Source organism: Myotis nattereri, assembly GCF_964212035.1.
Source record: "Myotis nattereri genome assembly, chromosome: 2".
Classification (NCBI taxonomy): Eukaryota; Metazoa; Chordata; class Mammalia; order Chiroptera; family Vespertilionidae; genus Myotis; species Myotis nattereri.
In genome coordinates this window covers 127,652,813-127,941,170 of record NC_138076.1, presented here as the reverse complement: position 1 = coordinate 127,941,170, position 288,358 = coordinate 127,652,813, and the positions used below count along the sequence as shown (strand labels likewise).

Below are 288,358 nucleotides of genomic sequence, written 5' to 3'. Positions count from 1 at the left end.
AGTGAGCCAAACCGGCTAGGGCCAACGCATTCATCTTTAGACTTTACCAGCAACAGAGTAGGTGGCCAGAGTTCTTTCACAAAATCCACATGGCTAGAATCCTCATGATGGGAATGGTATTTTTTGCTGTTGTTAATCCTCACCCGAGGATATTTTATTGATTTTTAGAGAGAGTGGAAGGGATGGGGAGAGACAGACAGAGAAACATCAATGTGAGAGAGACGTATCAATTAGTTGCCTCTCATACACGCCCCAACCAGGGCCAAGGATTGAGCCTGCAACTGAAGTACGTGCCCTTGAGCAGAATCAAACCTGGGCCCTTCAATCTGAGGGCCAAGGCTCTAACCACTGAGCAACCAGCTAGGGCAGAAGTGGTAGTTTAGAGAAGCGGTTCTCAACCTGTGGGTCGCGACACCTTTGGCGGTCGAACGACCCTTTCACAGGGGTCGCCTAAGACCATCCTGCATATCAGATATTTACATTACGATTCATAACAGTAGCAGCATTACAGTTATTAAGTAGCAACGAGAATAATTTTATGGTTGGGTCACAACATGAGGAACTGTATTTAAAGGGCCAGAAGTTTGAGAACCACTGGTTTAGAGTCTTAATAAGATTCCGTTTCCCTGGATTTTTGTGGCAATCTGGGGAAAACACAATGCCATTTGATTCTTATTTAAGTGAATTTTTTCTTAGAAAGTTACCTTAAAATTTTTAATTCACTCTACATGCTTTGCCCAAAGTGTTGCCAAATATTTATGATCAGAGTTTGTCCTCACAAAACCCTGAGAGACGGGTAGGGCAGCTATTATTATCTTTGTTTCAGAAACAAGAAAACAGATGGAGAGTTCAGGTGTTGCCACCAGCACGCAGACGTCTTGTCTTTAGGCCCTGTGTGCCTTCTCCTTTAGACTGTCACAGTGGCTTTGGCAGGTGACATTGTTAGAGAGTCTACAGAGACATGGCTGTACTTCAGACACCCCAAAGCAGTCTTATACTTGTTTTAAATCTCTCGTATAAATCCTGGGTGTTTTCCTGAAGTACACATAGATATATTGTCTTAAAGCATCTCCAGGTTTCTTCAAATATGAATTTTAAAAAATGTATTATCTAATTGACCCATATAAAAGTAGAACTCAAAGATAATTTTAGCATCAATTTTTCCAAATAGAAGGAATCAATATGAATGTTTACATACTGTAACATATTTGAAAAATTACAGTTGACATTTAAATGACAAAACTAAAAAATGCAAGTGTTTCTTTAATGCAGAAAAAATCTACACTCATGTGTAGTTTAAATTGAATAAGGGAATATTTATCTTAATATTACCAAGCTCTGTCAAGTAAAGTAGAAAAATACTTTTATTGATAACTATATATGTAAGGGCTCAGATGGAAAAAGTCAGTAGAAAATAGATTGGTATATGGACACTTGCCTTTTTAAATAATGTGACTTCTCTATAAAACTGTATGATCATTACTAGAGGCCCGATGCACGAAATTCGTGTAAGAGTAGGCCTTCCTTCCCCTGGTTGCTGGCACCAGCTTCCCTCAGGCTGCCGGCAGGCACCTGGGACCTGGGCTTCCCTCACAGCCCTGGCTTCATCCAGAAGGACATCCAGTCTAATTAGCATATTATGCTTTTATTATTATAGACTAGAGGCCTGGTGCACAAAACTCATGCACTGGTGGGGGAGGAGGGTGTCCCTCAGCCCAGCTTGCACTCTCTCCAATCTGGGATCCCTCTCACAATCCAGGAGTGCTGGCTCCCAACTGCTTGCCTGCCTGCCTGCCTGATTGCCCCTAACCACTTCTGCCTTCCAGCCTGATCACCCCCTAACCACTCCCCTGCAGCCTGATCAACGCCTAACTGCTCCCCTGCAGGCCTGATCGCCCCCAACTGCTCTCCCCTGCTGACCCGGTCGCCCGTAACTGCCCTCCCCTACTGGCCTGGTCTCCCCTAACTGCCCTCCCCTGCTGGCCTGGTCACCCCTAACTGCCCTCCCCTGCTGAAAGATGTGGGCACCACCATCTTTGAGGGCGTGGCAATTAACATATTCCCTCCTTATTGGCTGTGGGCGCTGCCATCTTTGAGGGTGGGGCAGTCAATTAGCATATTCCCTCCTTATTGGCTATGGGCGCCACCATCTTTGCGACAGCCTGAGGATCAATTAGCATATTACCTCTTTATTAGATAGGACTAGAGGCCCGATACACAAAATCTGTGCAAGAATAGGCTTCCCTTCCCTCAGCTGCTGGCACTGGCTTCCCTCTGGCACCCAGAACCTGGGCTTCCCTCTGACTGCCGGCAGGCACCCAGGACCCAGGCTTCCCTTGCAGCCCCAGCTTTGTCCAGAAGGTCATCTGGAAGGACATCCAGAAGGACATCCAGTCTAATTAGCATATTACGCTTTTATTATTATAGATTGTTGTGTAATATAGAAGATGTATAAGACTCTGGGAGAACATACAATTGAAAGAGAACACATCTTCTACTAGTATATATCATATTTTAATATATTCTTTTTAAAATTAAAGGAAATGTGACATTAACTACTACTTTCATTAGGAATGTGTGTATGTGCATACACATGCACAAGTACACACATGTGCACGTGTTACTGTCATTGAAGAGCAGTTTCCAAGAGTCCTCAACCAGCCTCTGAATGTGGTTACAATTTGGCACTTCACACACTAAAATTAACACTTTATACTGTTATACAGCCTGGCATTGTTTTGTTTCCTGAAAAGACCATAAATATTGAGGTTAAGAACTCTGTCTTGTATTTCTTTTGTATCCTCCACAGTGCTTGCCACAATGTTTATATTAAATTCAAAGAAATTAATTCATCCAATGTTCAAAAAACAGTTCTACTAACCATCCAATCTTTAAAATAAATTGTTCCCATTCTCTAAAGTGTAAAACTGAATATTAATATTATTTTGTGGTATATCTTGAACTTACAATAACCTGCCTTTATATGATACAGTTGCGAATATTATTGTGAAACATAATTGTGATGGGGTTTTTTCGTGCTTGCTTCCTGAATATTTTAAAGCCTCAGATATAATTTTATAAATGTAGTGAACAGGGGCAAGTAAGTAGTAGAAAGCAAGGAGTGCATCATCCCTGAATCTCCTGTAGATCAATTACAGGGTGTGGAGAAATCCCTTTGGAAGGAGAGTTGGAGTCATCATATAGTTAGTTATCGGGGACCTCAGGCACATTAACTCACACCAGAATACATAATTGTTACTAGAAAACTTCTTGTCTTACCCAACACCGAAATCAAGCTACTTTCATGAAAGATGGTTGTGCAATCGGTATTTATTAAGAATGCCTTTGTTGTGTTTTTTCTGTTCTTTCCCAGTTCCAGATAGTTCCTGTCCCTGCATCTGGATTCTTACGTACAAGCTTATGATCTGCTCCATAACTATAATATCTTATTCTTGAAACTTGCATCTGCATTGTTAACTGTGTCACCTGATTCCACCGTTGACCCTAATTTCCTAAAATCAGAGCAGACTCCTATTGGCCTTGTTGAGGATTTATAGGTCAATCCGTTTCAAGTAGTGGTTCTTAATCCTTTAGAAGGGTTCCTTGAAAATGTATGAAAGTTATTAACTCATTCACACAAACACAAAATATTGGCATACAATTTCAAGAAGCTAATGATACTTAGAGACTCCTTTTGAGAGTCTTCTGCTAGTAGTAATGTAGAGTGTAATTTAAAAAACTAAAAAAACAGTGCACATCTATAAGACTCTAGGATCAATTTTTTAAAATATATTTTTATTGAGTTCAAAGAGAAAGGGAGAGGGAGATAGAAACATCAACGATGAGAGAGAATCATTGATCAGCTGCCTCCTGCACGCCCTATACTGAGGATCGAGCCTACAACCCAGGCATGTGACCTGACCGGGTATCGAACAGTGACTTCCTGGTTTATAGGTTGACATTCAACCACTGAGCCACTCCAGCTGGGCTCCATGTTGCCTTTTAAAAATCCATGTACTCTGTGTGCTTCTAACTGGGTGCTTCCAACGTTGTCTAAACCTTAGCAGTGAGCACCTCTCTCTGACCTTTGGATAAAGGCCCTTTTCACTTCTGAATATAGAAGCAAAAATCCTCCTAAGCTACATCTGAAAAAAAAAAAAAAAGTCAGTGCAAGTTCTTTTTCTAATAAGTGGTGCGTTGAGTAATGTTTTATCGCTGGTACAGAAGATGTGATTCTTGTAATATTTTAATGGGAATTTAAGCACTTGGGAACAGTTAATACTCTCTCTATTTGAATGTATTGCTTTTTTCCTTCTACTTGTGAATCCTTCATTGAGGAAAGGGAAAGCTAATTTAACTAACTAGGAAACAAAATCTATAGGAAATAACTAAACTCATTTTACTCATTGGATGATAAAAAATAAGAAATGTAATTATCATTTGCATAGGTTAAAAATACATCCACATAGCCCTGGCCAGCATTGCTCAGTAGTTAGAGGGTTGGCCTATGCAACAAAGGGTCGCAGGTTCATTCCCTGTCAAGGGCACATACCGGTCGGATAGTGTGCATTTGGGAAACAGCCAGTGGATGTGTCTCTCTCCCCTTCTCTCCCTTCCACTCTCTCTGAAAGCAATGGAAAAAATATTCTCAGGTGAGGATTAAAAAAACAAACATAAAACGATATATAGATTGCAATAATATATAAGAAAAAATATATACATTTACCCTAAGAAATATAATCAACTCAATCCTTAGCACCTGAAGTCCACAAACTAAAAACAAAACAAGAAGCAAAAATCAAGGAGATTTAAAAATTGTATAAAAACTAAGAGAGGAGAGAGAGACTGTATTTTGCATTTGCTCTAGAGGAATAATTTGATACATTATATACTATAGTTACTATGTTAGAAGAAATCAGCAACAATTATCTATGGACTGCCTCACAGCCTAAAACTCAGTGGGAACACAATGGTGTCACCGGACCACACAGCTCTCTACCCTCCTGGGGCTTGTAGTCTATAATGAAATTTTATTTCACCAGGCAAGGGTGAATGCTGATAACCTAGTCAATCACCATTTAATTTTCACTTAGAAATGACTGTTACAAAATGTAATAACATTGGTTAAACTTTTAGGAAGGGGTGTCTTCTAATTTGTCGTATTTTTTTATATTGTATAAAATACATTGTATAATTGCAAACTACACTATTTATTATTCCAACCATTCTAGACTCTAATGCTTGTATCGTGAGTGTGCACAACTTATATTCTAACAGTGAGGAGATTCATTTCCAAGCCCCTATAAAATGTGGGACATTTCTCTCTTCCTTTCCCCCTTTTTTTCCTCTCCAATTCTCCTAATTGCTTACAACTTCAATAACAATCAACTTATTGCTATCTCGTTTCCTCCAAACTCCCACCCATCTTCACTGCTTCGACAATCCAGATTATTTTGAAGGAAATCTCAGATGCCATATCACTTCAGCTCTTAATATTTTAGTAGCTATCTCTAAGAGGTAAGGACTCCCCTTTATTATAAACATTATCTCAGCCCCCAAAGGAAGTAACAATTGTTTAATATAAAACAGTCAGTGTTCACATTCCATAATTGTCTTATAAATATCCTATTTGTTTGAATCTAGATCAAAACAAGGTCTACACATTGCAATTGATGAATGTGTCATATGGACAAACATTCTTTTTTTTTTTTTAGTCTTTATTCTCAAACAAAAAAAATGCAGAATTGTTATATAGCAAAAGCAGCGCTCTCTGATGAAGCGGGAGTGCCAAATGCTGTCTTGAAGAAGTGGGTGAAATGTCAAGTCATTGCCTTGACCAAAGAGATAACCACTTAGCACACACCTATCCCGAATGATAAGGGAGGGAAGGAGGCACTGTGCTTCCTGGTAAACATTTTTATGAGCCCCAGAGAACTGCATACAGACATGATGCTTGTGAAACAAAGTGCTCTGCAGTAAATAGAAATTGAGGAAATAGAAAATGAATTGTAAACCTGAAAATCACATATTCATTTCAATGAAAGAAAAGTTTATAAATGACCAAATCAAACAGTCTGCTTTTAAAGTTTTGCAAATGCTGCTTGGATTGATGAACTATGTGTAGGATTTTTAATCATAAGGCTTTAATGTAAGGCTTTTACATTTTTCAAAACTTTGCTTATTCCATTCTACTCTGTGCCTTTGGTAAAAGACAAGAAAAATCAAGCTAGGTGATAGGAAATCAGACTCTCACCAGAAGGATCATCTCTTAAGGATCAAAACATGTTTTTCACTTCAAAACTGAAAAACTAGTGTTAGAATACGACACAATGCAAACAATAATATGTACACATACATATTAAATTGCCATGTAGCAGAGGAAGCAGGAGGAGCTCACAGTAACAGGGTAGGAGTTAAGAAAGTGGGTTACACCTGGCCAGTGTGGCTCAGTGGCTGCAAGTCGACCCATGCACTCTGAGGTCACCAGTTGGATTCCCAGTCAGGGCACATGCCTGGGGTTTCAGGTTCGTCCCTGGGAGGGGAGAGGGGCTGTGAAGGAGGCAGCCCATCATTTTGATGTTTCTCACTGATGTTTCTATCTCTCTCTCCCAGATACTCTGCTACATTGTTAAAAGGAACCTGGGAAAAGCAGTACCTTGCCTGGGCAATGTTAAAGTTTCCCTTTCTGAGGTTCCAAATATTTGAAAAAAGTACAAGAAGTGACTGTGTATATTAAGTTCTAGGTAAGACAATACTGTGGTAAATGAACTAAGCAGAGATTAACCTGAAATTGGACTCTGATCCCCAAGGGAACCGACTGGTGTAACCCGGTCTTTACCAGCCCCGCAGAAAAAAACAAGCTTTCGTCTGTCTATCTCAACTGTGATCTGGCTGGATATGATCTAAGCTTTGGACGGTGCCTAAGTGCATTTTTTATGCATAATACGTGCTTGACAATACTAATCTGGGAACTTACGCAGGAAAATGAAGGCCTAGCATTTATAATTCGGCCTTTCTCTATTTTCTCATTTTGGTCACACAAGTTTCCTTTTCTGGTGGGTCCCTCTCAAATAATAGCAAAAATCTAATAAATTAGTTTATAAAGAAAAAAGTGGAAGGGGGGGGGAGTGGTTATTCATAGTTTAAACCATTTGTTGCAGAATTCCTTTTAAATCAAAACCTCCTCCCTCACAGTGTGAAAATTCATGGCTCTCCCCAAGCACCTGGTCCTCTCCATTACACCTCTCTCTACTCCTTGAGGAAAGGAAGAGGGAGAGGTCTCCAGTAAAATATTGTTAATAACATCTTATGTTGCCCGGGCCAGCATGGCTCAGTGGTTGAGCGTCAACCTATGAACCGGGAGGTCAAGGTTCGATTCCCAGTCAGGGCACATGTCCAGGTTGCTGGCTCCATCCCCAGTAGGGGGTGTGCAGGAGGCAGCCAATCAATGATTCTCTCTCATCATTGATGTTTCTATCTCTCTCCTTCTACCTTCCTCTCTGAAATCAATAAATATATATATATATATATATATATATATATATATATATATATAGTATTTTTTAAATCTTATGTTCCTTTAAATCAGGGGTGGGGAACCTTTTTCTGCCAAGGGCCATTTGGATATTTGTAACATCATTCGCTTAATATACTTCACTTAATAAAAATTTATGTTGCTATGAAAAAAGCTCCTAGATTTATTGAATTTCAAGTCCCATCTGCAGTTGCTTTGGCAGGGCCAAATGATCTCTCTGGCCTTATATGGGGCCGGACGTTCCCCACCCTTGCTTTAAATGCTTGATCCTTTTAAAGCACTTTCAGGCCCACTGTGTTCTTATACCAGATGGTATAAACCATACACCTATTTGAAAGGTGGGGAAAGCTACATGTAGCAATTGATCCATGTCTTTTGAACTACATCCAATGGTCTGGAACCTGAAGCAAGTGGCCCCATGCTCATGCTCACTGGGGTGCTGCTGCTCCCCCCCTAATGGAATTGGTTCCAAACATCTTCCTCTTTCCTCCTCAGTTAATTCTGATTCGTGCCTCACCTCATGAATTACTAAATAGGAAAGACTTGAGTGAACCAACATTTCATCAACTAGTATTTATTAAGTGTCCACTAGAAGCCAGACCCTTCAAAGAGTTTTGTTTGTTTTTATTGATTTCAGAGAGGGAGAGGGAGGGAAACATCAATGATGAGAGAATCATTGATTGGCTGCCTCCTGCAAGCCCCCACTGGGGATCCAGCCCACAACCCAGGCATGTGCCCTGACCAAGAATCCAACCGTGACCTCCTGGTTCATAGGTCGATGCTCAACCACTGAGCCATGTCGGCTGGGCTGAAGAGTTTTAAGGAGAAACTTAATCTTCTTTGTCACTTATGTCACTCTGTCACTATAGTGACATTAATTACTTTATCAGTTGGGGCCAATTATCTAAAAAGAATATTTGCATATTAGCCAAACTGGAGTCCACCACTAGACATATTCTGTTCCTGTTTGTAAATGTGGAAATAAACTTCAGTGGCTTCTATAAGAGAGCTAAGCCTTAGAAAACGCCTGCACAGAGTTGATAAGATTTCTAATTGTGTTGTGGTAAAACTTCATTTCTTAAATCACTTAATTCAACATTAACTCATTTTACAAAGTTGCATCTGCTAGGCTCTGGGGGTAGGAAATTGAGTTAGCGCAGAAGTCCTGACCTTAAAGGAGGCTGGAGTCTAGAACAGGAAGACAGACCAATGCACTGCTCCAAGCTCTCCAAGAGCCTCCGGGTTCTGAATGGCCAGGCCTCACACCCCTCTGGGACAGAGATGGACCCCAGCTCCCCCTATCCTGTCTGCTGACTTTTCCTTTCATTTCTACAGGCTCCCTGCACGACCTCCTCCACTGGACATTGCATCAGTCCCAGTTCCCTCAGCCGTGATGAAACTTCACCAGGCTCTGCTTGGTCTACTTAGCTCCTCTTCCTCCTTCAGCACTCGGCCACCACCGGGCTGCCTCAGAAGCCTTTTCGGACTTGCAGATCTGGTCATATATCCCTATGACACCCGCTCCCACCTTGACCCTTATGACACTTGTCGTTTTACAGGTGCTAGTATGATTGTTTTAATATCCGACTCTCTGCTCTCAGGTGCCTCCGATCCTGGAAGGGCGGGGGCTGGTTTTAGCCATCGGTGCTTGGCACACAGTAGGCCCCCCAGGAGTGAAAAAGGAACATTCAGATGCGCCTGGATCTAAGCAGCCCGGGCCTCCGGGAAAGGGCAGGATGGAGTGGATTAGCTCCATTAGCCACAGGCTTTGCGGCGCCGGCCTCAGCCCCCGTGAGGCACTCTGCAATCTAAACGTTGTCTGTCCCCAGGCCCTGGGAGGCTGGACGCTCTCAAATAGCAGGCACCCCCGTATATTTAGTGTTGTGGCCCCAGGACCGAGCTTACCTGTTACTTAGCATAAGACACACAAGAAAACCACTTAGTAAATATTGGCCATTGCCAGCACGAAGCAATGCATGCTTGGGGGGCGGGGGGGGGGTTATCTGGAGAAATGTTTAAGCTTGAGCTGACTTTTCACAGAATACAAACGACTCCTCAACCACCGGTTTCAAAAGGGGGGTAGGGTAGGGAGGGCTTTTCCTTCTCCCTTTCTTCTGGAAAACAAACAAAAACAGTAAGACCTCTGAGCCAACGCCTTCACCTCTGTAGGCCTTCATTCCCTTCTCTCCCCTCACTTCCCCGGCGAACTGTGGACGCGTCCACCCAGGCACGGCGGCCACGGCGGCGCCCCCGGCCGTGCTCCCAGGGCGCGCTGTGCCGCGGCTGTGCCAGGCAGGGTCCCTCTCACGGAGCCGGGGCTTACGGTCCTTCCGGGGAAAGCCGCAGGGCTCGCACACGGGGAGGAAGGGGTCTTTGCCGCTTTCCATTCGCGGGCTTTGTAGCGGGCCCTGCCGTCCCGCGCTCGGCGGTTGCACCTCGCCGAAGCCGATTCCCCAGCCGCGAGGCGGGCCCTCTCCCCTCCCCCGCCGCTCGGGGCGGCGCGCAGGCGCGTTGGCGCGCGGGGCGGGGCGGGGCGCGGGGCGGAGCATGCGCGGGTCGCTTAAACGGGGGCGGGGGCGGCGCTGCCATCATCCAGTCCGAGCGAGTCTCCGCAACTGTCTCCTCGTGGTGCGACCCTCGAGCCTCGCTCTTCCCGTGGCGGCGGCGGCGGCGACAGGAGGGAACAGAAGCGAGCGGGCGGCGGGCTCCATGGAGAGCGGCGGACGCCGGAGCAGAGGCGGCGCTTCCTCCCCGGCACCCGGGCTCCAGTGACCCGCGCTCGCGCCTTGCCCCGCGTCGGAGCGGCCGCCGGCTCCGGGACTGACCGGCCTCGCTGCCCACCCCGCGCCGCCGCCGCCTCGCCTCCGGACACCCCTGCGCCCGACCCGCCTCGGCCCCACTCCCCGGCGGGGTGGCGGCGGCCGGGCCCCCGCCGCGGCGTCTGGAGGAGCAGCGGCCGCCAGAGCCCGCCTCTATGATGAAGTTCAAGCCCAACCAGACGCGGACCTACGACCGCGAGGGCTTCAAGAAGCGGGCGGCGTGCCTGTGCTTCCGGAGCGAGCAGGAGGACGAGGTGAGGCGAGCGCGCACCGCCCGCGGGGCGCCGGGCCGGACGGGGTGCCCCCGCTCTCCCCTCGCCCCCCCCCCCGCCCCCCGGCCCTCCGTCTGGCTGCCGGGCTGGGAGGGATCAGCCCCCCTTCCGCCCCCCGGCCTCCCTCCCTCCTTCCTTCCTTTCTCTGGGTTGATAGACGAGACAAAGGCGCTCGCCCAGCCTGCCCTTCTCCCGCGGGGACGCGGTGCGCGCCGGCGGCCGAGCCGGCCCCCAACCCTGGGGAGCCCCGCCGTCCGGTCGCGCCTAGCCAGTCACCATCTTAACGTGCGAACCGAGCTGAAGCCCGATGAATCGCGAGTGCTCATGGAGGGAGTGGAAATGGCGTGAGTGCTGCCGCTCTCGCCTGCCTGCCCCTTCCATGTTCCTCCTGTATTACAGCCGTTTGCGGTTTCGTACGAAATCTGGGCTGGGCTGTGGAATAGCCACGCAGACCCCGAGCTTTCAAACACAAGCCCATTCGGTCTAGTTCTGTTCGTCCCACTTTTAAGTGGCTCGTTGAACTCACATGCACTTGTCGTAATTATACTTGAATTTTTTTTTTTAAAGCTTCCTTGTGAAGTTCTCTGGTTGCAGACAAATGGTCAGTGAAACATGTGGAGTAACGCCAGAAGGAGATGGACTGGAGGTGGGCAAAGTTGCCATTTTCCAGACAGTCTCTGGCTCTCGGCATATTGATCAACGCTTTTTTGCTTTGCTGTGTTTGGTTTGACATCTGGAGAGGAGCTGTTTTCTTTTTCTAAGAGTAAGCAGTCCATCTATAATTTGTCTTGGGTTGATAGTGAGGTCCTTGAGTTTTCCCTCTTGGGGCAGTTTTTACTTATTTCAGTTACATCTACTTAATTTAAAAACGGCTCACTGCTTTAAATTTGCTTAGGGCAAGAATTTTTTTAGCATTTCCACTCTAAAATGATTAGACAGGAGGGGACATAGCATTCTGAGTTCTGCACAATAAAATGCCAGGTGAAAGCTGGAGATGGGAATCTAATGGCTTCCTTATTGCTTGCTAGTCCCTGTAGTTAGGCTACTATGACATTGTGTACACACAGTTCTTAGCATGTTAACAAAAGTCTAAGTGCTTCACAGTGGTTCTCTTTCAGTTTTTGTTTTGTCTTTATTTTATTTTTTTTAAAGAAACCAAGCTTTTTAGTAATATCAGTGCTCAGTTGGGGTGGGGGGGGGGGGGGTGTCTTTAAGTGTTAAACCTGCATTTTCAGAAGAAATTGGTCTGTGTCTCTGAGCTGGGCCTACTTAGGAGAGCTCAAAAGTAAAAGGGGAAACATTTACAAAGTAATAAATTCAACAAGCATGAAGTGTATTCTATTTAAAAAGATAAAAGATTAGAAGGTCCTTGAGGGAAGGAGCACATGAGGATAAAACAATAGCCCCAAAGTGATCAAGATAGGTTAAGGATCTTGTCTGATATGCTCACTATTGTGTAGTCACATTCTTAGTTTGATTATAATGTGGAGGCATTGCCTAAACACTTTTAACTTTGTTACATTTAACCCGCTTAATGTTGGTTTATAGGTGAGAAGACAGTTGCAGAGCATAAGTACTGACTAATTAAGAAGTGGTAGAGTCAGATCACTGGTCCCCGCTCATAGCAATTGGGTGCACACTATCTGCTGAATGAGTGAGATTTTGTGAGGCTGAGCTTGGAGGTTTTCCTGAAAGTAGTGACTTTGAAGTCTTGTCATAACCTGAACTTGGAATCCAGGTTTTGTGAAACACAAGCTCTCAGGGGAAAATATGGGAAATGGGAGGAAGTTGAAATGGTCTGTATTGTGTGAATGGTAAAGCAAAGTCTGAGAACTTCAGAAATTGCCTTAGCAAATAAGGTCTTTTTGTGCTGGGGAATTATTTTTATTGTAATAAATGCAGTAATTTAGCATTTATTAGTTGAGTCAAGAGATTGGTGTCATTAGATAAAATAAAGTAAGGAGCAAGATTTGGAGAATTTATTACATAAATCCATTACATAAAACTGTGTAAATATGATCATTTCTGAGTTGAGAAAGCAGGTGAATCACTTTCTTAGAATATGCTCCGAGGGAAGGCTCTGAATTCTCTGAAATGCACAGCCACTTTTAATATTTGGTTTAGTACTTCAGGATCATCTTCATTTCTGTAGTTGTGTACAGTTGGGGGATCCTTCTATAATATGATAATTATAGAATGAACCCTATTAGTTAGCTTTCCTGGACATCTTGGTGCTTTGCTATGAATTTTTCCCATTCTGTTGAAATTACATTGCTAGCTTTTCAGGACTAGAATACAAGCCAGCCTGAACTCCCCTCTCTTTAGCTAATAGATGAGATTCCGTTTTCCCCTACTGGGTTAAGAACACCTAGATCCTGGATGGGAGATTTAAATGTATGCTGTATTTTATGATGAGATGTTTACAAAATGTAAATTAAAATAGTAATTGCTGTTTGATCCCAAAAAGCTGTGCAATGCAATGATATGGTTGTCCCTATACTGAAGGAGTTCTCAAGTAGCCCTTACTTTTGAACAGGTTGTTCTAACAAGTCTATATTCTTTTGGGGCGGCTTTATGTATTTGTTCATTTTATGTTTTTCTGCTCTGTGAACTAAGTAATAAACATTACATTTTTATAGGAAGAAATTGGGCAGCAGAAATAATTTATCAAGGTCACAGAAGCTGGCAGATCATTTTGACCCCAAGTTCTTCTAAATCTATATTCATTTAATCATCTTCTCTTCAGCTAGTTACTTCTGTGTGGAATCACCCTAAGTTTTAGCAGTTGGGGTTCTGGACAAGCCCACAAATACATGTCCCATAGTGTAGTTGGGATACTGTGCTTTTGTGAATATTCACAAAATGTTAAGGAAAAAAAAGGATTCCTTGGAACATACTGTATTTGCATGTTTGATAGTTTTAACAGGGATGCAGCGATCAAACGCCCGCTCCTAAGGAACATATTCTATAGCATAGCGGTTCTCAACCTGTGGGTCGCGACCCCTTTGGGGTCGAACAACCCTTTCACAGGGGTCGCCTAAGACCATCAGAAAACACATATATAATTACATATTGTTTTTGTGATTAATCACTGTGCTTTAATTATGTTCAGTTTGTAACAATGAAAATACATCCTGCATACCAGATATTTACATTACAGTTATGAAGTAGCAACGAAAATAATTTATGGTTGGGGGTCACGACAACATGAGGAACTGTATTAAAGGGTTGCAGCATTAGGAAGGTTGAGAACCACTGCTATAGCAGGTTAGATAAATGACTGATAAAAAGGGAGGGTGATCGATAGGGTGAAAGTGCCAACAGCTACTCCAGGGTTAAGTGTGAGTCATTTGGAGTTGTATTGCAGTTAGTGTGTAAGGAAGAACCAAGCACCTCAGAGCAAGACTTGGGTGTTGCTGTGGTTTGGTTGGACTACAGCTTAGGACAGCATAAGACAAATAGTTGAAAAACAGCACCTTAAATATAAGTCTGAAGAATATCTAGGCAAGAAAAGAACTTTTAGTTTCAAACAAGTAACGTTGAGCTCTTAGATGTATTCAAGGTTGAGAATGATCTGGCAGCAAAATAGGATAGAGTGCTAAAGGGAGAAATGACTTGATCCTGGGTGGGATCCAGGCAGAGTTGTGAGTGAAAAACATTGAGAAAACAGTCTTAAGAACTGACTTCTTTTAAAAGAGAGGACAATTTATTGTTGGGGGGGGAGGGGGAGCAGAGCTGAGGAAGGGGGAATGCACAGCTACTTCCCCCATGCCCCAGGGACACACACTTGTATACTCGCACGGGGAGGAGACTCACCCTGCCTCCTGGGCTGGCTTCCATTTTTATTTACTGCTCTCAATAGCTTTTAAGCTCCCTGAACCAGGGGCAACGTCTTCCAGAATCCTGAATGTATGTATCCCCAAAATGTCTGAGTTCTATGAAATCATACACTGAAACTAAGGCTTATGCGGAAAGTAGAGTCTCAAAACCTATACAACTCTAAAACCAGAGCTCTAATAAATAAAAACAATTATAATAAGAAATACCAATGCAGTTAAGTCTCTACTAGCATTTTTACGTGTAGAATCATCAGGTGGTCCACCTTTTTCAGAGGTATATTCTGGGACTTATACTTCCTCAGAGATTAAAGTCTTGGAAGATACCTGATTCAAGTGGAGACCACTTCATGAAATAAACATCTAAATTAGCATTTTCTAAACACAGGGAAATGTCACTAACCTCTGCATCTGCACCTGCAGATAGCAGGTGAAACATAAAGGGCAATTTGGAGCCACTGACTGGAGAGGACTAACTTATCCCATGTACCTCCAGCCTCTGGAGGCATAACTGAATTGCATAGAATTTGAACTGCATTTTTAGTTTATAAGCTCTTATTTTTAATCCAAACCTGAGGATATTTTTCCCATTGATTTTTAGGGAGCGTGGGAGGGAGGCAGGAGTGGGGGAAAGAGAAGAAAAACATCGATGTGAGACACATCGATTGATTGCCTCTCGCACATGCTCTGATGGGGGCTGGGGTTCTAATCTGTACTGAGGCATGTGCCCTTGACCGGGAATCTGAACCCTTGACCCTTTGGTTCTTGGGCCAACCCTCCAATCATTGAGCCAAACCGGCCAGGGCAGTTTACATGCTCTTCTTACATCTCCCCAGTGAGAAGGATTTGTTGGGCAGTGTAAAGCACAGAATCAATAATTCATAGACTCGGGGCTGTTTCCAACTTGACCACTATTACTACTTAAAATGAGAAATACTTCTATTCCAAATGTTTAAAACATTAGTATCTAAGAAAATAAACAAATGTGAGAAATGACTTTTCAACAATGCCAGGTAAGTGGTGTTTTATTCCGATAATTATACATGCAAAGAGGGGTAAGGTCTGTTAGTGTGGTAGGAGGAATGCTTATATGGAGGTGGTTAGGTTGGATCGAAGGGGAAGAATGTCTTCACTTTTCACCACTCTACCAGCATTGGCTTTCGAGTTTGAGTGCGATTCAAGTCTAATTCTGTAGTCTGGTGGGTTGACAAGCCTCTTTTTTATAAACTTTTCTCTGGTCTTGGCTCTGGCTCATCCAGGACATTGAATGCCTACTTTCATCTGTCATCTTGTCACTAAAGTGACAAACTGTCATCATTTTGGCTATACAAAGTGTAATATACCCAGAAAGGTAGTTTAAAAGAAATTTAAAACCTGTAAATGACCACGTATGGTTCTGTTAGTTGTTGATGTAGCCTTACCAAATAAGCTTTTATAGCCTTCGTTTCTTCACTAATACCATTTTCAGAGCATTAGTTAGCATGCTAATACTATATTATAGATCCTAGTAGATTGAGGATGTTCTAGAAAAGTTTAGATGGCTTTGGGGGAGAGACTATTGAGTAATAATACGTTGGGATGCAGTTCTATAGGTTTAGGTTCTCCCAGTGTGTTGGAGGGTTGTTGTGTCCCTGACCCAGGACGTTCAATCACTGAGCCACACTAGCCAGGTGTGTTGGAGGGGTTTTAATTGTCCTTGACTTTGCTTATGCTGCTTGGATTGATTTCTTCTGCTGCTGGCAAACCCATGCCATAGTTTTATCTACTCTTGTCTATGGAGTATATCCCTCAGTTCTTGCTCTTTCATTACCACCCTCCCTCTGCCCCCTCTGCTGTACAAAACATTTGTGGCCATGACCTCATTTGAACTCCCAGTACTGAAGATGTGTAGGCAAGTACTTAATGAAACATACTGGTTTTCCAGTCTGTACCATCACCAAAGACTCTTTAGCAAATCCCTTAAGCTAGTAGTTCAGACATTGATCATTTCTGTACACAGGTATTAATTACTAATTTAAATTGATCGTTTTTTTTGAAAAATGCATTTCAAGTTAATAGTTTGGTCCAATTTAATCATTTTTGGAATGTCAGTGCACAATAATTACTTGGTTTCTGCTAAATCATTTGTCCAAAATTTACATGGGCCTGTTTTCTTGTGGCTTTCTAAACAGTAATTTATGAAGGGAGATGTTGGACCATACAGGGCTTCCATGTCACTGACTTTGGAAGAGAAGTTTAGTCATGTTAATGATGTCCTATAGATAAAGGTGTATTAAATTGGAAGCTTAAGTGTTAGTTTCAGAAAAGCAGATGCAGACTAATGGGGTTTTCCTACATTATTAATCTTAATTTAGCTTTTATCTTGGACAAATCCTATATAATAAAAGCCTAATATGCTAAGTGTCCAACTGTTCATTCGACCTTTTGACCAGTCGCTCTGAAGGGCACTGACCACAAGGGGGTAGATACTCCGACCCGAAGGTTAGCTTGCTGCTTGGGTCCAGCTGATAGGGACTGGGCAAGATGGGGCCGGACACGCCCTGGAATCCTCCCACAATCCCTCCCTGGTTGATCGTGCACTGGTGGGGTCCCTCAGCCTGGCCTGCGCCCTCTGGCAATCTGGGACCCCTCAGGGGATGTCCGCAGGCCAGGCCAAGGGACTCCACTGGCCTGCACCAGACCTCTAGTGGGACTATAACAGTCATTGATCTAGATACATGACACTGAATGTTATGTTTTTAGGACTCAAATATGAATATCTATGGTTTTGAAACCATCTATTTACTAAATGAAAATGTACTTTTCTGATGGCTAGCCACCTGTACCATTATGAAGGTAATCAAGGAAGTTGCTTAGACAGCATAGAAGTGTGTAAGAATTCCATCCAGGCAATAGAAACCAGATTATCCTTAACCCAGACGAGAAAAAGAGGCCTCCAACTCTGCAGTCAGGACCAGTAGTTACCATTTACTTTTCCTTTGTTGCAAGATATAATGCTTGTGTGTACCTTAAACATATTTTTTTTAACTTAAAAAAACTTAAATTCATTTGCCAGTCTTGGTAACAGGGTGAAAGCCTTTTTTGTTGTTGTTGTTCATCCTCACCCAAGGATATTTTTCCATTGATTTTTAGAGAGAGTGGAAAGGAGGGGGAGAGAAACATCGACTGGTTGCCTCCCATGCCCGTAGGATGGAGCCTGCAACCAAAGTATGTGCCCTTGACCGAAATTGAACCTGGGACCCTTCAGTCTGCAGGCCGATGCTCTCTCTGCTGAACCAAACCGGCGAGGGCCAGGGCCAAAGCCTTTGAATATCATAGGTTCTTGCTCGATTTGCTTATGCTGGCTCTTTAATTCCAATTTTGATATCTAAGCCCTATTTGCTAATACTTAAGAAAGCTTAGCCTGGCCAGTGTTGCTCAGTGGTTGAGTGTTGACTTATGAACCAGGAGGTCACAGTTTGATTCCTGGTCTGGGTACATGCCTGATTTCAGTTCGATCCCCACTGGGAGAGTGTGCAGGAGGCAGCCAATCAATGATTTGCTCTCATCATTGATGTTTCTATCTCTCCCTTTCCCTTTCTCTATGAAATAATTTTTTTTTTTTTTAAAGAAAGCTTACATTTAAGACATTTCATTTTATCTCACCCAGATTGCTGTATTTGGACGTGGTGGTACCCTCAATGTCAGCCATTAGTATTTTCTATTTTAGCTAAGGCTTTGTCAACCATTTTGTCAATTTGCAGTGCTTTCTATGGGTTTGCCACTGTTCTGTCGGTTATTTACTTGAAGGAATGATGCTGGTGGGAGCAATAGAGTCCTACCAGATCAAGAATGAGAGAAACAATGTTCAGACCCCCTCAGCATTAATTGATCACTGCTCTGCAGTGATGGTATGTCCATAGGCAAAGGTGTCTGCTTTTTTCAAATTGAAGTTAATGTGCCTGAATCAGTATTACCATATCTTCTACTTAACATTTTAGAGGTTTTAGGGGAAAGCTGGGAGTTGCCGAACTATTGTCAGCCTGGAACTTTCCAGTTGGGGCAGATTGAGTTCCTGGCAACTTACTCAAGTAGGAGGTGAATATTGTGCTGTCTCTGAACTCTTCAGGCCATCAGTTCCTCTGGTAGGAGGGAGGGAGGGAGCTGGGCAGAGAAAACGACTGGCATGCATGTCAAAAAATCAGGACCCACACAGGGGATTAAACTTTGTTCTAAATTGATTTATCTGGTGAGCACTGTTTATATTTATTTGAAGGCAATATACTAAGGTAACATTTTCAGGTCAGTTAAGACATCTGTTATCTTAATAAACGTCATTTGGTTATTTATCATAGACTTCTCTTATTTTTTTTATTACTTGGGTGAATTTCAACCTAACCTAGCTCACAAATTTTTCATTTATAAGATGGATATGTAATACTTGTTTCAGGTACTACATACCTGAAAATTTAAAAAATAGTGAGCCTCTAGGATACTCTGTGATAATAGCTGTTGTGTATTTTTTTAAGTGTTTGCACATTTCAAGCTTAATGATGTTCTTGATTGGGGTCCGCAGACTTTTTCTGTAAAGGGCCAGATAATATTTTCGGCTTTGTGGGCCATATATAATCTCTGTCACTACTACTCAACTCAAGTTGTAGCACAAAAATATTCACAGACAATATGTAAAAAATGAATGACTGGATTCTCATAAGATTTTATTAATGAACATTGAAATTTGAATTTCATATAATTTAAAAATATAAAAATCATTTGTAGTTCACAGACTGTACAAAAACAGGCAGTAGGCCATACCTTGAAAACTCTTTGCTAGAATCATAAATTAAAGCTGCATGTTATCAAATGGAGCAACTTTTGCTAATTTATATAGATTGGGAATATGAAGGGAGCCTCTTTCTGTCTAATCTTAAGCATAAAGGTAATAAGAATTCTTTATGTACCCAGCGTTGGCTTTACATGAATTTCCCTATTCCTTTCTCACAGCATCTGTTATATTCTGAATATTCTTACATTTTGTAGATGAAAGAACAGGGTGACCTGCCTATGGTTACATATCCTTACATTTGGAAAAATAATAAGATAATGTAACTGAAGAATAATGGATCTGACCACAAACCTCAGGGTGTACAGCTCTGGAACTAAAAAACAAAGTCTCTTGCTTTTATCCTTTGTTAATATCTAAAAATTGGAGAGTTTTACTAACTGAATCTGGCAGCTTACATGATTTAATTAGGTAAGAATTATTTAGTGGTGAGATCATGTTATTGTTGAATTCTGAATTCACAGAGATGGTGTTTACAAAGGCTGTCAACTGCTTTTTTGTACTATAATGTGTTCTAATAATTTTAATGAAATTTAAAAGTAGGTTAGTCTAGAAGTACAGTCTTGTAAAAGATTTAGAATGTTGCTTATATATGGTTATGGTGGTTCTTTCAGGTGCTGTTGGTGAGCAGCAGTCGGTACCCAGACCAATGGATTGTCCCAGGAGGAGGAATGGAGCCCGAGGAGGAGCCTGGTGGTGCTGCCGTGAGGGAGGTTTATGAAGAGGTGAGGTGAACAGTAGTTTGCATTTTCTCTTTTCACACAGACTGTATTTTGGGGTTTTACAGACATCCTTCTGGTTCACAAACAGGGGACTTTGTTACATACACTGAGGAGAAGTCAAGAAGGCAGGTCACATAGGTGTGTTTTTCTTGTTGCCTAGTTTAACATTTTAAAGCATGTGACTATATCTAGCATTTTGCCAAGCAGATATTTTTTCTACCTGGTAAAATAGAGCTAACATCAATGTGGAACATGGAATTGCATAACAATAAGTCTGATCAGTGATCAATATATAACATGATGGTCTTGCCCAGAGCAAAGTTAGTATTACACTGAGCAAAAACATACAGAGATGTTAATCATGTGCTATGATTGTTTTTCAAGTAAATAAGAAACAAATTTGCTTTTATTTTACTTTTTTTGTCTGAAAGTTCAATAAAATGGCACACGCACGCACAAAAGCGTACATGGCCTGCTTGTCTTCTTACACATAATGATATACACCTTGCTTTTACTCACAAGCAAAACAGCATAGTAAGTGCCACAAAAAGTTATTGAACAGCAGTTAAGAGTATAAATGGGAAAATAATGCTAAAGCTCTCATTGGGCCTTGGTGTGTAGTTGGAGGTTTCATAAGAGATGGGTCTTGAAGGATGAGTGGCTTCTTAAGGGAAGAACACATTTGAGATAGAGAAGACAAGCATGTACCAGTCTATTAGTTCACAGGATGGATTTGAGTGGGGGCACACTGACATTCCAATCACTCTTTACTTGGTAACTGTAATGAGGACTCTGCCTATAGAAGGAATTATACCTCCTGAGGTGTGTGACTAAAGGAAGATTGGCCTAAATTTAAGTAAGAAGGGGGAGGAGTCTGTTTTCATTCAGGAAATTTGTCCCAAATTTGTAGGGAGTTAATTTTTGGTCAGTTCTTGCCATTTCTTATTGAATAAATGGCAATAAGTCTGATCAACAGGAAGCTGCATGTAGAGCAAATGAAGTCAATGTGTTACAGCAAACCATGGGTCGTGAATCTCAGCACATCAAAAAAATCACAGAAGCATGCTTAGTATGGAAGGGGCTAATGTGTTTAGATTTACAAGTTGAAATAGTAATTTTCATATCAAGGTAAAATTTGTACATTTCATCTTTTTCCAATAGGCTGGAGTCAAAGGGAAATTGGGCAGGCTCCTGGGCATATTTGAGGTGAGTTACAAAAGTAATCCTTGGGCCGTGGCTGGTGTGGCTCAGTTGGTTGGAATGTCCTCTCATGCACCAAAAGGTGGAGGGTTTGATTCCCAGTCAGGGGACATACCCAGATTGTGGATTTGATCCCTGTCTAGTTGGGGTACGTGTGGGAAGGAACCAATCAATGTTTCTCTCTCACATAGACCTCTCTCTCTCTCTCTCTCTCTCTCTCTCTCTCTCTCTCTCAAAAACAAACAAAATAATCCTTGGTTTGCTGATAAGAGAATTAATAATTTCTTCCTTTAAAACTATCAGAAGGGAAGTAAGTCATAAGAATTAGGAGGGAGGGAAGTAAAAACTACTTAACTTGCCTGTACCATTAGTTATATACAGCATATTATGACAATACAGTGGAGTTGGTGGAGAAACATTTATCACTTATGAAGAACTAGAGGTCCGGTGCATGAAAATTTATGCACTGGAGGGAGGTTCCCTCAGTCCAGGAGCCCTCAGGGGCGGGAGGCGACGCCCCCGTCACACCTCTGCTGCTGCCACTGCTGGCAGCGCAAGCCTCAGGTGGCCCTGGGCGGCTGGGCAGCCACCATCCGAGGCTTGCCTGTGCCTGGGGCTCGCCCTGGGGCGCTGAGAGGACTGGGGGACTCTGGAGGCAGGCTTGTGGAGCAGCCGGGCCCGCCTGCCGCCCCAGTGGGGCTGAGGGGAGATGAGGGCAGGGCAGTCAATTAGCATATTCTCTCCTTATTGGCTGTGGGCACCGCCATCCTTGAGGGCAAGGCGGCAATTAGCATATTTCCTCATTGGCTGTGGGCGCCACCATCTTTGAGGGTGGGGCAATTAGCATATTTCCTCTTTATTGACTTTGGGTGCTGCCATCTTTTGCGATGGCATGAGGGTCAGTTAGCATATTCCCTCTTTATTAGATAGGATGTCTGGAAATGTACCCTTACCATCAGCATATAACATTAGATGACATACAGAATGACTATCCTTAAAGGGCTATGTAAAAATACAAAGCTCAGATACATAGAATAGTTGTGCTAAAAGCATAGAATTCTCATCTGTATAATCCTTTATTACTGAATGCAGAATGGAATTTATGGGGAGGGAATTTGGAAGTGGTAGATAGTCTGTGGAAAGTAGGGGAAAATGTGGTCAAGTCATGAGGCCTAAGCTATTCTCAAATAGATACTCACCTAAGATTCAAGCCTAGATACATGGTATACTGCTGGGGTCCAACCCTAGCGGGTCCAGGGGTCCCCAAAGGTGTGGACGGAGTCGGCAAAGAAGGAATGACATGGAGACAGCGTTCAGTTGATCAGCAGCCTAGCCAGGATCTCCAGCCAAGTTCTGGTCTGGATCTCCAGCCAAGTTCTGTTTAGGATCTCCAGCCAGGTTCTGTGTCCATGGTCTCTTGCTAGGTTCTCCAGCCAGGTTCTCCAGGTTCTCCAGCCAGGTTCTGTAGCCATGTTCCCTCGCTAGGTTCTCCAGCCAGGTTCAGTCACCAGGTTCTAGTCAGGTTCTCTTGCCAATTTCTGTAGTCAGGTTCAGTCCAGGATCTTTTGCTATGTTCTCTCGCTAGGTTCTGTCTCTAGGTTCTGAGGCCAGTTTCTGTCCAGGATCTTTTGCCATGTTCTCTCCAGCGAAGTTCTTCTGTCTCTAGAGAACGTTCTGTGTAGGTTCTGTGCCAATTTCTGTCTCTCTTCTCTGTCTTCTTACATCTGTATTTATACCAGTTGATTCCAATCCTATCAATCTCTATTTCAAAGGTTAGGGCGTTTCTTATCTCCATTCCAGGGAGTAAAGATTATGTAGCTTAAGCATGATTGTTCGTAGTTAAAGTGATTAATTACCCACCTGGCACTTAGTTAAGAGGTTTTATTCCCTCCCTAACTTCAGGGGAAAATCCCTACCTGGGGAAACAACCTTTCTCAGAGACCTTGGTTAAAACACATAGTGCATAGAAGGTGAGCAAACATATTAAGAACAGTATGCCATATATGCCAGGTCCCTTGAAACAGCAAGCATGGACCAGCTCCCGGCAGTATACCAGATACAGGGTGACCTTTTCCCCCAAGATATTATTTAAGGGTAGCTTAGTCCTTCTGATAGAACCATAAAATTTTTATTTTTAAGCCTTTTTAAAGGAATTTAGAAAAAATTCTGATTGTACAGTACTTGGTAGAATTAATTCCCAGAATATAGTAATTGTTGAGTAAAGTTCCATCACGTTGACCAGGGTCACCCCAATCAATTTAATAACAGAAAAAGGAGCAAAGTTCTTAAGATAATGTTCAAACTTTCCCAGAATTCAGCACTTGCTTTGCCCAGTTAAATAGCACTATCTTCTAAACTAAAAAACATAGAGTTTTCTATAATTCTGAATAGCCATGATATAAAGAGCACATGTCAGTATGCTGACAAGATTTTTAAAGAAAACTTCTCACATTATGTTTCATTTTATTTTTTTGTTAATCCTCACCTGAGGATATTTTTCCATTGATTTTTAGAGAGAGTAGAAAGGAGAGGGAGAGATAGAGAGAAACATTGATGTGAGAGACACACGTGGATTTGGTTTCCTCCTGCACGTACCCCAACCAAGGCCAGGAACCCTGCAATCAAGGTACATGTCCCTGACCCAAATTGAACCCAGGACCCTTCAGCCTGCAGGCTGATATTCTGTCCACTGAACCAAACTGGCTAGGGTGAAAACTTCTCACATTATAAATAAATGTTTACATAACATGGGAAGGTAATGGTATTAAATGCTTTTACTGTTTTTATAGAGTACAATTTATATTTTATAGAATTTGAACAGAAAATGGTAATCAATATACTTTCCCCTTAGGAAATATAATAGAAGTAGAATGGCCCTACTCATTCATCCTGGTGATTTCAATGCATTTGTGATCATAGCATAATAAAGATATTGATTTGCCAGGCACAGAGATAACGAGTTCTTCAAAATAAGGAACAGTAATGTTTGTGAGAAATGCCTCTACTTTATTGCTGTTCTTATTCCTTTCCAAAGACAAAATACATTGTTTGAGTGGATTACTCAGGTTATTTGTGTTAGAAAAAATTAGGACAATTATCTATAGTCATAGACTATACCAAACAAGGCTAATTTTAGTTGAGATGAATGTGAGCCCCTTTGTCTTAAGGCCAACTTGTGTTTAATTTTGTCTAGAGACAAGACTAGGTGGCAGTTTTAATATGGGTAAAGTTGAGGTTGAATATAGGACTAAAAATAATGTTCCATGATTGGGTTGACCCAGATATTTTCAGCCTTGGCTGTGCATAGTTCATCTGGAAGCTTTTAAATATCAAAACCTAAGCCTTACCTCAAACTGAATTGGTGTCTCAAAAAACCATTTGCCCTGGGTGATGTAATGGGTGACCAAGATTGAGAAGCCCTAGTCTAGGTTAGTAGAGCTGTGCTCTTGTGTGTGTCTTGTAAACCTCTGAGGGGAATGCTCTGAACTAACTGGGGATACTGCTCTACAAGTTGTGAGGGAAGCAGTTTTCCATAGTATGGAAAGGCTATCAGTATTAGCCCCACGGAATAGGACCTTAAAAAAGGATAGGAATGTAGTTCTTTTAATTACTTACCTGATGGACAGAAATCAGAAAGCTAAAAGTTTAGTACTGGGAGCTAATTTTATCACTTTAGTATTTTCTCTTACATAAACTCATTTCTGTGCTGGATTATACAACTCAGTATACTTGCCGATGTTGGTAAATAGGCTATGCTAATCAGCAGTGTGCCGCAACTGATTTTTTCCCTTAAAGATATGTACATGACTAGTTCCTATAGATTAAAATGCTTTTCTTTTTACATTCAAGCAGAACCAAGACCGAAAGCACAGAACATATGTCTATGTTCTTATTGTCACTGAAATATTAGAAGATTGGGAAGATTCTGTTAATATAGGTAAGTTTCCTTTTCCTTTTGCTATCAGAATTCTCTTAATTCAAATACTGTATGCATGCCCTAGCTGTTTTGGCTCAGTGGATAGAGCGTGGGCCTGCGGACTGAAAGGTCCCAGGTTCGATTCCAGTCAAGTGCATATGCCTGGGTTGTGGGCTCTATCCCCAGTAGGGGCATGCAGAAGGCAGCCAATCAATGATTCTGTCTCATCATTGATTATCTATCTATCTATCTATCTCTCCCCCCTCTCCCTCTCCCTCCCCTTTCCTCTCTGAAATCAACAAAAATATATTTTTTAAAAAATACTGCATGCTTGTATCCAATTTTCATCTTAAATTATTTTTGGTTACTTTTCTTTTAGAGAAGGGAAGATGAATATACATCTCCATGTTTGAATTATTTGAAAATTCTTCAACATACTGTTGTCTAAGCCATTCCAAAAAAAATAGTCATTTGTGAAGAGTGAGGAATATTATTAACAGCGTATGGCTTACTTTTTAAACTTGACTTTATTGTATAGTAATCAATGTCATCACTGTTTTCTAGGAAGGAAGAGAGAGTGGTTCAAAGTAGAAGATGCCATCAAAGTTCTCCAATGTCATAAGCCTGTACATGCAGAGTATCTGGAAAAATTAAAGCTGGGTTGTTCTCCATCCAATGGAAATTCCACAGTCCCTTCTCTTCCAGATAATAACACCTTGTTTGTAACTGCTGCACAGACCTCTGGCTTGCCATCTACTATAAGATAGAATGGGAGGTCACTCCCACCATGTGCAATCTCATGGGGAGAGGCTTCTTTATTTTCCTTGGCAAACATCTGAATGACGCTTGCAAACTGTCTGAATTTGCCATACAAGGTTTTCTTCAAACAATTTGCATGTTTTTCAGATGCTTTTGAATCTTTTTTTTAATAGTGTAAAATATTTTAATAAGCCAAAGCCATGTGGAGGTTTTTTTTAGATGCCTTAACTGTGCCCCTGACCCTCCCACCCTCCATGTTATTTTGGTTGTCATTTTTTTTTTCTTCAGTTTTTCGTCCATTTGACGTCAGTCTGTGGTTTCTGTCAGATCAACTTACTCGTGGGTATGTTTTACCCCAATTTGTTTTCTCATTCACAGCATTAATGTATTCAACAAATCCTTCTGTTGTGGGAATTTACAAAAATAATTCTTGATATTAACGGAAAACTTTTTCACAGTATCACAATTTATTTCAAAAATTTCATATTTGGAATATTTCTGTATGGCCCAATATTTTGACAAAGGACCTAATTTGCTATTTTCAGGAATTTGCTAACTCATTTGTTTCAATTTTTACAACTGGTATTATGTCATTAACATAATTCCCCTATTGCTCAATAGCCCTTTAACACAAAATTTTAACTCTATAGAGTTGGCAATTTTTAGGGAGCTATTTAATGTAAGCAAAACACATGTAGTAAATACATCATCTTATCATGAAATCTGGATTCATGGCATTTGAGTTAGCACACCCAGTTGCCAATTCCCTTTATCCATGGTCTCTTTACACCAAATATCTGAGAACCAAATTTCCCTCAATGTAAATTGCTTTTTAAAAATATATTTTCAGTTTTTCAATTTAGTGACACCTCTTCAAACTTGTTGGTCACTGATAACCAACCATACCTGGGTTTGGAATCAATAACCTCAAATGCCAGTCAATGATGACGGCTTCACAATTAAAATGGCCTTCTTGCTGTTCAGCTGTTACAGACTTAGTTAGGGTACCTTTAGAATGTCTAATCTTTTATAGGTTGTCAATAGGTACTATTTATCACATGACTTACTTTTGGGGCACTGGAACATACCAGAACTAAGAATTATTTTGTCTTATATTTGTCTTTATATGTATTAAAATCAATCCTAGCTAAAATATATAGGTACCTTTTCTGAAACTCCTGTATTTCCCCCAAACAGGCCAGGAATAAGGTGGGAGGGAAAACCTTTCAGTAAGATGTGGGGTGGGAGATGAAGGCAAGATCATTCTGTATGTAGACATTAGCCTTTTGTAAATATTGTAACTGATGAGCATAAAGTAGAAAATAAGTAGTTATACATTTGTCCTACAAATTATTAACCTTAAAAATGTAATTGCTGCTAAAAATAGAGTGCTGTTACACTTGAGGAAAATTGGTGCCACTTTATAAAATGAGATCTTGTGCCATAAATGCAGATGAACTAGAAATAATATAAACATTAGTTCACAAATTAATGCTGTCAAAGGAATGAGTAATTAACCAATGACACTTCATTCTAAATTATGTGGTGTGGTCAAACACGATCATCCAGAATTTTTGTTTTTCTTCATACAGAGGTTATGTATTCTGGGTGTTTAAATTCCACAGATTGACGCTTTCTATCAATCTTCAATGGACTAAGATTTTTGTTCTCAGTAATCTCTGAAGTTTCTTTAAATTACATACTTAACACAGCAGAGAAACTGGATTGTTTTTGTATATAGGACTGTGTCCACCTGAAATGCTATCACAGTGCTTGCGGGGAGGGGAGGTGGGTATCTTGTACATGACATTCTGAGAGTTAACAATGCATGAAATTATTTTATAAACTCTTGGACTATGTATTTGACCTGTAAAATATGTACAGTATTAATGTCAGCCATCTCTTAAAAGTGAGCCTATAAATATTGTTGTGTAATTTTCTTTGGTCAGAAACATTTGGACGAAGTAGTGCCACTCGAGTCAGGATTTCTTCAGTGCCATTTAGCAAACTAACTGTCTTTAGTCTATGCAACTAGCAGAAATTTGAATGATGCAACAGAAGATTTACAGTTGTCACACTTTAAATTTCATATGAGGGGTTCTTCACTATTCTTCTAGAACCCAGTCTAGCAAAATTAGAGAAGGGCCTTAAGGATTTATTTCTGTTCAGAGAAAAAGCCTACATTTTCAGGCTCAACAGTTGAATCTACTATGGGTAACAAAAAGTATCTACTATCTCAACCCTCTAAAGATTATTACAGTGTTGGGATTGTCATTTATGCTTTCTGTGGGGTAGTTGGATAAAATTGGACAGCTAAATTTTTCAGTACCATGTGCCTCCTAATTAAAACAAGTTTGTAAAGTGACTTGCAGACACAAAGTAGCAACTAGCCTGCATGTTGTTGGGTTTTTGGTTTTTGTAAACAGGTGAAATTTTCCAACCAGACACATGCCATTCAGTTTTCCGGTGTTGATCACACAGTCGTATAAAGAAGCAAAACTGAAGGGGGGTGGTTGTTGTATACACTTGAATTGCTTTGCATGGTCTCATTGAGATAATTGGTGTAAGAATCTTGACTTTTTTTATATTTGGAAACATCAAATAAAAATGGAAATAAAGTAACTTTTTTTTATTATATTAAGACCAAGAAAAAACTTGTCTTGCATTCCACAGTAACATTACTCTTCTCCCACTGATGGTCATATATGTTATCTCAGTAAAAGTACATTTATACACTTCCCTTTATGATTAACTGGGTTATAAAAGGAACTGGTCACCAATAAGATGTTGCCATTACTCTCCCAATGGTTATTTCCCATCTTCTTAGACAGTAGCCTAATGGTGCATGGCGGCTATAGTTGTCTTATAGCACTGTTCCCCTGCCCTAATCGGGTTTTGCTATAATTATTACAATGATTTTCAAGAGCTCTTGATATATTCTGTGTTTTGCTGTAGGGTGTTTCATTTTAATCATTTTACTGTTTAAATGGGTAGCTGGCTACAGGTACCCTGCCAGCCATAAGACCAACTTTAGAGTCCTTACATAAATGTTCTACACAAATCTTATTTAAATTGTAGGAAAGAAGCCTGGCCAGTGTGGTTAAGTGGTTAAGCATCAACCCATGAGCCAGGTCAAGGTTACAGTTCGATTCCTGGTCAGGGCACATGCCCAGATTGTGGGCTTGATCCCCAGCCGATCAAGGATTCTCATCATTGATGTTTCTATGATTTTCTCCCTCTCAACGTTTTTTAAAAAATAGTAGGCAAAGAGAAAGTTTGGCATTTTCCAGTATTATTTTCACATTGAAATACAAGAATTCTCTACAGGTCTCTGTAAGCAGAATTCTGTAGACAAAAGTAACAGGGCTAAACAGTGGATTTACTAAAGTATAATTTTTAATGAGTTGGTTATAGCAGGAATATTTCTGTAGTTGGTTTTGTCTGTTTCCAACCAACACTTTCATAAATTCTTAACCCATACAGTAATCAGGATCTGCTTTTAAAAGACATGCACCATCTTCAAAAGTAATATTTTATTTAAAAATGATTCCCCCACCAAATACTTTGCTGTACAGTTCCATATAAAATGTTGCTATTTGGTGGAAAAGTGATTTTACCCTTGGTGCTGCTTTGCTTTCCTATTTTCAATACCTTCCTGACTAGTGCCATTGGTTAAGTTATAGGAGTAAGATGAGAAGGCCCTTTTGCCAGAAACTAGTCTCAAATTCCTCTATTTGATGTAATTTCAACTAAATGTGACCCCAAAAATTACTCTTCCCAATATGTGGATTACTACCCTCTGGACATCACATTTCCTTGTTATTAAACGCCAGTGCCAGGCACATATGTATATAAGTATTGTAAATCTTATTTACTCAACTTTTACTCAAATTAGTGAAATAAAAATAATATTTGGCTCTCAATGTGTATCAAGAAACTTAAACATACCTTTTGATGAATTAACTACACAAGATGGCCAAAAATGTTAAAGATTTATGTACTAAGATAGGCAACTAAAATGGTAAGGCGTGAAAATAAAATGCCCAGGCCTGCCTAACGGGGTAATGGTTAGCTAGTAACATGTCTATATAATGGACTATTTTAGACATAAAATGGAACCCTTTCACCCAACAATTCCATTTCTGGGAGCTACTTCAAGTTGCACAATCAAAATGTATCAAAGATGTATATTGCAGGATTTATTAAATTCATCAATTTGAATTGCAAATGGAGGTGTTAAGTTATGGTCATCTAGTCAATAGATATCACTTGAATTACACTGCCACAGGTGGAGGTCCTTTTAGTAACTGATTTTAAAAAACACTACACAGCATTACCTATTAAAGCTCACTTTTTAAAAAGGAGCCTGTACATATTTCAGATTTTATTTTTAAATGAAATATTGAAACTTTCTATGTGACAATGTTCAATAATCTTACATGAAAAAAATGGGTTTAATGACCTGATCTATACATGTATCAAAAAATATAATCAAGGGGAAAGAAGAAACTTATACAAATGTTTCATCTAATTGTTATTGAAGTAACAGTAATGTATCACTTTTTAAAAGGGGAAGTATTGACACATTTGCTTCTAGCACTATAGCAGTGGCTTATCAATCACTGCCAAGGAGGAAGGAAGCTGAACCTATAGGCCAAACCTAGCCCCAACTTTTAACAGCCCAGAAACGTAGAATGTTAACATAAAGTGATTTAAAAGAATACTTTGTGACATGTAAAAATTAAAGTTTTATCAGAGTGCAGAAGCCTCTGTTTAAAATTATCTATGGATATTTTCTCACTACAATAGCAGAGCTGAGTATGTTACTGTACCAGCGGTTCTCAACCTGTGGGTTGCGACCCCTTGGCGGCCGAACGACCCTTTCAGAGGGGTCGCCTATGACCATCCTGCATATCAGATATTTACATTACGATTCATAACAGCAACATTACAGTTATGAAGTAGCAACGAAAATAATTATATGGTTGGGTCACAACATGAGGAACTGTATTTAAAGGGCCAGAGGTTGAGAACCACTGCGTGTAGACAGATCCATGGCCTGCAAAGCCCAAAATACTTAGCTTTAGAAGGGAAAAGGAGGTTGCAAGAATTGGCCCTTGATTACCCAGTCCTGTTTCCTGCCAAAACTGAAAACGGCACAAGTTCAAATTTAGTGCAACCACTCTAACGTGCCTAAGCTGCTTCTGACTGGTCGAAGTCTTAAGTAGTCTGCTTTGTAAACTTGCTAAGTTAGGTTATAATGAAATTTAAGTTATTGGAATTTACTAAGCTAGATAATTGAACTATTTCAAAAGAATCGTGGTGGGTGAAAATGGTTCAGGAATATGTAAAAAGTAAATCTTATTCTTGGTAAGAACATGAGGTTATCAAATCTTCTAATTTCTAAAACATGTTTTGACACAATGATTAGAGGAGGTAAAATGTTAAAGCTCCTTAATGAGCACCATAAAATGTACTTTTACAGATAATAGAATTTCAGTCGCTCTGCCAACTGGAGACCATTAGCAAGGTCTAAATATTCAGGCAATTATTATATGCTTCTACAACCAGAAACTGAAAGAATTCTATCAAATCAGTAGAGACTCCGCTTGGGTAGCAAGTCTACATTCACACACTTGAAGTATCTCAGGCCCATATGAAATGAAAGCAACTGAAGGGTGGCAAAGGTGAAATTGGGGGCAAAGGGGAGGACCCAAACTCTTCATGTTGAACTCTACACTTAACAGTAAAAACTTTAGTCCAACTCCTAGTTTTGCAGCCAGTGGGAACTTGCCCAATTTGTAACAGCTGTAAGCAAAGCCAACTCTCAGAACCAATCCTCCCAAATTCCAATCTCAATGATAAAATGGAAATTAATGCAGGGGTATAATTAAGAAAACAAAGTATCACCAGTCTTTATATTCTTTCAAGTTATTACATTCAATATGTTTTGCTTTTGTGATCAAGTCTTTTAAAAAATAAACCCCTATTTAATTCCTTAAACTAAGCAGCATGCCAAATAGCTAAATGAAATACTGCCCGAGGCCCCAAAATACATTATTTCAAAAATAGACTGATGAATTAGCTGTTCTATAAATCATGCTATTTGGGAGGAGGGGGTAGCTTTTCTAGAAAAGACTATATTTAAACTGTTTGCTACTGCAACAAAAATGGATGTGGCTAGAATAACCAAAAGATTCCTGGGCTTTCAAATCCTATATAATGAAGAGTTAATATGCTATTTAGACTGAACAGCAGAACAACTGTCCGAAGCTGGGGCAGCGAAGGCCGGAAGCTGCAGCGGCTGTGAGGGCCAAGCCCCTTGCACAAATTTCGTGCATCAGGCCTCTAGTAGAAATATAAAGCCAATCCCTATCATTCCCATGACATCATTTAGTTCCATTTAGAAAGAATTGTGTTCATAATGTCTTATAGAATACCAGATTTCCTTCCCCCTACACTCTCCTTAAACAGTGCTAAACCATGGAACCACCTGTGCTTTTTGTATCTATTTGTATTTAATCTCGGTCTAGAGCAGGGTTTAAGTTCTGTATCAGACAAAGATCTTATTAGGCTGCCTCAAAGAACTATGGAAGCAAATCACAGCAAAGTAGACTACAACAAAATTTAAAAATCAAGTAACACAAAGCTATATCAACACCTCAGAGTTTGGGCAGAGTTGACTCTCAAGAAGCCACTTATCAATATACCAGAGGCCCGGTGCATGAAATTCGTGCATGGGGGGGGGGGGGGTCTCAGCCCGGCCTGCACCCTCTCCAATCCAGAACCCCTCGGGCCTAAACCAGCACTCCGACATCCCTCTCGCAATCCGGAACCACTGGCTCCTAACCGTTCACCTGCCTACCTACCTGATCGCCCCTAACCTCCTCTGCCTGCCTGCCTGATTGCCCCTAACCACCTCTGCCTGCTGACCTGATCGCCCCTAACTTCCTTTGCCTGCCTGCCTGCCTGCCTGCTCACCCCTAACCGCCCTCCCCTGCCGGCCTGATTGCCCCTAACCACCTCTGCCTCGGCCCCCGCCACCATGGCTTTGTCTGGAAGGAGGACCGGATGACCAGAAGATGTCTGGTCGACCTGGTCTAATTAGCATATTACCCTTTTATTAGTATAGATGCAGATTCTCTTCCTTGCTCCCAGGACTTTGCACATGCTATTCCCCCTGCCTGGAGGTGTTCATGTGGCTGGACTCCAGAAGAACAGCCTTCCCAAGTACTATTTCCCCACTCCAAGACAATTGCAACTATTTATCCATTGTCCTCCCTCATTAGATTAAAAAGGCCATGAGGGAAAGAAAGGCCCTAATCATCCCTAACAAGTAGTCTGGTCTTGAGCACACATTAAAGATTTTTATTTGTTAAGTAAATTCTTTCCTTAAGCTTAGGAGTTACAAAGTCAAAGGCTCATAAGAGAAAAGGACTGCATAAAGAAGCAGGTGTGCTGGGAGGCAGGTGAGACTTTAGCCAACTGCAGAGCCACTGGATAAGAGGGCAAGGCTGCCACTCAGTTCCTCCCAGCCAATGACATGCAACGGTGGGTCATGTCCTCTGTTGCCAGATAGTAAGAACAAGTTACCAAAATTCTGTATTTTCATGAAAATCTCCCAATTTTTATAAATGTTGGCACTCAATTTAAAATGTTTAACCAACCACACTGTGGGGGCCAAGAAAAACAGGCCAAAATTCCAGATAGCGGCAAACCCTGTGTTGGCCTCTCCCTGAAATCCTCTGAAAGTTCAGTGAACACACTGACTCTTATTTCAATCCAAAGGTTGAGAAAGCAGATTTTACCAAACAATCCTGACTCATCAAAATTACAAAGGAAAAAAACATGATGCCATGAAACTGGGAATTTATATATTTGAAATGAAAACTGAATTATTCCATTTCAGTACTTCTATTACAAACTTAGTAGACATCAGTCCTATTTTAGACAGATTTTTATAGTACAACAGATTTAAATGTATAATTTTAGAATTATAAATCACTATGTGAGACTAGCTATCATCATAAGCAGTGCCACCTTGAATGTTCATTCATTTTAGCCCCAGAATAAGATTATTTCCTTAGTTCTAAAACACTCTCTAAATAGCCTAAGAATAGTTTTTAAGTTTAAAATATTCAGGTTATCAACAATTTTTTTCTGAATTAAACTTAGATTTGTTTCCAAACAATGCATTTATTCAGTAGGATACCAGTTACCAGTCATAAAAAAACTTTTGTATGTTGAAAATGTAATTTTAATAGATAATTCTTCATCTTACATAGGAGCACAATAAAATACACCACATTCTGAAGAAACTCCAAAAGTTACGAGATTAAAAGTGGGGGAAATTCAGATAGGCTACAATATCCATTACCTTGAAACTGCAAGAGATAAGGGTTCCAACCCATAGGTTAACATATACATATTTAGGACTGGCTACATTGATGACTTTAAAATAACAACAATCAGAATTAGATATAGAGAGGTGTGGGAAAGAACAGTTTTGTGGGGCAAAGGACTCTGTCAATGATGAAAAAATTACTGAATTATCAAATTAAAGAATAAAAGGAGCTCCCATAGCAAATACTAGAGGGATAAATATAATAATAAGTAACTGAGAATTTGACACTCAAACGAAGAAGTCTTTCTGATGACACTTCTGCAAACTCGTAGCTTAAGATTTGCTCACTGGATCTATAAGGAAGACTCAAAATTCTCAGCAAATCCCAAATGCTTATCAGATTGTGTTTCCTAATAACACCCATCAGTGATTACATGAAGTTTTCAGACAAGAACTAAGGAAAGGGTCATAACCCAAATGCCTGTCACAAATGTGGCACAACATGGGAAAGTCCTACACAAAGTCAGTCACACCGCTGCTTTGCTGGGACTCTCATATACAGTTAATTTTCAAACATTGTGGCAAGACACCAATGCTCATCTAGCTAATCAGACAACACAAATACATTTATTTCAAATTTCAAGGAGGTAAAAAAATGTTAAGATACGGATGTTTTATGCATGCTCAGGGCCAACTTAAAAATACTCCATTCAGTGATATCATAACACAAATTTGCATCAGTGAAAAGAAACTGGCATAATCCACCTCTTATCATTCAACTTGTTGGATGGTGAAGACCAAAACAGAATATTTCACTAGTTTTAATTTTTAAATACGATTGTCACATTGGGAAAATGAAATAAACACAGTAAAATAAACTGTACAAAGGCAAAGTAGAATAACAAAAAATATTTTACTAAAACATAAGATTTACAGAAGTTTCCAGACAAGCCATACAAATGGTCACAAGCTTTTCTTGAAGGGGGAATTCTACATCTGACAGCAAAGTCACAATGTTATTTGTGAGGGCCATGGTGTTTGTTTAATGTTCCCATTTTGGTTCAAACAATCAAGCTTGTCCACCTACAGCGTCTAAATGAAGTTAGACTTGGCTAGAGAGCATATTCTAAAGAACTGGTTAGCTGCATTTAACCAATGCAATTAGATCACCATAAAAAGGGGGAAAGGAGCCCATAAAATTAAAATTAAACTACTTACCCCCTCAAAAAAAAGAAAACACCCACACCCCGGCAGCTAACCCTGACAACTACCTTCATTCACAGTGCTTTATACTTAAACCATGATGGGGAGAAATGAATAAAAGCAGAGAGGGGTCACTGCTTTTAAACGTTTCACAACAGTCCAGATGGTACTTCTAGCCTCTGCTCATGCTTTATAACAGTGAATCAGGACAAGACATAGATTTGCTAATGTGCATTTAATCACCAAAGGACTGAAGATGTCTGGGCTTTTATTCTGTAATGTTTCTAAGACTGTGTCCATTAAATGCAAACAAAAAAGGAAGAAGTCTTGGCAGAACAGGAGAAGTGATGCACACCTGATGATGAGATCGATTTAAATATTATTCATGGCATATAGCCTAGTCCATGCTCTAGCTGTAGACAAAAACAAACATGCAATTACTTTACTTAGTTCAATGTTACTCTCCAAGCTCTATAAAAAGTAAGCAAACACTATGATATTAGTTATGGAAATGTCATGTTATTATCTCTTAAATTCATGCAATTTTTCATAATCTGGACCAGGACAGAAAGATTGTCTATATGTTTAATTACCAAAAGTTCTACAAAATTCAACAGGATGAAAAGAATTATCTCCTTTTGTCACCCTCATTTCTAGATATATAATGCACCCCCCCCCCCCACTAATTCTGTTATAATCTGTAGAAAAAGCTTACTGATTTCAAACTCCCTGGCTACATAAACCGATGTAATAATCAAATGGCTTGCAAAAACGACTCATAGTTCAAAAGTTTTCCATTACCTTGGTGTATCTGCTAGATGAATAGTAGACACTCAGTATTTGTTAAATTAGGCGTGGTTACACAAGAGTCCAAGATCTCCCAATTATGTGCTGTCTTTAAACTTGGGGGTCACGTAGTAAGTAGGTCATAAGATGGAGCGTGAAGATCTTTTGTTAAGAGGTATTTATTTACATATTATAAGCAGGATCTGATTTACTCCCTTTAATATATATTTCCTTTTTCTTGTTAAGACTCTAAAAGAAGTTTTTTTAAAGGTAGCACAAATATGTTTAAAAAGTGGAGATGGTGTAAAAGAGAATGAATATTAAATACCTGTTTCTATGGCTTGGGCTTCGTTGGTCTTCCATTGCTCCGCTACATCATTTGCTAATGGGTCATCTGGATTAGGAGCACTTAACAAAGCCTGGATCGATAGCAGAACTGTGCGAATCTGCAGTGCTGGGGACCACTTATCTATATGAAGGCAACAGGCCCAGAATGATCAAACAGGGAAAACCAGCCCCAGAACTGCTGCACTGCCCTCCCACAGACCTCTGTGGTCTTTGGATAAGGCAAGATTATAATGTACAGATTCTCAATATGGAATGCCTAAGACAAAATGAAGAAATCTTAATAGCGCATACTGATAAAGGTAACACTTACCTTTCAAAATATCTAAACATATTCTTCCCAACTTGTCTACATTAGGATGATAAATTTTGGTCATGAAACGTACTTTAGGTGCTGCCATTGGGTATTCTTCTGGAAGGAATAGTTCAAGTTTAAAAGTCCCTCCCTCAAAGGGGGAATCCTGGGGGCCAGCAATGACCACATGAAAATAACGGGCGTTGCTCTCATCTGGTTCTGCTTTAATGCCAGGTACTGGTTCTGCCAGCAAACGCTGGGTTTCCTACAACAGAAAAACATAACACATTTGTGAAACAAATGTCATTTTGCTAAACACCTACATAAAAATTAGAAAGTTCATCTCTTAAAATTGAACACAACTGAACCTTTCCAATCTTCTGATGGGTTTTTATGTAGCTTATAAAACACAAAGTTCACAGAAAAGGCCATCCAAATAGTCAGCTAATGCAACTGTAAGTAAATGCTGGTGACATATACATTCCAGGTACAATGTCTACAAATATGCTGATGATAAATTAGACTAATGAAACTGATTTTATACTGGGGAGGGGAGGGGAGAAAAGGGGGGGAAGGGAAAAGGGTGAGGGAGGGGTGAGGAGGGAGGGGTGAGGAGGGAAGGGAAGGAGGGGAGGGGAGGGGAGGGGAGGGGCGGGGAAGGGAAGGGAATAACACTAGGATTACCATATAGCTAAGGCAACTTGCCCTTTAAAACTCTACCAAGCCCTAGCTGGTTTGGCTCAGTGGATAGAGCATCGGCCTGTGAACTGAAGGGTCCCAGGTTCGATTCCAGTCAAGAGCATATGCCTGGGTTGTGGACTCGATCCCCAATGAGGGACTTGCAGGAGGCAGCCGATCAATGATTCTCTCTCATCATGGATGTTTCTCTCTCTCCCTCTTCCTTCCTCTCAGAAATCAATAAAAATATATTTTTAAAAAGTTTAAATAGCCGAAACCGGTTTGGCTCAGTGCATAGAGCGTCGGCCTGCGGACTGAAGGGTCCCAGGTTCGATTCCGGTCAAGGGCATGTACCTGGGTTGCGGGCACATCCCCTGTGGGAGATGTGCAGGAGGCGGCTGATCGATGTCTCTCTCCCACCGATGTTTCTGGCTCTCTTTCTCCCTCCCTTCCTCTCTGTATAAAATCAATAAAATATATTTTAAAAAAAAATAAAAATAAAAAAATAAAAAGTTTAAATAAATAAATAAATAAATAAATAAATAAAATAAAACTCTACCAAAACTAAGTTGTTTAAAAAGTAAAATTAGGCCCTAACCAGTTTGGCTCAGTGGATAGAGCATCAGCCTGTGGACTCAAGGGTCCCAGGTTCGATTCCAGTCAAGGGCATGTACCTTGGTTGCAGGCACATCCCCAGTGGGGGAGTGTGCAGGAGGCAGCTGATCGATGTTTCTCTCTTATTGATGTTTCTAACTTTCTATCCCTCTCCCTTCCTCTCTGTAAAAAATCAATAAAATACATTAAAAATATATAAAAAAATAAAAAGTAAAATTAGTTTTAAAGCCACTGAAAATCTCCCCTCCTAATCAGGTCTAGAGAAATATAACATACAACCATGCCAATTAAGTCTCTAAGATTGATGAAATTTAAAGGGACCCTTACTGGTCCCCAACTATCATATTAGTTTTCTTTTCCATCTTTCTCCCTCTGAAAAAAACTGTAACATTCTTCCTCCTCCTCCAAACCTCTGACATCTCCATCTTCATCCTCACTTTTGGCTGATGACTCTGCTTTCAATATGTCATGAGAAAACCAAAACTTCCTGAAGTTTCCTCTGTAGCATTTGTACACCTCCCTAAATCTGTGCTCTGCCTTTTCTCCTGTCACTATGGCTGAAATGGCTATCACACTGGGCCAAGGCCAACCTTTCCTCTTAAGAACTAGATCTTAATTCCTCCTCACCTACTCAAAGACATTGCTCTATCATTTCTTTCCTCTCCTAAATCATGTTTTCCCCTTTTAGTGGGTCTTTCTCTAAACTGTACAAACTTGCTGTAATTTCTCCCAATAAGAGAAGAATCTGACTTTGACTCCCTACCAGCTACTGCCTCATAACTTTGCTCCTTTGTTAAGTTATCTATACCTGCTCGTTTCCAATCTCTTCCCTCCTATCTTGAACACAATTCTCTAATCAGGCTTAGCCACTACCTGCTTATTAAAGTCACCAATGATTCCCCAATCAAATGACCAATGTTAAATCAAATGACCAATGTTTTAATCTTCATTTTTCTTGACCTAAATATAACATCTTACCCAGCTGGCTAGGCCTTGTTCCAAGGCTTTATCTAGCTTCCTGTAGCCACACTCTTTGGGCTCTCTTTGCAGATTTGTCTGGCAGCAACCGCCTAGCTGATTCCTCCCTAATCGCCCCAACACCCTAAAGCTGAAGTGTGCCAGGGCTCTATCCCAGGGCTTCTTCCCTGCCTATACATTTCCGTAGTGATCTCGTCTAGCACAATCAATTTATACTAAACTAGAGGTCCGGTGCACAAAAATTTGTGCACTGGTGGGGGGGGGGGGGCCCTCAGCCCAGCCTGTGCCCTCTCGCAGTCTGGGACCCCTCGGGAGATAATGACCTGCTGGCTTAGGCCTGCTCCCGGGTGGCAGAGGGCAGGCCCAATCCCTAGGTGCAGCCTCTGGTCGGGCTCAGAGCAGGGCCGACTGGGGAGTTGGGGTGCCGCCCCCTGTCACACTCAAGGCAGGGTCGATAGGGAGGTTGCAACGCCACCCCGTCACACACAGAGCAGGGCCCATCAGGGGGTTGGGGAGCTCCCCCCGTCACACACAGAGCAGGGCCGATCAGGGGGTTGAGGAGCTCCTCCGTCACTCACAGAGTAGGGCAGATAGGGGAGGTGGGGCACCGCCCCCTGTCACACACAGAGCAGGGCGGATCAGGGGTTTGGGGCGCCACCACTCTCACACTCAGGGCAGGGCCGATGGGGAGGTTATGGCTCTACCCCGTCACACACAGAGCAGGGCCCATGGGGGGCGGTTGGGGCGCCGCACCCTGTCACACACAGAGCTGCAGCGCGATCAGGGGGTTGGGGAGCTCCCCCCTATCAGGCACAGAGCAGGGCTGATCAGGAGGTTGGGGTGCCTTCCCCTGTCATGAACAGAGCAGGGTGGATAGGGAGGTTGTGGCCCCACCCCCTGTCACACACAGAGCCGCATGGCGATCAGGGGGTTTGGTCGCTGCCCCCATCACGCTGATCCTGGTGCCGGGAGGCCTCAAAGCTCCACTGATTCCGGTGCTGGGAGGCATATTACCCTTTTACTATATAGGATAGAGGCCTGGTGCACGGGTGGGGGCCGGCTGGTTTACCCTGAAGGGTGTCCTGGATCAGGGTGGGGGTCCCCACTGGGGTGCCTGGCCAGCCTGGATGAGAGGATGATGGCTGTTTGCAGCTGGTCACACCCCCTTCAGGGTAGAGGTCCCCACTGGGGTGCCTGGCCAGCCTGGATGAGGGGCTGATGGCTGTTTGCAGCTGGTCACACCCCCTTTAGAGTGGGGGTCCCCTTGGGGTGCTTGGCCAGTCTGGGTGAGGGGCTAAGGGCCGTTTTCAGGCTGGCAGGTGACGGAAGCTCCCAACCTGTCCCTTTTTTCTTTTTTTCCCATTCTGGGCCAGCTTTAGCTCTGAGGCTTGGCTCTGAGGTCTCGGCTGCTGAAAGCAGGTATCTGGTTTGTTTGGGTTCTATAATTGTAACACTGTTGCGGTCCTGCTCACTCCAGCTCTGAGATCCCAGCTGGCTGAAAGCAGGGATCTGCATTTGTTCTATAATTGAAACAATGTTGCGGTCCTGCTGGCTGAAGCCCCGCTCGCTGAAAGCAGGTTTCTGGGGTTTTGTTTAGCTTCTATATTTGTAACAATGTTTCTTAAACTGCAAGCTCCGAGGCTGGCAAGGCAGGTGGGGAACGTTGGAGTCCTCCGTCACTGAAGCAAGCAAGCCTCCTGTTCACTTCAAGCTGCCTGGCTGCCGGCCGCCATCTTGGTTGGCAGTTAATTTGCATATCACCCTGATTAGCCAATGGGAAGGGTAGCAGAGGTACGGCTAATTACCATGTTTTTCTATTATTAGATAGGATACACTCTGTATTTGAAGTTTCTCCAAAATCATATCCAGCACAGATCTCTCCCCTGATCTTGCCTCTTCTATCCATAACCGCCTGCTTGACAGCTCCTTTTGAATGTCTAATAAGCATCCCAAACTTAGCATGACTGTCACCTTCAACCTGTTCTACTCGCAAAGCCTTCCTCATGTCAGTTAACCACAGACCCATCATTCCAACTGATCCACCTTTTCCTTCATACCCCACACACTTAACCTGATCAACAAATTTTGTTAGCTTGAATTTTGAAATCTACCCAGAGTCCTTATAATACACCCCCTCCCCCAAGAGGCTTTAAATGAACCTTTCACTCATCTTCAGCTATGCTTTCCACACCTTACCCGCAACCTCACCTGCTCTGTTCCAGCCAGACTAGCTCCTTTGTAGTTCTTCATCCTGCTAGGCACACTCCTCCCTCAGGGGCTTTGCATTTGGTCTTCTTTCCAAATTTCTACTAATATATGGCTTACTTCCTCAGCTCCTAAGGTCTTCATTCTAAAGTGTTTTCTCAGTAAAACCTCCATGATTGAAGCTACAAAATCCCCATATTACCCTATCCTAAATCCTCCCTATCCTTACTCCCCTACTATATCTCCTCAGCACTACTAACATTTTACATATATATCATTTAAATCAGAATGAAAGTGCCACAAAAGCAGAGATTTGCATGGTTTATTTACTGCTTTATTCCTCAGCATTTGAAAGAGTGCCTATAACCATAGATGTACAATAAATACTTGAATTGTGGATCTATTTGATATTATTTTAAAAAAGGAATAAACTCAGAATTTCATCTTCTTTTTAAAATATATTTTTATTTCCTAGAGGAAGGGAGAGGGACAGATAGAAACAAGGCTACCTCCTGCATGCCTCCCACTGGGGAACAAGCCCGCAACCCAGGCATGTGCCCTGACCAGGTATCAAACCATGACCTGATTCACAGGTCAAACGCTGAGCCACGCCGGCCGGGCAAGAATTTCATCTTTAACATTAAAGCAGTGTTATTCACAGCAGGATGTACACTTCATAGGAAGAAAACAAAAGAATAACTTCAGGTGTGGGAAGAAATAATCCAAAGTCTATTTATAATTTATTTCTACCCAGAAAAGTGTTAATATTCAATATACAAACTGACAATAGTATGTGTATTTTATATATAAGTAATAGATTGTCAACATTTTGAACAGGCAAAGTGTAGTAATAAACATTTAGAACACTACTAAACCTATGCTTTTAGGTATAAAAAAATGAATGTGAACACTATATTTATACTGCTTTTGCTTTAAAAAAAAATTATACACCTTATATCATTTCATTCTACAGCCTATAGTTCATATACTAAAAAAAAAAAAACCGTTGCCCTAACCAGTTTGGCTCAATGGATAGAGTATCGGCCTGCGGACTCAAGAGTCCCAGGTTCGATTCCAGTCAAGGGCATGTACCTTGGGTGCAGGCACATACCCAGTAGGGAGTGTGCAGGAGGCAGCTGATCGATGTTTCTCTCTCATCGATGTTTCTCTCTCTCTATCCTTTTCCCTTCTTCTCTGTAAAAAAACCAATAAAATATAAATTTTTTAAAAAAATGTCAGCAGTCATATACTGAAAGTCACAAGATGCATATATAAAATCAACTCTGTGGACCAAAGGGGCCACATGCTGACCTGACAAGCTCAGGGGAGGCCTGCATGGCAGTCTTGCAAACTCAGAGACCTAAAGTAACCACAAAGGATGGTCTGAAATTAAACTTTAACTAAAAGCAGTTATGGTGGGCAGTTATGTCCTAGGCCAGTATCTTCACTGACAAGATCAACTTTGATCCTTACTGAACCCATTTGCCTTTTTGCCTCTAAGATAACATACCCTTGAAATGTCTGGGTAACTTGTAACTTCCCTTTTTCTGGAGCCCCTGGGGCACAACCAAATGTGCTGGGCGCCAGGACAGATACTACAAATTCCTTCATTATCATGTTAATTCATCCTGCACCCACCTAAGTATGTGTCCATCATTTTACTTTTTATCCAATCTGAGGGATTTCCCCTGCTTTGCTTTATCCCTCCTCCTTAATCTATCACCAATGAATTTCACGTAACCCACCTACGTCCCTCCTTTGATTGCAAATGTATAAATACAAATGTAACCCCGCCATTCTTCGGAGCACTATCTCAATTCATTGAGGTTCTGCTTCCCGGCATATGTCGACAATTTGGCTCAAATAAACTCACAAAAAATTCTTTACAGGTTTCAATGGTTTTTTTTACATTAACAACTCCTTCCTCGGAATGTGTTAAAGCCATAGCCATTTAAAGTAATACCTTTAGTACTTTAATTCCAAGACTAGATTTTGTTTTAATTGTGGCAATGCCAGGGTAAGTGAAAGCTAAATACTGTAAACCACATTCAGGAAAATGTTCTTTAGGTTTACAGAAAAACATTTTTTAGAGCACTAAAAATCTCAAGAGGCAATAATGAAAAGCCTCTCCCATCTTGGGGAGTCCTCCCATATGTAGCTAGAACAAAAGAGGCCAGTCTTTTTAACTGGATGCTAAAATTCCTTTTATTTTGACCTCTCACTTCTATCCTTTTGTTTTGCCCCAGGTCTTCATATTTTTAGAACATCATAAAAGAGTAAAACTGGGAAAAAGATAAAGCTGAGTTCCAAGAGCCCCAAAACACCACTCCCTGATTACACAAAATAGTAGCAGCTCTGTTCAAAGCTATAAAAAGCTGCCAGAAGGGCCTCCAAGATCATACCCCAAAATAGCTTCAACATCACTCTTAGTACACTGTCAGTGAGATAGATGCAGCAATCATTTCATCTTCAGTTCACCCTCAAAATCAGATGGTCTTCCTAAAAAAATGTATATATTAAACATTTCACGTGGCCTGATCAAATGTTAAGATTTAACTGGAATGCATTTTAGAATAAGCTTTTAGGTATGGAAGACTTTTTGAAATAGTTTGATATGCTCTCAAGTTCTAATGGACTTTGATACAATAAAGAGGTGCATAATTACTTGACTAAATGGCATTGTAGTCAAATAACCCACAGCATAAATTATAGGAGGGAAAAAGAATAAAATCCAAACCAAATGGACAAGTCTCATCCACAGAAGTTGGTGTTGATTTCCCTCCCCTAAAAAGGCAAAAACTAGGTAGGAAATATAACCTTCCTGCTACTATTCAACACAAGGTTAACTGTAGAACACCTTCTAGTTTTATACTTCTCTTTGGTAGAAAGACAGTGAAATACAGTATGATTTCTTCAAGTCTAGAAGTAACAAGTCCAAATTCCTAACTGGATTGTTTACTTAACTATATTTTTGAGCAAGTAATTTACATTTCTCAGAGTCTCAGCTTCATCTATACAGTTAACATTACTGCTCATGCAGAGTTGCTATGAAGATCAAATGAAGTAACATTGTAAATGACTTGACAAGTGGATCATAAGACCATAATCTTATATAACCAACTAAAAAGGAATGTAGGTTAAGAACAAAACACAATTTAACAATTAATTTCAAAATTTATTAAGTAACGCATTTGTTTTAATGAAACAGAATAACCCTTAGTTGCATTTTGTAATCCTACTTGTTTAAAAGCAATCCTAAAACTGAATCCCAGTAAAATCGAGCATAAGTCATGCAGCAGAAAGCACTGTTGGCTATGTTAAGGAAATTTATTACTGCCCTAACTGGTTTGGCTCAGTGGATAGAGCATCAGTCAGCCTGCGGACTCAAGGGTCCCCAGTTAGATTCCGGTCAAAGGCATGTACCTTGGTTGTGGGCACATCCCCAGTAGGGGGTGTGCAGGAGGCAGCTGATCGATGTTTCTCTCTCATCGATGTTTCTAACTCTCTATCTCCCTTCCTCTCTGTAAAAAATCAATAAAATTTTTTTTTTAAAGGAAATTTATTACTAAAATGTAGAAAAGCTGCCCAGCCAGTGTGGCTTAGTGGTTGAATGTCAACCTATGAATCAGGAGGTCACAATTCAATTCCTGGTCTGGGCACATGATAATCGTACTAGGGAGCTTGTAGGAGGCAGCTGATCAATGATTCTCTCTCATCATTGATGTTTCTCTTCCTTTCCCTTCCTCTCTGAAATCAAAAATATATTTTTTAAAAAGGAAGTAGAAAAGGAAGTACATAGAGTATGGATTTAAGTGGCAACAAGATTAAGTCTCTAGGAAACTGTCTCATCTCACAGAATGTATACAACAGTTCATGCTGCAAATACTTTAAAAAGAAATATCAAACTGATCTGATTATCAACAGATTTATTGTGACTGGAAAAGCAAATCTCAGAATTATACTATAGTACACTACAACACTTGTCAACTAAACCCTATTAACTAGTAAAATTTCCCATTTTAAAGTTCATTAATAATTGGTGGCCCTTGCTGCCACATGAGGATACAATAAAAAATCTGCGACCCAGAAGAGGGCCCTCCTCCAACCATGGCAGCACCATGATCTCAGACTCCCAGCCTCCAGACCGGTGAGAGATAGATTTCTCACACATTTTGTAAGGTAATGATTGAATTAAGTACAGTGACATTTTAGGTAAACAATTACCAGTCTTAGAAAGAATGGTAATTTTGTGTAAGAAAAGCTGGTCCAGTTTATAACTATCTATATATACCCATCACATCATCTGTATAGCAATTAAGTTGTTCTCCATTTAAAATATTCTCTGAAAAAAGGGTGAAGGGATTATCCAAAGAACATATATGCATAATCCATAGACATGGACAACAGTATGTGGTGAAGGCCAGAGGGAAAGGGGGGCAGGAGCTGGGTAGAGGTGGGCAAAGGGGTAGGGGTGGGGGGAGGGGGGAGAGATGGTGACATCTATAATACTGTCAACAAAAATAACAGTAAAATAAAAAATATTCTCTGAAGCAAAACTGCAATATATGACTGATAATGCCAATTGTACATCTTTTAGTTCATCTCACCCAAGAGCTGACTCAATAAATAATTATTAATTTTATCATAAAAATAAGTCAAAATTGAGATGCCTCAATGATACCTACTCTGTCTACTCCAACCTCTGTGACTACATCTTTTAAGTGATTCTAAAATATTAACAAACAGGGGCTCCTTTACAAATAAGGCAAAAGTCAAATTTTCATTATATACACAACTGTAAAGTACTTGAAAGTATCTAGAAGTTCACCCTGTATATGTGAGTGGGCATTTTCTAAATGTTACCAACAACATTTTTAAGTACCCCTAACATTTTTTTATAACACAATTTTGCTTAAGACAATGAATTTTAGGAACACATATGTCTCATTATAGAACTGACTGTATGTATTCTGTTTGGGATTAGAAAGAGAACCAAAGTTGTCCTCGATTTCCTAACTATACTACTTACTTATCTATATCATAAAAGGCCTGTGGTCGTGACGCTGTAACGGTGTAATGACCGAACAACCGGTCACCAGGAGGTGCATGGAGCACCTCTCGCGGTCTGGGACTCAGGGCTTGCATGGGGCTGGTGGCGCTGCAGAGGCAGGGCCCGTGGCTCACGCAGGGCGGGTCTGGGGTCCCGACAGCACAGCGGATCTGGGTCTCGCACAATTTTGCTAGCTGGGCCTCTAGTAAGTCATAAGGCCAGCTCCAGGTACACCATGACAGAAATGGTTGATGAATACTTTCCTCTATAGCAGTGTTATCCATCAAAAATACAATGCAAGCCACATATTTTAAATTTTCTAAGTCACATTAAAAAGTAAAAAGAAATAGGTAATTCAAAATAGTATCATTTCAACATGTAATCAATATAAGCATTCAAAATACAGTGTGTAATTTATACTTACAGCACTTCAATTCGAACTAGCCACATTTCAACTGTTCAATAGCCACATGGGGCTTACATGGTTATAGGACAGTTAAAACACAAAACAATCCTGTTATAATGAAGTTACTTAGAGGTCATTAAGAAGAATTTAGCTTATATAGTGAGAAAAATTTGTTAGAAAAACTTTAAATGATCACTGTTTTCTCAAAAAAATTCTATACAAAAAGTAATTCTATTCAGCACATCTGAATCACTATAACAGAGATTAGTATATTTGTTTTTGTTTGTTATAGTCACAAGACTGTATCTGAAAATACTTGTAGCAATTCAAAAAATGCTTGGACAAAAATTAACTAAAACAAGGCAACCTCATGATAAAATTAAAGTGTAAGAGTTGAGAAATAATTTTAATTTTTATAGTCCACACTACCCCCTAGTGGACGTAAGACAACATCTACTTATTTCAACCCCATTTCCTTTGCAAATGAAAAAACTGACACTCATACAAGTTATTTTACCCTAATTGACTAACTTGAACAGGAAAGTATCCTGTATTCCAAGAGACAGGATAGGACACCATGGGCTAGAAATCTCTATGTTCTAATTTACCCCCTCACCCCAAAACCAGATCAATGCTCCTGTGAAGTTCAGTGAAAAGAACGGAGACTTGGAAGTCAGAGAGGGACTCCAAAAGGCTAAGTATCTAACCAAATTGTTTCTCAGACCTGAACTGTCTACCCTGTACTTCCAGTTTACTGTGCATTACCACAACTCCTAAAACTATCACAGTAATTGTTGGTTTATTTGTCAGACCCTAAACTATTTGAAGATGGCAACTCCAGCAGCATATGGTGGTGGTTAAGTGCTATAAATGTTTATTCAATGAGTAAATGCATGCATGCTTAGGTACCACACAGAGCTGATGAGAAGGATTAGTATATATCTGCTGTGTTAGTTGTGTTCACTTCCAACCCAGGAATGGCATTTAAGATTATTCCAATGACCCACAATGGACAAAAATCTGAAAATCCTACTAACAAACTGTGCCTTTAACAAGGAAACTGTTAGGCTGAATTCCTTGATTTCTTTGTCTCTCCCCCTTTCCCCTCCAACCCCCCAATTATTCTGCCCTACTGAACACATCAGGTTATACTGTACTCTTGTTTCTTTTCCTTCCCTTCCCAGCATTAGTCTGTAAATTCCTTCAAGTCAGGGATTCTATGCAATTATCAAGTACTATTCCCAGATATGCAAAAAAATAAATAGAAGTCCAAGTAACAATAAAAACTAACAGTGCCAAACACTGACTTAAGTGCTCTACATGTATCATTAACTCTTTATTCCTCATATCCATTTTACAAATGAGGAAGAGAAGTAAGAGTGGCCACTTAAGAGTATAACCAAGTTAGCAAATGGCAGAGCCAAGATTGAAATCTAGGCTATTGGGCTCTATTCAGTCTGGCTTCAGAGCTTGTTTTTCCTAATCTCAATGGGATATAGAAAGACAGTTAACAAAAAGACAATAAATGTCAAATGTCTGGCAGGACAGTAACAGCATAGAAGTTAAGGAAGGGCTTTTTCAGTCCTTCATAATCACAATTAAGTGCTTTATGAAAGAGGTCAATTAATTTAAGTCACAATATCATCCTTCCCCTTTTGAGACTGCAACTGAATAAGTATACAGTCTTATTAAGTGAAATAGAAAAAATTCTGCTCTTTAAAATAAAAATGTTTTTATTGATTTCAGAGAGAGGAAGGGAGAGAAACATCAGATCAGTTGCCTCCTGCATGCCCCCTACTGGGAATTGAGCCCACAACCCAGGCATGTGCCCTGACTGGGAATCAAACCCTGATCTCCTGGTTCATAGGTCAATGCTCAACCACTGAGCCACATGTCGAGCAAGAATGTGAGAATTTAAAGTACCATATTTTTCCATGTATGATGCCCCCCACTTTTCTAATCCAAAATTAAGAAATCAGTATTTTAAACATAAAACAGGACACATTTTTATTTAGTAATTACTGCAGATAATGTTTACATACCACTGCTCTCTTATTTATCATTAGTTCCAGATCTATCAAATTCTTCAACTTCTATTTTATCACTGCTGTCTTCTGGGTCACTGTCTATATATGTGAGATCATCCTCATAAACTGGTGGCATTTTCTGAGCTAACTTTGTTCACATTCTCATGGCCAACCCTTCTCCCCTCATGAAACTGAAGCACCATTTGCCTTTCCTATAAGATCAACAGTGTTCATTTTGCTTGCAAACATTCTTGCTTGACATTGAATAAGCTTGGTTGACACACATAAGCCACTCTGGCGCTGCTCCATAATCCAAGTCTTAAGCCTCTGGTCCAAGTTTGCCCCTTTTGCTGGTTTTCCTCTTAAGGCCTTCTTCTTTTTCGGCATCTTAAGGAGTTGTTCTTCCTGTTTTCTCCACTGTCCATTGGAGGAGGTCCAAATTGTCTCTCTGCAGCTCTACTTCCACGCTCTTTTGCATAGCTGATTACATTGTTTGAATTTTGCAGAATAAGATAATCGCTTACCGGTATTTATCTTTTTATTTTTTGACATCTTTATGGGCTCAGAACACTCCAGTCCCTGTTGCATCTGTGCACTCTCCACCTCTACCTCCAATTATGGCATCAGCTGACGTCAGTAACAATAAGGCCTGTGATTGGAGGAAGCCTGTTTGACAAGGTGTGGGCAGCTTCGCATGGGTGCGGCTCCCTCCTTGGCTGACTTCCATGTATAAGACGCCCCTCGATTTTCAGTCTAACAATTTTAGAAAAAACAGCGTCTTATACACGGGAAAACACGGTAACTTTTTAGGAAACAGAAAACTTACCAGAAGACTGTCTGGCAGCATAAGGCAAAATGAGGTTCAAAGTGAACATTTGTCATTTCTTTTGGCCACCCTGTAGCCAGAACATCCTCGTTTGGAAATAACATTCCTCCTTCCAATCTTCATGGATTCTCACCTCTTTCATTAGAAGCTTTAGTCTTATTTCCTAACTCTCTTGCAGCTAAGCATGTGAGACCTAGGCTCAGTCAAAACCTGTGCATCAAAAGCAAACTACAAAAGAAGGTTCCACTCTGCAGAGAACAGCAGTAGTTAGTTACCTTAGACAGCGAGGTTCTTGTGGAGCATCCTCAACAATTCTTTCTAAAAATACGAAGTCTAAACTAGTTATGAAAATAAACAGTAAGAGATAATTGTGTGTGTGTATGTGAGAGAGAGAGAGAGAGAGAGAGAGAGAGAGAGAGAGAGAGAGAGAGATTTCAAATTAGAGGGCTAACTTCCACTAGGCAGCCCAGTGTACTTACTAGGGGAGAAAGTCAGAGATAAGACATCTGAATGTAATCCCAATTCTAATTGTACCAATTTGTTACCCAACCACACAAATTCATTTACATCCCAAGCCTTCTAAAATTTAGTACCGTGAGCATTTCAAAAGTTCTATCTAGAGTTCTAGACTGAAAAGTGACTGAACATTTTATTGCTGGAATGAGTTAAACCTTACTGCTATAGGCTACTTTCTACTGGAAGGTGCCTTTTTTGTAAATACTTTTTGATCTTGTAATTAACTGTTGAATACTTCATCTTCCTTGTCAAGGGGGAAGAATATTATACCTATATCCCCAGCATATATGTTGATGTACAATTTTTTTCCTTTTGTGCAATATTAAAATAAAAAAGAAATTTTTGCTAATGGTTCCCACTTTCCCTCCAAGTTTTTCTTTTCACTTGCTGATTACAGAAAAATAGAAGATCAATTTAAGATTAGCCATACTCCTAGCAATCGAAATCTGGTTAACATTCTAGTTATGTTTTTATTTTGTTCTGATAAAAACAAAAGTCCTTAAAAAATTTAATATATTTACCCTTGTTTGTCTTTTTTACTTTGTCATTGTACTCTGCTTTCCTGGTTGCTTTATAGGCAAATGAATCAATATGCTTTGCAAACCATACGGCAGGAACAGGCACCTTTCCTGGCCGACAAGCTAGTGGCTACACTGCTACAGTTAACATGTAATCTTAGTCCCTTTCTTTGATCACTAGTTATTTCAGGTTCCCAAAGGGGTAATATCACAACAAATTTAAGTGCTTAATGCCTGAGGACTCCATAGGAAAGGCCTATGCTTATATTAACAGACAAGACAGATGGAAGCAGAGCAGTTGAAATTTTTGGAGAGGCAAATAAAAACAAGTTACAGTTGTTCCAGATTTGGAATCCAATTGTGCCAATAACATAATTTTGTCCAAAATTCAAGCCACCAAGAAAGAATAAGTTTTTGTCACACTCTGCATACTGAGATAAATTGGGAAGCAATCAGATATCAGGGTTTCTGTCTCCTCCAAGATAAGCTTCCTTGAACAAGTCTGCCAAACTGGACAGCGCCAAGAGAGTACCATTCACACCATAATCTGCATGAATCACACCCCCTAAAGTTACGCAGTGCAAGATCCTAAAGTAGTTGGGATTAAAGAATTAAATTTCAGTCTAGCAGCTATAAAAATCAGTTTTTTTATTGTCTAATTCATGGAAAATTGATTACATATAATTCTAATAAAATGGAAACATATTACCCCAAATATCCCACTTTCCAACCCACTATTGATAAATGGGCATTCACTGTGCTTTAAAAATCTGTGCTTCATACCCTACCCAGTTTGGCTCAGTGGATAGAGCATCTGCCCACAGACTGAAGGGCCCGGGGTTCAATTCCAGTCAAGGGCATGTACCTCAGTTGCAAGCTTGATCCCTCACACATTAATGTTTCTCTCTCTCTGTCTCGCCCCCTCCTTTCTACTCTCATTCTTAAAAAAAAAAAAAAAAAAAAATCAATGGAAAAATATCCTCAGGTGAGGATTAACAACAAAAATCTATGCTCCACTTCAGAGGGTTATGTTTTTTGTTTGCTTATTTGTTTTATTAAATATATTTTTATTGATTTTAGAGAGAGGAAGAGAGAGGAGAGAAACATCGACCAGCTGTCTCCTGGACGCCCCCTACTGGGGATTGAGCCCACAATCTGGGGATGTGCCCTGACTGAGAATTACTGGTTCATGGGTAGACGCTCAACCACTGAGCAACACCGGCTGGGCCAGAGGGTTATGTTTAATGTTATCTATTTTGTGGGAATAATACATAAATGAATACAGTTTTCCCATACTGAAAGACATTAATTCTTTTTATATTTATAGTGAAGCAGCATCTTTGCAAAATCAGATATCAAATATGGTTCAGTGTTATGTTAGAACCTATTTATTCTCTACACCAAACATGTCAAACTCACGGCCCTGCAGCCCACAAATATTTTTGCGGCCCAGCCAATATAACAGTATGTAAGAAACGTTTTAATAAAAATTTCGTAACTTAACTTTTACAATATCCTGTTACACATAATTATTAATAATGAACTACAACATTCGCTAATGACTGATTACTATAATCATGTTGCATTCATTTTCCTTACGCACCTTACACACAGGCGCACCATTTCTCTCCACTACTACTAACAGCGAATATTTTAGCAGCCGATTGCCACATCATTAGTCTTGGACTGACTTGTTTGGTGTGCACAACAGGAAATATTTCGCTTTCGGAGAACAAGAAAAATAGATTTATTTGCGTTACGCTTATTAGGTCGTGCAGTTAATGTGCAGTTAAGTTGTTCAGTGTCTGGTAAGTTAATGTTCAAGAAAAAATATTAATTTTATTAAAATATTCTATTATTTTATGTTAACGATTACTCATTTATTTCAGCCGTTTGTATCCATCATGTCTCTACCTAAATAAACCTACGTTTCTATGAAAATTGAAGCTTTTGTTTTTTTGCGACCCACATAAAATTAAACCTTGTATATTTGGCCCATGTTAGCCTTTGAGTTTGACATGCTTGCTCTATACTCTAAACCTCCCAACCACTGTAGCTGTAGATTAGTATATTAAGCAGATAAAGCAGCAGGGAGGTCAAGTGATGATGTCCAAGCCAGTGTTTGGCTAGAAGTCAAGCCCAGAGATCCTGGCCCCAGATTCTGTGTTCCTACCACATAAAACCACACATACCCCAAATTCTTTTGCTCTTGAGAATTAGGAGACCTAAGCCGTTTAAGCCATAAAACATTATTTTGCCCACAAAGCAGCATTTCTACCATTTTGAAAGCCAACTGTTAGTTAAAAAGTAAGCAACTGACTAAATGCTACTGAACACTAATGAAAGGTAGGGGTGCACCTTCTATAGAAAGACATCCCTTACATACTGTGCTACCCCACTATCTGCCTCCCCAACAATACTAATTCCTATAGGCCAATGATGGCGAACCTTTTGAGCTCGGTGTGTCAGCATTTTGAAAAACCCTAACTTAACTCTGGTGCTGTGTCACATATAGAAATTTTTTGATATTTGCAACCACAGTAAAACAAAGATTTATATTTTTGATATTTATTTTATATATTTAAATGCCATTTAACAAAGAAAAATCAACCAAAAAAATGAGTTTGCGTGTCACCTCTGACACGCATGTCATAGGTTCACCATCAATGCTATAGGCCAAGGCCCAGGTCTAATGTTTCCAGCTCCAATGCTGAGCTCTACAGAGTTCCATACATTCCATATCAGTTGAAAGAATAGGAATAACTTCAAGAACTTCCAAAAACACTAGGCCCAAGGCTTTACGGAGCCAGACGGTGGCTGTAAATGGCAGGAGTATGTAGGAAAAAGGGACTTTTAAAAATTCCAAACCCAACCTTCACAAACTATTCCATACTTTTGCTCAAAAGCCTTGGCTTTGGTATCTTTCCTAAAGATTGTACACTTAAAGGACCAAAAACTAGGCAGTAGAGATACCAGACTTAAGATTCTTTTGTCCACTAGCAGCTTTGATGATCTATAGCCATTTCCTTCTATTTTAGTAATGATCATTTGCTCAATACTGACTGGTTAGCATATTAAAAATTCAGTCCTTTACTAAACACAAGGTTTTTAGAAGAATTTGAAATGAAACTGCTCAAGAAACCAAATTAACATGAGATTAAAAATTTTAATATTTCACAGACTACCAATGTGGCTTGAAAGTTAAATAATCTTAAGAGATCCAGCTGGGGTATATAACTCAGTAGATTTTTTATTCTTCTGTAATTTCAGAGGATTATTTTGTCCTGTGCTACTGATTCAGAGGAGGAAATGACCCAGACAACTCAGACTTTTAATACAGTATACCTTGGAGATATTGTGAGTTCAGTTTCAAACTGCAGCAATAAAGTGAGTCTCTTAATAAAGCAAGTTGTAATCTTTTTGCTGGGAGGGTCTTGCCTTCAATTTATAAAAAACAACGCAAGTGTTTTGTAAGTGCAATAAAACATGGTATGCCTGTATAACTGAAATAAACACAAATATACATACTGAGGCAGACATATTATGTGATAGAACCCTGTCTACAGTAATGCTGGGTCAAATTCATCCACTTCATGTAATGGCCAGAGTCCTGAAACAATACATTTAAATAATATGAATGCTAGACTTTGGGCTTACTAATAATGTGAGCTGGTAAGATATGATGTAAAACTGCACCTAAATAAAAATAAGAGGTTACAAAATCATAAAATAACTGATTTAAATGATCCAAGTAAAAAGAGGTTTTCTTGAGGAAAAGAATTAGGTAACTGGGACACAGTTGTGGAAGAGATGTGTTTTTTGCTTTGTTTTGTTTTTAAGAGAGACAGAGAGGAAGGGAGAGGGACAGAGAGAAAGAGAAACCTCAATTGGCCGCCTCCCATATGCACCCAGACAAGGGATTAAACCTGCAAAGCTGGGTACATGCCCAAACTGGGATTAGAATCAGCAACCTTTCAGTGCTCGGGACGACGCTCCAACTGAGCCACACAGGCCAGGGCGGAAGACATTTTTTAATGAGTACTCTTTTGTTGAATTCTGGAACATGTGCAAGTACCACTTACCCAAAAAATTAACAAAAAGTGTTTTTAAATAAAATCATCTAAGGAAGCCCTAGATCAGTTTGGCTCAGTGGATAGAGCCATCAGCCTGTGGACTGAAGGGTACCGGGTTGCAGGCTCGATCCCCAGTAGGGGGCATGCAGGAGGCAGCCAATCAGTGATTCTCATCATTGATGTGTCTATCTCTCTATCCCTCTCCCAAATCAATAAAAATATAAATATTTTTTAGATCACCTAAGGAAATTGAATAAGCATTTTGAGTATCCTATTTTGAAAGTGACAATGTCTCATTGTCATCAAGACAATCCTTAAAACTCAGAAGATAAAAAGAAAAAACAATGCTATTTAATGTTGTGGAGAAAACTGACTATATATGCATGGCTTTTTGGGACTACAAGTTGACCTAACCTTTAACAATTTCACCTCCTGGAATTTATTCGCAGGAAAAACTGGGTAGGGGCTCAACGGTACACCTCCAGAAGTAATGATCACAACAAAGCCTATGGGAAAAGACTGTAAATATAATGTGTAACACCAGAAAAAATATCAAACATCCTTCCAACAGTATAATCTTTTAACTAGTGTTGTGATGGAATAAATGACATTTCTAAATCTTAACTTAAATGGATACACTTGATTATATGTAAATTACACATTATTAAGTTAATTTAAAAGGAAAAAAATGTGTAATGTGCATCTAGAGCTTATTGAGGGCAGGCACTGGGTCTTCATTTGGGAAGGCAGGGCTCCTTATTCACCTGAATATTTGTTGGGATTTGAGGGCAGGAGCTATACTGTTTGACCAGGAATAAGAATTTTTGAGCAATAGAGCAATGCAGAAGGAAAGAAATGGGAAGAAAGAGAGGAAAAAATATCAAGAGCCGATAAGGTGGCTAATGGACATTTATTGCTAAACTCCTAACTTTTAATAAAAATCACTAAACTTGCAAATGCTTGCAATTGGTGGACTTTTTAACACTTTTATTAGTATTACTTTTATGTTGAATTTACTCCCAGGACACATAAGGGTTCAATCCCAGTTGGGGTGTGTGTAGGAGGCAGCCAAACGATGTTTCTCTTTTTCTCTCTCTCTAAAATCAATGAAGCAAGTAAAAATGAACTCCAAGGACTGACACATGGATTAATCCTTAAAACTGAGTTGAATGTTCACATACATGTTTCATTTAATCCTCAGAACCACTTCTGAAAACACTATCTGGAAATGTGCACCAAATTTTATCAAGTGGCAGAACACAGAATAGAAGCCCACTCTAGAACTAAGGGCTCTTTTCACATATCACAGCTAGAACTTGGAATCTTCAGCATCCAGCAGTGTTTATACCTATGTATTCATGTTAGGTGAATGACCAAGGATTATCACTAAAAAAGGCGGATGAGAGCTAAAAACAGAAAAGGTTTCTTAATTTGTTCTAACAGTATAAGTGTCCTTGGAGCTGATGCAGAGGGAGTCACCAAGGGCAGGGGGAAAGGTAAACTCTTGGGGCACCATTTGCCTAAGTCCCTTGGCATTTTCTCTCTCTAATCCTACTTTCTTCTCTAACATCCAAGCTTGAAGGCACATAGTTCTGTCTTGAAATTTGAGAGCTGGCCCAATCAAGTAGGGGAAAGATTCAACTGATTTAGAACAAAGACATTTATTTATAATATACACTAAAATTCACTTTAAAAAAAAACCAACAGCTGACAGTCAAGCAAGGGAGTGGGGAAAGGGTCCTTCCCCTAAGCTTTATCAAAACAAAAACAAACATTTTTAAAAACCCTAAAAATTTCTAATTCTGCAGGACTGAAGGCAAGTCAAGTACTGCCACATCTCAAAGGTGGGGTCAGGTGATCAGACAGCTTTCTATCTTCAAAACTTCCACACTGGGCCCAGCCGGTGTGGTTCAGTGGTTGAGAGTCAACCTATGAACAAGGAGATCACGGTTGGAATCCTAATCAGGGCACATGCCCAGAGTTGGGGGTTCGACTCCCTACTGGGGGTGTGCAGGAGGAGGCAGCCAATAAATGATTCTCATTAATGTTTCTTTCTCTCTCTCTCCCCCAACCCCTTCCTTCCTCTCTGAAATCAATAAAAATATTTTTTTAAAACCCTCCACACTGGGAAATTTATATCTTTGCCAGATGTAATGTTAATTTTTTCTCACGATTCTGGGGGTGGTACTCTGCAAACCACATTTCTGCTTTGCCATGGATTTCCCATTAAACTCTGCAGATGTGTGTTTGGGGGGTGGGGTGGGGGCGTTGCTAAAGGGAAGCTGCAAGAGGGGACTTGCATCTTCAGGGCTTCTTGGGCCCATGAGATGCCTGTGTGCATCACCCAATGTCCCTGTAGCACATTCATCCAAAGCACGGTTTATCGCACACTGAGAGACACAGCTTAAATTAGTCATCACCGCACGCCCTAGAACAGCGGTTCTCAACCTGTGGGTAGCAACCTCTTTGGCGGTCGAACGACCTTTCACAGGGGTCGCCTAAGACCATCCTGCATATCAGATATTTACATTACGATCCATAACAGTAGCAATATTACAGTTATGAAGTAGCAACGAAAATAATTTTATGGTTGGGTCACAACATGAGGAACTGTATTAAAGGGCCAGAAGGTTGAGAACCACTGCCCTAGAAGACCAGACTCTCTTCAGAGATCTGGATCCCACTGGGGATACTTCTCCCAGGTTTCTATATTTTAATAATTTCAACCTTTGTTTTGTCTTAGGAGTGATAGCTGCTTTCTATAGTTACTAACTCCAAAACACCATAACGTTCTCTTTTCTCCCATTCTGTCACCTACGTAACAACTTTATATATGTGACAGTTCCCACATGTTCGCAGAATTGCCAGAGCAAGAATTAGCCCAGTGGGCTGCACACCACCTAGTACTACTTCTCCTCTTGACCTCCACTTATAAAAGGATACAAGGACAGCTAGGAAGTAGAAGGGCAGTTATTCCATTAAAAGAAATGCCAACCCTAGATGGTGCCCATGCAAACATCTTAGGTCCCCAGATGTCTGGGAGCCCTTCCAGTTGACAGGGGCAGAAGCCACAATGCCCAGATGCAATAACTTGAAAATAATCAAATTCAGGATTCAAAAGGTTGTTTACTGGTATGAATATGTGAGTTTCAAAGAAGTCAAGACCAACCCTATACTAAGATCCATCCTTCCTCATCTTTCAAAGCAGCATACCTCCCTAGATGCTCTTCAGAGAATCTGATAATATGGTCAAAGTAAGCCACACCCAAGGTGTGAATGGCCCAAACAGAATTTCACAATCTAGGAAGATTTTTGAGACTTCCAACCACCACACAACCAACTTTTCCACAACCACACTTCTGCCGTACCCAGGGTGAAAGATTGAGGGCCCAGCAATTGTACACACAGCTTAGCTAATCCTTTGAGTTAACACCTTCAAATATTTGAGTCATATGAAACTAAAGAAAAAGGTTAGCTGCAAAAATCAGGATTAAAAAGGGAATAAACTCTAGGACCTTCCTGTCAGAGGATATAAATATTCTTTCTTGATCTTTCTCACTTATAAAGCATTTTCAATTGAGACATGATAACTATATAACTTTCTTTTTTAAAATATATTTTTATTGATTTCAGAGAGGAAGGGAGAGAGAGAGAGATAGAAGCATCAGTGATGAGAAATAATTTATCGGCTGCCTCCTGCACACCCCACTCTGGGGATTGAGCCTGCAACCCTGGGCATATGCCCTGAACTGGGAATCAAACCACAACCACCTGGTTCACAGGTCAACGCTCAACCAATGAGCCATGCCAACCAAGCAGTATAACTTTTTTTTTAATCCTTACCTGATGATATGTTTCCATTAATCTGAGAGACAGAGAGAGAGAGAGAGAGAGAGAGAGAGAGAGAGAGAGAGGGAAAGAGAGAGAGAGAGACATCAAAGTGAGAGAGAAACATCAATCAATTGCATCCCAAGGATGGAACCCACAACCTAGGTATGTACCCTGACCCGAAATCAAACCCGCAACCTTTGGTGTATGGGATGACGCTCCAACCAAACCACCTGGCCAGGGTGGTAAGACTCTTATCTGAGCAAAATGAGCAACATTTCTGTTGTTCACAATTAATAACATTTTTTCAAGGCACTTCTTTTACTTTCCAACAGAAGTATGACTAACTCTATGATATAATAAAAGAGATTAAGCAGCATGATAATGTAAAACAGCTACAAATTTACAATTATAAAGTGAATCTCTGGACTTAGAATGCAACATTTGTTTGGGGCTTTTAAAAACTATACAATCTTGGACCTGGTTGGTATGGCTCAGCTGGTTGGACATCATCCCATGCACCAGGAGGGTGTCAATTCAATTCCCAGTCAAGGACACATGCCTGGGTTTTGGGCTTGCAGGAGGCAATCCATGCATGTTTCCCTCTCCATCTCTCTCTCCCTTCTTCTCTCTCTCTCTTAAAAAAAAATCAATAAACTATTCTTTAAAAAAAAAACCACAATAAAATCTTAATTTTTTCTTAAATGAGTACTGGTGTGTTTCCACATTATCCCTCCCTTCTTGCTCCAACTATCTACATTTGCTTTCATCTACTAAAATCAAATACCTGAACTAAATCATTCTTTGACTACATATGCCAACCAGAAATAACTTCAGTATTTTTTCCAATCTGCCATAAACAATAGGGGGAACTGTGTAAAATCAGTATAAGGAACACAGTAAATATTCAACATCCTTACTAATACTTGTAATGTTTAAAAGATTAACATACACGGGTCATAATTTATACCCACAAATATATAACCATAATTGGCTTGATGATCCAACTCAAGAAATAAAGTATTATAAAGTAAAGAAGTGTGTGTGGGCACTCTCAGAATATTAAAATTGTTGTAACAAATAACTCATAAGAGGAAACATACACTAGTTTTACTTTTTCATTGATAGCAAGCCTAAATATTTACATTTTTTAAGTACACACCTGTGGGTCATAGGAAGCTAAAGCCTACTCATAGGCTAGGACTGTGTTCTTTGCTGGTAGGGTTGCATCCTAAATATAAGAAAACCTGCTAGGGCAATCCTTAAAATGAAGGGGGATGACACCGGAGTTCTCCAATGACCCCCTGCTTTATGACCCTCTTATGATTAATTCACAGTTATCAATTAAACAGTTGAAAACAAAGTGATAGTATGTATGTGTGTGAACCATGAGAGCAAAAGTCTATCGGCTTTTTTAATTTTATTTTTATTGTTGAGGGTGTTACAGATGTCCCCTATTTTTCTCCCCTCACCCAGTCCCCACCCCAACCCAGGCCTTCACCACAATATTGTCTGTGTCCATAGGCTATGCACACATTTATATAAGTTCTTTGGTTAATCTCTTCCTGACCACGCCCCTCCCTCTGAGATCTGTCAGTCTGTTGCATGCTTCCATGTCTCTGAACCTATTTGCTTGTCAGTTCATTTTGTTCATTAAATTCCACATATAAGTAAGATCATGTGATATTTTTCTCTCTCTGACTGGCTTATTTCACTTAGCATAATACTCTCCAGGTCCCTCCATGTTATCTCAAGGGTAAGAGAGCCTTCTTTTTTATAGCTGTACTAGAGGCCTGGTGCACAAAATTCATGCACTCAGCTCAACCTGCACCCTCTCCAACCTGGGACCCCTTGGGGGATGTCCGACTGCAGTCAGACATCCCTCTCACAATCTGGGACTACGCTCCCAACCGCTCAACTGCCTGCCAGACTGATCACGCCCTAACCACTCCCCTGCCAGCCTAAATGATGCCTAACTGCTCCCCTGATGGCAGGATTGCCCCGAACTGCCCTCCCCTGCCAGCCCTATCACCCCCAACTGCCCTCCCCTGCCAGCCATATTGTGACGACATGGGGGCAGCCATCTTGTGCAAGGGTGTGATGGTCAATTTGCATATTACCTCTTTAGTATATAGGATTATATAGGACTAGAGGCACGATGCACGGAATTAGTGCATGGGGAGGGGGGTTGAAGGGGTCCCCTCAGCCCGGCCTGCCCCCTCTCGCAATCTGGGACGCCTCACTCCTAACCACCCGCCTGCTCACTCCTTACCACTTGGCTCGCCACTCCTTACCGCCCACCTGCTCGCTCCTTAGCACTGCTGCAGAGGCGGGAGAGGCTACCGCCACCACCACTGCACTCGCCAGCCATGAGCCCAGCTTCTGGCTGAGCAGAGCTCCCACTGTGGGAGCACACTGATCACCCAGGAGGCAACTCCTGTGTTGAGCATCTGCCCCCTGGTGGTCAGTGCGCATCATAACGACCAGTCATTCTGCCGTAAGGGTCGCTGGGCTTTTATAGATATAGACAGTATTCCATTGTGTCAATGTACCACAGAATTTTTATCCACTTGTCTACTAACGGGCACTTGGGCTGCTTCCAGATCTTAGCTATTGTAACACTGCTATTAACAAAGGGGTGCATAAATTCTTTCTGACTGGTGTTTCGGGATCTTAGGATATATTCCCAGAAGTGGGGTCACTGGGTCAAAAGGAAGTTTCAGCCTGACCAATGTGGCTCAGTGGTTCAGCACTGATCATAAACCAGGTGGCATTCGATTCCGGGTCAGGACACACGCCCAGTTGCAACTCCATCCCCAATAGGAGGCACGCAGGAGGTAGCCAACTGATGATTCTCTCATCACTGATGTTTCTCTCTCTCTCTCTCCCCCTTTCCATTCCTCTCTCTGAAATCAATAGACATATTAAAACAAAAAAAAGGAAAGTATGACTTTCAATTTTTTGAGAAATCTCCATACTGTTTTCCACAGAGTCTACACCAGTCTGCATTCCCAATAGCACCTGTTGTTGATTTACTGATGGTAACTATTATGGCAAATGGGAGGTGATACCTCATTGTAGTTTTAATTTGCATTTCTGATGATTAGTGACATTGAGCATATTTTCATGTCTCTTGTTCATCTCATGTCCTCTTTGGAGAAGTGTCTATTCAGGTCTTTTTCCCATTTTTTAATTGGGTTCTTTGTCTTCCTTCTGTTGAGTTGTATGAGTTCTTTATATATATTGGAAATTAACCCCTTATCAGATGTATGATTGGCAAATACATTCTCCCATATAGTGGGTTCCCTTTTCATGTTGAGGACGGTTTCTTTTGCTGTGCAGAAGCTTTTTAAGTTTGATGTAGTCCCATTTGTTTATTGTTTTCCTTTGTTTCTCATGCCTTAGATGTATTGGCAAAAATTCTGCTATGTGAGATGTCTGAAATTTTACTGTCTATGTTTTCTTCTAGGATTTATTGTTAACCCTTACCCGAGGATATTTTTTCCCCATTGATTTTCAGAGAGTGGAAGGGAGGGGGAAAGACAGAGAGAAAGAATATCGATGTGAGCGAGACACAGTGATGGTTGCCGCCTGCACGCACCTCAACGGGGACCAGGGATGGAGCCTGCAACCAAGGTACATGCCCTTGACTGGAATCGAACCTGAGACCCTTCAGTCTGCAGGCCGATGCTTTATCCATTGAGTCAAACCAGCTACAGCTCTTCTAAGATTTATATGATGCTCAAAACCTTGACCCAGGAAGTAACAAATATTTTATTTTTCTGATGGTCAAAAAGAGCGAATTATTTTTCAAATCAACTCTTAAGAAAGGAAATCCTGACATTTGCATAACCTGAGTGAACCTGGAGAAAATTATGGTAAGCAAAATAAACCAAACACTGCCCTGATTGGTTTGGCTCAGTGGAGAGAGTGTTGGCCTGGGGACTGAAGGGTTCCCGGTTCGATTCCAGTCAAGGGCATGTACCTTGGTTGCGGGCACATCCCCTTGTGCAGGAGGCAGCTAATCGATGTTCTTCTCTCATCGATGTTCCTAACTCTCTATCCCTCTCCCTTCCTCTGTAAAAAATCAATAAAATAGATTTTAAATAAATAAATAAACAAACAAACAAACCAGACACAGAAAGACAAATATGCATAATCTCACTTATATGTGGAATCTTCAAAACAAAACTAAGTCAAACTCTTAGTAACAGAGAGAATGGTGGTTACCAGAGCTGGGAGGTGGTGGAAAAGAGACTGATCAAAGGGTACAAACTTTCAGTTATAAGATGAGTAAGTTCTGGAGACCTAATGTACAGCATGATGACTATAGTTAACAAATAATTATGTATTGGCCCTACCTGCTTTGGCTCAGTGGATAGAGCATCGGCCTGCAGACTGAAGGGTCCCAGGTTTGATTCTGGTCAAGGGCACATGCCTGGGTTGCGGGCTCAATCCCCAGTGGAGGGCATACAGGAGGCAGCCAATCAATCATTCTCTCTCATCATTGATGTTTCTATCTCTCTCTCCCTCTCCCTTCCTCTCTGAAATCAATAAAAATATATTTTTTAAAAATGCCTTAAAAAATAATTATGTGCCCTAGCTGGTCTGGTTCAGTGGATAGAGCATCAGCCTGTGGACTGAGGGGTTCTAGGTTCGATTGCAGTCAAAGGCTCATGCCTGGGTTATGGGCTTGATCCCCACTGGGGGAGGTGAAGGAGGAAGCCAATCAATGATTCTCTCTCATCATTGATATTTCTATCTCTCTTTCCCTCTCCCTTCCTCTCTGAAATCAATAAAGATATTAAAAAATAATAATTATTATGTATTACATGCTTGAAATTTGCTACAAGAAATCTCAAGTGTTCTAATAACAACAAAAAGGTAATAAATAGATATGTTAGTTTGTGGCAATTAGTTCATAATGTACACATTTATCAAAACATCACCTTGTACACCTTAAATGTGTACAGTTTTTATTTATCATAAGTAAAAAAAATTTAAATATTTTTTCACTATAATAACAGGCAGGACCAACACTTGTTTCCCAGAGTGCCTTAACAGGATCCTAGAAAATAAAGCAAGAGACTTAAATTTTATCCCTGATTTTCTTTTCATGGCACCTGTAGAAATAATAAAATATAGTACTGCTAGATCTTAAACTATAATTTACTTAGTATTAGGAATACAAACAAGATGACTACAATCAAGGTTCCCCCAGAAGACCAGAGGAAACAAACTCAACCAACACAGAGTACCCGGGCAGTCACATTTCATATGACAGGTGTTCCTCTGCAATCACAGCATAATTCAGGAGTTAGAAAACACATCATTTTGACTGGTAAACAATATCAGTATCAAAGGTGGTATGAAAGGGGAGACAAAGAAGGAGCTGCCAATGAACTAAATAAGGTGAAAAGACCAGACTGTGAAAAGCCTTATATACCAAGTTAATGAATTTAAACAACTTATACACAGTGGAGGGCAACATGATGACATCTGTATTTTCAGTAGAATGTGGAAGTGTCAAAATTTTGGGAGGAGGGCATGGGAAAGGGAAGAAGGGAGGGAGGGGAGTGGGAAAGGAAAGAAGGTAAGAGAAGGAGGGTTCCTAAATTATTGCAAAAAAATCCTGAGCCCACATACAAAGATAACTGGGAGAAGGAAAGACAGGAATGGGTAAGGAGAAGCAGAGGCATTTTCTGAGGTTGGAATCAATTGGACTTAATAACAAACTGCATGTGGAAGAGAGGAGAGAATAGTGAAGAGGAGTAAATCTTGGGCAACTAGATTAATGTTGATAGAATAATAAAGAAACACTACAAGTGCGGAGACATATGAAGGGGACGCAAAATGAATACATTCCTTGAAAGTAAAATGTCTGCAATCAATTCTTTGATTTTAAAATGTCTGCAAGACATTTAAAATGTCTGCAAGTGGTGATAAAGTAGGCAATTGGAGAAACCTGAAACAGTGCTGGATTTGGAATCAATATGGACTGAAGCGAAGTAACTAAATGTGATCAGGAGAACACATAACGAGTTCCAAGGTCTGAACCCCAAAAGAACGTGAACATTTAAAGGCTTTAAAACTATTGCAGCAGATATGACACAGACCTTCTACTAGAAAGCTATACTGCTACTGCTCAGCATCTATGTAAATTTTTTTTCTCTGAAATGCCTAACAGCCAGTTTAAAAGCCAAAAGGGAAAATCAGTTCCAGGATTGTATGATAATAGCTTGTAATTATTTTAAGTTATGGCCAAAGGGATCATATAATCATCAAGTTAAAATAGAAATTAGAAATAATTGAGGCCAGGAAAAGTGACTTAGCCAAGGTAGCAAAGTTTCTTAATCCTAGAGGTAAAAGTGATTTTATTCACCAGAAGTGGCTTGAATTTCTCAGTGCCAGCAATTAAATGTAATCTTTAAAGATAAAGATTTACTACTACTGACAAATCTTTTAAAGGTGTTGGGGGGGGGGGGGGATGGGGGGGTAGACAAATGCAGCATATGAAATGGAACACCTTTCTTATATAAGACTAGAGGCCCGGTGCATGAAATTTGTGCGGGGGGGGGGGGGGGGGGTGTCAGGGAGTGTTTTCCCTCAGCCCAGCCTGCACCCTCTCCAATCTGGGACCCCTCAAGGGATGTCTGACTGTGGGATTGGGCCTAAACCAGCAGTCGGACATCCCTCTCATAATCCAGGACTGCTGGCTCCCAACCACTTGCCTGCCTGCCAGCCTGATCACCCCCTAACCGCTCCCCTGCCAGCCTGATCGACTCCTAACTGCTCCCCTGTCAGCCTGGTCACCCTTAACTGCCTTCCCCTGCTGGCCCAGTCATCCCCAACTGCCCTCCCCTGCTGGCCTGGTCACCCCCAACTGCCCTCCCCTGCCGGCCATCTTGTGGCTGTGGGTGCTACCATCTTTGCAGCCTGCTGTTCAGTCATTTGGTTGTCCCTCATTAACCCTTCTGTCAGCCTGGTCGCCCCACGCAGCCAGCTGCTCAGTCATTTGGTCGTCCCTCACTAACCCCCCTGCCGGTCTGGTCGCCCCACGCAGCCTGTTCGGCCGTCCATTCGGTTGAGATGGCCGCTTAGGCTTTTATATATATAGATGCTTTCTTAGCCCTGGCCAATATGGCTCAGTTGAATGAGTGTCATTTCATGCAACAAAAGGTCACTGGTTCAATTCCAGGTCAAGGCACACACCCGGTTGCTGTCTTGATCCCCAGTAGGGGACATGTAGGAGGCAGCTAATTGATGTTTCTCTCATTGATGATGTTTCACTCTCACCCTCTCCTTTCCTCTCTCACTCTCAAATCAATAATTAAAAAAACAAACTGCTTTCTTAGAACAACGTTCTATTAAACCAGTCTTTAAAATCCCCACTTCCACATAATAAATGTAGTCTTCTCCAGGGGCGGGGGGTGGGGGGGGTTCGCCAAGGGGAAAAGGGAGGGGACTCACAAGACTGAAGGACATTTTCTAAGCAATACAGGTTTCAAATGTAACTAGTTTATGAGAGCCAATATGGATTATCTACCTGCTGAAACTTCTGCTTTGCTTCATTCAGCACTGTCATTTCCTAAAAGTATTAAAAAACTCCAGCTAAAAAATTTTAAAGAGAATGAAGTTGGAATGCATACTACAATATGGATGAATCTTGAAAACATGCTAAGTGAAAGAAGCTAGACACAAAAAGGCATATATGCCCTAGCTGGTTTGGTTCAGTGGATAGAGCGTCCGACTGCAGACTAAAAGGTTCCAGGTTCGATTCCTGTCAAGGGCTCATGCCCAGGTTGCGGGCTCGATCTCCAGTAGGGAGTGTGCAAGAGGCAGCCAATCAATGATTCTCTCTCATCATTGATGTTTCTATCCCTCTCTCCTTCTCTCCCTCTCCCTTCCTCTCTGAAATCAATATATTTTTTAAAAAACCCATATATGATTCCATTTATATGAAATATCCAGAATAGGCCAATGCATAGAAACAAAGTAGATAAGTGCTTGCCAGGGGTTGAGGTGGAGAGTGACCACTAATGGGTATAGGGCAGGGGTGGGAAAACTTTTTGACTCGAGGGCCACAATGGGTTCTTAAACTGGACCGGAGGGCCGGAACAAAAGCATGGATGGAGTGTTTGTGTGAACTAATATAAATTCAAAGTAAACATCATTACATAAAAGGGTACGGTCTTTTTTTTTTTTTTTTTTTTAGTTTTATTCATTTCAAACCAGCCAGATCCGGCCCGCGGGCCGTAGTTTGCCCATGGCTGGTATAGGGCTTCTTTTCTGGGGTGATGAAAATGTTCTATTTAGATAGTGGTGATGGTTGCACAATTTTGTTAATATGTTAAAATGAATGGGTTGTACATTTTAAAGGGGTAAATTTTATGGTATGTGAATTATATCTCAAAAAATAAATGAAGCCGAAACCGGTTTGGCTCAGTGGATGGAACGTCGGCCTGCGGACTGAGGGGTCCCGGGTTCGATTCCGGTCGGGAGCATGTACCTGGGTTGCGGGCACATCCCCAGTGGGAGGTGTGCAGGAGGCGGCTGATCGATGTTTCTCTCCCATCGATGTTTCTAGCTCTCTATCTCTCTCTCCCTTCCTCTCTGTAAAAAATCAATAAAATATATTAAACAAATAAATAAAAAATAAAAAAAAATACATGAAGCATTTAGATTTTCCTTTCATATTCAATAAAATAGTATTTACCTATGAATTGCAGGTTGGAATAGCAAAAGAAAGTGAAGGGGAGATAATTACCTGTACTACTTGGTTATTTTCAGTAAATAACATATTTATTAACTGAATTGTTAGTAATGAACTCATGAATGTAGTTCAGTAATGAACTGAAGAAAAACTCTGCAAGTTGAACGATCGCATTTGAAGTGTCTGTGGTCCATGGAAAGACGTGCTGACTCATATTATAGTTTTAGCACTGCTCAAATATCTTCCTAGAGTTTGCTGTTAACCTCCAATGGCATTATACTCCCCCACCCAACTTTTCTATTTATCTTTCAAAATTTAGCTCAAATCTCAGACTTCTAAAAATCTCTTTCCTTAAAAACCAATCTTGAGGGTTCCCCCATCCAGATAGTCACATCTTTGGTGTTCGCATTGTTGCCTTTGTTTTCTATATATGAGAAGGTACTGGCTGTATGATTTTACTTGTATTTCCACATTCTACCCATCTTTGCACGAAAGCCATGTACAATCAAGGCCATTGTTTCTGCAAGGCACACAATAAAATCTGGAGATCTTAAAACAAAAAACAAACAAAAAAAAACATGCCTTGGCTAGCAACTGTTAAATTTGTAAGTGTTCCAGATAATTCTTTTTTTTTTAATTAAGTCTTTATTGTTCAGATTATTACATTTGTTCCTCTTTTTTCCTCCCATAACTCCCGTCCTCCCAGTTCCCGCCCCACCATCCGCCCTCACTCCCCACCCACTGTCCTCATCCATAGGTGCACGATTTTTGTCCAGTCTCTTCCCGCATCTCCCACACCCCTTTCCCCCCCAAGAATAGTCAGTCCATTCCCTTTCTATGTCCCTGATTCTATTACGATCACCAGATTATTTATTCACTTGATTCTTAGATTCACTTGTTGATAGATGCATGTTTGTTGTTCATAATTTGTATCTTTACCTTTTTCTTCTTCTTCCTCTTCTTAAAGGATACCTTTCAGCATTTCATATAATCCTGGTTTGGTGGTGATGAACTCCTTTAGCTTTTCCTTATCTGTGAAGCTCTTTATCTGACCTTCAATTCTGAATGATAGCTTTACTGGATAAAGTAATCTTGGTTGTAGTTTCTGGTATTCATCACTTTGAATATTTCTTGCCATTCCCTTCTGGCCTGCAAAGTTTCTGTTGAGAAATCAGCTGACAGTCGTATGGGTATTCCCTTGTAGGTAACTGAGTTTCTTTCTCTTGCTGCTTTTAAGATTCTCTCTTTGTCTTTTGCTCTTGGCATTTTAATTATGATGTGTCTTGGTGTGGTCCTCTTTGGGTTCCTTTTGTTTGGGGTTCTCTGCGCTTCCTGGACCTGTAAGTCTATTTCTTTCACCAGGTGGGGGAAGTTTTCTGTCATTATTTCTTCAAATAGGTTTTCAATATCTTGCTCTCTCTCATCTTCTGGCACCCCTATAATTCTGATGTTGGTACGCTTGAAGCTGTCCCAGAGGCTCCTTACACTATCTTCGTATTTTCTGATTCTTTTTTCATTTTGCTTTTCTGGTTGGGTGTTTTTTGCTTCTTCGCATTTCAAATCTTTGCCTTGATTCTTGCGCTCCTCTGGTCTGCTGTTGGGAGTCTGTATAGTATTCGTTATTTCAGTCCATGAATGTTTAATTTCTAGTTGGTTCTTTATCATAAAATTGAGGGTCTCATTAGATTTCTTGAGGATCTCACTACATTTATCGACGGCTTCTAGACAGTTCTTAAGAGACCTTAAAAGTGTGGTTCTGAACTCAATATCCTCCATTGACAGTTTTGTCCTGTTTCTTTGTCTCTGCATTTTTTATGCTTTCTTGGTGCACCCCCTAGTGGTCTTTGTGTGCAGTCTTGTTGTAGTTAAGCCTTGATTGTTGTCGGCAATACCAGGGGTGGTTTGACCTCCAGGCTAACTGGCTATGAGAGTCTGCTGTGTCTGCAGTGGGAGAGCTTCTGTGCTGGATCTCTAGGGCGGTGCTAATCTAGCCTTTGCCTGAGGCTATCCGGCAAATGGCTCCGAGCAGGGCTTGGGTGGGGCGGGTCCCCTGGGATCTACAGGGCAGGCAGGAGCGAGCAGTTTTGGCTGCTCTCAGTTCCGTCCCTAGCGGCTCTGTCTCACAGAGTCCCAGCAACCGCTGCAAACCTCGGAGAGAAAGCTGCCTTCGAGTTCCGACCGAAGCCAGATAGTCCCGCTTCTCCCGTTTGAGTCTGGGTCCCTAGAGACTCGCCCGGATCTGGAGCTCAGAGTCTGAAACTCCCTCCCGATTGAAAACAACAACCGCACCCTCCGCCGCCAGCCCGCTCCGCGTGCACTCCACACCTTAGTATTTCACTTCAGCACTGTGCCTCCTCTGAGTCTGGGTATGACATTCTCTTTCCTCCTAGTTGTAGAATTTCCACTCAGCCAGCCTTCCGGTGGTTCTGGATGATGTCCATTCCGTCTTTTAGATGTTTTTTGAAGTGGTTGTTCGAGGCAGCAATCTCTGGCGTTAACCTATGCCGCCATCTTGGTTTCTCCCCAAGTGTTCCAGATAATTCTGATACACAGCCATGAACTAAGTCCTCTGATTAAAAACAAGTGTTCACAGGCGCTCTCACTCCCAGGAGCACACCAGCACCCTTCCCGTCCCCCTCCTCTTACCCCTAAATGCTTTACCTTTACCTTTCTCTCTCCTAAGCTCCAAGGGCCGCCCCCTTTGCCTCTGTAAATAAATAAATATATATATAATTATTATTATTATTATTATTATTATTGATTTTTTACAGAGAGGAAGGGAGAGGGATAGAGAATTAGAACAGATGAGAGAAGAACATCGATCAGCTGCCTCCTGCACAACCCTACTGGGGATGTGCCCGCAACCAAGGTACATGCCCTTGACCGGAATCAAACCTGGGACCCTTCAGTCCGCAGGCTGATGCTCTATCCACTGAGCCAAACTGGTTAGGGCTTGCCTCTGTAACTTTGTTTCCAGAGCCCATTTCTTCTACGACTCATTTCTACCTCTGTGACTTTCTAAGAAAACTTTGTCTTATTGTTTGAAAAATAAAAGTAAAAACCAGTATTCACAGAAAATATCTTCTAGTTCCTACCACTCAATACATTGGCATCCCCCAAAATTAAACTAGGAGAAGATTCTGATAAGAAATATGCAAGGTTTGGCCGAAGACTCGCTGATCTATCACAGTCAATGGCAGAACCTGAATGGAGCTTGCAGCACTTTCAGTTTAACCCTCTGACTGAATTGCAACAATAAAGACAGAATGGACAGAGTGCTGTATTTGAAAAGATACATATAAATAGGGGTACTAGCTCTTTCACATCTAAAGAAACTTCAAGCTTTATGTAAATCATTGTGCCTCAACTGTAAAAGCAAAAATTAAATTAAGTAGGTACATACACCATCCCTGAGTGGAAAACACAAAATTCAATTTAATTGTAATTCATTTTTAGGCTTACTGAATGAAAAAAAAAACCACAAAAAACCTTGTTTAAAATTAACATTAGAGTGGTATAGTCTAACATGGTAATACCTAAAATGAATTTTGCTGGTAAGAAATAGCAAGTGAGCTATCAAATATAAGTATGTTTGAAGGAAGGAAGGGAATAAATCGATGAGGGAGAACTAAGATGGCAGCATAGGTTAACGCCGGAGATTGCTGCCTTGAACAACCAAATCAAAACACACCTAAGACGGAACGGACATCATCCAGAACCACAGGAAGGCTGGTTGAGTGGAAATTCTACAACTAGGAGGAAAGAGAATATCATACCCAGACTCAGAGGAGGCGCAGTGCTGAAGTGAAATACTCAGGTACGGAGGGCGCGGTTGGTGCTTTCAATCGGGAGGGAGTCTCAGATTCTGAGCTCCAGATCCAGGCGAGTCTCTAGGGACCCAGACTCAAAAGGGAGAAGCGGGAATGTCTGGCTTCAGTCAGAACTCGAGGGCAGCTTCCTCTCCGAGGTTTGCAGCGGGTGCTGGGACTCTCTGAGGCAGAGACCCTAGGGACGGAACTGAGAGCCACCATAACTGCTCTCTCCGGCCCACCCTGTTGATGCCGAGCCCGAGCGACCCACCCGCCCCACCCAAGCCCTGTGCAGAACCATTTGCCAGATAGCCTCAGGCAAAGGCTAGATTAGCACCGCCCTAGAGGACAGAAGTCTTCCCACTGCAGACACAGCTGATTCTCACAGCCAGCTGGCTTGGAGGTCAAATCTCCCTAGTATTAACTACAACAATCAAGGCTTAACTACAGGAGGACTGCACACAAAGACCACTAGGGAGTGCACCAAGAAAGCATAAAAAATGCGGAGACAAAGAAACAGGACAAAACTGTCAATGGAGGATATTCAGTTCAGAACCACACTTTTAAGGTCTCTCAAGGACTGTCTAGAAGCCGCTGATAAACTTAATGAGATCCTCAACAAATCTCATGAGACCCTTGATGTTATGATAAAGAACCAACTAGAAATTAAACATACACGGACTGAAATAACGAATATTATACAGATTCCCAACAGCAGACCAGAGGAGCGCAAGAATCAAGGCAAAGATTTGAAATGCGAAGAAGCAAAAAACACCCAACCGGAAAAGCAAAATGAAAAAAGAATCAGAAAATACGAAGATAGTGTAAGGAGCCTCTGGGACAGCTTCAAGCGTACCAACATCAGAATTATAGGGGTGCCAGAAGATGAGAGAGAGCAAGATATTGAAAACCTATTTGAAAAAATAATGACAGAAAACTTCCCCCACCTGGTGAAAGAAATAGACTTACAGGTCCAGGAAGCGCAGAGAACCCCAAACAAAAGGAACCCAAAGAGGACCACACCAAGACACATCATAATTAAAATGCCAAGAGCAAAAGACAAAGAGAGAATCTTAAAAGCAGCAAGAGAAAGAAACTCAGTTACCTACAAGGGAATACCCATACGACTGTCAGCTGATTTCTCAACAGAAACTTTGCAGGCCAGAAGGGAATGGCAAGAAATATTCAAAGTGATGAATACCAGAAACTACAACCAAGATTACTTTATCCAGTAAAGCTATCATTCAGAATTGAAGGTCAGATAAAGAGCTTCACAGATAAGGAAAAGCTAAAGGAGTTCATCACCACCAAACCAGGATTATATGAAATGCTGAAAGGTATCCTTTAAGAAGAGGAAGAAGAAGAAAAAGGTAAAGATACAAATTATGAACAACAAACATGCATCTATCAACAAGTGAATCTAAGAATCAAGTGAATAAATAATCTGGTGATCGTAATAGAATCAGGGACATAGAAAGGGAATGGACTGACTATTCTTGAGGGGGAAAGAGGTGTGGGAGATACGGGAAGAGACTGGACAAAAATCGTGCACCTATGGATGAGGACAGTGGGAGGGGAGTGAGGGCGGATGGTGGGGCGGGAACTGGGAGGAGGGGAGTTATGGGAGGAAACAAGAGGAACAAATGTAATAATCTGAACAATAAAGATTTAATTAAGAAAAACAAAAAAAAAAAAAGGAAGGAAGGCAGGAAGGCAGGCAGGCAGGCAGGCCAGGAGAGAAATAGCTGCTCTTTAGTTCCTTCTCACTGGAACCCCACACTTCCCCAAATCCAGACAACCAGGAGAGCAGGTAAGAAATATGCCACTAGAGAGCAGGGGCATACCATATTAAGGCAAACAAAACAGGAACTCCAACTACAATAAGTAGACTTTTGATATTTTTAAAAAAAGAAAGCAAGCCAAATAAGCACTATAGACTCTGCACATGAACATATTTTCACTTCATGCAATCAAATGATAAAATATAAAAATACATGTACTCGCCCTAACCGGTTTGGCTCAGTGGATAGAGCGTCGGCCTGCAGACTGAAGGGTCCCAGGTTCGATTCGGTCAAGGGCATGTACCTTGGTTGCAGGCACATCCCCAGTAGGGTTGTGCAGGAGGCAGCTGATCGATGTTTCTCTCTCATCGATGTTTCTAACCCTCTATCCCTTCCCCTTCCTCTCTGTGAAAAATCAGTAAAATATATTTTTAAAAAAAGAAAGAAATGAGCACTCATTCTCATATCCTTGCTCAGATGTTTTTAAAAAAAATACATATACTCAATTATCACATAGGAGCAGGTATGTTCTGGCACATTCGATCTACAGTACCCACAGTCTATAAAACCAGATTGCCTGGGTTCATATCACAACTCCATCAATTACTTAATCCCTCTGTGCAGCTATCCACATCCGTAATCTATATATATAAAAGCCTAAGTGACCGTCCGACCATCCGACTGGTAGCTATGATGAACAATGATCACCAAGGGGCAGCTGCTCCAACCAGTAGCTATGACATGCACTGACCGCTAGGGGGCAGACGCTTGACGCAGGAGCTGCGGTGACTTGGCAGCTGTGGTTCTCAGGTGATGCACCGGGAACCAGAGAGGAGGGAGCCCGATTCCGGGGTGCATCACCTGAGAACAACCCTCTTGCAATCCGGGACCCCTTGGGGGATGTCGGAGGGCCGGTTTGGCCCTATCCCCACAGGCTAGGCCGAAGGATGCCACCAGTGCGTGAATCCATGCACTGGGCCTTTAGTATAGAGATAAAACTGTACCCACATCATAGGATTGCTGTTAAAATAAATTAAAGCATGTAATATGCTTAGAACAATTCCTCATATACAGTTAAGTGCTCCATAAAATATTTCTATTGTTTACATAATAAAAACTGTAAAACCAATCCCACTTAGAGAATAGTTGCCACACTCTGATAAATATAATTCAAAGACTAAGTATTAATTTAACAATTCAAAACCCAACAAAGCTTTGTTTGCCCAAGAATGCTTAATGCGAACTCTCTTAAGTTAGTAATTAAACAGTAGGCACCACACACACTGGATTTCTGGAATATGCTATGCATTTATATATATTCTCATTCATATTCATTCATTCATTCTCTCTCTCCTTCCAACTTTTACATCTGCTATTCCTTGTGCCCAAAACTCTCCCTCCTCTTCAAATTTAAAACACTTGCTCAAAAGGTATCTTTCCTTCATCCTTAGATATCCTTAAAGCCCATGTGTATCTTCTTTCATAACACACCTCACTATAACTTTGTGTTTCACAACTGTTTTCTACTAGGTAAGGATGCCTTATCTTGTTCACCTGGCTTTGTGCTGAATACATATTATGTATTCAATAAATGTTAATTTAATTGAACTGAAACATATCTCATAAATGGATAATAAAGAGGCATACAAATCACAATGTTACAAAAGACCGAAATTTGGCTTTGGGCTCTGACTAGTTTATGAAAGCCACTTTTGCCCCACCCCATGGTAAAAGGGGGTAGGGAATGGTAATACCAATAGTCCTCAAGGATCAGTAAAAACAGTAACATTACAGGGTCAACGTTTTTTTTTAGTATGGACTATAAAGAAATCTTAAAAAGTAGTAAAGAAATAAAAAGCACCCATGCTCTCAAGACACAAATAACACATTATATTTCTTTCTAGTATTCCCTTGGTAATCATGCCTTCAATTACTAGATTATAAAGACTTTGAAAATAAAATTGATTTGCCCAAAATAGACTAAACCTCTAATAGTGACATATTGTGATGGAACTGAAAAGTAAAGGAGTTTAAAAATCTAAGAGGAAATAGCCAACTTTTTGAAAAGGTAAAATGTGTCAACATTAGATTCTGAAATCAACATCTAAAAATACTTTAAATTATAGCTGAATCTGAATTATTTAGAAACAGCTGAATTAGAGGCCAATTCAGAATTATAAAAATATCTATGCCAAGTACCCTTAGAAGATTTTAGAATAGCTATGTCCAGGATTTTAGCAAATATACGATGCCTGAATGACATGGTGTAGCTCTTGAAAAAATGACTAATGAATTCTTTCTGTTGATTCTCTGAGGGCTCTTAACCAGTTATCCAGTTCTTCCAACCACACACTAATGACTTCTGCCACCAGAGAAGTCATGGTTCTATCTAGGGCCATGACTCTCACTCTCTTAGACTATGGTCATGGTGATCCTACATCCTATCTAATCTACAAATTAAAGATGGCTATATTTAACATTAAAAAAAACAAAAAAATTCACCCTGGCTGCTTTGGCTCAGTGGTTAGTGTCGGCCCTCCCACCAAAGCGTCTCCGGCTAGATTCCAATTGGTTGCAGGTTCAACCCTGGGCCAGGTCAGAGCACTTGCGGGAGGCAACCAATCAATGTTTTTCTCTCTCTCTCCCTCCCACTCCTCCTTCCCTTCCTCTCTCTCTAAAAATCAATGGAAAAAATACAGTGGGGCCTTGACTTACGAGTTTAATTCGTTCCGTGACTGAGCTCGTAACTCAAATTACTCGTATGTCAAATCAATTTTCACCATTACAATGAATTGAATGCTGGGCTGTAGTTGTGGTGTTCACTGTGACATTCGCTGCACCAACTAGCGGTGGGGTATCTGAAGCTGGCTCGTAACCCGAATTTTAGCTCGCAACTCAAAGCAAAAATATCAGCCGAGAGACGGCTCCTACCTCGAAAAACTCGTTAGTCGGCACACTCGTAAGTCAAGGCCCCACTGTATCCTCATGTGAGGATTAAAAAAAAAAAAACCACACACACACAAAAACATCATTTGAGAAGCTGCTAAGACTGTGGCTCAGTTGGTTAGGTGAAATCCTGTGCACCTAGAGGTTTCCAGTTCAATTCCTGGTCAGGGCACATGCCCGGGTTTCGGGCCAGATCCGCAGTAGGGGGAGTGAGTACAAGAGGAAGCCACCGATGGTTCACTCTCACATGGATGTTTCTTTCTCCCTCTCTCTCCAAATATATATATACTAGGGGCCCAGTGCACAAAATTCGTGCACTGGGTCGGGGGGGGGGGGTGTCCCTCAGGCCAGCCTGCCCCCTCTCACATACTGGGAGCCCTCAGGCGTTGACCCCCATCACCCTCCGATCACCTGATCGGCCCCTTGCCCAGGCCTGACGCCTCCGCCAGAGGTGTCAGGCTTGGACAGGGGACCCCCATCTCCCCCCGATCACTGGCTCTGGCCCCCGCCCAGGCCTGAGGCCTCTGGCCCAGGAATCATGCCTGGGCAGGGGACCCCCATCTCCCTCTGATCGCTTGCTCCACCCCCCGCCCAAGCCTGACGCCTCTGACACAGGCTTCAGGCCTGGGCAAGGGAACCATCATATCCCCCCAATCCCCGGCTCCGCCCCCCACCCAGGCCTGATGCCTCGGCCAGAGGAGTTGACCCTCATCACCCTCTGATCACCAATCACCGGATCGGCCCCTTGACCAGGCCTGAGGCCTCCGGCAGAGGTGTCAGGCCTAGGCAGGAGACCCCCAGCTCCCCGCAGTTGCAGGCTCCACCCCTGCCCAGGCCTAACGCCTCTGGCCTAGGCGTCCGGCCCGGGCAGCGGGGACCTGCAGTGGCAGCGGGGGGCGCCACGATCGTGGGCTTCGCTTTAGGCCCAGGCAAGGGACCCCTAGCTCCCAGGACTGCCAGCTTCGACCGTGCCCAGCTCCCATCGCTGGCTCCACCTCTACTTCCTGCTATCACTGGCCAGGGCAGCAAAGGCGCCTGATTCTCCGATCATGGCTGGGGGGCAGGGCAAAGGCGGCCCCAGGGCCGCCTTTGCCCTGCCCCCCAGCTCTTAGCTCCCCCCTGGGTTTCCCATCACTGTCAGTGGCAGGGGGCTTCTTCCTGCTTTCCCTTTCGCCTCCCTGCATTGTGCCTACATATGCAAATTAGCCACCATCTAGTTGGCAGTTAAATTTGCATATAGCCCTGATTAGCCAATGAAAAAGGTATCGCCGTACGCCAATTACCATTTTTCTCTTTTATTAGTGTAGATATGTGTGTCTGTGTGTGTGTGTGTATATATATATATATATATTTATATTTTAAAAGCTGCTGAGATTTTAGCTGAAGTTAACTGTCTCCCCATTATTACATCTCCTAATTTGTATATCCACGCTGATGTCCTTCATTCACTACATTTGCAAAGAAAATTTCAACTGTATAATGCCACTGATTCAACTTTCACACACAAAAAATAATTTGATTTCTTGATTATCACATTACTACATATACTATGCCTTTTAGATCTATTTTGTGCTTAGAAAGTAAAATTATATAACAGTAATTAGGCACCTACATCACAATTGTGTTGACTACAACTGTAATGTTCAAAGCCCCTGCTGGATGCTAATCTCATTTTCTCATTTCTGGCATATGCATCCCCACCCCATAATAAATAACAGATTTAAATGTATGTTCAGAATCCATACTATTTAGGGTAAATTGTTTTCTTCTTAAACCCATTTACCCACCGGTAAACCAAACTACTAGGTATAAGAAAAAAGCAAAGGTACTGACTTGCAAGTGGGGACTCCTAGTGATCCAACTCCTTTGGCCTACAGACTCATCAGAAAAGAAAAAGGATGGTATCTTTACTGTGTTAAATCTCTATGGCTATAGATGGTCACAAGTGTGAAAATAACTCAGAACTTCCACAAAGTAAACACATAGCATTTCTGATGCTATCATCATTTAGCATGGTGGGTACTCAGAAAGTAATTGATAATTTCTATAGCGTGAGAGTTGATCATTCTAAACTGAAGAAAGTGCTTGACACAGAGAAACTTAAAAAATAATACTCAGCTACTATTTTAACTTTTCAATTATGCTCATATTTAATAAAAACATTAGGTAAAATATTAAACAATATCCTTATAAGCTTGGAAGTTTAATCATTACCAAAAGTAGTCTAGGGATTCTTAACCTGGAATCCATGGAGACAGGATCCCTAGAAGTCATATACAAAAACCATGGTTTATTGTCCTAAGAAGGTCAGAAAACGCAATTGGAACAACCAAAACAGCTAAAAACCATACTGTCCCTAGTCAAATTTTTACTATGAGTTTATTTTGTTTCCTAAGGATGTTTTAATTACAATTTATAACAAGTCCATCATCATCATGGTAAGTTGTTCATGCCTTTCTTTAAATGGTGGAGAGAGAGGGGCCAACGGATGACGATACATTATCCACCAACAATTTGCAAGACTTTAAAAAAAGGCTCAGTTTGTCCTTGCCAGCATGGCTCAGTTGGTTAGAGCATTGTCCAATATACAGAGAAAGGTCAAAGGTTCAATTCCTGGTCATTCCTGGTCAGGGTACATACCTAGGTTTTGGGTTCAATCCTGATCAGGGTGCTAAGGGGAAGCAACCAATCAATATTTCTCTTACATCAATGTTTCACTCTCTTTTAAATCAATAAAAACATATCCTTGGTGAAGTTTTTTTTTTAAGCCGCAGTTTTCTGAATCACTTTTCTTACTAAAAACTACTGTATATATTTTAAATGAGTGGCTTTTAAATAGTGATAGGAAAAAGTGCTGTGTTTTTAAAATCAAAATTATTGAAGTAAAAAATAAGCAGAACTCAAGTCTCAATGCAAAGTCAGATCATATCAAGTTTTCTTTTTGTTTCTGTTTTTGAGTACTGGTCATCTGCAGCCTCAGACCCTGGTCAGGGCAGTGCTGAGTATCAGCTACCTGGAATGTGAGGGAGGAGGGGATTTGGGTGTGGGAAAAAAATCACAGCAGAAATAAAACAGTCCAAAAGCCCAGAAGCAAGGTGAGAGCGGACAGGCCCCTCAGGCCCTCTCAAGATGAGGGTGTGGAAGATGGCACCAGGCCTGAGACTCCCATATCAGGTTTTTAATAATATGAAACTAAACCTCACCAAACAGAAAAGTAAATTTTAGAAAAGACTGATGAAATTCTAATCTCAGATTAGTTTGCTAGGTTTTAACCAAGGAAGTCAACTCCTTACGTTTATTTTTATCTTTAATTAATTACGGCATTACATATGTGTCCTCATCCCCCCATTAACCCCCCCAAGTCCCCCCCCCCCCCGCAACTCATGCCCTCATCCCCCTATTGTCTGTGTCCATTGGTTAGGCTTATATGCATGCATACAAGTCCTTTGGTTGATCTCTCCCCCTTACCCCCACCCTCCCCTACCTTCCCTCTGAGGTTTGACAGTCTGATCAATGCTTCTGTCTCTAGATCGGTTTTTATTCATCAGTTTATGTTGTTCATTATATTCCATAAATGAGTGAGATCATGTGATATTTATCTTTCTCTGACTGGCTTATTTCACTTAGCATAATGGTCTCCCGTTCTATCCATGCTGTTGCAAATGGTAAGAATTCCTTCTTTTTTTACCGCAGTGTAGTATTTATTCCATTGTGTAGATCTACCACAGGTTTTTAATCCACTCATCTACTGATGGGCACTTAGCTGTTTCCAGATCTTAGCTATGGTGAATTGTGCTGCTATGAACATAGGGGTGCATATATCCTTTCTGGTTGGTGTTTCTAGCTTCTTGGGATATATTCCTAGAAGTGGGATCACTGGGTCAAATGGGAGTTCCACTTTTAGTTTTTTGAGGAAACTCCATACTGTCCTCCACAGTGGCTGCACCAGTCTGCATTCCCAACAGCAGTGTACGAGGATTCCTTTTTCTCCGCATCCTCGCCAACACTTGTCGTTTGTTGATTTGTTGATGATAGCCATTCTGACAGGTGTGAGATGGTACCGCATTGTCGTTTTGATTTGCATCTCTCGGATGATTAGTGACTTTGAGCATGTTTTCATATGCCTCTTGGCCTTCTTTCTGTCTTCTTTCGAAAAGTATCTATTTAGGTCCATTGCCCATTTTTTATTGGATTGTTTATCTTCTTTCTGTTAAGTTGTATGAGTTCCCTGTAAATGTTGGAGATTAAACCCTTACCGGTGATAACATTGGCAACTCCTTCAGTAAGTTAACCACAGTTTGCTAAGGTTATATTTTATTGTTTTCATGATTAATTTTGAGAAGACAAAGGAATGTCACTATCAGTGCAACATGTAAAGCTGAAATAAATTTGTTTTTGACCAAGGCCACAACTACTGATCTCATTTATTTGTTCCCAAAATAACTGGTTCTTTTTTGTGACAGAGGAATTAGGAAAGACCTCTTACTTTAGATACACTTTAACCTATATGGCTTTAAGCTTTAATTGCTCCGTCCCTTTGGCCCTGGAGGGAAGAGTTAAAAAATTTTTTAAACCTCTAGCTCAGTGGTTCTCAACCTTCTGGCCCTTTAAATGTAATTCCTTATGTTGTGACCCAACCATAAAATTATTTTCGTTGCTACTTCATAACTGTAATGTTGCTACTGTTATGAATTATAATGTAAATATCTGATATGCAGGATGGTCTTAAGCAACCCCTGTGAAAGGGTCGTTAGACCGCCAAAGGGGTCGTGACCCACAAGTTGAGAACCGCTGCGTCTAGCTGAACACAGAACTGCTAGGATTCAGTATTAACTCAAACATGTGCAAAATACCAATATATAAGACTTTTCATTACAGCATTACTCACCTCTATATAATGGGGGAGAGCAGAGAATCAAGGTATTTGCATGAGGAAGGGAATGGGATTAACATATATGCATGCACCAAGTCTCTGGTCTTTAGAAGGATATATTAGTACAATAAAAATAGTGGTTGTCTGGGGAGGATAAAACTGCAATGCTGAAGGGACAGATGAGAGTCTTAAATCTTCCTCTATGTACCTTTTAGAACCTTAAATCTTCCTCTTATGTACCTTTCAGAACCTTTCAATTCAAATATTTCCTAAGGAACAAAATAAAAGATTGGCTTTTGTTTTTTAATGATTATGGGTGGAAAAAGAGACTGTTTAGCTCAGTGATTGGTTCAGATAGAAGCTACTAAGTAGTAACACTGTCAAATTATGATATAGAATAACTTTCCCAAAACTTTCTTCCAAAGAGACTGAAGCACATCCATTCATCCAATCAATATATCAGTGCTGCCTGGCTGGTGTGGCGCGGTGGTTGAGTGTCAACCGAAGAACCAAGAAGTTACTAGTTCGATTCCTGTTCATGGCACATGCCCGGGTTGCAGGCTCGATCCCCAGTGGGGGGCATGTAGGAGGCAGCAGATATTTGATGTTTCTCTCTCATCAATGTTTCTATCTATCCTTTCCCTTCCTCTCTCTAAAAGAAATCAATAAAATATATTAGTGCCTACTACATGTTCTACACATTAGAGTAATGCCCAAATCATTCAAGAGTCCTTGCCTTCATAGAGTTTAGTAGAAGTAGAGATAAAAAGTAAGTAATATAACTTGGAGTAGTGGTAAATGCTAGACAGAAGAGAGGCAAATATGAGAATGAAGAGAAACTAGGAGGAGGGGGAGAGGAAAACTGTGTTTTAGGAATCCTAAGGCAAACCTTTCAGAAGATATGTCATGTAAGCCAAGAACTGAACAATAAGCAATGCAATAAACAGGAGGAAAACCCTGTGACTGGAATAAACAAGGTTCCAGTGTATAGGATACAGCAAAGTAACAGTGTGGTTGAAGTGGAGCAACAAAAGGAGTGAAGTGCAGGAGATAATCTCAGAGGTAGGCAGATCCTAGTGACATGGAGGACCTTGTAGGTATTGGAGGTGGGGGGTGGGAGGGGGTATTCAAGATTTTATTCTAAGTGTGATGGATGCAGAACCTTTGTAAAATTCTGGGCAGGGTAGTGACATGATCTATATTTTTTTTCAAATCTCCTTTTGCCCTGGCCGGTTTGGCTCAGTGGATAGAGTGTCGGCCTGAGGACTGAAGGGTCCCACGTTCGATTCCGGACAAGGGCTTGTACCAGGGGTGGGCAAACTTTTTGACTCGAGGGCCACAATAGGTTCTTAAACTGGACCGGAGGGCCGGAACAAAAGCATGGATGGAGTGTTTGTGTGAACTAATATAAATTCAAAGTAACCATCATTACATAAAAGGGTACGGTCTTTTTTTTCAATAGTTTTATTCATTTCAAGCGGGCAGTAGTTTGCCCACGGCTGGCTTGTACCTTGGTTTGCAGGCACATCCCCAGTAGGGGGTGTGCAGGGAGCAGCTGATAGATGTTTCTCTCTCATGGATGTTTCTAACTCTCTATCCCTCTCCCTTCCTCTCTGTAAAAAATCAATAGAATATGGGTTTTTTTTAAAACTCCTTTTAAGCTGAAAGGAGACTGATACAGTAGGCCAGGCAACAAATAATGGAATTGAACAGTGGTTTCAGAAAGATGATGAAATGAGTCTGATTCAGGATATATTTTGAAAGTGGAGCCTATAAGATTTGCTACTGGATTGAAAACGGAAATCCAACCGGATGAATAGTAATTCTTATATTTGTATAGTTACTTACACATCTCAAGGTACTCTTACATACATTATTTCATTTCATAATAACAAGAGACTGAGGAAGGTCATACTGAATCAATATCCAAATTCTTCCTCTTGCCAAAAGTGATTTCAATGGGGTTTTAGACTATCAACTGTATTGTCCACATCACAAGATTCCTGCAGGTATCAAATGGTTAAAGAATTTTGCAAAGGTAAATATGACCATTTTGAGATAGATAGCATCATATTACAGTTGTCCAATGAAGGATAATATGTTCCTATCATTCAGGACAGTAGAGTTACCCTACCACCACCACCATTAAATTCCACAAAGAAATTTGTGTTGTGGTTGTGAGAGAAGAAGCAAACTTTTTTAAAATTCTGATATTTAAAAATAGACATTTTCGCCGAAACCGGTTTGGCTCAGTGGATAGAGCATCGGCCTGCAGATTGAAAGGTCCCAGGTTCGATTCTGGTCAAGGGCAATGTACCTGGGTTGCGGGCACATCCCCAGTAGGAGATGTGCAGGAGGCAGCTGATTGATGTTTCTCTCTCATCGATGTTTCTAACTATCTCTCTCCCTTCCTCTCTGTAAAAAATCAATAAAATACATTTTAAAAAAATAGACATTTTCATTGATTATGGAAAAACCTACATCATATAAGCATGGGCACTAAAAAACACACACAGCATAATCTTTTAATCCTTCCTACGGACTGGAGAAAGAAGTTCTTTTAAGCTACAAATGGCATACAGAACCACCTGAGTTTTATAAGATAAAACCCAAATCACAGCACCTTTCATTAAAGAGATGATACCAACAAAATACTGTAAAATTTAAATTATGAGTTATCGCTGTCTTGGTTTAAATAGTGAAATGTAAATATCTAGCGTAAACAACATTATTGTGTGCCAAATGAATTGAATTATGAAAACGAACTTATTACCTTAAGTCATTATCACTTTAAACAAGGTTAGACAGAATTTATTTTTCCATCAAGGCTTTCATGTTACTGCACAGTATCTTAAGAATCAAGCAAAAGTGGAAAAATATGTTAAGCCTTTAATTCGTTATGTATTTTGGAGAATTATCTTGAATGTCAAGTTATATTATGTACTTAATCAATACCCTGAGTAGTAAATAATAATTCGAGAATATCTGGTGTACAGCTCTAGACTCCCTCCACCCCTCATTTTCAACTGAGCCCTCAATAAACATGACCACTGCAGCCGTGACTGCATTATAACTAAAACCACACTGTAAGGCCCTCGGAATGCATACAGCAATAAACTTCCTTGGACAAAGTCCAAGACAAATCTGTAATACAGTACAACGAACTTCTCACTATGAAGGTCCACATTATTATAATTTCTATCTCATAAAATGTCCTGTTTCTCTAAATTAAGCACCTTTTAGATTAGAGACACCCACACATATTTAACTGAAACTGCAGGAAGCACTACCCAACCCATCATCCTTCAACAGGTCTTTCTTTCACATAGTTTTCTCCCCCAAATTTTGAAATACACACATTCACCTGGTTTTATCAAGCAAAGTGATGCTGCAATTTAATCCCTTTAACTTACATACAGGGTGGGGCATAAGTAGGTATTCCTATGGAAAACACAGCGGTTAATAAAAACCATACAAGAATAAAGTGCTTCACGTACTCACAATGGTAAACCTACTTTTGCCCCACCTAATATTAAACAAGACAGAGATTCAACTTACTTCCTTTATTAAAACGCACCAAAAAATGCAAGGCTTTTAGTGAGTTCAAGTAATATTTCACCTTTGAGGACCTATGTAAAGAATTTACAAAACCACGATTCCGAATTTTTTCAGGGTTCAATATGTGCTTGTCCAAGTATAGTATTAACAAAGAGCAGAAGGACGATCTAATAATTAAAAGCGTACAAAATCGAGAGGCAAAAGATTTCAAAAGGTCCCCAGACCTGAGCCCCCCAGTTCCCTACTGAACTATTTCCTCTGAACAAGAACAGGTCTGAGTTTGCAAACCAGAGTAAAATCACTTCGCGGAGACAACGAGCGGAAGCGGATTTAAGGAAGAGATCGCGGAAGCTGGGGCAGCCGGGCGCGGAGCCCCCAAGTCCCCGGACCCAGGATGGATGCCGGGTGCGAGCATGTGCCGACGGCGGCAGGACGCGCGGCCCTCCCGGGTGCAGGGCCCGGCCCGGCCTCGCCCTCCCGCTTCATTCATTCTGAATCTGCCACGGCGGCGCCCCTGAGCTCCCGCCCCGGCTGAGAAGGGGGATCCGGGATCGAGGAGCCGTGTCGGGCCACCACCCCCGCCCAGAGCCCGGGCCCCGCCGCGATTCCCGCGCGCCCGCGGCCTCCGCCTGGGGGTGGTCTGAAAGACCGCGGAGGCCCGCGCCCAAGACCAGAACCCCACCACCCCACCCTCCGCCCGGGCGCAGGCCAGGCCTTCCCGGCTCCCAGGGGGCCGCCTGGAAGCCCCGGGTGTTCGCCGCGGGGCTGCCCCGCCGCGGCCGGAAGTCTCCCCGCGCCCCCTCCCCAGCGCAGACTTCGCTCGCCGCCTGGCCAGACCCTCTCCGCCTGCCTGCGGCCTCCCAGCGCGGGCCGGCGGAAGCGAGCAACCGCGCTGCCGAGCGGGCAAGAGCAGAGCAGGGGGCCGGAGGCCGGTCTGGGCGGTTACCTTGATAATCCTGCGGGGCAGCCCGGCCATCTTGTCAGATCCCAAGTTCGGCCTCCGGTCTAGTCTCCGGCTCCGCTCGCCTCACGCACGAGTGGAAGTCCCAGGCTCCACTTCCGGGGGGACGTTGCCGCGCCCGCCGCCGCCTCCGAGGCCCCTCGGGAAATGTAGTCCCTGCTCGAACGCGGATGCGGGTGGGGTTCCCTCAGAGCTGGGCCCTCCCCCGCGCTCCCCGCCCCAGCCCCGGCCCTGAGGTGGCGGAAGTGACGCAACGTGACGGGGCAGGGATTTGGGGCGGGGGGGCGCGCTGGGCGGCGGGAGCTTCGATGCCCCAGACTGAGCCTTCCGTGCGATGGTGGGAGCGGGCGGCGCGCTCCGCAGGCTCCTATCCGCGGCCACGCCGCGCCCGTGGCGACGTAACAGAGGCCCGGCCGCGGGCCGCCGACGCAGCCCATTCATTCGTTCGTTCGTTTGTCCATTCAGTGTTCCTGCTCTGAGCGCGGCCGGGGCTGGCGCTGCAGGGAACGACCTCGGGCTACTAGTTGAACCGCAGGCTTCTTTCTCATAGAGGGGCAGGACCAAAATGTGGTCGCAAATCTTCTAACGGCTCGCAAGTTACTCGGGAAAACCCTAGCCAGAGAGTTTTGATATCTAAAGTTCGCAAAAATCAGGCTTCTTAGACACACCCTTTAGCCTGGGGAAGGCTAAAACAGAAGGGCTTGGAGCAAGGAGGAAGAATGGCTTCTGAACCTCTGGACCCAGTGGTTGAGACGCAGAGTTCCTAGCTGCAGGAAAGACCAAGGAGAGGACTAGCGAGCCCAGAGTAATCGCTTAGCCGTAGGGATTACCCATAGTGTGCAGGGGCCCCAAAGGAGGGCTAGAGTGACGGTGCCCAAAAATTGGGGTGGTTGGGTACTCATTTCGTGACATCCTGATGTTTGAATGCTATGTAATGGGCTTTTTGCAGATACTATTTTACTTCATCTTCACAGCAGTCTTAAGAAGGTCTGTAGTCTCCACCTCACAAATTAGGCCGAGATGTTAACGTTTTCCAAAATTTTGCAGGAGTCAGTGGAGCTGTTTTGTCCCCTGGGGAAGCCTGCCAAAACTTGGACCCCTTAACTGCTTACCGACAGTGTTCCCTAGCATAGTCGTACAGGTATAGAGAGTGAATGAAGGTGTGCCAGGTACTAGGTTAGAAGATAAAGATACAAAGACTCTGACCCTGCCTTCCAGGAACTTAAAGTCCAGTGGAGAAGAAACACCAGTGAAAAATTAATCACAACCCAAGGTGTTAAGGGCTATAATAGAGGTTCTTCCAAGGTGCTTTTTGAGCACAGAGAGGTAGTAATTACTTAGCGAAGTCAGAGAAGGCTTCCCAAAGGAGAAGTGGGAGTCCTAAAGGATGAGGTAAGATTGTAACTGATCTGGTAGGGAAGAGAAGCCAGTCATAGAAAATAGCCTGTGACGTGGCCTCTATAACAATAAAAGCAGAATATGCTAATTAGACTGGACATCCTTCCGGATGACCTTCTGGAAGAAGCTGTGGCAGCGGGGGCCGAGGCAGAGGCAGCCGTTGCGGCAAGTCCCTTGCACGAATTTTGTGCATCGGACCTCTAGTTAAGCTATAAGGAACAAAAAAAGTGCAGTAAAGAAATGAGGGGTATAAATGCAAGAAATCTATAAGAATAATAAAATAAATAAATAAAAGAAAACATTTTGTGCTGGGCACAATGCTAAATGATTACATGAATTATCTCAATTATATAGTCTATAAGATAGGCTTTCTTATTACCAGTGCTTTTTAGATGAGAAACCAAACCTCAGAGGTAATAATGAGCACTTCAAATAACCAGAAGTCTGAACTGTGTGATTCTGTGACTAGAGGAATCTGGGAAAGTAAAGTAAATTGGACAAGGATACTTTTGAAACCAGACAACAATTGGGTACGGGCTGCCTGTCACTACTTGAGCCAATTAAGCAGATGGGTGAATCATGTATGAGTATTTATTCCAATAATGCTGACATTGTGGGAAAATCTGCTCTGCACGCCGCCCCCCCCCCCCCCCCCCGCCCCAAGCCAGCTGCTTATATTGGGTAGAAAGACAAAGATTTGTTAATGTAAGAAACATTCAAACCTGTGAAGAATTTTTGTGAGTTTGAGCCAAACTGTCGATAATTGCCAGGAAGCAGAATCTCAACGGATCGAGATAATGCTCCGGAGAATGGCAGTTTTGTACTTTGTTTTATACATTACAATCCCAAGAGGAGACATAAATGGGTTATATGATATCCATTGGTGATAGACTAGGGAGGTGGGAGAAAGCAAAGCAGGAAAACCTCTGGGATTAGATAAAAAGTAAAAGGATAGACATATTTCTTTTACTTAAGTGGTGTAGAAAGTAGGCCTCTGTGAACCATCTTCAGCACAGTCAACTTTTAATGGAAACGGTTACTGAATTTCCCCAAGGCAAACAGACCGTAGGGAGGAGGGAAGAGGATATAAGAACAGAGGCTATAAAAACAAAGAACTGTGTAAGTGAGCCAGCAGCATGGTGGAACACCCCCCCCCCCCCCCCCGCCCCAACCCCGCAAGGCACCCGCCTCAACTAGACAGGGGGAGGTGGAAACTAGGAAAGGCCTCAGCCCATTTTTTTTAAAATAACCCAATAAGAGACAAAAACTTATGAGGAAACTGTTGAGGCAATTTATGAGGAAACTGTTAACCCCCTAGAACTCAGCCAATGAGGAAACGGAGGAGGGACTCTCGCACCTTAGGGATTAAATTGCCTGTGATCCGCTACTCCATGTGTGCCTGTACAACCTGACAAACACCACCTCTTGAGGACGTATTAAAGGTCTCGTTTTCCCCATACTTCTGTCCTGAGTCCATTATTTTAATTCAGACAGCTGAGATTTCTCACAAGTGGTGCAGGATAGTTAACAGCCAACAATAACTATGAGGGGATTTGTGGTCTCTGGTGCCTGCGTTTTGAGGGGTCTGAAAAAAGGGAAAGTACTTTGACATTCCAATGCTGTTATTATAGATGCAAAAATACAATAGACAGGCTCAGTTAAGATAAAGATTGAACTTTGTCAGGGAATATACCAGCGATATGCTGCTTTTTAGTTTAAAAAGTTTTAATTTCAGACCATCCTTTGTGGTTACTTTAAGTCTCTGAGTTTGCAAGGCTGCCACACAGGCCTTCCCTGAGCTAGTCAGGTTAGCATGTGGCCCCTTTTCGTCTACAGATGACATGGGCAAGTAGGCAAAAGGAATAAGAATGGGTGTAATGGTTACAGGTTACAGGCAATGTGGGCATCTCCATGACTCCATTGTTTAGAGTCTAAACTTTAGACGATAAGGTGGTTAATCTTTCCATGATAATAGGCAGTTCTCAAATACGGAGAATGGACTGGATTCCTTAACTCCCTTGTCCAGGGGCATACAACTCAGCCAGGCTAGTATGTGCTTTCTCTAACTAGAATAGAACAATCATGGTTAACAGAGCATGATTAATATTTCTTATAATGATTGCTAGTCCCCACTATTCTAAATTTGCCCCTAACACTATCAGAATATTTAGAGAGAGCCCAGAATTCATCCATATAAGAAGAAAGGTAGAGTGACTATTAGGTTAGAAGTATATTATTGCCTAACAAACCAGCTCACTTGGTGCTTAAAATAACAGCAAGCATTTATTTAGCTCTTGAATCTTCAAATTTGGGCAGGACTTGGCAGGAAGGCACATCTCTACTCGATGCTACATTAGTCTTGGCAGCATAACTGGGGATAGATCCATTTCCACTACGGTTCACATAGCTGGCAAGTTGGTTCTGGCTGTTAATTCCTCTCCAAGTAGGTCTCTCCCTGAGGCAGGTTGGGCTTCCTCACTGCATGGTGGCTAGATTCCAAGAGTGATTGTTCTAGCTAGCAAAACTAGAATCAGAAGCTGAATCATCTTTTTGGCTTAGCCTTGGAAGTCACATAGCATCGTTCCTACCACAGTCTACTGGTTACCTAAGCTACAAAAGGCCTCCCGGTTCAAAGGCAGGGGCAGAGCTCTGGCCGACTTGGCTCAGTGAATAGAGCCTTGGGCCGAGGACTGAAGGGTCTCAGGTTCATTCCGGTCAAGGGCACATACCTCAGGGCAGTACAGGAGGCAATCATTCAATGTCTCTCTCCCTCTCTCTCTCTCTCTCTCTCTCTCTCTCTCTGTCTCTCTCCCTCCTTTCCACTCTCTCTAAAAAAATCAATGGAAAAATATCCTCAGGAAAGGATTAACAAAAAAAAAAATCAATGAAAAACTTAAAAAAAAAAAAAAAACATGATAGGGGGCATAGACTCCACCTCTTGAAAGTAAAGTGGCAAGACCACATGTATACCGCACAGACACACACACGTACCCATGGTTAAATACATGTACCAAGGGACTCATCCTATATAATAAAAGGCTAACATGCAAATTGTCCCCTGGGAAGTTCAACGGACCAGTTCAACCACTCACTATAACGTGTGCTGACCACCAGGGGGCAGCACGGAATGAAGGAAGGCTCCGGCCAGCAGCTGGGGGTAAGGAAGGCCCTGATCAGCCCTGATCGCTGGCCAGGCCTAGGGACCCTACCTGTGCATGAATTTCATGCACCTGGCCTCTAGTTTATATATATGTTTATATATATATATATATATATAGAGAGAGAGAGAGAGAGAGAGAGAGAGAGAGAGAGAGAGAAACATAATCCCAGCCAGTGTCCGGTCTCCCAGGCTCTCAGTAAGCTTGGCCCAGTTCTCTGTGCTGTGCCTGGCACCCATGCCCCTGCCAGAAAAGCAGCTGCCATTCTCCCTGACCACCACTGCCTCTGTTTCCCTTTGGGCCTCAGTCTCCCAGATGCTGACTTTCCCCTCTCTCCATCTCCCCACTCACCCTACCAGAGATTCTAATTCTTTAGGTCAGTGCTGAGACCTGGGTATGTGTATTTAAACATCATGGGTAATTTTTTTTAATTGAATTTATTGAAGTGACACTGTATAGCCAAATTATACAGGTTTCATGTGCATAAGTCTACAGCACACCATCTGTGCACTGTATTGTGTTTTCACCCCACCACATCCCTCACAATCACCACACTGTTGTTCGTGTGCATAAACATAATGGGTAATTTTATTTATTTACTTATTTAATACTTTATTGATATTTTTACAGAGAGGAAGAGAGAGGGATAGTCAGAAACATCAATCAGCTGCCTCCTGCACACCCCCCACTAGGGATGTGCCTGGAACCAAGGTACGTGCCCTTGACCGGAATCGAACCTGGGACCCTTTGGTCTGCAGGCCGGTGCTTTATCTACTGAGCCAAACCCGTTAGGACCATCATGGGTAATTTTAATGGATCCTAATATTTTAGTGAAAATTTTTGAATAAACAAGAACAAACTATATAAACAAAAAATAGTCACCCGCCTTCTTTTGGCTATTCTCTGGAATAAGTACGTGCAGATTAAGAATGAGGGATTTGCTGCCCCACCTAGTTTGGCTCAGTGGATAGAACATTGATCTGTGGACCAAAGGGTTCCAGGTTCAATTCTGGTCAAGGGCACATACCTTGGTTGCAGGCTTCTCCCGGGCCTGGGTCTGGTCAGGGCTTGTGCAAGAGGCAAGCAATCAATGTGTTTCTCTTACATCAATGTTTCTCTCTGTCTTTCCCTCTCTTCCACTCTCCATAAAAATCAATGGAAAAATATGCTCGGGTAAGGATTAAAAACAACCACAAAACAAACAAAAGGAATGAGGGGTTTGCGTGGCCAGTGTGTCTCAGTGATTGAGCAATGAACCTGTCACAGTTCAATTCCCAGTCAGGACACATGCCCGGGTTTCGGGCTCTATCCCCAGTTTGGAGTGTGCAGCAAGCAGCCCATGGATGATTCTCACTCATCATTAATATTTCTATTTCTCTGTCTCCCTTCCTCTCTCTGAATTAATCAATTAAAAAAAAAAGTGAGGGGTTTGGAGTCCCTGCCCAGATTTCGAATTTTGCCTGTCCTTGGTTTTCTTTAGCTATAAAATGTACTTTATTGTGTTTTTTTGAAGTTTCAATTATATGTGTATAGAAGATGACATAGCACTTAGCATGGCTATTATTTTGTAGGCCTGATCCTGGGGATCAGGCCTAAACTGGCAGTCAGACATCCCTCTCACAATCCAGGACTGCTGGCTCCTAACTGCTCACCTGCCTGCCTGCCTGATCGCACCTAACTGCCCCCTTCACCCCCACTGGCCTGGTTGCCCCCAAATGCCTCCCCTGCCAGCCTGGTTGCCCCACACAGCCTACTGTTCAGTCGTTTGGTCGTCCCTCACTAACCCCCCTGCCAATCTGGTCTCCCATGCAGCTGTTCTGTTCTGTCGTTACTGTTACTGTGACGGCATCCCAGACAATTTCCATATTCCTCTATTATTAGTATAGATATTGATAGAACTGGGTATAATTTCCTTAAAAAAACAGATTTTTAGAACGACAGTATAACCTAGTTTGGCAGAGATTGTTTGATGGCAGAGATTGTTAGAATATAAACACTGTATATGTTCATGTCTCTTCTAGGTGTTTTTCCCACTCTTCCTCCTTGAGAACAGCTCATATTATACTCATCAGTAAAATAAAGTCTGAACTTCTGATTCATTAAAGTTTTGTAAAACAGGATACATTCCAGGACAGGTTGCCACAGGGCCAAGATGAGGCTTATTCTCACATTGGAAAGCTGCTTTAGAGTTCTACTTATGATATCCATAAAATATGGTTTATAATAAGGATATCCACAAAACTAATTGAATGGATTTTTTCAGAGGAGAGGACAGCTGGAGACCAGCGGTAAAAGGAAGAATTTTCACTCTTTACTCCTGTACCCTTTTTAGTTTGAGCCATGTGGATACCTATTCAAACCATTAAAATAAGAATCCAATTCACTAATTTCAACAGTCTAAGAGGTATTCAAAGCTCTTTCACACTGATCAAAAAGTATTATACCCTTAAAACTTATAAAAACGATGCTAGCCCATGGCATTTGAGTAAATTATAGTGATCGGAGCGCTTCAATGAGCTGAACAGTGCTAAGCAGAACTCTTAGCTAATTAATCATCTTCAGCTCTTTGTCAGGCCTCACTCTCGTCTATGGTTTTTTTCCACGTTCCTTCCTAGACTCAAATCACAGGTGCCTTTTAATTATAATATAGGAAAAGAGAAAGCAAGAATACTGTGTTGGAGCCCTGGCCGGTGTGGCTCAGCTGCTTGAGCATTGTCCCGTGTACCTAGAGGTCGCCAGTTCCATTCCATCAGGGCACATGCCTGGGTTTCGGGCTCTGTCCCCAGAAGGCACGTGTAGGAGGCAACCAATAGATGTGTCTACCTCATATCCATGTTCTCTCTCTCCCTCCCTGCTTCCTTCCCTCTAACTCTCAAAAAAAAATCAATGATTAACAAAAATAAAAACATATTTAAAAAATAAAAAAAAAGAATGCAGTGTTGGAAGAATTAGAGGAATTAGAGCAAACCTTTTACTCCCCAGAACATTATTTTACTGCCTCCTGCTACTTCCCCACCCTCTACCCTCTAATATTCCAGGTTCCTTACTTTGGTCCTAAAATAGTGAATGCATTACCCTTCAGGTAATATCTTAGGGCATTTATACTTGAGCTCCTCAGAGTCATGGATTTCTTCCATTATGGTCACCACTGTACCCCTGGGGCTTCAGTGCAGGGCCTGCGACATGAGAGCTCCAAAAAAATACATTTGTCAAGGGAATGAATCAATAACTGCAGGCTGAAAATAAATACCTGTTTGAGAATGCTGATGTAGATTCATGATCCGTAAGAACATGCTTACGGAAAGCATAGGATGTTTGTGTTCATCCCTAAACTTTTCAACTTGACTTCCTGTACAGCAACGGAAGTTTTTTCACAAACTGCCTAATGCTTTTCAGAGACAACATGGAGTAAATCAGTTTGGAAATCAGTCCTTTTAAGAGAGGCCCTGTTTCCATTCATGAGCAACAGCCATCTGGCAGATGGCTATTTGTTTGCAACTACCCTTATCATTTCCTGCAACATAGGAAAACGATGAGCGATCAAGACAGAAGTATCTGAGAAGAGGGTTCATGAACACTGACTCAGGGAGGAAGTGGGTGGGGGAGGAAGAAAAGATTGCACACTGCCCCACCCAAGATCATCTGAGTGGTAGTCATAGGCCCCATGCATCTGTTTTTAACAGCTCCCAAGGTACCACTGAAGTGCCTGAAGCTTGAGAGTCACTGTCCTAATTACATTGTCTGATCTGCTCAAGGAAACAAAATGTTGCAACATCAACCTTGATTTATATTTTCTTGTTCTTGTTTATTTTATTTTTTTAATTGATCTTGAAGAAAGAGAGGAAGGGAAAGAGGATAGAGAGGGAAGGAGGATAGAGAGGAAGGGAGGGAAGGAGAGAAGGAGGGACAAATATCTATCGGGTTGCCTCTCAAACACATCCTGACGGGACTGAATCTGAAACCTGGTATGTGCCCTGACCTGGAATTGAATCCACCATCTTTTGGTGTATAGGACAACACTCCAAGCAACTGAGCAACACCAGCCAGGGTTCTTTTCCTGTTTTTTGTTTGTTTCTTTCTTTCTTTGTTTTATCCTTTTGATCCCTGTTTCCTCCTGCCTATTCTAATTCTCTTGCTCCAGGTGTTAGATATTTCAGATTGTTGGCACTTAAGTTGGCCCAAGTGTTCAGTATTTCAGATTATTCAGTATTCCAGGTTTTGAGAAGGCCAATGTCAAATGAACTCAAAAGAATTTAGAGGTTTTGCCTAGAAATAAATAATAAAGATTTTTTTAGACCCTTCCGCCTGCAGGCCAATGCTCTATCCACTGAGACAAACCGGCAAGGGCATGATAAAGATTTTTAATAGGGTTTTAGAGTTTCCAAAAAGAACCCCAAGAAGTATACCAAAGAAGAAGGAAAAGTTAACAGTTCTTATAGTAAAAAGTGCATTCTTGACAATTATCAGTCTGGATTCTACTTTGTGTGCATAAAATGTTTTTATTATGTAATAATTTCATTCATATACATGTACATGTGTAAGCTGTAAGTTGTGAAGCATAATAATACATTGACACCTGTGAATGCAGTCCTGCATTCTTAGCCCTAGGATTGGTTCAGGACAGTTACCAGTCAGATGTCAGGCAGTCTGGATGACGGGTGCCAGGAGGTCCAGAGGCTTGGTGCCAGGAGTTCTGGTCATATCCTGTGGTCTGAATAATGGATGTCAGGTGATCTAGATACGTGAATCCTTCAGGAGAGTATTCAGAGGGTTGTCTGGAGGTCTGGTGCATGTCCATATGTATAACCAGGTGTTGCCACAGGACTGGACAGTTAGAAGAGTTTAAGTTCCCAGGCTAGTTAGAACAAAAAAAGAATCATATCCTCATGCCTCAACTTTCATAATGTGGATAATTTTAGCAGCTTGGTTAAAGTGGGCTCATTTCATATATTCCCTATTTTCACTTTCTCCTCACCACTAAATAGCCCCCCTTTCGGCTCCTCAAATTATAACCAATTGAAAGAGCTGGAGACAAAAATATTGCTTTCATTACCAATAAAGTTGATTGGAGAACACAACTTTAAGTCAGCAATAATTTGGGCATACGAATATTCCCCCATCAGCTCCCCAATTTTAGGCATAGTCACTTAGAAGAAAAGGAAGAGAGAGAATGACAGGAGGGAAAGAGACAAGGCCGAGCAGACCCAGCAACCGAGCTCATTATTTTAAACTAGAGGCCCAGTGCATGAGATTCATGCACTCGGCGGGGGAGGGGAGGGGTCAGGGGGGTCCCTCAGCCTGGCCTGTGCCCTCTTGCAGTCCGGGGACCCTCAGGGGATGTCCAACTAACAGCAGGGAGTGGGCCTAAGCCTTCAGTTGGACATCCTTATTACTGCTGTGGAGGCAAGAGAGGCTCCCGCCACCACTGCTGTGCTTGCCAGCTGTGAGCCCGACTTCTGGCTGAGCGGCGCTCCCTCTGCGGGAGTGTACTAACCATCAGGGGGCAGCTCCTGCGTTGAGCGTCTGCCTCTGGTGATCAGTGCGTATCATAGCAACCGGTCCTTCTGCTGTTTGGTTGATTTGCATATTAGCCTTTTATTATGTAGGATTCATCAGACAGAAAACTTATTCCTCTTCCCTTCTAATCATAAAAGCACTTGATATTTTCTTAACCTACTGCTTACTTTCCATCTCAGAGGCCACCTCAGACCACAGTCTGGACAATGTTGTTGCTTTGGATATCCTGTGATCAACCATACCTACACTCTAACACCATAATTTTCTCATCTTGTCTTTTCACCCACATCATTTTGCCTTTTCAACTTCAATTCCCACTCCATCTGCCTGCTGTTCTCTCACCCCGCTCTGAGAAATCTTTATCCTCTATAAAACATCTTGCACATTATGCTCTGAAAAATGTAATCTGTTTACCTACTTCCCTCACCACACAGCACATCTTTCTAAGGCAGGGACCATCATATTCTTTGTGTTGTGAGTCCAGCAGTAACATAAAGCCTGGCACATATTTTGTCCTTCCTAGATCCTTTATTCTCTACCTAGCATGTACTGGACCCTCCCTAAGAACTGGGTTTTAAAAATAAACAAGGTGGGGGGTGAGGGTAGGCTAGAAGGGGTCAACGGGGGGAAATGGGGAGAAATGGGGGGATATATGTAATACTTTCAACAATCCTATCTAATAATAGACAAACATGGTAATTGACCGTAACTTCACTATGCTTCCCATTGGCTGATCAGCGTGATATGCAAAGTAACCACAAACAAAGATGGTGGCTAATTTGCATACTGCAGGCAGGGAGGGACAGCGCCATCCCACCTGCCCCGCCGCCATCCGGGCCTGCTATCTGCGACCTGGGGCAGCAGGCGTCCCATGTGTGACCCGACCTGGGGTGGCCGGGCAGGGCAGCAGCGATCGGGCCCTGGCGTCCCGTGTGCGAACCAACACAGGGCGGTGGGGCAGAACAATGTGGCTCCTCTTCACCCCAGCTTCCTCATCACAGCTCCCTTGCGGGCCTAGGCCTTTTTTTTTTTTTTAAATTAAATCTTCATTGTTCAGATTATTACAGTTGTTCCTTTCCCCCCACACCCCATAGCTCCCCTCCACCCGGTTCCCACCCCACCCTCCGCCCTCACCCCCCCGCCCCCACTGTCCTCATCCATAGGAGCACAATTATTGTCCAGTCTCTTCCCGCATCCCCCACACCCCTTTCCCCCACAAGAATAGTTAGTCCACTCCCTTTCTATGCCCCTGATTCTATTATAATCACCAGTTTATTCTGTTCATCAGATTATTTATTCACTTGATTTTTAGATTCACTTGTAGATAGATGTGTATTTGTTGTTCATAATTTGTATCTTTACCTTTTTCTTCTTCTTCCTCTTCTTAAAGGATACCTTTCAGCATTTCATATAATACTGGTTTGGTGGTGATGAACTCCTTTAGCTTTTCCTTATCTGTGAAGCTCTTTATCTGACCTTCAATTCTGAATGATAGCTTTGCTGGATAAAGTAATCTTGGTTGTAGTTTCTTGGCATTCATCACTTTGAATATTTTTTGCCATTCCCTTCTGGCCTGCATAGTTTCTGTTGAGAAATCAGCTGACAGTCGTATGGGTACTCCCTTGTAGGTAACTGACTGTCTTTCTCTTGCTGCTTTTAAGATTCTCTCTTTGTCTTTTGCTCTTGGCATTTTAATTATGATGTGTCTTGCTGTGATGTCTCTTTGGATTCCTTTTGTTTGGGGTTCTCTGTGCTTCCTGGACTTGTAAGTCTATTTCTTTCACCAGGTAGGGGAAGTTTTCTGTCACTATTTCTTCAAATAGGTTTTCAATATCTTGCTCTCTCTCTTCTTCTGGCACCCCTATAATTCAGATGTTGGTGCGCTTGAAGCTGTCCCAGAGGCTCCTTACACTATCTTCATATTTTTGGATTCTTTTTTCATTTTGCTTTTCCAGTTGGGTGTTTTTTGCTTCTTCGTATTTCAGATCTTTGACTTGATTCTTGCGATCCTCTAGTTTGCTATTGGAACTCTGCATAATATCCTTTATTTCAGTCCGTGTATGCTTAATTTCCAGTTGGTCCTTTATCATAAGCTCGAGGGTTTTACTAGATTTCTTGAGGGTCTCACTACATTTATCAGTGATTTCTAGAAAGTTCTTGAAAAACCTTATAAGTGTGGTTTTGAACTCTATATCCAGTAGTTTGCTTTCCTCCAGTTCTGTCATTTGTGACCTGTTTCTTTGTCTCCACATTTAATATGCTTCCCTGTGTTGGTAGAGTGGCTTTGTGTGCTAGGTGTCCTGTAGGGCCCAGTGGCTCAGCCTCCCCAGTTACCTGAGGTGGACACTCTTGGTGTACCCCCTTTGTGGGCTTTGTGCACAGTCTCCTTGTAGTTAAGCCTTGATTGTTGTAGGATCACTGGGAGGAATTGACCTCCAGGCCTATTGGCTGTGAGAATCAGCTGTGTCTGCAGTGGGAGAACTTCTGTGCTGGAGACACCCTTCTGGGGCAAGACTTGCTTTAGTGGGGCTTTGGTGGTCACTGAGTCTGCCCCCTGAGTGTGTCCCTTATGGATCTGAGGAGTTGTAATCTGGATGGTCCCACTCTGACCACTGGGTGCACTGGCTCTTGGATCTAAGGAGGTGCTAATTTAGCCTCTTCCTGAGGCTATCCAGCAGGAGCTACAAAGAGATCTGAAGATTCCCCTTCCTTGTTTGGGGTTTGGAGGTGCCCAAATGAGGCCCAGCTGTGAAGTAATGCAAGCTGCTGTGGGACCTTGGGCCTTCTCTTGGAAGTTCTGGGTCTGTCTGGCCCAGCTGTAGTTTGTTAGGTGATTTTCAGATTGCAAAGGGCCAGGGCATTCATATGCAAAAGACTCTGCTGCAACATGGGTGGGGCAGGGTCTCAGGGGATCAATAGGGCAGAGCAAGCAGCTACGGCTGATCCTCAGCCCTGCCCTAAGGGGTCTTGCGTCTCAGTGTCCCCGTAATTGCTGCAAGCACCTCTGAGAGAAAGCTGCCCTTGAGTTCTGAGTTCTGCCCACTGCCAGACTGTCCAGTCTCTCCTGCTCAAGTCCAGGTCCCCAGAGACTTCCCAGAACTGGAGTTCAGAGCAGTCAGGGGCTTTTGACTCCCTCCTGATTCAAAAAGACAGCCGCGTCCTCAGTTGCCAGCCCTTGTCGTGTGTGCCTCTGTACCTCTGCGCCTCCGCGGCTACTCTGAGTCTCGGTGTGCTTTTCTCTTTCCTTCTAGTTGTAGAATTTCCACTCAGCCAGCCTTCCTGTAGTTCTGGATGATGTCCGTTTTGTTTTTAGTTGTATTTTTGAATTTGTTGTGAGAGGCATCAATTTCCAGTCTTTACCTATGCTGCCATCTTGGTTTTTCCTGGCATAAGCCTTTAGTCGGACATCCCCCGAGGGCTCCCTGGCTGCCAGAAGGATGTCTGACTGCAAGCTTAGGCCTGACCCCCTGGGTAGTGGGCCTAAGTCGACAGGTGGACATTCCTCAAGGGGTCCTGGACTGAAAATGGATGCAGGCCGGACTGAGGGGACCAACCCCCTCCCCGAGTGCACTAATTTTTGTGCACCGGGCCTCTAGTAAAGATATAATTTAAATAAACAAACAAATAAATAAATTAAATAAAATAAGGTAAGAGCTCTGATCTTGAACTTATTTTGAATAGGGAAAGCAAGGTGGGCTCATGGGTACGAGAGTCTGAGGTCTAATTGTACCTTACACTGAATTTTAAGCATTCAGTAAATTTCAGCTCCTCCCCCCCTCCCCCACTCCCTCTTCTTTTAATACTTGGTGCCACCAACTATTTGAGCTTAGGTGGAATCTGTAGGCTTAACTTTCCTGTGTCCTGCTAAGTCAGGGGTCATACCTACATCTGCTGGCTACCATCCTGTTCTCATTGTTCAGGTGTGATTTTTGAGAGAAGAGGGCAAGAACATCTTTATGCTGATATGAGTATTTTGGTGTCTTTGAGGCAGCTTTTCTGCACAAGGAGATTATTCACAGATTAGTGTTTTTTTAAAATATATTTTTATTGATTTCAGAGAGGAAGAAAGAGGGAGAGAGATAGAAACATCAATGATGAGAGAGAATCATTGATTGGCTGCCTTCTGCATGCTCCCCACTGGGGATCGAGCCTGCAACCCAGGCATGTGCCCTTGACTGGAATCAAGTCTGGAATTCTTTAGTCCACAGGCTGATGCTCTATCCACTAAGCCAAATCAGCTAGGGCCACAAATTAGTTTTTAATTAACATTCAAATTTTTTAAATAACAGTAAAGTTTAGATTTTCCTTATTCTTTCAAGCTCCATTTACAATTCTTTTTCTATTTATAAGACTAGAAACTAAAATAAAACCATCAAGGAAACTTTCATGAAAGTAAATTAAATACATTTAAGCATTTTATTTATTTTTTATTTTTTAAAAAATGTATTTTTATTGATTTGAGCGAGGAAGGGAGAGGGAGAGATAGAAACATCAATGATCGAGCCCACAACCCAAGCATGAGCCTTGACTAGGAATTGAACCATGACCTCCTGGTTCATAGTTCAACGCTCAACCTCTGAGCCACACGGCCATGCAGCAGCAAACACTTCTTAAGGAGAATACTCAATGCTTATTAGAAAAACTGTGTCTTAATTTTTGGCTTAAATTTCAAACAGACATGTTCCAGAAAGCTTTCTTTTTTTAAAATTGAGGTAAAACTGATATATAACATTATAGTATAAGTTTTAGGTGTACAACATTATAATTCAACATCTGTAGACACTATAAAGTGATCTTCACCAAAAGTCTAGTTAACATCCATTACCATACAATTGATCCCCAACCCATTTTGCCCACCTCCCAACCCTTTCTCCTCTGGTAATCACCACACAAATCTGTTCTCTGTATCTGTTTGTTTTTGCTTTGTTTGTTTGTTTTTTAAATTCCACATATAAGTGAAATTATACAAATTTGTCTTTCTCCATCTGACTTTTTTTCACTTAGCTTAATACCCTCAAGGTCCATCCATGTTGTCACAAATGGCAGGATTTTGTTACTTTTTATGGTTGAATAGTATTTCATTGTGTGCATGAGTTTCTGTGTCTATCTATCTATCTATCTATCTATCTATCTATCTACCTACCTACATATCTACTAGAGTCCTGGTGCATGAAATTTGTGCATGGGTAGGGTCCCTAGGCCTGGCCTGCGATCAGGACTGATCTGTGGGGCAACCGGTGGGGCAATGTGGGGGCCCCCACAGGCACCCGCCTTGGCTGGCCTGGTACTGTCCACTGGCTGGCCCCGCCCCCTGCTGCTGCCCTCTCGCCGGCCAGCCCCGCACCCCCACCACTGGCACCAGTCACCTCCCTCTGCAGGGTGACCAGTGGGGTTATCGTGGGGCCCCTGCTGACACCTGCCTTGACTGGCCTGGGGCCTGGGGGCTGGGGGCAGCTCCTGTGTTGAGTGTCTGCCCCCTGGTGGTCAGTGCACATCATAGTGACTGGTCGTTCCAACATTCAGTCTATTTGCATATTAGGCTTTTATTATATAGGCTATGTGTGTGTGTGTGTGTATGTATATATATATATATACATATACATACACACACACATATATACATACATATCTATATACATACATATCTATATATCTATATATATAGATATGTATATATATATATATATATATACACACCAGAGGGCTGGTGTACAAATTTGTGCATGGGGGGGTCCAGATGGCCTGCCCCAATTGGGGCCAATCGGGCCAGGCTGGCTGCGGGGAGAGATCGGGGGCGGTTGGCCAGCTGGCCCCGCTTCTGGTCAAACTCCTGATTGAACTCCCAGTCTACGGGACAATTTGCATATTAGCCTTTTATTATATAGTATATGTATTTATTAGAGGCCCAGTGCACGAAATTTGTGCACTCCGGGGTGCGGGGGTCGCTCAGCTCGGCCTGCACCCTCTTGCAGTCCGGGAGCCCTCAGGGGATGACTCACCGGGAGTGGGCCTAATCTGTCAGTCAGACATCCTTAGCACTGCCATGGAGAGAGAGAGAGAGAGAGAGAGAGAGAGAGAGAGAGAGAGAGAGAGAACGAACTGGTTGCCTCCTGTATCCCTGTATGCACCCTACTGGGGATGAAGCCCACAACCCAGGCATATGCCTTGACCAGGGATGGAACTGGTGACTTTTTGGGGCCAGGAATGACACCCAACCAACCGAGCCACAGCACATTGACCTTATTTTTGACTCTTGAAGGAATCATTCTACTTCTTATCTTAGGGCCCTCACACAGACTGTTCCCTCTTGCCCGCTTCCTCTTCCTAACTTCTACCCTTCCTTCAGATTTCTGCTTATGTTCATATGCTCAGAGGAACCTATTCTAACCCCAATAGATTAGTCAGATGCCTGTGGACTAGTTATATGCTCCATGGCATTATTTTCCTCTGAGACACTTAGTGCAATGATAATAAGATAATTAATTATATAATTATATACTTAATATCTGTCATCTCCACTTGATGTACAATCTATGAAGAGAGAAACTGTGCTGGTGTCTTGTACATCTAATATGTGCTTAGTAAATGTTTGTTAAATGAATGAATATAGAATAAATTCAAATTTTAGGAGTTGCAGAAAAGCACCTAATAATGAAATAACTTTAAAATGAAAACTATGGGGGGGGGAGAGAAAACTATATTGTAAGTATCTTTAATAATCTAAAGAAGTCCTGTCCTAGTCAGTTTGGCTCAGCAAATAGAGCATTGGCCCTTGCACTGAAGGGTCCCAGGTTCGATTCCAGTCAAGGGCATGTGGCTCCGTTGCAGGCTCAATCCCCAGTCCTGGTTGGGGTACATGCGGGAGGCAACCAATTGATGTGTCTTTCTCACATCGATGTTTCTCTCCCTCCCTTCCACTCTCTCTAAAAATCAATGAAAAAATATCCTTGGGTGAGGATTAACAAAAATAATAATAAGGAAGTCCTGATGATGTGTAAGAGACTGATGGTTTGAAACTGATAATATTTAGGCTATTCATGGGAAAAATGTTCATGATACAGTAAGTGGGGGGAAAAGATATATACATATATATATATATATATATTTCTATAAAAAAGTCTATATGTATATGTATATGTGTGTTTATTTATATACATATATTAATAGAAATAAAGATAATGTGTTTGCGTAAAAAAGCAGGAGATTGAAGGAGAACCAGGCTGTCTGGTTCATATCTCACCTCTGCCAGTTACTGACCATAGAATTTTAAAATAGTATACATACTGTGTCCAATAAATGTTAATTAGTATCATAATCTACATATATAAAAACTTAAGCAACTGTCTGACTGTCCGACCAGTAGCTATGATGTGCACTGACCACCAGGGGGCAGACGCTCAGCACAGGAGCTACCAAGCTGCAGTGACTTGGCAGGTGTGGTTCTTGGGTGACACACCCGGAACCAGAGAGAAGGGAGCCCGATTCCAGGGTGCGTCACCTGAGAACCGCCCTCTTGCAATCCAGGACCGCATGGGGGATGTTGGAGAGTCAGTTCTGGCCTGATCCCCGCAGGCCAGGCCAAGGGACACTACCAGTGCATGAATTGTGCACCCAGCCTCTAGTCCTATATAATAAAAGGGTAATATGCAAATTGTCACCTCTACCAGAGTTCAACCAGGGGGTGAAGCCAGCCAGCCAATCTCCTGTGCCCCCGGCCCCCTCTGGCTGGCTGGACCCCACCCACGCACGAATTCGTGCACTAGGCCTCTAGTATAGATATAAGAAGTGATAAAAATGAAAAGTTACACACCAAAATGTTAGTAGATATTATCTCTGGGGTTTTGTTTTTAAAATCTGTATTAATTTGGATTATTTTTTTAACTTGGATTTTTTTTAATCTACATTTTCTATTTGGAAATGAGCATGGCACAGTCTAACACAGTAGTTAAGCTCATGGGTGCTGGTATCAGAAGTTCCTGGATTCAAATAATATTTCTACCAATTGTACTTGACATGGCTTTGAACAATTCCCCTTCTGTTATTTCATTTATTTAATGACAGTCACAGTAATTATACCCATCTCCTTGGGCCAACAGTAGGAATAGAAAAAAACAATACATGTAAAGTGTTTAAAAGTCTGGCACATAGTAAATGCTCAAAATTATAGCCAATTTTATGTAATAAAAAAAACGTTTTTAGAAAGATTATCCCTAATGGTTTGGCAGTTAGATTGCTCTGAAGTCTTTGATCTCTGATTTATACAAAGAGTGACTTTATTCTGTGAAGTTAGAAAAGAAAAAAGCTGACCCCCTTTCAACTGAAGCCATTTGAAACCAACTCCAAACCTCTAAGATTTTATCTGCTTTGTCATTTCATTAACATGAATTGCAACAGCTTTTATGTAGGCTAATGTAAGTTATTTATTGGTATTTCAAGTTTTTATTTTTGGAAATAATAGTTTTTAGCTTGTTGGCACTGGATGCTAAAGTTAAGAAATACTTCATGACATGACATGCCTTTCTTAACTACTCTCACACCTTTTTCTTTCATTCTACACTCTTTACCTATATGCACTCAGCATTCCCATGGCTTTAAATCTATATCTAACCTAATCTCTATTCTCTAGACACATTTTTTTTCCCATCAGCTACCTCACTTTATATCTTTAATCCCTACTTGGATATTTCAGAGGTATCTCAAACTCAACAACTTCCAAGTGGAGACATTAATTTCTATCTTCATCAGACCCCCAAATCTGCTCCCCTTTCACTCTTCCCTATCTCATGAACCATACCACCTTCAAGCTAGTCATCAAAGCATCACCTGAAGTGCCTTTCCTCTCTCTCAGCTTCCACATCCAATCAATCCACCAGCAAGTTTGGTTATCATTTCCATTTTCAAAATATGTCTGGACTCTCTTCCCTTCTCTTCATCTCCATTGTTGCTACCCTACATCATATTATCACCTTCATCTCTTTTTTTTTTCTTTTAATATATTTTATTGATTTTTTTTACAGAGAGGAAGAGAGAGGGATAGAGAGTTAGAAACATCGATGAGAGAGAAACATCGATCAGCTGTCTCCTGCACATCCCCCACTGGGGAAGTGCCCGCAACCCAGGTACATGCCCTTGACAGGAATCAAACCTGGGACCTTTCAGTCCGCAGGCCGACGCTCTATCCACTGAGCCAAACCGGTTTCGGCTATTACCTTCATCTCTTAACTTGACTGCAGTATAGCAATAGTCTCATTAGACTTGCTTGCAGTCTTGCCACTCCTTACAATGCAGCCAGAGTAATCTTTTCAAAACATAAATCATATGTCCCTTCTTTTGTGTTAAACCCATCCAGTGACTCCCTACTACATTTAGAATAATCTACACATATGGCCTATGTCCCAATTCCATGATGTCACCACCAAGGCCTACAAATCCCAACATGACATGGTTCTTACTTCATCTCCTGCCACTCTCCTCCACACTGTATTCCAGGAGATGGTAAGTTATTTTCACCCCCTTAAGACTTTTAAGTTGTTCCCTCAGCCTAAAGCTAGTTCTACTCTCTTTTCCATGCACATGATTAGTTTCTTTTCTGGTCTCAGTTTCATAAACCTTTCTGATGAGTCAGTGGTCCCTATTTTGTCACAGCCATCAAGACATGTCCTCTGAAGTCATCTTTAATCTATCCCCCTTCTGCTTTGCACAATGAATGTTTGACAAATCCAGTTGATTGTTCATTCAACTCTGTTTTTCCTTTCTATCTCTTCCTACAGCATAGTCCCGAAAGGCATTATGGAGTGATTTTGAAGGATGGACAAGATTAAAAAGACAGAGATGAGTCCTCATTGGGCTTCCACAGAAGCAATGATTAGCAGCAGAAGGAGCCTGTATTCTGTGGGAAATGAGAGAAACCACAGAAGCCCACATTTATTTTTTTTATTGTGAATTTACACCACTTATTTTTAATATTAATCACTCAGGACAATTGTTAATGTTTTGAGGGGTTTATTGACCCCCTTGAATACATCATAAAAGCTATGAATCCTTTTCAGAAAAATGTACATAAATACAAAATTTGCAAATCATGAGGGAAAGGAATTTCCAGGTTACACTGCTGCTGTAGCAGTCAATCATCTGCTATTTTCGATGCCTGCTGTGTTATTTGTTCATTTATTCAACAAATACTGGAGGCCTTCAGTGAGACCAAGCACAGTTCTAGATGTTGGGTTTGCATACAATATAGACAAGATAGATACCTGACCCTGCCTTTGTGGAGCTTTCATTCCAGCATTCGGGACATGAAATGAGGAGACAAATAATATGATGTTCTATAATGGTAGATGTTATGAAGAAAACTAAAGGAAGACAATAGTATATGGGTGAGTGAGGCTATTTTAATGGTGTGGTCTTCTCTGAGATGATATTTGAGCAATATGGATAAAGTAAGGCAGTGGTCATAAGAGCTGAAAGAAGAGCACTGATGGCAATGAGAACAGAAAGTGTAAGATAAATGGCAAAATTCAGGATTCTGCACATTTTCTTCCTCCCATAGTGAATAGCTAGCACAGTTCTCGGAACACAGTGCTGGGTTCTCGGATTGGAGGCCCTCCTCACTTCCCTATTTTAAACCCTTAGGGGTGGGGTTGGGTGTGAAGTTAAAAGGGGGAAGTGAGAATCACCCATCAGCTCCCTCCTGCATTCTCCACACTAGGGATCAAGCCAGCAACTCCCCCAAACCCCACCCCGCCCCCCTCTCCTCCGCAATGTGCCCTGACTAGGAATCCAACCATGACTCCTGATTCATAGGTCGATGCTCAACCTCTGAACACACCGGCGGGACTCTAATTATTATTATTATTATTATTATTATTATTACTTTTAAATTTCTTTATTGGTTAAGGTATTACAAATGTGTCCTCATCCCCCCATTAGGGACTCTAATTATTAATATAAACTTAAATAGAATACCGCTTGCTGCTTTCTAAGGATGTGTGCGTGGGGCAGCGATCTTGTGTTTTTTTGTGGTTTTTTTTTGAGTGATGTGAGTCAAGTTGCTAGCAGCTAACTGGAGCATGTGAGGTGGCACCCAGTACGCCCCGCCCTCTGCCCCCCGCCCCGCCCCCCCGCCCCGCAGGGAGCTCTTTCCCGCGAGACTACATTTCCCAGAATGCCCGGCAGCCAGGAAGGCACGTGGAGTGGTTGTCCTAGGACCCGGCTGGAGGAAGATGGCGGGCTCGTGGTGAGCAGACGTCAAGGTAACCGGTGCCTTTTCCTCCTCCGGTCAGGGAGTCCCTGAAAGCTGAGTCGGGTAGGCCCGGAGGTCTGCCCGGTTGTCGCGGCCTCCCGCCTGTGGTTCGCGGCTGGATACAGCCTCTGGCGCCGCCAGTCTCGGGCGTCCTGCCGAGGGGCCGGCGCGTGGCCGCGCGTGTCCTGTGGGTACCAGCGGCGAGCCTGCGCCCGGTGCCCAAGGACTCCTCCGGGCCCGAGTCTGTGGGATCTGCCCCCGGATGTTGGACCCCGCGCTCCTGGTAGCCTGTCGCTCAGACTCAGGGCCCTCCGAGGCTCTCTGCAGTTTTTGCTTCGGGGCTGAATCTCGGGCCTAGGGGTTGACCCTCCGAATTACTCTCCGCGGGGTGACTAATCTGACCGCCCTATGGGTGAGCTGCCTCGGGGCTCGGGCAGAGGAGACCTCCCCCCACCCCCCACCCACCCCAAATGTCTTGTTCTGGGTTTGTGCTCAGAAAGCGGGTTTGCACACCACTCTGGCCACCGACAAAGCACAGGTATGGTGGGCAGCATCGTTTGACCGCTCTGAACCTCTGAGTGTGTGGCATGAAGATGCCCACGTCACCGGCCGGTGGGAGGGCGCATAAAGGGCAGGAAAGTGGGTGGTAAGCCGGGAAAAGCACACTGTGAACTCAGGAGAGCGGCGCTCGTGCACCGACAGGGGAAGGAATTGACCTGCGAGGTCAGGCGAGCAGACGGAACCGCGTGCGAATCCCGCGTTGCCCGTGTGGGGGAGGGGAGGAGAAAACCAGGGCTGTAGCAGTGCTTGTATTCTTTCATTCGCAATAGCCGTGGAGGTTGTGGTTCTTTTCCCCATTTACCGTGGAAGAAACTGAGGGTCATTGAGTTAATAACTTGCCCAGTGTTTCCCAGTTTGCGACCGACTCTTGGAAGTTACTCATTTAAAGTTTGTACTTAGTTTCATAGTGGATCAAAATAAAGATACCTCTCATGGTTAATATGAAAGTGAAATGAAATGGTAATGAAAGTACCTTGGAAAATGAAAAACCGTAAACATACAGGATGGAGCTAAGGTAGGTTTACAGTTCATATGGAAAATAACAATAATCCTTCCTATATAATAAAAGCATAATATGCAAATCGACTGAATGGTGGAACAGTCGTTCAGTGGGAGGTGGGGCCATCCAGCAGGCGGCTCCAGGCCAGCCAAGGCACATGCCAGCGGGCTGAGGGAGGGGACGGCCATGGGTGGCAGCAGCTGTGATGGGGCCACAGAGGGAGGACATCCCCTGAGGGCTCCCGGACTAATAGGGGGCGCAGGCCAGGCTGAATTTTCGTGCACTGGCTTCTACTAAATAATAATATACGAATAAACTGTTTCATGTACTCACAACTGTTGACCTACTTTTGCCCCACCCTGTATATAAGATGGTGAAATTATATTTGGCACTTTAGGGTGTTAATCGTCTAAGCGTATCAGTATTTAATAGGCCAAGGATAGGCCTTGTTTAATATTTCCTTTAGTTGGAAACTGAATACCACTTTCAGAGCTGTAATAAGATCTTACGTATCGTACCTGGCACGTCGTACACATACACATTAGTGTATGAAAGAGGATGCTCTGTGTAGCATGTGTGAGTGACTGTTTCCAAGGGTAATTCCACATTTACTGAGCACTCATGAAGTGGAAAGAACTATACTAGGTGCTGAGAACTTTGCGTTTAAGAGAAATTGTAAAGGACCTAGTTCTGGGGTTTCTGGTCATGTATTTTGATAATGTTGCTCTTATATAACATGGAAATGGAAAGCTGTTTAAAAGTTTTGCTTTAGGTGATTGTGGCTAGGTAGTGATTCCTATCTTGTCCTTGTAATGGTCAATATATTGTGTCACTTGAATTTACCATAGGGAGCAGTGATTGATTGATTTATTCTTTATCTCTCACTCAGGGATGAAAATAGGTATGCCTAGAAGCAAATTTTAAAAGCATTTTCTCTTCAGATCTTTTCCCACACCACCTGATAAAGCATCTTGATTCACCATGGCCGTATCAGCAGTGAAATGGGCGATATCAAACAGAACTTTTTTGAAACATTTCTTTCCAATCCAAAGTAAGTGAGTATTTAATGTTTAAAAAGAGTTTTAAACTTTTTCAAATATAGAAATATGTATTCATTATAGAAAGTTTAAAGCATTTACTTATTGTATGTCTTAGCAGGAGGACTAAGTGGACTCTGTCCCTGGTAGGGGGTGTGCAGGAGGCAGCTGCTGGCACTCGATGTTTCTTTCTCACATTGATGTTTCTTTCTCCCTCTCTTAAAATCAATAAAAATATATTTTTTAAAGTATGTCATAGAATAGTATCTATTGTATGATCCCATTTGTACATATAAAAGGTAATTTACCAATATATGTGTGTGTATACATGTACAAATGCAGACTAGAAAGTATGGACCAAATGGATTATCTGTGTAGACCACAAGTGGGGTTTTAGCTGAGGGCAAGTGAAAGACTGATGAAGAGAAACAAACTTTCTCTGATTTGAGTCATATTTATTATATTTTCACATTATTATTTTTTTACATATTTTTTAGTAATAGTAAACATCAGTAAATAAAGGGCAAAATTACAATCCCATCTTACAAAGATAATCAGTGTTAATGTTTTGGTGTATTCTCTTTGTGTTTTTATATATTTAGCCATTTAAAAAATGTAAATTTTACCTACCATTTCTAAAGAAATGCAATGTAATGTGTGTGTTTTTTTTCAAAATCTATTAATACATGTTTGAAAGCCAAAATATCAACCCAAATAAATAAGTAGATTATTAAAATCTTATTCCCCAGCCAACCTTACTTTCACCCTTTTTCCTCACTGTCCAAACACTATTCTCCCATTTCTAAAGTAGACATAGTGAGAGAGTTCCCTATGGTTTGCTTTTGCATGTTTAGCTACATCAGCCAAATTTTTTATTTTATTTTATTGATTTTAGAGGGAAAGCCGGGAGGCAGAGAGAAACATCAATTGGTTGCCTCCCATACATACCCTGACCCGGGTAACCCACAACCTGGGTATGTGCCCTGACCCAGGAATCGAACTGGCAACCTTTCCAAGCTTGGGCAGATGCTCAGCCACGTGAGCCACACTGGCCTGAGCAGCTTATCTTTTATGCATTTCTGCCTCATTTGAATATCTTTGTTTATGTTTCCTGTTTACTCTCATTTGCAATAGAGTGTTTATTGAGTTAAGGGGGAAAGAGTTTGAAGAGTAGGATTAGAAGTATAAGTAAAAATATAATGATCTAAGTAAACGGAGGAGGAGATTGCTAAGAGACTTTTGATGTAAAAATCAGAGTCAAAACAAAACAATAGTCAGCCCTTGATTGCCTGGGAACATTTTTGTGGAGAATTGTGAGTGAGGCCCCTGCTGTTTAGCCTCCCCTTTGCCCTGACAGAAACCCAGCTCCAAGACTGATGGAAAATCAGACCTAATCAGTTTTTACCTAATCCATGTCCTGAAACAGCAGTTAGTCCTCACTTGGGTTAATCTGTCCTAGGGTAAATGACATTTGTCTATGTGTACTTTACCCACTAGATTGTAAATTTGTGCACTAATTTATTTTGGTTTCCTCAGTGCCTCTCATTCATGGTAGGTGATAAATAAGTGTTGAATTGATCTGAATGGATTGGCGTTGTCAAAATTTAACTAAAAATTAATGTAAGTTACCCCGGAAAATTGTTCCATTATCATCCTGGTACTCGGTGACTACCTGACTTCTTGCATCCTAAGCCCCTATACTGCATAATTTCTATTACTATTATTGGAGTATAGAATTAATATTATTGCTATTTTATACCAAAAGGAAGAATATTAATATTAGAGGCAAAGCAAAACCATGATTAAGGAAGAAAATTAATGAGCAAAAATAAAAAGGCCTCCCTGTATTTCAGAAGGAACTTCTTAAACCTTCCAAAATACACAGCATGAGAATGTGGAACATTTTCTCTTTTTTAGCATATTAAGTTGTTTGATCTCTACAACTTTGAAGATGAAGGAACTTGAGCTCTCTGGCCTTCAAAAACATACCCAGGGTTGTATAAGTGGTAAATGAGAATTGTGATCAAAACCGAGGTCTCCCCATCTTACTTTGTCCAATACACTTCCTGCTGTACGGCCTTACCTGTAGTAACTTAAAATATTGAACATTTGTAGATTAAGTGGGGTTATCACCTTTTATTTTTTTAAAAAAAATAGAGAGCGAAACATCGATCAGTTGCCTCCATGTACGCACCCTGACTGGGGGACCAAACCCACAATTTGGGCATGTGCCCTGACCAGGAATCAAACCAGTAACCTTTTGATGCACAGGATGATGCTCATCCAACTGAACCACACCAGCCAGGCTTAGCTTTTATATATCTTATTAAAATGCAGTTAAGCATATTTATGTAACAGTAGCCCATAAGTTACAGAGAACTGACTCTTCATTGGAATTCTTTTGGGCACATTTAGTTGTTTTTGGGTTGATTGATGTTAACTTGTCCTAATGATATATTTAGAACCTCTGGTACTTACCGTAACTAGAATTTTCCTCTTGATAAAATGTCATATGAGTTTTTCAAGTATTAATTATGCAGAAATTAACATTTTAGAGGTAGTTTGGCAGCCACTATTTTTTAGTAGCCACTACAGTATGAGGGACACATTAATGTACATGGTGTGGTTATTGGCCTTAAGGAATTTACTTAGATTTGTAGGTGAAACAGACATCTATAGAAACTAGAAATATCTGGAGAATGAGGTAGAATGTGATGTATGTCATGAGGGTACAAACGTCTGTAAGTGCAGAATAAGAATTGTACAGAGTTTCTTGTTGAACTAAAGCACTGTTGTCTTGTGTTTTCCCTCCTGCCTAGTTAAGAGCACTTAATAATGTGTGGCCTGCCTCTGCCACCCAACCCGGTTTCTTTCAGCGAGCATGTACCTCACCTAGCTGGTTTATATTCAAAGACTAAAACTTCTTTTAAAATTAATCCAGGCATAATTAGGAAGATCCTCCATAGTGCAAAACAAGAAAATATAAATTGTGTGAATGTTTTTTTTACTTTATCCTCTGATTTCTCTTACTGACTGCTTCTTTGTATTAGCACAGTTAATTGAAAATTAATGAATCTTCTGAGAGATGAGGCTAGATTTCTAATTCTTTGTATTTTGTTTTCTTACATCAATGAATTTTGGGGTTGACATTTTGCTGAACATTCTTGTATGATAATAGTGAATTTTGTTAAGGTACTTTTTTTTCTTTGGGGTTAGAATTTATATTTAGACCTCTAAATATAATGTAATCCTTGGAGAAAGGATAGGTATACAAGAAGGAAGAGATACATCTTTTTTACATATCTTAATACACATCAATAACAGATAGAGAAAAGATTGCAAAGAAGGTATAGCAATGTCATATGAAATGTTGATTGTGGGATGTATATAATAGACAAGTCTCCCTTCTGTAATGGAGGTTGTTGCGTGGGGAGAGGGTAAAGGATTTTTATGCAAGAATAGCATTTGACTTCGAAGGATGAGTGATATTTGAACAAAGTGGGGATTGTGTTTCATACTGAGGAGCAAGAGGCCCAGTTGGGCGAAGGGAGAGAGAGATATATAGCCCAGATATATTTGGAGCTTTTAACTATACTGAGCTACATTTACATTTTTTCTTTATATTTAAAAGAACACCCTTTCCCTAAACAGGAGATCCTTTCAAATAAACTTTTTAAAAAGTAATTATGGCTCTTAAATTTGTAGGTATTCTAAAAAAGAAAAGTGTGCTTTGAAATATGAGCATTTTGATTAATGGAAATTAATTTTGAACAATTTATTTTGTATTTTATTAACACTAGAGGCCCGGTGCACAAAAATTTGTGCACTGGGGAGGGGGGGAATCCCTCAGCCCAGCCTGTGCCCTCTCGCAGTCTGGGACCCCTCGGGGGATGACCACTTGCTGGCTTAGGCCCGCTCCCTGTGGGATTGGGCCTAAGCTGGCAATCAGACATCCCTCTGGCAGCCTGGGAGCCCTCGGGGGGTGTCCACTTGCCAGCAGGGAGCAGGCCTAAGCTGCAGTTGGACATCCTTAGCGCTGCTGAGGAGGCGGGAGAGGCTCCCACCACCACTGCTGTACTGGCAGCCATCAGCCTGGCTTGTGGCTGAGCAGAGCTCCCCCTGTGGGAGAGCACTGGCCACCAGGGGGCAGCTCCTGCATTGATCAGTGTGTGTGATAGTGACCAGTCATTCCCAGTTGTTCTGCTGTTAGGGTCAGTTTGCATATTACCCTTTTATTATATAGGATAGAGGCCTGGTGCATGGGTGGGGGCCAGCTGGTTTGCCCTGAGGGTGTCCCGGATCAGAGTGGGGGTCCAGCCTGGGTGCGTGGCCAGCCTGGGTGAGGGGTTGATGGGTGTTTGCAGGCTAGTCACACCCCCTTCAGGGTGGGGGTCTCCACTGGGGTGCCTGGCCAACCTGGGTGAGGGGCTGGTGGCTGTTTGCAGCTGTTCACACCCCCTTCAGAGTGGGGCTCCCCACTGGGGTCCCTGGCCAGCTGGGTGAGGTGCTGATGGCTGTTTGCAGGCTGGTCAAGCCCCGCCCAGTGGGGACCCCTCACCCCGTGGAGGTTTGGCCAGCCTGGGTGAGAGGCGGATGGCTGTTTTCAGGATGGCCACACCCCCTTTAGGGTGGGGGGATCCCACTGGGTTGCCTGGCCAGTCTGGGTGAGGGGCTGAGGGCCGTTTTCAGGCTGGCCAAGCACCCCGGCGACGGAAGCTCCCAGCCTCTCCTTTTTTTCTTTTTTATTCTGAGATTTATTTGCCTTCTACAGTGGGGCCTTGACTTACAAGTTTAATTCGTTCCATGACAGAGCTCGTACCTCAAAGTACTCGTATGTCAAATCAAAAAGTGAATGAGTGAGACATGTGATGCTGGGCTGATGTTGTGTTCACTGTGACGTTCACTGCGCCAACTAGCGGTGCGGTATCTGAAGCTGGCTCGTTACCCAAATTTTAGCTTGCAACTCAAAGCAAAAAATCGGCCAAGAATCGGCTCGTATCTTGAAAAACTCGTTAATCCGGACACTTGTAAGTCAAGGCCCCACTGTATATTGAAACTTTGTTGTCTTCAGTGTAGCTCAGAGCCTACCAGGAGGGGCGGGAAGCTTGTCTTCCTCCATCACTGGAGCAACCAAGCCTCCTGCTTGCTCCAGCTCCGTGGCTGCCAGCTGCCATTTTGTTTGGGTTAATTTGCATATAGTCGCTCTGATTGGCTGGTGGGTGTGGCTTAATGCATAGCGAAGGTATGGTCAGTTTGCATGTTTGTCTTTTATTAGATTAGATGCCCCCTTTATGAACTGTGCACTCCATTCATGTGAATGTTTTTAGAATACCCATATTATATTCTTTGTTACCTCTGGTCCTTAGCACTTGTTACTCCTTCTGCAAGCAACATTTTACTCATCCCGTACTAACTCCTATTTATTTCCTCATCCTTCAGAATATCTTAGACATCATCTCCACTGAAAAGGCATTCTTGAGCCTATACAGTTCTGTTTTGTTTTTCAATCCTCACCTGAGGATATGTTTTTATTGATTTTTTTTTTTTTTTAGAGAGAGAGAGGAAGGGAGGGAGGGAGGGAGAGAAAGAGAGAGAGAAACATAGATGTGAGAGAGAAACATCAACAGGTTGTCTCCCAAATGCTCCCTGGGGGATGGAACCTGTAAGCTAGGTATGTACCCTGACCAGAATCAAACCCACAGCCTTTTGGTGTATGGTAAGACACTCTAACTGAGCCACTTGGCCAGGGCTATACAGTTGTGTTTGTAACTTTTCTGTGTTCCCTTCTCTTTCCAAATACTTAATCCATCCTAACAGGGCTTATTTTTTTATTGGAAATTGTTTGTTTACTTGTCTGTCTCTCACCAGACTTGTACCCTTTCTGAGGGCAGGGACTGGATCTTACTTGTTGTATCCAAGGCCCTTAATACATGCCTACTTCATAGTAAATAGTTACTATCGGTTGAATGAATGAAGCTATCTTTACATTTATGTGAGAACATATCCTCAAATTAACAAAGTCCATTTTATTTTTTGGTGTTTTTACAGATGGAGCTTTATACTGTGTTTGTCATAAATCCACATACTCTTCTCTTCCAGATGACTATAATTGGTATGTATTAAAATTCAATTGAAAAAATAACAGTTTGTTAGCTGTATCTGAATTGATTTAATTTTATTTCTTATTTGGGGTTTTTCTGCTTTTTTTTAGTATTCTTTCTTTAATTTTGTTTTTTAAAATGATTTCAGTGATCTTGTGTACCCAGTCTATGGGCTTATAACCATTTCAAATAAAAATCATTACCATTGTATTTCAGTAAATACTTTATTTTAAGACAGACATACTGTTAGAAATGCTATCTTTTCTTCTTGAAGCATTCTTTAGAAGTTTCTTGAAAAATTTAGTTTTTATAGTTTTGTCTTAGGGTTTATATCTATTAGCTTATGCAGTTATTTATCTTATCTGTTGTTTGTCATTGAATAATACAAATCACAAATATTTAATGCAACCACAGTTTATTCTAGCCACTATGCTAAGAACTGGGAATAGCATGAATAAGATGTCTTTTTTTCTCTACAGCAGAGGCTGATGTGCAGAAACCAACATATTTTCTTATGCTACATTTTTTATTGCAAATTTTAATAAAAATATATTTTCTTCCCTGTTGACACTATATAGTGTTTTTTTTAAAAAAAGTGTTTTGTTTTTCAGTTTTAAATGTATTTTTATTGATTTCAGAGAAGAAGGGAGAAGGAGAGAGAAATAGAAACATCAATGAGAGGATCATTGATTGGTTGCCTCCTGCATGCCCCCTACTGGGGATTGAGCCTGCAACTTGGGCATGTGCCCTTGACTGGAATTGATTCCGGGACGCTGACGCTCTATCCACTGAGCCAAACCAGCTAATGCAAAAATATATGTTTTTATTGATTTTAGAGAGAGAAAGAAAGGAAGGGAGGGAGGGAAAAATAGAGAGAAACATCAATGAGAGAGAAACATTGATTGGCTGCCTCCTGCATGGCCCCCACTGGGGATTGAACCCACAATCTGGGCATGTGCCCTGACTGGGAATTTAACCTCCTAAACAGCAACCTCCTGGTTCATGGGTCGATGCCCAACCACTGAGCCACACCCACAGAGTGACACTATGTAGTTTTAATTGTACATTTAGTAAGTGTCTAAGATAGTGATGAAATTAGACAAGGTCTAATTTGAGCCTGAAAAGAATGAATCTTATAGGTGCATTTGATCCTTCATCAAAATAATTTGATAGATTTAATGTTCATTGTATTTAGTCTTAAATGTTCATGGTATTTAATCTTAATAACATGGTGAAATAACCTTATCCTGTGTTAGCTAAAATACACTTTATAGTTTAATTGCTGGTCTCGCTCAAATCTGGTTGGTGTTGAAATACTAGAAACTTAAATTTATATATATCTAGGAAATATATGTTTAATAAAAGCTGAACGCTGTGCTCCTTAGAATGTCTGTAGATCTAAGTACAATATTAGTTGCCAGTTTTTGAAAAAGAAACTTGGTAAGTTGGTACCTGAAAGAATGAGTTCCAGTCAGAGCATTCCTGGAAGTGTTTAGAGGAATACTGCCAAAATGTGTTCTTCTGAGGGAATTAATGGAGGGAAGGGATAATATTGAGTAGTTCCCAAATTGGTTTGACCATAGAATTCTTTTTTTTTAAAAATATATTTTATTGATTTTTTACAGAGAGGAAGGGAGAGGGATAGAGAGTTAGAAACATCGATGAGAGAGAAACATCGATCAGCTGCCTCCTGCACACTCCCTACTGGGGATGTGCCTGCAACCAAGGTACATGCCCTTGACTGGAATCGAACCTGGGACCCTTGAGTCCGCAGGCTGACGCTCTATCCATTGAGCCAAACCGGTTAGGGCCATAGAATTCTTTTATTGGAAGTTTCTTACAGTTGTACTGTTTGTCAAAGGAACTTGAAATGCTGATCTAGACAAATGTTTCAATCTTTATGACTAGAAATTCAGGTGATCCTTTACCTGGAAGATTATGTACTTCGCTGATCTTCAGCTTTAGTAATTCAACCAAGTAATGTCCTCTGACTTTTTGAAGTTGTTAGATAAGAAAAAGAAGTTCTAATAATAGTGACAAACATGAAGGTCTCTTTCAAAGATCTGGATAGTCTAAAAAACAAATAATTTGAAGAGTACCTTAGATGTAATAATGAGTGAGGCCTTAGAGGTTTGTTGTGGTAGTAAACTGACATGTTTTGTGGGGTGGTTTGAGTTGTTCTCTATTATATGGTACTAGAGGCCTGGCGCACGAAAATTTGTGCACTGGATGGGGGGGAGGGCGGTCCCTCAGCCTGGCCTGCCTCCTCACAGTCCAGAAGCCCTCAGGGGATGTCCTACTGATAGCTTAGGCCCATTCTCCACGGGGAGCGGGCCTAAGCCACAGTCTGGCCTCCCTCTGCAGGAGGCAACTGGGCTGATCAGGGGAAGGCACAGCTCCCATCAACCCGCTGCTGCTGCCACTGCCAGCCACAGCGGCTGTGAGGCCTGAGCCTCGGGCCTTGTAGCCGCCGGGGCTCATGGCTGCTTGAGCCCATGACAGCCCCATGCCTCGCAGCCACTGTGGTTTTGTCTGGATGGATGTCTGGAAGATGTCCACCCTAATTAGCATATTACCGTTTTATTGGTATAGATCATATCAGTTTGCCAGTCCAGTAAAGTGGCATCTATTCTTCAGGGATTCATGAGTATTTAACCCATTGTATGCCATAAGCGTTTGTAGACACAAGCGCCACACGCCACGTGTGTCTATAAAAAAAAAAAATGTTTTTTCCTAAGTGACAGTCCTGACCAACTTTAAAATCATTTTTCATGAGAATTTTGAGCTGAAAATATTCAAGAACACCTGAATTGTGAATATTTTATCTATTTTTATAATATTCATTGCAAATTGATTTTTTTAATTCAAAATATCATGGCGTGTTGGGATGGTTTTTGTTTTGGACGCCTGGCAGTTAACTGGTTAATTTTAGTACCAAGAGTATCATTCTGCCTTGAATACAGTATACCTCTGTTTCTGAAACATTCTTTTCAGCAAAGTAGAACTTGCTTTGACATCTGATGGCAGGACTATAGTTTGCTACCATCCTTCTGTGGATATTCCGTATGAACACACCAAGGTATGTATGAAAAAATCATATAGCTTTAATTTGCTGTTAGAAGTATTCACATTTCCTGTGGTATCTAAAGAAGGATTTCCATGGGGAGCCATGGATGTTTTTTGTTTATTTGTTTCTCAACTAATAAATTGTAGATTGGACTGTACAAATAGAAACATTCTTGAAAACATTTTAATGTTAGAATAAAGTATGTTCTTTCTGAACCCATATTCACAAATCTCATGATGATAGTATATAACATTAAATAAAAATCCTCAAACAAACTAAAATAATAATATGAAATAAAATCCTCAAACATGACTTAAATTTAGACTTGACTTACTTACAATGACTCTTTTCTCCAGGAAGTAGGCCCTTTGAGTCTCTAGACCAGCGGTTCTCAACCTGGGGGTCGCGACCCCTTTGGGGGTCGAACGACCCTTTCACAGAGGTCACCTAAGACCATCGGAAAACACATATATAATTACATATTGTTTTTGTGATTAATCACTATGCTTTAATTATGTTCAATTTGTAACAATGAAAATACATCCTGCATACCAGATATTTACATTACAGTTATGAAGTAGCAACGAAAATAATTTTATGATTGGGGGTCACCACAACATGAGGAACTGTATTAAAGGGTCGCAGCATTAGGAAGGTTGAGAACCACTGCTCAGGACCCTGGAAAGCATATTGTATATAAAGTTCCTAGTCATGTGTAGAAATACCAATGAAGACTGGCTTTAAGAAAGTTAAAATGATTTGTATTTTTGCTTTTCTGGTCATTTATATTTGAATCTAGAGTATGTTGATTATCTTCCATAGATCCATGTAGAAAGATCCTTCTTTTTTTGCTTCTGCCTTGGTATATGTTTTATTAAAAATACTAATATTCTAGTCTGGCCAGTATGGTTCAGTGGTTGAGCATTGACTTATGAACCAGGAGGTCACAGTTCAATTCCCAGTCAGGGCACGTTTGTGGGTTGCAGGTTCGATCCTCAGTAGGGGGTGTGCAGGAGACAGTCAGTCAATGATTCTTTCTCATCATTGATGTTTCTGTCTTTCTCTCCCTCACCCTTCCTCTCTCTGAAATCAATAAAATATATATATATATATATATATTTATTTTTTTAAACTAATATTCTAAAAATGTTTTCCAAATTTAGGATTTCTTGTTTAGGAAAATAAAGATATTCCACCAGGGGCAAAAAAATAATGATTGGAAAAATAAAGTAAAAATATAAGTACTAGGCAGTTCTTTTTGGTGGATGATGTAATGGACATTTTTGAACATCACATTTTTAAAATTCTTAAGAAATTAAGAAAATTCAGGATGACAGTTACGAATGTTTTATGAAGTTGATATTCAGTTTTATTTTAGTTTTTCCTTTTTACTGAAACATTCATGTACCCTTTCTTTGAAGTTGATCAAGAAGATCAAATATTGCCTAATAATCAATTCTGAGTCTGCCAGAGGCTCTTGGTATAGACTTCGAAGAATCAGTAATTCCTATGTCTTTTATCTGTATACCTAGAAAACAAAAATCTCTTATTAGTCATATACAACAGAGAGAATTTGTGATGTGTTAGAATTGGGTCTGCTTGGGAATAGGACCGTAGACCATGAATATTTATTAACCCTTGAAAATCACTTAACTTCTTGATAATGTTTAAAACATTTAATTTTTAACAGTAAGTTTAATAACCTGAAAGAGAGGAAACTGTAGGTTCCATTCCCATATTTGCTGATACCTCTAAGGATCTGAATAGTAGCTTGCAAAGACATTTATTAATATTTTACTTTACAAAAAAGAGATGATAAAGTGTCATAAGGAGCACTTTTTCTTTTTTTTAAAAAAAGTAGGTTTTAATTGATTTCATAGAGAAAGGAAGAGGGAGAGGGAGGGAGGGAGGGAGGGAGAGAGAGAGAGAGAGAGAGAGAGAGAGAGAGAGAGAGAGAGAAAGAAAGAAACATCAATGATGAGAGATAATCATTTATCAGCCTCCTACACGACCCACACTGGGTATTGACTGCAGCGTGGCCATGTGCCTTGACTGGGAATCAAACCGTGACCTTTGGGTTCATAGGTGGACCCTCAGCTGGGCAAGGAGCACTTTTTCTTTAAAATACATTTATATAACTTTTTCTGTTTGAGGATATAAAATAAATGTTAGTAGCTACCTACCATTATTGAACTCTTAGGTAATGAGAGACAGCTAAGCATACTCTATATCAGTGATGACGAACCTTTTGAGCTCGGCGTGTCAGCATTTTGAAAAACCCTAACTCTGGTGTCGTGTCACATATAGAAATTTTTTGATATTTGCAACCATAGTAAAACAAAGACTTATATTTTTGATATTTATTTTATATATTTAAATGCCATTTAACAAAGAAAAATCAACCAAAAAAATGAGTTCGCGTGTCACCTCTGACACGCGTGTCATAGGTTCACCATCACTGCTCTATATTATTTCACTTAATCCTCATCAAGTCTTTATTAGGTATCTATTACTTCTCTGACTTTACAGAAAGGGAAATGAAGAGCTTAAATAACTTGCTCAAGGTCACAGAACTAATAAGTGATAGAATCATAGGCTGAAGCCCAAGTCCTTTACCTCTTCATTATACATCCTCCTGATTCCCTCCCACACTACATTAAGTGTTTCCTTATTTCTCCTTCTGTCAAATTGTTACTTCTAAATCTAACTTTGAAGGCCTTTCATAATCTGGTTTCTTGAGATCCACATTTTTGTTAGTTTTTAAACCATTAAACGTTTACTATTGTATTTGTTTTTTATTTTATTTAATTTATTTAAAAAAAAATATTTTTATTGATTTTAGAGAGGAAGGGAGAGGGATAGAGAGATAGAAACATCAATGATGAGAGAGAATCATTGATCGGCTGCCTCCTGCACAACCCCTACTGGGGATCCAGCCCACAACCCAGGCTTGTGCCCTTGGCCGGAATCAAACCTGGGACCCTTCAATCCGTAGGCCGATGCTCTATTCACTGAGCTGAGGCAAACTGGTTAGGGCTGTATTTGTTTTTTAAATGTTTTTATTGATTTGAGAGAGAGAGAGGAAGGGAGAGTGACAGAGAGACAGAAACACTGATGAGAGAGAAACATCAGTTGGCCATCCCCTGCATGCCCCTAACTGGGGGGTGGCGCCCAAAACCCAGGCGTGTGCCTTGACCGGGAATAGAACCAGCAGTTTTTTGGTGTAGAGGACAAGAACCAACTAACTGAGTCACACCAGTCAGTGAGATCTTTTTTTTAAATGACCTATTTATTTTGTGTTCTTAACTTTATTTCTTTACTCAGAAGGGTTGGTTATCCCTTGTAGAATACATTCTACCCTCTGACAAGTCTCTGATTTGGCTCCCATTCTACTTCGCACTGGTATCTTTGTTACTTTGCATTTCTGATAATCTTGTGCCACCTTCATACATTTATATATTGCCTTTTAAAGAGGTCTTATTGTTTCATGTACATAAGCTAAGTAAATGTAAGTGTATGCTAAAACATTCTCAAATTACCATAAAGAATCATTTTTTTGGCATTTCAGTCATCTAAACACTTGGAAGTTTTTCCTGCTTCCATTATATATAAGAAATTTTCTGCCCTAACTGGTTTGGCTCAGTGGATAGAGCCTGTGGACTGAAGGGTCCCAGGTTCGATTCCAGTCAAGGGCATGTACCTTGGTTGGGGGCACATCCCCAGTGGGGTGTGTGCGGGAGGCAGCTGATCGATGTTTTTCTCTCATTGATGTTTCTGACTCTCTATCCCTCTCCCTTCCTCTCTGTTAAAAAGTCAATAAAATATATTTTCTTCTTTCTTTTATTTTTACACAATTTTCTTTTTATTTATAAGGAAATCAAGTATATACTCACCTTGTCCAGGCTGTCTAGCCTAACCTAAGAAATGTAATCTTTTTTTTTTTTAATATATTTTATTGATTTTTTACAGAGAAGAGGGGAGAGGGATAGAGAGCCAGAAACATCGATCAGTGAGATTGATCAGCTGCCTCCTGCACGCCCCCCAGTGGGGATGTGCCCACAACCAAGGTACATGCCCCTGACCGGAATCGAACCTGGGACCCCTGAGTCTGCAGGCCGATGCTCTATCCACTGAGCCAAACCGGTTCGGCTGTAATCTTTACTAAATCAGTCTTCAAACCCACCCCTTTCCCATGCTTTTTACTGGCATTTCTTTTTTTTCTTAATTTTTTTTTTTAATTTAGATTTTTTTTAGAGAGAGAGGAAGGGAGAGGGATAGAGAGACAGACACATTGATGAGAGAGAATCATTGATCGGCTACCTACTGGGGATCAAGCCTGCAACCCTGGGCATGTGCCGTAACTAGGAATTGAACAGTAGCCTCTTGGTTCATGGGTTGATCCTCAACCACTGAAGCACTCCAGCCAGGCTCTTTTTTTAAAATTGAATTAAAGGGGTGACATTGGTTAATAAAATTATATAGGTTTCAGATGTACAGTTGTATACTATATCATCTGTATTTTGTGTTCACCACCCAAGGCAAGTCTCCAGAAATGTCCTTTTCAATGAAAGATTTTTCATGTATTTTACTTAAATTTTATTCAAGGTAGAGACAGTAAACTTTGAATTAAAAATAATAATAGACGCTATTTACAGTTTTAAGAAATAGAAATTAATGTAATAGGTCTTTTTTTATTGAGGGGAAAACAGAACTTTAAATAAGAACTTTATTATTGGAAAAGAAACCCAAAACATGATGTGAGAAGAAAAGTATTTCTTATTCTTTAATGAATAATGCAACTAAGTGAAGCTCTGTTCTAATAATTCACCTACCCACCTTGAGGTACTGTAATGAATTCTTGAGAATAATAATTGTTTTATCATAAACTCTATCAAATGCTGGCTAATATTCCTATATTTCGATGCTATTTATTGCTGATTATTTTGTAGCCTATCCCTCGGCCAGATCCTTTGCATAATTATGAAGAAACACAGGATCAAATACTGAAAACCAGATTAGAAGTAAAAGATGAACACTTGGAGCAAGGACCCATGATAGAACAACTTAGCAAAATGTTCTTTACTACTAAGCACCGTTGGTATCCTTATGGACAGTAAGTTGTATTTTCTTTTTTTCAACTTGCACTAACACTGAAAGAACACGTAACTTACCTTGCATTAACACACTTCTGCATGGGGAAATTAACACAGTATGATTACCTACTATATATATATATATATATATATATATTTTTTTTTTTCATTGAGGTATAATTGACATTAATTTCAGGCATACAGCATAATGATTTAATACATATATCATATTTTCTTTATCCATTCATCCATTGATGTACACTTAGACTATTTCCATGTCTTAGCTATTATAAATAAAAATGCTGCAAAGAACATAGGGGGCATATATCTTTTTGAATTAGTGGTTTTGTTTTTTTTGGCTAAATATCCAGAAATTTCCTTCCCCCTCCTCCCCTCTCTTCTCTTTCCCCTCCTCCTCCTCCTCCTCAAAAATCAATGAACATGTTCTTGGGTGAGGATTAAAAAATTTTTGTTTTCATTCTCTGATAGTCATTTAACCTATTGTTTTTATCTTCCTGATAATTTATTTTGTTTTGACCCCTTAATCCAGCGGTTCTCAACCTGTGGGTCGCGACCCCTTTGGGGGTCCAACGACTCTTTCACAGGGGTCGCCTAAGACCATCGGAAAACACATATATAATTACATATTGTTTTTGTGATTAATCACTAAGCTTTAATTATGTTCAATTTGTAACAATGAAAATATATCCTGCATATCAGATATTTACATTACGATTCATAACAGTAGCAAAATTAACAGTTATGAAGTAGCAATGAAAATAATTTTATGGTTGGGGTCACCACAACATGAGGAACTGTATTAAAGGGTCGAGGCATTAGGAAGGTTGAGAACCACTGCCTTAATCCATTTCTTTAACAGATTTTGTTGCAAAAAACAAAACTAGGGTACACAGCAAATAATTGGGCAGTATATAGTGTTCTCAATTCCTTTAGTAGTCTACAATTGCCCCTCTGTTAGTTTGTAAGTGCTAACATTTTATTACATTGATTCTGACCCCTATCTGATTCTGGCTTTAATGTTTTCTTCTCTCTCTTTCTTCTTCTCTCTCCGCTACCAAAATTATGAGCTTGCTTTTTTCATTGTTTATGTTTGTTCTTATTCACTGTGTCCACCAATAACCAGCAGTGGGCTGGCATGGCACGTTTATGGCTCAACATGCTGTGGGATTAATGAAAATATATTTATTGAGATGTTCTAAGTGCTAGATAATCAGATGCACAATCCTTATTTTCAAGTTGTTTATTGGCAAGGAGGAAATGGAGAGTAAAAAACAAGAGTGGTTGAACCTTGAATTAAGCCATGGGGAATGGGGAAAAGGCTCCACTGGCAGAGAAAATACCATGTGTTAGAATGTACTGGGGAATTTGCAGGTAGTTCAGCTTGGATAAGACCCAAAATATGAGAAGGGAATGTAGGAAGGGCCTTATGAAGGATTTTATGTTGTGCTGAGGAGTTTATATCATATTTTCATTGCCAAGTTTTAAGAAGCAAACTGACATGCCCAACTTTTGTACATTAGAAAATCATTAACTAGGCTCTGGGATAAGGTGATATATAGAAAGGTTGGAGTCAGAGACCCATTAAGGAACTATTATAATAGTCCTGGTAAGAAATGTTGACGATATACCTGACCAGTGTGATTCAGTGGTTAGGCATCCACCTATGAACCAGGAGGTCAGGGTTGGATTCCTGGTCAGGGCACATATCTGGGTTATGGGCTTGATCCCCAGTATGGGGTGTGCAGGAGGCCGCCAATCAATCATTCTCATCATTGATGTTTCTATCTCTCCCTCTTCCTCTCTGAAATCAAAATATAATGTATGTAAACTATAAATATATTTAAAAGACTGCTTTGGCTATTAGAGTCCTTTTGAATTTCCATATAACTTTTAGGATTTTTTTTGTTCTATATCTGTGAAAAATGCCATTGATATTTTGATAGGGATTACATTGAACCTATAGATTACTTTGGCTATTATGGACATTTTAACGATGTTAATTCTTCCCAACCATGAGCAAGGTATGTGTTTCTATTTAGTTAAATCTTCTTCAATTTCTGCCCTGGCTGGTGTGACCCACTTGGTTGAATGTCGTCCCATGCACTGAAAGGTTGTTAGTTCAATTCCCAGCCCGGGCACAAGCCATGGTTGTAGGCTTGTAGGACATAGCCAATTGATGCTTCCCTCTCTCACATTGATATTTCACTCTTTCCCTCTTCCTTCCTCTCTCTAAAAAAGAAAAAAAATCAATAAAAGTCTTCAGTTTCTTACAATTTTCTAAGTACAGTCTTTTACCATCTTGGTTAAATTTATCCCTAGGTTTTTTGGCGCAATTGTAAGTGGGATTGTTTTCTTTTTTCTTTTATTTTCTTCTTTATTTTATTTTTTAAGTTTTTATTGAATTTAGGGAATGTTTTCTTGATTTCTCTTTCTGATAGTTTGTTATTGGTGTATAAAAATGCACCTGGCCTGGCTGGTGTGGCTCAGTGGTTGAGTGTTGACCTATGAACTAGGAGGTTTCAGTTTGATTCCCAGTCAGGGCACATGCTGATTCCATCCCCAGTAGGGGATATGCAGGAGGCAGCCAATCGATGATTCTCTGTCATCATTGATGTTTCTCTCTCTCTCCCCCCACCCCCTTCCTCTCTCTGAAATCCATAAAAACATTTAAAAATGCAACCAATTTCTGAATATTAGTTTTGTATCCTGGTACTTTACTGAATTTATTTATTCTAGTAGTTTTTTGGTGGAATCGTTAGGGCTCTCTATATACAGTATCTTGTCACTTGCAAATGACAGTTTTACTTCTTCCTTTCCAGGTTGGATGCCTTTTATTTCTTTTTCTTGTCTCATTGCTATGGCTAAGACTCCCAGTACTATCTATATTAATAAAAGGGTAATATGCTAATTAGACCAGGAGACCTTCTGGACAAAACCATGATGATGATAGCCTGGCTGAGGCAGAGGTGGTTAGGGGTGATCAGACCAGGAGTGAAGGGCAGTTGGGGCTGGTCAGGCCTGTGGGGAGGCAGTTGGGGGCAAGCAGGCCGGCAGGGGGGGCCAGTTGGGGGCAATCAGGTCAGCAGGGGGGGCCAGTTGGGGGTGATCAGGCCAGCAGGGGGGCTTTGGGGGCAAGCAGGCTGGTGAGGGGGGCAGTAGGGGGCAATCAGGCTGGCAAGGGGAGGCAGTTGGGGGCGAGAAGGCTGGCGGGGGCGGCAATTGGGGGCAAACAGGCTGGCAGGCAGAGTGGTTAGGGGCCAGCAGTCCCGGATTGCGGGACTCACAGGGATCGGGCCTAAACCGGCAGTTGGACATCCCCCAAGGGGTCTCAGATTGGAGAGGGTGCAGGCCGAGCTGAGGGAGAATTCCCCCTGCCCCCCCTGCTCCCCCCCCCCCCCCGCACGAATTTCATGCACTGGGCCACTAGTGTTGAATAAAACTTATAAAGGTGGATATCCTTGTCTTGTTCCTGACTTTGCTCTACATTTTTTTCTTGTCTCAGGAATGCCTCTTCTGTTTTGTGATTTTCCATAAGGCCTCTAACACAATATTTTTAGTACAATGTGTGGGTGCTAAGTTATGGTGTGATGGAATATTGTCTTACCTAATTATCTTCACACCATCTTGAAGTTGTTCAATTTCTTTTTGAAATAGTAGTTTATTTACAGTAGTCTTCATGATGGCCAACTGGTAAATATCCCAGTGGTTCTTGGAAGTTTTATTCCCAGAGTTCAGCTATCAAGTTATGTGGGTTCAAGCCTAGCTGATAAGCTGCTGTCCAGGTTGGGGGTCCCTGCCACAGAGAGGGGCCTTGGAGAGCTCTCTTTATTGCCTCAATTCTATGGACATCCTTGCCCTTTTGAAGGGAGGAGGCTATGACTTGAAACTGGGCTCTTGTTTCCACGACTGGACCAGCCCAGGATCTGGCTGGTGAAGACTCCTAAGTCCTAAAAACTAAGTTCTTATGGTATATGGCTTGTGGTAAAAAGAGCAAATGTGTTATTTTGCATTTTCAGGAAAGTTATATTAATGTTTTCTTAAGTTTCATCAAATGAGCATATAAGCAATGTCCCTTTGAAAAGAGGTTTAAAACCTTTCAGGTGCCCTGCCCTGACTCTTCACTTTTCTCTTCCCATTCATTATCCACTGTCCTTTGTATGCCAGTGTCTCTGAGATGTCTCTAGGGGAAAGATGGGTAAGAGACAACTTTGTTGATACCATTCTTTCTTATAGTGCCTCCTTCCAAACCTCAGTTAGGTTATTTGCCCAGACTACCTCTCATGGTTTGTTTTTCATTGGCCTGGCCTCTGCTGGGCAAATCAGAGTTGGGATTGGAGGCCCCCTACCTCAACTTTTAGACCTACTTTTTTATATATGTTGGGTCTCCTGTTAAAAAGAGATTCTTATTTTAAACCTTTAAAAGTAAAAAATACAAACATAAGAAAATTTATGTGGATTCATCTAATTTCCATTTGATCTAGGAAGGTCACAAAGGTATTCCTCATTATCTGATTCTTAATCAAGGTCAGCAAAAGATTTATGATCCCAAGGTGTTGCCCCACTTCATTCAGTCATAAAATACCTGCATCTAGTTATTGGCCTCACCCGAGGTGGGTGGGTGGGAGTGTAGGTAGTATGACTGTACAGAATTGATGCTGAAATAGTGGCCATTAAACGTTGGTGATTAGGTTATCTGAAGTAAAAATTGTTACTGCTAAATCTGTGAATTGGATTTTGCTTTTTCCTGATTCTAGTGATTTATTTTAGGATGGCAATTCAGAGTCTTAGATTTGGGCTTTATACAGAGACTGAGTGCTAGAACTGTTTGAATTGTTAGTGTGGGAAATGACTAATGAAGAAATCCAGGACAGTGGGTTTGCGGTTAAATTGAACTTTTAGTTTCCTTCCCTCTGCCTTTGCCTGAATTACTTTTTTTTTTTATTCAATTCTGCAAAGATTGATTTAAAAAATAACATATATATCCATGAGGCTCCTGCTGCTTCCTTTTTGATGATATCAGAGATAATGAAAAAAAATTAAACTGGCTTAGCTATTACATTATATTTACTTGAAGTCATGAAACTTCGAACATGAACATATTCTTTGAAAGGTACTGCTTATGTACTAGTAAATCCATTTGTTTTGTACTGCTTTCAGTAATTTGCTTTTGTTAGCCATTCTAACTAGTTTTTGAGGACATGATTCTGAGTTTCTTTGCTCTTCACAGCTAACCCTGAGGTATCTCTTGTTGGCCTTTAGTGTTGCCAGTATCTGTGCGCAAGTTCCTCTTGAGTCTTCAGTTGGCATGAAAGAAATCAAAAGTGATGGAGCATTCCTTACAGTATAAGTATTTCCAGAATACATCATTTAGCAGTGTTAACAGAGTTCCTGTATTTGAGCATGTTATTTTTCTCATTAATTCAAACTTAACAACTTCGTTGAAACTCTTATATTTCTAAAGTTCATATATTACCTTAGTTTTTCTTGCTGATGCCCTGATTCCTTTTCATCTCCCCTATCTCTAAATTTTTGAGTACCGTAGGATCAGTTCTTGGATCTCTCCTCATTTCTGTCTGATTCTTTAAGACAGTGATCTTATCCAGACTCATGGTTTTTAAGTACCATCAGAATGCTAATAGATTCCAAATCTATCTCTGGTCACTTCTCCTCTGATCTACAGACCTGTTTATCAGTCTCCTAATAGGTATCCCTAACTTACTGTGTCTCTAACTGTACTTCTGCTGGTCCCCCACAAACCAGCTTCTTCTTTAGCCTTCCCTATCTATGTTAATGCCATATCCATTCTTTTAATTGCTTGGCCAGAAACCTTGATGCCACTCTTGGCTGTTCTCCGTCTCACACTCCACATCTTGTTTATCAGCAAATCCTGTTAAGCTTTGTCTCCAAAATGTATCCCATTTGACCGCTTATCACCTCTTCCTCTGCCACCATCTCTTGCCTGGCTTATTATGTATAGTGCTGTTCCTGTTTCTGCTTTCACTTCCCTGTAGTGTATTCTTAGTACATAGCCAGAGTAACCCTGTTAAAACTTCTGTTAGTTCTTATAATTTTTCTCTTGAAAACCCTGCAACTGCTTCCCATCTCACTCAGAGAAAAGCTATAGGCCTTAACTAGTACCTATCAGAACCTACATAATCTGACCCCATTACCTTTCTACCCTCAGTATTTCCTACTGATCCCTTCCTTGTTTACTCTGTTCCAGCCATATGGCCTCTTAACATGCACTTCTTTTCACCTCAAAGCCATTGTACTTGCTGTTCACTCTGTGTAAAAAGCTCTTCCTGCTGTTATCAGCAAAGCTAACTCTCTCGCTTCCTTCAGGTTTTTACTCACTATAGCCTTCCCTGGCCAACTTATTTATTTTGTTTTCTGCATTGGAATGTAATCTTCATGAGGGTGGGGGGTTTGTCTTGTACACTACAGAATCCTTAGCACCTAGAAATAGTACCTGGCACATAGTAGATACTTATATTTAAAAATGAATGAACAGATGAACGAGTGAATGATTCTGATTATTTTCTTTAAATTTATTGGGGTAACATTGCTTAATAACATAAGTTTTATGTGTACAACTTTATAATACATCTCTATATTCCATGTGTGCTCATAAATACGAAAGTAGTAAGTAAACATATTTCCACTAAATGTAAAGTGGAAAGAAAGGATTGGAAGAAGGCTATATGGAAGATAAGACGGATCTGGAAAGTAATTCTAAATTTCTGAAATGTAGAGCAATCCTATAAATGTACAAATAACAATACTGTTTTATTTAAATAGCTAGTTTAATATTTTCCATGGAGGAAACAAATATTAGCTGGTATCATTAGTAGGAAACAGATTTGGGAATTAGCTGCAGTGTGAACCAGGAGGTAAAGGTTCACTCTGGATTAAAAATTGTGGACAAATATTCCAGATATCACTGAGTCATTATGTAATTTAAGAAGGGTAATGATATACCTGTTGATTTGCCAGGAGCACTCTCAGCTTAACTCTTGTTATTATAGGGTGGGTTTTACTCTGGATGATAAGTTATAAAGATACTCTAAAATTAATGTACTTATTTCTGGTTAGTGATTGTAGCACATAATGAAAATCCATGCATGATATGACATCTATAAATGCTATTGGACTATTTGACATTGAGCATATTTTAGAACTTGACTTTGTTAGGTTTAGGGCTATCAGGGTCTCAAGCATTTTGAAGTCACTCTTGAATAGTGAAAATAGTTGAGCAATGTAAAAGCTGGATCACATTTAGTATTTTTTTTAAAATACATATTTTATTGATTTTTTTACAGAGAAGAAGGGAGAGGGAGAGGGATAGAGAGTTAGAAACATCGATGAGAGAGAAACATCGTTTCAGCTGCCTCCTGCACACCTCTTACTGGGGATGTGCCCACAACCAAGGTACATGCCCTTGACTGAAATCGAACGTGGGACCCTTCAGTCCACAGGTTGACGCTCTATCCACTGAGCCAAACCGATTAGGGCACATTTAGCATTTTTTAGGACCACAGACTTCATTGAGAATTTGATGAAACATGTGAATCCATTTCCCAGAAAAATGCATTTTCTAAGTTTTATAAATAATTTCAAAAAGTTTATGATTTCTCAAACCCCTGCTGCATTGAGTGAATACCTTTGGGGATTCTATTGCATTAGTACTGTGCCAATATAAGTACGTGTAGAAATGGTTACATAAATGATTTGCTATACGTATTTTTTTAATATAATTTTTTTCTATTATAGTTGACATTCAATATTATATTAGCTTCAGGTGTATAGCATAGTGGTTTATATAACTTACAAAATGATCCCTCCTAATAAGTGTTGTAGTACCTACCTGGCACCAAGCATAATTATTACAGTATTATTGATTGTATTCCCTATGCTATACTTCACATACCTGTTACTATTTTGTAACTCTCACTTTGTACTTCTTAATCCCTTCACCTTTTTCACCCAGCTCCCCAACTTTCCTCTCATTCGTTCTCTGTGAGTGTATTTCTGTTTTGTTTATTTTGTTTTTTTAAATTCCACATATGTATAAGTGGAATCGTACGATATTTGTCTTTCTCTGGCTGACTTATTTCACTTAGCATAATACCCTCTAGGTTCATCCATGTTGTCACAGATAAGGTGTATGTACTATTCTGTAACTTAATGTTCCATGTTAGTATATATAGATGTACTTCTTTTTAAATTAATTTATAAATTTCACAAGTTTTTAATTTTTTAAAATAGTTTATTGAATTTTAGAGAGAGAGAGTAAGGGAGAGAGAGAGAGAGAAACATCGATTTGAAAGAGACACATGAGCCACATCCTGACTGGGGATCGAACCTGCAACCCAGGTACATGGCCTTGACTGGTAATCGAATCTGTGACCCTTTGTTCTGCAGGCTGACACTGTAACCACTGAGTAAAGCAGGCCAGAGCTGTTTTTGATATCTTAATCATCACAACTAAAGAGCATAAGATACATGTATCATCATTTATGGTATAGAAATCCTCACATTGTATTTTTTTCATATTAGATTTAAAAAGTTAAAAAAACAACCTTACTCAGATCAACTTGCCAAAATCTGGCTTTAGGGGAATTTTTTTAAAGATAACTCATCAACAAAAACCACATGTACTCTGCAGAAATTTTCTTAATAGAGAAAATAAGGTAATGCAGAGAAGCAAAAAGAAGAATTCTTCCTGGTGAATTTACTCAAAGATGATCACTGCTAACAATGCATTTTATTTTACTTTGTATCTATACGTAAGTTGTGTTAGTTTGCTTTATATGGTTTTATTTATACTGTAATTTAAATTTGTATCCTGTATCTCCCCCTGCCCCCAATTAAAATTTTAACTACTTTTCTATATTGCTTTAGGATAGATTTCCAGAAGAGGAATTACTAGATCAAAAGTTATGACTGTTTAAAAATTAAAAAATATATATATATTGCTAATACTGCTTTTCAAAATTTTACCAGTTAATACTTCAATCAATCAGGTCTAATATTGCTTATTTCACCACTCCTGTGCTTTGATTGGGCAGTATGAATTTAAAAATATTTGTAATTGCAAACAATAAAAGTTTCCTCGCTTTTTTAATTTTCATTTCTTCCATATTTTGTGATATTGCACATTTTTCCATAAATGGATTACTAACTATAACTGTATCCTAGTGTATATTAAAACATACTTTTGGAGCTTGAGCCCTCCGTTTAGAAGAAAAAATCCCTTTTCAAATAAAACTTTAATAGAGCATGTTGACAGTGTGCTTTCTTTATTATAAAGATAATTTTTAGTTAATTATTAGGTTTTAACAATCATCCAGGTTGCCATATTGAAGTTATCATCAAGATCTGAATGAAGATTTTCCAAAGTGTTTGTTTAATTGAAAACAATTTTCACTCTGGGGAAATGTGGCTTATTACTACTAAATGAGATATAGCTAACAGCATATGTATGTAGTTTGATTTCATTGAGTACTAATTAATAGATGGCAAAATAATAATAGAAATTTGATATTTCTGTCAGAAACACTTTTACTAAAATAAATTATCTTAAATATTTTTTTCTTTTCAAGGTATCATACACGTCGTAGAAAACTGAATCCTCCAAAAGACAGATGATATTGAGGTTTTCAGTAAAATGCTGTCCTGTTCTCATTTGCCATTTGAGAAAATGCAATCAGATATATTCACTACTATGTTATATAGTAAAATAATAATAAAATGTCTTTTCATCTATTAGAATGTGTATTTCTTTATATGTATTAATTCTGGATTTGACATTCTTATTTAAAGAAACCTACTTTATTTTCTTTTGAGATATTAGTCTTCTATTTATTTTTATGTGACTAGTATGATGAAATAGTCTACATTATGAGCCACATATTGTTAGTAGAGTAAATATTAAAAATGTGCATGGTTTCCTTCTGAGGATTTTAAAATTGCCTTTAGAATGAAACTCAGAAAGTCTACTCAGAAAACATTTTATGTTTGGGAGCGAGGGGGTTGGCATCTAGGATATAATTAAATTAGTTACACTTAAATCAGTTACTACTATCTACTAGGTCCTTTACATACCTAGGTCCTTTACATACATCATTATTAAATTCTCACGATAATCCTCTGAAGAAAGAGCATCACCCTCATTTTATAGGTAACGGACACTAAGCGACCTACCTGCCTAGCAAGAGGAAGAGCCAGGACGCAAACTGCTCAGTCTCCAAAGCTCTTACAGTGCCTCATAACAGCAAAGGGCGTTTTCTTTCACCCAGGAATGCGCTTTGCTATAAAGACTATATTATGTAGATTGCTTGAAATTTTTTTTAGCTGTTTTAAATTTATGCTAGCTTTGGAACACATGCAATCAATATCACTAACCTAGTGTTATGAAAATGTTAATAGTATATCCTGCTGTTTTTTGTCACTACTGGCTTATACAAGGGTGGGCAAAAGTAGGTTTATAGTTCATATGTAAAGTAACACAATAATCTATGCTAATAATAGAGGAATATGCAAATTAGCCAGGGCAGTGTAACATTATGACCATACAGCAGGGACCTGAGACTGCATGGCACCTGGCCGGGGCGAGGGATCTCAGGCCGAGTCCCCACCCTGCGGGGCTTTATGTTGGACCTCAGGCTGCGCCCCTCGCCTGGTGCCTGGCGGGGCTTGATGGGGATCTCAGACTGCACACCCCCCCCCCCCCCCCCCCCGCCCCTGTGCCATTCCAGGAGACTTCAGGCTGTGCCCTCTGCCCCGGCGCCAGGCCGGGGGGCGGAGGGGGGCGCAGCCTGAGGGGCTTGACGGGGGAACCTCAGGTTGGACCCCTCACCCGGCACCCAGCGGGGCTTAACAGGGACTTCAGGCGGCGCTCCCTGCCTGGCGGGGCTTGACGGGGGACCGCAGGCTCGCTCTCTGCCCCAGTGCCAGGCTGGAGAACCTGAGGCTGTGCGCCCCCTCCCCCCACCCCCCCAGGGGCTTGATGGGGGTGGGGCTGGCCGGGTCTTGGTCTCATCTAATGGGGGTGGGACCAGCTTGGGTCTGGGTCTCCTGCGTTTTTGAAGCACGTGCAGGTGGTGGGCGGGGACTTGACTCTAGGTCAGTGATGGCGAACCTTTTGAGCTCCGCGTGTCAGCATTTTGAAAAACCCTAACTTAACTCTGGTGCCGTGTCACATATAGAAATTTTTTGATATTTGCAACCATAGTAAAACAAAGACATATTTTTGATATTTATTTTATATATTTAAATGCCATTTAACAAAGAAAAATCAACCAAAAAATGAGTTTGCGTGTCACCTCTGACACGCGTGTCATAGGTTTGCCATCACTGCTCTAGGTCCTGCGGTGTGCCCCAGACTCTTGAGAGGAGGGAGATTTTCATATACATTTTACTAATTTTCTTTTACCTCTGATACTTCTATTATAGAGAAAGGACAAATAGCAATATTAAAATATTTCCTCTAATTCCCTTTTAATGTTCACAAATTTCGTGCACCGGGCCACTAGTCTATAGATATAAAAAGCCAGTGACTGGAATGCCATAATGACCAGAACGATCAGTCGCTATGACACCTACTGCAGCCAGCAAACTGACCTGATTGGGGGGCGGGGCCAGCAGCCAACCCCCACGGCCCTTCCCCCTGGCCACCTCTACTCCATTGCCCACAGCCCCTTCCCACTGCCGGTCTCCCCCCATCTGCCCCCACCATCCTATCAGCCTGTAGTCCCTCCCCCCAGCCACCTCCGCCCCCGATCGCCGCCCCACACTAATCGGGAGTGGGGCTGGCCAGCCAACCTCGCACGGCCCCTCCCCCAGCCGCTGACCCCCTATCGGCTTACCCCACCCCATTCAGGGGCGGGACCAGATGGCCCACAGCCCCTCCCCATGGCTGACCCCACCCTCAATAACCCCCTTCACCCCAATTAGTGGTGGGACCCGCTGGCCAATCACCCACAGCACCTCCCCCCAGCTGGCCCGGCCCTGATTGGGCTCTGATCGGTGTGGCTGGCTGGCCACCTCCTGCCATCTCCTCCTCCCGACAGGCCCGGCCCCAATCCGCCCCAATTGGGGCGGGGCTGGCCAGAGCCCACCTGTGCACGAATTCGTGCACTGGGCCTCTAGTTAATAAACAATAATACAAGAATAAACTGTTGCACATACTCACTGTAAACCTACTTTTGCCTCACTGTATGTGGACCTTAATAGCATTGCTGCCCCAGTGATTTCTGTTTATGAGATGAGGAATCGTATTAGAGGGTGAAAGGTACTTTATTAAAACTTCTAAAATATTTGTGAAGTTTTGAAAATTCATGTGAAAAATGATTTTACATTCAAAGTCTATTTAATCTAATTCTCTTAATAAAACTAGCTAAGGTTCAGGTGTTCAGTAAAATGTAAGGAATAGTGAATAGGAAAGGAAATAATGACCACTGTTACCAAAAGGAAATATTTTTAAGTAGTTTACTTTTTTTCATTAACATATTATTAATTTGGGGGGGAAGATGAAAGGAAAAAAAGTTGATAGAATTTGGTAATTAGAAATATTTACCAGTCATGTTTGATCACATATCTTTGAAAAGTTGTTTGGGTTTTTTAAGGTTGATTTATATCTTATGTTTTCTACAGCTTGAGCTATGCCATGTTATAAAAGTAGAAAGAATTAAAAACTAATTAAATGACATTTCTTTTTTTTTCAAGTACAAAGAGCTACTAAGAGATTATTCAACTGGAAGTTTCTCAAACCACACATTCATATATCAATGCTTTGGAGAATTAACTTTCTTTTTTTTTTTTTTTTTAAAAAGTATATTTTTATTGAGTTCACACAGGAAGGGAGAAAGTGAGAGAGATGGAAACATCAATGATGAGAGAGAATCATTGATTGGCTGCCTCCCGCACGACCCCACTGGGGATTGAGTCTGCAACTGGGCATGTGCCCTTGACCAGAATCGAACCTGGGACCCTTCAGTCTGTAGGCCAATGCTCTATCCACTGAGCCAAACTGGCCAGGGCTAGCTTTAATTTTTATTATACTGGAAATACACATTAACACTGTAGTTCCTAGAATTTTGCTTTTCATAGGTTGCTCATTTTTATTTGCTAAATAAGTACATATTCCATTACCAGCACCACCACCCCTCTGCTCCTTCTATTCCCCACTAACACTAGCATTATTTAGTCATTATGAAAGATCCACATGTTAGTCTGTTGTTTTTTCCCCCAGATATTTACATAAGGTGGGACACCTATTTTAACAGGATAAATTTTGTTTCATGAAAAAATCGCTCCGCAATCCTTGTTCCCATATTTCCATTGTGGAGGTGGATTAACACACCTCAAATTGATAAAGAGGGCTCTGGCTGTTGTGGCTTAGTTGGTTGGGTATCATTCTATGCACCAAAGGTTGCTGGTTCAATTCATGGTTAAGGGTACATGCCCAAGTTGTAGCTGTGATCCCTGGCAGGGGGCATGCAGGAGGCAGCCAATTGATGTTATGCTCTCACATCAATGTTTCTCTTCCTCTCCAAATAGCAATCAACTATACTTTAAAAAAAAAATTGATAAAGAGCATTGTTGGTGAAACCAACAGAAGGCATTCACCCATGGGTTCAATTGGAACACGCATTACCCAAAGGTAGTCACTTTAGTGTGCTTAATAAACAGAAAATATTTGGATATTCTTTAGGTAAGAATGACTAATAGAGTAAATAGCAGCAGTAAAATTAAGTGTTGAAATAATTTGAGGCCATTATTCAGTCTTCTGATGTAGTCATCAAGCTTTTATTAAATCCCTAATACATGTGAGTAGTCATGCTTTTTGCTAGGCCAATAGCAAAATATAGTCCCTTATTAGGGATGATAGTATCTACCTAACTAGTATATATTGAGATACTTAATTTTTCTAATGACATTGTTTTTTTTAAACCATGAGCGTAATATAATGCATCATTATTTTTAAAAGTTGGAGACTAAATAAATAAAAATTACCCATAATTGTCCAATACAAAGATAATATTTAACATTTTTTCCTTTGTTTCACTACATAAATATACTTCAAAAAAGTAAAATACGCCCGGCTGGTGTTGCACAGTGATTGAGTGTTGACCCATGCACCAGGAGATTGCAGGTTTGATTCCCAGTCAGGGCACATGCCCAGGTTTCAGGCTCAAACCAAGAAGGGGCGTGCAGGGCAGCAACTGATGTTTTGATGTTTCTGTATTTCTGTCTCTTACTTTCAAATCAGTAAAAACATATTTTAAAAATCCTATATAATCAAGATGTAATATGCAAATTGCTGCCACACCCTCACACAAGATGGCTGCCCCCATGTTATCACAAGATGGCCTGCAAGGGAGGGCAGTTGTTGGTGATCAGGCCAGCAGGGGAGGGAGAGCAATTGGGGGTGACCAGGCCTGCAGGGGAGGGCAGTTAGGGGTGACCAGGCCTGCAGGGGAGGGCAGTTGGGGGGGACCAGGTCAGCAGGGGAGAGCAGTTAGAGGTGACTGGGTCAGCAGGGGAGGGCAGTTTGGGGTGACTATGTCAGCAGGGGAGGGCAGTTAGGGGTGACCCAGCTGGCAGGGGAGGGCAGTTGAGGGAGATTGGGCAGGCAGGGGAGCAGTTAGGTGTCAATCAGGCTGGCAGGGAGCAGTTAGGGGGTGATCAGGCTAGCAGGCAGAAGCAGTTAGGGGCAACCAGGCAGGCAGGCAGGAGAGCAGTTGGGAGCCAGCAGTCCCAGTTTGTGAGAGGGATGTCCGACTGCCGGTTTAGACCCGATCCCTATAGGATTGGGCCTAAACGGATCGGGCCTAAACCAGCAGTCGGACATCCCTTGAGGGGTCCCAGATTGGAGAGGGTGCAGGCTGGGCTGAGGGACACCCCCTCCTCAGTGCATGAATTTTGTGCACCAGGCCTCTAGTAAGAAAATAAAAAGAAATAGTATTTATTATGCATGGTAGTTGTAACTTGCTTTTTTCATTGAAAATCATGATTTTTTTTTGCCATATCATTAGATACTCTGATTTAATGGATGCATATTATTTTATTATCTGGCTTGTCATAATTTAATTAACTCCCTACTGTTGAACATAATCATTGTTTCTGTTTGTTTCCTATTTTAATCCTTTGTGGTCCAATTTTATTTTTGGAATTCAAACAGTCTGGTCCAAAATAATTGACGGGATTGAATGTTGAACTGGTTTGCGGTGTTGACTTCAGCCTCGATGTTGGACCTGCTCCTAGTGCCTGGTCTGTCGAGTCAGCCTCCACGTTGGACCGAAAAGGGTTAAATAATGCTGTTATTAACAATCTGGTGGATACCTCTTCTTTTTTTAAAGATTTTATTTTTTACAGCAGTTTTAGGTTCATAGCAAAATTGAGCAGAAGAGATATCCTATGTCCCCACACATTATCACCACTTTTTACTAGAGTGATATATTTGTTACAATTGATATACTTATATTAACACATCATCACCCAGAGTCCATAGTTTAAATTAAATTCATTTTTGGAGTTGTATACTCTATGGGGTTTGAAAAATGTAGAATGGCATGTATCTACCATTATAGTATCATACAGAATAGTTTCACTGCCCTAAAAATCCTATTTATTCCCTTTTTCCTCCCTACCCTTGATAAACACTGATTTATTTTGTTGTCCCTGTAGTCTTGCCTTTCTATAATGTTTTTGTTGGACTCATGGTATGTAGCATTTCAGATTGGCTTCTTTCATTTAGTAATATGCATATAAGATTCCTCTATATTTTTTGAAGGCTTGATAACTCATTTCTTTTTAGTGCTGAGTAATAATTCCATTGTATGGATGTACCATCATTTGTTTATCAATTCATCTACTGAGGACATTTTGGGTTGCATCCAAATTTGGTACTTGTGAATAAAGCTGCTATTAATATCCATGTTCAGATTTTTGGACATAAGTTTTCAATTTCTTTGAGTAAATACTAAGGAGCATGATTGCTGGATTATATGGTAAGAGTATGTTTAGTTTTGTAAGGAACTATCAGACTGTCTTACAAAGTGGCTGGCCCATTTTTTATTCATTCATACCAGCAATGATTGAGAGTTCCTGTTGCTCCACATCGTCATCAGTCAGTATTTAGTGGTGTAAGTGTTTTGAATATTGGCCACTCTGATCAGGAATCAAACCTTGACCTCCTGGTTCATAGGTCAACACCACTGAGCCACACCAGCTGGGTAGAATAACTTTTTTTTTTAATTAAAAAAAAGATTTTAAATATAATAATGTTACATGCAATAAACCTTAATAGCTCAAGAAAAGCTATCTTAAATATAATATTACATGCAATAAACATTAATATTTCAAGAATAAAAAGATTTTAAATATAATAATATTACGCAAACTAATGTGGTATATCACAAAAGTTGTAGGAAATATTAAAAATCTGCAAATAATAGGATTACTTCTATTATATTCTAGTATATATTTCCCCCCCTCTGACTCTATTTTTGTTCATGAGTTTATGTTGTTCATTTTATTCCACAAATGAGTGAGATCATATGATATTTATCTTTCTCTGACTGGGTTATTTCGCTCAGCATGATGCTTTTAAAGTCTATTTTGTCAGATGTGAGCATTGCTACTCCAGCTTTTTTTTCTTTTCCATTTTCATGGAAAAGTTTTTTCCATCCCTTCACTCATCCTGTGTGTATCTTTTGTTTTGAGGTGGGTCTCTTGTAGACAGCATATAGTTGGGTCATGTTTTTGTATCCATTCCGCTACCCTACACCTTTTGATTGGAGCATTTAACCCATTTATATTTAGGGTTATTATTGAGAGGTACTTATTTATAGCCATTTTAATTCTGTATGGCTAGGTTTCTCTCTCTGTTTCTTCTTCTCAGCAATCCCTTACAGCAATCCCTTCAGCATTTCTTGTAATGCTGGCTTGGTGGTGATGAACTCCTTTAGCCTTTTTTGTCTGGAAAGTTCTTTATTTGACCATTTTGAATGATAGCCTTGCTGGATATAGTAATCTTGGTTTCGGATCCTTGCTTTCCATTACCTTGAGTACTTCATGCCATTCCCTTCTGGCCTGTAGAGTTTCTGATGAGAAATCAGGTGTTAGCCTTAAGGATCAGGCAAAGACTCAAAGCCTCCAGAGACTGCCTCTGTCTACAGACTAATACAGTGATGGTGAACCTTTTGAGCTCGGTGTGTCAGCATTTTGAAAAACTCTAACTTAACTTTGGTGCCGTGTCACATATAGAAATTTTTTGATATTTGCAACCATAGTAAAACAAAGACTTATATTTTGATATTTATTTTATATATTTAAATGCCATTTAACAAAGAAAAATCAACCAAAAAAATGAGTTCGCGTGTCACCTTTGACACGCGTGTCATAGGTTCGCCATCACTGGACTAATAGGATTCTGACTTGAATTGCCCCCAGGCAGTCATCCTCACGTGTAGCCAGAGTTTTTTCAACAGGATGGAGCAGTGCTTCTGCCTGGAGGCTAATTGTTACTTTTAATCTCTCAAGTGGCCTCAGGGCAAGGTGTTTTCCAATAGGGTGTGTCCACTGTCTTCCCCCAGGTAAGGCAAATGTCTATGTGGGAAAGATGTCCTCCGCTGTGTGAGGGAATGACTCAGCCCAGGAAACTTGGGTGTCTGCCTTCTGAGCTCTATCTTCCAAGTCCCCAGTCCTAGGTTCTGCTCTCATAGCTCCAGTCCACTTCACCCTCTTTCTGCCAGAGCACACCGTGGGTGGCTCCACAGGGAATTTTTGTTCGTTGGCCCTTTAAGAGGGTGCCCAAACTTTCAGCTGCCGCTCCTTGGCAGACACCACCCCACTGCTTTTCACAGCTAGATATTGTGTGGGTACCCTCCTCAGATTTGGTGCTCTCTGCTGGGGAGCCCAGTTTGGGGATTAGATCCCAGAGTTCTCAGGCCACCCCCTCCCTCCCCAGCTGAGATAGCTCTCAGGGACTTCAGTTGCTGTCTGTGGGTGCCTGACCAGTGTTTTCACACCTCCGCCCCTCCTTCCAGTCTCTATGCGGTCTCCACCTTTGGTTCATGGGTATCAGGATTCTATCCTGCGAGTTTTCTGTTGATTATTCAGGGAGCCTTTCCATATTTCATTTGTAATTCCAGCTTGTTCCTGGGAGCATGTCCCTGCAGCATCCTCCTACTCTGCCGCCATTGTTAAATCTCCAAGAGTTCTTTGTATATGTTGATTAACAGTTCTTTATCAGATATGTCTTTTGCAAATGTTTTCTCCCAATGTGTGGCTTGTGTTAATTTTCTTGATAGAGTTTTTCACAGAGCAGGGATTTTTAATTTTAGTGAAGTCTAGCTTATCAATAATTTCTTTCATGGATCATGCCTTTGGTGCTATATCTAAACCCAAGGTCATCTAGATTTTCTCCTATGTTATCTTCTAAAAGCTTTTGTTATGCCCAGAGTTCGGGGTCCCCAATAATCCACCACCAGGGAGCCTCTTCCGATGCAAAAGCAAGGAGTCTTTATTAATCAAACCTAGGTTTGGCTCCCAGCCTCTGTCCGACGCAGCGGTAAGGCGAGAGAGCGTGCCCCAGGAGAACAAAGGTTATATAGGGCTAGTGATTTGGGTGGGCTTAGGGGGTGACATGGGTTACAGAGATTGGTCATTTAGGTCAGGGTTTTTCATCAGGGTCTTACAGCACAAAGGTCAGGAAGTGACCAGCACATTCTGAGGCTTGAGCCGTCCCCCACTATAGCCTTATCAGGACCTTAGCTGCATTCCTGGAGCTTCATTGGTCCACTCAGGTGGTGGTTGGGGGAGTTAGGACAATACCGGCATTCTTGTGGTCACTCAAAAAAGAAGGGGGCTTGGGCTGAGGGCCCAGCCCTACAAGGCAAGATAGAGGAGAGGGAGGAGAGTATTTTTCTGCTTTGTCCTTTCATTCCCCCCTTGTCTTGGAACTTACGGCTCAATCATGAGACGGACTGCATTCCTACCTCGTCTTCCATCGCTAGAGGCTGGTATTGGGCTTGTAAGACCATCAGCTGAACTGCTCCTATGCGTTCTTTGACAAATTGGACTAATTTGTTAATAATACAAGGGCCGAAAGTTAGCAACATTAGGAGGATTACAAGGGGTCCGACAAGGGCCGAGACAAGAGTAGTTAACCATGGGAACCAATTAAACAAGGATTCATACCAAGACTGAGACTGCTCCCTCTCTAGCTTTCGCTTCTGCAGTCCTTCCCTTACAAGGGCCATGGTTTCTTTTACAACTCCTGAGTGATCAACATAGAAACAGCATTCCTCCCCTAGAGCTGCACATAGGCCCCCCTGCTGCATGAATAGCAGGCCTAGACCTCTTCTGTTTTGGAGTACTACTTCAGACAAGGAAGTGAGGGATTCTTGCAGATGGGTGATGGATTTTTCAATTCTATGTCTAAGTCAATGGCTGCTCTCAGGGCTCCATAGTTCTTGTCTTGTATGACAAGCGAGGATATTCCAGTTCCGGCTCCCGCTAGTCCTAGTCCCAAGAGAGCTGCCACAGTTAGGGCAGTAATAGGCTCCCTTTTGCTTCGGGGGTTAATGGTGTCTATTCTGTCCAGAACTTCTCCCGAGTGATATATCAGCTTAGGGATTAACTGCACAAGTACGCAGAAACGTTCTTTTTGGGAATTAAGGACTAAGGAATGGACGCAGGGAACGAGGCCCCTGGAACAGGCCCACCATGCATTCTCAGGGGGCAGAAGATATGCTGTCTCTTTAGGGGTAGCTAGAGTTTCGTTACAGAGATGTGACTGTTCAGAGGGGACGTTGCCTATGCAAGTTCCTTGCCCTGTCACCGCCTGGAGGGTGAGCCTTGTAGCAGTTTGCTGCCACCTGCAGGAGCTGGTAGTAGAGGCTGCTGTATAACTGCCCTTAATTGCGATACCCTCATAGTATGGTGGTTTGGCATTTAGACAGAGCCAGCAAGACTCGGTTAGGTCAGCCCTAGAAGCGTTCAGAACGCGATACGCTCCTTCAGATACGCTCCTTCAACCGTTTTCCACAGGAGGTCTGCATTAGACGGTAGGGAGTGACTTGGGGTGGGAGGTGCCCCTGTAGAAACAGGGGATGCAGAGGGCTGGGAGGCCGGGGCTCGGGTGCTCTTGGGTGGGGACTCCTGGGTAGGGACAGGTCGGGGGGGGCCAGCACTTGGTTAGGTCCCACTCCTGCTGGAGTCTGTTGGTGAGGGGGTGCTGCCTGTACTTGAAGGGTAAATAATCCTCCATGGTCCATAGCCCCGAGTCTAGTCTTATCATAGAGGCGAATTCCTCAGGTTTTACCAGTGTCCCATCCTGTTGCTTTCTTTCCCTGTTCTGTGAAGGATATCCGCACAGGGTTGCATGGGGTGTGGAGACCCTTGCTATATTTCTGACAGGCTGGTGCCGCCGGCCGACCCATGGTTATCAGGTCATCGGTTTTTGGGGGAGTCTACCAGATGTGTCCAGTCGAGACACACGACCAGGAGGCGCAGAAGTAGTCCTCTGCTCCTCTGCATGGGTCCCGGGTGTGTCCCTGCGGAGTCCGTGAGTGCCCAGGACAGACATAGAAATGGTAGCCCCGGGTGAAACTAGGGTCCCATGAAACGCGGATGAGGTCTAGCAAATCTATGTAAAGGTCCGGGTACCAAGTGTTCTTAGGGTGAATCTGGGAAGTCTGATTAAGTAATGTCCCCGAGCTGGTGTCTATGATCTGCCAGGTGAGATTGTAGGGGGCGTGGGGATTCCTGGCAGTATGGGCGACAGCGAACAGGGTCAATAGAGTTAGCAACATCAGGCGGGTTGAATGCGCCATAGCTTGAGCTTGAGCGGGTTGTGCTGATTGTGTTCGATGTTCCATTGCGCGATGAAGTCCTCCCGGATTGCAGAGGGGTCGGCTGGGCGAGTGTGGGTGTGGTGGATCCAAGTCGCAACGTCGTCTACCTTGAGAGCGGTGGGTGTAGTCAGCACGACGACGTAGGGGCCCTTCCAATGTGGCTTGAGGGTCTCCTGGCGGTGTCTCTTAATGAACACCCAGTCTCCTGGCTTGTACTGATGAGGCGTCGGGGTTGGGCCAGCCTCGTAAACAGCGCGAAGGCGTGGCCAAATGTCCTCTGTGCCCCCTGCAGTCCTCTTAAAAGATATCTCCTGATTTTCAAACTCTGCAAGAAGTTCAGCTTTGAGGTTAGGGATGATGGGGGATGGGGGGGTCTACCAAACATGATCTCGTAAGGGGTGAGTCCCAGGGTGTAAGGGGAGTTCCTCACCCGGTAAAGGGCATATGGAAGGAGAGCCACCCAGTCTCCGCCAGTCTCCATGGTTAATTTGCTAAGGGTCTCTTTTAGAGTTCTATTCATTCTTTCTACCTGCCCTGAACTCTGGGGCCTATAAGCACAATGCAATTTCCAATCCGCCCCTATGACTTTGGCTACTGCCTGTGTTACCTGCGAAATAAAGGTTGGTCCGTTGTCGGAGCCTATCATAGCAGGAAAACCATACCTGGGTAAGATGTCTTCCAGCAGCTTCTTGGCCACCGTCTGGGCTGTCTCATGCTTGGTTGGGTATGCCTCTACCCAGCCAGAGAAGGTGTCTATGAACACTAAAAGATATTTATAACCATACTTCCCTGGTTTGACTTCAGTGAAGTCAACCTCCCAGTGTGCTCCTGGTTTGGTGCCTCTGAGCCTGGTTCCTTGTCCACCTGATCCAGCTCTTGCGTTTGTGAGTTGGCAGGTCTCACAGGAGGTTATAATTTGATTGATTTTGGAGTCTTGTTGGTGAATCTTGATTTTGGCATGCTGAATTAAGTTCTTTAACTTCCGGGCTCCCAAGTGGGTGGACCGATGCATGCGTTCTAATACTGTGACCCCAAGCCAGTCCGGTAGTATGAGTTTCCCATCTGAGGTGTACCACCATCCCTTCACCTCCTTAGCGAGGGGGAGTTTTCTGATCTGCTGCAGCTCTTCCTGAGAGTACCTGGGCTGGTCTGGTAGAACTGGGTCCCCGGGGTCTGGTAGTTGTAAGGCCATAGCGGGGACCGGGGTGAAGGCCGCTGCCTTGGCTGCCTGATCAGCCTTTTGGTTACCTTTTGCTACTGGGTCATCTGCCTTCTGGTGCCTTTGACAGTGGATAATGGCTAGCTTCCCGGGAAGCCATAGGGCCGCAAGCAGGTCGAGAATCTCCTGTTTGTTTTTCACTGTCCGTCCCCCTGCTGTCAACAGCCCTCTTTCCTGGTAAATCGCCCTGTGAACATGAGCCATAGCAAATGCATAACGGCTGTCTGTGTAAACGTTGAGCCGCTTCCCCTCCCCCAGTGTCAGTGCCTTGGAGAGAGCAATGAGTTCTGCTCGCTGGGCTGATGTCTCAGGGGGCAGTGCTTCTGCCCACACAGTGTCTGTGTCGGTGACCACCGCTGCACCCGCATACCTGCACCCGTCCCGCATGAAGCTGCTTCCATCCGTGAACCAGGTGGCCTCTGCATCAGGGAGGGGCCGGTTGGTCAAGTCCTTCCGAAGTCCATGTACCTGCTCCAAGATCCCCGCACAGTCATGCAGCGGGGCATCTAGGTCGGGGTCAGGCAGCAGGATAGCGGGATTGAGGGCCATGCTGGGATGGAACCGCACTCTAGGAGGGTTGAGCAGTAAGCTCTGATAGTGGGTCATGCGTGCATTGCTCATCCATTGGTCAGGAGGCTGTTTTAGGACTCCCTCAATGGCATGCGGGGTTGTTACCCAGATTTCCTGTCCCAGGGTCAATTTGTCGGCATCCTTGACTAAGAGCGCAGTTGCTGCAATGATTCTTAGGCACGCAACCAGCCGGCGGCTACGGGGTCCAGCTTTTTAGACAAATACGCTACCGGGCGGCTCCAGGGGCCTAAAGCCTGAGTTAAAACCCCTTTTGCTATTCCCTTGCGCTCGTCTACAAAGAGGCGAAAGGGTTTTGTAATGTCCGGCAGGCCCAGGGCTGGAGCAGCCAAAAGAGCTTTCTTTATCTGATTAAAGGCAATTTCCTCTGTCTCAGTCCATTCAAAGTCCTTTCCCTCCTTGGTCGCTTCATATAGGGGCCTGGCGATCTCAGCAAAACTTGGGATCCAGAGGCGGCAATAGCCAGCTGATCCTAGGAATTCCCTTACATCCCTCTGGGTGGTGGGAATAGGGATTTTCAGGACTGTCTCTTTCCTAGCGTCCAACAACCGCCGCTGTCCGCCCTCCAGTATGTACCCCAGGTAACTCACCCTCTCTTGGCATATCTGAGCTTTCTTTGCAGAGGCCCAGTACCCTAAGGTCCCTAGGGTGGCCAACAAGTCTTTGGTCCCCTGCTCACAGTCCTTGGCAGTGTCTGCAGCAACCAGGATGTCATCTACATACTGAAGGAGGATGAGACTGGGGTGCTCTCTCCTGTACTCACCGAGGTCCTCGTGCAGTGCCTCGTCAAAGATGGTGGGCGAATTCTTGAACCCTTGGGGTAACCGCGTCCAGGTTAATTGTCCACTGTAGCCGCCCTCTGGATCGTGCCATTCGAAGGCGAACGGGTTGGCTTTGAGGCGCGAGTGGCAGGCTGAAAAAAGCATCCTTCAAATCCAATACAGTGTACCAGACTCTAGAGGGTGCTAAAGAGCTTAGGAGAGTGTACGGGTTAGGAATGGTTGGGTGTATATCCATAACTCTTTTATTTACTTCTCGGAGGTTCTGGACTGGTCGGTAGTCATTCGTGTGGGGCTTTCTGACTGGCCGGAGGGGGGTGTTCCAGGCAGATTGGCATGGAACCAGTATCCCTGGGCTTCGCAGTCTTCGGATATGAGGCTGAGTCCCCTTCCGGGCCTCCTGGGGCATTGGATACTGTTTGACTCTTATCGGACTTCCCCCTGGTTTTAACTCTACCGGGGTTGGGGCCCTGTGAGCGGCCAGTCCTACTCCCCCTGTCTCTGCCCAGACAGTGGGGAATTCTTGTAGCCGTCTGTCCATATTGTTCTCTCCTGGGGGTGCCCCTTGGTGGAGGCGACATTCATCCTCCAGTCTCAGAGTCAGAACCTGGATGGGATGGCCTTTGCCATCAGTGACCTGGGGCCCCCCTTGTCTGAAAGTTATCTGGGCTCCAATCTTGGTCAGCAAGTCCCATCCTAATAGGGGGTAGGGGCACTCGGGTATTACCATGAAGGAATGGGATATCCGGCCCGTTCCTAGATCTACTGTTCTTCAGGTAGTCCATGAATACTGGCTCATGCCAGTTGCCCCTTGCACCCAGAACTTTCTGCTGGCTAGCTTCCCTTGAGGTGTGCGTAGGACCGAGTGTTGTGCTCCAGTGTTGACAAGGAAGTTAACAGGCGTCCCCTCCACTCTAAGAGTTACCCTGGGCTCGGGGAGGGGGTCCAAACCCCGACTCCCTTAATCACTCAGTCCTCCCAGCTCCAACTCCTCCACCCGATCCATCTTTTTTCCTTTTTTACCGGCCTTCTTTGGGCATTCCCGGACCCAGTGTTCTATCTCTTTGCAGTAAGCACACTGGTTCCGTTGCAGCTTCTTCTTCCTGCCCTGTGCGGTCCCCTTACCTCCTTCTTGGTCATCAGCAAGCTGGCGAAGGTGGCGGGTCCGCTCCTCAGGGTTCTCCGTGGTGGTGGCTAGCAGAATCTTGGCCAGGTTTCGGGTCTGCTTGTCACTGGCAGCCACCATGGCGCGGGCTTGCCTATCCTCAGGAGATTCTCGATTGTTATACACCTTTTCAGCCACTTCCAACAAGTCTTGAAAACTCTTTTCCCCTAATCTATCTATCCTCTGCAGTTTCTTTCTAATGTCTGTGGCTGACTGGTTTATAAAGCTCATGATCACAGCCGCCTTATTTTCAGAGCTTCTGGATCCATGGGGGATAGGTGCAATATGCCTCCATGATCCATTCTAGGAAGGCAGCTGGAGACTCATCCCTTTCCTGCTGTATGTTCCCTACCTTGGTCAAATTGGTAGGCTTCCTAGCAGCCATGCAGAGACCCCCCCATCAGAGTCTGGTGGTAGATTCGGAGCCTCTCCTTACCTTCTGCCGTGTTGAAGTCCCATTCAGGCCTAGTTAAGGGGAAAGAGACATCTATCTGGGCCTGGTTGGTAGTTGGATTCCCATCTACGCCGGGAACCACCTTCCGGGCCTCATTGAGGATTCTCTCGCTCTCCTCCGTTGTGAACAGGACCTGCAAAAGCTGCTGGAAATCGTCCCTTGTGGGCTGGTGGGTGAAAAGAACAGAATCTAGCAAGTCAATAAGCCCCCCGCCACCCCCGCCGGCTTTTTGGAGAATGTAGGGTTCTGCGCCTTCCAGTTGTAAAGATCGCTGGTAGAGAAAGGCCAGTAATGATAGGGTTGATTGCCGTCTGCATCTGGGGGTCCGGCGGCCCGTAAGGGCAGGGTCTTGATAGTGGAATCAGATGCGGCGACGGACAGCTCCCGCTGAGCCCTCTGCTGGGTGAGGGGCGGGCCTCCTACCGGAACCGTGGCCATTCCCGGAACTCCCACCCCCAGAACTGCGCTCCCGGCCACACCCGGAACCGGAACTGCGCTCCTGGCCACACCCGGAACTGCGTCAGCTTCCCGCGATGGGGCAGGATCTAATCTCTCCGGCGTCCTGGGGAGCTGATACAGGGGAGGTAAAATTAACTCTTCTTCATTACCCCCCTGCAAAACCGGGTAGAGGGGAGCTGGAGCCGATGGCAGGGTGGTTTTTTTCTCCTCCTTCCTCTTCTTCTCTGTGTCCTGCAAGGCAAGTATGGGAGCTGGCTCTGGAGGGCGTGGAGCCAGGAAGGGCTTGAGCCAGGAGGGAGGGTCCTCCACGAGGTCCTGCCAAGTAATAATGTAAGGGAGCTGATCGGGATGACCCCCCTTCGGCCGAGATACGACTTCTCTGACCCAGCGAATGGTGGGGAGGTCGAAAGTCCCCTCCAGTGGCCACCCGGCATTGAGAGCTGGCCACTCGCTGGAACAGAAAGTCTGCCATCGACCCTTCTTCACTTCTACACTGAGGTTGTTAGCCCTTCCCTTAACCTCTTTAAAATGATCAACCATAATGCTTAAAGGAGTAGTTTGAGTCTGTCCCATAGCATCCGTCCAGTGAGTCCACAAAATAAAACAAAAGAACACAGACACCAAACAAACAAAGACACCTAAGAACAGCTTTCTGACCCCGCGGAAGAAAAACTGAAAACTGGACGATGGCCGTGTGCCGGCCAGCGGGAGCGACCCGCCTCATCCCAGAGGTTTGAGGGGAATCCACTCCCCTCGTGAGGGGCTTTTACACCCCTCCAGATGGAGGTTCAAGGCATCCCCTGACTCCTCCTGCCCGAGATCCGCCAGTGCGTCCACTTTAGATCTTATCAGGCACAGATTTCAGAAGCGAGCTCGCACAGGACAGAACAGACGACACACAGACACTTACCGCAGTCAGCAGACTCTCCGGAGTGGGGTCCCTCGTGGGTTTTTGGGGATCCTTGACGAGCCCCCAAATGTTATGCCCAGAGTTCGGGGTCCCCAATAATCCACCACCAGGGAGCCTCTTCCGATGCAAAAGCAAGGAGTCTTTATTAATCAAACCTAGGTTTGGCTCCCAGCCTCTGTCCGACGCAGCGGTAAGGCGAGAGAGCGTGCCCCAGGAGAACAAAGGTTATATAGGGCTAGTGATTTGGGTGGGCTTAGGGGGTGACATGGGTTACAGAGATTGGTCATTTAGGTCAGGGTTTTTCATCAGGGTCTTACAGCACAAAGGTCAGGAAGTGACCAGCACATTCTGAGGCTTGAGCCGTCCCCCACTATAGCCTTATCAGGACCTTAGCTGCATTCCTGGAGCTTCATTGGTCCACTCAGGTGGTGGTTGGGGGAGTTACCGGCATTCTTGTGGTCACTCAGAAAAGGAGGGGGCTTGGGCTGAGGGCCCAGCCCTACAAGGCAAGATAGAGGAGAGGAAGGAGAGTATGTTTCTGCTTTGTCCTTTCACTTTATATTTTGTGATCTATTTTAAGGTCTGTGATCTATTTTAAATTAATTTTTGTGAAGTCTTAGAGCTGTTTCTAGACTCTGTTTTTCTTTGCATGTGGATGTCTTGGTCCAGCACCATTTGTTGAAAAGACTGTCTTTGTTCTGTTGTATTGCCTTTACTCCTTTGTCAAAGATCATTTGGCTATATTTATGTAGAGACCTGGGTTCTCTCTTCTGTTCTGATGATCTATTTATCTGTTCGCCAATACCACACTGTCTTGATGATGTTGCTTTATAGTAAGTGTTGAAGTTGGGTTGTGTCTGTCCTTTGACATTGTTCTTTCTTTCATTATTGATTGGTTACATTAATTTTCAAATGTTGAGCCAGTTTTACATACCAGAAACAAATCCCACTTGGTCATGCTATACAATTTATACTCTTATATTTGATTTTCTAATATTTTGTTGAGGATTTTGACATCTGTTAGATACTGGCCTGTAGTATTCTTTTCTTGCATTAACTTTGATTGGTTTCCATATTAGGGTAAGACTGGCCTCATAGAATAAGTTAGGAAGTATTTTTTCTATTTCTGTTCTCTGAAGGAAATTGTTGAGAATTGATATTATTTCTTCTTTAAATGTTTGGTAGAATTCACCAGTGAACCCATCTGGAGCTGATGCTTCATGTTTTGGTAGGTTATTAATTATTGATATAATTTCTTTAATAGATATAGGTCTATTCAAGTACTCTATTTCTTTTTGTGTACATTTTGCCTAATTGTGTCTTTCAAAGATTTTATACATTTCATCTAAGCTATCAAATTTGTGGGTATAGAGTTGTTTATATATTTTTTCATTATCCTTTAAATGTCAATGGGATCGGTAGTGATGTTCCCTCTTTCATTTCTGATGTTAGTAATTTGTGTCTTTTCTCTCTTTTTTTCTTAGTTAGCCTGGCTAGTGGTTTATTGACTTTTATTGATCTTTACAATGAAACCAGGTTTTGGTTTTGTTGATTTTTTTTCCTATTCATTTTGTTTTCATTGATTTCTGCTCTAAGTCTTATTTCTTTTCTTCTGCTTACTTTGGATTTAATTTGCTCTTCTTTTTCTAGTTTCCTAAGGTGGAAGCTTAAGATGATTGATTTTAGATCTTTTTTTTCTAATGTAAGCATTCAGTGCTAAAATTTCCATTAAGCCCACTTTCACTACATCCTACAAATCTTTATAAATTGTTTTTTTTTTAATTTAGTTCAAAATACTGTTTAATTTTTCTTGATATTTCTTCTTTGACTGATGTGTTACTTAGCAGTGTGTTGTCTAATCTGCCCATATTTTGGGATTTTTCCAGCTGTCTTACTTTTATCGTTTTTGGTCTAATTCCATTGAAGTCTGAGAGCAGACACCATATGATTTCTTATGTTCTTTTAAATTTGTTAAGATGTATTTTATGGCCCAGCATGTGGCATATCTTGGTGAATGTTCCACATTAGCTTGCAATATGTATTCAGCTGTTATTGTATAAAGTAATCTATTATATATAGTTGATAGATGGTGTTTTTGAGTTTACTTATGTCCTTACTGATTTCCTGCTTGCTGGATCTGTTCATTTCTAATAGAAGTGTGTTAAAGTCTCCATTTATAATAGTGGATTCATCTATTTCTCTTTGCAGTTCTGTTTTTGCCCCATGTATTTTGACATTATGTTACTAGGTGTGTACATGTTAAAATTGTTATGTCTTCTTGGAGAATTGATGCTTTTATCATTACATAATGATTCTCGTTTTCCTGATTACTTTCTTGTTCTGAAGTTCACTCTGAAATTCAATTATAGCTATTCCTGCTTTCTTTTTAATAGTATTACTATGGCATATCTTTCTCTATTCCTTTATTTTTATTGTTTTTTTTTTAATTTTATATATATATTTTTTTATTATTATTAGTTAAGGTATTACAAATGTGTCCTCATCCCCCCCTTTAACCCCCAACCTCCCCCCCACACACAAACTCATGCTCCCATCCCCCCGTTGTCCATGTCCATTGGTTTGGCTTATATACATGTATACAAGTCCTTCTGTTGATCTCTTCCCCTTACCCCCGCCCTCCCCTACTTTCCTTCTGGGGATTGATAGCCTGATCGCTGTTTCTCAGTCTTTGGGTCTGTCCTTTTTCATCAGTCTATGTTGTTCTCTATAATCCACAAATGAGTGAGATCATGTGGTATTTATCTTTCTCTGACTGGCTTATTTCACTTAGCATAATGCTCTCCAGTTCCATCCATGCTGTTGCAAAAGGCAAGAGTTCCTTTTTTTTTTACCGCAACATAGTATTCCATTGTGTATATGTACCACAGTTTTCTAATCCACTCATCTGCTGATGGGCACTTAGGCTGTTTCCAAATCTTAGCTATGGTGAATTGTGCTGCTATGAACATAGGGGTGCATATATCCTTTCTGATTGGCGTTTCTGGTTTCTTGGGATATATTCCTAGGAGTGGGATCACAGGGTCAAATGGGAGTTCCATTTTTAGTCTTCTGAGGTAGCTCCATACTGTTCTCCACAGTGGCTGCACCAGTCTGCATTCCCACCAGCAGTGCAGAAGGGTTCCTTTTTCTCCACATCCTCTCCAACACTTGTTGTTTGTTGATTTGTTGATGATAGCCATTCTGACAGGTGTGAGATGATAACGCATTGTCGTTTTGATTTGCATCTCTCGTATAATTAGTGACTTTGAGCAGGTTTTCATATGTCTTTCTGCCTTCTGTATGTCCTCTTTCGAAAAGTGTCTATCTAGGTCCGTTGCCCATTTTTTTATTGGATTGTTTATCTTCCTTTTGTTAAGTTTCATGAGATCCCTGTATATGTTGGAAATTAAACCCTTATCGGTGGTATCATTGGTAAATATGTTCTCCCATGTAGTGGGTCTTCTTGTTGTTTTTTTGATGGTTTCCTTTGCTGTGCAAAAGCTTTTTATTTTGATGTAGTCCCATTTGTTTATTTTCTCTTTAGTTTCCATTGCCCTAGGAGCATTATCAGAGAAGAAATTTCTTCGGCATATGTTTGCGATTTCGCTGCCTGTGGATTCCTCTAGTATTTTTATGGTTTCCCGTCTTACGTTTAAGTCTTTTATCCATTTTGAGTTTATTTTTGTGTATGGTGTGAGTTGGTGATCTAGTTTCATCCTTTTGCATGTATCTGTCCAATTTTCCCAACACCATTTATTGAAAAGACTGTCTTGACTCCATTGAATGCTCTTGCCTCCTTTGTCGAATATTAATTGGGCATAGTGGTTTGGGTCGATTTCTGGGGTCTCTATTCTATTCCATTGATCTATATGTCTGTTCTTGTGCCAGTACCAAGCTGTTTTAAGAACAGTGGCTTTGTAATACAGTTTGATATCTGGTATTGAGATCCCACCTACTTTGTGTTTTCTCAGGATTGCTGCAGCTATTCGGGGTCTTTTTTTATTCCAGATGAATTTTTGGAACGTTCGTTCTAGATTTGTGAAATATGCCGTTGGTAATTTAATGGGGATTGCATTGAATCTATAAATTGCTTTGGGTAGTATGGACATTTTGATGATGTTTATTCTACCAATCCATGAACACGGTATATTCTTCCATCTGTTTATGTCTTCCTCTATCTCTTTTTTCAGTGTCCCGTAGTTTTCAGCATATAAGTCTTTTACCTCCTTAGTTAAGTTTATTCCTAGGTATTTTAATTTTTTTGGTGCAATGGTAAATGGGATTGCTTCTGTAGTTTCACTTTCTGTAAGTTCACTATTGGTGTAAAGAAATGCCATGGATTTCTTAGCATTAATTTTGTATCCTGCTACATTGCCGAATTCATTTATTAAGTCTAATAATTTTTTGATGGAGTCTTTAGGGTTCTGTATGTACAGTATCATGTCATCTGCAAATAAGGACAGTTTTACTTCTTCTTTTCCAATCTGGATGCCTTTTATTTCTTCTTCGTGTCTGATCGCAATGGCTAGTACTTCCAGTACTATGTTGAACAGGAGTGGTGAGAGGGGGCATCCCTGTCTTGTTCCTGTTTTTAGGGGGAATGGTTTTAGTTTTTGCCCATTGATTATGATGTTGGCTGTGGGTTTGTCATATATGGCTTTTATTATGTTGAGGTATGATCCCTCAATTCCTATCTTGCTGAGAGTTTTTATCAAGAAAGGGTGTTGGATTTTGTCAAATGCTTTTTCCGCATCAATTGATATGACTATGTGGTTTTTTTCTCTCAATTTGTTTATGTGATGTATCACGTTTATTGATTTGCGGATATTGTACCATCCTTGCATCCCTGGGATAAATCCTACTTGGTCATGGTGTATGATCTTTTTGATGTACTGCTGGATCCGATTTGCTAGGATTTTGTTGAGGATTTTGGCATCTATGTTCATGAGGGATATTGGCCTATAATTCTCTTTCATTGTATTGTCTTTATCTGGTTTTGGGATTAGGGTGATGTTGGCTTCATAGAATGAGCTGGGAAGTGTTCCTTCCTCTTGGATCTTTCGACATAGTCTGAGGAGGATAGGTTTTAGGTCTTCCTTGAATGTTTGGTAAAACTCCCCTGTGAAGCCATCTGGCCCCGGGCTTTTGTTTGCTGGAAGCTTTTTGATTACTACTTCGATTTCCTCCATAGTTATTGGCCTATTGAGATTTTTAGATTCTTCCTGGTTAAGTTTTGGAAGGTTGTATTTATCTAGGAATATGTCCATTTCCTCCAGGTTGTCTAGTGTGTTGGAGTAGAGTTGTTCATAGTATTTTCTAACAATCCTTTGTATTTCTATGGGGTCTGTTGTTATTTCTCCTCTTTCATTTCTGATTTTGTTTATTTGGGTCCTCTCTCTTTGTTTCTTGGTGAGCCTGGCTAGAGGTGTATCAATCTTGTTTATCCTTTCAAAGAACCAGCTCTTGGTTTTGTTGATCTTTTGTATTGTTTTTTTGGTCTCTATGTCGTTTATCTCCTCTCTGATCTTTGTTATTTCCTTCCTTCTGCTTACAGTGGGCTTTTTTTGTTGCTCTCTTTCTAATTCTTCGAGTTGTAGAGTTAGGTCATTTATTCTCATTGTTTCTTGTTTCTTGCAGTAGGCTTGTAGAGCTATGAACTTCCCTCTCAAGACTGCTTTTGCTGTGTCCCATAGGTTTTGGATTGTTGTGTTTTCATTGTCATTCGTTGCCATGATGTTTTTTATTTCTTCTTTGATCTCACTGGTGACCCAGTCGTTGTTTAATAGCATGCTATTTAGTCTCCATGTGTTTGATTTTTTTGGATTGTTTTTGTTGTAGTTGATTTCCAGTTTTATGCCTTTGTGGTCTGAGAAGATACTTGATATGATTTCAATTTTCTTAAATTTGAAGAGACTTTGTCTGTGACCCAATATATGGTCTATCTTTGAAGATGACAAATGTGCACCTGAGGAGAATGTATATTCTGTGGCTTTGGGGTGAAATGTTCTGAAGATGTCAATTAATTCCATCTGATCTAGTGAGTCATTTAGGATTGATGTTTCTTTGCTGAGTTTCTGTTTAGAGGATTTGTCCAGTGGCGATAATGGGGTGTTAAGGTCCCCTACTATGATTGTATTGCTGTCAATCTCTCCCTTGATCTTCTCCAGAAGATTTCTTACGTATTTGGGTGCTCCTATATTGGGTGCATATATATTTACCAGAGTTATTTCTTCTTGTTGGACTGCTCCCTTTAGTATTATGTAGTGGCCTTCTTGATCTCTTTTTATGTCCTTCACTTTGAGATCTAATTTGTCAGATATAAGTATTGCTACCCCGGCTTTTTTTTCGCTTCCATTGGCCTGAAAAACCTTTTTCCATCCCTTCACCATCAGTCTGTGTGCGTCTTTTGTTCTGAGGTGGGTTTCCTGTAGACAGCAGATATATGGGTCATGTTTTCTTATCCACTCATTTACCCTATGCCTTTTGACTGGGGAATTTAATCCATTTACATTTAAAGTTATTATTGATAGAAACTTGTTAGTCGCCATTTTTGTTCTTTACCGCTGCGTTCCTTCTTTGTTTCCTGTTTTTTCTATTTACAGCAGACCCTTTAGCATTTCTTGCATTGCTGGTTTGGTTGTAATAAACTCCCGTAGACCATTTTTGTCTGTGAAGCTCCTGATTTGACCCTCAATTTTGATTGATAGCCTCGCTGGGTATAGTATTCTTGGATTCAGACCCTTCCTTTGCATGACTTTGTATATTTCATTCCATTCCCTTCTTGCCTGATGTGTTTCTGTTGAGAAATCGGTCGCTAGTCTGATGGGGGATCCTTTGTAGGTAACTTTCTGTCTCTCTCTGGCTGCTTTTAAGATTCTTGCTTTGTCGTTGGTGTTTGCCAATTTAATTATTATGTGCCTTGGTGTCGGTCTTTTCGGGTTCATTTTGTTTGGGACTCTGTGAGCTTCTTGGATTTGTGTGAGTTTTTTCCTCCCTATATCAGGGAAATTTTCTGTTACTATTTTTTCAAACAGGTTTTCTATTCCTTGCTCAGTTTCCTCTCCTTGTGGCACCCCTATTATTCGGATGTTGTTTCGTTTAGCATTGTCCCAGAGTTCTCTTAGGCTCTCTTCCTGCTTTTTAATTTTTTTTTCTAGAAGCTGTTCTGTTTGGGTATTTTTTTCTACCTTGTCTTCTAGCTCGCTGATACGGTCCTCTGCTTCTTCTAGTCTACTGTTGATGCTTTCTATTGAGTTCTTTATGGCAGTGATGTCGTTTTTCATTTCTTCTTGGTTTCTCTTCATTTCCTCTTGGTTCTTCTTCATTTCCTCTTAGTTCCTACACATATTGTTGAATTGGTCTTCCATTCTTTTCATCCACCTTATGACCATTACTCAGAATTCTTTCTCTGACAGGTTGCTTGCCTCCATTGGCTCTATTTCGTTTACTTCCTTTTCTGATGATGCCTGTTTTTCTTTCATATTTGGGTTGGTTCTTTGTTTCACCATGATTTCTCTTCTCAAGGTGTTTGGTTATGTAGATCTCTCTCTGTTGCGCTGATTCAAAGGCACAAAATACAACACAACAAGGCACAACGTACAAGGCACCAAACTAAATGCATTCACGATATTAATAACCCCAAATAAAGGTGACCCTCCCGAGCGAAGAGAATTAGGGGATAAAGAAGAAAAAAGAGAAAAATATTAGAGAGAAAAATAAAAAACAAAAAGGAGTGCCGAAATGAGATTGGGAAAAGGGAGAGAAAAAAACAACAACACAAAAAGACCAAAAAAAAAAAAACCAAAAAACAAAAAAAACAAAACAACACCAAAAACAAAAAAAAATTAAGAGAATGAAATAGAGGTGGGGAAGAGGCTATTTGTATGGGGAGAGCGAGGGATTGGAAATTAGATATATAAGTAGGGTGAAATTTAGACAGTGGGTAGAAAGAAGGAATAGGTAAAATCCAAAGCAGGAATAGGGTAAGAGAAACAGGACAACAAAAGGGGAAAAGTGAGGAAGAGAGTTTTGGCTTAAGGGTAAATGTGAGATAGAGAGAAATGATGCTAAAGGAACGATGAAAATAGAGTGTAGAACACTAATCCCAAAATAAAATAAAGAAAATTAAAAAAAAATAATAAAAAATAAAATGACCCTTGAAAAAATGGTAAAAGGATAGCAATAATACTGGTTAAAAAATGTAGTAATTAAAAAGGTAAAATCAGATGATGAAAAAAATAAAAAATAAAAAATAAATAAAATAGGTTCTTAATGAAATGGTGAAAAAACAATTAAAAAAAAATATATAAAAATATTCGGAAGTGAAGGTGCTTCAGATCTTCCACTCTTCTTTTTGGCACGCCTCAGTCCTGCCAGGCATTCAGGGGAGTGTTGAACTTCCCTGCGATACACTGTCCCTCCGTGCAGTAAACCACAGACCTGATTTTAAGGCAGGTTGTATTTTTTTACCAGACTGCCTTTATTTGTGATCGCAAAAGAGACAGTTCGTGGCTCTGCCTCTGGGTGGCAGTGTGTCTGGATTTACCTCCGAGGCTCTAAGTCCTCTCTATCAGTAGGGTTTTGTCCTCTATGGTATTTGTAACTGATTCGGGAAAGACCACTGCCCAGAGCTGGTTCCTTGCCACTGTCCGCTGTTTCCCAGGCTCCCCAAAAAGAACTTTCCCCTACAGGCTCTGCGAATGACCCCAACTGGGGAATCCCATGCGCTGGGTTTAATAATCAAATGCACGGATCTAAGGGGAACTGTAACAAGAGCCTGATAGTTGTGCGAATTCGCAAGCCTCCACCTTCCAGGTCTGCGCACAGTCTCCGCGCGCAGTCTCCGCGCGCCCACTCGCCCCTGGCACCAAGCAGCCAGCAGATTGGCAAAGTCCAAGGCTGCTCCTTTACATCCAGTCCAGCTATGGGCTCATTTTTCGCGTTCCCTTCTGCCAGCAGCCCTGTGAGGCCCCTTCCCCACTCGCAGGTCACGCTGGTCCCAACGGCTGCGGACTCTGTGGGGCGCAGATTCCGCCCCGCGCGCGCGCGAGCTCGGTCCTCCCTCCAACTCGAACTGCAAACCGCACCTTTAGGGGATGTCCAACCTTTCCGTGAGAAGAAGCAGTGCTCGTCTGAGTTCACGCAGTCACGCTGCTTGAGATCCCTTGTTTCCAGGTTAGTAGCTGGTCTCTGGATGCCGGCAACAACCACCCAAGATGGCGCAGTCTCCGCTGCTTAGCAGGTGCACCAGGAGAGGCTTCAGCCGCAGTCTCCAACCGTCCTTTTTTTCCCCTGGGGGGTTCTCAGTCTTTCCTAGCTGCAGACAATCTCTCAGCTGAAAATCCTCTACCTATTCGGGCTGAATGTTACCCGTTTCAGCTGCTCACCCTTATCTGCTCCAGGACAAGGCACAGGACAGGTCCGCTTATACCTCCGCCATTTTCCGACTTATTCCTTTATTTTTAATTTGTATGTGCCTTTATATTTAAAGTGGGCTTCTTGCAGAAAACTGTACTTGGGTCCTTTTTTAATTTTAATCCACTCTGGCTATCACTTTCTTTAAATAGGTGCATTTAGACCATTGATGTTCAAAGTGATTATTGATACAGTTGGATTTACTATCTACTATATTTCTTACTGTTTTCTGTTTTATATTTTATGCCCTATTCTTTGTTCCCTTTTTTGTCTTCTACCCTTTTTCTGCCTTTTGTAGTTTTCATTAATCATTTTATGATTGTTTTCTCTCCTTAGTATATGTGTTATACTTTTAAAATAATTTTTTTTTTTTTTTTTTTTTTTTAGTGGTTGCCCTAGAGTTTGCAATATACATTTGCAACTAAGCCAAGTCTACTTTCAAATAACATTATACAGCCGTAGGTGGTTTGGCTCAGTGGATAGAGCATCAGCCCATGGACTAAAGAGTCCCGGTTCAAATCCAGTCAAGGGCATGTACCTTGGTTGCAGGCTCATCCCTGGCCCTGATCAGGGCAAGTGCAGAAGGCAACTAATTGATATGTCTCTCTCACGTCAATGTTTCTCTTTGTCTGTCTCCCCCTCTCTCTTCCACTCTCTCTAAAAATCAATGAAAAAATATCCTTGGGTGAGGGTCAACAAAAAAACACACAAAATGACAACCAAAAAAACCCCAAATAACACTATACTGCTTTGTGGGTAGTGCAGATAACTAACAAATAATCTAATTCCTTCCACCCATGCCTTGTATCATTACTGTCATTCATTTCTCTTAAATATAAGCATATCTATATATATAAAAAGCCAGCAACTGTAATGACGTAATGACCAGAATGACTAGTCACTATGACACCCACTGTGGCCAGCAAACCGGCCAACCTCCCACAGTCCCTCCCCCCAGTCAGCCTGCCCCTGATTGACCCCCCTACCCCAATAGGGGGCGGGGCTGGCCAGACAATGTCCTGAAGCCCCTCCCCCTGCCCTGCCCAACCCCCGATGGGACCCCACCACCCTGATAGTCCCGCAGCTCCTCCCTCTGCCCAGCCTCACCCCAGATATGCCCCCCCCCAATCAGGGGCAGGGCTAGCCAGCCAACTGCCCTTCCCCCTGGCTGCTGGCCCCCAATCAGCTCCCCCACCCCAATCGGGGGCAGGGCCCACTGGCCAATTGCCTATGCCCCTCCCCCCCAGCCAGCCTGGCCCTGATCGGGCCCTGATTGGGGCAGGCCGCCCGGCCAACCTCCCACCGTCTCCTCCTCTTGACAGGCCTGGCCCCGATCTGCTGATTGGGGCTGGGCGGGCCGGACTCCACCCATGCACGAATTTGTGCACTGGGCCTCTAGTATATAAATAAACATCTATCCTATCTAATATTAGAGAAACATGGTAATTAACCATAACTTCGCTACCCTTCCCATTGGCTAATCAGCGAGATATGCAAATTAATCACCAGCCAAGATGGCAGTTAACTGCCAACAAAGATGGCGGCTAATTTGCATACTGCAGGCAGGGCGGGACAGCACCATCCTGCCTTCCCCTCTGCCATCCGGGCCTGCTATTTGTGACCCGGGTGGCAGGCCCGTATGGGAACAGAACCAGGGCTGGCGGCAGAACCCCAGTGATCGGCCACCAGCCACGCCCACAAACGGCCCTCCAGTGGGGATCCCCGGACAGGTGCTAATGCACCGATCTGCCAGTGGCCATGCCCACAAACGGCCCTCCACTGTGATCCCAGGCTGGCAGGTGCTAATGCACTGATTTGCCAAAACGCATGCCAGGGCAGCCTTTGCCCTGCATGAACTATGCAGCCGGGAGAGGGGAGTGGGGCTGCTGGGAGCAGGCCTGGAACTTCCCGGGGTTGGCATCAGGCAGCTCAGAGCAGAGTGTGAACTATCCCCGCTGTTAGCTACTTGCTCATTCACTTACTCGCTCATTCATTCACTCATTCACTCACTCATTCACTCACTCAGCGAACCCACTCAGGTCCATGGCACCAGGCCAGGCACTGAAGTTGAAGCAGGATAAGACAGAGCTATGTCCTCAAGATGTTAGTAATTCAGTATGCAGCCAGGAGAGGGGCGCGAGGCCTCTGGGAGCAGGGCAGGAACTTTCCTGGGGTGGGCTTCAGGGAGTTCAAAGCAGAGTGCAAACTATCCCCACTGGTAGCTGCTTGCTCATTCACTTACTCACTCATTCATTCACTCATTCACGCACTCATTATTCACTCACTCAGCAAACCCTCTCAGGTCCATGGCACCAGGCGAGGCACTGAAGTTGAAGCAGGATAAGACAGAGCTATGTCCTCAAGATGTTAGTAATTCAGTAGGGCGAAGCAGGCACATGAACGAGGCAGTTGTATGCACAGATGCAGTGTACTGGGTTCTGTGAGGGCTGTAACTAACGCCGACTTTGTTCTCTTGATAAATTGGGGCCTCGGGAGCCAGGCTGCCCAAGCCTGTAGGCCTGTGCCTAGGCCAGGAGTGGCCAGGGTCCTGGAACATGACAGATAGTGCAGGTCGGGCTGAGGGGTCCGGCCCCACTCCTCACCCTCACCCCCGAGTGCACAAATTTTTGTGCACCGGGCTACTAGTATATATATAAAAGGCTAATATGCAAAATGTCCCTCGGGAGTTCAACTGGGAGACCAGGAGTTCTATCACTTGATATGATGTGTGATGACCACTAGGGGGCAGCGCAGAACATGGCAGGCGACTAGTGGTGGTGGCAGGGTGCTGAGGGAGCAAGGGAAGGAGGAGGTGGAGAGGAGGGGTGGTGGGGAACCTGATCGCCAGCCAGGCCTAGGGACCCTACCCGTGCATGAATTTTGTGCATCAGGCCTCTAGTATAAATATAATTGAATACATTGTTGCTATTTTTTAAACAATATTGTATGTTAGATTAATGAAGAATAATAAAGAAGTTTTTATTCACTTACTAGAGGCCCGGTGCATGACATTTGTGCACTGGGGGTGGGGGGTCCCTCAGCCCAGCCTGCGCCCTCTCACAGTCTGGGACCCCTGAGGGGTCCTTAGCACTGCTGCGGAGGCGGGAGAGGCTTCTGCCACCTCCGCTGTGCTCGCCAGCCATGAGCCCGGCTTCTGGCTGAGCAGCACTCCCATACTGAGCCTGCTCCTTAGCACTGCCATAGAGGCAGGAGAGGCTCCCACCACTGCCACTGCACTATGGCAGTGCTGTTAGCCCAGCTTCTGGCTGAGCAGCGCTCCCCCCTGTGGGAGCACACTGACCACCAGGGGGCAGCTCCTGTGTTGGGCATCTGCCCCCTGGTGATCAGTGTGCATCATAGTGACAGGTTGTTTGCCATTTGGTTGATTTGCATATTAGCCTTTTATTATATAGGACTAGAGGCCTAATGCACAAAGACTCACGCAAGAATAGGCCTACCTTCCCCTGGCTGCCATCACCGGCTTCCCTCCAGCACCCAGGACCTGGGCTTTCGCTCTGGCCATCACCTCCTGCCTTCGCTCCAGGCTGGAGCCGCCTCCCACCCGCTCCGACCGGCTCCGCGGCTGCCACCCAGAGGCTGGCGCTCGGCGGCCTGGTGGGGCTTGTGGGAGGCTTGGCTTCCTTCATTGCTGGGGTGACAGTGGACGCCAAACGTCCCTCCTGAAGGAAGCCAAGCATCCCACCTGCTCCAGCCGGCTCCGTGGCTCCAGCCAGCGTCACCATCTTTGTGGCTATGGGTGCTGCCATATTTGTTGCGGAGTGATGGTTAATTTGCATATTACCCTTTTATTAATATAGATTCCTTTTCCACTGTTCCTTTTTTTATGTGGGTTCACATGTCTGATCTATATAATTTTTTTTCTCTAAAGAACTTCTCTTAACATTCTTTTAAAAAATATGTTTTTTACATGTTTTTATTGATTTCAGAGAGCAGAAAGGAAAGGGAGAGAGAGATAGAAACATGAATGATGAGAGAGAATAATCGACTGGCTGCTTCCTGCATGACCCCTACTGGGGATCGAGCCTGAACCTGAGCATGTGTCTTGACCGGAAATTGAATCATAACTTCCTAGTTCATGAGTTGATGCTCAACCACTGAGCCACACTGGCCATGCTCCTTTAACATTCTTGTGAGGCAGGGCTACTGACAACAAATTCCCTCAATTTTCATTTGAGAAAGTCTTTATTTCTTCTTTACTTTTTTTTTTTAAAAATATATTTTATTGATTTTTTACAGAGAGGAAGAGAGAGAGATAGAGAATTAGAAACATCGATGAGAGAGAAACATTGATCAGCTGCCTCCTGCACATCCCCCACTGGGGAAGTGCCCACAACCCAGGTACATGCCCTTGACCGGAATCGAACCCGGGACCCCTCAGTCCGCAGGCCAACGCTCCATCCACTGAGCCAAACCGGTTTCGGCTCTTTACTTTTGAAGGATGATTCTGCAGGGTACAGAATTCTAAGTTGGTGTCTTTTTGGTTTGTTTATTTTACTTTTAACTGTAATCATTTCACTCCATTTTCTTCTTGCTTGAAGGGAGGTGAGATATACTTCTTATCTCCAACCTTGATCAAAAGTTGTAATTGGCATTTTTTATGTGTATGATTATTTGATAAATGTCCATCTTCCCTACTAGACTGACTGTAAGCTCCATGATTTTACAAAGAACCTGACTGATTATGTGTACCACTATGTCCCTAGTGCCTCATATTCATTCGCTTGGTACATTCATTGTACCACAGGCATCTAAATATAATTTTGTAAAAGAAATTGCTCTAGTGAAGAAGATTTTAATCTAAGGATTCTATGAATGGGATTTGGAATTGTGGTATCTATGAAATTTCTGTAATTGTGTCAATTTTTGAGATACATGTCTGTGTTTTCCTAGAGATAGTACTGTAATTTTTCAACAGTTCATAAAATAGTATGTCACATGATGCCCTAGTTCTTTTTTGCCTGCAGCTAAGCACATAATGACATTTGTACTGGAATGATATTGATATGCAAGATAAGACAGTGTGGTTTCCATATATTCCAAGAAACAGCCTTAATTAGATTCCAAGTATTTTTAAGAAAAGAAGAAAACAAGACGTGTGCCTTTGCTTTGGATGGCTCTAGCATTTTAGGCACACATTTTTCCCCATTTCCAATGTGTATTTTTTTTAATTTTCAGAAATGAGTCAACTTGAATATCAGTGCACAAATACTGAAGGCATAAATAAATGTCGCTGTTGCTTTTTTGTTGTTATTTGTTTGTATTAATCCTCACCTGAGGATATGTTTTTCATTGATTCTAGAAATAGAGGAAGGGAGGGAAAGAGAAACATCGATGTGAGAGAGAAACATCGATGGGTTGCCTCCTGTACACGTACCAACTAGTATCAAACCACAACCTGAGTATGTGCCCTGATCAGGAATTAAACCCAAGACCCTTCGGTGCGCAGGGCAACACTCTAACTAACAGAGCTACACCAGCCAGGGCTCCATTGCTTATTTTGCTGAGGAATAAATAAATGTCTCCATCACTTATAGGCAAAGGGAATGATTTCTTAGATTTTTTTTTCTGAATTCAAAATGATTTGCAAATATTCTCATGCCAAAGAAATATTTTCCCCATTACTACCCACCCAATATCCCCATACCTACTATTCTCTACTATACTGTTTAACCTTCAGAAAGTAATTTTTTAAAAATATGTTTTTATTGATGTCAGAGAGAAGAAGGGAGAGGGAGAGAGAGTTAGAAACATCAGTGATGAGAATTATCCATCAGTTGCCTCCAGCATGCCCCCTACTGGGGATCCAGCCCACAACCTGGGCATGTGCCCTGACCCAAAATCAAACCTGGTTCATGGGTCAATGCTTAACCACTGAGCCACACCAGCTGGGCTGAAAGTAATATTTTTTTAATGCACTGGGAAGAAATGCTAAGGAAGAACATGTAATGTGTTTCTAGTTTTGTGCCAAGGCATTCACTTTGATTTAGTAACATCACCTCATTTATAGAGCAGCTTCCTGCAAGAAACCTGAAATCCTTCACAATCATGAGTGCTTGAATTCTTGTAATATTGCTTGTAAATTAATCCCTGTTTTAAATGGCAAAACTGAGGCTGTCTCACATTTACCTCTGGAAATCGCAAGTAGAGTCCCAATGTCTTCTGACTCTTTAATTCAACAGGATTATATCTTCTTTTTAATGTTCTTTCCAGGCACCTAGTCATTTCAGCAAATTTCCTTAAGCACCTACAGAGTTCAAACCACTGTGGTTTTAAAAATGAGACCTCATTCCTAATTGACAAAATATATTGCGTAAACCTTCCTTTCTTTCCCCTCTAGTCAGAATTCACCTCTTTTAAAAAACATTTTTATTGTTGAAACTATTACATATGTCCCCGCCCCCCCATTGACGCCTTCTTGCCCTACCTCATCCTGACCGCAGGCCTTTACCACTCTGTTGTCTATGTCTATGGGTTATACATATATGCATACTAGAGGCCCAGTGCACAAAAATTTGTACACTGCGGGGGGAGGGAGGGGTCCCTCAGCCCGACCTGTGCCCTCTCGCAGTCTGGTTTGCCCTGAAGGTGTCCTGGATCAGGGTGGGGGTCCCCACTGGGGTGCCTGGCCAGCCTGGATGAGGGGATGATGGCTGTTTGCAGCTGGTCACACACCCTTCAGGATGGGGGTCCCCACTGGGGTGCCTGGCCAATCTGGGTGAGGGGCTGAGGGCCGTTTTCAGGCTGGTGGGTGACTGAAGCTCCCAACCGCTCCTTTTTTTTTTTTTATTCTGGCCCAGCTTTAGCTCTGAGGCTTGGCTCCAGCTCTGAGGCCTCCGCTGCTGAAAGCAGGTATCTGGTTTGTTTCGGTTCTATAATCGAAACACTGTTTCAACTCCAGCTCTGATATCCCGGCTGGCTGAAAGCAGGTTTCTGGGGTTTTGTTTAGCTTCTATATTTGTAACAACCTTTCAAACTGCAAGCTCAGAGGCTGGCAAGGCAGGTGGGGAACTTTGGTTTCCTCCGTCACTGAAGCAAGCAAGCCTCATGTTAGTTTCAAGCTGCCTGGCTGCCGGCCACCATCTTGGCTGGCAGTTAATTTGCATATCTCCCTGATTAGCCAGTGGGAAGGGTAGTGGACGTGTGGCTAATTACCATGTTTCTCTTTTATTAGATAGGATAAGTTCTTTGGTTGATCTCTTCCCACCCACCCACCTCCACCTTCCCTCTGAGATTCCACAGTTTGTTCCATGCTTCTGTGTCTCTGGATCTATTTTGTTCAGTGGTTTATTTTGTTCATTAGATTCCACAAATGACTGAGATCATGTGACACTTGTCTTTCTCTGATTGGCTTATTTTGTTTAGCATGATATCTCCAGGTTCCTCCATGCTGTCTCAAAGGGTAAGAGATCCTTCTTTTTACTGCTGCATAGTATTCCATGGTATAAATGTACCACAGCTTTCTCCCCCACTCATCTGTTGGTGGATACTTGGGCTTTTCCAGATCTTAGCTATTATAAATTGTGCTGCTATGAACATAGGGGTGCATACATTCTTTCTAATTGGTGTTTTGGGTTTCTTAGGATATATTCCTAGAAGTGGGATCACTGGGTCAAATGGAAGTTCCATATTTAATTTTTTTGTGGAAACTCCATATTGTTTTCCATAATGGCTGCACCAGTCTGCATTCCCACCAGCAGTGTACTAGGGTTCCCTTTTCTCCACATCCTTGCCAGCACTTGTCATTTGTTGATTTGTTGATGGTAGCCATTCTGACAGGTCTGAGGTGATAGATACCTCATTGTCATTTTAATTTTCATCTTTCTGATGATCAGTGACTTTGAGCATTTTTTCATATGTCTCTTGGTCATCTGTATGTCTCCTTTGGAGAAGTGTCTATTTAGGTCATTTGCCCTTTTTTAATTGGATTATTTGTCTTCCTTTTGTTGAATTGTATGAGTTCCTTATATATTTTGGATATTAATCCTTTATCAGATATATCATTGCCAAATATGTTCTCCCATACAGTGGGCTCCCTTTTCATTTTGTTGATGGTTTCTTTTTCTGTGCAGAAGCTTTTTATTTTCATGTAGTCCCATTTGTTTATTTTCTCCTTTGTTTCCTTTGCCCTAGGACAGTGATGGCGAACCTTTTGAGCTCGGCGGCGTGTCAGCATTTTGAAAAACCCTAACTTAACTCTGGTGCCGTGTCACATATAGAAAGTTTTTGATATTTGCAACCATAGTAAAACAAAGATTTATATTTTTGATATTTATTTTATATATTTAAATGCCATTTAACAAAGAAAAATCAACCAAAAAAATGGGTTCGCGTGTCAGAGGTTCGCCATCACTGCCCTAGGAGATGCATCCACAAAAATATTGCTACGAGAGATGTCTGAGATTTTGCTGCCTATGGTTTCTTCTAGGATTTTTATGGTTTCACATCTTAGATTTAAGTCTTTTATTCATTTTAAGTTTATTCTTGTGTGTGGTGTAAGTTGGTGGTCTAGTTTAGTTTCATTATTTTGCATGTATCTTTCCAGTTTTCCCAACACTATTTATTGAAGTGACTGTCTTGATTCTATTGTATGCTCTTGCCTCCTTTGTCAAATATTAATTGAGCGTTTTGGCTCAGGTCAATTTCTGAGGTCTCTGTTATGTTCCATTGATCTATATGTCTGTTCCTGTGCCAGTATCAGGCTGTTTTGATTGCAGTGGCTTTGTAGTTTAGCTTGATATCTGATATTGTGATCCCTCCAACTTTGTTCTACTTTCTCAAGATTGCTGCAGCTACTTGGGCTCTTTTTTTTGGTTCCAAATACATTTTTGGAGTGTTAGTTTTAGATCTGTAAAATATAGGGATTGCACTGAATCTACACAGAATTCACCCCTTATTCTGCTACACTCTGCTACACTCTGAATTACTCTTATACCACTTCAATTTGTCTTGAATTAGAGCAGTGTTTGTGCATAGTAATATGGTCAGTATGACAATTTGGATTGATCCCATTGGTCTTCTCAGTTGTTGCTATCAGCTGGCTCATAGAAGATAGAATGGTTGAGCTAAAAGACAGACTTTTGGACACAGAGTTTGATTTTACAGATTTGGGAACTGATACTCAGTGAACTAATTGACTTTCTTAAGTTCACATATAGCAGAACCACTCAGTGTCTTAAAACATTAAGGATGTTTTTATATGTATATTTATGTACACATACCAGTGAAATTTGCCTCCAACAACACATGTGCTCAGTGGTATACTGGTAAAGGTGTAACAACTGGTTCTGATTGATATTGTTTGCCAATTTCCATGATGTAAATACTCTTATCATAGCTGATTTAAGCTACCAATAGTTTAACAACTGGCTCACAAGATTCTTAAAGTTAATAACTTGATCTCACAGGTTGGTGTGAACCAGCTCTAGCTTTTCACTGGATGTGCTCCTGAAATTATACATATCCTGTTAAAACATTATGTTCATTTTCTCCCTCATTCTAGTTATCCATTCAAAGGCACTTTACCTTATTTTCTGATTGCCAGGGTTCTTGTTTCAGCATTAAGAGGGGTTCAGGAAATCTGGGGAAGGCTGTGCGTAGATTAAATAGGAGTCCAGAGACGAAATATAATTTTGAAAGGCATTTGGGGGTCAGAGGAGCCTAGTTTAAAGGAAACTAAGATCTCCTCGTCTCAGGACCCCATGCTTTTTATTAACACAAATTGTCCTTAGGCAGAGATATACACATCAAAGGGTCAGGTTTTGTATACACAGTCCATTGTCAGATTTGAGGAAATGCCTCCAGGTGTTCAGGTGTTTGGCTAGGAGGAGGCAAGATGCCCTGAGCTGTCTGGCAGCAAGCAATCATCCCTTTTCAGGTTTGGGGAAATGCCACCAGCCATTCCCAACAGGTGACAACATATGTGACTCAGCCCTTGTTGAGTCCCCAAGTTTCATCAACCTTTTGATGAAACTCTTGAAATTATGACATGCTAGAATTGGCTTCCGGCATCTGATTAATAGTTTCATGGAAAAATAAATTATTTCTTACATATCAGCGTCAGTCTTCACTTTTAGTTTCTTTTAAGAATTTAATGCTTGTTAATAAGTGTTTAAAACTACTTGAAGGATCTGTCTTTAAGAGAACTTTAGATGAGTCCTTGAGTTTGTTATTTATTGTTAAGCTACAAATCTCTCCCAAATTGACTGGCTTAAAATAATAACTCTGTCCTAGCCAAGTTTTGCTCAGGGGTTAGCATCGGCCTGCGGACTGAAGGGTCTCGGGTTTGATTCCGGTCAAGGGTATATACCTCAGTTGCAGGCTCCATTCCCGGCCTCATTGGGGTGTATGTGGGAGGCAACCAGTCCATGTGTCTCTCTCACATCAATGTCTCTTTCTCTCTCTTTGTCTCTCCCCTTCCCTTCCACTCTCTCTAAAAAAAAAAAAAAATCAATGGAAAAAGTATCCTTGGGTGAGGGTTAACAACAACAACAACAAAAAACAAAACAACCCTTTATTTAGTTCACAGTTCTTCTGGGTAATCTCCTGCTCTATTTTTGGAGCATTTGTTATAGATCTGTTGATCTGGTTGATCAGCCAGGTTGATCTTGACTGGGTTTGCCTCTGCATCTGCAGTCATTCATTGAGTCAGTAATGTCTGGTGATTGAGTGACTGTCACTTGGGACAATAAGGGGAACTTTGTGGTTCTCATTATCCAGCAAGCCAGCCCTGGCTTATTCACATGGCTTCAGGGTCCCAAGGGTGCAAGACTGGAAGCCACGAGGCCTAGCCTCAGAACTGACACAACACCACTTCCACAAGGCCATCCCAGGTTCAGGGGCTGGGGAAACAGAATATACTTTTTGAAGGAAGAAACAGCAAATACTTTGGCCATTCCATCACAACAGGAATCACCGGGTTTAAATTGTCATGTTTTTGTAGGACTGAGCTAACTGCACATGGTACCGGGGGCTCTCAATCAGAAACTGATTGGGGTTTTCTTTCCCAGTGTCCAAAAGAAATTTATAACTTTTACTTATAAATCATCTGTTTTACTGATCACTCATTGATATGCTCAATAACTGATAATTTCCTTGTCAATTTAATATATATATAATATATATTTTTTATTTCAGAGAGGAAGGGAGAGGGAGAGAGAGATAGAAACATCAGTGATGGGAGAGAATCATTGATTGGCTGCCTCCTGCATGCCCCCTACTGGGGATCAAGCCCATAACCCGGGCATGTGCCCTGACTGGGAATCGAACCTTAACCTCTTGGTTCATACGTCAACGGTCAACCACTGAGCCACACCAGGGGGCTAAACCATATATTTTAATGCTGTCTCTTTTCCATACACACCAGTTAGCTATAGGTAGGGTAGAGTGGGGCTGGGGAGAGAGATAACTGATAAGGCAGTATGGCCTAATTAACAGCTAGAGACCAAAATAAGATATTAATCATTTGGTAACTAGTGTGTATGCCATTATTCAAGTTCAGAAAAAGAAGCAGTCACTGGGGATTACATTAGTTGGGGAAGGTTGCTTCATGGAGAAGCATTTTTGAAATCTACCTTACTAAGGTATAACTTATATGCAATAAAATGCACACATTTTAAATATACGGTTTGATGAGCTTTGACAAATATATGCACTCAGGTAACTGCTATCACAATCAAGATACAGAATATTTTTATCACCCCCTTCAAATTATCATGTTATTGCATGCCCTTTTGCTGACAATTCTCCCCAACACTGGCCCTAAACAATCATCAAAAGATAATTCCAAAATCAAAAGACCTCTTTGAAAAAAAAAATAATGGAAAACACTGAAAAAAGCAGATATTCAACATTTCACACATAAACACTAATCTTTATAGACTGCATATAAAGTAAAACACTTTAAGTTGCTAAAACTTGTCAGTTGTCAAGATATCAGTAGATGTGGAGAAAAGGGGACCCTTGTGCACTCTTGTTGGGAACATGAAGTGGTACAGCCACTATGGGAAATAGTATGGAAGTTCCTGAAAAAAATTAAAAATAGGACTACCACACGATCCAGCAATTTCACTTCTAGGCATTTATACAAAGAAAACAAAAACAATAACTTGAAAAGGTATATGCACCTCTGTGTTTATTGCAGCATTATTTACAATATCCAAGGTATAGAAACAACCTAAATAAATATCTATTGATGGCTAAAGAAATCGTGTATATACAATGAAATATTCAATCATAAAAGGAATAAAATCCTGCCATTTTTGACAACATGGATGGATGTTGAGGGCATTGTGCAATGTGAAATTAATCAGAGAAAGACAAATATCTCATGATCTCTTAAATGTAAAATCTTAAAACTACAAACCAAGCTCAAATGCAAAGAACAGATTAGTGGTTGTCAGAAGTGGGGAGTAGGGAGTGGGAGAAATGGATGAACTGTTTTTGTTTTTTTTAGTTTAAATAAATCAAATAAAAAAGCAAAATACGAAAAGGGAACCAAGTAAATGAGAGATTTTTTTTCCCATGCCAGAGAACTAACTCAGGGCAAAGAGTTTTATCTTGTTGCTCTTGGAGGAAAGTCCTGGGGAATCTAGCTCAAAGTCCTGAAAGCAAATGAAAACAATATGTATAGATCTGTCTCTATTTTAACTAACAAGGATGTGATTTGTGTCCTACCTCTAACCTAAGGACATTTTAAAAGTTGGGCACGGACAATTCTAAGTGGTATTTCCATGTTTCCTGTTTATTACAGTTACTACTACACAAAACAGACCTTGGTGCCTAACAGTCTTTCCAGGCACTAAGTGCAACTGTGTTAATACATTGGACACTTGGAGAGCCTGCATAAACTGCCTGGAACCCTGTTAGCTCAAAAGAAAGCTCCAAACTAGAATGTTGTGGAGGAAGGCTTCTAACCAGATAGTTCCTGATAGGTGGGCAAGAGTTAGCCAGAAAGAGAGCATTCCAGGCAGAAGGAGCAACATACGCAAAGGCCTAGGGGCAAAAGAGCATGGTGACCGTGGTTTTCAGAACTGTGGTAATTTAGTGTGCCTAGAGTGAGAAGTGTATGATGGGAAGTAGAAGAAACGAGGCTGTAAGTGCCCATCAGTAGATGAATGGATTAGAAAACTGTGGTACATCTACACGATGGAATACTACGCTGCTGTAAAAAAGAAGGAACTCTTACCATTTGCAACGGCATGGATGGAACTGGAGAGCATTATGCTAAATGAAATAAGCCAGTCAATGAAGGAAAAATACCACATGATCTCACTCATTCATGGTTAATAGAGACCATTATAAACTTTTGAACAATAATAGATACAGAGGCAGAGCAGCATCAGATTGTCAAACTGCAGCGGGAAGGCCGGGTAGGGTTGGGGGGCAGGGGAGGGGGGGTAAGAGATCAACCGAAGGACTTGTATGCAAGCATATAAGCATAACCAATGGACATAAGACACTGGGGGATAGGGGAGGCCAGGGGATTGTCAAGGGCGGGGAAAAAGAAAAAGGACACATATGTAATACTTTAAGCAATAAAAAAGAAAAGAAAAGAAACGAGGCTAGAAAGGTAATGCCTCAGATATGTTTCAGGATATATTTCAGGAAGAAGTCTATTGTGAGCAAATAGGAAGTCACATGTGCAAGAAAGCATTGTGTATGTAAAGGACAGACTTCAGGCAGGCCTGAAGGGGGAACCCACCAAGACACTCTTATCTCAGTAAACAACTTTTTTTTTTTAAGAATATGAATTTTACTTTTTATTTATTTTAAAATATGTTTTTTATTGATTTCAGAGAGAGGAAAGGAGAGGGAGAGATAGAAACATCAATGATGAGAGAAAATCATTGACCGTCTGCCTCTTGCACACCCCCTACTGGGGATCAAGCCCGCAATCCGGGCATGTGCCCCAATGGGGAATTGAACCGTGACCTTCTGATTCATGGGTCGATGCTCAACCACTGAGCAACACTGTCTGGGCATCAGTAAACAACTTTCATAGGTATATTGTATAAATAAGTTGTGGTATATGCTTACCATGGACAGTAAAAATGAATAAACTGTAGCAACACCACCCACACGAATGAATCTTAAACTATGAGCAGTTTGCTCTGGAGGGTGTGGCTTGGTTGGTTGGAGCACTGTCTCATGCACTGGAAGGTCGCAGGTTTGATTCTCAGTTAGGGCACTTAACTGGGTATGGGTTCAGTCCCCAGTTGTGGGGTGTATGGGAGGCAACCAATCTCTCTCTCTCTTTGTCTCCTCCCTCTCAAAAGGTAGAAGCTTAGGTGAACAAGGTTTCTACAGATTATTACATGTTCCATAATTTAATAATTTCCAGTGAAGTAGGTGATTATCTTGATGTTGCACATCTGCAAAAAGTTGTCAAACCACTATGAGTTTGCTAGAATGTTTGAATTTTGTTTTTCATGAAAAGAATGTCTACATTTAACAAACTCAAAGGTATGGCATCATTTATTTAATCATAAGATGATTTAAGCCCGGCTGGTGTGCTCAGTGGTTCGACCTATGAACCTAGAGGTCATGGTTTGATTCTTAGTCAAGGCACATGCACAGGTTGTGGGCTCGATCCCCAATAAGGACAGTGCAGGAGGCAGCCGATCAGTGATTGTCTACCATCATTGATGTTTCCTTCTCTCTCTCTCTCCCTTCTTCTCTGAAATGAATAAAGATATATATTTTTTAAAAGATTATTTAAATTTAACTATAAAGTTGCAGGATACATTATTCTAACTAGAAATTAATGAGGAATTTAAAATGAATTTTGAAAATACAGCATCACTTGCATTATATTGGACAAAAGTAAAAATGAATATTCAGACTATGCTAATATTATTTTAAAATCTCCATTCCCATGATCATTACTTTTTAACCATGGTTCTTTCTTATTTATGAATGATATTAAAGCAAAACATAGAAGCAGTTTAGCTATACTTCATTCCCTGAGAGTAGCATTGTTGTTAATCCATCTAGATTAGATAGGTAAGAAAGAAACAAACTCATTTGTCAGGTTAAGAATTTAAGAATTGCCTGACTAGTGTGGCTCGGTGATTGAGCATTGACCTATGAACCTGGCGGTCATGGTTTGGTTCTCCGTCAGGGCACATGCCCGGGTTGTGGACTTGGTCCCTGGTATGGGGTGTGCAGGAGGCAGCCAATCAATGATTCTTTCTCATCATTGATGTTTCTATCTCCCTCCCTTCCTCTCTGAAATGAATAAAAATATATTTTAAAAAATTTAAAAAAACACACAAGAATATTAATATGCATGGTATTGATTTTAAGTATGCACATAAAATGGTCCAATCTAGAATTACTAATTTGTTGGGGTCCAGCCCCAGAGGTCCAGGGGCTCCCAAAGGTGTGGATGGCATCGGCGAAGAATGAAGGACATGGAGACAGCGTTCAGATGATCAGCATAGTCAGGTTCTTTTTTATTGTCCTACTAGGGGCCCGGTGCACGAAATTCATGCACTGGGTGTGTGTGTGTTGGGGGAGGGTGTCCCTCAGCCCAGCCTGCCCCCTCTCACATACTGGGAGCCCTCAGGCGTTGACCCCCGTCACCCTCCGATCGCCTGATCGGCCCCTTGCCCAGGCCTGACGCCTCCTCCAGAGGTGTCAGGCTTGGACAGGGGACCCCCATCTCCCCCCGATCACTGGCTCTGGCCCCCGCCCAGGCCTGAGGCCTCTGGCCCAGGAATCATGCCTGGGCAGGGGACCCCCATCTCCCTCTGATCGCTTGCTCCACCCCCCGCCCAAGCCTGACGCCTCTGACCCAGGCTTCAGGCCTGGGCAAGGGGACCATCATATCCCCCCAATCCCCGGCTCCGCCCCCCACCCAGGCCTGATGCCTCGGCCAGAGGAGTTGACCCTCATCACCCTCCGATCACCAATCACCGGATCGGCCCCTTGACCAGGCCTGAGGCCTCCGGCAGAGGTGTCAGGCCTGGGCAGGGGACCCCCAGCTCCCCGCGGTTGCAGGCTCCGCCCCTGCCCAGGCCTAATGCCTCTGGCCTAGGCGTCCGGCCCAGGCAGCAGGGACCTGCAGTGGCAGCGGGGGGCGCCGTGATCGTGGGCTTCGCTTTAGGCCCAGGCAAGGGACCCCTAGCTCCTGGGACTGCCAGCTTCGACCGTGCCCAGCTCCCATCGCTGGCTCCACCCCTACTTCCTGCTATCACTGGCCAGGGCGGCAAAGGCGCCTGATTCTCCAATCACGGCTGGGGGGCAGGGCAAAGGCGGCCCCAGGGCCGCCTTTGCCCTGCCCCCCAGCTCTTAGCTCCCCCCTGGGTTTCAGATCACTGTCAGTGGCAGGGGGCTTCTTCCTGCTTTCCCTTTCGCCTCCCTGCATTGTGCCTACATATGCAAATTAGCTGCCATCTTGTTGGCAGTTAACTGACAATCTTAGTTGGCAGTTAACTGCCAATCTTAGTTGGCAGTTAATTTGCATATAGCCCTGATTAGCCAATGAAAACGGTATCGCCGTACACCAATTACCATTTTTCCTCTTTTATTAGTGTAGATTACAGCTGTATTTATACTATTTGATTCTATAAGCATACCTCTATAGTTACATCATGGTATGTTTTGGGTCCTCCTTTGACCTTTTCCAGTTCCTTGTTTTCTTATCTGACCTTTGCTAAAAATCTTATCTCTATCTAGCTCTGTTGATTTTAACCTTATCTATTGTCTATGTTTCTACATTCTATTCTAAAGGTTAGTCTCTGTGTTTCATTATAAAGGCTAGTATGATTTCTATTCCAAGATCACTATTCTACTGCTCTATTGTTAAGCTATAAGGAAATAACTGAAGGAGATTTTCCTATTCTATGGCCTAAGTAAAGGTTGTGTCCTTTTAGCCTAGCTGGTGGTCTTCCTTGGGGCTGCCTTGTGTCGGCAGATTTTTAGGGGTATAGGCTTTGGTACTTTCTCTGGAGGGTAGACCCCTGGGGATGTGGGCCTGGAAAGTCCTAACTTTATTGCTAACAGTCTGAGTCTAAGTTCCTCATAAGTAGTACATGGTATTTCTGTAACATTAGGGGGTTTTACTGATTTATTCCCTTCCCTAGTCCCGTTAATCCCTAACTCCAGGGAAACATTCCCACCTGGGGAAACAACCTTTCTTGGGGAGGTGGCCCTGGTTAGAACACATAGCGCTAAGAAGGGGAGCAAACATATTAAGAACAGTATGCCATATACGCCAGGTCCCTTGGAACATATGCTGTGCAGATGTTTCTTCTCTGCAGCTACTGTGTCAAGCAGCAAGGATGGAACAGCTTCTGGCACTAATTTACTCATAATTTCTTCAATTACAATGAAAGAACAACAAAAACTGAATTATAGAAATTTTCTATATTAATCTTAAATGCACATTTTCAATGAACAAGTTTTTTAACTATTACTTTCTATTTCCCTTTTATGTTTGTCTATTTATTGAAATTTAATTTTACGTTCATTGAATTAGATAATGAAAAATCTGAGCTTACATTTTTGTTTTTTTATTTCTACTAGTTTAATTTATTATAATTTATACAAGTATTGAGCCACAATGGATTAAAGGACTGTCTCTTCATCACAGATGGTTTGAAAACTCCTGTTTTACAATATACTTTCCAGATGATTATTCAACTTTGGTTGGAACCCTTCTAGTTTATTACCTTTCCTGGGAGCTAACTCCGTTACTGGATAGTTCTGATTATTTATTTCCTTATATTGAGTGGAAATCAATCTTTTTATGGTTTATAATCCTCAGACTTGATCCTGTTCCTGGAACTATACAAAATAAATTTATTCCCTCTAACATGACAGCTCATTGGATATTTGTAAAGAATTGTCATATCCCTCTTTATTTTTCTTTAAGCTCCATTTTTTCTGAATAGCCATATGATATGGTTTCCACAACCTCCCTGTCCTGCTTGCTCTCTTCTGGACATACTCTTTTATTTTTATTTTTATTTATTTTTTGGACATACTCTTTTATAATGTCTTTCTTAAAATGTATTACACAGAACTGAACTTCAGAACATAATTTTCTTGATCTGAACAATATATTTCTGTTAATGGTGCCAATAATGCATTAAGTTTTTTAGTAGTCATTTCACTCAGTTGATTTGTATTGAATCATAATTTCTCAGGAGGGAATCAAAATATCAAAACAGTCTCCAAATTCAGCTTATTTTTGTGTGTGTAAGTACATTCCCCTATCCTTCTGATTCCTTTTAGAGAGAAAAGAAAAAAGTTTATTTTTGTTGCTAACCTCACTGATTTTTAGTTTTACCATTTAAAGGTTGACGACAATGCTGGTAATGTAATCAAAGCAGGGATGTTATACTTAGAAACTTCATTCTGGCTAACGGGTAGAAGTTAAAGGCTCACTGGAGCAGGAGCAAGATGAAATGTTCGAGTGAACTGGTAAATGACGTAATTCGGATGACAAATGATAATGGCCTGGATTAGAGAAGCAGAAAAGGAGATTGAGAGAAGGGGACACACAGAGTTATTTAGGAAGTGAAATTAATAGGACTTAATAACTAATTTATATAGGAATGACTGTAATGAATGAAAAGGGGTGAAAAGCAGCTCTTGGTATCTAGAAGCCGATCTGGCATTTATAGCTAGACAATGTTATTTTCCTTTTGGGCATAAAAATCTCACAGAATACCAATATCAGAAAATATTGTGAGATCATAATAATAGGACACAAGACAAGTTCAATTCATAATTTTGTCTAGCATAAACAAAAGCAGGTTCATTGGGCCAGCTACAAAATATCAAATGCCCCCTTTTTGCAGCTAAACCTTCTTTCCCAGTTATAGTGTTATCCTTGTTCTGGACTGTCTTTCTTGTAGGTAAGATGTACTGATCCCAATCATAAAATGCTCCTTTTTTCTGGAAGCATCCAATCTAGAGTAGATCTCTACTTCCTGAGACCCTCTCTCAGATCACTCACCAAATCCCAAATCCTGTAAGTTCCTTCTAACATTGTCTTGCTGAGTCCCACGGCTGACTATGTGTTCTCATCTTTTTGCAGTGAGTAATAAATGCAACTTCAGCTAGAGATGTGTTTCTGGTGATCTCAGTGGGTTAAACTAAGTGGAGATACCTAGGAGGCGATTGTATAGATATATGGTTCTGGAGCTTAAAAGAGATGTCTGTGCTGAATCTATTTCATCTCTACCTTTACACAAAAATACTGAGAACTATATATTTGAGGGCCATTGCTTATATAATAATTGAAACTGTGAGATTAGCTAAGATCACCAGGGAGGAAATCTAATGAAAAAAGGACTGAGACAGAACCCCAAGGAGCACCTATATTTTTGAGGTGGGCAGAAAATGAGATACCTAGAAAACACTTTTAGAAAGCCTTGCCATTGAGGAAAGAAGAGAATCAGAGTAGAAAAAGACCCAAAATTAGAAAAGGAGAGTTTCAAGAGGGAGGTTGAGATTAATAGTTTTATACACCGCAAAGAAGCCTGGTAATATAGGAGCCCTTCTAGCTGTTTGACATGTCCCCGTCAGTTTTTGAGTACCTGTTTACTTTCTGGCACATTAAGATGTTTCAGGCTCCTCTTAAACTAACCTCCCCTAGCACTGGAATCAGACATTTCTCTAAGGACTGCTTTTTCCTGAGTGGACAATGGTATTTAGAATCCAAGATCTGGTGTACCCCTTTTTTGTGTGTTTTGTTTTAAATATATATGTTTGTATTGATTTCAGAGAGAGGAGAAGTAAGGAAGATTGAGAGAGAGAGAGGAAAGGAGAGAGAGAAAGAGAGAGATGAAGAGAAGGGGGAGAGAGGGAAACATCGATTGGCTGCCTCCTGCACACCCCCTACTGGGGATCGCACCTGCAACCCAGGCATGTGCCCTGATCAGGAGTCAAACCTCTCCTTGCATGGGACGACACCCAACCGAGCCAGGGCTCCTGCATCAATTTTAAGAAGCTTTGTCTGTAAAGGGCTTTGGCTATGTAGTGGTCACACGGGAATGGAAGGACAGGAAGAGGGAAAAACTTGGCTTAGGTAAAGATGAGCAAAGCAGAGTTCTGATTATCAGAGCTGAAGCTTAAGATCAGGAACAGGCCCTGACTGGTTTGGCTCAGTGGATAGAGCGTCAGCCTGTGGACTGAAGGGTCCCAGGTTCGATTCCGGTCAAGGGCACGTACCTTGGTTGTGGGCACATCCCCAGTAGGGGCTGTGCAGGAGGCAGCTGATCGATGTTTCTCTCTATCCCTCTCCCTTCCTCTCTGTGAAAAATCAATAAAATATATTAAAAAAAAAAGATCAGGAACAGGTTAAAGATGATCTGATTTGACCTTGAGTCCCAGAGTGGCATGTAGAACTCCAAAGGTCTCCCTAAGGCTATAATTCATTTCAGGAATCTGGGCAGGGTTCTGCCTTTCAATATGCATTAAATGGTCTCAGCAGGGGAGAGAGGCCATCTGCCAAGGCTAATCACCAAGCAAAGCCTGAAACCATCTGTGAAATGTTTGAGACATCTACCTGTGCCAAGCCTTTTATCCTGGTGTGTGGGCTTCAGCGTTGCAATTGTAACTCTACTTATTAAAGTGACTAGAGGTCCGATGCACGAAATTCGGGCATGGGTAGGGTCTCTAGGCATATGCCTGGGTTGCAGGCTTGATCCCCGGTAGGGGCCTGCAGGAGGCAGGTGATCAGGGCTGATCTGTGGGGTGACCAGTGGGGCGATTGCCGCCCCCCCCCCGCCCACACACACACTGGCACCTGCCTTGGCTGGCCTGTGCCCTGTGGGCTGGGGGCAGCTCCTGCGTTGAGTGTCTGCCTCCGGGTGGTCAGTGAGCATCATAGCGACCAGTTGTTCCACTGGTTGTTCTGCCCTTAGGTCTATTTGCATATTAGGCTTTTATTATAATTATATTTATTGGCTTTAATAGTCTTTACTATTAAGAAAATAATTAGATGTTTGGTGTAAGTATTTCTGGTTTTGTTGACTTAACATTTCAACCCTCTTTCTTCTGACAAATGCCCTTTTTCCTACTACAACCAGATCTTGTGGGGAGTACCAACTCCTGGACATAGTTAATTACTGTAAACTAGAGATATGAGTAAACACATCAAGTAGGACTGATTGAAGCACATGACCTAAGTCAGGCCAATAAGAATCCTTCCTCATGGTTTGAAAAAGTGAAGCTGGGCAAGGAGACTTACTCCCTCCCTGAGACAAATGAAGAGGTGGGACAATCCATTTGTTTGTGACATAATTCCTAGGAAGACAGCCAATGGGAGAGAAACAGAGATAAAAGAGAAAGAAGACTACAGGTGGTGCTTGAATCTCTGATTCCTTGTTTGTGAATTCCCAGGTGTGCCCTATTCAGAACTATATAAGAATTCCAACACAGATCCTTTTTGCCTAAGCTAGTTTGACTTGGGTTTCAGTCACTTTTCACCAAAAGAGAGACTTCACTCCTACAGTGACTACAAATAAGTCTGGTGTTAATTTACATTGTTAAAAGCTAACTTCATTTTTATAAACATCTCAAACATCTCACCCAAAATGGTAAGAAATAAAGGGAATATAAATGGCTGTTGAGTTTTTCTAAAAGAAGCAGCAGTTGTTCAAAATGATTTTTTTTCTATTTATGTCTAATATTAGAACATCTATCCAAGCACTCTCCCAAGAAACTAACATTAGTTTATATTGTATTTCCATTCCTCACCTCCCCCATCACACTCTTGCACTGAATGTATATTATCTTGTCAATTTGTTAGATGCTTCCTTTCTAAAGCAGCAAGAAATAATTTGTAAGAGAAAGTGTGTATACTTTCTTATCTTTCTTCCCTTTAGCTACAAACAATTTCCTAAGTAAGTACTCAAGCTTACACTTTCTCTATCTAACCAAGAGTTATTTTAACAGGTTTTACTGTCCCTATTTCCTCTTAACTTTTCTACTCCTTAAGGTTAAGTAGAAACTCTAACCTGTGTTTACCCAGACATTATCTGAGTTCAAGGACAGCTAACCAAGCTGGTTAATGGCTTTATTCTTAAAAGGAATCTGGGTTTGGTTCAATGCTTATAATCATTTAGTGCTGTGTTGATCATTGCATTCCATAGTTTTTCTTTGCCTACCCCTTCTTATAGAATCAACCTAATTTTCTTCTGGGGATTTACCCTTTCTATACTCTCTGTGAGGTCTCAGTGGCATCCTGATCTCCACATCTAGAGTGGATCCATATCCCAGGCCCAGACAACCTGCACATGTATTCTTAAGGTAGGTAGGTATATGGCTAATCTGTGCAGAGGATATTACAAGACTTTTATGAATGCCACCAGCAGATATGTGTTTCCTCTCCAGTTAATATGAATTTAAGTGGCTATGAAGCTGCACCCATTGTATGACCATGAGGGGACTGTCTGCCTGAGAATGGAGTCAACCCATATGACATGGAGAAAGAGAGAGATGGAGAAAGAGAAACCAGGTCTTAATTAATTGAACCAAAAATTATTTTTTTTGCTTAAGCCCATTTTACTGGATCTTCCTATTATAACCAAAGAATCTTAACTGATGTAATAATGGTCACGTAAATTCACTTGAATAAGAGGAAAAATTGTATATGTATGATTTTTTAAAAGAGTAAGGTCTGATAAACAAATGGAAACTCAGAATCTACTGGCCATGTTAGCTTGTCATATATGCCACTAGTCTAGAAAAGAGAGTAAAGCATAAGAAACTAGGCTCTGAGCATTCTAAAAATCTGACCAATTGCTTGGATATCCTGACTCTGAAAGATTTAACTCAGTCCCTTAACAATCCTATCTAATAAAAGAGAAACATGGTAATTAGCTGTAACTTTGCTACCCTTCCCATTGGCTAATCAGGGCGATATGCAAATTAACTGCCAACCAAGATGGCGGCAGGCAGCCAGGCAGTGAAGCGAATAGGAGGCTTGCTTGCTCCATGATGGAGGAAGCCAAGGTTCCCTGCCTTCCGCTGCTGGGCTCTGAGCTGCAGTTTAAGAAACATTGTTGCAATTATAGAAGCAAAAAAACCCCCCAGATACCTGCTTTCAGCTGTCATAGCTGGAGCGAGCAGGACCGAAACAGTGTTACAATTATAGAACACAAACAAACCAGATACCTGCTTTCAGCAGCCAAGGCCTCAAGCTGGAGCCGGCCTCAGAGCTAAAGCCTGCTTTCAGCTCCAGTGACAGCCATAGAAGGTAAAAAAAATCCCAGAATAAAAGATAAAAAGGACAGGTTGGAAGCTTCAGTCGCCCACCAGCCTGAAAATGGCCCTCATCCCCTCACCCAGACTAGCCAGGCACCCCAGTGGGGACCCCCACCCTGAAGGGGGTGTGACCAGCTGCAAACAGCCATCATCCCCTCATCCAGGCTGGCCAGGGACCCCAGTGGGGACCCCCACCTTGAAGGGGGTGTGACCAGCTGCAAACAGCCGTCATCCCCTCATCCAGGCTGGCCAGGCACCCAAGCGGGACCCCCACCCTGATCCAGGACACCCTTCAGGGCAAACCAGCTGGCCCCCACCTGTGCACCAGGCCTCTATCCCATATAGTAAAAGGGTAATATGCCTCCCAGCACCGGGATCAGCGGAGCCGCGAGGCCTCCCGAGCCCGGGATCAGCGGAGCCGTGAGGCCTCCTGAACCCAGGATCAGCGGAGCCATGAGGCCTCCTGGCACTGGGATCAGAGGAGCTGCAAGGCTTCCCAGCACCGGGATCAGCGGAGCGGCGAGGCCTCACTGCCCCTGTGTCAAGCGGAGCCGCGAGGCCTCCCAGCACCGGGATCAGCGGAGCTGCGAGACCTCCTGGCCCCTGGAGCAGCGTGACAGGGGGCAGCGCCCAAACCCCCTTATCGCCCTGCGGCTCTGTGTGTGACAGGGGGTGGGGCCACAACCTCCCTATCCGCCCTGCTCTGTTCGTGACAGGGGAAGGCTCCCCAACCCCCTGATCGGCCCTGCTCTGTGTGTGACAGGGTGGAGCCACAATCTCCCCATTGGCCCTGCCCTGAGTGTGACAGGGGAGAGTGCCCCAACCCCCTGATTGGCCCTGCTCTGTGTGTGACAGGGTACAGAGCCCCAACCCCCCTGATGGGCTCTGCTCTGTGCGTGACAGGGGGTGGTGCCGCAACCTCCCCATCGACCCTGCCTTGAGTGTGCCGGGGGCGGCGCCTCAACCCCCAATCGGCCCCACCCTGAGCATGACTGGGGGTGGCATCACAACCTCCCGATCCGCCCTGCTCTGTGCATGACAGGGGGCGGTGCTCCAACTCCCCAATCGGCCCTGCTCTGAGCCCAACCAGGGGCTGCACCTAGGGATTGGGCCTGCCCTCTGCCACCTGGGAGCAGGCCTAAGCCAGCAGGTCATTATCTCCCGAGGGGTCCCAGACTGTGAGAGGGCACAAGTGGGGGGCGGGTGTCCCTCAATTTTTTGTGCACTGGGCCTCTAGTCCTATATAATAAAGAGGTAATATGCAAATTGACCATCATGCCCTTGCTCAAGATGGCTGCCCTTATGTGGTCACAAGATGGCTGCCACAAGATGGCCAGCAGGGGACGGAAGTTGTGGGCAACCAGGCTGGCAGGGGAGGGCAGTTGGGGGTGACTGGGCCAGCAGGGGAGGGCAATCGGGGGCGATTGGGCTGGCAGGGGAGCAGTTAGGTGTCGATCAGGCTGGCAGGGGAGTGGTTAAGGGGTGATCAGGCTGGTAGAGGCGGTTAGGGGGTGATCAGGCTGGCAGGCAGAAGCAGTTAGGGGCAATCAGGCAGGCAGACAAGCAAGTGGTTGGGAGCCAGCAGTCCCAGATTATGAGAGGGATGTCTGACTGCTGGTTTAGGCCCGATCCCACAGGAATCACCCCCCTCCAGTGCATGAATTTTGTGCACTGGTCCTCTGGTGCATATAATTAGAACAGTTTTTATGAGTAGTGATCATGAGACATCAGAAAGCTACAGTTATCAGAGAGGAAGATTCATAAGGTCATAGAATTTTTGATCTGCAGGAGTTAAAATCACCTACTACACTTACTAATGCAGGGAAATAAACTCGTGCCATTTTCAACAATATAAATTGAAATATATGTGTTATGTTAATCCTTAACTAAAATTTTAAATACATGAAAACAATGGTTTTCCAAATCTTTTTACTGACTAAGGCTCTACAATACAAGGGAATTTTACCATGGCTGGGCCTCCTCAGGTCTTGAGGAACATAGAAGCTTAACAAACAACCCCTCCCTCTTTTTCTCTATCCTATAACAGGATGGTGGGACAAATCTATTTTTTTCAAAGTGATCTTTGAGGAATGTCATACATTTTAAATCAAATTAATTGGGAGGAAGCATGTGGAGTAGGGAATGGAAGAAATAGAAAGTTAGCAAATTTTTATTTGAATCCTAGCCCTGTCCATAACTGTGTGAGCTACTAGAGGTAACTCCATGAGGGCATGGCCCAGATCTATCTTAATTCATTGATATAAAGTAGGTCCTTGGGTTACATCGGCGATCCGTTCCTATGGCACGATGTAACGTGATTTTTGCCGTAAGTTGGAACCCACCTACATAAGCACCTACGTCACTCACATGGAGCACATACACAGCAGTAATGAACTGAAACAGTAAAAAAAATTTAAAAGATAACAATTCATGACCTTTACTTGTGGCAAATAAATAATAAAAAACATAAATGACGGAACTTTTTTTTTATTATAAATAAATGGGAGATGCCAATGTAACCAGGAAAAGATATACGTTGAGTCCGACGTAACCCAAGAACTGTCTGTACACTCAATGCTAAACATAATTCTGGCACATATTCTGTGCTCAATAGATTTCTTTTTCTTTTTCTTTTTTCTTTTTTCCCCTATTTTGGCATTCTTGTATTTATTTATTTATTTAATAAATCTTTATTGTTCAGATTATTACAGTTGTTCCTCTTTTCCCCCCCATAGCTCCCCTCCACCCAGTTCCCACCCGACTCCCTGCCCTTACCCCACCCACTGTCCTCGTTCATAGGTGTACTATTTTTGTCCAGTCTCTTCCCGTACCCTCCACACCCCCTCCCCCCGAGAATTGTCAGACCACTCCCTTTCTATGCCCCTGATTCTATTCTATTCACCAGTTTATTCTGTTCATCAGATTTTTTATTCACTTGATTTTTAGATTCACTTGTTGATAGATATGTATTTGTTGTCACTTTGTTGTTCATAATTTTTATCTTTACCTTTTTCTTCTTCTTCTACTGCTTAAAGAATACCCTTCAGCATTTCATATAATACTGGTTTGGCGGTGATGAACTCCTTTAGCTTTTTCTTATCTGTGAAGCTTTTTATCTGACACTCAATTCTAAATGATAGCTTTGCTGGGCAGAGTAATCTTGGTTGTAGGTTCTTGCTATTCATCACTTTGAATATTTCTTGCCACTCCCTTCTGGCCTGCATAGTTTCTGTTGAGAAATCAGCTGACAATCCTATGGGTACTCCCTTGTAGGTAACTAACTGTTTTTCTCTAGCTGCTTTTAAGATTCTCTCTTTGTCTTTTGCCTTTGGCATTTTAATTATGATGTGTCTTGGTGTGGTCCTCTTTAGATTCCTTTTGTTTGGGGTTCTCTGCGCTTCCTGGACTTGTAAGTCTATTTCTTTCACCAGGTAGGGGAAGTTTTCTGTCATTATTTCTTCAAATAGGTTTTCAATATCTTGCTCTCTCTCTTCTTCTGGCACCCTCATAATTTGGATGTTGGGACAACGCTTGAAGTTGTCCCAGAGGCTCCTTGCACTATCTTCATATTTTTGTATTCTTTTTCTGGTTGGGTGTTTTTTGCTTCTTTGTATTTTAAATCTTTGACTTGATTCTTGGGATCTTCTAGTCTGCTGTTGGGAGTCTGTATAATACTCTTTATTTCAGTCAGTGCATGCTTAATTTCTAATTGGTCCTTTTTTATATCCTTGAGGGTCTCACTATATTTCTTGGAGGTTTCTAGGAGATTCTTGAGTAACCTTATAACCGTGGTTTTGAACTCTATATCCAGTTGTTTGCTTTCCTCCATTTCTGTCATTTGTGACCTGTTTCTTTGTCTCCACATTTTGGCTGCTTCCCTGTGTTGATAGAGTGGCTTTGTGTGCTAGGTGTTCTGTAGGGCCTAGTGGTTCAGCCTCCCTAATTACCTGAGGTGGACATTCTTGGTGCACCCCTTTGTTGGGTGTGTGCACAGTCTTGTTGTTGTTAAGCCTTGATTGCTGTTGGTATCACTGGGAGGAATTGACCTCCAGGCCAATTGGCTGTGAGAATCAGCTGTGTCTGCAGTGGGAGGACTTCTGTACTGGAGACACCCTTCTGGGGCAAGACTTGCTTCAGTAGGGTTTTGGCGCTAACTGAGTCTGCCCCCTGAGTGTGTCTCTTATGGATGTGAAGAGTTGTAATGTAGATGGTCTCACTCTAACCACTGGGTACACTGGCTCTTGGATCTCCAAGGAGGTGCAAAGTCAGCCACTGCCTGAGGCCACGCAGCAGGAGCTATAGAGAGATCTGCAGATTCCTCCTCTTTGTTTAGGGTTTGGAGGTGCCCAGATGAGGCGCAGCTGTGAAGCAATGCAAGCTGCTGATGAGCTTTAGGCCTTCTTTTGGAAGCTCAGAGGTTCTTTGACCCAGCTGCCATTTGACAGGTTTTTTTTTTTTTTTTTTTTTTTTCATTTGACAGGTTTTTAGGTAGAGAAAGGCCAGGCCATTTGTATGCAAAAGCCTCTGCTTGCAGCTTGGGTGAGGCGGGGTCTCAGGGAATCACCAGGGCGGAGCAAACAGCAATGACTGCCAGTCAGCGCTGCATAGGAGAGGTCCCTGCGTCTCTGAGTTCCACGCCCCTGTGCAGCAACAATGACCGCTGCAAGCACCTCTGCGAGAAAGCCGCCCTCGCTTTCCGGCCTGATGCCAGACAGTCCAGTTTGTGAACCAGGCCTGTAGTACAAATATAATCACACAATATGGATTTTCTGGTGTCTGGCTATTTTTATTCAACATGGTAATCTTTTTGAGAGTATTCCATGTTGATGTGTGTTCATTCCTTTCAATTGAGTATGAATATACCACAATTAATTTATGCATTCTCTTGTTGAGGGACATTTGGATTGTTCCCAGTCTTAGGCTATTTTAAGGCCGCTGTGAATATTCATGTTAATTCTTTTGGGGATATATATTTTCATTTCTCCTGGGTAAATACCTAAGAGTGGCATTGTCAAGTAAGTGACATTGTCCATCCTGCACACGTCCCCCCTTCTCACTCTCTGAACTTCAGCCCTTCTGTACATGTTCTTCCCTCTGCCAGAAACCTTCTTTCCAGTGCATCCCTCAAACCTAACTTCCAGCAGCACTGCCTACCTTCCCCATGGAGGTCAATCCCGTATCACAGGCATTCGCACTGTGTCCCCCACGCCCCATCAAGGAAGGACTGCGGTTTTATATTTACGGGCACGATGACTGGTTTAGTGTTTGCCTCTCACTCAGCAGCAAGCTCCAGGAGGGCAGGCTACCTGACTGTGTAGTCTCATAGTGTGGAGCCTCATTTCTGGCACATACTGAGCACTCAGTACACCGTTGTTGGATGACTGAATAATGGCTGTTCCTCACCCCACCACCGATTCTGTTCTGTATTCTGTAAGACCTCTTTCCAGAAAAGAAACTCATTCCCCATATGTATTTCTTCATGGCCTTGGCTCAACTGGAGGGAAAAAGACCAGGCAATCAGTTATTTTTAGGCTGCCTGGCTTCCAGAAAAGAGAAACACTTGAATTTCCATCTTAATAGCTTTTGTCCTAAGCAGACCATTATACAAACAAAATTCCTACTAAAGGGGCTTCTGATTCAAATAAGACAATGAAGCAATGAAGTTAGCAAATATGCCATCTTAAACTAGGCCAAGGGGACTGGCTCCTGGTTTTGCTTGTTTTTATTTTCCTGTATTTTTTTTCTTGAACACCTGGGGGCATCCTCAAGATAGCACTGGTTTTCTTGGAAAGCAGAATAGTTTTTAGCTGAGAATAAGGGAATGAAGTTCCAGGAAAAAAAATGAAAAGATAAAATGCTATGCAATAAAATTTGCTTCTATATTGAAATGTTCCTCCGTAAAGCATTTTCCCACTCGACTGGCTAGAGCTGAGGTGCTGATGAGCTAGGAAGGCTCATTTACTCAGTGAGATCTTATTGTGAGTGAGGCTATTTAGGGATGTGTTTAGCTACAACCTCCCCCTTTCTCCAGTCCCCATAGTGCAGTAATGAAGATGATTATTGTACTCTTACATACCGTCACATGGCTTCGTATTTCCATGGGTGATTTCCTTCCCAGGTTGACTTCTTATCTGCTGGGAGTAATAATGATGTGCAGATGAGTGTGTGAATGCTCTTTCTTCTTTTAAGTGTTTTGCCTTTGCAGAATGCAGAAATGTTGTCCTCAGAAAGTGAGTGTCGTATGGAAGAGACTATATTAAGTGATCAAGAAAACATTCATTTTATCACCATCAGATTACTTACTTACTTACTTATTTATTTACTTTATTGTTGACAGTATTATAGATGTCTCCCATTCTCAGATCCCCTTCCATCTAGCCCCTACCTGCCCCCCAGGTTTTCATCACCCTATTTGTCTGTGTCCATGGGCTAAGCATATCTATCTATCTATATAAAAGCCAAGTGACCCGAACAACCGGAATGACTGGTCACTATGACACGCACTGCGGCCTGCCAACTGTCCCGATCAGGGGTGGGACTGGCTGGCAAACCTCCTGGGACCCCTCCCCTTGGCTGGCCCAGTCCTGATCGGTCCTGATTGGGGTGATTTATTTTTTTGTTTGTTTTGTTTTAATTTAAATTCTTTATTGTTGAAAGTATTACATAGGTCTCCTTTTTCTCCCATTGACCTCTCCCCGGCCACTCCCACCCCCCAGCACATGCCCTCACCCCCCTAGTGTCTGTGTCCATTGGTTATGCTTATATGCATGCATCCAAGTCCTTTGGTTGATCTCTTACTCCCTGCCCCATCCTCCCCTGCCTTCCCTCTGAGGTTTGATGGTCTGTTTGATGCTTCTCTGTCTCTGGATCTACTTTTGTTTATCAGTTTATATTGTTCATTATATTCCACAAATGAGTGCGATCATGTGATATTTATCTTTCTCTAACTGGCTTATTTCACTTAACATAATGCTCTCCAAGTCCATCTATGCAGTACAAATGGTAAGAGTGCTTTCTTTTTTGCAGCTGCATAGTATTCCATGGTATAAATGCCCCATGGCTTTTTTATCCATTCATCTACTGATGGGCACTTAGGCTGTTTCCAAATGTTAGCTTATGTAAGTAATGCTGCTATAAACATAAGGGTGCATATATTCTTTCTGATTAGTGTTTCAGGGTTTTTAAGATATATTCCCAGAAGTGGGATCACTGGGTCAAATGGCAGTTGCATTTTTAATTTTTTGAGGAAACTCTATACAATTTTCCATAGTGGCTGTACCAGTCTGCATTTCTACCAGCAGTGAACTAGTCTTCTCTTTTGTACATTCTCACCCACACTTGTTGTTTGTTGATTTTTTAAACGATAGCCATTTTGATAGGTGTGATGTGATATCTCGTGGGTTTAATTTGCATTTCTCTGATGATTAGTGACTTTGAGCATGTTTTCATGTCTCTTGGCCATTTGTATGTCCTCTTTGGAGAAGTGTCTATTCAGGTCCTCTGCCCATTTTTAATTGGATTGTTTGTCTTCCTTTTGTTGAGTTGTATGAGTACTTTATATTTTGGAGATTAACACATTATCAGGTGTATCACTGGCAAATATGTTCTCTGATACAGTGGGTTCCCTTTTTATCTTTATTTAAAAAGCTTTATTGATTTTAGAGAGTAAGGGAGAGAGAGAGGAAGCATCAATGATAATAGAGAATCATTGATTGGCTACCTCCTGCTAGCCTCACACTGGGGATCGAGCCCACAACACCAGTCATATGCCCTGGGAATCAAACTGTGACCTCCTGGTTCATAAGTCGATGCTCAACCACTGAGTCACGCCGGCCAGGCCCCTTTTCATTTTTATGGTGGTTTCTTTTGTGGTGCAGAAGCTTTTTATTTTGATGAAGTTTCATTTGTTTAAATTTTCCTTTGTTTCTCTTGTCCTCGGAGGAAATTCTGCTACATGTGATGTATGAGATTTTTCTGTCTATGGTTTCTTCTAGGATTTTTATGGTTTCACATCTTAGATTTAAGTCTTTTATTCATTTTGAGTTTATTCTTGTGTATGGTGTAAGTTGGTGGTCTAGTTTCATCTTTTTGCAAGTGTCTGTCCAGTTTTCCCAGCACCATTTGTTGAAGAGACTGTCCATTGTATGTTATTGTCTCCTTTATCAAATATTAATTAATTGTAAAGTTGTAGGTTGATTTCTGGGGTCTCTGTGCTCTTCCATTGGTCTATATGCCTGTTCTTGTGCCAGTACCAGGCCATTTTGATTACAGTGGCTTTGTAGTATAGTTTAATATCTGATAGTCAATCCCTCCAACTTTGTTTTTCTTTCTCAGGATTGCTGCAGCTATTCAGGGTTTTTTTTTTTATGGTTACATATAAATTTTTGGAATGTTTGACCTAGTTCTGTGAGGTATGCCATTGATATTTTAATAGGGATTGCGTCAAATCTATAGATTCCTTTGGATAGTATAGACATTTTAATGATGTTAATTCTTCCAGTCCATGAACATGGTATTCTTTTCTATTTGTTTGTATCTTCTATTTCTTGTTTCAATGTCATATAGTTTTCCAAGTACAGATCTTTTACCTCTTTAGTTAAGTTATTCCTAGGTATCTTATTTTTTTGTTGTAATGACAAATGGGATTTTTTTTTTAGTTTTTTTTTTTTTAGTTCTGAGAGTTCATTATTGGTGTATAAAAATGCCACTGATTTCTGGATGTTGATTTTGTATCCTGCTTCATTGCCAAATTCATTTATTAAGCCTAGTAGTTTTCTGGTGGAGTCTGTAGGGTTTTCTATGTACAATGTTATGTCATCTGCAAATAATGACAGTTCTACTTATTCCTTTCCAATTTGGATACCTTCTATCTCTTCTTCTAGTCTGATTGCCATGGCTAGAACTTCCAGTACTATGTTGAATAAGAGTAATGAAAGCATTCTTGTCTTATTCCTATTCTTAAGGGAAACACTTTTAGTTTTTGTCCATTGAGTATAGGTTTGTAATATATGGCCTTTATTATGTTGAGGTATGATCCCTCTATTCCCACTTTGCTGAGAGTTTTTATCTAAAAATGTGTGCTGGATTTTGTCGAATGCTTTGTCTGCATCTATTGATATGATAATGTGATTTTTTTATTTTTCATTTTGTTTATGTGATGTATCACATTTATTGACTTGTGAATACTGTACCAGACTTTCATCCCTAGAATAAAACCCCCTTGATCATAGTGTATGATTTTTAAAATATATTGCTGGATCCTATTTGCTAATATTTTGTTGAAGATTTTAGCATCTGTGTTCATTAGGGATATTGGCCTGTATTTTTCTTTCTTTGTAGTGTTTTTAATCTTGTTTTGGAATTAGGATAATGCTAGCTTGATAAAAAAGAGCCTGAAAGTGTTCCTTCCTTTTGGATTTTTTCGAGTAGTTTGAGGAGGATAGGTGTTAGTTCTTTGAATATTTGATAAAATTCTCCTGTAAATCCATCTGGTCCAAGACTTTTGTTTGCTAGGAGTTTTTAAATTACTGCTTCACTTTCATCAGTTGTTATTGGCCTATTCAGGTTTTCTGATTCTTTCTGATTGAGTTTGGGAAGATTGTATGTGTCTATGCATTTGTCCATTTCACTCAGGTTATCCAGTTTGTTGGTATATAGTTGTTCATAGTATGCACTTACAATCCTTTGTATTTCTTTTTTTTTGTTTTTTAAATATATTTTATTGATTTTTTACAGAGAGGAAGAGAGAGAGATAGAGAGTCAGGAACATCGATGAGAGAGAAACATCGACCAGCCGCCTCCTGCACATCCCCCACCGGGGATGTGCCCGCAACCCAGGTACATGCCCTTGACCGGAATCGAACCTGGGACCTTTCAGTCCACAGGCCAACGCTCTATCCACTGAGCCAAACCGGTTTCGGCAATCCTTTGTATTTCTGTGGTGTCTGTTATATTGCCTCTTTCATTTCTGATTTTATTTATTTGGGTCCTCTCTCTTTGTTTCTTGATGAGTCTGGCTAAAGATTCATCAATCTTGTTTAACATTTCAAAGAACCAGCTCTGGGATTCATTGATCTTTTGTACTGTTTTTTAGTCTGGACGTCATTTATTTCCATTCTGATCTTTATTAATTCCTTCCTTCTACTTCCTCTGGGCTTTTCTTGCTGTTCTCTTTTCAATTCACTTTGTTGTAGGGATAAATAGTTTATTAGTCTTTTTTCCTGTTTCTTGAGGAAGCCCTATAAAGCTATGAACTTCCCTCTCAGGATTCTTTCACTGTGTGCCATATATTTGGGGTTGTTGTGTGCTCATTTTCATTTGTTTCTGGGAAGTTTTTAATTTCTTGCTTGATTTCATTGGTAATCCACTCATTGTTTAATGACATGCTATTTAGCCTCCATTTATTTGAGTGTTTTTGAGTTTTTCTTAAAATTTTGGTTGATTTCTAACTTCATGCCATTGTGATCTGAGAAGATGCTTGGTATGATATCAATCTTCTTGAGTGTGTATAGACTTGTTTTGTGTCCCAACATGTGATCTGTCTTTGGGAATGTTCCATGTGTGCTTGAGAAGAATGTATATTCTGTTGCTTTGGGGTAAAATATTCTATAAGTATGTTAAATCATCTAATCTAGTATGTCATTTAAGGCCTCTGTTTTCTTGTTGATTTTTAAAAAATATATTTTATTGATTTTTTACAGAGAGGAAGTGAGAGGAATAGAGAGTCAGAAACACCGATGAGAGAGAAACATCGATCAGCTGCCTCCTGCACACTCCCTACTGGGGATGTGCCCGCAACCAAGGTACATACTCTTGACCAGAATCGAACCTGGGACCCTTTAGTCCACAGGCTGACGCTCTATCCACTGATCTAAACCAGTTTGGGCTCTTGTTGATTTTTGTCTGGAAGATTTATCCAGTGATGTCAGTGGGGTGTTAAAGTCACCTACTCTCACAGTATTACTGTCAGTCTCTCCCTTAAAGTCCATCAAGAGTTTTTTTTTATGTATTGGGTGCTCCTGTATTGGGTGAATATATGTCTACCAGGGTTATATTTTCATATTGTGTCATTCCCTGTAGTATTATGTAGAGGGCTTCTTTGTTTTTTGTTATGGCCTTGGGTTTGAAGTCTATTTTGTCAGATATGAGTATTGCCACCCAGCTTTTATTTTCTTTCCACTTGTGTGGACTTTTTTTATTTTCATCTTTTTTACTTTCAGTCTGTGTGTATCTTTTGTTCTGAGGTAGGTCTCCTTTAGTCAGCATATATATGGGTCATGTTTTCTTATCCATTCAGTCATCCTATGTCTTTTGATTGGAACATTTAATCCATTTACCTTTAAGGTTATTATTTATAGGTATTAATTTATTGCCATGTTTATTTTCTTTATGCCTATAATCCGCTCTCTCTCCTTTTCTTCTTCTTAAAGAAATCCCTTTAACATTTCTTCCATGCTGGTTTGGTGGTAATGAGCTCCTTTAACCTTTCTTTTGTCTGGAAAGCTTTTTATACACCTTCAATTTTAAATGGTAGCCTTGCTGGATACAGTAGTCTTGGATTCAGACCCTTGCTTTTCATTACTGTGAATACCTCATGCCATTCCCTTCTGGCTTGATGTGTTTCTATTGAGAGGTCAACTGATATTCTAATGGAAACTCTTTTAAAATATACACATATTTTTATTGATTTCAGAGAGGAAGGGAGAGGGAGAGAAAGATAGAAACATCAGTGATGAGAGAGAATCATTGATTGGCTGCCTCCTGCATGCCCTACACTGGGGATTGAGCCTGCAACCCAACCATGTGCCCGGACCAGGAACTGAACTGTGACCTCCTGGTTTATAGGTTGACAATTAACCACTGAACCACACAGTATGGGCAGAAACTCTTTTGTAAGTGATTTTCTGCCTCTCACTCATTGCCTTTAAGATTCTTAGTTGTTCGCCCTAACCGGTTTGGCTCAGTGGATAGAGCGTCGGCCTGCGGACTGAAGAGTCCCAGGTTCGATTCCGGTTGAGGGCATGTACCTTGGTTGCGGGCACATCCCCAGTGGGGGGTGTGCAGGAGGCAGTTGATCGTTGTTTCTCTCTCATCAATGTTTCTGACTCTCTATCCCTCTCCCTTCCTCTCTGCAAAAATAAAATAAAAAAAAATATATATATATATTTAAATATATTTTATTGAGTTTTTACAGAGAGGAAAGGAGAGAGATAGAGAGTTAGAAACATCGATGAGAGAGAAACATCAACCAGCTGCCTCCTGCACACTCCTCACTGGGGATGTGCCCGCAACCCAGGTACATGCCCTTGACCGGAATCGAACCTGGGACCCTTCAGTCCGCAGGCCGACGCTCTATCCACTGAGCCAAACCGGTTTCGGCAAAATAAAATACATTTAAAAAAATAAAAAGATTCTTAGTTGTTCATGTTTGCCATTTTAATTATGATGTGTCTAGGTGTGGATCTCTTTGAGTTCATCTTATATGGGACTCTGTGCCACCTGAACTTGTGTGAGTTTTCCTTTACCAGGTTGGGGACATTTTCTATCATTATTTCTTTAAACAGGTTTTCTGTTCCTTGCTCATATTCTTCTCCTTCTGGAATTCCTATGATGCAGATGTTGTTACATGTCATGTTGTCCCAGAGCTTCCTTAAGCTACCCTTGTGCTTTTAAATTATTTTCTCTATTTGCTGCTCTAATTGAGTATTTCTTTCTTTTTTTAAAAAAAAAAATATTTTTTTTGGTTTCAGAGAGGAAGAGAGAGGGAGAGAGAGAAACATCAATAATGAGAGAGAATCATGGATTGGCTGCCTCCTTCATGCCCCACACTGGGGATTGAGCCTGCAACCCAAGCATGTGCCTTTGACTGGAATTGAACCCAGGACCCTTCAGTCCACAGGCTGGCGTTCTATCCACTGAGCCAAACCAGCAATATTTCTACCTGGTATTCCAAATTGCTGATTTGATCGTATGCTTTATTCAGTCTACTTTTAATTCCTTCCCATGTGTTCTTTATGTCAGAGATATTCTTCTTCTTCTTCATTTCTATCTGGTTCTTGATTATGGTTTCTTTTCCTTTTTCATGCTGTTGTAATTTTCACTAAGTTCCTTAAACATCTTTATATTCATTACTTTGAACTCTATGTCTGAGAGGTTTTGTGCCTCCATTTCATTTAGTTCTTTCTCTGGAGACTCCTCCTTTTCTTTCATTTGCGGGTTATTTCTTCATCTCCCCATTTTAGCTGTCTCTTTGTATTTTTTTCTATGTATTAGATAGAATTGTTATGTCTCCTAGTTTTTGTGGGATGGCCTTATGGAGAAAGTGTTTTGAGGGGTCCATTGGTGCAGTTTCTGATATCCTGAGCTGGATGCTATAGGATTGCACCTTCTGTGCATTATTTGTACTTTCCTGTTGTAATTGGTACTTTATTATTAATGTCCCGTTCATGGGAGGGATCTCCCCTCTGACTTGTTTACAGTGAGGTTCAACCCCAGGGCCATTGAGCCAGCTGCTATACCTGTGCTGACAGAACAGAACAAGACACAACAGGATTGAACCAAATATACCATGGGTATAGACAAGATTATATTACAAGGATGGTCACTGCTGCAGGAAGAAATTGGAAATGGTCTAAATGTTTAACAAAAAGAGAATGACTAAGTGAATTATTGAGCTGCTTATAAAATATGATAAAAAATTTCTAGTGAAAGAAGCACCTAGAATAGGGTCTGAAATATTGTAAGCACTCAGTAAAATATTTGTTCAATCATACATGAGTGGATTACTTTTATAACCAGAAAAAATGATTTAAATATCTGCCAGAAAATGAAGGGTAACATTTAACAAAAACAACAATAACCAAGAATAAAAACAAACAAACAAAAAGGGTTAATACCCTGGAAAAGCATTTTACAAGGGGAAAAGAAGAAATAATTACCCCCCCCCAGCCCCCCAAAAAAGACTCCAAAAACTTGATCTTGAAAATAGGCCAGTGGAAGACCTCTTTTCCAGGATATTTTAGATGAAAACAATATCCAATAGTGGGGTGCTTTCCTCTAAAATGAGGTTCTATTCACTTAATAGTTCTTGAGCACTGTTTTTGTGGCTAAAATTTTTGCTGAGATGTTGGTTTGAGGAACTTTTCTAATTTAAAGGAATTTTGTTCATTTACTCTTTTGTTAGGTGAAGAGTTGGAAATATTTCTACCTCATTAAATACCATGGTTCCATAGACTCAGACAGAGCACCTGCCACACAAGCCTGATTCCTACTTTTGTTCTCTAAAGACTGGCAGCTGCGGGCATTCTTGAAAGTGTTTGCCTGGTACATTTGAACTCATTTTTAAAAACTGGCTTTTTGCCAATCTGCACTTCAGCTTCTTATACTTAAACCAGAGGCCTGGTGCATGGATTTGTGCACTGGTGGGGTCCCTCAGCCTGGCCTGCGGGGATCGGCCAAAACCAGCAGTTCTACATCCCCCAGGGATGTAGTAGTACACGAAGTGGCAGGCAGCTGGTGTGGAGCCTGAGCCCGGGCTGGGCGCCATGCCACTCCCGCTCATCCCAGCCCTGCTGTGCCAGCTCGGTAGGCTCGATGCCACTCGCTGCAGTCTCCATGTGCCCATCCTAGGGCGATACCAGCTGCCCATGACTGAGAAGTGGCTTCAGGCTCATGCCCAGTCCTGGTCCAGATGGGTGAGGGGTGCTCAGGGGGAGTGTCCGTGGGAGAGGCTCATGCCTCTGCAGCTGTGCTTGCCAGCCATGAACCTGGCGTCTGATACCCATTGGTCAGCTGAGCGATGCTCCCGCTGTGGGAGTGCACTGACCACCAGGGGGCAGCTCCTGCATTGAGCGTCTGCCCCATGGTGGTCAGTGCGCGTCATAGCTACAGGTCGAGCGGTTGAGCGGTTGAGCGGTTAGACCAGCCGTGGGCAAACTACGGCCCGTGGGCCGGATTCGGCCCGTTTGAAATGAATAAAACTATTGAAAAAAAAGACCGTACCCTTTTATGTAATGATGTTTACTTTGAATTTATATTAGTTCACACAAACACTCCATCTATGCTTTTGTTCCGGCCCTCCAGTCCAGTTTAAGAACCCATTGTGGCCCTCGAGTCAAAAAGTTTGCCCACCCCTGGGTTAGACTGTTGCTTAGGCATATATATATATATTTCAACCAAACCACATATAGGAGAGAGAGAGAGAGAGAGAGAGAGAGAGAGAGAGAGAGAGAGAGAGAGAGAGAGAAAGGAAGGAGTGGTGCAGAGAGAGAGAAGGGGAATGGTGGGAAGAGGTACAGAAAGAAAACCAACAAAAAGGTATGGGTTGGAAGCCATACTCTGAGCCATGGGCTACACTTGGTAAGTGGAAATCAGGAGTCCAGCTGCAATAGGAGTGTTTCAAAATTAAGATCAGGACAGAGCCACCAGGTCCAGTCAGGCCTTGGGATGTGTGGTTGTGCTTCACTGTGTGGGAAGACCGAGCTTCAGGAGTTGAAGGGAAGCATTATACTTTGGGAAAATAATAATTTTAGGATAAAAGTATTATAACGAGAAGACATGATAGTGCTTACAAAGCATTAAAATGTCTCAATTGTGCAAATTTAACAAAACATGTACTCTCGTGAACACATTGTTAGGACTTATCCTAGGGACTTTACCAGATAGGGGCCTTGAAACTTATGCGTCATTATCTTCGAGATAACCCCACTCTGACCATGCCTACCCCTAGCATTTTTCTGCAGATTAAATCAAACTACAGTTAAAGGCAGCCAGTGGGATGAGTAGAAGGCAGAAACTATAGAAAGGTCACAGTGGGGACTCATCACACACGTTCCTATTCCTTTTGTGAATGTTGAGCTCTCGAGCTGGGAGATGATCTAGGACATGTTAGGTCTTCTGGAGAATACATAAAGGAGTTTTGGGCTGAAGATCAGGCCTTCATATGTGAACATTTTCACAATCTGGGAACCCAGTGGAGAAGAGAATGTGACTTAGGAGGGCAGAGGAGTTACTTGGACGGGAGAGAGCTGGAAGATAGTGCCTTGCCCAGCCACCTAAGTTTGGGATCTGCAAGGACTTCTGTCAACGAGGCACTCATTGCTAGCTTTACAATTCCTTCCAGCTGGAAAATGGGGAACTTGTACCATGTTTCTCAGTAGAGAGGATTACACACATGAAGAAAAAAAAAGCCAAGTTGTCTTTTGGATGGTCTAATGAACCTTAAGTGCTGGGGCAAGCCACATGATTAGGAGTGAGTGGTTGATGGAGGGCTGGTAGAGGACACTCGTGCTGCTCCGGAAACCCCCAGGCGGGAACAACAGAAACAGTGAGAGCATTAAGTGGGTACTGTCCCTGGATGGGTAAAGGGGAGAGGCAGGGAGAACCCTTGAATGAACTATAAGATCAAACCATTTAGGTAAATTAAACATACAGACTTACCAAATAATGCATATTGTATAAGAATACACAGTAACAAAATGAGACATTAAATACATTAGAAGGGCCCGGCTGGCATGGTTCAGTGTTTGAACATTGACCTATGAACCAGGAGGTCACAGTTTGATTCCAGGTCAGGGCACATACGTGGGTTGTGGGCTCAATCCCCAGTAGGGGGTGTACAGGAAGCAGCCGATCAATGGTTCTCATAATTGATCTCTCTCTTTTCTTCTCTGAAATTAAAAAAAGAAATCTATTAAATACATTAGAAGGGCTGCATATGAGAGAACGTTGGTTAGGACCAAGAATGAGGGTTGAAAGGGAACACGCTATTCACTGACTCAGTCCATAATAAACGATCAAACAAGCAAAAACCCCAACAGCAATGGGAGAATGTCAACTTTTTGTAAAGTGGGAAATTCCCAGTAATAACACTGGCTGGGATCTGCATAAAGCAGTTTCAGACTCCCAACGTTGTGGACTTTAGAAACAAGGGCTGCCCATGTATGAGAATAGAAAGGATGGGTTTAAAAATGGCTTCATAGTTTTTTTGGGAAAAGATACATGTTTTTGTTTTCTTTAAAAATGCAAACAACATAGATTATTAAATGAATCTAATCCATGTAATGTACTTAAAAGAATGCCTGACACATAACAAGCCCTCAATAACTGTAACAAAAAATAACCAGAAATCCTACCACCCAGAGATAACCACACTTATGATTTTGGTAAATGTGCTTTTTAGGAAATATATCAATTTACTTTTTCAATTGTATATACATGAGATCAAATGAAAGTATAAATAATGTTCTGAAATCTGCTTTCTTCATTCAACATGATACTGTAAAGACCAGTTCATTTCTAGGAATATAAACATCTCACTCTTTCTAAAGTCTAGAATGTATTCCATTGTATAGATGTATAGACATACCTCATTTTATTACACTTCCCTTTATTGTACTGCACAAGGTTGTGTTTTTCACAAATTGAAGGTAAGACCCTCTGCCAGCAAGAGGATTATGACTTGCTTTATTGCAATACCTGCTTTATTGTATGCTGGGGTCCAACCCCAGCAGGTCCAGGGGTCCCCAAAGGTGTGGACGGAGTCAGCAAAGAAGGAAGGACACGGAGACAGCGTTCAGTTGATCAGCAGCCTAGCCAGGATCTCTAGCCAAGTTCTGGTCAGGATCTCCAGCGAAGTTCTGGTTAGGATCTCCAGCCAGGTTCTGTGTCCATGTTCTCTTGCTAGGTTCTCCAGCCAGGTTCTGTAGCCATGTTCCCTCGCTAGGTTCTCCAGACAGGTTCTGTCCAGGTTCTCCAGCCAGGTTCTGTAGCCATGTTCCCTTGCTAGGTTCTCCAGCCAGGTTCAGTCACCAGGTTCTAGTCAGGTTCTCTTACCATGTTCTATCCAGGTTCTGTAGCCAGGTTCTCTCGCTAGGTTCTGTCTCCAGGTTCTGTGGCCAGTTTCTGTCCAGGATCTTTTGCCATGTTCTGTCTCTAGGTTCTTTCTCTAGGTTCTGTCTCTAGGTTCTGTGTCTAGGTTCTGTGTAGGTTCTGTGTCCTGTTGTCTTGTTACATCTGTATTTATACCAGTTGATTCCAATCCTATCAATCTCTATTCCAAAGGTTAGGGCGTTTCTTATCTCCATTCCAGGGAGTAAAGATTATGTAGCTTAAGCATGATTGTTCGTAGTTAAAGTGATTAATTACCCGCCTGGCACTTAGTTAAGGGGTTTTATTCCCTCCCTAACTTCAGGGAAAAATCCCTGCCTGGGGAAACAACCTTTCTCGGAGAGGTGACCTTGGTTAAAACACATAGTGCCAAGAAGGTGAGCAAACGTATTAAGAACAGTATGCCATATATGCCAGGTCCCTTGAAACAGCAAGGATGGACCGGCTCCCAGCAATTGTAATGGTCTGGAACCAACCCCACGGTATCCCTGAGCTGTGCCTTACTTAAATGTGTCCCCAACTGCTGGACATTGAAGCTGTTTCCAATTTTTATTATATATAACATTGCTGGAGCACCCACAAATAACTGTAGTTTCATACCTGTTTGAATCTCCCCTTATGCTAAGTTATTGAAAGTGGAATTGTGGGGTCAAAGAGTATGCACATTGGATATTTTGATACTGCCAAGCTGTCCTATAGAAAAGTATTTGGTGTCTGTGCCCCATCAAAGGTATATGAGTGTTATGTTATCTCTCAACAAAGCTGGGTGTGGTTCTTTTCAGTCTTTGCACACCTGCTGGGTGAAAAATGGCTTATTGCCAGTTATATTTACTTTTTAAAAATTAGTATGATGGCTGATTTTATGTGTCAACTTGGCTAGTCTGTGGTGCCCAACTTTTGGTCAAATAGGGGTCTAGATGCTGCTGTGAAGATATTTTTTAGATGAGAGTAACATTTAAATAAGTATATTTTGAGTAAAACAGATTACCTTCCATAATGTGGGTGGGCCTCATCCAATCAGTTGAAAAAGGCCTTAAGAGAAAAGACTGAGGTCAGTTTTCCCTGAGTCTCCAGCCTGCTCACCTCCTCTGCATATTTTGGACTTGCCTGCCCCCACAACGCATAATCTAATTCCTTAAAATAAAGCCCAACCTTTATATACACATACAACCTGATGGTTTTGTTTCCTAGAAGAAACCTGACTAATATAATTAGTCAGATTGCCCAGCTCAAATGTTTATTGGCCATCTGTATTTCTTTTCTTTTCTCTCCTTTTCTTTTTCTTTCTTTTCTTCCTAAAAATTATCTCCTTACCCTGTGCCTGAGTCTTTTCTTAGCCCCTCTGCTCATGCCTGACATGCAATAATGTGACCTGGGGACTTCCAAAGTGAGGAAGTCTGGTTTATACTCCCCAATTTTTTGACTAGGTTATGGGAATAAATAGACTGAATAAAGCCAAATAAATAAATAAAGAAATAAATAAATAAAGCCAAGTAATTGAGAATGCTGCTTAGCTAAGGGAACTTATTTTAAAGACCAGTTCCTCCTTCATTTATCAGTTTACAGCTGAATACAGAATTTCCTGTTTCGTTTTTCCTCTCCCAGCAGTTAATGTTATCATGGCCATCTAGGAGAACAATTTCCTACAGTGATAGAAGTTTGTGATGTCATTGGGATTACAAAAGCTGGCAAGGACATTTGCTATCAGCACTTATTACCAAAAATTACAAAGGAAATTAATGTTAAGCTTTCTGGGAAAGCTGTTCAATGAAACTTAAAATTTTTCTTATTATACAAGAAAAGTCTATCCTCTGTCTACCAGAGAGAGAACAACCTACAACTTCAAGGTATAATTAATGAGGGCTGCTGGAAGAGATAGAGGGTCCTATTTTGGTGAGCTAGTATCTGTGCCAATATGGTAATTATCTTATTCTGGAAAGATTGGTGACTGTAATACTGTTGTAATTAACCTAGTTATTAATACCTGGAAAGGAGCAAAGGGAGAAGCCAGCTGTTATAGGCCTGTCATTTGGACAGCTTTACTAGGGACCTGTAACTTTATACTCCCTAGGGTCCAATGAAGGGGAGATAGACACATGCCCAGGAAAGTTGGCGTGACATAGGAAGGTGCTTGTTAGTAACACTTAAGAACAAAGGTCTGCCGAAACCGGTTTGGCTCAGTGGATAGAGCGTCGGCCTGTGGACTGAAGGGTCCCGGGTTCGATTCCGGTCAAGGGCATGTACCTGGGTTGCGGGCACATCTCCAGTGGGAGATGTGCAGGAGGCGGCTGGTCGATGTTTCTCTCTCATCGATGTTTCTGACTCTCTATCTCTCTCCCTTCCTCTCTGTAAAAAATCAATAAAATATATTTAAAAAAAAAATGCTGTAAAAAAAAAAAAAAAAAGAACAAAGGTCTTTGACTAAAATGGGTGTGGTCACTGCAAGGGCACAAAATTTGGGATATTTAATCCCCTGAACAAAGGAGTTCTCTCTCTGGTGCTCTTGTGCTCTTACTGTTCTTGGGACTCTTGTATCTTAGAGTGCACTCTCCAGAATTTGCCCAAATGGCCCATAGCCATGTGAACCCCACACACAATGGACTAATGCACTGCAGCCTAATGCTGAACTGGACTTGGCTCCTCTACTGAAACCCCAGTTACACTTCTTCCAGGACTGGATTAAGGGAAATAGGACTTTGGAAACCCAGAAGTTTAATTCCACACACACACACAAATCACTTTCCCATGTGAGTCTCAGAAAATTTTTTTTCTTGAGATCTTGTAAGGACTCCACCCCCAGCAGTACCCAGTGGGGAAGGGGACAACCTACTTCATCCAGTAACAGTTGGACTATCTTTCAAACAAGCAGACCTGCCCTGAAGAAGCTATGAAATTTCCTACTTTCTATATCTAGGTCAGATCTCCTAAGCAGGATTTATTTGCCCCCACCCATTAGAATGAAACAGAATGTATTAGTGTTTGGTGGATGCTAACAAATTACCACAAGCTGGGTGTCTTAAAACAACAGAAATTTATTTTCTCACAGTTCTGGAGGCCAGGAGTCCAAAATCAAGAAGTCAGCAGTGTTGGATTGGAAATCACATCCTAACTACGTTGAGTTACTGCAAATAAAAGCAATACTGTTTCCAGATGGAGGGGAGCCATGCAGCTGGGCAGACTCAACACCAGATAAGGACTGCAGGGGAAAGATGGTGAATTCCATTTAGACATGCTGAGATATGAGATAGCTCTTGAGATACCAAGTGGTGATGCCCCCTGTCCATCAAATTTGGCAGCAGGTTTATAATTTTTAACTTCAACAAAAATACTTTTAGTGGAGTGTGGGGCAGAAGGATTATTGAGGGAATTGAAGATTGAATGGGAATTGAGGAAAGTTGTGATGGTGATGGCAGAAGCCAAAGAGAAGTAACCCAGTGACTCTAAATGACACACTAGATCAGATGGATTTAATTAACATTTACAGAACATTTCACCCCAAAGCTGCAGAATGTACATTCTTCTCAAGTGCACTTGGGACATTTTCAAAGATTGACCACATGCTAGAACACAAAACAAGTCTCTACAAATTCAAGAAAATTGAAATCATATCAACTGTCTTTTCAGATTACAATGGGATGAAATTAGAAATCAACTACAATAAAGACACTCAAAAACATTCAAACACATGGAGGCTAAATAGCATGTTATTAAACAATGAATAGGTTACCAATGAGATTAAGTAAGAAATAAAAAACTTCCTAGAAACAAATTAAAATGTACACAGAACAACCCCAAATCTATGGGACATACCAAAAGCAGTCCTGAGAGGAAAGTTCATAAAACAAAACAAAACAAAAACACCCACAAGAACAATCAATAATAAACTATTTAAACCTACAATTTAAAGAATTAGAGAACAACAAGAAAAGTAGAAGTAAGGAAATGATAAAGATTAGAGCAGAGATAAATTATATAGAGACTAAAAAAATCCTAAAAACAACAAATCAATGAAACCAAGAGCTGTTTCATTAAAAGATAAACAAGATTGATGAACCTTTAGCCGGACTCATCAAGAAACAAAGAGAGAGGACCCAAACAAGTAAAATCAGAAACAAAAATGGTAAAGTAACAACTGATACTACAGAAATACAAATGATTATAAGAAATTACTATGGGCCTCAATGCAGCCATCTTTTCTGATAGACCACATCTAAAAACAAAAGCCTGGGGAGAAACCAAGATGGCGGCATAGGTAAACACCGGAGTTTGCTGCCTTGAACAACCACTTCAAAAATACAACTAAATGACGGAACGGACATCATCCAGAACCACAGGAAGGCTGGCTGAGTGGAACTTCTAAAACTAGGAGGAAAGAGAAAAACATACCGAGACTCAGAGGAGGTGCAGTGCTGAAGTAAAATACTAAGGTGCGGAGTGCATGCGGAGCGGGCTGGTGGCTGAGGGCTCGGTTGCCGTTTTCAATCGGGAGGTAGTCTCAGGCTCTGAGCTCCAGTTCCAGGTGAGTCTCTAGGGACCCAGACTCATATGGGAGAAGCGGGACTGTCTGGCATCGCTCAGAACCCTAGGGCAGCTTTCTCTCCGTGGGGCTTGCAGCAATTACTGGGGCACTGAGAAGCAGAGCTTCTGAGGGCAAGACTGAGAGCAGCCATAATTGCTACCCCCACCCTATTGATCCCTTGGGACCCACCCCGCCCAAGCCCTGCAGGGAGGCTTTTGCTGGATAGCCTCAGGCAAAGACTAGATTAGCACCTCCCTAGAGATCCAGGAGCCAGGAGCCACCCAGAGGTCAGAGTGGGACCATCCAGTTTGCAGCTCCGTGGAACCATAAAAGGACACTCAGGGGGCAGACTCAGTGAGCACCAAAGCCCTATTGAAGCAAGTCTTGCCCCAGAGGGGTGTCTCCAGCACAGAAGTTCTCCCACTGCAGACACAGCTGATTCTCACAGCCAATTGGCCTGGAGGTCAATTCCTCACAGTGATAACTACAACAATCAAGGCTTAACTACAACAAGACTGTGCACAAAGACCACAAGGGGGTGCACCAAGAGTGTCTACCTCAGGTAATTGGGACACTTAGCACAGAAGGCACTCTATCGACACAGCGAAGCATAAAAAATGCCGAGACAAAGAAACAGGACACAAACAACAGAATTGGAGGAAAGCAAACTGTTGGATATAGAGTTCAAAACCACACTTTTAAGGTCTTTAAAGAACTGTTTAGAAGCCTCCGATAAATTTAATAAGGCCCTCGAAAAGACTGGTGAGACCTCCGATAAATGTAGTGAGATCCTCAAGAAATCTAATGAGACCCTCGAGGTTGTGATAAAGAACCAACTGGAAAGCATACACTGACTGAAATAAAGAATATTATACAGACTCCCAACAGCAGACCAGAGGGTCGCAAGAATCAAGTCAAAGATTTGAAATATGAGGAAGCAAAAAATACCCAACCAGAAAAGCAAAATGAAAAAAGAATCCAAAAATACGAAGATAGTGTAAGGAGCCTCTGGGACAGCTTCAAGTGTACCAACATCCAAGTTATAGGGGTGCCAGAAGATGAGAGAGAGCAAGATATTGAAAACCTATTTGAAGAAATAATGACAGAAAACTTCCCCTACCTGGTGAAAGAAATAGACTTACAAGTCCAGGAAGCACAGAGAACCCCAAACAAAAGGAATCCAAAGAGGACCATACCAAGACACATCATAATTAAAATGCCAAGGGCAAAAGACAAAAAGAGAATCCTAAAAGAAGCAAGAGAAAGAAACTCAGTTACCTACAAGGGAGTATCCATACGACTGTCAGCTGATTTCTCAACAGAAACTTTGCAGGGAAGAAGGGAGTGGCAAGAGATATTCAAAGTGATGAATACCAAGAACCTACAACTAAGACTACTTTATCCAGCAAAGCTATCATTCAGAAGTGAAGGCCAGATAAAGAGCTTCACAGATAAGAAAAAGCTAAAGGAGTTCATCACCACCAAACCAGTATTATATGAAATGCTGAAAGGTATCCTTTAAGAAGAGGAAGAAGAAGTAAAAGGTAAAGATACAAATTATGAACAACAAATACACATCTATCAACAAGTGAATCTAAAAATCAAGTGAATAAATAATATGATGAACAATATGAACTGGTGATTGTAATAGAATCAGGGACATGGAAAGGGAATGGACTGACTATTCTTGGGGGTGAAAAGGGGTGTGGGGGTGAGGGAAGAGATTGGACAACAATCGTGCACCTATGGATGAGGACAGTGGGTGGGGAGTGAGGGCGGAGGGTGGGGTAGGAACTGGGTGGAGGGGAGTTATGGTGGGAAAAAAGAGTAACTAATGTAATAATCTGAACAATAAAGACTTAATTGAAAAAAAAAGAAATTACTATGAACAACTATATGCCAACAAACTGGAAAACCTGGATGAAATGGACAAATTCTTAGAAAAATGCAACCTTCCAAAACTGAATCAGGAAGAATCAGAAAACCTGAATAGACCAATAACAACTGATGAAATAGAAGCTGTAATCAAAAAACTCCCAGCAAACAAAAGTCCTGGCCTGGACAGCTTCACAGGGGATTTTTACCAAACATTCAAAGAAGAACTAACACCCATCCTTAAACGATCCCAAAAAAACCCAAGAAGAAGGAACACTTCCAAGCTCTTTTTATGAGGCCAGCATTATCCTAATTCTAATACCAGATAAAGAAACTACAAAGAAAGAGAATTATAGGCCAATTTCCCTGATGAATATACATGCTAAGTCCTCAACAAAATATTAGCAAATCAGATCCAGCAATATATTAAAAAGATCATACACCATGACCAAGTGAGATTTATTTCAGGGATGCAAGGCTCATACAATATATGCAAATCAATAAATGTGATACATCACATAAACAAACTGAAAGACAAAAATCACATAGTTATATCAATAAATGCAGAAAAAGGCATTTGACAAAATCCAACAGCAATTTTTAAAAAAATATGTTTTTACTGATTTCAGAGAGAGGAAGGAAGAGGGAGAGAGAGATAAAAACATTGATGATGAGAATCATCAATCAGCTGTCTCCTGCACACCCACTACTGGGGATTGAGCCCACAATCTGGGCATGTGATCTCACTGGGAATTGAACCTCAACCTCCTGGTTCATGGGTGGATGATCAACCACTGAACCACACTGGCTGGACCCAACACACATATTTGATAAAAACTCTCAGCAAAGTACAGATAGAAGAATCAGACCTCAACATAATAAAGGCCATATATAACACACCTACAGCCAACATCATACTCAATGGGAAAAACCTAAAACCATTTCCCCTAACAACAGGAACAAGACATGGCTGTCCGCTTTAACAACTTTTACTCAACATAGTACTGGAGGTCCTACCTGCAGTGATCAGACAAGAAGAAAAAATAAAAGGCATCCAAATTGGAAAGGATGTAAAACTCTTATTATTCACAGATGACATGATATTGTACATAGAAATCCCTAAAGACGCCACCAAAAAATTACTAGATTTAATAAGTGAGTTTGGCAATGTAGCAGGATACAAAATTCTTTTTTAAAATATATTTTATTGATTCTTTACAGAGAGGAAGGGAGAGGGATAGAGAGCCAGAAACATCGATGAGAGAGAAACATTGATCAGCTGCCTCCAGCACACTCCCTACTGGGGATGTGCCTGCAACCAAGGCACATGCCCTTGACCGGAATCGAACCTGGGACCCTTGAGTCTGCAGGCCGATGCTCTATCCACTGAGACAAACCGGTTAGGGTCAGGATACAAAATTAACACCTAGAAATCGATGGCATTTAAAAAGTATATTTTTATTGATTTTTTTAGAGAGAGAGGAAGGGAGAGTGAGAGAGAGATAAAAACATCAGTGATGAGAGAGAATCATTGATCATCTGCCTCACACATGCCCATATTGTGGACCAAGACCCCAACCCGGGTGAATGACCTGACCGGAAATTCAATCAGTGTCCTCTTGATGCATGGGAAACATTCAACCAACTGAGCCACACTGGCTGGGCTTGATGGCATTTTTATACACCAATAATGAACTCTCAGAAAGAGAAAATAAAAACAAACAAACAAACAAAACAACCCAAAAACCAATCCCATTTACCATTGCAACAAAAAATTTAAGGTAAAATTAGGAATAAACTTAATCAAGGAGGTAAAAGACCTGTACTCCGAAAACTACAGAACATTGAAAAAAGAGATAGAGGAAAATATAAACAAGTGGAAGAATATGCCATGTTCATGGACTGGTAGAATTAACATTATTAAAATGTTCAGACTACCCAAAGAAACCTATAGATTCAATGCAATCCCTATTAAAATACCAATGGCATATTTCACAGATTTAGAACAAACAGTCCAAAAATTTATATGGAATCAAAAAAGACCCCACATAGCCAAAGCAATCTTGAGAAAGAAGAATAAAGTTATAGGGATCACAATACCGGATATCAAGCTATACTACAAAGCCATTGTAATCAAAACAGCCAAGTATTGGCACTATGACAGGCATATAGATCAATGGAATAGAACAGAAAACCCAGAAATTGACCCAAGCCATTTTGCTCAATTAATATTTGTCAAAGGAAGCAAGAGCATACAATGGAGTAAAGAGAGTCTCTTCAATAAATGTTGTTGGGAAAATTGGACAGATACATGCAAAAAAAAAAAAAGAAAGAAAGAAAAAAGAAAAGAAGAGAGAAACACCACCATCTTACACCACACACGAGAATAAACTCAAAATGTATAAGAGACTTAAATGTAAGTTGCAAAACCATAAAAATCCTAGAAGAAAATATAGGCGGTAAATTTTCTGACATCTCTTGTAGCAATGTCTTTACTGATACCTCTCTTAGGACAACGGACACTAAGGAGAAAATAAACAAATGGGACTCCATCAAAATAAAAAGCTTTTGCACAGCAAAATAAACCATCAACAAAATAACAAGAGAGCCCATTGCAGGGCAGAACATATTTGTCAATGATACATCTGATAAGGGGTTAATCTTCAAAATATATAGGAACTCATACAACTTAACAAAAGGACATACAGAAGGCTAAGAGACATGAAAAACTGCTCAAAGTCACTAATCATCCAAGAGATGCAAATCAAAACCATAATGAGCCACCACCTCATGACCTGTCAGAATGGCTATCATCAACAAATCAACAAACTGAGCCACACCAGCTGGGCTGTTTATTGATTTTAGAGTGAAGGGAGAGAGACAAACATCAGTGTCAGGGAGAAACCTTGATCAGTTGCCTCCAGAATGCACCCGAACAAGGATCGAACCCACAACCTTTTGGTGTACGGAATGGCCCTCCAAACAACTGAGCTACTTGGCCAGGGCAATTTGTGTTGTCTTAAACCACTAAGTTTATGATCATTTGTTATGGCAATGATAGAAAACTAATATATTTCCCCCAAAAGGAAACTTGAGTGCTCTTATCTAAAGAAGAAGGAAAACTCTGGGCAGGCAAACAAATAGATCAGAACAGATGTGTGGGGAAGACTAGGTCTGTGGGACCTCTTGTTCCGTAACACCCTGGATGTTCTCTCAGGGACATGGTCTCTACAGAGTGTGGTTGATGGCACTGTGCACCTGTCCCACACACTCAAAGCTTACCTGCGAGCAAGAGCAGAAAGACCTAAGAGTGCTGCCTCCGAAGTCACTCCAAACAGACTGGAAACCTGGTGTCCACCAGCTGAGTAACACTGGGCAAGTTACTTACCTTCTCTGTGCCGCAGTAAAACGAGGATGATAAATACCTATCTGATGGAGTTTTTAATGAGAATTAATAATGTTAACACATATGACTAAGAATCATTGCTGGCATATAGTTAAGATTCAATAAATGTTGCTCTAATGTTTTTTTTTTTGTTTGTTTTTTTATTAATTAAATCTTTATTGTTCAGATTATTACATTTGTTCCTCTTTTCCCCCCCCATAACTCCCCTCCACCTAGTTCCCACCCCACCCTCCTCCCGCACTCCCCATCCACTGTCCTCATCCATAGGTGCACGATTTTTGTCCAGTCTCTTCCCGCATCCCCCACACCCCTCCCCCCCACCCCCCAAGAATAGCCAGTCCACTCCCTTTCTATGCCCCTGATTCTATTATAATCATCAGTTCATTCTGTTCATCAGATTATTCACTTGATTTTCAGATTCACTTGTTGATAGATGTGTATTTGTTGTTCATAATTTGTATCTTTACCTTTTTCTTCTTCTTCCTCTTCTTAAAGGATACCTTTCAGCATTTCATATAATACTGGTTTGGTGGTGATGAACTCCTTTAGCTTTTTCTTATCTGTGAAGCTCTTTATCTGACCTTCAATTCTGAATGATAGCTTTGCTGGATAAAGTAATCTTGGTTGTAGGTTCTTGGCATTCATCACTTTGAATATTTCTTGCCACTCCCTTCTTCCCTGCAAAGTTTCTGTTGAGAAATCAGCTGACAGTCGTATGGGTACTCCCTTGTAGGTAACTGACTTTCTTTCTCTTGCTGCTTTTAAGATTTTCACTTTGTCTTTTGCTCTTGGCATTTTAATTATGATGTGTCTTGGTGTGGTCCTCTTTGGATTCCTTTTGTTTGGGGTTCTCTGTGCTTCCTGGACTTGTAAGTCTATTTCTTTCACCAGGTAGGGGAAGTTTTCTGTCATTATTTCTTCAAATAGGTTTTCAATATCTTGCTCTCTCTCATCTTCTGGCACCCCTATAATTCGGATGTTGGTACCCTTGAAGCTGTCCCAGAGGCTCCTTACACTATCTTCGTATTTTTGGATTCTTTTTTCATTTTGCTTTTCTGGTTGGGTGTTTTTTGCTTCTTCGCATTTCAAATCGTTGACTTGCTTCTTGTGATCCTCTAGTCTGCTGTTGGGAGTCTGTATAATACTCTTTATTTCAGTCAGTGTATGCTTAATTTCTAGTTGGTCCTTTATCATAACCTTGAGGGTCTCATTAGAGTTCTTGTAGATCTCATTAAGTTTATTAGCAGTTTCTAGAAAATTCTTGAAAAACCTTAAAAGTGTGGTTTTGAACTCTATATCCAGTAGTTTGCTTTCCTCCATTTCTGTCATTTGTGTCCTGTTTCTTTGTCTCTGCATTTTTTATGCTTCCCTGTGTTGATAAAGTGGTTTCCTGTGCTGAGTGTCTTCTAGGGACCAGTGAATTGGGGTTCAGCCTCCCCAATTACCTGAGGAAGACACTCTTGGTGCACCCCCTTGTGGTCTTTGTGCACAGTCTTGTTGTAGTTAAGCCTTGATTGTTGTAGTTATCACTGTGAGGAATTGACCTCCAGGCCAATTGGCTGTGAGAATCAGCTGTGTCTGCAGTGGGAGAACTTCTGTGCTGGAGACACCCCTCTGGGGCAAGACTTGCTTCAATAGGGCTTTGGTGCTCACTGAGTCTTCCCCCTGAGTGTGTCCTTTTATGGTTCCACGGAGCTGCAAACTGGATGGTCCCACTCTGACCTCTGGGTGGCTCCTGGCTCCTGGATCTCTAGGGAGGTGCTAATCTAGTCTTTGCCTGAGGCTATCCAGCAAAAGCCTCCCTGCAGGGCTTGGGCGGGGCAGGTCCCACGAGATCAACAGAGCGGGGTGAGCAGTTATGGCTGCTCTCAGTCCTGTCCTCAGAGACTCTGCTTCTCAATGTCCTGGTAATCACTGCAAGCCCCTCAGAGAGAAAGCTGCCCTCGAGTTCCCGATTGAAAACAACAACTGTGCCCTCAGCCGCCAGCCCTCTCCGCATGTACCTCTGCACCTTAGTATTTTACTTCAGCACTGCACCTCCTCTGAGTCTCGGTATGTTTTTCTCTTTCCTCCTAGCTGTAGAATTTCCACTCAGCCAGCCTTCTTGTGTTTCTGGATGATGTCTGTTCCGTCTTTTAGTTGTATTTTTGAAGTGGTTGTTCGAGGCAGCAAACTACGGTGTTTACCTCAATGTTGCTCTAATGTTAACAGTTGTTATGACTAATACTACCGGGCAATATCTATAGTGTTTAGTAAGCCTAGATCTGGAGCCAGACTATGCAGGGTCACAGCCAGCTCTGTCCCTTAGAACTTTTATGCTTGGGCAAGTTATTTAACACATGAGGCCCAGTTTTTCATGTGTAAAATGGGGCTATTAAAGTTACCTACCTCATAGAGTTGTGATGGGGGATTAATCAATTAATACGTGTAAAGTACTAGAGCAATGGCTGATACATGCAATTAATGTCATTTATCATCATTACCATTACTAGTAGTATGGGGTCACCATCACTCTGGATAATTTATAATTAAACAAGCAATGAATTCAATGGCATCTGGTGATCATGAAGCCTGTTAGTAAACAAGCCAGTCCTTTCATGGCAATAGCTTATTTAATCAAAACATTCTGGTTCTCCCTCATCTGACCTACAAAAAGAATGAACCAATCCAATTGGAAAAAAATATTTGTTTTATCTTTGCCACATTTATTTACTCTTAGGGACTGTTTAACTTGATCGAACAGCAAAGTTAGAAAGAACAGAGATACTTGAGGCACTAACCAGATTTCTTTATCTCTGGCACCAGATGGAAGTGGCCTGTTGTTGAACAGTTTCTTGAAATCCTTTGCCTTCGTCTTCAGCGGGGAGAGTTAAACTGTCCGTGTGCCAAGTTTTGGGGGTCAAAGTGCAGAATGGGAATTAGAAAAAATAAGCCAGTCATTTAACAGTCCTCCCCAGTCATGTAATAATTTCAAAATATGAAATACTCATTCCACAAAATATACTGAGCATTTTATATGCGCAAGGCATCATGTAGGTGTTAAAGGAAGGCAAAGATCAACTAGATATGGATTAAACCTCCAGGAGCTCTCAAAGGAGTCACACGAACACATGTGGGAGGAGAAAGCTACAGGTATGTTAGGCTGGACTCTCCAAAAGCAGAGCCAGCAGAGGGCTGTGTGCAATTTTGAGGATATGAGTGAGGCAGGACAGTGAGAAGCTAGCAAAGGGGTGGACACAGCCTGATCCTAGGAGGAGCGTTGAAGGATGACTTGTACCTGTGCTATAATAAAAAATATGTATCTGGTCTTTGTCCCTGAATCCTGGCACAGAGCTCCCAAAACCCTTAGAAAAGATCTTTTGTATACCAATGAGTGAGTCCTGTGGGGCCCTAGATAGCTTCAGGATGGGGGCTGATTAGCAGAAAAAGCAACTGCATGATGAGAGGCTTAGAACTTTCAGCCCCACACCTCCACCTCTGGGGAGGGCAGGGGGGCTGGAGATTGAGGTCAGTCGCCAATGGTCAGTTATTTAACCAATCATGCCCATGTAAGGAAACCTCCATAAAACACCTAAAAGTCAGAATTTGAGGAGCTTCTGGGTTGGTTTACACATCCACGTGCCCGGAGGAAGGTGGCATGCCCCAACTCCACAGGGACAGAAGCCTCTGCGCTGGGGACCCTGCATAACTTTTCATCTGGCTGTTTATTTGTATCCTTTGCAAGGAATTATAATAGTAAGCATGGGAACCCTTGAATTTGTGTTGGTCAGGTGGAAGTGTGGGTCACATGGGGTCCCCATTTGGGGCTGGCACCTGAAGTGGGGACAATATTGTGGGACAGAGCCCTTTACCTGTGCGACCTGACCTAACTAACTCCAGGTAGTGTTAGAACCGAATGGCTGAACACCCAGCTGGTATTGAAGAATTGGTTGGAAAAACTACACATTTGGTGTCAGAAGTGATGTCAGAAAACACCAAAGTACAATACCACAAAGTTGCTCCAACCCCATATCAGCTAGCCATTGGCTGTGGCTGCTCTTGGGGACCGAATAACAGTTCTGAGCAAGGTGGCTTCCATGGGTCAAAGGCAATTGTCCAGGGAAGGTGCAGCTATGAGCCTGAAGCAGCCAGGGAATCTGGGCTGGACACAACCACAGTGTTGGCAAAGTAGCATTCAGAGGAGGCTAGGAAGTGTCTGAAAATTCCGGTAAGATGTGAACTGATCCTTTAAAATCAGCAGGAGGCTGAAAGGTTATTCAAATGCTAGTTCTTGTAAAAGAAGTGAAAGAGATTCCTCAGATCCAGGAAGCTCCTGTCTGAAGAATCCAATAAGATGTAAAGCAGGGGTCCTCAAACTTTTTAAACATGGGGCCAGTTCACTGTCCCTCAGACCGTTGGAGGGCCGGACTATAGTTTAAAAAAAAACTATGAACAAATTCCTATGCACACTGCACATATCTTATTTTGAAGTAAAAAAACAAAATGGGAACAAATACAATATTTGTATTTGCATGTGGCCCGCGGGCTGTAGTTTGAGGACCCCTGTAAAGTGATTGCCTTAGCAGGGATTTCCAGAGAAACGGTACCAATAGAGGCTCATGAGCTGCTGTCTGCAGGCTGGAGGACCAGGAAAGCCACGGGGTCATTCAGTCCAAGTCAAAGGCCTGAGGAAGGGTGGACGAGGGGCGTGATGATATCAGTCCCACTTTGGGTCTGGAGGTCCAAGAACCAAGAGTGCTGATGTCTGAGGCCAGAAGATGGACGTCCCTGCACACACAGAACAGATTCACTTTTCCTCTGCTTTTTCTTTCTCTTCTGGCCCTCAATGTATTAGGCTACGCCTGTCCTGTAGGTGATTTTCTTTCCTCAGTCTACCTATATTAAACTCTTCCAAAAACACCTTCAGAGGCACACCAAGAAATAACGTTCATCAGCTGTCTGGGCATTGCTCAGCCCAGTCAAGTTGACACATAAAATTAGCCCTCACAGTGAGGTGATGGAAATGTGTTTAGGGCAGAATCGGAGTGATGGGGTATTTAAACATGACACTGAGGAGTACCTGGGGAAGAGCATCTGGAGGACGCCTAGAATTTAAAATAAAGCCAAAAATGAAGTGTAAAATGAAGCCCCTGTTTTGGGGAAAGATTGTGAGTGCCATCCTGCTGCTTTTCAGAAAACGAAGACAAAAACAAAAACACACCCATTTATGGCGTGCTTGCCATTTGTCAAGCACTGTGGCTCCTTGACATTGCTCTACAAGCTTTACAATATCTAATGCGCCTTTACAGAGACAGAGAGTGAAGTAACTCACAGTCACTCTGCAAACGAGTGGGATGTGAGCCCCAGGTGTCTGACTCCCAGACTGCTGCTCTCCTCTCCACTGTGCTGTACCACCTCCTCCTTCAAGCTTTCTCCTTGCGTCCCTGTAACTCAATGGCTCGCAAACTTCCGTGTGCATCTAATTCACCTGGACATGGCCGGGCAGGCCACGAGAGTGTGCATTCAGGTGGTCTGGGCGCCCCAGAGATAGGGCTGCTATGTAATCATAGGCTCTGGTGTAAAAGGAAAATGTGGGGCCCTGCATAGGGTGGGGAGTCAGCCTCCCCTTCCCACAGGCCCCTGGCCCCTAGCACCTCGAGGAAATGCAGCCTCCACACTAGGACACGCTTAGTACCTGGATCAGGGAGGCCAGAGGCCCCTGAAACGTCTCTCACAGCAGTGCTGCCAACCTAGGCTGGGGACAGCTGCCACCTTGCCCTGGCCTGAGCACCGAGGGGTGTGCATCCAACCCATGCCTCCCCCACTTGTGTGCAAGCCAGAGGCAGAGGACAAAGGCACACACAAGCCCCTTCATCAAGGCAATCTGCCTGCCTCTCAGGTGGAGGGTGACAGGGCTTCTGGGCAGGGAGGGTGGGGACTAAGTGGCATAGAACTCTTCCCTGGAAGCAATGGGAGGCAGGACTGTGTGTGAGCCTAGACTCCAAGCCCTTCCTCCACCAACTTGCTCCAATCAGACTTCATGTAAGAAACATTCATCCTATATAATAAAGAGGTAATATGCAAATTGACCATCACTCCAACACACAAGATGGCCGCCCCCATGTGGGCACAAACAAGATGGCCAGCAGGGCAGGGCAGTTGTGGGCGATCAGGCCAGCAGGGGAGGGCAGTTGTGGGTGATCAGGCCGGCAGGGGAGGGCAGCTGTGGGCGATCAGGCCAACAGGGGAGGGCAGTTGAGAGGGACCAGGTGTGCAGGGGAGGGCAGTTGGGAGGGACCAGGTGTGCAGGGGAGGGCAGTTGGGGGTGACAGGCTGCCAAGGGAGGGCAGTTAGGGGTGACCGGGCCTGCAGGGGAGGGCAGTTAGGGGAAATTGAGCCAGCAGGGGAGCAGTTAGGCATCGATCAGGCAGGCAGGTGAGCGGTTGGGAGCCAGCAGTCCTGGATTGTGAGAGGGATGTCTGACTGCCCGTTTATCACGGGTAGATCATGAGAGCAATCGGACATCCCTCGAGGGTTCCCAGATTGGAGAGGGGGTAGGCTGGGCTGAGGGACACCCCCCCATGCACAAACTTAGTGCACCGGGCCTCTAGTTTAAAGATAAAGTTAAACTCCAACTGTGGGCTCTGTGTGAAAACACTGGTTGTGTGCCCATGAATTTGCCTCTGGACAAAGAATATTTGCATTTCTAGTAAGTTCTAGGTGATTCTGAGAACCACTAATCTTTCTTTTAAAAAGAGTCAAAGCATTGCTTTTTGTGTGGCTTTCCCTTTCTTCTCTGTAAATGGTGGTATTTCCTGCCTCAGAGGATTGGGTGAGAGAAAAAATGCCAGATGCCTGGAGAGTGCTTAGCACAGTGTTGAGAACATGAGCCATATGCAATAAATGTTAGCCACAATACTACTAATGGTGATAATACTAGAATAGTGATAACAACTCCTCTATTTTTGTGCAGGCTGTTGTGTCTGATGCCTTTATCTATTGTTTCCTGCCTGTTTCTGTGGAAAAGCACGTGACTTTGTTGGAATGTCTGTAAGGAGGATTCTCTGAAAGGTTGGAGACCTCTGAGGGGACCTTGACAAAGGCGGCAGCCCCGACCTTGGCTTTCCCAAACAAGTCTGATCCCCTGGGGTGTTTTGCTAGACTCTCTATGTGTAGTCTTTCAACCCCAATCTTGTAGAAGCATGTGCTTTCTCAAGGATGCTTACCCTGCTGATTGTACCTAGAGGTTAATTTTAGTCAAGCTGTTATGACAATAAAAGCCAAAGGAGGCAGGCGAACAGGGCTACTTGGTGGCGACAGCCAAGTAGTCCCTTAGCCCTCTCTTTCACAGAAACGTGTGCGAGAGCAATCTGTTCATCCGACGCTCAGGGTCTGACAGTCAGCCCTGGCATATTTCCTCTCTGCTGTTACCTCAATTTGGAGAAGGAACCAGAGAAGTACAGTGGCAGGGTCGGGGTGGGGCGGGATACCTCAGATCAAAGACCACTATTGCTAAAAGCCAAATCAAGAGATTTGTAAGGACAGTGCCATTTGCCTTAACAAACACACAACTTGGATCCTTTGCATTTGGCACTGGAGAGAGAATCTGAGTGTGAGGAAGGGGTGGGTAGATCACTGCACCCCATATTCCCTTGGGGATTGAGCTTCTAGTCTGCAAAGGACATATAGGTATGTCTAAGGAGTAGAAATCTCCAGATGCTATTCAGAAAAGGACAGCTGCAGCCCTGAGGATAGAGATCCAATTCTCACTGCCATCCTGTTCCTTCAGGAGACAGCGGAGAGGTACTGCTTTCTCTTCAGCATCGATACCAACCAGGCTATGATGTCCAGAAGCACAAGCCTGCAGCATGGCCAGCCACAGGGGGCGGGCTCATTTCCACAAGGCTTTCTGAAAGTCAGGCCTACCTGGCCCTGCTTGCTCTCCAGAGCTCACCTGGAAAGCATACACTGTTCTAAAACTAGTGCAAGGAGACCAAGGCAGAGAGAGGGAGATGGAGTTCCTCTGCAGTGGGTCTCAGCCAGTGAATTCCCTGGGAACTTAAAAGCACCAGTGCCTGGGGCCCAACCCCAGGGATCCTGATTAATTGATTTGAGGGGGCACTCTAGGCATCGGCATTTTAAAAAACTGCACAGGAATTGCCACTGTGCAGCCCAGGCTGAGGAGCACTGCTGCCCGGCTCCCTCCATCCTGGGTAGCTCCTGGGGGACTCTTCCAATGCAGAGTGAACAGCCCCATGGGCCACCTCCATTATTCACAGTGGTGTGTCCTTGCCTTAGTAGCTATCCATAAAAATTGTCAGGGCACTCAACATGCACACAGGAGAGAGCCACTGTAAGGCAGGGTGAGAATGGGGTGTGGAGTCATTTTCGAAGGAAGCAGGAGGGTCCCCAGGTCACAAGTCTGCAAGGGTTTGATAAAGGAATCAGGAAGAGGGAGCCTAGGGCCTCAGAGCAGCAGGTGGAGAGTGTTTTTGCCTGTGTCCCAGCACCCAGCCTGCTGTGGGTGCTTGGTGTTTATGAGAGCTTTGCCCGGTCTGCCCTCTCTTCTCTGTCAGACATTAGCTGCCAGCTCAAGTGTAACCTCCTCACCTCAAATCAATTCTGCAAACACTGATGGAACATCATTTCTTTGATGGGCATATAAACTAGGAATTAGAGAGCACACAGCAGATAGCTGTTGTTATTGTTTATAAGTACTCTTCTTAGAAGTTGACCTCAATGAGGGCATGAGTGGGGGGGTTGGGAGGGTTATGGGGGATAATGACACATATGTAATACCTTAATCAATAAAGAAATTTTAAAAAAAGTTGACCTTAAGCAAGCTACTTGCCCCTTGGTATTATAGTTTCATAACCTGTAAAATCTATAATAATAAAAGTGTAATATGCTAATTAGACCAGACAGCCAAACAACCTTCCAGACGTCCTTCCGGACATCCTTCCAGATGAAGTTGCAGTGGCAGGGGCCAAGGCAGAGGCGGTTAGGGGTGATCAGGCAGGCAGGCGAGTGGTTAGGAGTGATCAGGCAGGCAGGCAACATGGTTAGGGGTGATCAGGCAGGCAGGTTAGCAGTTAGGGGCAATCAGGCAGGCAGACAGTTAGTAGCGGTTAGGAGCCAGTGGTCCTGGATTGTGAGAGGGATGTCTGACTGCCGGTTTAGGTCCGATCCCTGCTCGGGCCTAAATCAGCAGTTGGACATCCCCCAAAGGGTCCTGGATTGTGAGAGGGTACAGGTCGGGCTGAGGGACCCACCCCCCTGTGCAGGAATTTTGTGCACCGGGCCTCTAGTGTGATAATAATAGAGCCTTATGTTGAAGGGTTGCTATAAAGTCTGAGTTAAAACATCAAAACACTGAGAAGAAGAAAAGAAAAAACAAAAACACTGAGAAGGATTATAAGTATCTAAAAAACGTTAGCCAATATTATTATTATTAATATTATTAACAATATAATATATCATAATATTACATTATATATTATATTATATTATAATATGTATTATACAATGTTATTATAATAACCAGAGGCCCAGTGCACAAAATTGTGCACTTAAGGGGGAGGGGGTCCCCTCAGCCTGGCCTGTGCCCTATCGCAGTCTGGGAGCCCTCGGGGGATGTCCAACTGATGGTTTAGGCCCACTCCCCATGGAGAACGGGCCTAAGCTGGTAGTCAAACATACTTAGTGCTGCCACAGAGGTGGGAGAGGGTCCCACCACCGAAGCTGCACTCACCAGCTCTGAGTCCAGCTCAAAGCTTCTGGCTGAGCAGTACTCCCCCTTGTGGGAGCACACTGACCACCAGGGGCAGCTCCTGCATTGAGTGTCTGCTCCCTGGTGGTCAATGAGCATCATAGCGACTGGTCGTTTTGCCGTCGAGTTGCATATTAGCCTTTTATTATATAGGATAATACTATAGCTACTATAGTGAATAGGCAGATATAGTCTTTGATCTTATGGAACGTACAAGCTAATGGGGAAAACAAACAATTATGATAGGTTGGTATTATGGTTGAGGTGTGTGGAAACATTCAGGAGGGTCCCCCCCTACCAGGCTTGGGGGGTTATTGGAGATTTCCTAAGGGAAATGATGGCTTAGCTGAGACCTGAAAAGTGAGTAAGAGATTTTCAGGTATGGGAGGGATTGTGGGGAGGAAGAACATTCCAGGTGGAGAGACTAGCAATATGAAGTCAGGAGGTGAGAGAAGAGGAGCTTAGTAGAGAGGAGGGGGACACAAGAGTGAGGTTATACAGGCCTGGTAAGCCATCATAAGGAGTTTGGACTTGATAAAAAATGGAGAAGACACTGGGAGAGATGGACATAAAATAGATACTTTATTATTATTATAGAATTTATTGGGGTGACATTGGTTAATAAAACTATATAGGTTTCAGGTGTACAATTCTGTAATATATGAGCTGTATATTTTATTGTGTGTTCACCACCCCAAGTCGTCTCCTTTATTATTTTTATTAACTATATATATAAAAGGCTAATGCAAAGTGTCCCTGCAGGAATTCAACCAGGAGACTGGGAGTTCTATCACTTGCTATGACATGTGATGATCACCAGGGGGCAGTGAGGAACAAAGGAGGTTCCTAGCTGGCAGCCAGAAGGAAGGCCCTAATCGGTCCTGATTGCCAGCCAGGCCTAGGGACCTTATCCGTGCATGAATTTCATGCACTGGGCCTCTAGTCCTATATAATAAAAGGCTAAAGTGCAAATTGACCAAATGGCGAAAAACCTGTAGCTATGATGCGCACTGACCACCAGGGAGAAGACGCTCAATGCAGGAGCTTCTCCGTGGTTGTGAGTGTGCCAGAAGCCAGGCTCACAGCTGGCAAGTGCAGTAGCGGTGGCGGGAGCCTCTCCTGCCTCCATGGCAGTGGCAGTGTTAAGGATGTCTGACTGACGGCTTAGGTCCGCTCCCCATGGGGAACAGGTCTAAGCTGTCAGTTGGACATCCCCCAAGGGCTTCGGGACTGCGAGAGGGTGCAGGCCAGGCTGAGGGACCCCCTCCCAAATGCACGAATTTCGTGCACCAGGCCTCTAGTTTAATATAATGTAAGAATAGAGAGAAAGGGCCCCCAACCCTACCTGTGGCAATTTTCCCTACCTGTGGCAGAGAAGAAAGAGCTTATGGAAAAGGCCAAGGTGAAATGCACAGAGAACATGGATAAGAGTCACACAGGAACACTTCCTCTTCCCAAGAATGCCCTCTTGCCTTTCTTCGCAGGTTCCTTTGGTGTAATAACACTCCTCCCCAAGTCAGAAACTCTGGTGTGATCCCCAACCCCACTTTTTGTCTCACCTCTCATGTTCAACCAATGGCCAAGTCCCACTGAGTTGCCACTTCCAATTCTATTACCTCTAGTGGCCTTTAGTGAGGGCTTTATCATCATTTGTCAAGGGATAATTCCAATAACAATGTCTATCTCAGTTTATCCTGATCAAATTCACTTTTCTCATCATGACTGCAAGAGAGATCTCTCCAATATGTAAATCCAGCCATGTCTCTCTCTAGACTGAAACTGTTTAGTTCAGAGCACCTTGCTCTTCCTGCATTTCTGTCCACCTACAGAGCTACCATGAGCTCATAATGAATATGTGCAAAATACCTTCAGCCCTTCTGGGGAAATGGAGCATGGCTATTTTATTATTTATTTATTTATGTATGCATTTTTATTTTTAGGTGTTTTTTTAATTGAAATATAATTGACACACCACACTGTGTACATTTAAGGTGTATAATATGTTAATTTTATACATTATACTAGAGGCCCGGTGCACAAAAATTTGTGCACTCGGGGGTTCCCTTAGCCCAGCCTGTGCCCTCTTGCAGTCTGGGACCCCTCAGAGGATGTCCACCTGCGGGCTTAGGCCTGCTCTCCAGGGGATTGAGCCTAAGCTGGCAGTCAGACATCCCTCTGGCAGCCCAGGAGCCCTTGGGGGTTGTACACTTGCCAGCAGGGAGTAGGTCTAAGCAGCAGTTGGACATCCTTATTGCTGCTGAGGAGGCGGGAGAGGCTCCCACCACCACTGCTATGCTGGCAGCCATCAGCCTGGCTTGTGGCTGAGCAGAGCTTCTCCATGTGGGAGCTCACTGACCACCAGAGGGCAGCTCCTGCATTGAGCGTCTGCCTCCTGGTGGTCAGTGTGTGTCATAGTGACCAGTTATTCCCAGTTGTTCTGCTGTCAGGGTCAATTTGCATATTATCCTTTTATTATATAGGATAGAGGCCTGGTGCATGGGTGGGTGAGGGCTGGCTGGTTTGCCCTGAAGGGTGTCCTGGATCAGGGTGGGGGTCCCGCTGGGGTGTGTGGCCAGTCTGGGTAAGGGGCTGATGGCTGTTTTCAGGCTGGCCATGCCCCCGGTGACCCAAGCTCCCAGCCTCTACTTTTCCTTTTTGTTTCTGGGATTTATTTATCTTCTATAATTGAAACTTTGTAGCCTTGAGCATAGCCCAGGGCCAGCCAGGGCAGGCGGGAAGCTTGGCTTCCTCCATTGCCAGGGGCAACCCAAGCCGCCTGCTTGCTTCAGCTCCATGGCCACTGCCATCTTAGTTGAGTTAATTTGCTTACTCACTCCTGATTGGCTGGTGGGCGTGGCTTGAGCATAGCAGAGGGACAGTTAATTTGCATGTTTCTCTTTTATTATATGGGATATTGCAACATGATTATCACCAGAGCTTTAGCTAACAGCTCTTTCATCACATAACTATCATTTATTTCTTGTGGTGAGAACATTTATGATCTAGTAAGAGTGTTATTTTAAACTTGTTTTTAATACTAAGGTAAGTTAGTAACTTTTCCTATCTGTAATTTCACTAAACCTTAAACTATTCTTTTTCTTGAATAACTTTTTTTTAATATATTTTTTATTGATTAAGATATTACATATGTGTCCTTGTCCCCATGTTACCCTCTACCCCCCCCCCCCCCCCCCGTTGTCCGTGTCCATTGGTTAGGCCTATATGCTTGCATGTAAGTCCTTTGGTTGATCTTTCCCCCTTACCCCCACCCTCCCCTACATTCCCTCCAAGGCCCGACAGTCCAATCAATGCCTCTCCGTCTCTGGATCAGTCCTTGTTCATCAGTTTATGTTGTTCATTATAGTCCACAAATGAGTGAGATCGTGTGGTATTTATCCTCTCTCCAGTTCCATCCATGCTGTGGCAAATGGTAAGAGTTCCTTTTTCTTCTTCTTCTTCTTAAAGAATACCTTTCAGCATTTCATATAATGCTGGTTTGGTGGTGATGAACTCCTTTAGCTTTTTCTTCTCCGTGAAGGTCTTAATCTGACCTTCTATTCTGAATGATAGCTTTGCTGGATAAAGTAATCTTGGTTGCAGGTTCTTGCTATTCATCACTTTGAATATTTCTTGCCACTCTCTTCTGGCCTGCATGGTTTCTGTTGAGAAATCAGCTGACAGTTGTATGGGTACTCCCTTGTAGGTAACTGACTTTCTTTCTCTTGCTGCTTTTAAGATTCTCTCTTTGTCTTTTGCTCTTGGCATTTTAATTATGATGTGTTTTGGTGTGGTCCTCTTTGGATTCCTTTTGTTTGGGGTTCTCTGTGCTTCCTGGACTTGTAAGTCTATTTCTTTCACCAGGTAGGGGAAGTTTTCTGTTATTATTTCTTCAAATAGGTTTTCAATATCTTGTCCTCTCTCTTCTTCTGGTACCCCTATAATTCTGATGTTGGTACGCTTGAAGTTGTCCCAGAGGCTCCTTACACTATCTTCATATTTTTGGAATCCCTTTTTTTTTCTTTTTCCGTTGGGTATTTTTTGTTTCTTTGTATTTCAAATCTTTCACTTGATTCTTGGGATCCTCTTGTCTGCTGTTGGATCTCTGTAAATTATTCTTTATTTCAGTCAGTGTATGCTTAATTTCTAGTTGGTCCTTTTTCATGACCTCCAGGGTCTCACTATACTTATTGAGGGACTCACTAAATTTATCGGCGGTTTCCATAAAATTCTTGAAAAACCTTATAAACGTGGCCTTGAACTCTATATCCAGTCATTTGCTTTCCTCCATTTCTGCCATTTGTGACCTGTTTCTTTGTCTCCACATTTTGGCTGCTTCCCTGTGTTGATAGAGTGGCTTTGTGTGCTAGGTGTCCTGTAGGGCCCAGTGTCTCAGCCTCCCCAGTTACCTGAGTGGACACTCTTGGTGCACCTCCTTGTGGGCTTTGTGCACAGTCTTGTTGTAGTTATGCCTTGGTTGTTGTAGGATCACTGGGAGGAATTGACCTCCAGGCCAGTTGGCAGTGAGAATCAGCTGTGTCTGCAGTGGGAGAACTTCTGTGCTGGAGACACCCTTCTGGGGCAAGACTTGCTTCAGTGGGGTTTTGGTGCTCACTGAGTCTGCCCCCTGAGTGTGTTCCTTATGGATCTGAGGAGTTGTAATCTGGATGGTCCCCCTCTGACCACTGGGTACACTGGCTCTTGGATCTAAGGAGGTGCTAATTTAGCCTCTGCCTGAGGTTACACAGCAGGAGCTACGAAGAGAACTGCAGATTCCCCTTCCTTTTTTGGAGGTTAGAGGTGCCCTGATGAGGCTCAGCTGTGAAGCAATGCAAGCCGCTGTGGGGCCTTGGGCCTTCTCTTGGAAGTTCTGGGTCTGTCTGGCCCAGCTGCATTTAGGTAATTATCAGGTTGCAAAGGGCCAGGGCATTCATATGCAAAAGCCTCTGCCGCAGCCTGGGTGGGGCGGGGTCTCAAGGAATCAAAGGGCGGAGCAAGCAGCTATGGCAGAGCCTCAGCCCCGCCCTAAGGAGTCGTGAGTCCCAGTGTTCCGATAACGGCTGCAAGCACCTCTGAGGGAAAGCCGCCCTCAAGTTCGCCCGCTGCCAGACAGTCCAGTTTCTCCCGTATGAGTCCTGGGTCCCCAGAGACTTCCTGGAACCGGAGTTCAGAGCCGTCGGGAACTTGTGACTCCCTCCGGGTTCAAAAAGACAGCCGCGTCTGTTGGGGACCGTCATGCTGCTGGCAAAGTCTAAGCTGACCAGAGGACATGGCAAAGCCCTGGACTCTACCCTATGTCGATCCTGGAAGGTTTTAAGGTCAAAGCTCAGGAAAGGGTTAAGGCTTTATTAGAGTTTGCAGCAAAGTGGAACTAGACAAGGCTTGACCGAGGCACGACCTCTGTAGCTAAAAGTATCGTAGTAACTGTCAAACAATAGATGGATCTAGTCAAAGCTTGTTCAGTCTTGCCCAGCCTGTAACGATCTGTTACTTCCCTATGACAGGCCAAGCCCTAGCAGTGATCTATGAAGCATGACCAGTCACAGCTTAGCTATAAAACTGTGTGTGTAAAGAATAAAGTTGCTGGTGCCTTGTGCCAGTCCTCCCAACCCCGGACTCTTGTATTTCATCCCACTCCGCCTCTACCCGTCGGACCCTCTCCAAGGTGCGGGTCACCGCACGCGTCCTCAGGTGCCAGCCCCTTTCTGTGCACGCGAGCCCCCGAACCTCTGCACTTTACTTCCGCAGCTCCTCTGGCTCTCAGTGTGCTTTTCTTTCCTTCTAGTTGTAGAATTTACACTCAGCCAGCCTTCCTGTAGTTCTGGATGATGTCCATTTTGTGTTCCTAGAAGATTTTTCAATTGTTGTGGGAGGCAGCAATTTCCCGGTGTTTATCTATGCCGCCATCTTAGTTTCTCCTTCTTGAATAACTGTAATTAAGATGGGGAGTTGTGCCTAGACCTTTTAGCTGCAGGGATTTTTTTTTTTTAAAATCACCATTACCTCCCTTTTCTGTCTTCTCAGGGTGAGCCCCATATAAATGCCAAAATACAGGTTAGTGGGAAGGAAAGTCATTCAGTGGTAGAGTCTTACATGTACACTGAATTCTTAGCTTTCCCCCTTCTTTGTCCTTCTCCAAGATAGTTTTTTTCTAGTTTTACTTTTTAAAGAGTCAGGTTTATTGGGGAACAATTTACATAAATAAAATTTACCCCTCCAAAATGTCTAATTCAATGTTTTGTTGATTGTATACAGTCATGTAACTGCTGCTTTAATCAAGATATAAAACATTTCTATCAACTCCAAGAATCCCATCATGCTCCTTTGCAGCCTTTCTTCTCACCCTCCCCCATTTCCTTGCACCTGATCTGTTTTCCAGAATGTCACAGAAATGGAATTCTATAATGTGTAGCCTTTTGTGTCTGGCTTCTCATACTTAGCATATTGCTTTTAAGACTAATTCATATTGTTGCATGTGTCAGTAGTTCCTTCTTTTTCCTGAGTATTATTCCATGGCCTTCTTCTTCTGAATGTAGCATAATTTGTTTATCTGTTCACCTATTGGTGAACATTTGGGCTGTTTCCAATTCTTACTTATTTTAAATAAAACGTTAGCAAACATTCATGTACAGGTCTTTGTGTGTAGATATATAAGTTCATTTCTTTTACACAAATACCAGGAGTGTTATTGCTGAATCATATAATAAGTGTATGTTTAACTTGATAAGAAACTGCCAAGCTCTTTTAAAGTGGTTTTATCATTTTCCATTCTCATCAGCAATCTGAGAATTTCTGTTGATCCATAGCTCACCAATGTTTGGTAATGTCAGCCTTTTCAGTTTCAGATATTTTAGTGGGTATGCAGTGATATCTTCTCATGTTTTAAATTATATTTCCCTAAATTCAAATTAGCATCTTTTAATGGACTTTTTGATATATATATATATATATATATATATATATATATATATATATATACACACACACATACACACACACACACACACACTGTGGTGAAAGTATCTGTTTAAATATTTTGATCCTTTTTTTAAATTAAATCTTTATTGTTCAGATTATTACATTTGTTCCTCTTCCCACCATAACTCCCCTCCACCCAGTTCCCACCCTACACTCCGCCCTCACTCCCCACCATAGGTGTACGATTTTTGTCCAGTCTCTTCCTGCATCCCCCACACCCCTTTCCCTGCAAAGAATAGTCAGTCCATTCCCTTTCTATGCCCCTGATTCTATTATACTCACCAGTTCATTCTGTTCATCAGATTACTTATTCACTTGATTTTTAGATTCATTTGTTGATAGATGTGTATTTGTTGTTCATAATTTGTATCTTTACCTTTTTCTTCTTCTTCCTCTTCTTAAAGGATACCTTTCAGCATTTCATATAATACTGGTTTGGTGGTGATGAACTCCTTTAGCTTTTTCTTATCTGTGAAGCTCTTTATCTGGCCTTCACTTCTGAATGATAGCTTTGCTGGATAAAGTAGTCTTGGTTGTAGGTTCTTGGCATTCATCACTTTGAATATTTCTTGCCATTCCCTTCTGGCCTGCAAAGTTTCTGTTGAGAAATCAGCTGACAGTCGTATGGGTACTCCCTTGTAGGTAACTGAGTTTCTTTCTCTTGCTGCTTTTAAGATTCTCTCTTTGTCTTTTGCTCTTGGCATTTTAATTATGATGTGTCTTGGTGTGGTCCTCTTTGGATTCCTTTTGTTTGGGGTTCTCTGTGCATCCTGGACTTGTAAGTCTATTTCTTTCACCAGATAGGGGAAGTTTTCTGTCATTATTTCTTCAAATAGGTTTTCAATATCTTGCGCTCTCTCTTCTTCTGGCACCCCTATAATTCTGATGTTGGTACGCTTGAAGCTGTCCCTAGAAGGAAAGAGAAAAGCATACTGAGTATATACCAAATACACTATCTTCGTATTTTTGGATTCTTTTTTCATTTTGCTTTTCCGGTTGGGTGTTTTTTGCTTCTTCATATTTAAAATCATTGACTAGCTTCTTGCGATCCTCTACTCTGCTCTTGGGAGTCTGTATAATATCCTCCATTTCAGTCAGTGTATGCTTAATTTCCAGTTGGTCCTTTATCATAACCTCGAGGGTCTGACTAGATTTCTTGAGGATCTCACTTCATTTATCGGCGGTCTCACCAGTCTTTTTGAGGGTCTTACTAAATTTATCAGCAGCTTCTAGAAAGTTCTTGAAAAACCTTAAAAGTGGTTTTGAACTCTATATCCAGTAGTTTGCTTTCCTCTATTTCTGTCATTTGTGTCCTGTTTCTTTGTCTCTGCAGTTTTTATGCTTCCCTGTGTTGATAAAGTGGTTTTCTGTGCTAAGTGTCCTCTAGGACCCAGTGGTTCAGCCTCCCCAATTACCTGAGGAGGACACTCTTGGTCCACCCCCTTGTGGTCTTTGTGCACAGTCTTGTTGTAGTTTAGCCTTGATTGTTGTAGGTAATACTGGGAGAGATTGACCTCCAAGCCAATTGACTGTGAGACTCAGCTGTGTCTGCAGTGGGCAAGACTTGCTTCAATGGGGCTTTGGTGCTCACTGAGTCTGCACCCTGAGTGTGTCCTTTATGGATCCTAGGAGCTGCAAACTGGATGGTCCCACTCTGACCACTGGGCACACCGGCTCCTGGATCGCTAGGGAGGTGCTAATCTAGCCTCTGCTTGAGGCTATCCAGCAAAAGCCTCCCTGCAGGGCTTGGGTGGGGTGGGTCCCATGGGATCAACAGGGCGGGGCTAGCAGTTATGACTTCTCTCAGAGGCCCCGCTTTCTCAGTGTCCTGGAAATTGCTTCAAGCACCTCCGAGAGAAAGCTGCCCTCAAGTTCTGACTGATGCAAGACAGTCCTGCTTCTCCTGTATGATTCTGGGTCCCCATAGACTCTCTCGGAACTGGAGCTCAGAGCCTGAGACTCCCTCCCGATTGAAAAAGACAACAGCACCCTCAGCCGCCAGCCTCCTCCGTGTGCGCCTCTGTACCTCTGTATTTTACTTCCGCACTGCGCCTCCTCTGAGTCTCAGTATGCTTTTCTCTTTCCTTCTAGTTGTAGAATTTCCACTCAGCCAGCCTTCCTGTGGTTCTGGATGATGTCTGTTCCATCTTTTAGTTGTACTTTTGAAGTGGTTGTGCGAGGCAGTAAACTCCGGTGTTTACCTATGCCACCATCTTGGTTCCTCTTGATCCTTTCTTAAGTTGGATTTTTTAATAATCTTATTGAACTTATTGAATCATATAAATGTTCTTCATAAGTATTCTGAATACAAGTTCCTTATTAGATATAGAACTTTCTAATTTTCTAAGTCTGTGATTCCTCCCCCATTTTCTTAACATTATCGTTTAAAATAACAACTTTATTTATTTTTTGAAGAGCAGAAATTTTAATTTTGATAAAGTCCAGTGTATCAACATTTTCTTTTATTGTTTGTGATGTTTGTGCCCTATAAGAAATCTGTGCCTAACTCAAGATAAGATTTTTCTTATGTTTTCTCAGAAGTTTTATAGTTTTGTCTCTTATATTTAGGTCCACTATCCATTTCAAGTTAATTTTTGTGTATGTTATGAAGTAAGGGCCAAGATTCACTCTTTTGTTATGGATGTGAAATTGTTCAAGAACCATTTGTTAAAAAACTATCCTTTATCCAGTGAATTGCCTGAGCACTTTTGTTGAAAATCAGTTGACTATATTTTGGTGGAGCTATTTTTGGATTCCCTAGTCTCTTTCCTTAATCTATATGTTTATTTTTACACTAGTACTGCATTGTCTTTATTACTGTAGCTTTAGAATAAATATTAAAATCAGATAGAGTGAATCTTGCAACTTTCTTATATTTTTTAGAAAATCATTTCTTGGTTCTTTGCATTTCCAAATAATTTTAGAACCAGTTTGTCAGTTTGTACAACAAAAATAAAAGGCTACTCAAGTTTTATTTTAGACTGTATTGAACCTGCCCAGCTGGTGTGGCTCAGTGGTTGAGTGTCAACCTATGATCCAGGAGGTCACAGTTTGATTCCCGGTTGGGGGCACATGCCTGGGTTTTGGGCTTGATCCCCAGTAGGGTGCCTGCAGGAGGCAGCTGATCAATGATTCACTCTCATTATTAATGTTTCAATCTCTCTCCCTCTCCTGTCTTCACTGAATTCAATAAAAATGTATAAAAAAAAGAGACATCTTAACAATATTGATTCTTCCCATTCATGAGCATGATTTGTCTCTTTATTTGATTCTTCCTTGGTTTCTCTCAGCATTAAATTTTTTTCAATATACAGGTCTTTCCATATATTTGATTAAATTGATATCTAAAGGTTTCATGTTTTTAATCTGTAAATGGTATTTTTAGCATTTTCAATAGTTTGGGGGTAAGAGATCAACCGAAGGACTTGTATGCATGCATATAAGCATAACCAATGGACATAAGACACTGGGGGGTAGGGGAGGCCAGGGGATTGTCAAGGGCGGGGGAAAAAAAAGGACACATATGTAATACCCTTTGTAATACTTTAAGCAATAAAAAAATAAAAATAAAAAAATAGTTTGTTGCTAGTAAATAGAAAAACATCCTACTTTTTAAAATTTTTTTTTATTTTATTGATTTTTTACAGAGAAGAAGGGAGAGAGATAGAGAGTTAGAAACATCGATGAGAGAGAAACATCGATCAGCCGCCTCCTGCACATCTCCTACTGGGGATGTGCCTGCAACCCAGGTACATGCCCTTGACCGGAATCGAACCTGGGACCTTTCAGTCCGCAGGCTGACGCTCCATCCACTGAGCCAAACCGGTTTCGGCAACATCCTACTTTTTATATTGACCTTATATTCTGAAATGTAGCTAAATTCACATATTTTTATAGTAACTATTTGTATTTTTGATTCCTTAGAATTTTTCTATGTAGATTACTATGCTGCTTGCAATTATAGACAGTTTTACTTCTTCCTTTGCAATATCTATAATAATAAAAGCATAATATGCTAATTAGACCAGACAGCCGAACGACCTTCCAGATGTCATTCCGGACATCCTTCTGGACGAAACTGCAGTGGTGGGTGCTGAGGCAGAGTGGTTAGGGGCGATCATGCAGGCAGGCAAGTGGTTAGGGGAGATCAGGCAGGCAGGCAGAGGTGTTAGGAGCCAGTCCCAGATTGGGAGAGGGATGTCCGACTGTGGGATCGGGCCTAAACCAGCAGTTGGACTCCCCTGAGGGGTCCCGGATTGTGAGAGGTTGTAGGCCGGGCTAAGGGATTCCCCCCACCCATGCACAAATTTTTTGCACTGGGCCTCTAGAGTGTGTGTGTGTGTGTGTGTGTGTGTGTATATATATATATATATATATATATATATATATATATATATATATAATTTTATTTTTTTTTATCTTATTGCACTGGATAGGACCTCCAATACAATGATGAAAAGAAAATTGTAAAAGTGGACATTTTTACTTTGTTCCAAAACTTAAGGGGAAAATATTCAATCTTTACTATTAAGAATGATGTTAGCTATTGGTTTTTGTTGATAAGGTTTCTCAAATTGAGGAAGTTTTCTTATGTCCATAGTTTGCTGAATTATTTTTATGATGGATGGATGTTTAATTTTATAAATGTTTTTTAACATGTATTGAGATGATTATATGATTTTGCTGTTTTAGTCTATTGAGATTGTGAATTTTATTGATTGATTTTGAATGTTGAGCAATCCTTGCTTTCCTGGAATTAACCCAAGTGGTCATGATATCTTAACCTTTTTATATATATCTGAATTCAATTTACTAATATTCTGTGACTATGTTCATGAGAGATATTGGTCTATAGTTTTCTGTCTTACCTGGTTTTGCTATCGAGATAATGTTGGCCTTTAAAATGAGTTGTAAAAGGTTTCCACTTCTTCATTTCTTTGGAAAAGTTGATGCAAAATAGGTGTTATTTCTTAATTGTTTGCTAAAATTAATCAGTGAAACCTTCTGAATCTGGAGTGTATTTATTTAATAGAAAAATGTCTATACAAATTGTCCAATTTTTCTTGAGCGAGCTTTGATACCTGGTGCTTTATTCTTTTGTGGTGGTCTTTGTGTGAGATGTTAGCATGTTACACCCAGTGATGGTGAACCTTTTGAGCTCGGCATGTCAGCATTTTGAAAAACCCTTACTTAACTCTGGTGCCGTGTCACATATAGAAATTTTTTGATATTTGCAACCATAGTAAAACAAAGATTTATATTTTTGATATTTATTTTATATATTTAAATGCCATTTGACAAAGAAAAATCAACCAAAAAAAATGAGTTCGTGTGTCACCTCTGACACATGTGTCATGGGTTCACCATCACTGGTTACACCTGTCTTCTGATTTCCCAGATGCTATCAGGTATATCTTATTAATTTATTCATATCATTTTAATTTATTATGCCATCTTTTAATGCCCATTTAATGGCTGCAATCAACAGATTACATTTAATTTGGATGGCAGGGGAAACTTGGTGGTTGTGGCAGAGTGGAAGGTATTGTAGACCTTGAGCTAAAAAATATTTTGTTCAGAAAGACAGGATTTGCCTGATGACTTTGTCAGACAAATTTGTCTCTTTTAAGTATGGGTTTTTAAAATGGGAGGATAATAGAGGGGAACTTGCAACAAAAATCTCCTTCCCAGCAAACATTGGGAAAGCTAGAAGGAAAATGGTAGGATTTATCAGCATGATGTTCACAGAATTATTTCTAAATAGATTTTTTTTTTTTGGTAATGCATGAGAAACAATATTTTAGTGTTTGTTTTAGAATTATTGGCACACTCTGAAATGTAATGATTTCTTGATTGGGAGTATTTTATAAAATAAAATGGAAAGAAACCAACTTTCCTCTAATTCTTTATCCCTAGTCTATGTTTAAATATTGTAAATAACCTTTGAAAATGTTACAGCCACATTTGTTGAAATAATACTGTCAATAATTTAATGATCTGTTGTTGTTTTTTTTTAAAAAAAACTTACCCTCCAACCTACTTTTCCACTTAAAATTTTGTCTTTGTTCACATTAAATCCTATAGTGTTTTCCCAAAGACAACTTGTTTGCAAGTACACAATAACCTGTTTAATCTACTTTGGCTTAATTTACTTACATGTAAAGCAGGTATTTTTTTTTCTACCATCCTCAGTGTTGTTATAAGAATAAAATCAGGTATATGCTATAACATATTGCTGAAGAGAGATTAAAACCATCATTTAAAGGCACACTGATGGTATTATACTTCTTTCTTTTATGGTAGAAAATGGTCATCATAATTTTAAGGTACAAGGACAGCAGAAAAGGCCTGTACGTGTAATCAGCTGCCTTCCACATGGAATGTATGTGGAGATTGCCCTGTGGCTTGAGGAGGTGGATACTGTTTATATTGTTTAAAGTTTGCCTTCTAGCCCTAGCTTGGTTGGCTCAGTGGATAGAGCATTGGCCTTCAGACTGAAGGGTCCCCAGCTCGATTCCAGCCAGGGGCACATGCCCGGGTTGCGGGCTCAATCCCCAGTAGGGGGTGTGCAGGAGGCAGCCAGTCGATGATTCTCTCTCATCATTGATGTTTCTTTCTCTCTCTCCCTCTCCCTCCCTCTGGAAATCAATAAAAATATATTTTAAAAGAATAAAGTTTGCCTTCTAGAGCTCTGTCACATGCCTGTAGATAAAGTTAGTCTCACCCATGATTGCCAATCTCCAGGTTGGTTCACTGGGTGCTGTTGGTTCTCAGAATTCTATGACTAAGCCAAGAGTGATGTTTTTTATTTACTAATAGATATTTCTTCTGCCTGCTCTGCTTACCACATCATCACACCAGGCCGTGAACTCTGTGAACTTCTCTGGAAAATCAAACATACCTAGAAGCTCTCCGGGCTTAGGTCTAATAACATCATCAATTGCTCTTTGCAAGGTCATGGAACAGAGCTTAGAAGATGATTTGAACAAGGAAACATAACAGCTCATTGAATCAAAATTTTTCATGAGAAAACAAGAATCCAGAGAAGCTAAGGCGCTTCAAGTCCTCTTCTTCCATGAAGCCTTTCTGGGTTTTCCAAGATGGTTGTAGTGCTTTCCAGCAGTCTGCAAAACCACTCTGTGCACACCTCCATGAATTTTTACGCTTTGTTAGAATGCTTTGCTGGTGGTGTCTCTTTCACTAGACTGAGATCTCCTTAGGATTGGGCTGAGTTATACTTGTCTACAGGCCTGGTACATTTTAAGTACTCGTGAATGTTTGTTGAGTAGGCGAGTCTCTCACATGCTGTCTACTAGATACTATTGTTGTGAGGCCAGGCTCATGAAGATTAAGGAGAAGCTCCAAGAGAGCCAAGCTCCTCTTGGTAGTAGACAGACCAGAGTCTGAAGGCTAAGCCATAGATTATGCTTAGAAGCACAACCAGGCAAGGGAAGATGAGAGTTAAAGGGATGCAGGCCAGAAAGAAGGTCGTAAAAGTGTTTCAGGTTCCTCTCTTGTAGATGCATTCATTCATTCAAAAATTTTATTTTTATTTTATTTTTTAAAAAATATGTATATGTATTGTGGAAAGTTTTATAGATGTCCCCTTCCCCTTCTCCATTGAACCCCTCCCCACCACTCCCATCTCCTACCCAGACCTTAATTGCACTATTGTCTGTGTCCATGGGTTATGCATATATGTGTATAAATTCTTTGGTTAATCTCTTCCTGCTCCCCCTCTTCCTCTAAGAATCATCAGTCTGTTGCATGTTTCCATGTTTGGCTCTATTTTGTTTGTCAGTTTATTTTGTTCATTATATTCCTCATATAAGTGAGATCATACGATATTTGTCTTTCTTTGCCTGCCTTATTTCACTTAGCATAAAACTCTCCAGGTCCCTCTATGTTGTCATGAAGGGTAAGATATCCTTCTTTTATACAGCTGCATAGTATTCCATGGTGTATATGTACCATATCCTTTTTATCCACTCATCTATTGATGGGCATTTGGGCTGTTTCCAGATCTTAGCTATTGTAAATAGCACTGCTATGAACATAGGGATGCATGCATTCTTTCTGATTGATGTTTCAGGATTCTTAGGATATATTCCTAGAAGTGGGATCACTGGGTCAAATAGTAGATCCATTTTTAATTTTTTGATGAATTCCATACTGTTTTCCATAGTGTTTACCCCAGTCTGCATGTCCACCCCCAGTGTAATAGGGTTCCCTTTTTTCCACATCCTCACCAGTATTTGTTGTTTGTTGATTTATTGATGGTAGCCATTCTGGCAGGTGTGAGGTGGTACCTCACTGTAGTTTTAATTTGCATCTCTCTAATGATTAATGACATTGAGCATTTTCTCATATGTCTCTTGGCCTTTTGTATGTTCTGTTTGGAGAAGTGTCTATTTAAGTTCTCTGCCCATTTTTAATTGGATTATTTTTCTTCCTTTAAGTTGTATGAGTTCTTTATATATTTTAGAAATTAGACAGAACTTAGAAGACAGAACCTACACAGAACCTAGAGACAGAAGAACTTCGCTGGAGAGAACATGGCAAAAGATCCTGGACAGAACCTGGCTGGAGAACCTAGCGAGGGAACATGGCTACAGAACCTGGCTGGAGAACCTGGAGAACCTGGCTGGAGAACCTAGCAAGACAACTGGACACAGAACCTGGCTGGAGATCCTGAACCAGAACTTCGCTGGAGATCCAGACCAGAACTTGGCTGGAGATCCTGGCTAGAGATCCTGGCTAGGCTGCTGATCAACTGAACGCTGTCTCCGTGTCATTCCTTCTTCGCCGACTCCGTCCACACCTTTGGGGACCCCTGGACCTGCTGGGGCTGGACCCCGGCAAAATTGTGCTGATAGGACACTCCTGTGATTCTCAAAGATTGAAGAGACAGAAAAGAAGGGAAAATTGGATATTAAAATCCAGTATAAAGTGAAAAAGAAGGATAAAAATTATGCCCTCTAAATGAGGGGCCTTGAAAAGTCAGGCAATATGTAGATTTGAGTTTTTACTGATGAGAAACTATGATTTCATCCCAGAGAATATCAACAGAAGAATAGGATTACTATGAAGAGCAGACTGGGATGATTAATGTAAGGTGGCCTCTTAAGTCTGCATACATGCTTTAGACTCTGTTCCACGTAAAAGTAGTTATATGTTAAACTCAGAGAGATTGCTGTATTATATGGCTATAGATTTGGGAGAAGGTAACTTGAAGGATCAATGTAAAATTCTCAAAGACTATCCAGGCAAGTTTCAAGAAAATAGTTATGGCAGGTGACTATGCAGGTATTGGCTGTACCCTGTGAAACACTCCTGAAAATTATGGACTCTAAGGAAAGGCATAGTAATGACAAGGTTTATCTGCCAGCAGCCTGTTAGGATAAGAATAGTTTGAGTTTAGTTAGACCCTGGTTGGATGGGAGAATATGCCTGAGTGGAATTATCTGACTCCAAAGTGATGATGGATAAAAATTACATGACATAATGCAGAGAACTCACTGATTACATAACTTTCAGAAGATGAGTGTCCACAAGATGAAACCTAAAGTACTATATTAGAAAAACAACAACAACGTATTCACCAGAATGCAAAGGGAAACAGGAGCGAATGCTCTCAAAAATCAACAAACAGAATTGGCCTCACTTATGGAAGGACTAGAAAAACTAGTGAGGAAGATGGAACTGTTACAAATTCAACATAAAAGTCTGACAGTGGTTTTCAGTGGTGGTTGCACGTTAGAATCGCTGAGGGAATGAATAAGTAATGAGGTCTGGGCCTCACCTCACACCAGTTTAACCAAAGCATCTGATGGTGGGGTCCTGGCAATGACTACATGTGCAGCATGTGGAGAAACACTAGAATCGGAGATCAGGAGAAGATAATACTTATTTGAGACTTTTTTTAGGGCCAAATAGGAAACATTTTGCTTCACACTAGGCACCAGGGGTCATGAACTTCAGAGGCATCTGTAGAAGCTTCAAATGGCATTCTACTGAATGGTTATTTTTCAGTTGGAAAAAAAAAAGGAGTATGTGGGAGAAACTTTCCCCAGGAAGTAGGTCTCATAGGCTAAAGCAATTCAATGGCAAGAGGTAGTGGCAACAGAACAGAGCAGCACCTGAAAGCTTCCTCAGGAGATACAAGTCATGCTCAATTGCACGAGGAAGATGACAACACAGGCTCAGAGGGAAATCAGAAAGTTTTAAATAAGCTAGATGTGGGAGAAGGGGTGGAAAGCCCTTCCAATAAGGCTGCTGCCTGGTTACACTACCAGTGCAAATTTCTATGTAATAAGACTTTCTCAAATCCCACAACCTGAGAGGTGACCATATGTGTAGGTGGACTTTCTTCTGCAAATAAATGTACCTAGCTTCTTAAAGGGCAGTTTCTTTCCATTGAAGTTTACAGGTCATAGATTTTGATAATGGGCAGCATAGAATGACTGACATCTGGGTGAGATTGAAACTAAGGAGCTTGGGTTTAGGAGCTATGACAGCTTTCACTCGAGAAGAGTCATTCAGTGAGTCACTAGCCAAGTTTCTCTTAGAGCAAGTAGTTTAAATGAAGAGTCAGAGATGAGGTTGGGGATAGAGAAGTTGTTGCTGATGAAAGAGAGGAGTTTTAGGGGATAGTTATGAAAATTTACTGTTTCTCAATAAATAAACTATTGGCCATTTACATGAGGTAATTCTTATAGTACAGAAATTGTCCATGAATGGAAGGACTTTTAACATCTCTGGCCTCTTCATCAAATGCCACGAGCACCTCAGCTGAGCCCTAGCAGGAGAATCAGTTAGGACTAGGAAGAGCTTGATCAGATTAGGGGATCTATACAGCTGTAAGGGGGCTCAGAGCCTGGGAATGAAGACTGAAAAAAAAAAAAAAAAAGAAATTAACCCGTTATCAGATGTATCATTGACAAATATGTTCTCCCATACAGTGGGATCCCTTTTCATTTTGTTGATGGTTTTTTTGCTGTGCAGAAGCTTTTTATTTTCATGTGATCCCATTTGTTTATTTTTTCCTTTGTTTCTCTTGCCCTAGGTGTTGTATCAGTGAAATTCTGCAATGTGAGATTTCTTATATGCTGCCTATGTTTTCTTCTATGATTTTTATGGTGTTACAACTTACATTTAAGTCTTTTATTCATTTTGAGTTTATTCTTGTGTATGGTGTAAGTTGGTGGTTTAGTTTCATTTTTTTTTGCATCTACCTGACCAATTTTCCCAACACCACTTATTGAAGAGACTGTCTTGACTCCATTGTATGCTCTTGCCTCCTTTGTCAAATATTAATTGAGCATAATGGCTTGGGTCGATTTCCCGGGGTCTCTGGTCTGTTCCATTGGTCTTTATGTCTATTCTTGGGCTGCCGGTGCTGACCAGCAACCCCTGAATGACAGATGAACAGATTACTCCAACACAGTTTCACTGTGAAAGAGAAGGCTAAGGGACAACCTGACTGATAGCAGCCAGGCAGCCTTGATTGCCTGCCTCATTAGGCCTTTATTAGAATTTTTATCTTTAGATACAATCATTAGGCTGAGTAATCTTGGGAGGACACATGTGTTTACACTGTCCTCTAGGCAAAGGTATCCAGGGATTAAGCATAAGGATTCCAGTAAACACCTGGGGGTCTGCACATGCACAGACTTGTTTGGAAAGGTCAAGGAATAATTAGGGGTGCCGCTTTCGACACTCCCCTAAGTCAGAATTCTGATAAACAGGGCAGGCGGCCTTCCACACACTTCCCTTTTCTCAGAATGTCCTCCTCACAAACTTTCCAACCAAGTCTCATGCTTACCAACATTGTGCCAGTACCAGGCTTTTTTGATTACTTTGGCTTTGTAGTAGAGCTTGATATCCAGTATTGTGATCCCTCCAACTTTGTTCTTTCCCAAGAAAGCTGGGGCTATTCAGGGTCTTTTTTGGTCCTATATAAATTTTTGGAGTGTTTGTTCTAAATCTGTGAAATATGCCATTGGTATTTTAATAGGGATTGCATTGAATCTATAGCTTTTTTTGGGTAGTATGGACATTTTCATGATGTTAATTCTACCAATCTATGAACACAGTATATTCTTCCACTTGTTTATATCTTCTTCTATGTCTTTTTTCTATGTTCTGTAGTTTTCCGAATACAGGTCTTTTACCTCTTTTGTTAAGTTTATTCCTAAGTATCAATTTTTTGTTGTTGCAATGGTAAACGGGATTGTTTTTTAAGCTTCTCTTTCTGAGAGTTCATTAATGGTGTATAAAAGTGTCATCAGTTTCTGGGTGTTAATTTTGTATCCTGCTACATTGCCAAATTCATTTATTAAATCTAGTAGTTTTTTGGTGGAGTCTTTAGGGATTTCTATGTACAATATCATGTCATCTGCGAATAATGAGTTTTAAATTCTTCTTTCCAATTTGGATGTCTTTTTTTTTTTTCTTGTCTGAACACTGTGGCTAGGTCCTCCATTACTGTTACTTCCTATATAATAAGAGAGGAATATGCTAATTAGCCATTACGCCCTGAGGAGTAAGGACGAAGTGCTTCATGACCAGATCACGGATCAGCAGGAGGATGGGCCAGCAAGGTACAAGCAGGCTGCGGAGAGCTACAGGAGGGGGCAGGGCAGCAAGCTATGAGGGGTGCAAGGGGGGAGGGGGGCAGGGGGAGCTACAGGAGGGCAGAGCAGTGGGTGGAGAGCTATAGGAGGGCAGCAGCGACCTATTGGCTACAAGCGGGTGGCAGAGAGCTACAGGAAGGGGCAGGGCAGCAAGCAAGCGGGAGGCGGAGAGCTACAGGAGAGGGCAGGGTAATAAGCTGTGAGGGGGGATGGGGGGAGTTACAGAAGGGTGAGGCAGTGGGCGAGAGCTACAGGAAGGCGGGGCAGAAGGCAGAGAGCTGTAGGAGAGCGGGGCAGTGGGTGGAGAGCTACAGGAGGGTAGCAGCGACCTACCGCGCATAGATTCATGCTCAGGGCTAGTAGTGTTGAATAAAAATGGTAAAAGCAGATGTCCCTGTCTTGTTCCTGTTTTTAGGGGAAATGATTTTAGTTTTTGCCCATTGATTATGATGTTGCCTGTAGGTTGTCATATATGGCCTTTATTATGTTGAGGTATGATCCTTCGATCTGTACTTGGCTGAGAGTTTTTATCAAATATGTGTGTTGGGTCCAGCCAGTGTGGTTCAGTAGTTGAACATCCACCCATGAGCCAGGAGGTCAAGGTTTGATTCCTGGTGAGGTCACATGCGTGGGTTGTGGGCTCAATCCCCACTAGGGGGTGTGCAGGAGGCAGCTGATTGATGATTCTCTCTCATCATTGATGTTTCTATCTCTCTCTCCCTCTTCCTTCCTCTCTGATATCAATAAAAACATATTAAAAAAAAATGAGTGTTGGATTTTGTCAAATGCTTTTTCTGCATCTATGGATATAATCATGTGATTTTTGTCTTTCAGTTTATTTATGTGATGTATCACGTTTATTGATTTGCTTGTATTGTATGAGCCTTGCATCCCTGGAATAAATCTCATTTGGTCATCGTGTATGATCTTTTAAATATATTGCCAGATCCGATTTGCTATTATGTTGTTGAGGATTTTAGCATCTATGTTCATCAGGGGTATTAGCCTATAATTCTCTTTTTTGTAGTGTCTTTATCTGGTTTTGGAATTAGCATAATGCTGGCTCCATAGAAAGAGCTTGGAAGTGTTTCTTCCTCTTGATTCTTTGGAATAGTTTGAGGAGGATAGGTGTTAGTTCTTTGAATATTTGATAAAACTTCCCTGTGAAGCCCTTCAGGGCAGGGCTTTTTAAATTTTTTTTTTCTGGGAGTTTTTTGTATTACTGCTTTAATTTCATCAATTGTTATCAGCCTATTCAGGTTTTCTGATTCTTCCTGATTCAGTTTTGGAAGGTTGTATTTTTCTAGGAATTTGTCCATTTCATCCACTTCTTGGCATATAGTTGTTCAAAGTATTTTCTTGCAATCCTTTGTATTTCTGTGGTGTCAGTTTTTACTTCACTGCTTTCACTTCTGATTCTATTTATTTGGGTCCTCTCTCTTTGTTTCTTGATTGTATAGCTAAAGGTTCATCAATCTTATTTATCTTTTCAACAAACCAGCTCTTGGTTTCATTGATCTTTTGTATTTTTTTTTTTTTTTTTTTTTAGTTTCTGTGTCATTTATTGTTGCTCTAATCTTTATTGTTTCCTTCCTTCTACTTAGTCTGGGTTTTTCCTGTTGTTCTCTTTCTAATTCTTTAAGTTGTAGGGTTAGTTTTTTAGAATTTTCTTATTTTTTGTGGTAGGTTTGTAGTGCTATGAACTTCCTTCTCAGGATTGCTTTTGTTGTGTTCCATAGATTTTGGGTGTTTGTGTGTTCATTTTCATTTGTTTCCAGGAAGTTTTTTATTTCTTTGATCTCACTGGTAGCCCATTCATTGTTTAATAACAGGCTATTTAGCCTCATGTGTTTGAATGCTTTGAGGTGTTTTTATTGTAGTTGATCTCTAGTTTCATACCATTGTGAGCTGAGAAGATGCTTAATATGGTTTCAATCTTCTTGAATTTATAGAAACTTAGTTTGTGTCCTAACATGTGGTCTATTTTTGAGAATATTCCTTGTGCACTTGAGAAGAATATATATTTTGAAGCTTGGGGTAAAATATTCTGTAAATACCAATTAAATTCATTTTATCTAGTGTGTCATTTAGGGTCATTGTTTCCTTGTTAATTTTTTTGTCTAAAATATCTATCCGGTGGTGTTTAAATTCCTCTACTATATGGGGGAATATATGTTTATCAGGGTTATATCATCTTATTGTATCAATCCCTTCAGTATTATGAAGTGTCCTCATTGTCTCTTATTATAGCTTTCATTTTGAAGTCTATTTTGTCAGATATGAGTATTGCTACCCCTGCCCTTTTTCATTTCCATTTGCATGAAAAAATGTTTTCCATCCCTTCATTATCATCCTGTGTGTGTCTTTCGTTTTGAGGTGGGTCTCTTGTAGACAGCATATATATGGGTCATGTTTTCTTTTCCATTCAGCTATACTAAGTCTTTTGATTGGCACATTTAAGTCATTTACATTTAATGTTCTTGTTGATGGTTACTTATTTGTTGCCATTTTTATTCTTTTGTTGTTGTTGTTAATCCTCACCCAATGATATTTTTCCATTGATTTTTAGAGAGATGAAGGGAGGGAGAGAGAGAAACATTGATGTGAGAGAGTCACATTGATTGGTTGCCTCCAGCACACCTCCCGCCCAGGACTTGGGAATAAGCGTGAAACTAAGGTGCATGTCCTTGACCTGTGTCAAACCCAGGACCTTTCAGTCTGTGGGCTGACACTCTATCCACTGAGTGAAATCAGCTAGTGTGCCATTCTCATTCTTTATGCCTGTTTTCCTCACTATCTCTCTATTTCTCTCTCTATTTCTTCTTACAGTGTCCCTTTAGTATTTCGTGCAGTGCTGGTTTGGTGGTAATAAACTCAGAAGACAGTCAGTGTCAGACAGGCTGGGAGTATATACATTGCAAAAGTATGAACACACTGTGGCGAAACTGCAGCAACCTGGTGATGATGAAAGGAGATGTGATGAGATGAACCCTTGGAAAATTGATGACCTTGCCTCAAATGATTGACAACGATGTTGTTGACTTTTTTTTGACACAGATGATAACTCTAATCCAACCCTTCTCTATACATCCATAATCAACAATCCTCACAAAAAACTGAATCTCAGATAAAGATTAAGGAAATTACAGTACACAGAAAGAAACCTCAAGAGTCAATTATATGATTGTTGGCTAGATTCCAAACTTAAGATGCAGGATTAGAACAGCAATCAAAGCAAAATAATTGCATTGCTGGTGACAAACACACTGGATAGTTATTAAAACTTAAATGGTGTGACATCCTACAAATGGTGACTACAAAGAAAAGAAAACTTGATGCAGAGTGTTGATCTTTCCAAGAGAAATGGACAAAAGATTATTTTTTTTCTTGAAGTCAAAGGCAAACCTGTGTGCCTAGTTTGTGGCGATGTGTTAGCAGTAATGAAAAAAGCCAATCTGGAGCATCACTACAGCTCAAAACATGCTAAACTTAATGAATTGGGAGGCCAAATGCATCTGGATAAAACCAGTGCTCTTCAGCAGAGGTTGGAATCACAACAAGCCGCTTTCACTAGGCCTTGTTGTGACAGAGACAACCTTATTCAGACGTGTTATGTAGTGAGCAAGCTAATCGCAAAGCAGCTGAGGCCTCACATAGATGGAGAGTTTGTGAAAGAATGCATGGTGGCTGCTGCTGAGCTATTAGCACCAGACAAAGTAAAATTGTTCAGAGTGCTAGTTTGTCTCAGAGAACCATCTCAGATTAGATTACTGACTTAGCACAAGATACTGAAAAAACACCGAAGGATTCTGTAGGAGAGTTCCAATTTTTCTCTCTGGCTTGTGATGAGACAACGGATATAACAAATACTGCCCAACTGGCTGTTTTCATTCGTGGGATAACCACAGAGTTTGACATGCGAGAGGAGCTGCTGTCACTGGAAGCCACGCATGACACTATAAGAGGAGAGGATTTGTTTGAGAGACTTGTTTTACCAATGAAAAAATTTGAGCTAACATGTGAAAAGTGAAGTGGCCTTACTACAGACAGCACTCCAGCCATGATTGGCTCGCAAAAAGGGTTAATTGCATTTGTCAAGAAAGAACTGAATCATCTCAGTTTTGATTCAAGTAATTTAATTATGTGCCACTGCACCATACACCAAGAAAGTCTTTGTGCACTGTCATTGCGGCTCAACAATGTGATGTCAACAGTAGTGTCATGCATAAATTTTGTCAAAAGCAGAGGGTTCAACAGCCACCTGTTTAAGGAGTTACTGAATGATCTTGAGTCTGAGTATGGTGATCTCATTTATCAGTGTGAAGTGTAATGGCTGAGTCATGGGAACATGCTCATGAGATGGGATAAAGTCAAGCAGTTCATGGAGATGAAGGGAAAACCTGCCAGGGAACTCAGTGATAGCAGGTAGCTGTGTGATCTAGCATTCACGTGGACATTATCAAGTACCTCTCAGAGCTGAATGTCAAGTTGCCGGGTCCCAACCAGCTTCTCAGCTCCTGCTTTCAAATGTGAAGTCATTTAAAGCTAAATTAAAGCTGTGGAAAGTGCAATTCAAAATGAATAACTTGGTGCATCCCCACCCCCCGCCCCGCCACCCCACCCGTCCACCCCCCACCCTGCACTGGAAGGACAAAAGCCTTCTATGGCAGTTGAATGTGCTGGTAAATGTCCGAAACTACCAGGCATTTAAGGAAAGATTCAAGGATGTGAAAAGTAAATAAGTGGGATTGAACATCTTTGCTACATCGTTCAATGTGGAACCAGCTGATGTGCCTAATAACTTACAACACGAAATCATTCAACTGCAAAGCAATGATGAGCTGAAAGCTAGGTACAACAACTCCCATTGCTTGAGTTTTATAAACGTTACATAAGCAATGATGGATTTCCCACTCTGAGGAGACATGCATTGAAATATGTATCTGTGTTCTGAACACCTTACTGCTGCGAGCCATTCTTTTTAAAACTTATCATTGCAAAGAGACTACTGTGCTCCAGACTGACCGAAGCAAACCTGGAAAAGCAGTTGCGAGCAGTATCATCATCAGTACCAGCTAACGTCACATGCCTTACCAAAGAGAAGCCATTCCAGCCATCATATTAGGGGTGAGTTAATTAAATGTTTGACTAAATATAGCAGGCTAATTTGATAATTTTGTATGGCCTGGGAATGATGTTATGCATATCCAAATGGCCCTTGACAGAAAACAGGTTCCCCATCCCTATCTAGATAGACCAGTTCTGAAAAGAGAGTCCCGTACAATGCTGCCGGCAGACCTTCCTCTCTCAGTGCGTTAATGGAAACCACCCACCTTTCGGACCTCATCTGAGGTCAACACGCCCCTGGGAATTCAGAGTCAGGCTTCAGGTTGCCAATTAGCCCTGAGTCTGTGCCTCCAGAACAATCTTCTGTAGAGAAGTCTTAGATGCAGCCTGCAGGGCCAGAGCATAAAAAAGTGACATAGGTCAGGTGGGAGCACTCGGCCGCACCTGCCTATTAAAAATGCTCCACTTCCACAGAGAAATAACTTCTTTTCATTTGTCTTGAAATATTCAGTCTTTTGGGTGTATCTTTTATTTCCTCGGTTCTGGTAGAGACTTCTCTGCCATAGGAAAAACAACAATGCAAGAGTGACAACAAATGGCTAGTAGTGCTCAGTGTTGGGGAGACCACAGAGGATGGTGAGGGCTGTGGTGAATGCACCGTCCAAAGCAGCAGCCACCACTCTGCTTCAGCTGATCACATCCTTGAGGGATGGGACCCAGTGTTGAGAGATCTTAGGATCTCCTTGGTGGTGAAATCTCCAGATTTTTAGAATCCAGGCATAATAACCAAAGCACTCTGGGGTGGGGGTGAGGAGTCACATATGACCCATAGGCAGGTGGTTTGTGAGCTCTGGTCTATAGATTTTACCAGAATTTCTGAGAGATCTGTGACTTAACATTAACAGCCACTGTCCTAGAATATGATTTCCCTCAAAGTCGGTGGGAGGAAAGACAAAGGGCATGACCATCTCCCATGTTCCTGGGTCCCAAAAGTCTAGGGCCGTGGTCGGCAAACTGCGGCTCACGAGCCACATGCGGCTCTTTGGCCCCTTGAGTGTGGCTCTTCCTAAGCCTTGGGAGTACCCTAATTAAGTTAATAACAATTAATAACAATGGACCTACCTATATAGTTTAAGTTTAAAAAATTTGACTCTCAAAAGAAATTTCAGTCATTGTACGTTGATATTTGGCTCTGTTGACTAACGAGTTTGCCGACCACTGGTCTAGGGGAAAGCCATCTGTCTGGCTCCTCCCGCAACCCTAACCCAGAGCACAGAAGCCAGTGGCATCAGCTCCTCTTCCTCCTCCTTTGTCCACTGTGAGTGTCCTCCATTATGGGGATGGAGTAAGAAGGACATTATAAAAGGGAATTGGTACTGAGAAGCACCAGAGGAAAAGTAAGTGATGCTCATTAAGTAAAAGATATCTCTCTTCTTCGTCTTCTCAATTTTCCAGTCCACTTCCTTCCCATGGGTCCCTCTACATCCAACCCACTTCACCTCATGAGAGTGTCTTTGATTGCAAGGCATAGAAATCCAAATCAGACCAGGCTGGGGAAAAATAAACTCATTGTCTCCCGTATCTGAGAAGCCTAAGGGTAGAACAGCTTCAGGTATGTTGGATTCAAGTGCTCCCGAATTATCCCTGCAACCCCTCATTAGAACTTCTGCTTTTTTCCTCTTGCCTTCATTTTTTGACGGGCATTCTTCAACTGGTAGAAGAGTTGGTTATATGATCATTACTACTCATCATCTCAGAAGGGAAGGGATTGCTTCTCTTGCAGCGCATACATCAAACCCTAAGAAATTTTCTTGGGCTTTGATACTGGACAGACCCCTGTGTCCAGGGGAATGGGGTATTCGTTCTGGCTAGTCTGGATCACATGCTCCCCAGAAGAGTAGATACTAGAATCACTGGGAGTCTGAGAATGGTATGCATGTGTGTGTGTGTGTGTGTGTGTGTGTGTGTGTGTGTGTGTGTGTAGTGGTGGTAGTGATGAAATTGCAAAATGTAAAAGGAAGTGATATTGCCCAGCCAGTGTGGCTCAGTGGTTGAGTGTCAGTCTGTGAACCAGGAGGTCACAGTTTGATTCCCCGTCAGGGCATGTGCCTGGGTTGCGGGCTCAATCCCCAGTAGGGGGCATGTAGGAGGCAGCTGATCAATGATTCTCTCTCATCATTGATGTTTCTATCTTTCTCTCCCTCTCCCTTCCTCGAAAATTTAAATAAATAAATAAATAAATAAATAAATAAATAAATAAAAGGAAGTGATGGTGGCCACTTAGAAGCATACCTTCTCCCCACAAGTGCTTCAGACGCAACAGTCAAGGATCATCTTATAGCTCCCCCATCCTCAAAATAAAAACTGAAAAACTTTTTCTGCAACTTGGCAAAAGCTGTGTGGAGTACTTGTCAATTCCAGTATTAGAACATCTGCATTGCAAAACCAAGGATGTCCAGCTCGGGTTTGGCACATGGAGGGGATTTTCCAGGCTTGGCAATTTCTCAGTGCAGGCAACAGAAGAAACGCCCCAGTGTTGTGAAAATCACTCCCCCTTCCCTCAAGCAGAATGAGTTCACCATAGCAGCATGCACCTCCTACCCCACTGAACAGAACAGATATGTTTCTGAACATCTAGAAACAAATGACATCACTTTTTAACCCTACAGATTTAAACCTGAACATGAGCTCCAGGGAATGAACAACAGGAGGTTCCCAGGCAGTCTCAGGAGGGTGACTGTTGAGCTTCATATAGACAAGTACGCGATAATCCTACTTACAGGGAGAAAAAAAATCCAAACTCACTGAGAGTAAAAGGATGATAGTTGAAATGACAGTTCATCTTTATTATTTGCTGAGTACCACAGCATTTCTCATAGATTATCTCATTTAATTTTCACAACAACACTATAAAGGTAATTTTCATTATTGTCTCTGTAAGAGGCTAATTTGCCAAAGATCAATATGTAGCAAGCAGTGGCAGAGTAAGGATTCATGCCCAGACAGTTTAACTTTAAAGCTATGCTGCTAAAACATTCATCCATCCTTTCACTCATTCAACGATTAGGTGGATTGCCTACCAAATGCTGGGAACTATTCAAGGTTCTAAGATACATCTGTGAACAATACAAAGGCAAATGCATGTCCTCATGAAGCTTACATTCTAGTGGGGGAGAAAGACAGGAAATCAGACTAATAAATAAAACATAAACTAGGTTAGATAGTGATCAGTGTTAAGGGGAAAACTACACCAGGGGAGAGAGACAAGTGTTTGTGGGAGGGTCGATTCTGAATAGAGTGACCAGGCAAGGTCCCACGAAGAAGGTGACACTGAGTAAAAATCTGAGGAAGTAAACCATGCAGATATCTGACAGGAAGAACATGATAGGTAGGGAAACAGCATAGATGAAGGCCCCGAGGAAGGAGAAAAAGCAGCCTGTTTTAGAAATAGCAAGGAGTCCAATGTGACTTGCACAGAGTGATCCAGGAACACAGCAGGAAGAGGTGAGATCAGAGGCAAATGGGACCGGATCTTTGTAGGATTCTCCAGTGGTTCTTTGGATTTTGTCTTTCACTCTGATGTGATGTAGCCATTTGGGTTGGAGCAGAGGAGGGACGTGAAATGACTTAGTTTAAACAGGATCACTCTTCCTGCTCTGTCAGGAGTACACAGATGTAAGGGAAACAAGGATGCCAGGAGGGAGGCTGCAGCAGTAAGTCAGGCAGAAATGGGGTGGCTTGGACTGGTGGGTGGTGATGTAGCAAGTGCTTCAAATCTGGGTTTATTGTGAAGTCAAGAGTCAAAGGATTGGGTAACAGGTGGGATGTGGGGTGTGTGACGAAGAGCAATCAAGGATGACTAAGGTTTTTGACCTGAGCAACTGAAGACTGGAACTGACATTTTCAGAGATATGGAAGATTGAAGGAGGAATGGGTTTTGTTTTTTTTAAAGGGGTGTTGTTTTATGGGGTTATCAGGACTCAGTTGGGGACATGTTACACCAGAGATGCCTATTCGACATTCAAAAGTGATGAGAGTGGCAGGTCCGGAGTTCAGGAGAGAGGTCCATCGGGACTGGAGTTATAAGCTCTGCAAACTATACTCTATTCCCTTAGAGTAACTGAAGACACTGGCCTATTTGCAATTTTGGGGAAATGATGACTGTATAAAAAACACTAGAACAGTATTAAGAAAAATCATATTTGAAAATTCACCCCTATCCTGCCACCCTAAAAATAGCTGCTTTAATTTCTCCACATTCCCTTCTGTTTTTGCTCACATGCAAACAGAATCTTATAATGTTGTAAAAGCTTGAAATGGATACAATTTCACCTTTTTTTTTGCTTAACATGATGTCATAAGCATTTTTCCTAAGAGGCAGATTAGAAGGCCACCAAAGTGCTGAGAAACATTTCAGAAACAAAAATAAAATATCCTACTTTGGTACAGTTTGGTGCTCCTACAGCTGGTATTGTGCTTATTGGGACTTTTGTGGTTGGGACTTTTGTGGACAATGACTCTCCCTGTAGGTGAAGATGAGCTGGGACCTGAATGATGAGTCTGGGGGAAGGGCACTCCAGGAAGATGGAACAGCAAAAGAGGGAAAAGCATGTGTTAAGAGGCAACAGGAAAGCCCATTAAGAAGGGTTGTTGGCAGATTCATTTCAATTGACAAATAGAAATTTATTTTATCTTTAAACATTTAAAAATTTATCTTTTAATTTAAACTACAGAAGAGAGCACACGCTACCTCTGGGATTCTCTACCAAGGAAGACGAAGCCATATGGAATAACTTAGAACATGGTGAACCGTGACAGATGCAGTGGTTTTGAAAGGTTCTGGGTCTCAGACTGCACACGACCTCTACATGGAACCTGATTTGTGCATTCATCCGTCCCTCACCGGAACTGGAGTCCAGTCCCTTAATTTTATAGAAAAGGCTGAGGGTCTAAAAACGGTAAACGACCCCGACCAGTGCGAGTCTTCAGTTACTTTATAGAGGATTTTAATTAGGGTTCAATTAGCTCTACCCTCCACATCAAAGACTCTATAAAAAACCAAAACATGATTCCATGCACACAACTCCATCTTGGAGAAAGGCCTTTGTTAGCTGGGAAATGCCTCACCCTTCACGGGCTCACCTGCCAATCATTTGCGTAGCTATTTACTCAAAAGCAGTAAACAACAACAACAACAACAACACAACAACGAGAAAACTACCGCCCAGACTCCCGAGGGGAAGGCGGGAGCGGGTTTATACTTCCTCCCAGAGCCGGCAGAGGGAGCACCAGGCAAGGTTTGGGAGCCGCGCCTCCCCACACCTCCTCCCTCCTCGCCCAACTTCCCCATAGCCACCGCCTCAACTAAAAGTGACCATTGACCTTTCAAGCTTTTGAGCAGTGATGCAATAGAATGGTATTTCACAGAAAAATGGTTATCGAAATTTTGGATCCGGTTTTCCCGTGAATGTTAATGGTTTTAAAAAAGTAGGCCACATTTCGGCGGCGGGCGTGCTGGCAAGGAGATGAGTTTCAACTGAGGCCAGGTGACCTCCAACCGGGTAGGAGAAGGTGACGGGATCTTTCTGAATTCCCGGCCCCTGGGCGCCAGCCCTGCAGGAAATCGCAGAGACACGCGCTCTGCGGACTGCAGGAACCGAGGCTCGTCGCCCAGCACCACCCAGGCGCGCGCGTAAGAGAGCCTCCCCCCACCCCCCACCCGCGCGACCGTCCGCTCAGGTGAGCTGGGGCCGCCCGGTTGCAAGAAGGAGACTGTGGAGCGGACCGGAGGGGAGGAACCCGGCCAGGCAGGTGCCAGAGACCGCCCGGGGGAGGGAACTGAGAGCCGCCAGCGCCGCCTAAGGAGCCGCTGGATGCCTTCTAGGACCTGAGCCGAGGGCACCGCCTCCGGCCCGCTCCCTCCGGCTGTTGGGCGTGGGCACCCGGCGCTGGGCTCGAAAGGGGCCTCCCCCACCCCATTCAAGAGTCTTGCCGGGAGGGGCCTTTTTGGGGACACCCCTCCCCTGGTCTCTCTGGTGCGCTGCTCACAAAATACACGGCCTGCAGGGTCGGGTGAAGGGGCAGAGGGGATAGGAAAGAGAAATCCCCGCCGAGGGGCGAGGATGTCTGTTATTCGCTCGACCCCGGCTCACCCCTGGCACGGCTGGGGGACAGGGTTTGGTCGCCAAAACGGGGGCGATGGTGGCCGGGGTGTTTTGCGCGTCCCCGAACCACCCGGAGTGTGAGGGTCAGGGGAGGGCGGGTTCCCGGGCAGCCGCACCGCGCCGCCCCGCTTCCGAGCGCCCAGAGCCCGCCTCCCCGAAGCCTGCGCAGTAGCGCTCTCGCCTTTTTGAAGCTGTAGCCGGGGCCGCGGTCACGTGGGGCGAATTCCTGGAAAGTTCCTGGAAAGCGGCCTCCGCTGCAGGCGGGCGGGGCGCGCGGAGCGTGGACGGAGGCGGGAGGTGGGGAGCCCGGGAGGTGCGTGGGGCTGGGGAGTCGCGCGCACACGCCGCTCCGGGGACAGACGTTTAACTCTTGCCAAGTCTCGCCGCCGCCGCGGCTCGCGGGCCTTGGGCTTCCCCTGAAGCATGAGCCTCCTCGCCCGCCGCCACTGGCGCAGCGCGGGCCGCGGACAGTGCGCACCCGGGCTCCCGGCGCCGCGTCTCAGGATCCTCTGTGCCCGCAGTCAAGACAGCGGAGGAGCTCGGGCGGGGGCTGGCGGCAGGTACTGGTCCCGGGAGCCTGAAGGCTCCGCTTCAGCGGGGTGGCTGGGGAGGGCACCGGGGCACCGCCGCGAGCGCCGGGCGGCCTTGGCGTCCGCAGTTTAGAGCCGCCTGGGGAAGGGAGTCCGAGCCGCGGTTCTGCCCCGCTGCCGGGCACTGCTGCCGGCTTTCTCCGTTTCCTTCCCGGCGTCGGGAAGTCTCCAGAGCTTTTTTTTCTTCTAAACTGCCATCCAAATTAATAATCGTAATAACCTGATCTCCCGCTCCTCCCCACCCTCCTGCCTCCCGCCCTGGCTCCTTACTCCTCCCTCTGTCCTTCCCACCTCCTTGGTCGCAGCCGGAGGGAAACCCTGCAGCTGCCCGGGGAGGGAGAGGGGGGTGCGAGCCCAGCAGCGGGTGTCGGAGCCCGTGGGTTCCAGGCGATGATCCCCGGGGCTAGTGTTTGCCCGCGGCGCTGACAACTCCGGCCGCCGCTGAAGGTCTCGTCGCATCCCCAGGCATCTCGTTCCCAAATTAAAAGTCAACAGGGAAAACTCGGCGGATACCCCTCCTTTCTGGGGTCCCTCCCAGCTTCTCTGCCCCAGGTCCGCTGGGGAGGCTGCCGGGTGCTGAGACGGCGGCCGAGGCCGAGGTAAGGGCTCAGCTTTGGTTGCCTTGCAGGTCCAGCGGCTCTCGGTGCCGCCGGCTCTGCCCCGGCCCGGGCCCGGGCTCCGAACCCCCGCGGAGGCTGCGCGCTCGGGTCGATTCCTCGACAGCGCCCGCGGCGGCTACATCGGCAGCAGCAGCCGGGCTCGGGGAGCGGCCGCCACGACCCGGGCGGCGCCCCCCAACCTTGCCCGAAGAGGAGGGAGGAGAGCTAGGCCGCCTGCGGGCTGGGGATGCGGCTACTCGCGCGCTCGGCGCCCCAGGCGGGTGGCTCCGACCCCAGGAGCCCCGCGGCGCCATAGGGCGGGGAACCGGGTTCGTGCCCGCACTTTCTCCTGGGGCTCTCCGGGCTGTGCGGAGTGTGAGATAGAGTGCAATTTTGAGAGCTCTCCTGTTTTTGCCTTTAAACAGTTTTTCCACGTGCCCTTGACTCGGGCACATTTTACCACTGTGCCTGCAGGTGACTCTTTGCTCTTCCATTGGGCTTGCCTGCGATTTCCGCGAGCTGCCCTGGGCGGGAAGACACCCGGTTCCCCACCCTCATCCTGTCTCCCTCCCCCCCCCCCGCCCCCCCTCTCTTCAACTCTGGCGTCTCGGATTCCGGCTCTCTCAATCCTTCTGTCTCTCGAGCTGGGCCTGGATGCTTGGGGTTAAATGGTGCAGGAGCGTAGACGCGGAGGAGTCCCCGGGATTTTCCACGTCGCTGTCTACCCACCCACACCCCAGCCAGGGGTCCAGGTCCGACTGACCCAACCCACTCTTTCTCTTTGCAGGCAAACTGTGGGTGACCGCGCCTGCGGGGGACTTTGCCATCTGTCCACCAGGACCTGGGGAGGAAGAACCAGCAGCTCCCCACCCCCTCCCCCTCCACCACCATTTTGGATACTCCGCAGGGACGTGTTTTGGGGTTCCCACTGACTTCCAGGAAGGACGCGTGCCCTTCTCTGACCCCTGCGCGGGCGGCCACCTGTGTTTGCCGTGGTGACCCTTTGCCCATGACCCTGCGGTGCGCCGAGCCCTCCGGGAATGGCGCGGAAGGGACGCGGAGCCAGTGGGGGACCGCGGGGTCCGCGGAGGAGCCGTCCCCGGAGGCGGCGCGTCTGGCGAAGGCCTTGCGGGAGCTCAGTCAAACAGGTAGGGAGCCGATCGGCAGCCACGCGTGCGAGAGGGGGCGCCCCCCCCCAAAGACACGGCTGGGGGCTCTGCTGGCGGGGAGCGCAGCTGGGAGGTGGGGACAAGCTGGGAAAGCGAAGAATGAGATGGAGAAACGTCCCCTCCTTCCCGTCCCCGCCTCAGAGCAGGGGACCGCGGAGAGGTGGGTTCTTGGGAATGCGAAAGGAAAGCGGTTCTGGAGAGACTGGGGCCTGAAGGAGGGCGCGGGAAGGGCTCCTTGGAAAATGCCCCCGAGGGCGCTGGAACCTTGAACTGTTTGCCGCGCTGCTCCACGGCTGGGGTCGGCACTCGGACCGACCCGAGCTGGAGAAAGCTCCTGGCGCCTTCCTTCCCGCGGCTGCAGGGCGGCGAGTGGGCGCAGCGCTGCCCGCAGCTTCTGCCGCATCCGGCTCCCGGGCGGAGCATCCGCCGCTGCCGGGAATCTTGGCGGCCAGGTCCGAGGACGAGGAGTCGCCGAGCGCGGCCTTCGGGGGGTCTTTCAAGACCTGTCCTGCGCTGTGCGCGGCTCGCTGTAGCACCTGAAAGGAGAAAGGAGTGGGGGGAAAATAATAATTCTGGCAAACCTTTCAGGCTTACAACATCTCCGGATCCTAAAAGCTTACGTTTGGGGCAAAGTTGAAGTTTTGGTAGCGTTAGGAAGAGGGGACTCTTTCCTCCTCGCGGTGGTGCTCTTTTCCTGCGGGCCTGTGCTTTCCCATCAGCTGGAGGGACCGGCAGATGCGGGAATCCGAGCAATTTTTTTGAGGGGGGAGCACTGTTAAAACTTCTTAAATGCAGAGTGCCTCTAAGTCATTTTTTGCAAACGGAGCTGGCCCGGAGATGGTGCAGGCAGATCATATGGGGATTGCTGGGGAGACCCACAGACAGTTGGAATTGGGTTTGAATTAGGGCAAAGTACAAGAGATTACAAACTTGAAATGCTAATTATCATTTGGGGTTTCCCTCATTTCTCAATGATTGATAAGTTGATTGGAAGTTGTAATTGAAGCAGCCACCAGAAGCTGTTGTACCTAGAACTGAGTTTTTAAAACAAGTAAATAGCAGTGCTTTCTAGGGCTTGGAACAGAGATGCGGTCATGGACAGATTTGGGGAGACCAGGGCGACACCAACCATCCAAAAACGGTGCTTCTGTTTTTCTCTCTTGGAATTCGTAGAGTTCAGTTTTCCACTTTTTAAGGGCAGAGCTTTTATTTTTAACTTATGATTTATTTCTAAATTACTTTAAATCTTTTATTTCACTTGAGTGGTGCTGGAAGCATCATGCTTTGTCAGCCAGTGTGTCATGTTGCAAATATTCTTTTGTTTCATTCAGAGAAAATCTAGATAACTTAAAGAACAGCTCCAGAGGATTACTTAAAAAAACAAACTGGCTCACACTTTGTGTTCATAAAATAACATGGACCCACATTTTCATTAAATTTCTACCAAAAGTATTTATGGTAGCCTCTGGTAAACTTTCACACACTTCTTTTTAGAGCTAGGAAAAAAAAATGTTGTCAAGTACTTGCCCCGTTTGAAACTTTATAATAACAATTTTACCCTCTTTTCTTTTTCTTTTTGAACAAAACCCCAGGTTGGTACTGGGGAAGTATGACTGTTAATGAAGCCAAAGAGAAATTAAAAGAGGCACCAGAAGGAACTTTCTTGATTAGAGATAGTTCGCATTCAGACTACCTACTAACAATATCTGTTAAAACATCAGCTGGACCAACTAATCTGCGAATCGAATATCAAGATGGGAAATTCAGATTGGACTCTATCATATGTGTCAAGTCCAAGCTTAAACAGTTTGACAGTGTGGTTCACCTGATCGACTACTATGTTCAGATGTGCAAGGATAAGCGGGCGGGCCCAGAAGCCCCCCGGAACGGCACTGTCCACCTTTATCTGACCAGACCGCTCTACACGTCAGCACCGCCTCTGCAGCATCTCTGCAGGCTCACCATTAACAAACGCACCGGTGCCATCTGGGGCCTGCCTTTGCCAACAAGACTAAAAGATTACTTGGAAGAATATAAATTCCAGGTATAAGTGTTTCTCTTTTTCTAAACATGCCTCATGTAGAGTATCTCCGAATGCAGCTATGTAAAAGAGAACCAAAACTTGAGTGACTGCTCTGGATAACTACACGGAATTCTGAGAACAGCTGGATCAATCTAAACTACATGTGTGACTAGGTAGCTAGGTCAAGTTCCCTCCAATATGTTCACCTGAGAAATGCTTCCCTGCCTAAGGCTAAGACCAGCTGATCCTTTTAAGTTAAAAATTAAATGTCCCAAGTAAAGGCCGAAGTAAGCTTTTGATCAGAATGCCTTGCCTTTCTGAGGTTCCTTTCTCTTTGGTTGAAGGTCCAGGCACCAGTAGTAGAGAAAGGGAGAAAGGACTCCATGGCGGAGAACTGAAGAAGGGGAAGGAACCTGACAGGCTTAGCTTCCACTTTATATGCCTGGTGATCCGAGTCTATTTTGGACATGTTATATTTTGCATTCTGATGTTCCTAGGGGTTTTGTTGATCGGATATGCTTGTGAGTATTTATCCTTCATTTTATGCAATTAACCAAGTCAACCAAAAAAAAAATGACCATGAAATCCTGTATTTGTCTTTTTACTACATGTATGAACTCTTTCATGTGAACGCGTACTGTAGTAATCCATTTTAAGAGAGCCTTACTTCAGAAATATTTCAAACTGGTGCAAACGGAAAAGACTTCATCTTTTCCATTAAGGCTAAAGACAAGAATGTCATGCTATACAGGTGCAACCCCATCCAGGTTAATAAAACCATGTAGATATAGACATTTTACCCTTTGAAGTATCTGTGTCCCAACCTGTTGCCATGGATTTTTTTGGAAATGGCTTTAGAAATTTCCAAGTTGTCCTTGAATTGTCTAACTATAGACATCAGCAGTTGTCTCCCTTCTACCATGTAGAAAACTTTGACTTAATTTTCTTCCAGATATAAGGGGATACCTGCCTGTTTTTCAAAGTGTTTATTTACTGCTGTTACTATTTGATTAGAATGTATTAAATAAAAAAAAAAACCCTGACTTTTACAAGTTGCGCTTATATTATTTTGAATCGCAGAAAACTTATACTTTCATGAGGGTTGCCATAAAAACTTATGTCAAATGGAATAAGCCAGATAGTCAGCACGAAGTCAGGCCTTCCTTGCCCTTCTCTGAAGCTATGGGTCATATTTGCCCTTTGCGTTTTGGAAAGCACGGTAGAAACTCCTAGACTTGCCAAGTGGCCCTTTTACAGGTTGAACAGGCATAACACTAATGCCCTTTGTATCTCTAAAAACATGGTTTAGAAACTACAAGGACTGATATAGCCTAGTCTTACGGGTCGAATAGGCATAATACAGAATAAAGTTTTATGGCCATTCATCATTTATTTTTTTGCCACATAGGCTCATGACTGTTGCAAGTGTACCATCTTTTGGTGTCCGGACATTATTCATTTGCCACCTTAAAAACCTTTTCCTGCATAGCTACGTATAATGGTGTAACACTGGGAAGGTGAGCCTAGCGTATTGTGTGTGTCCCAAGTGAATTATGCTAAGACAGAAGCATATAATTTGTGCTTATAAGTTATAGCAAAGCCTGCTTACATATTTTCATGAAGCTCTTGAGGAATGGTTTTGTGCCTGTGTATTCAAACAGCAGAGCCAAACACGAAAGATCGCCAAGTGTCCTTAGGAAGAATTCATTTGTAGACTAAAAGTTGAAGAGCCTATACTTTTAGGGTCTGGCCTATGATCAGGGGTTAACCTTTTCATCAAGATGGTCAGGTTCTGTGCATTCCTTACTCTTCTTCTCCACTGAAAACAGTTGTTTGGTGTGGGATATTTGGCTTCTCTGACAGAACTTCCACACGGCCAGTGCCAAAGGGCTTTGTGGGATTTGTTCAACATCTTGCGCACTTCTGTTCTCATTGTTTCAAACACTCTGCAGTTATTGAGAGTTGGACGCCGTAGTGGGACATGAGTACCTGTGGAACTGTGGAAAGTTCTGCATTATTGCTAGCAAGTAACTATGAGAAAACCAGAGGACAGCAAGGACACCTCAGTGTGCTGTGGAACTGTTGCCTTACATTTCAATCTTCCCTATTTCAAGTACATTGATGAGTATTAGGGGCAGTCTCTCTCTCTCTCTCTCTCTCTCTCTCTCTCTCTCTCTATATATATATATATATATATATATATATATATATGTATATGTATAGTTTTTTTTACAATTGCTAACATTATTTATTGAGTTTATTCTGTGCCAGACTCTTACTCAGCACTTTGCATGCATTATCTCATTTAATCCTCACATAGACTGAATGAGCAAAGTACAGTGATCACAGGACATACACTTCTAATTTGTGAGTGAGGAGGCATTCCAGGAACATCCTGGCCCTTTTTATTCTTGGAGAGGAATTACAAAGAGCAAATTGCTGCTATTTCTACATTGATCCAGACGAACAAGTAAGAGCAGGCTATAAAAGGAACCCTCAGCATTTTTATTGCTGCCTCAACCGGAAAAGTATAGGTACCGTAATTAGTGTTGTGCTCTGTGGGATTTCAGTCAGCTGGGGCCAGTGGTTTTTCTCCTGGTGTAGGGGTGGGTCGAGAGGGTGTTCACTGCTTTACTTGGTGGCTGGTACATAATGCCAGTTACCAACTATTGGTAACTCCATTTTATAACCCATTGAACAAAAAAGTTAAGATGTACGCTTGTCTAAACTACCCTCAAAGGAGCCAAGAAAAATACCCAGGGATCTCTTTCTATGAAGGGCAGTTTTGGACATTAGGATATGCATTGTTGTTGTTATTGTTGAAGAATGTAGGATACAGGACTTAACATGTCCCCTCAAACTTAAAATACTTTGATCTGAGTTTCCATTGGGAGCAGAGTTGAGGCAGTGGAATTTTTCATTCTATCCAAGTGGGCACTGGGGGCTGCTTTTTAGGGAGTTGGTTTTTTGTTTTGTTTTGTTTGCTTTGATTTTAGGGCCTTGGACTGTGGAGAAAAGGCAGTTCAGCTTATGAGCTGAAAGTTCTTTTCTGGCGTGTCAGTAAAAATGTCTTGACTTCATAGTCATTATGTAATCCAAATAGGTAAGAGAATGGGACAGTTGTTTTGGAGTGTTTATTTTCTTGGGAAGGATTTTCTCTGCTTTTAGAAAATTGTACCCTGGTAGAGGGTAAGAGACAGGGACGTCATCAAATAATCCATGGGATGGAATGTCCTGAGACGAGGCTGTGTTCTGCTCGCGTTCTGCTCGGTGTGGGTAGGCACAGGGCGGCGGCGGGTAAGTGGCTGTGGTTACATCGAACAGCTGGGCTCAGGCCGCTCTTGTCTCCCAGTGGTCCTTTCTAGCCTCTGGAGCAAAAAAGTGATGTCATTCAATCTCGGCCTTTCATTTACTAAGGAGCCTTGTATTCTCCCACTTTTCCAATCACGTATTTTAGTTTTGTCACTTTACCTGAAGAAGTCTCTCCCTCGCATGTATATGCACGCAGGAACACACACATAACCCGGCAAATCAGTGGCAGAGTCAGCGAACGCATATTTTAACAGTTTAGTATTTGTAAAAACTGCACCCTTCTACTCTGTTTAAAATGTCAATATCCTATCTTGCTACCCGGTAAGCCTTACAGTTCTTTTAACATCACACTTTTCTTCCTCTGAAATTAGCAGGCCTTTGGAATACTATACAGGATAATTCCAATTCTTGGCCCCTCCACCCCGCCTCAAATAATCGGCTTCTGCTGGGTTTCATGATGGCTTGACCCACATTAGAGTTTTGCATTCATTATAACTCGTCAAGGTTTGTAACCTATTTGCCGTTTTAACGTCTAACAATCTGCTATCCTTGCTCTTTTATGATCTCATTTTTGCCTCTGCCAGATGTGACTCACACACGGCCATGTCCGGGTGACTGCCCACCTCTCTTCTCGCTCATGGGCATAATGGCACAGTTCATTCCAGCCCCACTTTCTCCCTTTTGTGTCAATAAGTTGCCCTGTTAGCTCCTCTGACACAGCTCTGCTGACCATATTATACTCCAGTGAAAGAGGGTCATTATATTCTCCTTGAGTTGGGTAACTGAATGATTTAGAATACCTTGAGATTAAATCTGTCTCCTACTCTCTTTGATTCTTTTCAGATCTTGAAACAAGTAGCCAGCCCCAAATACCAACGACACTTTTGTTATGTGCATGCTTTAATTTTTTCCCCTCCAGTGTCAGGCTCCTTCTTAAGTTGCAGTTCATTTGATTGGAATGGAAATGCCCTCCATTCCTTCCTTCTGCTTGTCTATATGTAAGAATGATTCTGTGATAGTCCTGTTTCACTCCTACGTAGGTGTGTGTGTGTGTGTGTGTGTGTGTGTGTGTGTGTGTATATTATTCCCATCTTTACATATTTTTTTCTGTGTGGCTTGAGTTCAGGTTCTTTAACCATAATACCAAAGTCAAGTTACAGCTGTTGCTACGGTAGCCTTTAACCCTTTGCGGTCCAATGTTATTTTTGGAATTCAAACAGTCTAGTCCAAATTAATTGACGGGATTAAATGTTGAACTTTTTAATGTTCTTATTGCTCGACGTTGGACGTGCTCCTAGCACCTGGTCTGTCGAGTCAGCCTCGAGGTTGGACCGAAAAGAGTTAAAAGCCCTGGAGTCCCCAGCGCCTGGGTAGCAAGTAAGCTGAAATTACAGAGCAAAGCTGGATATTCCTTTCTACCCCGCCTGGAGCTTTGTCAACAAGAGGTCGGATCTGACACATGTCATCACAGAGAGGGGTTCATGTCAGTAAACGTTCAGTGAGCCATAAAAATAAGACTCCTTTTACAGACCGTCTCCCTTGAAACTACCTCCTTAATGTAGAGGAACTCTGACGTGCCCTAGAGATCAGGCACACAGTTTGTGAACTATTATTCATGTGGTGCTGCCTCTGTTAGTAACAGAAGGGAGGGGAAGGCAAGCCAGAGTCCTAGAGAGAGGGAAGGAAATATGGCCAGCTGCCTTCCTCTTCTGTCTCCGCATAAATACCACCCAAGGAGCCCATTTCGGTGGTGGAGAGAGTGAGACTTAATCACAGAACTCCAGAAAATTGTTCCCCAGTTTCCAACCGCGTTAAGATAAAAAATTTATATTTTGCTGAACAGTTTTCTGTTAGTTTGGTATGTTTTTTCCTGTTTAGATATTGGTCCAGAGGGCTGCTCGATCTTTAACATTCAGAAAAATATTTTCCATGTTATTTCTACCCAGAGAAGTTGTTTGGTTTCCCATTTTAACCTCCTCTCTACCATCTTGATAAACTTGACCCTTCTTGGGTTTCCAGCATAGTTTATTTCTCTTCTTTGCTTTTTCCAGGTTGTGGTCATCAGTGCTGCATTTGGTCAGAAAGTGTGTTTGCGTTTTGTATATTTGATTATGGCATCTGCTTTTAGTGATCTGCAGTAGTAGGGGCAGAGAGCATGGGGTAATTGAAACTCACAAACATCTAGCTAATACTGGTTTCAACTTTCTCCCCACTCATTCTCCTTTGCTAGAACCAGTGATAGAAAAATTACCTGCTTCTTTGTTCACTCACTCTATTTTCCCTGTCCATCAGGCAAGGGGGATGTTAATAAGCAACAAAGTGACTAAAACGATAGCAAGATGAGAAAACGGAGGAGGCTGGAGAACCAGTGGTGTGCTGAACTCCTGGGAGGCAATTGTTAAATACAGTACTTAGCGTTTTGTGAGCTAAATCACTAACGCTAGGTAAATCATTGGTAAATAGAAATCAGCCATGATGGGAATATTTACATTATGGAAGGTGGCAGACACTACAAATTAATGTATCTATCTACCTATCATTAATCCTTTTTTCCATTTAGAGAGTCAGAGGGTGGGGGAGAGACAGAGAGAGAAACATCGATGTAAGAGGGACACATAAATTAGTTGCCTCCTGCACGCATCCCAACCTGTGCTGGGTATTGAGTCTGCAACCAAATGTCCTTCATCAGAATTGAACTCGAGACCCTTCAGTCCGCAGGCCAGTGCTCTAACCACTGAGCATCGGCTAGGGCCAAATTAATGTCTTTAGACTCCTTGGTGAGGGAGGTCTTTCTGCAAAAAGGTTGAAGAGGAGGGTAGAAGTGAGCAGGCACAGACCTTTTAGGCCTTGCTGAAGAGCTTGGAACTTATCCAGAGGGCCGTGGATAAAAGCTTTTTTAAATGGGGGAGAAACTGAACTAGGTTTTTATTTTATACTAGAGGCTCGGTGCATGAATTCGTGCACTTTGAAAGGAAATTAATTAGAAGAAATATTTTACAGGCCGGAGAGGGAGTGTGGGAGGTTGGCTCCAGGGTATATCTGGCCCATCTTGCCCAGTCCGGATCAGCCGGACCCCAGCAGCAAGCTACCCTATTGGTCAGAGTGTCTGCCCCTCTGGTGGTCAGTGTGCATCATAGCGACTGGTCAAGCGGTCAACCAATCGGTCGAACACTTAGCATATTAGGCTTTTATATATATAGATCCTCTGGAGGCCCTTTGGAATATTGCTTGAAAAAAAGCAAGAGTGGAGTCAAGAAGATTGGTCAGGTGTGCGCTGATAGGTGTGAAGGGGTGGGAAGGAGGCAGTGGTTGGGGAGAAGCCTGGGGAGGGTGCAGACACTGCCGCCTCTTGTCTGTAGGCTCACATTTGTGCTGGAGTTTGGAGCCTTGGGTTCCGCAGATGCGTGCTTCTCTTTGAAGGCCAGCTTCTACATGGGGGGAGTTCGGTAGCTTTCAGATTCCATTCCCAGGAAAGTAGGAAGTTGTGGTGCAGTAGGCAGAATTTTGAAGTAGGAAGTTGAAAATTTGGGGTCCACTTCTGGTGGTTTGACCATGGACCAAATACTGAGTCTCCTAGGCCTGCTATTCCATCTGTCCAATGGGGAGCTTTCATGCTTTTTGGTTCCAGTGCCCAGATAGGAGAGCAGTCTCTCCCCCAGTGGGGTGGGAGCGCCAGAGGAGAGGTAAGCTCCTCATTTCTGTGTAGGTTCAGTTTCTACTTAAACTGTAGTGTAGATTTTGTCTTTGTGCCTTAATATATTCTCATTTATTTTGAAAAACAACAACAACTTCCTCCTAACTCTGGACTTTTCAGCAGCTGGTTAAAAGAATTTTGCGTTTTCCTCTGGCTGTGGATCTTTGAGTGCTACCCTATAAGCAAAGAGTAGTTTGGACTTGGGTTTTCAGATTTTGGTTCTGATGGAGAAACAGGAATCTGCTGTGTTTTGGCCATTATGACAATAACCCTTCGGATGAATTTTCATTACCAAGGGACCTGGATGGCTGTCTTTGCTCTGCTCCCTGAGTCAGTATCATAGATGTGATCCCAGACAGCTGTGGGCAGATGATACGTTTGGCAAGTCATTTTCCCATTTTTACATAGATCGTTTGCTTTTCTGATGGACCCTCAATGGACAAGGGTACCTCTAAGCTATAGTTTTCTTTTTCTCTGTCAAACCATCAAAGAAAGAAAGAAGGAAAGAAAGGAAGGAAGGAAGGAAGAGCGGAAAAAAGAAAAGGAAGGAAAGAAAAGAAGAAAAAAAAGAAACCACAGGAAAACTGGGAAGTACCAAGGGAATTCTTAGGTACAGTGACAAGAATCTTGGAGCATAAATGATCCTGCCCTAATCTGTTAATCCAGTGGTTCTCAACCTTCCTAATGCCGCGGCCCTTTAATACAGTTCCTCACGTTGTGGTGACCCCCAACCATAAAATTATTTTCGTTGCTACTTCATAACTGTAATTTTGCTACTGTTATGAATCGTAATGTAAATATCTGATATGCAGGATGTATTTAAAGGGGTCACGACCCACAGGTTGAGAACTGCTGTTGCCTATTTGGATTTCTCTGGATCTGTTTTAAAGTGGGGTACACCTCTGATCTTGGGGCACACTCTAGGAGGGCGGGTGTGTGCAGACCTTACAGGCAGAGGCAGAGGAACATCACCGAGCCTGCTAATGGCTGAAAGTCCCAGCAGATCCAGGTTGCGGCTACCATGGGATTTATGATGTTCCAGGCATGGCAGTGAGGTGGCCATTCTATAACAAACTAACGCGTGGGCTTCCAGGGAACTGGAAAAAGCTAGAATACTTAGTAATGCCAGGCATTACACTTGACACTTTACAAATATGACCTCACTTAGTGCTCCCAACAAACCTTTTAAGTAGGTTCTGCTTTTATCTCCACTTTAGAGATAAGGAGATTGACACAGAAAGATTTAGTGACTTAAGAGGGAGAGCTGAGATTTGAACTCAAGCCAGACTGACTCCAAACCCATGCTTTTATTCATTCTTGTATCTTTTTTCTCAATACGCTTACAAATGCTTTTAAGCTCTGAGGCCTGCAGCCAGCATATACCTCAATGGCAGCGGTTCTCAACCTGTGGGTCGTGACCCCTTTGGGGGTCGAACGACCCTTTCACAAGGGTCGCCTAAGACCATCGGAAAACACATATATAATTACTACATATTGTTTTTGTGATTAATCACTATGCTTTAATTATGTTCAATTTGTAACAATGAAATTGGGGGTCACCACAACGTGAGGAACTGTATTAAAGGGTCGCGGCATTAGGAAGGTTGAGAACCACTGCTCAATGGTGTATGCTAGGCCATGTATCTTTTAGTCATATGAGGTTAGTAGAGGGCTATGACCATGTCTGCCCAGGTTGTGAGTGTGGTGTTATTAGGATTTTTACTTCAGAGGTAACACAAGATCTCCCCAAACCTGGAGCATCCAGCTTGGAAGGATTCCTTCCATCAGATTTTATACTTCTCCTTCCTTCCTCTAATCTCCTTTATGGATCTATCCAGTGCATCCATAACCCACCATCTCTTCCCTATAACCCTTTTCCTTTCCCCGGAGGTAAATTATATGAATAATGCATCAGTCATAATAAGTTAGGTTATGCTGCAAAACAAAGAACCCCAAAGCCTTAGAGGCTTAAAATTACAATGGTTTATATCCTGAAATAACAAAGATTTCTCTACCCATTTGTGTTTGTCATGTGTCACAGGGAGGCTCTTTTCTTAGTCATTCAGGAACCCAGACTGACAAAGCAGCTACCTCCTCCACTATGCCTAGGTTGCTGAGCCAGTGGGAAGGGAGAAGTTCAAGGATCTCTGTTGGCGTTTAAATGCCCTGTCACTTCTCCCAATCCATTGGTCAGAACTCTGGTGCCACCCAACCACAAGGGGGCCAAGCAGTCCCCTGTGCCCAAGGGGAGAAAATCAAATATTTGGTGAGCAGCAATAATAACCACCACATATACCATGCCATGTATACTTGCTTCTTTTTTCTCCCTAGTTTGGCTAATGCAACCCAAGTAAACTTTATAGGATTCACATAGCCTCTTTAATTCCATTCCTCCGTTCTTTGTTGTCTTCCAAAACTTTTTCAATTACTGCAAAATAATTTCTCTCTTTGTGTGAGCCACTTGTGAACCACAAGGAAAGGTCTTAAGTCTTGAAGTGAAATTATGCATATCAAAGAGCTAGGGCTACTCACCTCAAAAGCTTCTGAAATAACTAGAGATTCCTTTTGTTCTTCACAATGTCTCCCTGGGCTTCCTTGCCCTGCTACATTTAAGCCCATCTTGCCCCCATTGTCAATATTCAAGACAAATAATGCTCACATTCACTTCTACTGCTTACTGCTTTGCTTAATTAGCTATACTGCAATAGTATTGAATAGTATTATTTTCTACCAGTTTTAAATTAAATGTAGATCCATTCAGGCACATTATAAATCAAAAGGACTTTGGTGTGATAACTGGGTACCTTATCACTGATTTAAATTGGCTTCTGAGGGAAATTGTATTATAAATTCCAGACAACTGGTTTGCAAGTCTTGTTTTAGAATGCATCCTTTTTCTAGGTTGGGGTCTTTTCTATAGCATATTTATGTATAATCAGAATGCCAGGATAAATGCTGTGTTTTAACGACAATTATCCTCTACTGTATCATGAGTTATTATCTTTGAAAAAAATTAGAATATGTAAAAATTAGTTAATTCAAAATTTTATTAACATAATTTCCCCCTTCATGCTCCATTTCACTTTTTCTGTATTAACCCAGATCAGAAATTGTAGTGTTATTTATTTTTTAATCCTCACATGAGGATATGTTTATTGATTTTAGAGACAAGAAGAGAGAGAGGAAGGGGAAGAGAGGAACATCAATCAGCTGCTTCCTGCACGCTCCCTATTAGGGTTCGAGCCTGAAACCTGGGCTTGTGTGCCCTGACTGGGAATCGAACTGGTGATCTGGTTCATGGGTCGATGCTCAACTACTGAGCAGTACCAGCCAGGCACTGACTTCTCTTTATATTTATCTCTTTCATTTATTTAGTCATTCACTCAATCATTCAACAGATACTTGCTGAGTATCTACTTGTGCCAGGCACAAGGCGAAGTCCTGGAGAAAGGTAAAAATGGCCTCTGCCCTTAAGGAGACCCTGGGCAGTGGGGAGGGACACTTACCAACAGTTACAGTACAGCTGACTCTTGAACAAGAGGGGTTTGGGTCCGCTTCTACGGGGATTTTTTTTCAATAAATACTGTAAATACATTTTCTCAGTAACATTTTCTCTAGCTTCCTTTATTGTAAGAATACAGCATATAATATATATAACATACAAAATAGGTGTTAATCAACTGTTTTTGTTATTGGTAAGGCTTCCAGTCAACAGTAGGACGTTAGTAGTTAAATTTTAGGGGAGTCAAAAGTCGTATGTGGATTTTCGACTGTGTCGGGCAGGAGAGTCGGTGCCTGTAACCCCCATGTTGTTCAAGGGCCATCTGTACAATAAGATAATATAATGAGGTATCTACAAAGAGCAGGGGAAGCAGAGATGAAACACTTGTAGCTGCCTGAAGGGGTCAGGTAAGGCCTCAGAGTGGAGGCGGCTTTGGGCCGGTACTTAAAGGAGTTGGCCTGCTCAGCCAGGTGGCTCAGTTGGTTAAGCCTCATCCTGTACACCAAAACAGACCAAAGGTTACAGGTTCCACTCCTGCTCAGGGCACACCTAGGTTGCGGTTTCAATTCCCAGGTAGGGAGGCAACCGATCAATGTTGCATTCTTTCTCTCTCTTCTTTCCCCTCTAAAATCAATAGAAAAAATATATAAATTATGGGTGAGGATTAAAAAAAAAAGATAAGGAGTTGGCCTGACCAATAAGCAGGGTGAGGGAGTTCCAAGCCAAGAGGACTCGAAGCTGTGAGAGAACAAAGTTCTCCTATTGTGTGGGGCTTCTAATGCAAAATAGGAAACTAATAGTTGGGGAGTGGAGAATAAGCTTGAGTTGGTGAGCAGAGACCAGAGCACCAAGGGCTTTGCCTGCTTTTCAGAAGTTTGTATGCCACCTGGGAAGTAAGGGGCCCAGTGAAGACTTTTTTTAAAAAAATATATTTTATTTATTTTTACAGAGAGGAAGGGAGAGGGATAGAGAGCCAGAAACATCGATGAGAGAGAAACATCGATCAGCTGCCTTCTGCACACTCCCCACTGGGGATGTGCACGCAACCAAGGTACATGCCCTTGACCGGAATCGAACCTGGGACCCTTGAGTCCGCAGGCCGATGCTCTATCCATGGGGCCAAACAGGTCAGGGCCCCAGTGAAAACTTTTTGAGCAGAAGGATGACAGCATCAGATTTGGTGGCACGGTGGGAGGCTGGTCTGGAGAGCCAGGTCCCAGAGCAGAGCTTCTTACCCAGTCCTAGGACTTGCAAGAGGTTCATGGTTGGTATGCTTGGGGTCCAAGAACTTGGATAGGAAAAAATTACATTGTTATTGTCACTAAACTCTTAACTGAAATTGAGCATATTCTTCAAATATATCTAGGCAGCAGATCACAGTAGAATTAGCAGTAGTGAGTTTATCACCAGTAGAAGTCAGGTATTTTGGTATCATTGTATAGTTATTGCAGATATCTCAAAATACGCTTTACATGTTTCACTAAACCCAAATTACTACAGCCATTAGACCCTGGGCTACATCTTACCATTTAATGAATTAATAAAGGAGTACATGTATTATTACACCGCAACTTAAAAATTATATGTGCATTTTAGAATTCATCTTTTGTGATCTCCATATTTAATTATATGATTTAAACACAATATCCTGAGAGGGGGTCCATAGTCTTCACCTTGACTGCCAAAGGGGTCATAAAAGGTCAGAACTTATGCACCAGAGGAAGGTGATTGTGAGGAGGTTACTGCAGCCTAAAGCAGGAGCGGGAAGGAAGGTGAGGAGGAAGAATTTGTGGGAGGTTCTGGGGACAGAGTGAACCTGTTGATAGATCCTGGACAGAAAGCAGAGGGAGGGTTCCACATGCACCCTACTTCCAGAGCAGAATTCTTCCTATTTCTTGTCATGTCTGTCCCTTCCCTCCATTTTCATTGCAATCATTATTTAACTCAAACTTTTTTAAAAGTCATACATGTACGGATGGTTTGAATATCAAGCACTATGGAAAGACAACCAAAAGCCACCATCCCTTGCTCCTCTTCGCCTGCCAATCCTACACTTTTTAAAAACTTACACAGTGTTATCTTTTTAGCTAGACTGGGAATTCTCTGCAGGAAATGCCTTGTAATCCTCACTTCGTTTTTCATTTTAGGAGTTGAATAAATGACTGATAGATCCCAAAGGCACTTCCTGTTTCAAGGTCCTTATGTACATCAATTGTATCATACTCCAGTTCCAGAATTTATACCAACTGTGACATTCTAGGACATGGTGCTTTTACCTAAAAATTTCAAGTTTTCTGTCATTTGTTTTTACATAAAATCACATAGAATGTGCAAATAAAAAACCCATTTACTTGGGCGTTCTGGTTGTTTTTGTGTGAGTTTAGTGTGATGGTGGGTTGAATAATCCTATGTAATCGAAAACCAGAAATTGAGCCCTAGCTGGTTTGGCTCAATGGATAGAGCGTCAGCCTGCGGACCCAAGGGTCTCAGGTTCGATTCCCATCAAGGTCATGCAGGGAACCAATTGATGTGTTTCTGTCACATTGATGTTTGTCTCTGTCTTTCCTTCTCCCTTCCACTCTCTCTAAAAATCAATGGAAAAATATCCTCGGGCGAGAATTAACAACCACATAACAACAAAAACCACCAGAAATTGAGAAGGTGGGTTTGAAATTTCTGTCCATTCCTTTTTTGGGGGGGTGCCTGTCCTGTCTTGGTAGCAGTGGTTAATTTCCGTATTGCTGCCTTGCTGAGTTGCGATGGAGTGGCAGCTGAGACCTTTGGTTGGCTGGCTGAAGGTCCTGGCCATGCTTCCTGTGAGGTCCAGAAATGTATAGTTCTGTGGTCTGAGATACTTTGATGTTTGCCAGATAAAACTGATGTTTGGTGCTTTTTGTAGGAAACACACATTTGGATATCTCCAAGTTGATTTGTAGGAACTTAGTGTTATACAATTTTGAGGCAGAACTTTTTCTCAAGTGGCAGAAGAAGTAAAGGAACTTCAGTTTTGAGGGCTGTTAATAGCACCCTTCCATTAGTGCCCAAACTGAGAGAGCTGACAAAGTACTGGATTGTTAATATGCATTTATGGCAAAAATAAGTATCTGGACTTTTAAGAGTTACTGATACAGTAAAATACAGTTTTAGCTACTGACACTAGACTAGCCCCCAAACTTTTAGAAAAATGCGTATTTCCCCTTATTTTCTAAATAACATTTCTCAACCCAGTAACACGGGGGCTACTTTGGGGTTAACCTGGAGATTTGATTGCTGTTTTTTGGAGGGAGGCAGAGCAATGTTTGGGAGAAACGGACTCTGGAAAAGTTAGCTTCCCAATTTACACATAAAAATCACAGTCCTTTTCTTCATTAATATTATTATACATATTTGAAGAGCACATTAGAGATAGTGAAAAAAATGAGAGATATTACCTGGTAATACGATGAGTTAACTTTTCTTTAAACTTACTGGTTTCTCCCTTAAACTGTGGCTGGGTAACAAGCCCGTGCTTGTTGGCACTGTAGTTCAGGCTCAGAATACTACTCTTGGAGCAAAATGACTGTTTAAAAAAAAATGCTTTCTTGAAATATAATTTTTAGAGGAGGAAAATTTTAGATTTGGAAGAAATATTTAAGCTGCGGACTTTCAAGCCCAACTTCTTCAAAATCATTTAAAAATGAAGCACGGGAAGAGAGACCGTTCATGGTTAATTAAGGAGGTCAACACCCGACCCACAGCGAGACGGGAAAGGAGTGACTTTGATTTACGTATCCGAGACCAGAAGAGAAACAGGCAGATGTTTCTAGGAACTAGTTAAGGGAGAATGAAAAAGACAGAAGTAGAATTGAAAAAAACAAAAAAAAAAACCCACAGAATTTAAGAAGAAAGTGCCTGTCTGCGGGAGGAGGAATCCCATACCAGTTTCTGTTCTTCCTTCTTGGGAATTTTCAAACCGAGTTCCTACACGGGCTGGCTCGCAGGTCGAGGACGTGCGCTCAGGCGGTGGACAGGGGGGTGACTGTGGCGCCGCTGGGCGATGCAGAAAAAGCTGTTTGTGTGCAGCTGCCTGAGTGCGGAGCCCGTTCGCCCTGGGGCCGGGCAGCTCCTCCCAGACACGCACCAGCGCCCTCTGCTCCGGGCTCCCGGATCTCCTGCGAGGTAGACTGGGAAGAAAGGAGATGTTTAGCAACTGGCGAGGTCAGCGTGTTTAAAATTGAAAGCACACCGGCCGAGTGGAGTGTTGAGAGTAAACAGCTGTGTTTACCATTTTGCTGCGTATGGAATGAGTTAACATCTGTTCGCGTCGCCTGAGTGACCCTGAGGCAGATGAGGATGTGGCTAGGCAGAGAGGCGTCCACCAATTGGCTCAGAAAAGAGCGGCCGCTCTGCTGTTGTTCATGTACGTGTAATATAACCTTCTATTAGGAGCTAGTTTTCAATTCATCTAAAAGTAATGACATGGTTATTACCATGGTTAGAAATCTACTCAGGTCAGAAGGCTATGAAGTGGAAAATAAAATGGCCAACCTGTCCCACTCTCCAGAGGTGACTGTTGTTAAAAAATCCTTTGTCTTTTCTCCCAGAGATTTTTAATGCAAGATAAGCATATATTTAAATTGTTTTTAAAAAGCTCACAGATAGTATTCTACATTCTGCTCTGCAATTTGCTTTTTTAATTTAACGTTTGAGAATCTCTCTATATCTACATAGCGTAATATCCCTTATGGTAACAAAAAGCTCAGCCTCATTCATACACATTTGCACAATATTCCATGGTATAAAATGCACCACTATTCATTGAATCAATCCCCTTACCAGTTGTTCCCAGCTTTTTGCTATTACAAACAACAGTGCAGGAAACACCTCTATCCTAATGTGTTTCTGGAGATATATATGTTGAATAAATTTCTGGCAGTGGAATTTTAGAGTCAAAGAATATGTGCATTAGCATTATTTTTTATTTATTGATTTGAGAGGAAGAGAAACACTGATTTGTTATTCCACTTATTTTTGCATTCATTGGTTGATTCCTGTATGTGCCCTGACGGGGGAACAAACCCACAACCTTGGCATATCGGGTTGATGCTCTAACCAATTGAGCTCCCCGGCCAGGGCCATGTATTAACATTTTAAGTATTTCCAAACCATATTCCAAAAAAGGTGCACTAATTAATATTTCAGTCTTAAATAAGTTACTATCTTATAAGTTGTAAGTATAATTGAGGTTTTTCTTAAAATACTATTCGTTTTTAAATAGCATAATTAGAATTGAGACTAAATAAGCGTGCTCCTTTGCTAATTAAATGACCTGCAAGTTAAATCTTCATTCCAGGAAGAATGTCTCTGGAGTGCTAAGTGCTGGGCCGGTGTTTAGAACCGGCAAGAGGCTGAGCCCAGCAGCCTGGAGAGCCTTAGAGCCGCATGACCAGAGACATTCAGAGCTAAGAGGCAGGCACATGGCTTCATGCTTTGCCGGCGACTCCAGATAAAACAATTGACTGTTTTTAGAAATCCTGGGGCAGAACTGAAAAAACTAAATTTAATGTTTAATAATATCATCTTCAATTAGTTCTGTTCAAAAGACATTGACTGAGCACAACTGTGGTAAAATTTCCTCCTTCTCCAACTCCCTGTCATCCCCCCTCTACCCTCTTCTCCTACCTTTCTCTCCTGCTTCTTTTTGTTTGTTTCTTTTGGTATATACCACCTCTCATGATACCAGAGGGGTGTTCAGTTTTAGGGACAAAGGAATTGATTTTTTGCAACTGAAAAAGTGGTTCTGGAGAGGGAATTAACTATGCCGGTGGTTGTTACCCCAGTGAACCAACTGTGTATCGATTCTCCCCCCTCTGCTTATGACTCCAGATGCTTAAAGCCTTCTACCTGTTCAGAAACAACTTCATTTCTTATTTTTAAGTTTTTTAGTTTAACACCTATTACAGACGAAACCAAACTATAACCAGAGGCCAAGATACAAGTCAAGTTGCAAAAACACTATGGGCTCAAGTTGCTATTAAATTGCTTAATAAGTGATCAGAGTAGCACATATAATATCTTTTAGATTACAGCAAACTCTTTGGGAATTACAGGACTTTGACAAGTATTTTATTTTACAAATTACCTGCTTGTTTAGAAAATGGCTCTTTCAAAACTCAGTTTCCTCGCCCTCAAAACTCCTCTTACATAAAGGCAGTCACATCAGAATAGAATCTAGGTGTTAAAAAACAAATAAACCCTAAAGTAAACATAAATGAAATTTCCATTTAAGGACTGAATCTCTGTAGCTTTGCAAACTACTCCATTATCATACAAAGACTTATGCCTTAAAATAAAGGAAATAAACCAACAGGCATAGAAAGCTTGTCTAATCAAAACTCTTCATTTCAAACTCTTAATTTCCCTGTGACATATTGGAAGCCAGCAGGAAGAACGGAGGTGAAATGGATTGTCCCCTGTCGTCCCTAAATAGAACGTTCTTCACAACAGGCAGGAAGCACCTGGGAGATGGCATTAGAAATTTGAAAATTGTTTTTGAAATAAGAAGGGAAAAATTGGTTTCTAAATCCAGCTGCTTTTAACACTTTTACATCCATACATTTTTATAATCTGAATTCTGATGATAATGAATTTAAATTAATAATACATTTAAAGTTAGGAAAGAATGCAGATGACATCAAGATAGGAAATTTTAGCTTAACTCTGAATCTCTTTTTCCTACTTTGACTAAAATTGACCTTCAATATTACAGTACTTTCATTTTTACAGCTCTTTACATATTCTGTAAAAAAGCTTAAAAGTGAAACAAAGATGTCTCTTGACTATTATAATCTCCACTGCCTAACTCTTCTAACTTTTTAAGTCCATTTAGACTTTAGAAGATATTCTTTCCCAAATCTATCCTTTAATTGACAATTTACTAATGGAATTGATGTGACTTTTCCATTTTTATTTTCCACAAGAAGAAATATTCTGGTTCATTTTATTATTCTTATCTTACTTCTTTTGATGTAATTCTTTTCTTTTGTAAATAATATGAAATTAATTCATTGTAGAGAATTCTGTTGCTCTGACAGCTGATAATATGAATACATATTTTCCCATTTTGCTAGGAAAAATGTTATATAAGAGAGTTAGTGGGGGAATATGAGCTCTCAGACACTGAAATTAAAGGAAAAAATTGTGCTCGTAGATCATTCATCATTTAAAACTTTGTGTTTTAAATAAAATTAAAAGAAATTTTACTACATTCAGCCAATATGGCAAATTGAATAATCCAACCAGAAACACAGAGTATCAATTCTTCTTGTCAGGAAGACTTTAAAAGTAGGGCTTTCTTAAGAGTTCTTTTATTACCTCGATTTCATTATTTTTGCAAAATATGTGATGGGTATTAAACTTAGATTTACTGGTGTACTTAATATCTTGTCAAAATGAAACAAGTAATTTTTGTCATAAATATTACTGATTTAAAAGCATTTATAAAGGGGGATGGGTATGCTTTTGGAATCTCATTACTGAAAATAAAATGTGCTTTACCTTTATTTTTTTCTTTTTATAATAGACACCCATTTACTGATTCCAAGTCACGTTAGCAATATTCACATATTTTTAACTACTTTTTGTGATTTAGTTTTACAGATAGTTTTATTTTAGATTGTTTCATCTTTTAGATACCTGATTTATATATTTTGGAAGACACGTTTCACACCTTGTCATTATAAATTCAATGGAAAGACCAATTCCTTCTACTTTCTTTGTGGTTCTGATTTCAGATTTTCAAGTGGGTTTGTAGTCAATGTTAATGCACCTTTTGAGAATAAATTAAGTCTCCAATTTCTTGTGTGTGTATGCTTCTGGAGCTGGCATGCTTTTCTTCGGCAACTGAAAGTGGAGCCCGGTCGTCCTCTCAGATTAAGTCTAGTTTCAGTAGTTTTAAATTTAGTTGGTTCGTGACCAAAGAAAAGAAGTGCCCACATTTTTTTCTGTTTAATTTTAAACAACCACAATCTATAGTATCACCGTAGTTTGGGAACTTCAAGTGTTTAGCTATTTTTGGTTTTTGTGTTTGGTTAATCTAATTCCCTATTGTTCAGCATTGAATTTGTGATTATACCCTATGGTAGTCTACAGGATTACACAAACAAAATGAGCCACTTTATTTTATGTTCTTTTCTTTTCTTTTGCTGATGGGGGTATGGTTGTCCCAGCTACTTCCTCTCTCTCTCTTTAAAAAAAAATTTTTTTTTTTTAAATTGATTTTTAGAAAGAGAGCAAGGGATCGGGGGAGAGAGAAACCTCCATGTGAGAGTGAAACATCTATTGGCTACCTCCTGCATGCCCCGTACCGGATTTCGAGCCCAAAACCCGGGCATTTGCCCCGACCAAGAATCGAACCAGCAACCTTTTGGTGCACAGGATGATGCCCAAACAACTGAGCCACACTGGTCAAGGGCTTCTCAGCTACTTTCTCATAGCAAATAGAGGGCATCAGTGGTCGGTAAACTGTGGCTCGCGAGCCACATGCGGCTCTTTGGCCCCTTGAGTGTGGCTCTTCCACAAAATACCGACTTCTGCGCATGGGCCACGAAGTTTTAATCGCACTGTACATGCGCGCCCGCACGTGGTATTTTGTGGAAGAGCCACACTCAAGGGGCCAAAGAGCCACATGTGGCTCGCGAGCCACAGTTTACCGACTACTGGGATAATTGTGGTAATTTTATTGAGTTTGTCTTATCTCTTTTCTCATCCCTACCTCCACATACCCACAATTTAATACTTCTCAGCAAGAACCTTCACATTTCACCTGGTTATATACTTGGACAAATTGATGTTTTTGGGTTTACGTCAAGGCTGCGTTTCATGACTTAATTGCATCCTTACTATGTGCCAAGTTTTATGCCAAGCACTGTACATTATGTTATTTGATTTGAACCCCAGGTGTGGCATATAATCACATTGTCCTCATTTCACAGATGAGGAAACTGAGGCTCACAGAGGCTGAAGTAGGTCAGTCCCTTACGAAGTGGCAGAGCTGGGATTCCAACCCAAGTTACGCAACTTTAATATTGGTTTGATATCTCATATCTGGGATCTTCAGCTATGCGATGCAGCCTGAGTTACTCAGTGGGAAGCCGCTGTGATATCACAGCCCTGACAAAGAGCTACTGAAGGGTCTAGACCAGCGGTTCTCAACCTGTGGGTCGCGACCCCTTTGGGGGTCAAACGACCCTTTCACAGGGGTCGCCTAAGACCATCGGAAAGCACATATATAATTACATATTGTTTTTGTGATTAATCACTATGCCTTAATTATGTTCAATTTGTAACAATGAAATTGGGGGTCACCACAACATGAGGAACTGTATTAAAGGGTCACAGCATTAGGAAGGTTAAGAACCACTGGTCTAGACCAAGCATGTCTAACTCAAAGGCTAACATGGGCCAGATAAACAAGGTGTAAGTTTATGTGGGCCACCAAAAAACAAAAGCTTCAATTTTCATGGAAACGTAGGTTTATTTTGATAGAGACATGATGAAAACAAACAGCTGAAATAAATGAGCAATTGTTAACATAAAATAATAGGACATTTTAATAAAAATTAATAGTTTTTCTTGAACATTAACTTACCAGACACTGAATAAACTGCACAAATTAATAAGCGTAAAGCAAATAAACCTATTTTTCTTGTTCTCTGAAAGCGAAATAGTTCCTTTTGCGCACACCAAACAAGTCAGTCCAAGACTAATGACATGGCAATTGGCTGCTAAAATATTCACTGCTAGTATTAGTGGATAGAAATGGTGTGCCTGTGCATAAGGCACATAGGGAAATTAATGCAACACGATTATAGTACTCAGTCATTATTAATAATTAGAAGCCCAGTGCACGAATTCATGCGCAAGTGGGGTCCCTTGGCCTGGCCAGCAATCAGGGTCAATAGGGGCCGATCGGGACAGGCTGGCTGACTGGGGGAAAGGACCGCAGGAGGTTGACTGTGAGAGCATACTGACCACCAGGGGGCAACTCCTGTGTTGAGCATCTGCCCCCTGGTGGTCAGTGCTCATAATAGCTACCACCAGTCATCTGGTTGTAATAGTTGTTTAGGTTTTTATATATATAGATAAATTATGTACAACAGAATATGTAAAAATTAAGTTATGAAATTTTTATTAAAATGTTTCTTACATACCATTATATTGGCTGGGCCACAAAAATATTCATTGTGGGCTGCATGTGGCCTGTGGGCTGCGAGTTTGACATGCTTGGCCTAGACCTGTGGTCGGCAAACTGCAGCTTGTGAGCCACATGCGGCTCTTTGGCCCCTTGAGTGTGGCTCTTTCTAAGCCTTAGGAGTACCCAAATTAAGTTAATAACAATGAACCTACCTATATAGTTTAAGTTTAAAAAATTTGGCTCTCAAAAGAAATTTCAATCGTTGTACTGTTGATATTTGGCTCCGTTGACTAATGAGTTTGACGACCACTGGTCTAGACCCATGATTGTTCAATGAAAACTGGAGGTTCTGCAGGCCTCTCTGCCCTGCCCTATGCACCATCTACTACAAAGTGCTTTTCTTCTTGGGGGGGCCTCACTTGTCTCATGGTTTAATAGAAATAATAGATGGGCTATGTAGTTCTCTTTTTATTAAAAAACACACAAAAACGTTTAGTTTGAAATATAGATTCAGAGGAAGTTATGAAGATGGGACAGGATGTGTATCCTTCCCCCAGTTTCTCCCAGTGGTTGTGTTTTATATAACTGAAGCACAAGCAGAACCACAAAACTGACATTGGCATAAAGTGTATGCTTGTATGATGCTATGCCATTTTATTACCTGTAGCTTAGGGTAACTAACACCAACATCAGGACACAGAACTTTTTGGTCACCAATAAGATCTCCCTCCTGCCACCCATTTATAGTCACCACTCCTTCCTCACCATATCCACGAATTTGTTCTCCATCTCTATAATTTTTTCATTTCAAATCTCTAAAAAAATTGTTTTTATTATGAAATATCTAGATCAGAAAATTACAAAAAATACTTTAACAATACTTATATATAGCCACCACTCAGGTTTAACAAATCAGCCAATTTAATAAATGTATTTCCTTCACAATTTAAAAAAAAATCACATATTGAGATTAAGACCTCTTTGTCCTACTTTCTGATCCTATTGACCATCCACCATCCCCAGAGATAAACTCTACCCCAAATTGATTATGTCTCTTTCCCCTTTATATATTGATCTTTTTATACATACTTAAGAGTCTATAACATTATATATCATAGTTTTGTATGTTTAAAAATTTACATAAATAAATCAACAAATATTTATTGAGTGTTTACTATATGCTAGGTCCTACTCTAGACCTGGGAACATCGTGGTGAATAAGGAAAAACCTTTGCCCTAAATGTATAAATATATGACTACATAGGATAATTGCAGGTATCTGTAACTGTGTGAAAATGGTAAAATAGAATATAGTAATCACCCCTTAACAGAGGGAGATATGCTCTGAGACCCTCAGTGGATGCCTGAAACCTCAGATAATACGGGAACCTGTATATGTTGTTTTTCCCTATTCATACACACCTATTATAAAGTTTAATTTATAAATTTGGCACAGTAAGCGGTGAACAAAATAACTAATAATAAAAGAGAACAATTATAACAATCTACACTAATAAAAGACAAAGATGCTAATTGACCATACCTTCGCTATGCCCCAAGCCACACCCACCAGCCAATCAGAGGGACTATGTGCAAATTAACCCAACTGCTGGGGTCCATCCCCAGCAGGTCCAGGGGTCCCCAAAGGTGTGGACGGAGTCGGCGAAGAAGGAATGACACAGAGACAGCGTTCAGTTGATCAGCAGCCTTGCCAGGATCTCTAGCCACAATCTCCAGCCAAGTTCTGTCTAGGATATCCAGCTAAGTTCTGTGTTCTATTGTCTTTGTTACATCTGTATTTATACTGGTTGATTTTAATCCTACCAATTTCTATTCCAAAGGTTAGGGCGTTTCTTATCTCTATTCCAGGGAGTAAAGATTATGTAGCTTAGGCGTGATTGTTCGTAGTTAAAGTGATTAACTACCCGCTTGGCACTTAGTTAAGGGGTTTTATTCCTTCCCTAACTTCAGGGAAAAATCCCTACCTGGGGAAACAACCTTTCTCGGAGAGGTGACCTTGGTTAAAACACATAGCGCCAAGAAGGGGAGCAAACATATTAAGAACAGTATGCCACATATGCCAGGTCCCTTGAAACATATGCTGTGCAGGTGTTTCTTTCCTGCAGTGACTGTGTCAAGCAGCAAGGATGGACCAGCTTCCGGCAAATTCCCCCTTTTATAATTTTTAAATGATAGCGCATGTAAATCAGTGGCCACCTCTCGGATTGGGTTGTTTAAGACTCGGAAGAAGACTGACAAGCAATGACAGCGAGCATAGCTATAAACATAGTGGATGGAGTGCACAAGGAGCCTTGTTCCTGTAGAAGGTTGCTGGCCTCTTCAGTCAAGGGATTTGAGCTGTCCTCAAGTCGGTGGTTTGGTTGTCCTTGTTGATCTGGCTAGTGGGTGGCATCATTGGTGATGGGCTTCCCAAAGTGTCAGCGAGTTGAAGGGCTGCATCAAAGGGTCCATCAGGGCTGCATTTGATCGTGGTGTTGGTGTCCAGGGAGGAGTCAACTGTGCCCACTGGGTCGGCTGATATGGAAGATACTGGGGAGGAGGAGGAGGAGGTGGAGATGGAGGGTAGTAGAGAGAAAAGAAGAGAAAGCAAAAGAACTACAAGGCATAGAAGTGTTTAGAAAAAAGAGGGAGAAGAAAGGGAAGAAGGCAGCATCCTGACACAGCCCTTTCCTTCAGCTGCCCCTTTCCCTGTGGTCCAAGGTAGAAATGGGAAACAAGTCCTGTTGCAGTGAGAGGGCAGCTGCTGTAGCCAGTTTGTCTTTACCTGGGTCCCGATCTGAGCTGGGCATGGGAAGCAAAGCAGCCATGGGGGCAGGAGACCTCCCTCAGAAGGGGTGAGGGTTCAGGCCTCTGCAAAATTGAGGGGGGTGAGGGTCTGTGCCCCACCTCTGTTGACCCCCAAGTTGTCTCCTGATGGCCCCTCTGCGACTGTGCCTGTCTTAGGTTGTTCCTTCCCTGAGGAATCTTACCCGTCTCTGGCTAACCAGCCATCCTCCGAGGCCAAGCAGGGTGATGTGAGATGTGCGAATGAGGGAGGGGCAGTGCCCCCCTGCAAGAGGTTCAGTTCTGTCTCTTGGGTAGCCTATGCCCCCATGGCCTCCATGCCCAGCACCTGCCTTGGGCTCCCCTTGCCTGCTGGTGGGGCCCCGGCTCTGGTCACATATCTTGGGGAACCAAGGTTTCTTCTCCAGGGAAGGCCCAGCTCACACCATTGGGCAAGAGACAGATCCATGGCACTGGCCACCATAAGGCCTCAACCCAGCGTGAACAGAAAGCCCAGGCAACAGCTGTGGGCGAATGGACTGTGAGAAGGGGGTCCCTCTTGACACAAGGGCAAGAGGGGCCAATACTGGACAAAGGTGAGTCTTAGGACAGGGCTTTCTCAGCCCAGGATGTCAGGCTCTTGGCACAAGACAACTCCACATATGGGGCATATACCAGACACCCCCAGTCATGGCAGAAAAGGGAGGTGCCCTTCCTGGAACAGTAGGGTAGGAAGATTCTAGAAAAGGCTGTGTTCAGGAGAGAAGGAGAAAGGCTAAAGAACCAGCAAACAAGTAGTCAGATTAAAAAAAAAAAAGAAAAGAAAAAGGAAAGGAGATGTGGGGCAAAGCTGGGACATATGGACAGACAAAAAGGAGGGACATGTGATCCTCTCAATGGACAGGTGGTTCCAGCTCAGGGCTGCACATCTGCTGCAGATGGGCACTGGTCAGGTGTGCTAAGTCGGCCTCCCAGGGGCGATGGTCCCCAGGAGTGAGTCAGAGGCTGCTCCTTCTGGAAAGATACAAAACACAAAATCTTCCCCACATCATCACCAGATCTGGTAAAACTCCTATCTGGTTTGTGCATCCTCCTACCAGACTGAGTTGGCAGAGGCTATTGTACAGGAGGCCCGATGCCTTTTGGCTGCTGTACAACCCTCTGCATTGTATTTTTGAAAAATTTAACATATCCGAAGCAGGCGTTAAAAAGAAAAACCCCAAATGCTCTCTTGTATCCATTTTAAGAGTAGGATTGGCGCTTTCTGCTATTACCTGAGTCCTGATCTATCACCCCAGGGAGAGCTTGCCAATCCTGCACTTTCCTGGGGTGGAAAGGCTGCAGTGGGGTTAAGGATAAGGCTCCTTGGGCCTACATTCTCCCATGCCTTTACATTTACCTTTCCTTCCTCAGAAAAGCATGGACATACTTCTTGTATAAAACGTTCCATCTGACTGGGAGTAACCTTAACTCCTCTGCTAGCAAGCATATGTGTTAAAAGATCAATATGGAGTCTTTTTTCTTTAGACTAAGTATAGCACATCTTCTTAATCTAAAGATCAATACAGAGTCTTCTTTCTTTGGACTCAGTACAGCACATCTTCTCACTTTAAGGATCAATACAGAGTCTTCTTTCTTTGGACTCAGTATGGCACATCTTCTCAATCTAAGTTCTGTACTATCCACCTTCTTACCCTACTTATCCTCTATAGGGGGGTCTTCAGCACACTGGTGGAGTCCCATCTGTCCCGAGTGTGGGGGTTCTCAATGGAGGGGGGGGGCTTACCTAGGGGAATCCTGTTCCAGGGGTTCCCAAAGGTGTGCACGGAGTCGGCGAAGACTATCCACCCTCTTCCTACGGTGGAGTCCTATCTGTCCCGAGAGTGGGGCTTACCTAGGGGAATGGGAGGCTTACCTAAGGGTCCCTGTTCGGGTGCCATATGTTGGAGTCCAACCCCAGCAGATCCAGGGGTCTACAAAGGTGTGCACGGAGTCGGCGAAGAAGGAATGACACAGAGACAGCATTCAGTTGATCAGCAGCCTTGCCAGGATCTCTAGCCACAATCTCCAGCCAAGTTCTGTCTAGGATCTCCAGCCAAGTTCTTTTTTTTTTTTTAAATTAAATCTTTATTGTTCAGATTATTACATTTGTTCCTCTTTCCCCCCCCCCCCATAACTCCCCTCCTCCCAGTTCCCGCCCCACCCTCTGCCCTCACTCCCCACCCACTGTCCTCATCCATAGGTGCACGATTTTGTCCAGTCTCTTCCCATATCTCCCACACCCCTTCCCCCCCCCAAGAATAGTCAGTCCATTCCCTTTCTATGTCCCTGATTCTATTATGATCACCAGATTATTTATTCACTTGATTCTTAGATTCACTTGTTGATAGATGCATGTTTGTTGTTCATAATTTGTATCTTTACCTTTTTCTTCTTCTTCCTCTTCTTAAAGGATACCTTTCAGCATTTCATATAATACTGGTTTGGTGGTGATGAACTCCTTTAGCTTTTCCTTATCTGTGAAGCTCTTTATCTGACCTTCAGTTCTGAATGATAGCTTTGCTGGATAAAGTAATCTTGGTTGTAGGTTCTTGGTATTCATCACTTTGAATATTTCTTGCCACTCCCTTCTGGCCTGCAAAGTTTCTGTTGAGAAATCAGCTGACAGTCGTATGGGTACTCCCTTGTAGGTAACTGAGTTTCTTTCTCTTGCTGCTTTTAAGATTTTCACTTTGTCTTTTGCTCTTGGCATTTTAATTATGATGTGTCTTGGTGTGGTCCTCTTTGGATTCCTTTTGTTTGGGGTTCTCTGCGCTTCTTGGACCTGTAAGTCTATTTCTTTCACCAGGTGGGGGAAGTTTTCTGTCATTATTTCTTCAAATAGGTTTTCAATATCTTGCTCTCTCTCATCTTCTGGCACCCCTATAATTTGGATGTTGGTACGCTTGAAGCTGTCCCAGAGGCTCCTTACACTATCTTCGTATTTTCGGATTCTTTTTTCATTTTGCTTTTCTGGTTGGATGTTTTTTGCTTCTTCGCATTTCAAATCTTTGCCTTGATTCTTGCGCTCCTCTGGTCTGCTGTTGGGAGTCTGTATAGTATTCGTTATTTCAGTCCATGTATGCTTAATTTCTAGTTGGTTCTTTATCACAACATCGAGGGTCTCGTTGGATTTCTTGAGGATCTCACTACATTTATCGGCGGCTTCTAGACAGTTCTTAAGAGCCCTTAAAAGTGTGGTTCTGAACTCAATATCCTCCATTGACAGTTTTGTCCTGTTTCTTTGTCTCCGCATTTTTTATGCTTTCTTGGTGCACCCCGTAGTGGTCTTTGTGCGCAGTCTTGTTGTAGTTAAGCCTTCATTGTTGTCGGCAATACCGGGGGTGATTTGACCTCCAGGCTAACTGGCTATGAGAGTCAGCTGTGTCTGCAGTGGGAGAGCTTCTGTGCAGGATCTCTAGGGCGGTGCTAATCTAGTGTTTGCCTGAGGCTATCCGGCAAATGGCTCTGCACAGGGCTTGGGCGGGGCGGGTCCCCTGGGATCTACAGGGCAGGCAGGAGCGAGCAGTTATGGCTGCTCTCAGTTCTGTCCCTAGGGGCTCTGCCTCACAGAGTCCCAGCAGCTGCTGCAAACCTCGGAGAGAAAGCTGCCTTCGAGTTCCAACCGAAGCCAGACAGTCCTGCTTCTCCCGTTTGATTCTGGATCCCTAGAGACTTGCCCGGAGCTGGAGCTCAGAGTCTGAAACTCCCTCCCGATTGAAAACAACAACCGCGCCCTCCGCCTCCAGCCCGCTCCGCGTGCACTCCACACCTTAGTATTTCACTTCAGCACTGCGCCTCCTCTGAGTCTGAGTATGATATTCTCTTTCCTCCTAGTTGTAGAATTTCCACTCAGCCAGCCTTCCTGTGGTTCTGGATGATGTCCGTTCCGTCTTTTAGTTGTTTTTTGAAGTGGTTGTTCGAGGCAGCAATCTCCGGCGTTAACCTATGCCGCCATCTTGGTTTCTCCTCATCTACTTCTTAATAAGGATTTAACAGTAGTGCCAGAAGACATATCCCTATTTTTGGTATAGATAATTTGTTTGTAAATTACGGACATTAACAGACCTGGTGAGGGGTCCTGTAAAGAACTAAGGGTCTCTGTTCGGTTGCCAGAGTCGGCGAAGAAGGAATGACAAGGAGGCAGTGTTCAGGTGATCATCATAGCCAGGTTCTGTCAGCCAAGTTCTGTGTTCTATTGTCTTGTTACATCTGTATTTATACCAGTTGATTTTAATCCTATAAATTTCTATTCCAAAGGTTAGGGCGTTTCTTATTTCCATTCCAAGGAGTAAAGATTATGTAGCTTAGGCGTGATTGTTCGTAGTTAAAGTGATTAACTACTCGCCTGGCACTTAGTTAAGGGGTTTTATTCCCTCCCTAACTTCAGGGAAAAAACCCTACCTAGGGAAACAACCTTTCTCGAAGAGGTGACCTTAGTTAAAACACATAGCGCCAAGAAGGGGAGCAAACATATTAAGAACAGTATGCCACATATGCCAGGTCCCTTGAAACATATGCTGTGCAGATGTTTCTTTCCTGCAGTGACTGTGTCAAGCAGCAAGGATGGACCGGCTTCTGGCACCCAACCAAGATGGCGGCTGGGAGCCATGGAGCTGGAGCAAGCAGGAGGCTTGTTGCCCAGGCAATGGAGGAAGCCAAGCTTCCCGCCTGCGCTGAGCTGGCTGTGGCCTCAGCTCATGGCAACAAAGTTTCAATTATAGAAGACAAATAAATCCCAGATACTTGCTTCCAGCAAGCCTCCACTGGGAGCTTGGGTGGCTGGGGGCCATGGCCAGCCTGAAAACAGCCATCAGCCCCTCACCCAGGCTGGCCAGGCACTCCTATATAATAAAAGGGTGATATACAAATTGACCCTAACAGCAGAACCACTGGGAATGACTGGTCACTATGACACACACTGACCACCAGGGGGCAGACGCTCAATGCAGGAGCTGCCCCCTGGTGGTCAGTGCACTCCCACGGGGGGAGCTCTGCTCAGCCACAAGCCAGCCTGACGGCTGCCAGTACAGCAGTGGTGGTGGGAGCCTCTCCCGCCTCCTCAGCAGCACTAAGGATGTCCAACTGCAGCTTAGGTCTGCTTCCCGCTGGCAAGTGGGCATCCTCCGAGGGCTCCCGGGCTGCCAGAGGGATGTCTGACTGCCAGCTTAGGCCCAATCCCCCGAGGGGTCCCAGACTGCGAGAGGGCACAGGCCAGGCTGAGTGACCCCTGCCCGAGTGCACAAATTTTTGTGCACCGGGCCTCTAGTATACTATAATAAAAGTTATGTGAATGTGGTCTCTCTCTCAAAATATTCTATCAACATTCTTTTTGTCATGCATTGGTAGAACCATTCCATAGACAAGATGACTGTCACCCATGCTCTCTAGTTATGTTTCTACAACATGGGTAGATCATTTTTGTTGTGTTTTTGAGAGTGCATGGGTTCTTTGCTCTGACACTGCACTCAGCTTTATCATATGCCTGCAGCATTGCTCTAGAGTACCACAGTTAAGCTGGCCTTCCATGTTTTATGCCCTGGTGCCTCCTTTGCAGCTCTCTGAATATAGATTCTATTGGGCGTCTTCTTCCAGGAGGGCCCAGTTTCACCATAATTGAAGACTTGCTTTGGAGAGTATCCTTCATCAACTTCAATTCTGCCAGAAATATGGCAGCAGCACCTTCTTCTTCAGCCAATGCAGCCTCTCCAGTAATTTTTATGTTTTTCAGTACAGACCTATCCCTGAACCTGTGTAACCGTCCCTTACTTGCAGTAAATGCTTTGTTGTCACTTGTTTTAGGCATACCTTGCTGAAGTGTTCTTATTGGCTCAGTACTTTCTGGTGGAACACACTGCCGTCAATCAGAACACGTTCTCTGTTCATGTCTTCACCTATAAATTTTATGTCTTTTCCATCCTAACTAAGTACTTGCCATGCACTGTGGCCATAATTTCTGCAGTTTGAGGTACAATAACAAACTAGCATGAATTTCTTTTTCCTTCCCAATTTCACGGATAGAAGATTTGTTCTCAGCAAACTTAGCATGATTTTTTTTTAATTATTAAGTTGAGAACTTTCACCTTTTCACTTAAAGCAAGCACTTAAAGGCTTCTCTTGGGTATATCCGAATGGACACACCACTATTGTGTTTTGGGGCCATTAAGTAAAATAAGGGTAATTTGAATACAAAGACTGTGGAACAGCTACTAAATAACTAAGGCGTGGGGAGAGTCTACAGCATGGAAACTGTAGTTCATGAGATTTCATCATGCTACTCAGAACAGCACGCAATTTAAAATGTATGAGTTGTTTATTTCTGGAATTTTCCATTTAATATTTTCCGACCGCGATTGACTGTGGGTAACTGAAAGTGTGGAAAGTGAAGCCACGGATAGAGGGGACCATTTTATTGTGGTCCAGATTGGCAGAGCACTGAGTGAACCAGGAGAATGGCAGGGCACTGAGGAAAGGCCTTGCTGAGGGTATTGCAATGGAATTAAACCCTAAATGATAAGAAGAAACCAGCCAAACAAAAGGAACAGCAAGCAAGTGCTCATGCTCTCGCATAGGAATGGGATTGGTGTGTACCTGGAAGAACCATACATGCACTGAGGCTGGAGCCATGTAAACGCCAGGAGAGTGGATGCAGGTGAGGTCTGAGTGGGGGAGGTTAGGTGAGAGGTGGTGGGCGGGTCGCAAAAGGCCAAGGTGACCTTGGTAAGAAATTAAGATTTTATTAAGGCTGCGATGGGAAGCCATTGAAAGGTATAGCTCGCTGTGCCACAGTTGCCTTGTGAAAGATGGCATAAGAAGGGGCAAAAATGAGAAGCAGTTCGGTTGTGCCAGTTTTCCAGGGAAAATATCAGCCAAGGGGATGGTGATGCCTTCTAATAAGATGAAAAGGCTTGGTATCACCTTTGCCTTTAGGATTCAACATTTGTGTTTCAAGATTTACTTAGATGAAGTTAATTCATGTCATTTTAATTGCTATGTATCTCCCATTCTATGTATATATCAAATTTTCTTTATATATTCATTCTCTTATTAAGACTTTAAAGATCTTTCTTTAAAAATGTATCTGATCCAAAAAAAAAAAAAGTATCTGTTTCTCCTATACACAGTTCTGACCAAAGCTTCTTACATATGGACTAGAGGCCTGGTGCACAACATTCATGCACTGGGCAGGGGGCACGGGAGGGGGTCCCTCAGCCCGGCCTGTGCCCTCTCGTAGTCTGGGACCCTTGGGGGATGTCATCCTGCCGGTTTAGGCCTGCTTCCTGCAGTGGACGTTCCCCGAGGGGTCCTTAGAGCTGTCGTGGAGGTGGAAGAGGCTCCCACCACTGCCACTGTGCTCACCAGCAGTAAGCTGGCTTCTGGGGTGGTGCTCCCCCTGTGCGAGCTCACTGACCACTAGGGGGCAGCTCCTGCATTGAGCATCTGCCCCCTGGTGGTCAGTGCACGTCCTAACGACTGGTCATTCCACCATTTGGTTGATTTGCACATTAGGGTTTTATTATATAACAGTGGTTCTCAACCTTCCTAATGCCGCGACCCTTTAATACAGTTCCTCATGTTGTGGTGACCCCCAACCATAAAATTATTTATTTTATTTTAATATATTTTATTGATTTTTTGCAGAGAGGAAGGGAGAGAGATAGAGAGTTAAAAACATCGATGAGAGAGAAACATTGATCAGTTGCCTCCTGCACATCTCCCACTGGGGATGTGCCCGCAACCAAGGTACATGCCCTTGACCAGAATCGAACCCGGGACCTTTCAGTCTGCAGGCCGACGCTCTATCCACTGAGCCAAACTGGTTTCAGCCATAAAATTATTTTCGTTGCTACTTCATAACTGTAATTTTGCTACTGTTATGAATCGTAATGTACATATCTGATATGCAGGATATATTTTCATTGTTACAAATTGAACATAATTAAAGCATAGTGATTAATCACAAAAACAATATATAATTATATATGTATTTTCTGATGGTCTTAGGCCACCCCTGTGAAAGGGTCATTCGACCCCCAAAGGGGTCGCAACCCACAGGTTGAGAATTGCTGTTATATAGGCTTCTTGTGGATAGGGTATAATAGTTTCACATCTAGCAATAGAATTGCTGGGGTCTTTAGAGGTATGCTCATTGCCAGCTTTGTCAGTTCAAAATTATTCTCCAAAGAGGTTGTACTATTTATAGTCACCAGCTGTGTATGAGAATTTCCATTTCTCCACATCCTCAGTATTTGGTATTGTGCTTTTAGCCAGTGTCAATTATGGATGTGAAATGAAAGGTCTTTGTTATAATTTGCACTTTCTGATTACTAGCTATGTTTTTTTCTTTACTGACTGTATTCTGTATGCTGTACTTTACATCCCTGTGACTATTTTCTGACCTCCAATTTGTACTCAATCCCTTCACCTTTTTCACCCAACCCCCAAACACCCTCCCCTCTGGTAACCATCAATTTGATTTCTTTACTTATAAGTCTGTTTCTATTTTAGCTACTATTTTTTTGGACCTTTGGGTTTCTTTTCTGAGAAGTTTTTGTTCCTACCTTATGCCCATTTTCCTGTTTGGTTGTTTGTTTTTCATCTTATTGGTTTATAGAATTTCTTTATATATTCTGGATACTAATCAATTGTTGGATTTTATGCATTGACATATACATCGAAAACATCTTTGTTGGGTTTTAGATATTAAAATATTTTCTAATTTTTAGCTTTTTAAAAAATAAATATATATAGATATAGATAGATTTCAGAGAGGAAGGAAGAGGGAGCTAGAGACAGAAATGATGAGAGAGAATCATTGGTCGTCTGCCTCCTGCATGCCTACACGCCCCATACTGGGGATCGAGCCTGCAACCTGTGCATGTGCCCTGACTAGGAATTGAACTGTGACCTCCTGGATCATAGGTCAACAGTCAACCACTGAGCCATGCTGCCCAGGCATCTTTTCATTTTTTTTTAAATGATGGTTTACATTTTAAAATTTACCATGGTCAGATTTACCAATTTTGGTCTCTATACTTTGTGTTTTCTAACCCTGATGTCATAAAAATATTAAAGTTTTACTTTCCACTTTAATTACTTACTTACTTAATTAATTTTGTGAATGAGGGAAAGTATGGATTAAAAGAAATTTTTTTCCACATAGAAAACTAACTGATCAAGCACCATTTATTCAATAGTCTTATCCCTTCCCTAGTGATTTGTAATTTGATCTCTGTTATGTGTCAAGTGTTCCCTTAAGCATGGTCTATTTATGGGCTCTCTATTCCGTTCTGTTCTATTTGTCTGTCTCTAAACCAATGCCATTCTTTTGAAATTACTGTAGCTTCATAAAAAGCCTTGCTGTCTAGTGTGGTGAATTGTCTTTTTTTATTCTTCTAAGTTATCTGGGGCATTTTGGTTCTTTACGCTTATGTTAACCTATGGACCAATGTGTCAAATGCCAAGGGGGAAAAAAACTAATGGATTTTAATTGTAATTGCAATGAATTTATAGATTAATTCAGAGAGAATTGCCATCTGTGAGTCTTCCCATCTCATATATGAACATGGTAGTTTTTAATTTATTAGATCTTTTATATACCTCAATAAAGTTTTGGGGAAGCCAAAGGAACTTGTATTGTTTATAAGTACCCCACTTTTTTGTTACTATTATTAATGGAATATTTTTGTTTTGCTTTTAAATTATATTTCCTATTTGTTTTTTGATGGGATATGGGATCACTATTGATTTTTGAATATTTATTTGTATCCAGAAACCTTTCTAATTCTTGTAGTTAGGAGGGTCCTTTTTCTTAAATGTAAACAGTCATATTGTTTGCAAATAATTATTTTATTAATTTTTTTTCAATTAACCAGCATTCAGTTAATCTCCTTAAGTTCCTTATAAACTATAGGATCCTTGATCCTATTCAGTGCTTTTGTATCTCTGTGTGAGTAAAAATTAAGCTTGGGTCTCATTTTTTTATATATAATATCTTCATATACTCCACAACAATCTTTATTCTTACTTCCTATTCTCATCTCTATTGAATTTACTAGGAAACTTTTACTAAATTTTAAAATATATATACTAGTATATTTATTTCAGAGAGGAAGGAAGAGAGAGATAGAAACATCAATGATGAGAGAGAATCATTGATTGTCTGCTTCCTGCATGTTCCCTACTGGGGATGAAGT

The 288,358-nt window shown here is 42.3% G+C and overlaps 4 protein-coding genes across 10 annotated transcripts; 3 read left to right on the top strand and 1 right to left on the bottom strand.

Annotated features, from left to right (window-relative positions):
- Window positions 1-10,128: 10,128 nt before the first annotated feature.
- Window positions 10,129-28,521, top strand: NUDT4 (nudix hydrolase 4). Of its 2 annotated transcripts, none has more exons than XM_081083753.1 (5): window positions 10,129-10,607; window positions 19,898-20,008; window positions 21,167-21,211; window positions 25,055-25,142; window positions 25,686-28,521. In XM_081083753.1, the coding sequence occupies exons 1-5, from the start codon at window positions 10,509-10,511 to the stop codon at window positions 25,886-25,888; spliced, it is 546 nt and encodes a 181-aa protein (XP_080939879.1). In that variant the 5' UTR covers window positions 10,129-10,508; the 3' UTR covers window positions 25,889-28,521. The 2 variants fall into 2 exon arrangements, with proteins under 2 accessions (XP_080939879.1, XP_080939880.1); XM_081083754.1 differs by having other exon boundaries at window positions 10,138-10,607; window positions 25,058-25,142.
- Window positions 28,522-34,114: 5,593 nt separating this feature from the next.
- Window positions 34,115-85,600, bottom strand: UBE2N (ubiquitin conjugating enzyme E2 N). The gene is made up of 4 exons (XM_081083755.1): window positions 85,200-85,600; window positions 36,872-37,118; window positions 36,542-36,682; window positions 34,115-35,840 (listed from the first exon to the last, which is right to left on the bottom strand). The coding sequence occupies exons 1-4, from the start codon at window positions 85,227-85,229 to the stop codon at window positions 35,800-35,802; spliced, it is 459 nt and encodes a 152-aa protein (XP_080939881.1). The 5' UTR covers window positions 85,230-85,600; the 3' UTR covers window positions 34,115-35,799.
- A 20,863-nt stretch (window positions 85,601-106,463) lies between these two features.
- MRPL42 (mitochondrial ribosomal protein L42) lies at window positions 106,464-242,809 on the top strand. 4 transcript variants are annotated; one of them, XM_081083749.1, is made up of 7 exons: window positions 106,464-106,539; window positions 108,479-108,640; window positions 114,675-114,738; window positions 117,722-117,806; window positions 122,744-122,907; window positions 202,934-203,099; window positions 241,875-242,809. In XM_081083749.1, the coding sequence occupies exons 2-7, from the start codon at window positions 108,571-108,573 to the stop codon at window positions 242,031-242,033; spliced, it is 708 nt and encodes a 235-aa protein (XP_080939875.1). In that variant the 5' UTR covers window positions 106,464-106,539; window positions 108,479-108,570; the 3' UTR covers window positions 242,034-242,809. The 4 variants fall into 4 exon arrangements, with proteins under 4 accessions (XP_080939875.1, XP_080939877.1, XP_080939876.1 ...); XM_081083751.1 differs by lacking the exons at window positions 202,934-203,099; window positions 241,875-242,809 and adding an exon at window positions 132,511-132,675; XM_081083750.1 differs by lacking the exon at window positions 241,875-242,809 and having other exon boundaries at window positions 106,476-106,539; window positions 108,531-108,640; window positions 202,934-205,356.
- Window positions 242,810-243,405: 596 nt separating this feature from the next.
- Window positions 243,406-255,705, top strand: SOCS2 (suppressor of cytokine signaling 2). 3 transcript variants are annotated; one of them, XM_081083737.1, is made up of 3 exons: window positions 243,406-244,172; window positions 252,253-252,613; window positions 254,227-255,705. In XM_081083737.1, exons 2-3 carry the CDS (start codon window positions 252,475-252,477, stop codon window positions 254,682-254,684), a joined length of 597 nt encoding a protein of 198 aa, XP_080939863.1. In that variant the 5' UTR covers window positions 243,406-244,172; window positions 252,253-252,474; the 3' UTR covers window positions 254,685-255,705. The 3 variants fall into 3 exon arrangements, with proteins under 3 accessions (XP_080939863.1, XP_080939861.1, XP_080939862.1); XM_081083735.1 differs by lacking the exon at window positions 243,406-244,172 and adding an exon at window positions 250,563-250,836; XM_081083736.1 differs by lacking the exon at window positions 243,406-244,172 and adding an exon at window positions 251,200-251,465.
- The last annotated feature ends 32,653 nt before the right edge of the window (window positions 255,706-288,358 follow it).

What these genes read in the sequence shown, in the direction of transcription:
- NUDT4 (XM_081083753.1), top strand. Translation starts at nt 10,509, where the DNA reads ATGATGAAGTTCAAGCCCAACCAGACGCGGACCTACGACCGCGAGGGC. An exon ending in GGAGCGAGCAGGAGGACGAG is followed by an intron (nt 10,608 to 19,897) that starts GTGAGGCGAGCG and finishes TGGTTCTTTCAG; the next exon opens with GTGCTGTTGGTGAGCAGCAG. An exon ending in TGAGGGAGGTTTATGAAGAG is followed by an intron (nt 20,009 to 21,166) that starts GTGAGGTGAACA and finishes TTTTTCCAATAG; the next exon opens with GCTGGAGTCAAAGGGAAATT.
- UBE2N (XM_081083755.1), bottom strand. Translation starts at nt 85,229, where the DNA reads ATGGCCGGGCTGCCCCGCAGGATTATCAAG. An exon ending in TGCCCCGCAGGATTATCAAG is followed by an intron (nt 37,119 to 85,199) that starts GTAACCGCCCAG and finishes TTTCTGTTGTAG; the next exon opens with GAAACCCAGCGTTTGCTGGC. An exon ending in ATGTTTAGATATTTTGAAAG is followed by an intron (nt 36,683 to 36,871) that starts GTAAGTGTTACC and finishes GCCTTCATATAG; the next exon opens with ATAAGTGGTCCCCAGCACTG.
- MRPL42 (XM_081083749.1), top strand. Translation starts at nt 108,571, where the DNA reads ATGGCCGTATCAGCAGTGAAATGGGCGATATCAAACAGAACTTTTTTG. An exon ending in CTTCCAGATGACTATAATTG is followed by an intron (nt 114,739 to 117,721) that starts GTATGTATTAAA and finishes CATTCTTTTCAG; the next exon opens with CAAAGTAGAACTTGCTTTGA. An exon ending in CGTTGGTATCCTTATGGACA is followed by an intron (nt 122,908 to 202,933) that starts GTAAGTTGTATT and finishes ATTTTCTCACAG; the next exon opens with TTCTGGAGGCCAGGAGTCCA.
- SOCS2 (XM_081083737.1), top strand. Translation starts at nt 252,475, where the DNA reads ATGACCCTGCGGTGCGCCGAGCCCTCCGGGAATGGCGCGGAAGGGACG. An exon ending in GCGGGAGCTCAGTCAAACAG is followed by an intron (nt 252,614 to 254,226) that starts GTAGGGAGCCGA and finishes ACAAAACCCCAG; the next exon opens with GTTGGTACTGGGGAAGTATG.